The sequence below is a fragment of the Hyperoodon ampullatus genome (genome assembly GCF_949752795.1).
Source record: "Hyperoodon ampullatus genome assembly, chromosome: 14".
NCBI lineage: Eukaryota > Metazoa > Chordata > Mammalia > Artiodactyla > Ziphiidae > Hyperoodon > Hyperoodon ampullatus.
In genome coordinates, this window is record NC_136927.1 from 43,150,427 (window position 1) to 43,430,802 (window position 280,376).

Sequence of the window (280,376 nt, forward strand, 5' to 3'; positions counted from 1 at the left end):
CCCTCAGGGGCAAGGAATCTTGGGGGGCAGAGAGCTGCTTAGAGTCCTCAGCTGTTTGTGGAGTTTCATGGTCCAGGGGCCAAGGGCACTCTACACTCACAAACACAAACACACACACTCACAGCCCGTCCCATTGGCCAGTCGGCCAGCAGATCCTGCCACTTCTCACCACCTCTGTTCCTATTGCCTGGTTTGTTGCTATCTTCTCTCTCCTGGCTGGGTACAGGAGCCCCCTCAATTCCATTCTCCCACAGTCTGTCTTCCCCACAGCAGCCAGAGGGAGCCTGTTAAAACCTACAACCCGCCTCCTGCCTCCTCTGCTCAAAACCCTCCAAGGACTCCCACCCCACTCAGAGTCAAAGGCAAAGGCTTACAGTGGCCCTGAACAAACTCTCCCCATCACCTCTCCTCTCCTCCCTTGCTCCATCAGCCTCCTCATTGTTCCTCAGCATCCCAAGCACACACTCTGGCCTCAGGGCCTTTGCACTGGCTGTTTCCTCCGCCCGGCCCACTGTGCCTGCCCACCTACCTCCACATCTGCATGGCTCCCTCCCTCCTTCACCTCCTTCAAGTTTCTGCTCAAATGTAACCGCCTCTGTGAGGACCTCACTGTATGCCTTGTCCCCTCCCTGCTTTACTTCTTCCCTCCCGCTAATCCCTTGAAGCATAATCGTTTACTCGTGTACCCTGTTTTTTGTCTTCTCCCCTCACTACAATGGACAAGGGCAGGGATTTTTCTTGGTTTTGTTCGTTGCAAATGGTACTTGGCACGAAAGAGGCATGTGATAATATTGAGTTGGCCAAAAAGTTCGTTCGGGTTTTCATATCATCTTAGGGAAGAACCCGAACGAACTTTTTGGCCAACACAATATTTGGTAAGTGAATGAATGAATGAATAAATATGTGAAATGAGGGCAGTAACGGTACCAAGTAAGCAGAGCGTCTGTGAGGACTCAGTCAGTGTGCATCATTCAGGGCCCCAAATTTGTGTTATTGTGCTCTGTGGTTGGCATCTTGCAATTTTTTTTTTTTCATTTTTTGGCCTTGCTGCGTGGCTTGTGGGATCTTAGTTCCTCAACCAGGGATCAAACCCTCGCCCTCAGCAGTGAAAGCACAGCGTCCTAACCACTGGACTGCCAGGGACTTCCCAGCATCTTGCAATTCTTAATCATTTCACCTTTGAAGTGTAATGAAGTCTGATTAACAATAGCGCGTGCACCGTGAGCAATCCCACCTCCCTTCCCACATCCCCTGGATGTGTCTTGGCCACCCACTCCTTGCCCCCAGCCAGTCAAGGCTTCTATCCTTCGTCTGGCAGCGGCCTGGGTGCAGGAGGGTTCCATGTCAGGTGTGCATCAAGGTGGCCCTAGGCACCCGTGAGGGCCTGCACTGGCCCCAGGAGTATCCGTGTGCCCAAGGCAGCATGACATTAAATAGCAAATATAAAACAGTGGCAGGCGGAGAGAGAGGCTTGGGTAGGAAGGAAGGGCTTCTCTTCTGCTTTCTGAACAAGAAGCCCCACATTCTGTAGCTGGCCCTGGTGTCAAGGACACACACCTCACACGTGGTACCTGCTCCAGCCACGGGTGCTGTTATTGTTGTTACTCAAGACCCCATGATTGGAGGGAAACAGAGCCCAGCAGGGGAAAGCCCCCAGGCTCCTGGGCCAGCAGCTGGCCTCCCAGGGGACCGGCTTGGAAGAGAACATTCCCCTGCCACCCACCACCTGGTCCGCTCCAGGACGCGCCAGGGCACACCCCTCCCTCCTGGCCGCAGTTGCCACATCTGTGAGCTGGGAGGAGAGCCCTGCAGGTTTCCCTCTGGCAACGACAGCGAGTGCTTTGCCAACTTAAACCTGGGGGAATGTGAGGGTGGTGGTCACAGTTCCCAGCCTGTCACAGGGATTGTCGTGGCTGCTTTGCAGGGTCCCTGGGTCAGGGCTCATTTTCTGCCTCCATCCCCCAAAAGTTCAAAGGGTGATATAGCTTTAAGCCCTGAGGGGTGGGTGACAGGGGATCAGGCCTCCATGGTGATTTCGACCCAAGCATCTAGAGCATACATGGCCCTGGTGAGGGCACTGCACCCTGATGGTAACTTCAGGCCAGACCCTGGGGGTGGCTGCCGACCCCGATGGTCACTGCAGGTCTCGATAGTGGCCTCAGTGGCCTCAGAACCCTGCGGTGGCTGCAGACCTGGTGACAGTGGGGAGGTGCCGGGCACTTTATTCCCCCCTCCCTCTGTCCTGCCTAAGCCTCCATCTCTCCTCCCGAGCCACTAGGATTTGAGCCATTCTCCAGGATCCACTTAATTAGCTGAGCTCACTAACTCCCACAGGCTTCTCCTCCCCACCTAATTAACTGACTTAATTAGGGCTTGCAGGCCCGGTGCCACCTGGCCGCCTCCCGCTGCACGGTGCCCACGTCCTCCAGGCCCCTGGCTCAGCCAGGCCTCCACCGGGCTGGGAATGGATAGGGGTGGCGCTCGGCCCCTCCAGCGCCCAGGCCTCCACCCTGTGTCCCTCCCTCCAGTCCAGGGACCCAGCGCAGAGCCCCTCCCGGGCAGAAGCTCATGGGCAAAGGAGTGGAAACCGAGAGAGGGCTGTGGGTAGGGAGAGGGATGGAACTGAGATAGCGGGAGCAGGTGAGAGGAGGCGAGGTTGCTGGGGCTGGATGGGCTGGGCACCGGAGTAGTTCGGGGGGCCTGGTCTCTGGAGCCTGCCTGGGTTCAGGCCCAGCCAGTGTGTCCACCTCAGCAGCTTCTCACCTCCGTGTCTCAGGTACAAAATGAGAGCACACCCACACCGTAAAGTTGTTGTGAAATTTAAACGAGTTCATCTGTGTCAAATGCTTAAAATCTGGCACCAATCTGTGTTCGTCAAATAAGTGGGTGGTGTGGACAAAGGCTCCCTGCAGAGGAGGGGCTGGAGGAGGGGAGGGGAGGGTGCTGCCCGTAGGTGTTAGGGAGACAACCCCCCCCACCCGAGGCCAGCAGTAGAGTGGGCCTGGGAACTGCAACCAGAGGCTGCCAGGTGGGAGGGACCCTTGACCTGGGAGAGGTTAAAGGGACAAGTAGCAAGAAGGGCACAGGACAGGGCGTCCTGTTCCTACTCCAGGGGGTGGGAGAGGCTGGCCTTGTTCGTGCAGGACCCCCATGCTCTGTGCCCTAGTTTCCCCATCTGGGGGAAGGTCTAGCCTTGTGGAAGCACCTGGCACATCCTAGTTGCCTCATAAATGTCTAGAGCCTCATACCTGAGAAGTGAGGTGACCTGAAAAGGTGTTCAACGGCCCTCACCTCCCCTGGGACCAAAGTAAAGAAAGTGGGCTGCACCAGCAGCAGGCAGGATGCAGGTTAGACAGGAGGTGGGGCTTCCAGGTTGAGGAGTACAAGATCCCAAATGTGGGAAGGAGAAAAGTTGTGTCTGAGCTGCTGAGCGGGCTCCAGGGGAGAGATGGCCGATCAGCAAGGAGCAGGAAGGAGTGAGATGGAGCCTGGAACTACTTAGCTCACAATTTGACGTTTATTGGTGTAATTAGTATAGGGTCTCCCCCACTAGACTGGAAGCTCCTGAAGGCAAAGATTGTCTGTTTAGCCCATCCTTTTATCCTGGTGCCCTTACACAGCAGGTGCCAGTGAATAAATGTGAATGCGTGAATGCACGCCTGTGTGCCTTGGCCAGGAACACAGAGGTTCCTGATGCTTAGAGGGAAAGGGGCCCCACGTGGCAGCCCAGGCATCCACCCTGGCTGCTCAGCTATGATGCCCCCAGCTCTTCACGTGGCCCCAAGAACAACCACCCTAAGGCGGCAGGAGCTGGGCTCCAAGGATTCCAAACTCCTGCCCCTGGACACACTGAGCTCCCTCTGAGAATCTCTTCAGACAACCTGGGATGCGGAGGAAATAGTGATTATGGGGGGCAGAGGGGAGAACCTTTCATTTACTCCTGCATTCTTAAACACTTTAGAAACCCCCATTTACACATAGTGCAAAGAGCTTGGGGTTGTAAGTGACAGAGGCCCAATTCAAACTGACTTAAGCACAAAAGGGATTTTGGGTTACACGACTGAAAAGTCCAGGGTCTTCAGGTATGGCTAGATCCAGGGGCTCAAATGATGACACTGGGATTCTGACGCTCTCCATCTCTTGGCTCTGCTCTCTGCTAGGTCAGCTTCTTCCTCTGGGAGGCTCTCCCTGGTGGGAACAATTCCAGGCTTACATCCCACCCTCTTCCGGGGCAATGGAAAGAGAGTTCTATTGTATCAGCCTGTCATGGGGCACAGACACCTCTCAGAAACAATCAGTGTGGCCAGGGGACTCGTATATGCTGATTGGCGGGAGCTGGGTCACAAGCCCACCCCTAGAGCTGAACAGATGAGCCCCACTTTCAGAAGCCCTAATGAGTAGGGAAGGGTACATCAAGGAATGTGGGTCCCCAAAGGAAAATTGGGGTTCTGTTGCTAAAAATGGGGGACAGATGATGCTGTGTAACAGAATTCCACTCTACTTGGAATAGATGGGCATCAAGCCAGCCCCAGGGCCCTGTTCGAAGGGCTGGTTATTTGTGGCAGACACTGTCCGTTCCCCGCCCGGATCTCCCTGGGCCCCTTCCCAACTTCTATTTGCCAGCATCCTGGCCCCTCTTCCTGAGGGCCTTCCCTGTTCCAGCCTGCTCTGCCCACATCCACAGGGACCTGCACCCCTGCCCAGCAGCTCTCACCAGTGACCGACAGGAGCTGGGATATCATACATGTTCAGTGTATGGCCATGCATGTTCTACAGTCTCTGAGAGTGCTCCAGTGTGTTCACCTCCAGTTGCCTGCAGTGGTGATTTGTCACTGCCTTCCTGTCTCTTTTCTCTACCCCCCTACCTGGGATCACCTGCCAAAAATACCCACGGGATCTCGAATCCCTTTCTCAGGGTCTGTTTCTGGGAAACCCAAACTAGGACATCATTAAAGCCAGCACTCCAGGGATGTGTACAAGACAGCACTTTCTTCCTTCTAAATGTCTGTTACATTCCTGGGGCTGGCTTTGGTGACCCATCCTGAGGAAGGAGCAGAGACTGACGGGGCTCTGAGTAGCCTCTGTTCTGAAGATGCTCCCAGGTCCCCTGCGGTAAGCATGGTGGGGGAGGGGCAAAGACCTATCAGATCCTCACTCCACTATGTCCCAGAGAAACAGCCACATCCAGCCCTAAGGAACAAAGGCATTCAGATCCGCCATGAGCAGTAGGTACAGGTGGCAGGGGACCAGGGAGCCAAACGTTCCATGAATAAGAGGGCGGCAAGATGCTGCGGCTGTCGTGACCCTGGTCAGACTGGCAGTAAAGGAACCACTAAACTGAAGACATATGGAGGGCAGGGGTCAGGTCTACCTTATTCACTGTTATATCATCAGCACCTAATTAGAGAGTTTAGCAACCAGGAAATACTTGTTGAAGACAGGAAGGCAGAGCTTGCTATATGCCAGCCAATGATGGGGGTGTGGGGGGAGGGAATGATTATTGATTATTTTTTAATAATCAATAATTAATGTTGTTGTTGTTGTTGTTTTTTTTGCGGTACGCGGGCCTCTCACTGTTGTGGCCTCTCCCTTTGCGGAGCACAGGCTCCAGACGGGTAGGCTCAGTGGCCATGGCTCACAGGCCCAGCCACTCCGCGGCATGTGGGACCTTCCCGGACCCGGGCACGAACCCGTGTCCCCTGCATCGCCAGGGAGACTCTCAACCACTGCGTAGTAGTAACTCATTCCCATGTTCCTCAGAGAGCGAGAGATGAGATCATTTCAGATAGTTCTTAGACCTGGCTTTAGAAAACAGAGTCACACAGTGAAAAAATTATTTTTTCCTCTCTTTTTTCAAGATCCCATTTAAAAACGCTCCCACTGAGTAATATTTAATTATTTTGAAAAAAAAGTTTAAAAAAATAGAGAAAAGTGTAACCCTTTGCATATCCACAACTAGAATCAATGTTAACATTTTATCATATTTGTGTCAGATGTTTTCAATAAAAAAATAATAAAACATGACAGATAAAGGTGAATTCCCATGATCTGTCCCCGCCCCAGTCCCATTTCCTGGATTCCATCCCTAAGGGCAACCACAGTTAGCCTTCTCAAATCAGTTGGCACACTTTCAGCTGCAAGGGACAGAATTCCCTTCAAAGCAGCTCCAAGTACAGCTCAGCAGCTCTGAGGTATCATAAAGAAGAGGGTTCTTTCCTCTCTGCACTACCATCACTCTGTACTTCCCATCATCAGTGGCATCCTGCTGGTCGTGGTCACAGAGTTGTATTTCGACCCGGGAGGTGGAGAGCCCATCAGGACTCTTGCTAGAACACTGTGTTTCTCACTTCAGAATATATTCTCTGAAAAGGTGTTGAGAGATTCAAAGATCCATTGCCTCCAGCTGCCATACAGCTGGGGCTGCCCCACTGTCTTCTTTCTGGTCCATTGTGGGTTCAGGTGGATTCTTGGTTTTCCTTATCATCTATAACTTGACCTGTGTCTCCCAGCGGCCCTGAACGCTCCCACTCCTGGCTGTGGGCAGCTTCTGTACCTTTGCCCAAAGTGGCACTGTCTTCAGCATCCTAAGCCTGATCAGCTCTCTGAGCTACTCAGTCACCAATGCCACCAGGGCCCCTGATCATGCTGCATGAGCCAGTCACCAGCAGCAATGTCCTGGGCATGATCATGGCCCTCCGGGGGAGGAAATTATTCCTGTACAAGACCATCATAATGCAGACCAACAAGCCAGGAACGTCTTCTCCCGGTCATGACTGGGGCCAGATGCAGTAAGGACCATCATAGAACATAGAGTACACTGGGGAAAATCCCCGAAGGCCATCATTGTTCCATTGATGGAGATGATCAACACGGCCAAGACAATGTCTCAACAGAGCCCTTTCAGTACAGCTGGTAGAGGTACCCAAACTCATATAGTTCGAAACATTATGTAGATTCTAGAGGACAGGGACTCTATTTCAATTCCTTCCCTGCTTCCCCCAACAGTAACAGAAATTTCTGACACATCAATGAATATAAAATGCAGCCAAGGGAAAAGTGCAAAATCATCAAAAGTCCTGTAGTTCCAGGTCTCACATGCTTCCCTGTGCAGGGAGCAGCGACTGACTGTCCAAGACCGTGAGGACATGTCAGCATTGGAGAGGGGTGTGGGCAGAGGAAATCTCAATGGAGGTATCTGTTTTCCAGTGTTCCTCCCGTGTCGCTATGGAGGGGACAGTTAAGTTTTACGTTTGTGTCCTGCTATCCAAATGACACCCATCAAAACCCTCTCTTGCAAAGGCAGCATTTGCTGTGGGTGCAAAATCTGAGCTGGCCAGAGTGGATTATCTCTGGGTGTCAAGGAAAAAGCGCTGCAGTATTACACACAGCGCTTTAGTTCCTCTCTTCGGATACATTGTATTGGTTCAGTCCTCCAAGAAGTGGGCCAAGACGGGGTCAGATATGCAAGAGATTTATTGGGGAAAATGCTTGGGCAGGAACATAGGGAAGGAGCCAGAGGAGGCTGGGAGAACTGTCAGACTGAAATAGATCCAATATTTGGAAAAGGGAAAGAAAGGAAGGAAGGTGGGATAGGAAGAGTCTTAGATCGCAGTGCAATGTTAAGAAAGTTCCGACAAATCCGATGGAGAGTCCTTGATCTCAAGTTGCCCATCAGAGAAGCCCTGTATCTCCCAGGAACTGGGCGCTTTAGAGTCTCTGCTGCGCTCAGTCTTTGGCTGGGATGGGCTGGAGGGAAGCAAAGGAGGCTTCTCTGTGAACCCTGCAGACTCCACAGCTGCTGCCCTCAGAGTCACCATCCCTGTAGCCAGAGATCTGGGTGGTGCAGTCTCAGGGCTGCCACATCCCACCCCTTGTGCCACATGGCTCTTCTGTGGATGCCATGAGCCTCTCTTTCTAAGGGGAAACTTTGAAGAGGGAGATTAGTGGAACCAACTACAGCTCCCCTCCCCTCTGCTGCACTTGATCTCGGGGACACAACTGGTACTCATCCCGTTCCCCTTCCACCATCCATTCTCAATTATCCACACCCTCAACTGTTACATTGGCAGGTCTTGATGGGTCACCAGGTGGTGTGACCCAACCCTTCAGTCCTGAGGGGTCTAAACCCTTAGTTATCATAACAAATGGATCACTTCAATGGATCACTGGGTTCCACATGTACTTCCCCCTGCTCCCACTTTGTAAAAGCAGCCCTGCCTTGTTCTAGTAACTGATCAGGGTACTTCTAGTAACTTCTAATAACTAATGAGGGTCAGTTACTTCTGCCAGGACAGTGACTCCTCTTCTTGCCTGCTGGTCCCAGAACACACGGAGTCCAGAGTACCCTGGCAAGCAGCCATAGCTTAAATTTTATTGGGACCCTTGCTGTGTCTCCTGGTAAGAGTGTGCCCCCTTTGGGGACCAAGACTTCCCTCCCTGCAGAGCTGGAGGGGGGTGTTGATTACCCACAATGCATTTTGGCAAAGCTTTACTAATCACAGGGGTGGGAATCAAATCCCCAGTTGAAGAATCAGGGAAGGCTTCTTCGGAAAGTGGCCTTGAACAGCACTACCCTTGATAACCATAGCTGGGAGCATTTCAAGGCCTGATTCTACCTCTGCTCCTCTCTAGGCCTCAGTTTCCCCACCTGTAAAAAGAGGAACTGCTCTCTAAATGCTAATGTTCTGGGACTCATTTGTTAGACGAAGGAAGATATTCCCTTCCCTCTTTCTCTAGTCTCCCTCTACTACCTGCCCAATAACTCCAACCCCTCCATTCATTTGTTTGGGACAATAAGGCCTTACTTGGGGCTCCCCTGGTGGCGCAGTGGCTGAGAGTCCGCCTGCCGATGCAGGGGACACAGGTTCGTGCCCCGGTCCGGGAAGATCCCACATGCTGCGGAGCGGCTGGGCTCGTGAGCCATGGCCACTGGGTCTGCGCGTCTGGAGCCTGTGCTCCGCAACGGGAGAGGCCACAAAGGTGAGAGGTCCGCATACCACAAAAAAAAAAAAAAAAAAAAAAAAGGCCTTACTTGGAGAGGATCACAACACCGAATGAAATTTGAAACTCGGGAACATTGCCAGGACAGGGAGAAGAGAGGAAAGGTAGACAGACATAGAGGAGGTATCTTGGAGGAAAGCTGTTTGGAGTACAAAGAAGAGGGGAAAGATGTTCGAGGCAGAGAAAACAAAATGTATAAAGGCACAGAGGTACAAGAGAGCAGATGTTCTAGGAATACCGGCTGAGGTCAAGGCTGAATGGAGAAGAGGGGGCCTCAGCAGGGGAAAGGTAGGAGGCCCCAAAGGCTAAGGGTTTGGAATGCCCGGATAAGGTTAGAATTTTACCCTGGTGGTAACAGGGAGTTATTGACAATTTTATGTAGGGGAGCAATCCAATCTACTTTGTACTTTACGGAGCTGATGATCACATAGACTTGGATTCCTTTTTTTTTTTAAGTTTCGATAGAGGCTGGAGGGAGACAAGTTAGGAAATAAGGCAATATTCTCCTCAGCAGAGGTTGCAAACCGATGGCCCATGGGCCAGATTTGGCCCAAAAGAATGTTTCATTTGGCCCATTCAGTACTTCTGAATTTGGGGAATTAGTTTCAAACATTTAAAAGTTGGACAATTGTATGTTAGAATATGGATTTCCTGCTTGAAAAATCATCTGTCCACCCAGGGCCCATGATGCTTGTTTGCTTCATCTCCACCATTCCCTATCACGTTACACCTGACCCCAGTTACTAATTTATATTACCTATAAGTACTTGAGTTTGCAATCCCTGGCTCTAAAACTTCTAGAAACAGTCGGGGGGCGGCGGGGGGCACGCAGTGGTTGGGAAGAGTGTGCTGGGTGGACAAATAGGGAAGGTGCAGGGGGTGTTAGGGGCTTTCTCTTCAGGGAAACAGTGTGGGTGAGGCTGAGAAAGAGGAAAATAGGGCCTGGGAGGCTGAGCTGCCCCCATCTCATCTCCATCCTCATCCACCCCACTTCCTTCCAGGTCACAATTTCCAGTTACCAAACAGACAATAGTCCTTCATACCTGGGTAGTGCCTTTGCACATGATGCTGCCTGGAATCCCCTTTCTTCCCTTCTATCTGGTGAGCACTGTGAATCCCAGCTGCATCCCATGACTAGCCACTACCTGTTTACAACAGGGGTGAAAAACGCAACCTGGGCTGGACATGACCTTCAAGGCCCCAGTTTACGACCTCTTTCCTAAGCAGACTTTCCTGAGTTAGTTCTCTGACGTCCTGCTCGGATGGATGGATGGATGGATGGATGGATGGATGGATGGATGGATGGATGAATTTACATCGGATTGCAGGGCTTAGATGTTTCCCTCCTTGAAAAAGACACAGGCTCCGCCCCACAAGAACAGACTGGGACAGTCTGGGGCAGTCTGGTCCCGCAGGAGCCAGGAGGCTGGACCAGGTGACACTCTCAGACTCCCCCGACTCCTCTCTAACCTCGTTCTCGCCCCCTTGTGGGCTCTGACCTAGAAAAGACGGGGATGGGAGGAGAAAGAGGCAGCCCTCGGGCGCTAGGACCCAGCGCGGCCGGAAGGCGGGGTGGGGGCGCCGCGCGCTACTCTCGCCGCGAGGGGAGAATCTGCGCCCAGTGGCGCGCGGCTGGAGGGCGCGGCGGGAGGGCGAGAGCGCGCCGGGGTTAGTGCGCGTGCGCGAGGGCGCGCGCCAAGCGGGGCGGACAAAGGGGCGGGCGGCGGCGCGCGAGCCAGAAGGCGGAGCCGCGGGCCAGGCGGGCAGGTGCGCGCAGGCCGGAGGGCGGAGCCGCGATGCCGCGATGGAGCGCAGCCCGGGCGGGCGCCGGGGCCGGGGCCCGAGCACCAGGCGGAGCGCGAGCAGGAGCCGCAGCCAGAGCCCGGACCAGGCCGGGGTCCGGGACCGCCGGGCCGGGCTGCTCGTAGCGGCGGCGACGGAGCCCCCCAGCGGCTGAGGGGCTTCCTCCCAGCTCCTGCGGTGGCCGGGACTCAGCAAGCCCCCGCAGCCGGGGAGCGTGGTGATCCCCCCACCACATCCAGGACCCAGAGACCCTTAGGAAAGTGGGTGGCCCCTCCAGATCCAACACAGAGCTATTCCCCAGCCGGGGAAGGCGGAGACTACCTCCGTATTCAGAAGACAGCGACCTCCCTGCGGTTCCGCGAAGACACCCCCTCTTCAGTCTGGGCCCCCACAAGACCTAGAACGCAGTGACCCCCCTGTCCGGGACTGTGGGGACCCCTTCTCAAGATCCTGGCCATTACAACTCCACACCTCAAGACACGAAGACCCAGCTCAGAACGCCCCTAGATCAGGGGTCTTAGACCTCCCCCGCTCCCCGATTCCGGCTCACAGAAACCCCAAATCTAGGGACCCGAGGACAGCAAGAGCTATCCCTCACCAGCAAGAGGCCTCTGGGACCCCCCCCTCGAAGCTCCAGGACTGGGGCGACTGAGCCCCTCGCGGCGCCCTTCTCATCCCAGCCCATGCTTGTGGCGCCCTGAGCCCCCCGGGCCGGGCTGACGACGAAAACCGAGACGGCGCCCAGGCCCCCTGCCGCGGCGTCCCCGCGGCCCCAGCCCAGGTAAGCCGGGCCCAGGTGAGGGGCAGCAGGTGAGTGGCCGCCGAGGTCCCTAGCCCTGCAGGTGGGGAAGGAAGTATTGGGTGCGCACCGCCCCCTCCCCAGCGTCGCCATGGAGCCGAGGCTGAAGGACGTCTCTTTGTGTCTCGCTTGGAGGAGCCGCCCCCTCCTCCTCTCCCTTCCCCCACCCCACACCCTGGCCCTGGGGTTTGGGCACAGCTTCCCGGCCCTGCGGGGGAGTGGTGGCAGAGACCCTTGCGCCACAGAGAAGGGGGAAGAGGGTGGGGAGTCCACCCCCCAAAATTGTGAGCCTGGAGCTGTTGGATCCTTGGTCCTTGGTGTGTATATACCCCTCCCCCAAAGGCCAGGCTGAGTTCTCAAGTGAAGTCCCCCCCTGGGAAGAAAAGATTTGGGGTGTCCACAGGTGAGGGGGCCTGCAGTGTGTGGCCCTAGGGTGATGGCTGGGGCTTTGGGTGTGTGTCTTTGTCTACGAGAGACAGGGAAGGGGTGTGTTTGAGAGAATGGGTGGGATTCCCTTCCTTTCTCTGCGATTCCACTGCCCCCCACCCAGGCTGGGAAGGAGTGTCTTCACCCAGGCCATGCTTCGTGCTCCCTTCAGGACAGGGAGGGGACAAGCCCTTTCCAAAGTGAGGCTCTGGTTTCTGGGGAGGGAAGGAAGTCTGGAAGAAGAAGCCATTTCAGGTCAGGGCACCTTTCTGTCCCCATGTACCCCAGGGGCAGCAAACCCAAGGCCCTCCCTTCTCCTCCTGACCTCCAAAACACCCATGGCCAAACCTCAGGTGGGGTCAGTGTATCCTGGACAACCAAGGAACCATTCTAGGTTCTCACTGTAGCTTTATAGGCGGTGTACAAAGCAGTACCTCAGCCTGGCCTTCAGTGAGGTTCTGAACCCCAGGCCTTGCAGCTCATGGGAAGATGAGAGGTCCAGGGGATGTTTTATTCTGGAATTCTGGATCAGAGATCGTAAGAAGGGACTGGACCATGCCGAGGGAACACACTCTAGGCTGCTGGCGTTTCCACCAGCCTCCTCTCTCTGAGCCCTCTGCAGGCGAGCAGTGATGCTGAAGAAGGTAGGACTCTGAGTACAGGTAGCCCCACCAGGAGTTCCTTTGTTCACTTATTCATTCAACAAACCTTTAGCTAGTGTCTGTGATGTACCAGGCCCTGGAGTCAAGGTCCTTTTTCCCACTTCATCCCCTTTCCTGATCTTTCCTGATCTTTCCTGTTCATCAGATATCTGGGCTGATCTCAATTTGCCCAGTCTGTGCTTGGTTGGATCAGTTGAGGTGGGTCTGGTCAGGCCCAGCTGACCGGTCCTGACCCCACTCCTGAAGCACCTGGTCCTCATCAGGATCTGCATCTCCAGCCTGGTCCCACTCTCCACCCTGGGGCCCACATAGTGCTGCAGATTTGGGGGTGCTGAGCCTGGGCAGCAGCTTACTCTTCTCCCCGCTTCCCAGTACCAAGTGCCCCCACCCTCACCTGCTGCTGGCATGGACCTAAGGGGTAGGATGTGATCAGCCGGAGAAGAGGTTGGGGAGCTCCAGGCCAGAGCCCTGGCAGCCCCACCTTCAATTCAAGGACAGTTGAGACAGTCCCCCTCAGCCCAGGCTGTGGGGGGAGCCAACTGCCCTGAAGACTGGGTGACCTTGGGCAAGCATGTGGCATCTCCCAGAGATAATGGCAGTGGGCCACTCACTCTGCAGCCGGTGGGGTGGATGTGGGTCGCCCTTGGGCCGCAGAAGCATCCAGGTGTGTCCTCTCCATCTCTAAAGGAGTTCATTTCCCCCGGGGGGTTCCCAAGAGCCCAGGGCCTTGTCAGACGACCCACCAGCAAGGGAGTGGAGTGAGAGGCTAAAGAGTGGAGATTTGAGTCACTGTGACTAGGGAAAGCCATCAAGAGGCCAGAGGGGGACAAGGGAGTAAGATCTTCCTTCCTCACTAACCTGCAGAGGCTCCCCTTTGAGTCTGGAATAAAGCGCCATCAAAGCCCTTTGCAGTGTGGCCCGAAACCACCTCCTGAGTGCCAGTTCCCGCTCCTCACTCTCCAGCCTCTACTTCTGGCTCATGTCTGTGTCCCCCAAGTCCTTCCCTCTACCATGTGCTGTTCCCCCGACCTGAAAAGCCCCACTATAGGATGGCTTAAGGGCAGCTCTCCACCTCCCCTTTTGATCTGACCTGGGCTGGCACAGAGTGGAGATTAGAGTTGGACTGATTGATGGTTGGTGGCTGGGAGACAGTGGCCCGTGTCTATATGTGCTGTGAGAGTGTGTCTCCACATCCAGACTCCGATCTCCAGGAGGCGGGACCAGGTCTGCCCCCTCCTTGCTGCATCGGCTTTGTCTAACCCAGAGCCCAGCATATTGTGTAGCACATGTTGTAAAACACAACTGCTAGACACATTTTGTTGATCCAAACAGTGTTTTTCTCATGTTTGTATTTGTTGCCAATGGTAAACAAACATAGTTTCACACACAAATATTGATTTTTGGATCCTCTTGAAAAATCAGATGCTGTGATAAGCCCAGGTGAGAACCAAAGAATGACAACCTTCTTTAGATTGGCTATCACCCTGCAGCTTGACCCAGGCCCCACCTGGCCTGTTCACTCATTTCCATGACCTGTTGGCCCCTCTTGTAGGCATCTGGTCTTGCAGGCCTAGGGTAGAGGCCAGAAAATGTTTGCTCAGAGGGTGACCTTTGTCTGTGTGTGTTTGCACACATGGGTCTTTCCTGCCTCCCCCATGGCCAAATTAGAACCGGTACAGAGCAGTGTCCCTCCGAGGCTTTTAGGGCTAAGTGGTGAAGTGAGCCTGGATTCCTCCAGCCAGAAGCATCTCTAGCCTGGTCCCACTTTCCACTCTGGGCCCCATCTTGTGCCCCCTCCTCTAGATTAGGAGGATTCAGCCAGCAAAAACCAAAACGTTTTAATTGTCCTACTTGCCTGGGAGCAAAAGTCCAAGGTTCTAGACCCAGGTCTTACTGAGGACTCTTGGGGGAGGTCTGCCCTCTGGGCCTCAGTTTACCCATGTGTCAGGGAGGAATTGGACTAGAGGTTCTCTCAGCCATAATCTTCCTCCTTGTTCTAACTTTCTAGGACTGAGTCCAAACTGCTGTAGTTTTGGTCGGGCAGGAGACATGCGGGCCTATATGCAGAAGTCATGCAAAAATATTGACATACCCTAAACATTAAGGAAACCAGTGGGTGATCCTAAGTAGCTGAGCCAGGGGTCAGGAGTCAGCACTGGGCCCCAGCCACTGGGCATGGCCCTGGAAGGGACTGTGCCATCTTCCTGGATGAAGGTCTACAGCAGCCCGAGGCCAAAGGAGACAGCAGAGCACTATAGTTGAGAGCACAGGCTCTGGACTTCTGGGTCTGAATTCCATTTAGCTGCTGTGTGATCTCGGGCAAGTCACTTAACTTCTCTGAGCTTCATTTTATTTATGTGGAAAACAAGGATAATACCTACCTCAGGATCAACGGGGATTAAGTGAGCTAAAGCATGAAAAGGGCCTAGGACAGGGTCTGTCATGTGAAAAGTGCTCAGAAACTACTGGCTCCTATTGGAAAGGGCACATTGGCAAGTGGGTAAGTAACCCTTGGTGGTAATGTCTCCTTGGTCTTCCCATAGCTGTTCTGGGGGAGCCAGAGGGCTTTTGGTGCTGTCCCCAGGAAAGCGAAGCGGGTGTTTGAGGGGCAGTTCTGTGTGGTGCTTAAGGACCTACCTGCCCCTGCTACAGGTGGGGTAGGGTGAGAGTCAAGCCTGAGGGGTGGGACATATATATGGCAGCTGTAGTCGAGGTCCTCTTCATGCCCAGAGCTGCTTTCTAGGTGAGGTGCCTGCCAGGCTTCTGTCCCCAGGCTTCCTCCTCCAGGCAGATGGGCCTCTGGCCAGAGCCAGGACCAGCATCTCCAACAGACCTAGTCTTCTCCAGACTACTCCCTCCCTCCCCTATTCCCTTGGTCCCCCTTCCAGGTCTCAGGAAGCTGCGGCGTTAGGCCTGGTGGGGCCCATTAGAGCCCCCTCTCCTCTCCTGTCCACCCTCTCCCCATCCTCCCCTCCACCCGCCATATAGTTTGGCCACAGTCTGGAGAGGGGACAGCTCCAGACTCCCCGCTGAGCCCCCATTCAGGGAACCATGTAATATCAGGGTTGGAGGGAAGCATTCTTCAGTGTCAGGTGCCCCACACCGGCCGCTGGACAACCTTTTTCATTTAGCACCGAGAGCAGCACCTCCTTAACCCAGAGTGAGCCCAGCTCTGTGAACCCCCAAAGGTTTGGGTGAAACTGGCATCAGACTGCCTCGACCACTCACTAGCTGTGTGACCTTGGATGAGGCAGTGTCCTCCGTGCCTCAGTTTCTTCTGATGTAGAATGGGAATAATATCAATACTAGCTCCTTCCTAGAGTTGTGGGGAGGATTAAATGATAAAGCACTTTTAGCTCTGCCTGCTACTTAAGTGTTTGCTTAATACTTCTGCCACCCCCAGCGGGATATGCAAATGAGTGGGTCCAGCCACTGTGACTCCCCACTGCACCTGCTCTCCTTCCCTGTGGCTTTAGCCAGTCCTGAGAGAGGCAGAGAATGTTTCACCTGCCTCTGGGTGTTGGGATGGCCCTGAGGGGCAGGGGTGGGGACTGGACAGGACAGAGCTGCCTCGTCCTCCTCCTGGTCAGGCCCTGTTGAAGCTGCACAAATCCCTGCCCCAGGGTAGCTTCTGGTCTGTTGGGCCCCCCAACATAGCAGGAAGGCTTCCTACTCTCGAACTGGAGCCCACAGTCCTGCGGGGAGATCATCCCATCCCGAGAGCTTAGGTACCTGCCAGCCCTGACCCCAAGTGTGTCTGGGAGGGAGTGGGGCCAACAGTTAACATGGGTTAATGGCCAAAAGCACAGCCTCTAAACTTGTTGTGTGACCTTGGGCCACGTGCCTAGCCTCTCTGTGCCTCAACTACAAAAAAGGGGATGATACTAGTACTTGCCTTGTAGGGTCATAGTGAGGATTAAGTGATGAAGGTTTGTAGAGTGCTATGAATGGCACCGAGTACCCTCTATGGTTTGCTGTTACTATCAGTCCCCTGAAGCCCTGAGCAGAAATGGTAGTCCCACTTGTACAGTTTAAAAAAAAATGGAGGCTCTGGGTGAAGGTCTTTACTCAAGCTTCCATATCTAGGATTCGGAGAAGATTCTGCCCGCTCTTCCATCATTCACACATAGTCCACAGGCCACGGCCAGCCAGAAGGACCCGGCAGAACCTAACCTGGGCCCTGGCCGCGTTCCTGGACATACTGCCCGCACACCTCTTCTCACCTGGGGCCACGACAGCCGAGAGCTGTGGCACAGAGGAATCTTCGAAGGAAGTCTGTAAGGCTCCCCTATTCCTTCCTCACTCAACTCCTCCAAGGACAGTGGTGGGATGCTGCTGGGGGCTGGACTGGGGGTCTCCAAGTGCAGCGGAGTCGGGTTCCTGCTGTCTCTTGGCCTCTCAGGGCCTGGCACATGGCTGGCTTCAGGAAGGGTTTGCTCAGGTCCAGAGTCTGGCGTGCATCTCCAAGTGAAAGGCAGGTCCTCGCCATGGCCTCCAAGGCCCTGCCGACTGCCCCCCATCCCTTACTTCTACACTCTGCTCTGGCCCCTTGCCACTTACCCGCCACTCCACAGCCATGCCGGCCTCCTCACTGTTCCGTGAGCTCACCAAGCACGGCCCTTGCCATCCCCACCTTGCCTCTGCCAGCAGGGCTCTTCTCCTACAAGATCCAGTCTCCACATGCTTGTAGCCTTCTCAGGGGCCTTTCCTGACCGCCCTCACCCCACCATCTACAATCCTATTCCCCATCCCCGGCGTTTCCTCACCTCTCCCTGCTTTGTTTTTCCCTTTAGGACTTCTCACTGTCTGACTGACATCTCTTACTTACCTTTATCATTGTCTCCAAATTAGAATATAAGGTCCTTGAGGACAGGGCTGTTTGTCTGGTTCATGAATGTATTCCAGATCCAAACACATAGTAGGTGCTCGGCAAATATTTACTAAGTGTTCTGGAGCCAGGCAGATCTCTGTAAGCCACGCCTTAGCTGTGTGCCACTGGACATGTTACTTAATCGTCCCTTCTCTGAGTCTCAGGTTCCTGAGCTGTGAGGGATATAATGGGAATAGCAATAGCAGCTTCTCCTAAGATGGTTATGAGGTTTGAATGAGTCAATCTGTATAAAATACTTACACTTTAGGTGGCTCATAAATGTCAGCTATTATTAATAATACTTTAACCTATTTAAAGTATTATTAACCATATTTGACTGATGAGGATATGGAGGCACAGAGAAAGTAAGTGACTTACCCAAAGTTTCATGGCTAGACATGGTGGTGACCTGGTTCCACCCAGGGTTGACTGAATCTGGGCTCCAGGCTCCTAAGCTAGGCTACATCCCCACTTCCATCCTTCAGTGGGGGCTCAGGGAACTGGGGAGAGGTGAGGGCCTTAGCTGAGGAAGGGCTCATCTCTTCAGGGAGCCTCTGCTCACCCAGCCATCTCCCCCCTGGCCGGCCCCTGTCCACTGGTGGACACCCAGCCAAGGCCCCTGAGTGCTGGGCTGCCCACGTCACCCAGCAACAAGGCTCATGCCTCCTCTCACACCCACAGGGGCTGCCACAGGTAGGCTGGGAACGAGGAGGCCCAGGGCTCCTACCTCCCCACAGGGCCTGGCTGGAGGGTCTGTCCCAACTCTGGGCACCAGCTGCAGGTGGGCGGCAGCACCAGCTATTAATAACCACCAAGGATGTGCCCTGGGGAAGGGGCAGACTGCACCAGCTGGGAGGGGAGGCTGAGGCAGAGGCTGGAGCCAGAAGCGGAGCCCGGCAGCACAGGGAACCCCAGGCTGCCCCTGGTGGGGAGGGCAGTGGGAAGAATGTTGTTTCCAGCTTCTGCTGCTTGATCTTGGGAAAGTCTCAGCTCCCCCTCTCAGTCTCCCACCTGGGAAATGTCGGGGCTGGCCCACGTGATCTCCAAGGTCCTTCCTGGCTCAAGCAGGTTCTGGGGGTAAGATTTAGCAAAGCCAAAACGGCCCCAATGTCCAGCATAGAAAACCAAGACTCAGTGAGAGTACAGCCTCACTCAAGACGGTGCAGAGTTATCAGGGTCCAGGACGGAACCAAGGTCTCAGGCCCTTCTGCCCAGCAGATTCTTCCTGAGTATCTGCTCTGTGCCAAGCACTGTAGGAAGTGCCCCTTTAATTCTTACAGGAACCCATCATGTTAAACAGGCATTCTCACCCCATTTTACTGATGGGCAGACTGAGGCTTAGGCAGGTGTATGACCACACAGCTTAGGCCACACAGCGAGAGGGGATGTAGCCAGAATTTGCACCATGAGGGAAGACGAAAAGATTTGAGAATATTGTCCTCTTCCTTTTGACCCTGAATAGAATGTTTGGCAGAGTCTGTATTTGTGTCAAAGGACCAAGGGGAGGGAGAGGACTTACCTGGACTTTCTTATGGGCTCCCTGGGGCCCTTACCCCCGGTGTTGTGTGTAGAAGTGTGTATGTGGTGGCTGGGGACATTTTTCAGGGGAAAGCGTACTGAGACTTTGATGACCCATGAAGGGATATGAAATAGCTCATTTCACAGATTGGAAAACTATGGGCGGGGGAGCTGGACAGGGCTCCCTGGGGACCAGCAGCAGAGGCCAGAGCTTACCCAAGCAACTCACAGGCCTCTTTCTGGGGTGAGAGGGCCCATCTCTGGACCCCCCCACTCCCTGGCAGCAAATAGGAGCGCCCACATGTGAACTGATTTCTGCCCTGGGGTAAGAAACATGAGGGTCAGGGATACCCTTCCGAGAAGGTGTTAAGTGGCAGAGAACCAGACTGGGCACTGGCTTTGGGGATGTAGGGGGAGGGCTCCCATCAGGGGTAGGTGTCAAGGGGGCTCCCAGCTGCCCCCACCTTCCTGAGCACAGGCCAGCTCCATGTGGAAGTTCAGGGCAATCAAACTGGACCACTCCTCCCCAGGCCCCTCTCAGGGGACACCACCCGGGGGTGCTGAGCCTGGGCAAGTGGGCACGACCTCTCCTCACACTCTCCCTTGGCATTGTCTGGACCCCCAGCCATGCCTGATTCCTTACACCCCCCAGACCCAACAGGATTGTACCTAGTGAAAAGTTTAATTCCCGCCCTGCCCCTGTTCGCTCAGTTCCCACTTCTCTCCCCAGACATTCATTTGTTCATTATTCATTCATTCACCGAATATTTATTAAGTGCCTACTATGTGCCAGGCACTGTGCTAACTGCTGGGGGTACAGCAGTGAACAAGACCAGCCCAACAAAGTCCCTGCCTTCCCAATGCTTAAGTTCTAGTGGGAAAAAGAGACATTCACAGTAGACATTACATTAGACAGTGATACACTCTACTGGGGAAAAAAAATAAAGCAGGAAAAGGGGAGTGCAGTAGGATAGCCCTAGTTGAGAAGGTGCTGTTTGAGCAGAACTTGGAGGAAATGAGCCATGTGGATGTCTGGGGGCAGAGGGAACAGCCACCAGGCGGGGATCTGGCGTGTTCAGGGAACAGCAGGGAGACCAGTGTGTCTGGAGCAGAGGGAGGGAGGAGGCGGGTCAGAGGGGTAAATTGAAGGCTGTTGTAAGGACTTTGGAATGAGATGGGAGCCAGTGGAGCATGTTGACCTGGGGAGTAATGTGATCTGATTGGGATTTGATGGGCTCCCTGGCTGCTGTGTCAAGAAGAGATTGGGGTTGGGGGGGCGGGGGGGAGCAGTTAGGAGGTTGCTGCTGACAGCTCAGGCCAGTGGGAGTGAGTGCTGAGGGTGGTCAGGTGCCTTCATTAGTGTCTGGTTGATTCCAGAGTTACTTTATGCACATGCAAGCAAATGAGGAACTTATTCCTATTTTCCCCCACTTCAAAGTAACGTACTAAGCAAAGTGACATGGAGGCCCAGAGAGGGTGAGGGAGCAGGCAGCAGCTGCTATGTTCCACCAAGAAGCAGCCCTCCCCTGCACGGCTGGGGGAGGGCCAGTGCAACAGCCCTCTGGGGGACATCGAGCTCTCTGCAGAAATTCCAAATGCACTCATCCTTTAACCTGACAACCCATTTCTAGAATTGATCATACAGACACATCTGCACACTGCAACATGACTGATGTACAAGGCTACTCATTGTTTGTGGCAGCAAAAGGTTGAGCACACCCAACATCTATCAGTTGGTTAAATAAACGGCAGTACATATATCCATACATACCTTTCCAGCCCTGGGGGCCTGGGTTTGGTTTGTCAGCCGTTCCTCCATCCTTCTGCCCAGCCTCCTCGGGCCTCCCCTAACCTTGCACTTTGTGCAGGGCTGGCCCGGGTGCTGTCCACACCTGTGGTGCTGAAGATAGGGGGCTGGAGGGAGGCCTGGGCTGCAAACCAGAGACCAAGTGTAGGAAAAGGGAGATAGAGTAGGAGCCGTTCAAGGTTCAGTTCCTGGCTCTGCCTCTTACCAGCTGAGCGACCTTGGGCAAATTGCTTAACCCCTGAGAGCCTCAGCATCCTTGTGTGTAAAATGGGGTTGCTGTGAAGATTGAATGGCAGCAGCAATGTAAACAATTGGCAACTGAGAAAATAAATGATAATTTTAACTGTATCATTTTAGAGACAGTAAACCATAGTGGTTAAGCTTTTGGACACTGCAGTGATAATGCCTGGATTTGAATCCTGGCTCTACCACTTACTGGATGGATGGTCTTGATCAAGTGACATGACCGCTCTGTGCCTCAGTTTCCTTGTCTGTAAACTGTAGTGAATAGCAGTCCCCATGTCACAGGATGTTGTGAGGATGTGACGAGTTAATTTACCTTAGGGACTTGGCACAGGACAGGGGTTCCTTAAGTGTTAGCTGTTGCTGTAAATTTCTTCTCCATTATCTTCATCATTCTCATCACAGCACTCCAGCCTCTCTGTTCACAGTGGCCAGTTGTCACTCACAGCCACTCCCATCTCTGCTGTGCTTGGGGCTGGGGCTGTTAGAGCGAGACCACACCTTGCCCTGCAGATGCCCTGGCTTCTAGCCCAGCCCTGCCACTAACTTTATATGTGATTTTGAGCAAATCACTGTTCTCTTCTGGCCATCAGTCTCTGCACCTGTAAAATGGGGCTAATGATATCTCACGCAGGCCCTTGGGAAAATAGCTATGTGCCTGCAGGGTCACATTCAGGAAAGCCAAGATATAAAAAGTTAGTTTCCCAAACACGTAAAGAATTATTCACCGGGCGTTTGTCACACACTGGCTAAGTGCTAGGAATAGCGAGATGATTAAGGCATGGGGCTTGCTTTCAAGGATCTCTTGGCTTTCTTGCTAGATTGTTAATCCCCTCCAAGGCCCATTAAGGTGTCACCTCCTCCAGGAAGGTACCCTGATCCCCACTGCCAGCACCCTTCTTGGAAATGTTGGAGCACTGATCATGGCCTTCCTGGCCTCATGATTGTCTGAGTCCTTCTTTATTTGCCTCCTTGATTTGTAGGCTCATACCCACCCTCTATCTCATACCCTCTATCTAACCTACTCACCCTGTGCCAGCACCCAGCACAGTGCCTGGGCTCAAATAGATATGCTTGTCTGGAGGCCTTAGGCTGTAAGTTACACAAATTCAACTCAAACTGGCTTAAGCCAAAAAGGAAATGTATTGATTCATGAAACAAACATTCAGGCCTATAATTGGCTTTCGGCATGTCTGGAGCCAGGTGCTCGGGATCATAAGTCTTTCCATCTTTCTGCTCTTCCTGTCTCTTTGTTGCTTCATTCTCGGTCAGGTGCTCCTGATTGTGGCTCAGCCAGCCCCCAGCAGCTCCAGGCCCGTGTCCTCCAGCTTTGCAGCCCAGGGGTCAGAAGGTATCTCTTTCCTGATAAGTTCAGCAAAAGTCCTAAGGCAAGATCTCAGTGGGTCGCCTTTGGTCACGTGTTCATCTCTGAACCAGTCAACGGTGACCTGGCGGATGGGATGGATCCCCTGGTTGGCCTGCCCTGGGTCAGACCTGCGCTTAAAGCCAGAGTGGGGACAGCCCTACTGAACCACTGGACTGAGAGAGGGACCATTCCCTGGGGAAAGGGAAAGTGATGCTGGGCAGGAGAAAACACCACAGGCCGATACAGGGAACCACTGAAAATGCAGAACAAGGCAAGGATCAGGTCAAATCTGGTCTTGAGACAATTTATTTGACCCCACAGGTGGGGAGGGCTAGAGGGGAGAAACGGGGAGGCGGGCATGCGGAGAATGCAGGGTGTGGGGAGCTGGCTCAGCCACGCAGGCTGAGGGAATGAAGCTCCAGCCCCTGCCTTAACAGAAGCAAAGTGAAGCAGGTGAGAGAAGCCAGAGGGGCTCCGTGTCCCCACTCGGTACCTGAAATTCCACCTCGTGGCTGCTTTTTCACAGGGATTTTTAATAATAGAGTAGACCCAGAGAGGGGACCCACCCAGGCACAATCACTATTTAATGACATCCTTCCAGGCCAGGGCTTTGTTGAGGATACCCTTGGGGTTTGCCTGTGCTAAGGGCATAGCATGGTTCCAGCGACCTGAGAGAGGGGACCCGGGCATGGGGACAGAGAATCTTGGACTCCCAGAGTGAGAGTAAGAAAGGCCTGGCTGACTCGGTCCAGCCTCACCCCGCATTGATTTCCCCCAACAGATGGGCTTCCAGTATCTGCTTCTCTGCTCCCAGCGGCAGAGAACGCACTTCCTCCCTGTGTGAGACTGTGAGACTGTGAGAACTGTCTCATTTTTGAGTTGCTGTCTGCCTCGGTCTGCCTGTAGGAGCCTCGCAGGACACAGCATATAAGAGCATGGGATCTAAAGCCTGATAGCCTGAGTTCAAATCCCACTCTGCTAGTTATTAGCTCTTGGGCAAGTTACTCAGCCCATCTGTGCCTCAGTATCCCCTTCTGTAAAGTGGGGATAATAATAGTAGCACCCGCCTCTGAGACATCTTGCGATTAAATGATTTAATCCACTGTTAGCGTACCATCTGGCATATGGTAAACAGTAAACATTTGTCAGTATTATTTCTCCCACAAGACAGGATAAGAGCAGTCTCCCTTCCCTTCACAGGCTGATCACCCTCCACCTACTCCTATAACTGGATTCTTGGTTGCCAGTGTTACCACCATCCAGGTTACCTTGTCTGGCCACATTCCAGGCAGTCGAAAACACTGAGGTTCAAATCTTAGCTCTTTTGTTTACTTGCTACATAACTCTTGAATTAGGGCAGTATTAGCTGCTGTAACAAATAAGCCCCATATATCTCAGCAGCCTAACAAAACAGGTTTACTTCTGGCTCACAAAATACAGAGCAGGTAGTCCTCGTCAGCTGGAGGCCTCGCATACCCAGGGGACCCAGACTCCTCCTATCTTGTAGCTCCACTACCATCTTCTAGAGTCTTGGAGTCCTCTGCATCAAGCCACAGAAGAGAAAGAAACTTTAGCCACTCTTAAAAGCTCCAGCCTAGAAGTGACACCTCACTTCTGTTCCCATGCCACTGGGGAAAACCGGTCACAGGTGGCCACACCAGGTGACCACACCTGGAAGCAGGGGAGAGGAGAAAATGTAGCTCCCTGCTGACAGCCACCCTCCAAAACAGCTCTGTATTATAGAAGAGGGAACACAAAGCTTTGATGGGCAGTTGGCTATCTTTGCCATAACCATAGTAAGTCATGGTTTGCATGACTTATGGCATAAGTCATCTTTGCCATAACCATAGTAAGTCAGAGGTTTCTTGGGCCTCTTCTCTTTATCCATAAAGTAGAAAGCATCACTTGATCATGGCAATGGTTGCACAGCTCTGTACATTTACTGAAATCATTGAATTACACACTTGCTATGGGGGAGTTTTGTGATATGCAAGTTATACCTCAATTAAGCTGATTTTTAAAATGGGAGGCATCTTGCCCCCTTCTCAGGGTACTTATGAGGACTCAGTGAGTGAAATTTTGCCAGACTGGCACTACATGTGTGTGTGTGTGTGTTTGTGTGTGTGCATGTGGTGGGGAAGGGAGTCCCAAAGTAAGCCTGAGTTGGGTTATGCTTTGGGTGTTGTTTTCATGAAAGTGGCACCCAGCTTGAGCCACCTGCCAACAGGAAGTGGTAGATGGTTCGGTCTTGCTTCTTGCTTGGGAAACTCTCCCCCCACCACCGTGGCCCTCCCAGCTTGTGGCAGAAGACCCAGCCCATGGGGCCAGAGCCTTTGTGGTCAGGGCCACAACCAATGCCATGAAGACTGGGTGATGCCCTCCTGCCTTCAGCACCCCCGATGGGGAATCGAGGGCCTCCCTTGGGGCCAGTGAGGACACACACTTGAGTGCAGGTCACGTGGGGTCCCCTGGGGCAGCACAGCCAGCTCGAGTGTGCACGGATGCAGCACCAGCTACACCGGGTGAATGGAGGTTGGCCGGGACCTCTGCTGCCTGGTGCTAGGAAGTTCACGGCTGTCAGGTCATCAGCTGCTTCTCCAGGTGGAGGCAGTGAGAGAGACGAAGGTAAAATACTTTTAGGTCAAGTTCCCCCTGATGCCAGACGTCTATGCCTTCAACCACCAGTGAGGCTGATGTGTCTCACTTCACTCTCTGGGCTCAAGTCCCCACCTGAAAAAAGGAGCTGGTACACCTGCCTCAGGGACTGTTGTGAGGATTGAGTTAATACACTTGGCACACCTGGACCGGTGCCTGGCACCCAATCGGCTCTCCGCAGGAGTTCCATGACGGCACGCACATCCCTGGCTGAGGCTCTATCCTCTTCTGGGTCTCCGTTTCCCCGCTCAGATACTGAGGGATATGGATGCGATGTTCACACGTTCTGACTTGGGGGAAAAAATAGTGATTAAAAGCACCAACTTTGGAGCCAATGCCAGCAGTAACTAGATGACCTTGGGCAAGTTATTCAGTCTCTGTGCCTCTTTCTCTTCACCCCTAAAATGGGGATAATAATAATACCTACCTCATGGAATTGTGAAAGTGAGATGAGTTCATCCTCCAAACAGGGCCTGACATGTAGTGAGTATATTTAAGTGTTAGCCGCTGCTATTACTGTTATTATTTTCTTCATCTTATGGATGTGGAAGCTGAGGCCCAGAGAGGTGATGTGACTTATTCAAGGTCACCCAGCTAAAAAGTGGCGCATGTTAGGATCAAGGCCAAGCCTGCTGAGCCCCAAGGCCCGTGCCATTTCCATCATTCCCCCCTGTGCCTCTTAAGTCACGTGTGTAGTAAGTGGGACAGAGGCAGTGTGTACCTGGGGGGATGACGCAGCAGCAGGGACAGGGTGCGGGTTAATTCCTTGTCTCCTGCTGACACCTTGCAGAGAACAGGCCTGAGGGGAGAGGGAGGTTGAAGGAGTGGGGGGGGCAATATGCAGGACCCCCAACCTGGACCCTAGGAACCAAGAGAAGGGACAAGGAAGAGTTGAATTTGATGTAATACCAGCCCCCAGGGTGCTCTTGGCCTGTTGATGGGGACAGACAGGGACACAGCTGAGACCACCATATTCAACAGAGGCCCTGAGAGAGAGACATACAGACCCTGTCTGAACCCTGGGGCCCCTCAGAGACAGAAATTGGCACCTGGGGCAGCAGGGAAGGCTTCCTGGAGGAGTGGAACCTGAGGATAATGAGATAAGGAGGTGAGGCAGGGGGCAGCGAAGGCAGGCAGCAGGAATGGTGGAGGGCACTGGAGAGGCGTGTTCAAGCTGTGGAGAGGCAGAGCTGGGCAGTGGTCAGAGCAGGGGCTGAGCCTGGGGTGAGGGAGCAGGTGTGCCCCCCACCCAGCCCGGTGCCTGCCCAGGGCAACTCTGAGGCCAAAGCAGCAGAGAGAAGCCAAGCACCCGACAGTCCCTGGGGGAGGGAGGTGGGGAGGGAAGAAGGGCTTCTAGCAACTTGCGGCTGCCAGTCAAGCTCCCAGGAGATGAAGAAAACAGCCCAAACTGATCTGACAGGGCCAAAGCCCAAAGTGGGAGCACTGCCACACGTGTGCACACATGTGCCCGCACACACGCGGCCCGCCCGCCTCAGCAGCCCTTGGGGAGTCCACACATCAGGAGAAGTAGGTCAGCATAGCAGCCCAGCGCCGGGAACTCTTCCTGGTGGGCAGGGGGAAGAGTTCCAGATGAAGAGGGTGTGCGCTCATCAGCACCCCTCGGGGTGGGGTGGGGTAGGGTAGCCGCACACTCTCCACAGGAACGGCCTTACCTCTCCCGGCTACTTCAGAGCAGGTCGTTCTCACTCGGCGTCCTTTCCCCCCAGCTAGCCGGGTGGACATTTGATAAGAAGAGAGAGCTGACCCCTTCCAGCCCTGCAACCAGAGGAAGACTTGTGGGGAGATGTCACCCCGCTTTAGCCCTGCAGCAGGAGGGCCCCAGTGCTGTCCAGCCCGGAGCAGGGACTGCATAGACTTGACGACGGTGCCAGGCAGGGTTGGGTTCAACACACTGAGGGTGGCGGAGGAAGCAGGGCTGGGTGTCAGTGGGCCTGGCGCCATCCCTCCGTCTTCAGGTCTGTGAAATGCGCTGGAGACGCTGAGGGCATCGTGTGGGACTTTGGCGGGCTCATGAATGGAGGGGAGGGGCCCGCTCGGGGGAGCAGGATCCTGAGGAAGCGGAAGGGGGCGGGAGCCAGAGCAGAGGGGGCGGGGACGGCTCCCTGCTCCGCCAGCCAGACCGGAGGACGTGCAGATGGAGTTCCGTTTGGGGCTGGGTGGGAGGCAGGAGGTTCCCTCCTTGTGCTCCTCCTCTCCGCGTGAAGTGGGAGGCTGGGTCGTGCCGAGGGGGAAGGGGAGGTAGAGGAGGAGAAGAGGGTTTGGGCCTGGGAGGGGAGCGGCCGGGCCAGGGTGAAGATGCCAGGCTCGCGGGGAGGACTCACCCCTGTCTCCAGCCTCCAGCCGTGCTCAGCAGGCGAGCGTGGAGGTCATCCGAGTGAGAACGCTTCCACACCTGACAGTTTGGGAGTGCTTACTGTGCACCAGGCACCAAGCACTTCGCGTCCTTTGACCCTTAGGGAAAAGATACGATTATCCTTTAGCTAAGACGGGAAAACGAGGCACAAAGAAGTGAAGTCACTTGCACGAGGGCATCCAACTAGCGAGTCATAGAGCCAGGCTTCAAACTCGGCAGTCTGGCTCCAAGTCTGTGCCTTCCCTCAGAGCCGCGGGGTTGTTCTGCAGGGGTGGCGGCTGAGGGGTGGGCTGCGGCTGCTGAGAGCAATGGGTGGTCCACCTGGGAGAAGGCAGTGAGGGCAGAGGAGCTGCAGCAGGAGGCAGCTCCCGAGGGTCCAACCTAGAGCGGATTCAGCGCTGGCCTCCCCTGCTGGCGCGCACACAGACACGGACACGCGGACACCTGCTCCCGGGGGCTCAGCTCCCTGGTCTAAGCCTCCCCCGTTAGACGAGGAATGCAGACCCCAGATGGGCGTTTACTGTCACCCAGCACTGAACTCTCCCCACTGCAGCTCTCTGCCCCCTTCCCCGGCACCATCTGGAGGCAAACTCAGTACCCCCGAGGGGGTAGGTGTATCCAGGATGGCCTCCCCACCCAGCTCTTGTGAACATTGAAGGGGTCGGTCGGTGAATTTGGAGGGTAGGGGCGAGGGAGGGCGGATTTTTGTAGGACAGGCATTCTGTCCTTGTGTCTGGGGAGCCCCTCCCCCTGCCTTATTTTCTCTATGGTGCATGTCACCTTTTATCATAATATATAATTCATGGGTTCACTGTGTTTTGTCCATTTCCCCCCGGGACGTAAGTCCTGTGAGGGTGGGAGTCTGGTCTATGTGTTCAGTGCTCTGTCCCCAGGGCTCCAAACAGCACCTGGCGAGCAGCAGGTGCTGATCAGTACTTGTGAACTGGAGCACTCATGTGAACTCAGTATGTGGTGTGTCTTTGTGTGACATAAAAACGTGTGCCTTGCCTGACACAGTGTCTGGATGATAGCACGAGACAGGCCAGCGGTACCCAAGTGGGGACTGGGAGGCAGTGGCTGTGTCTCTGGGGAGTGCTGGCTCAGGCCTGGCCCTGAAGCTTTGGGGGAAAGGTGATGCAGCAAAGACGCCTGTTGCCCCCTCGTGGTCATCTTCGGCCTGACTTCGGACCCAGCCCTGGGGATCCTGGGCCCTGGGGAGGGAGGAGTAGGCCCTGGCTTGATGTCACACTCCGTGCCACACACCAGGGAGAAGATGAGCGTGGGCTGCCCAGAGCCCGAGCCGCCCCACTCCCTGCCCTGCTGTGGGCCAGGGACCGCCCCTGGGCTGGGTGCAGGCGTGCCCCTCCTCACTGAAGACATGCAAGCGCTGACCCTCCGCACCCTGGCCGCAAGCGACGTCACCAAGCACTACGAACTCGTCCGGGAGCTGGGCAAGGGCACCTATGGGAAGGTTGACCTGGTAGCCTACAAGGGCACAGGTGAGTGTCTGCAGGGTGGCCAGCTCTAAGACAGGAGTGGGGACTTGGCTGGGACTCTCTGCAGGGGCCAGGAGGCCAGCAGGAGGCAGAGTCAGTGGTCCACGTGGAGAGAATGTGGCCTGAAGCTGCCCAGGGAGGAGGGGACCAGGCAGATGGGACAAGGGAGCAATCTCTGGGCAGAGTGCCCAGACTGGAGGGTGGGCTGCTTTGGGGCCATCCTGAGTGCCTTTGGGACAGCCAAGGGCATGTGCCCGGGGACATCTGGAGTCAGGGGAGAGGTCAGGGCTGGCGGTGGTGTCTGGGGAATCACCAGCATATCGGTGATAGCAGCCCCCAGGGAGGTGGACCGAGCTGAGGGGATCCTCGGGAACAGGGCACCATGCTTACAACGGGTGGGAGAGGGCCCTGTGAGGTCAGTGTGGCCGTCTCCGTTTCTCAGGTCACTGAGGACTCTGAGACCCAGAGAGATTCAGTCACTCAGCCAAGGTCGTGCAGCTACAGAGGGTGTGAGCTAGAATGAGACCTCAGTAATCAGCTCCAGGGCCTTCTTGCTTAAGCCCTGAACTTGATGCCTTCCCCACAGTGTAGGCTCACAGCAGTGCCCACACAGTCAGTCAGGGGCAGGGGCTGCATGAGTGCCCACAGCTGCACACAGAGGAGACAGGGACAACAGGAGGAGTACTGGACATGGGGTCACCTGAGCTTTGCTACTTGCTTGCTGTGTGACCTTGGGCAAGTGACTTAACCTCTCTGTGCCTAGGTTTCCTCCTTTGTAAAATAGGGTAGCATTAATGCCCAGCTGGTAGGGTCCTAATGAAGAGTGAGCTGTGCACATGAAGTGCAGAAGGCAGGCCTGTGATGTGTAAGTGCTCTGTGGACACACACGTGTGTCACACAGCTATGCACCCAGGTGGCTACAGATGCCTGCTCAAGCTCAGAGTCAGGGACGTGTGCCTTGCAGGTCCTCATCTCTCTGTGTCTAGTGCCTTCTTATATATTCATCCATTTAAGAAACATCTGTTGAGTACCTACTGTGCACCAGACTGATCTGTCGGCACTGGAGATACAGCAGTGAACAAGACAAAGGTTCCTGTACTCAGAGCAGCCTTCTAGGTGGGCGAGACAGATAAATAGGTACACAGTATGTCTATGTCAGGAAGAAAATGAGAGGGTGGAGGAAGCAACAGGCCCTCCTCATCGAGGGCTTCAGGCTGGGCATGGAGGACCCAGGCTGACCCCTGACTTGCTGCATGGCCTTTGACAAGTTCCTTCCCCTCTCTGGGCCTCAGTCTCCTACCTGTGAGATGAGGAGAGTCACACCTGCTGGGGCCATCATCGTGCACTGTGGCTGGGGCAGGCTGTGCAGACAGGCACGGGTGTGTGAGGTGCAGGGGTACAGGGAGAGGGGTCTTCACCACTGTCACTGTCACCTGGCCAGGCACAAAGATGGCACTGAAGTTTGTGAACAAGAGCAAAACTAAGCTGAAGAACTTCCTGCGGGAGGTGAGCATCACCAACAGCCTCTCCTCCAGCCCCTTCATTATCAAGGTCTTCGACGTAGTGTTTGAGACCGAGGACTGCTACGTCTTTGCTCAGGAGTACGCGCCTGCTGGGGACCTGTTTGACATCATTCCTCCTCAGGTACATGGGTGGTGGCCGAGGAAGGGGAGACTGCCTTCTGGGTCCCCGGAGTATGAGAGTCGAGGAGGAGTCAGGTGCCTCCTGACTTAATCATTTATTAGGCGCCTACTGTATGTCAGTCACTGTTTGGAGGGCTGGGGATACACAGCAAACAAGACAAGGTCCTGCTCTGGTCCCAGAGGGGGAAACAGACACTCCACAATCAGCCAGATGATGCACTGAGATGAGGAGCAGCCAGGGTGATGGGATGAAGCCCAGCAGCCCCCTCCTCCGCAGTTGCATAGCAACAGGTGGAGACCCAAGAGGGGAGGTGGCAGGGCCACCAGAGGAGGTGCCCTGGAGTGGGGAGAGTGCCCGGGGGGCATTCCAGGCACCTGGTTTTGCAGTCGGCCCGGGTGAAACTGCTCTGCCGCTCACTGCGTAAGTGACAAGGCCTTGGTGTAAGGGAAACGGGCATGTAACGTGTGCTGCGGAGTTGAGTCGTGCCGGATAGGTCGCTTAGCAAAGCACCTGGCCCAGTGTAGGCGCTGTGGACAGCTGTTGCGGGAAATGCGGGGAAGGTGAGGAAGGTGGGAAACCACGGGGCCAGGGAGGGAGCCGACGATGCTCAGGTGGGATGAGGGAGGGTGGCTGGCACCGGATCTGCCCAGGAAAGGGACCCGGAGGGAGTTTAGGCGAGCGGTGGCGGGGACGGGAAGGAGAGGACCGGGTTGGGGCCGGCCGGCGCCCCTGATCGGCTCTCCCGTCTGGCCGGCCGCAGGTGGGGCTCCCCGAGGACACGGTGAAGCGCTGCGTGCAGCAGCTGGGCCTGGCGCTGGACTTCATGCACGGCCGGCAGCTGGTGCACCGCGACATCAAGCCCGAGAACGTGCTGCTGTTCGACCGCGAGTGCCGCCGCGTGAAGCTGGCCGACTTCGGCATGACGCGCCGCGTGGGCTGCCGCGTGAAGCGGGTCAGCGGCACCATCCCGTACACGGCGCCCGAGGTGTGCCAGGCGGGCCGCGCCGACGGCTTCGCGGTGGACACGGGCGTGGACGTGTGGGCCTTTGGCGTGCTCATCTTCTGCGTGCTCACCGGCAACTTCCCGTGGGAGGCGGCCTCGGGCGCCGACGCCTTCTTCGAGGAGTTCGTGCGCTGGCAGCGGGGCCGCCTGCCGGGGCTGCCGTCGCAGTGGCGCCGCTTCACGGAGCCGGCGCTGCGCATGTTCCAGCGGCTACTGGCCCTGGAACCCGAGCGCCGCGGGCCGGCCAAGGAGGTCTTCCGCTTCCTCAAGCACGAGCTCACGTCCGAGCTGCGGCGCCGGCCCTCGCACCGCGCACGCAAGCCCGCCGGGGACCGCCCGCCGGCCGCGGGGCCGCTGCGCCTCGAGGCGCCCGGGCCGCTCAAGCGGACGGTGCTGACCGAGACCGGCAGCGGCTCCCGGCCCGCGGCCCCCGCTGTCGGGCCCGGGCCCGCGCCCGCGCCCGCGCCCGTCCCCGTCCCCGTGCCGGTCCCCGTTCCCGAGCCCGGCCTGGCTCCCCCGGGGCCCCCCGGCAGGACCGACGGCCGCCCGGACAAGAGCAAAGGGCAGGTGGTGCTGGCCACGGCCATCGAGATCTGCGTCTGAGCCGCCCCCGCCGCCCTCGGGCCCGGGGCGCCGTGCAGCAGCCAGGCCGGGGCGCGGGAAGCCGCCCTGGGCCGAACCGGCCAGCCCCCCGCGGCGGCAGGAGGGAGTAGTGGTAGACGCCCGGCCCGCGGCGGGCTGGTGAGATCGCCGCCAAAAGGAGCCAAGCCCCCCAGGCCCGAGGATTCAGAGGCCCCCTGACACCAGGAGCAAGGGAGCTTGCCGGCAGACTCCCCAAACCTCCCTGAACCCTGGAACCCTGACTAGTTGCTCCCGGCCCTTTGCACCCCCTGGCAGATCATCCTGCAGGCCCACCCCCGGTCCTGCCCTCCCGGCCTCCCCGCCCCCCACCCCCACCCTGGGCACGAAAAGGGGCTGAAGTGCTGGGGCAGAGAAGGGCCTTAGGGCCCCTGGGCACTGGCTGGGAGGAGGGAGATGAGCTGAGGGCGGGGGCGTTGCTCAGCGGCCACCTGCCCCTTTCCTGGGAGGCTGGAGGGGAGGGACCAGGCCCCCTGCAAAATGTAGCAAATGTCTGGAGGCTGCAGAAGTGTGTATGTGCAGACACAGGGCCCAACTCCCCACCACCCAGTCCCCAGAGGAGGACACTGAGCCCAAAAGGAGGGCAGCCAGCCGAGACCACACATCCAGAGAGGTGGAGCTCTGGCGGCTCTCCCCTCCCCCACAGGGATTTCAGGACAACTGAAGGGCTCCGGGGCCCCTACATCCCTAGGCCAAGGGAGTGAGTGCAGAGCCCAGGGCCGGGCCCGCCTGCCCACCGCACCTCCCCCAGGCCCGGGAAACCTCTCAGATCCTTCTCAGTCCTCGCTGCCCCAGCCCGGACTCAGGGGCCTGGGCTTTTGGCAGGCGGCCAGGTGATCTGTGCCAGGAATTTCTGCTGGGTTTCTGCTGGGGTCTAACATGTCAGCCTGGGGCTGACCCCATCCCCACGTCTCCCAAGTTTCTGGTACTGGGGTGTGGGTGTGAGAATGGGAGGCCCTGGAAGTGGGAGGGGGTGAGTGCGTGAATAGGTATGTGTGCAGTGTGAGTGCATGTGGAGTGCACATTTCTGCGTGTAGCCTCGTGTGTTCAGTGGCTGCATCCAGACGCCTCAGTAACTCCGCCCCAGGATTCTCAGTGGGCAGCTGCCAGAGGGCATCCAGGCCTGCGGTTCAGCACACCCCTCAGGGAACCCAGCAAGGAGGCACCTGCAGGTTGGTTCAGGACCCTAGGCAGCAAAACAGACCAGAGGGACCCAGCCTCACCCAGCACGGCTCCACAACCCCCGCCCCCTCCGTGGAGGCCTGGGACCCCGCAATAACCTCAACATGGGTGAGGCTGCTCCCTCTGCCTGGCAGTGCCCCATCCACTGTCCCGGGCCACACCTTCCAGGGTTCCTCCTGGGGTTCTCGGCCATTTGAGGGGGCTCCCTGACGGGCCAGGCTGACCAGAGAGGCCCCTCTGGCCTGAAGTCCCCACCTCTCCATTCACCCTTATTCCCACCGCGCAAAAGGGCTATAGGTCCCCCTGCCCTGCCTGGGTCCAGTTTACAAACAGTGTGCGGTTGCCCCAGGGCCTGGCCCCCACCTCTCCTTGGTGTGCCCACCCCTCTTGAGACCCACCTCCCCAGCGGGCATTGGGGCCCTCCACGTGCCAGGTAAGTAGCAAACCCCTCCTCCCACCAAGGGCCAAGTCTCAGAGAAGGCCCCCCCATCACTGACCCCGGCCCACCTGGAGCCCATCTGGGCACCTCTCCCAGCCGCAACTTCTCCTTTTGCCTTAGGCCTCTTGACATCCTGTCTCTCCTGCAATAACAAGGAAGCGAGATTCCAAGTAGACACCCCTTGCGTGCGCCCTCTCTCTCTCTCTCTGTCTCTCTCTCTCTCTCTCTGTCTCTCTCTCTCTCTCTCTCTCTCTCTCTGTTAATATCCTGTCTGAGAGTCTCTCCCTCGTCGTAGTATCTAGGATGTTAGAGTGGGGAAGGGATCGTAGTTCTGTAGCCCAGCCCCCGTTTCCGGAGGCACAGAGACGGGGCAGCAGCGGCCGACAAGGAAGCAGGACTGGAACCGGGTCTGCGCCCTCCCTGTTGGGGCCTTGCTGCCGCTGCCGCTGCCGCCACCGCCACCACCTCTGCTGGTTGGGCTGGGACCCTGTGCCCCTTAGGAGAGGTGTTGGTCACAGATGTTTACCTCAGTTTATGTCACTGTCGAAGAAAAAATAAACAGCAAAAAATAACATCGTAAACATGAAGACTTAGAAGACAAAAAAACCCAAAAAAACAAACAAAAAAAAAACCCCTCGCGATTCTTCTGTGAAGGTGTATGTGTGTGTGCGTGTGCGCCTGCATCTCTGTCCTCCCCTGAGCAGGCCAGGTCATCCCTGCCATCTGTCCCAGCCCTGTGCCCCCCACACTGCCCCCTGTCCTTCGGTGCTTCCCAGAGGCCCCTCTGAGCTGGCCTGTGGGGTGTGGGGAGCCCCTGGGGGGGGAGGCAAGGCCACAGGTTAGCTAGAGGGTCTCCCATCAGGCCACCTGAGCCCAGCCCTAAGGCTCCTAGTGCTCCCCGAGCCCACTCTGTGGCCGGCAGGACAGTCATGGTGGCTGGCGTCAACATCCAAGCCTGGCTCAGGGCCTGGGTGGATTCCCAGCCCCAGAGCCCCAGACCCTTATGTTGCCACCGTCCCCCACCATGTGTTTGTAAATACTCTGGCATCCTTTGGCCCTGAGAAGGTTTTTAAATGTGTTATTTACTTCTCTAATCATGACAATTGCTATAAAATAAACAAAAGTTTAGAAAAATTACCACTGGGTGGCTGTCTTGTCTCATATGGGGTAGAGAGGGAGGCACACAGAATTACTCTGGAAACTGAAAACTTGACAGATGGTTTAAGGTGGGGTCTGCAGAGTCCAAGGGCAGCTACTCCAGGGCTCCTGCGACCTCTCATGTGAACTAGAGTAGGCTCAGGCCAGGGACTGAGTGTGAAGGGAACAAGGACCCACGTTCTGGGGGAAGAGGCAGGGACTTGTCCCTGGACTGGAGTCCAGCTTCGGCGTGGAGCCCTTCAGACTGGGCAGGAAATAGAGGCAGAAAGCCCAGAGGAACAGAGTAGGCGATTCATCCAGCCGCTGCTCAGCAAATGTTTACGGAGTGCATTCTGTGCACCTGTCTTCCTAGCGGGGCCTGGGGATGCGCCAGTAAACAGGACAGATGGGGCCCCTGTCCTCAGGCAGCCAGCGATCTAATGATGGAGCAGACATTACCCACATGGAAGGCTGGGTGCTGGGAAATTACATAACTGAAAAGCTGTTCAAGTTTGGAGGCGTCAGGAACTCCCTGAAGACGGAGACCAGAGGACTCGGCGGGGTTGTCTGGGCATCGGGCACAGAGGGTGTGAAGAAGCTGATTGGCAGTGGCTGCGGACTCAGAGGCAGCAGGCAAATGGCCGTTCTAAAGCAGGGCAGGTGGGGCCGGCTGTGGGGAGTTTCATGATCCAGCATTCATTCGGCAAATATTTATTAATTACCTACTTGTGTCAACAGAACAATTCTGTTGGCTCTGCCTTCAGACACATGTCCACGCAGAATCTGAGCTCGCTCACCACCGGCTTTGCTCCCACCGGAAGCCGGCAGCCCTCCTCTGCCTGTTGTCCCTCACTGGTCTCCCAGCTTCCTCTCCTGAGCCTCTTCAGGCTTTTTTCAGTACAGCAACCAAAGTGAGTCTTCTCATAGACAACACCTGTCACTGTTGGAAACATTACAGAAGCTCCCTATTTCACCCCAAATCAAAGCTGAAGTCCTTACAGTGGTCTCCAAGGTCCCAGCCCCATCCCGTACTCCACCCCTGTGCTGTCTCCAGGCCACGTTGGCCTCTAGGACAGCCAAGCACACTCTTCCCTCAGGGACTGTACCCTTGCCTTGGACTCTCACAAATCTCCCTGGAGCCTCCTCCCTCCCCTCCTTCAGGTCCCTGCTCAAATCTCAGTGGTCGCAGGGGGTGGGGGGGTGGGGATGGTTGTGTGCTGAATTGAGCGATTGGGATTGACATGTATACACTGATGTGTATAAAATTGATGACTAATAAGAACCTGCAGTATAAACAAACAAACAAACAAACAAAAACAACTAATACTAAACTTTCTTTGGGTTATTTGTATGGAAATATGTTAATATAAATGTTTCAGACATCACATGAGATTTCTAAAAAGCATATGTTCTGGTATAATGTTATAAGTCATAATTCTAGTTATTACTTTAAAATGTATATCTCAGAAATAACTAAATTTCCTTGTCAATTGCATTATTATGAACTTTCATCAAATCTTTAACCATGGTCCTTTTTAAGTCTTTTGTCATTTACAGACAGCTCTGGGTGTACTCTGATGCTTTTGCAAAAATGTTCCTGTAAAAGGGTTTCATCTTCAAGGAATTCATGGAAAAGACTCTGACAAGTACAGGTTTCTGGTAACTGACTACACTGCTGAACTGAATGAATAAGCATTTTCAGAACTCTAATGGAAAACTGATGAATTCATAAAAGTGCTAACAAAAGATCAATATAAAAAATTAATTACATGGGACTGAGTGAACTGATGAGGATGATTATAATTTTTGTGACTTTCTGTTTGAATAAAAAAAAAATCCCACAAGGACTCAGAGGCAAAACATATACAAATCAATTTTCACTGCAAAGTAAAGGAGCTGTTACAGTGGAGGATTACTGGACTGAATGTCAATATTATGACATAGTATGAGTGTGTTTCGTGTTTGGTAATTGCAATCATTGTAGCTTTTGTTGTGGTCATCCATTTACAATGCTTGGTGTCAGTTTATTTATCTCTTGTAAAAATAAAATACAGTGTGTGTGTGTGAAAAAAAAAAAATCTCAATGGTCAGAGACAACTCCCTGCAGCAAATGACCCTCAACCTGCTTCACTCACCACCACTCGCTATACCAAGTATTTGTTTGTTCTCCATCTCTCCCCATTAGAACGTAAGTTCCATAAGAGAAGAGTCAGTATTTGGCAAACTGCTACTCCCCTCCCCAGCCCCACCTCACTCCTAGTACAGGGCCTGGCACATGACACTCAAGATTTGTCAGATGAGGGCTTCCCTGGTGGCGCAGTGGTTGAGAGTCCGCCTGCCAATGCAGGGGACACGGGTTCGTGCGTGCCCCGGTCCGGGAAGATCCCACATGCTGCGGAGCGGCTGGGCCCGTGAGCCATGGCCGCTGAGTCTGCGCCACTGGAGCCTGTGCTCCGCAACGGGAGAGGCCACAACAGTGAGAGGCCCGCGTACCACAAAAAAAAAAAAAAAAAAAAAAAGAGAGAGAGAGAGAGAGAGGGGGGAAAAAATAAGAGAAAAAACAAAATCCACCCAGACTAGATCAGAGGGGGAAGGACTCCTACCCAAGAATCTGATCAAAACCCTGTCACTTAAAAATGTCTGCCACTTGTCTGCAGTCATAAGGGCGGGTACCTGGGGGCAATAATCACTTTATTTAACAGAACATTTTAATGGATTGTTAAGGGACGGAGGGAAAATCTATGAATGTACAAATATCCCCTCTTTGTAACTCCCAACGTGTCAGAGAATGCCAGGACTTACCACTAGGGGGCCTTGGTTTTCTGCGCTGTTGCTTCTGTCTGCCTCTCAGCATCACGGCTGAACTCATGCATCCTCCAGTGTGATAAAGCCATCATCCTGCCAGAACAAAAGGGCTTGACAAGAAAGGTTTACACACACACACACACACACACACACACACACACACACACACACACACAGAGTTTCAGAACCCAACCGACCCCTGGAACCCCTTAGATCCTTCTGTTTAGCCTGGGCCACCTCCCTTTAATCATGGAGAGTTCCTACTCCAGAGCACTTAGTGTCCTTTCCTGTCCACAGTCTTCAGTCTAGACTTACTCAGTCCCTCAAAAAGTTTCCTATAACATTGAACTTCAGAAGAGAAGAAATTGTATTCTTGATTCCTTTTTCCCCAAGGTGCTCCTTGAACCCCATGCAAAATTTCCCAACCCCTCGCCCGTGACAGCTAAGTATGCCAAGACAAGGAATATTGGAAGGGGCAACCTCAAAGCTCCCATTATACCCTTCATGCAGGGCAATGGATGCCTACTCAACTTGCATCACTAAGGGAGAGAGTCCCCACACAGCATCTCTGTCTCAAAAATGTAAAGCCCTACCCAGCCATCTAGTGACTGGTCTGGGGGTGGAAATGTGGGTGTAAGAAAAGCAAATTTGAGGTATTTACTGGCAGTTGAGGGGAGGAGAATATTCATCACCTAGCCTTGGGTTAATGGAGCTTTGGGACAATGGAGGAATTCAGGGGTTTCCATTTGGAGCCAAAGAAGGGCAGAAAGTGGATGGTGGCTTCAGAGGCCAAGAGCTCATGGGGAGAGCCAAGAAGTAGGCTGTATAATTAACCTACTGTATTGTATACGTGAAAATTTCCAAGAAAGTATATCTTGTGTTCTCACCACATAAAATTCTAACTATGTGATGTGATGGATATATTAATTAGCTAATTATGGTGGTGATCATTTCACAATATATACACACATATATCAAAACATCAGGTTATACACCCTGAATATATACAATTTTTTTTGGCCACCCTGTGCCGTGCAGCTTGTGGTATTTTAGTTTTCCGACCAGGGATTGAACCCAAGCCCTCTGCAGGGAGAGTGCAGAGTCCTAACCACTGGACTGCCAAGGAATTCCTAATATATATAATTTTTACTTGTCAATTATACCTCAATAAAGCTAAGGAAAAAAAGGAGTAGGCTGAGCATGGCCTGACTTGAGAGACGGTGAGCCCCAACCTGGGAATCCTCAGAGAGATCATGGAAGCGCCTGGCTATCCTTAATATGTGGTGAGGGGCTCGTGTCATTTTATTCTGATGTTAAAGAAAAATGGAGGGTGACTGCAGAAGGTGGAGGATTGGGGGTTATAGTTAATTACAGCTGTGATAAGGACCACAGGATGCTAAGAATAACATAAGACATAGTGGACATCTGCTATTTCCTGTTCCGCACCCACTCCCCTCTCTTTGGGTGACAGCGTCCCAAGTTTTCCCTTCCATATTCTTGATCCATGTGGTTCCGGTGGGGCTGACTCTACCCCTTGGCTCCATGGGGTGATCACATGAGCCAGGTCTGGTCAAGCAGCATATTCCTACACCTGAGCCACAGTGATTGGCTCAGGCTTATATAACTGGGTTATACAAGGCTCCTGGCCTTTCTCGACACCTATTAGGGAAAAAAGTATGCTCTTTTCATTAGAGTTGCTAAGCTTGTGAGATGTAAGCCTGGACCACTTGGGGAGATTCTGGCCAAGCATGAAACCTACACAGAGTGAATGAAGCAGGGCCAAGAGATGAGGAGCGATGGATTAGGATGACATCTGAGCACAAGAATTCATGACTGAAATTATATCTAAATGGGTTTTGCAGTTGCATGAGTCAATATATTCTCACAAATCCATTTGAGTTTGGTGTCTGTCCCTTGCAAATGAAAGAGTTCTGACTGGTACCCAGAGAAACCTAATCTGTAAGACCCCTGAAACCACCAGTATCTATGGGGCCCTGCCCCATAGCAGCCACTGATCAACACAGGTAACCTTGATCTCTAGAAGCCACTGAGCCCTTCTGGGACGAGATGCTCACTTCTGAGGCTGAGATTACTAGCGTATTCATCAAGACTCATTGATCTCAAATAACAGAAAACCCAACGCAGTTTTGAAACTGATTGAAACTGGTTTTGAAACTGTTTTGAAACTGGTTGATTTGAAACTGATTTGACAAAGTCCAGAAGTAGAACCAACTTCAGGTGCAGCTTAACGCAGAGGCTTCAACTTCAGCGCTGGGATGGATTTCCCTCTCCATCCGCTCTGCTTCTTCTGTGTAAACTTACTCCTGGACTTCTTCCTCTCTCCTTGTGGCATAGGATGGCTGCCAGTTGCCCCAACCGGCATGTTTCAGAGTGATTCCCAGCAGGAAAACATGAGACCCCTCTTCCCTGCCGTCCTGCCCGGCTGCTGTTTGCATTGTGTTTGGTTGATCCTGATTGGATCCTGTATCTATTGCTGATCCAATCACCATGGCCAGAGCAATGCCGTTCTCTGACTGGCTGAGACCTTGTCACATGCTCCACCCCTAAGCCGGAGGTGGTACCTCACTCCAGTAACTGACTGAAGGAGTAAAAATGCCTCCAGTGAAAAATCAGGTAATGGTGTGGTGGATGTATCATTTGGCTCCAACTCGTCACCCTTCCCTGTACCCATCTCCTTTGGCAGATTATTTTACAGTGCCCTCCCACCATGGGCAAGATGACCTGCCCAATCTCTTGAATCTGCGATCAAGCATGTGACTTGCAGTCAGTTGGATGTTAGCAGGTGTGACCCTGAGGCTTGAAAGGAGGCTTGCTCATTGGTGCTCAGTGCCTCTTACCTTCTGCCATTGCCATGAAACCAGGGGATAACTGCCTTTGTATGTTTCCCTGTTTTTCTTTACTCCTTATCTGCACGCATATGTAGTTTTGAGAACTGGAGAGTATTGCAGTAGGTATCTTTTTTTTTTTCATAAATTTTATTTATTTATTTATTTATTTATTTTTGTCTGCATTGGGTCTTCCTTGCTGCTCTTGGGCTTTCTCTGGTTGCAGCGTGCGGGGGCTACTCTTCGTTGCAGTGCACGGGCTTCTCATTGCAGTGACTTCTCTTGTTGCGGAACACGGGCTCTAGGTGCCCGGGCTTCAGTAGTTGTGGTCAGCGGGCTCAGCAGTTGCGGCTCGCGGGGTCTAGAGCGCAGGCTCAGTAGTTGTGGCGCACAGGCTTAGTTGCTCCGCGGCATGTGGGATCTTTCCAGACCAGGGATCAAACCCATGTCCCCTGCACTGGCAGGCGGATTCTTAACCACTGTGCCACCGGGGAAGTCCCCCAGGCAACTGGATTATAAAATGCGTAATTTGGGACTTCCCTGGTGGTCCAGTGGGTAAGACTCTGCGCTCCCAATGCAGGGGGCCCGGGTTCGATCCCTGGTTGGTGAACTAAATCCCACGTGCATGCGGCAACTAAGGAGTCCATGTGCCACAACTAAAGATCCCACATGCTGCAACGAAGATCCCACATGCTGCAACTAAGACCCAGTGCAGCCAAAATAAATATTAAAAATAAAATAAAATAAAATGCATAATTCATGCAAAACTCCTGAGTCTTATGAGATACCAGAGAACTGAGGAGAGGCGTAGGTTCCTGGAATGTGAGGGCCATCGTCTGTATCTTGGTCCTGCTGTCCTGGAAGGATTCAGAGATGCCCTCTCCATCAACTGCAGACCTGAGGTCCTGCAGCCATTCTCTAACTAGGGTCCCCAGGCCCCTCAACTCCTCCCAGGCTCAGAAGATGCCCCAACTTTTTCTGCCATCATCTGCTTCCCCTCCCACCCCTGGAAAAACAATCTGAAGTAACTTCCATTCAGTGACCTGGGAGGTGCAGTGCTGGTTTGCAATGGGGAAAGAGGAGTTTCTTTCTTAACAACTCATCCATGATGTCTGTTGTGGTCCTGACCTGAGGATGCAGCCATGGAGCTCCATGAGGATCCTGGACTTCAAGGGGTCTCAAAGCTCTGCTAGCTGAGGCCAGAAGTGTGTCACAGCAGCTCTTAACCTGGCTGTTCACTAGCATCACTAATGTCAGGATTTTTTTTAATATTTAAGGATAGAGGAACAAGGTAAGTGACACCATGAGGAAAGAATCTGGGAAATCCAGATGTAGGGTATCCTACAAGACAACTGGTCTCTTCAAAAAGTAAACGGGGGACTTTCCTGGTGGCGCAGTGGTTAAGAATCCGCCTGCCAATGCAGGGAACATGGGTTCAATCCCTGATCCAGGAAGATCCCACATGCCTCGGAGCAACTAAGCCCCTGCGCAACAACTACTGAGCCTGCACTCTAGAGCCCACAAGCCACAACTACTGAGTCCGCATGCCACAACTACTGAAGCCCGTGTGCCTAGAGCCCGTGCTCCGCAACAAGAGAAGCCACCGCAGTGAGAAGCCTGTGCACTGCAACAAAAGTAGCCCCCACTCACCACAGCTAGAGAAAGCCCACACGCAGCAATGAAGACCTAACACAGCCAAAATAAAAATAAAATAAATAAATAAAAATAAATAATAAAATAGGGTTCTGTTAAAAAAAAAAAAAGTGAACGGGAACTTCCCTGGTGGTCCAGTGGCTGAGACTCCATGCTCCCATTGCAAGAGGCTAGGGTTCGATCCCTGGCCAAGGAACTAGATCCCACATGCCTCAACTAAGAGCTGGCAAGCCACAACTAAAAGATCCTGTGGGGCTTCCCTGATGATGCAGTGGTTAAGAACCCGCCTGCCAATGCAGGGGACACGGTTTCGAGCCCTGGTCCGGGAAGATCCCACATGCCGCGGAGCAGCTAAGCCCATGCGCCACAACTACTGAGCCTGCGCTCTAGAGCCCGCGAGCCACAACTACTGAAGCCCGTGGGCCTAGAGCCCGTGCTCTGCAACAAGAGAAGCCACCACGATGAGAAGCCCGCGCACCACAACAAAGAGTAGCCCCTGCTCGCCGCAACTAGAGAAAGCCCGCACGCAGCGACGAAGACCCAACGCAGCCCAAAACAAACACATAAATAAATAAACAAACTTATTTTAAAAAATAGAAGATATTAGAGAATTACTGTTAATTTTCTTGGGTATGATGAGAGCTTGAGGCTATGGAGGAAGATATCCCTATTTTTAGCAGATTCATGCTGAAGTTTTTAGGGGTTAAGTGTCATGATGTCTACAACTAACTTTCAAACATTTTAGCAAAATACACACACATGGCCCAAGCAATACGGCAATTATTATTAATTACTGAATCGGATGATGTAGTCATTATACCATCCTTTCAACTCCTCTGTGTTTGAATATTTAAAAAATAAAAAGCTGGGGAGAAGGTATGGCTGCCGCCTAATTGAGTGGAGCCTGCTCTTATCAGCCCTTCTGGGTCGTTTAAGGACCTTGGATTCTATCCTGAGTGCGTGAGGAAGCCCTGGAAGGTTTTAAGCAGGGTGTGACATGATCTGATTTTTTTTTAATTTATAGCTTTAAAAAAGATATTTTCCTTTTGAGGCTTGGCAAAATGGATGACATAGAAAATGGTTCATGGCCAAGCACCAATGTCTGCACCAGGAAAGAATAATTATCAAATTATAAACCAGAAGCCACCTCATGTGTTCATCATTCTGAATAAACCTAAATTCTTTGGTTCCCAAAAGCTGTGTGAAACAAAATCTCATAATCACTTACAGATAATAATAATAACACAGGGACTTCCCTGGAGGTCCAGTGGTTAAAACTCCACGCTTCCAATGCAGGGGGTTCAGGTTCGATTCCTGCTCGGGGAACTAAGATCCCACATGCCACGCAGCCAAATAAATAAATAAATAATAACAGATACTGAGGCACCACCCAGACCAATTAAATCAGATTCCTGGCACCAGGATATGTTAAAAAAAAAACCATGTGAGCCTGCAGTCCTGGGGTGACAAGTGCCAGCCTGTGATGGCTCAGCTCCCAGAGTCCCTGACAACAAGGGTGGCCCTCGGTGCCTGTAGAAGCACTAAACTGCAAGGACACGTATTGCACCCTGGACCTCTCTCAAATACAGACAGATCCTGGCTCTGGAGGGCCAAGGTCAAGGAAAACTGCTCCTTCCCCCCAGGATTTCAGGACCTCTCAATTTTTCTTTTCATTTTCACTTAACTTCTCTGATTATAATGATCCATATACATTGTAACAAATTAAAATAATATATAAAATATGAGAAAGAAAGTAAAATCACCTAGAATCCCACGGTCCTGAAATAACTGCCATTTTACTTGATGACCACTCTTCAGGTATTCCTTTACGAGGCTAGACACGGGTAAGCATAGAGATGTATGTAGGCGGGGTCCTAACACATAGGCACAGTTTATCACGGGCAGTCTTTGCTTTTCTCTGGGCTTATCTCCCACCAGGTCTCTCCTCCACTCCATCCCTTCCGAGGTAAAGCTAACAATGCGGTGTATCACCTCTTGTACCTTCCCTGTCTCATACGACCACATCCAAGCAGGTATATGCATAGAAAGGGGATTTATTTTTGTTTCACAAAACTAGAATCCTATTATCCACACTTCTCTCTGTTTGTTTCACTTTCTCCATTTAAGAGCATTTGATGGAATCCCTCCAAGAAAGCTGGGATGGATCTATCAAATTCATTCTGTCTCCCTGCCCCGTGGTATTCAATGATGTGGTTGGTCCCCAGTTCGTTCAACCATCTCCTCTTGGGTGGACTTTCACTTTCTTTCCAGTTTTTGCTGCCGTGAACCCTGCTGCAATAACCATCCTTTAAAAACTTATTGGGAAGAAAAAAAAAAAACTTATTGGGGCAGAAAAAAAATGTGAAGGATAATGGCTGAAAACTTCCTAAATTAGATGAAAGAGATTATTCTGTCCATCCAAGAATCTTAGCGAACGTAACTTAGACATGTAAACTCTACTCAGCACTGAGCCATGAAGTAAGTTATGATTACCTTTCTTTTCTGCACTTTTTGTTTTACCGGTGTTAGTAATTCTTTCTTTTTTTCCCATTTGCTTAGACAAATCTATGTATGTGTTATTAGTTCAACCCCAGACTCTCCACCAGTTGTTTAAATTGTTTCTCAAGATGTTCAGTTGGATTAAGTGGTTTACAAATTTAATCTTGAAGAAAATCTCTGCTGGAGCCCCCTGCCCTGCTCCAACGTGAACTGACTGCTCTCCGGACCTGTTGCAGCATGTGGGATCTTTGTTGCTGTGTGCGGGATCTTTAGCTGCAGCATGCAGGACCTAGTTCCCTGACCAGGAATCGAACCCGGGTCCCCTGCATTGGGAGCACGGAGTCTTAACCGCTGGACCAGCAGGGAAGTCACTGTCATCCTGGGGTCTGTCTCTCATTATTTCCCAGAGGAGTTCCTTCCCTCTTTTCTATGCTGGAGCTCCTATTTCTGTATTAAATTATGTTTCTCTTCCTCGATTGCCTCTCTTGTTTTGGTGGAGCACGTTCCTTTGTAGTTGCCCAATAAAGCATGCATGAAATCTTGCAAAAAATCTTGCAAAAATTCTTATCAAATATTGCCAAGTTGCTTTCTGAAAGAGCTGTTAACAGTTTGCATTTCCCTCAGCGATATACGAACCCCAAACCCCTCCAGTTCTTTCATTTTTGCCTACCTGCTGGGTATAAACTGCCAGCTCATTGGCACTTTAATTTGCCTTTCCCTGCTTACTATGAGATTGAGCATCTTTAATTTATGTATTTGCCATTTGGATTTACTCCTCTGTGAACTGACTCTTCATACCTTTTGACATTTTGTGGGGGCGCTGTTGGTCTTTTTGCTGCCAATCTGTAAGGACTGTCTGTGCAGAACAAGCCTGGACCATTCATCTGCCATATTTGCAAATACAAATCATCTTTAACTATGCTGATATTATCTTTCCATACTTTCCCCTCTAATTTTACCATAGTCAGACTCATCTAAAATATTTTTGGTGGCCTCTGGGCTTCTTTTCTTGGTTTAAAAAATTTCCCCCAAACCTTAGATTGTAAGTCTAGTTTCCTAAGTTTTCTTCTAAGGCTTTTATTAAGCCTTTAATTCATCTCTAATTTACTTTTGCCTATGGTATGAAAATTTTTTTTCAAGTAACACCCTCTCTTTTTAAAATATTTTTACCTATTTTATTTTTTTTTGAATTTTATTTTATTTATTTTTTGATACAGCAAGTTCTTTTTAGTTATCTATTTTATACATATTAGTGTATATATGTGAATCCCAATCTCCCAGTTCATCCCACCACCACCCTCCCTCCACTTTCCCCCCTTGGTGTCCATATGTTTGTTCTCTACATCTGTCTCTATTTCTGCCCTGCAAACTAGTTCTGTGGTATGGAATATCGATCCAGTTTTCTTTCTTTCTTTCTTCCAAATGGATAGCCAGTTGTGCTGGCACCTATTACTAAATAAACTGCCATCTTCTGGGACTTCCCTGGCGGTCCACTGGTTAGGGCTCCGCGCTTCCACTGCAGGGGCCTCAGATTCGATCCCTGGTTGGGGAAACTAGGATCCCACAGGCCGCATGGCCAAAAAAAATAAAAGCCCTCTTCTGACTGATTTGAAGTTCCACTTTTGTCATGATTATAGATAAGACTCCACCTGCATTGGCAGGAGGATTCTTTTTTTTTTTTAAATAAATTTTATTTATTTATTTATTTATTTTTGGCTGAGTTGGATCTTTGTTGCTGCATGTGGGCTTTCTCTAGTTGCGGTGAGCGGGGGCTACTCTTTGTTGCGGTGCACGGGCTTCTCACTGCAGCGGCTTCTCTTGTTGCGAAACATGGGCTTTAGGCGTGTGGGCTTCAGTAGTTGTGGCATGTGGGCTCAGTAGTTGTGGCTCGTGGGCTCTAGAGTGCAGGCTCAGTAGTTGTGGTGCACGGGCTTAGTTGCTTTGCAGCATGTGGGATCTTCCTGGACCAGGGATCGAACCCACATACCCTGCATTGGCAGGCGGATTCTTAACCACGGCGCCACCAGGGAAGCCCTGGCAGGAGGATTCTTAACTGCTGTGCCACCAGGGAAGTCCCCCTGTTATCTAATTTTTCAAAGCTCCCCACTGGGAGCTGCATGTGGGGGCATTCATGTTTTTCTGATGTTTTAAGTCATACTATTTTCTGAGGTTAACTCTATCTTTGTCCTTCTGCACATTTTTTTCTTCATAGAGATCTGCATTTTCCCTCTTAAATTTATCCCCTGATAATATAAATGCAAATGAAATATTTTCTTTTTTCTATTTCTACCAATAATTTCTTACAATATCTAATTATCTTATCTCTTCTTTTTCAATAGTGAGGATTTCATTTTTTAAATCCTGGTGTATTTGATAGGCCCTCCAAAATACTGTTTTATTTTGATTTCAAGGGAAATAGCCTTAGTATTTAGAATGAAGTTTGCTGTCAGTTTTTGGCAAAGAAACTTTATCATAGTTCAGTAGTTTATTCCTTTTTAAAATTTCTTTTTAGTAATTTTTTTGAAAAAGCTATTGAATTTTTTCAACTAACTTTTCAACATCAATTGATATGATCACATTGTTAATATCCTTTAATGTGATGTAAAGAATTACATCGAACAATTACTTGATATTGAACCTGTCTTGATTCCTGAAATAAAGCTCTGTTTGCTCAAAGCATGTTATTCTTTCAACATATAATTTTATTTTACTTGTTAGCATTTTATTTAGAATGTTTGCATCCAAGTCATAGAGAGATTAGTCTACAATTTATAGGCTTGTGTTATGTCTTTTTTTATGGCTTTAATTTGTTTGCTGGTTTACTATGTTTATCAGATTTTCATATTAAGGTCATTCTGCCTTCATAAAATAAAAGGGAGGGAATTCCCTGGTGGTCCAGTGGTTAGGACTTCACGCTTTCACTGTAGGGGGCCTGGGTTCCATCGCTGGTCAGGAAACTAAGATCCCTAAAAGCTTCACAGCAATGCCAAAAATAAATAAATAAAAATTTAAAAAATAAAATGGAGATTTTCCATCTTTTTCTATGACCTAGAATAGTTTAAGTAACATTGGAATTACCTTTATTTTTATCAGTTTCAGCTATCTGATGATTCATCTTTGAAACTGTCAGGGCCTGGTGCCTTTACAATTTTATATGTACAAAAAAGGTAATGTAACATAAATGTAAGTTTGAAGACAGAGAATGCCAAAGGCCCAAGGGCCAAATTAAGGTACATTTATAAATTACTCATCTGTGTTACCAGGGTTCAGCCTGGGCACTTTTTGGGGTGGGTTTCTCAGCTGTAAATAGATTTGTGTGAGGTTTAAATAATATAAAGGCTGTGCAGTGTCTGCAGATATTCCACAAACGTGCCCCTTCCTTGTCCTCTTGTCCAAAGTCCCCCCTAACAGAAGACTGCACTTTGTTGTATGGGCAAGGGAGAGCCACTGCTAGTCTTTGAGGTGAGGAGTCCATAGGACTCCATAGGAAGGGTTTAGTGCTGGGAGGTGGATTTAATTAGCCTGATGTTACAGGTGAGGAAACTGAGGCACAGAGAGGGGAAGTTCCTTGCACAAGTTCACACAGCTACAAAGTAACAGCCGGAATCCAAACCCAGGTCTTTCGGACTCCAGGCCTCTCAGTCACAGGATCTACCCACCCCCAAACTCCAGAATCTGGGAGAAACCACAAGCCCTCCATAGCCCACTGTACCACCAGCTTCTTGGGAGGGACAGGCATCACCCCCTTGTGCCCCGCACCTTTCGTACTGGCCCCTGCATGAGTCACTCAACGGAGCCAGAGTGAAAGAAGCCACCCCCTGGAGGAGTTCTCTGTATGAGTGCATTTGGGGTTCTGTCTTAGTCACCCCTTCTCTTGGTTTCCACCCCTCCCCCGACTGCCAGGAGCCTATGCGTCCCCATGCATCCCCAGCCAGGGCTGCCAGTGCCACCCACAGTGGGTTCTGGCCCCAAGTGTGGTGAAGGCTCCATGGTGGGGCTGGTGAGGCGGGGTCCTGAGATGTGGGCAGGGTGGCTGGGGGCACCTGGCCCTATAACCACTACTGTCTTCCCTCAACCTAAGTGAAAGCAGTGAACCTATCAGGCAAACGCAGCCTCAGCGCTAATAACAGCTGACACTTCTGGAGTGCTGACTTCAGCCAGGCCCTGCTCAAAGCCCTCTGCATCAGTTAAGACATTTAATCCTCATAAAAGCCCATGAGGTACTATGGTCCCTATTTGATAGATGAGGCAACTGAGGCTCAGAGAGGGGAAGTGACTTGCCCAAAGTCACAGAGCCAGCCAGAGACACAGCAGGGAATCCAACTCAGGGAGCCTGTGGCCGGAGTCCACGCCCAGACTCACTACACAATCCTTCCTCTTTGCCCTACTGGCTTCCCCTGGCCCTCCCCTCCATGATCAGTATCAGAACCAACACCGCCCAAGGGCCGGACAAGGCTAGGTCCCTGCCTGGGCCTCATCCTGTCCTTCCAGACCAGACCAGCCAGAGCCCCTGAGAATGGCGTGCAGCTCCCCCAGGTTGCCAGGCTGCTCAGCCTCCAGGCCTTTGTAGATGGTTTCCTTTGCTTGGATCACCCTCCTCCTTCTCTCCACTGGACCAATCCCCTCTCTGGTACAACTCAAGCACAGTGCACCTCCTCTGGGAAGCCCTCTGGGCTATGCCCCCATGGAACCCTAAACTTCCCCTAATGAGTCCCAAATTTGGCATTTGCTTGCTGTGACCTTAGGCAAATTACTGAATCTCTCTAAGCCTTAGTTTACTGATCTACAAAATGGGGCCAATGATATCTCAAGGGGTTGTTCAAAGATGAAGAAATAAACTGGGCAACGTGCTTATGACAGGGCCCAGCCCAAGGTGAATGCTCATTAAATGGGCTCATTTTATGGCACTGAGTTGTGGACACTGGGTTGCAATTGTTTGTGTCTGTCTCTCCCACTGGACTGAGTGCGCTACAAGAGAAGAAATCCCAGAGCCCAGCACGGAGCCCACCCTGAAGGACATCTCAACACATATCTGATTTATTGGATGAAAGACCACGGTCCAGCTCCCTGGTGGTGGGCTGGGGCCCAGCACTGGCTGAACAGGCAAGCAGGGCTCATCCTGCGGGGGGCGGGGGACTGCTTCTTCCTGGTTGCGTGACCTCGTGCAAGTCACTTAAATTAACCTTTCTGCAACTCAGTGCCTCCAGGCCAAATGGGGATAACAGTCGTCCTACCTCTAAGGACTCTTAGGAGGATTAACCGAATGGCTATTTATAAAGCACTTAAGGAGAGCTGGCCACGGCAATGCTGTATGAGGGTTGTTGGAATAAAAGTAAGCAGCTGCATCCCCTTCAAGTGTCCACATTTGGCCAGCTCCCATTCCCTGCCCCGGCCACCTCAAGGTCTAGGTCACAAGGAGCACTTCCCTGGCCACCTCCTCCTTCATGCCACTCCCTGGTTGTCCCATCACCCTCAAGGCCCTGCTCCCAGCTGAGCCTGTGTCCCAGATCGGGGCTGGGTGTCCCGCTCTATGCCAGGCACTCCAAGCCAGAGCAAAACCACAGAATCCAGAAGCAGAAGAAAACAGTATAAACTTGTTTTCCGAACCTAATTTTCTTGACTCTGACCTCCCTAACCCCATCAGCTCTGACGATATAATTGAGAGGGGTTCAGGGAAACCCAGTCCACACTGGTGATTTTTAGTCATGGTGAAGACTCTGAGTCCCAGCCATTTTATGACAGTGGTCACGAGATTCTTCCCCCATCACCTGCCTCTAGGCTGGGCCGTGGACCCCAGGCCACAGGGCCACTGAGGGGTGGGTAGGAGCCCGATGACACAGGGGGAGAGGACAGGTCGGACTGAGCTGGGGCCCGGCTGGTGCTTCTGCCCTACCCCCTCCCATCTGCCCCGGGGAGAGGATGAGCGCAAGCACTGTGGTTTCCCCTGCAGCTTCAAGGCTTTCTTCTTCGTGTTCACTGTTGCTGAGGCTTCTCAAGTCTCTGTTCGACGCCCGGTTGGCACCAGCCCTCAGCTACAAGGTTGCATCACCCCTAAGAATGAACCTCCCTGTTGGCAAGCGCTCCAGCCATTCCTCCCAGCTTCTGTGTCCCCCTCGGAGCCTGCAGAAAGTTCTGGAAGGCCTCTTCTCTAGGCATAGGCCATGGGCTACCCCTGCCCCTTCCCCCAGAAATGCCCTCCCCTCCCCTCTCTGCCCCGTCCATTTCACACTCATGGGTAGGCTTGTCGGATAAAATACAGGACACCCAGTTAAATTCGAAGTTCAGAAAACCAACAAATAATGTTTTAGTATAAGTATGGCCCAAAATATTATATTTTTATTTGCCAAACCTGGCAGCGCAGCTTGTGGGGCTGTATTTGTCTGTAGAGACCTGGCCCAGCAAACGCAGCCAAGGAAAGGGTTGTTGGTCTCCCTCTCTCTCAAAGACCCCACACTCCTTGCGGGACTCTTTCTGTGGTTCCTTCCCTTCCCTCTGCCCTCTTCCCACCCCATCCTTGCCCCTGGACACCCTAGAGGGAGGGAGGGAAGAAAAACTCCACCGGCTCCTCAGCATCTCAAACTCCCCCTCCGCTGCCCCTTTCCGGATGGGGTACGTTTCCCCTCTTGCTGGCAGGAGAAACCCTGTTCTCCCACTTGGCCTCCCCTCCCTGGTCCCTTCTGTGTCACACCTGGCACAGTCTTTTGAACTGGCAGTTTGGGCTCTTTGTCTCCATTTCCAGCTGCCTTTGTGGGAGGTGGTAGAAAACAACACGTTGTTTGATGTCTCACATTAACAGGCCACCACAGATCAACCCCTCCATGCCATCCTGCTCTGCACACGTCCTCCCCTTAGAGTCTCCCTACAACCTGCCCATTTGATAGATGAGGACACTGAGGCTCAGAGAGGTCAGGGCCTCGCCCCAGGTCACACAGCTGGTGAGTGGTGGGCTGGGGGGTCTCTTTCAAGGACTTGGGGCTGCCCAGAGAAAACTCCCGCCTCCGTGGAGACCTGGGTTCCCCGCAGAGACTAGCAGGCCCTGTAGGGAGGGGCTGAGCTGCTGAGGAGGCTCCAGGCCCCTCAGCCCACGAGGTCTGTTCACACAGGAGCTGGTGCTGCAGCCGCCCCGGGTGAAGCCTCATCCTACCCCCCGCAGCTGGGGCCGCGTGTGACATTTCCTCTCTGAGGATCAGCCACAGCCTCCGGGCTGGGGAGAGGGAGGAAGAGGGGGCCCCTCCCACCCATGGGAACTCGGAGAAATCTGTCTGCTTGAGGCGGCCAGGCCCCTGCATGTGGGGCTCAGGAGCGGGCAGGGCCCCTTCTAGAACGAGTGCCGCCACTCAGCAAGGTCCCGGGAAAGTCATTTCGTGGCTCCAAGTCTCAGTTTCCTCATCCCCAATAGGATCAACAATACTTGCTACATCATAGACCTGAAGGAAGGATTAAACATGGCCTTAAATAATAAAAATAGGGACTTCCCTGGCGGTCCAGTAGTTAAGACTCCGAGCTTCCAATGCAGGGGGCTCGGGTTCAATCCCTGGTCAGGGAACTAAGATCCCACATGCCCACGGCACAGCCCCCCACCAAAAAAAAAAAAATGGTTCACACTTAGTATTATATGCCTTAGACTGCTCTAGGCACTTTACATAATATATTAAGTTATTTAATCTTCCCAACCCATGAGGTCAGTCCTATTATTATCTCGACCTTGTAGATGAAGAAACTGAGGCAGAGGGAATTCCCTGGCGGTCCAGTGATTAGGACTCCACACTTTCACTGCCTAGGGCCCAGGTTCAATCCTTGGTCGGGGAGCTAAGATCCCGCAAGCCGTGCAGCTCGCCCCCGCCCCCAAAAAAAGAAACAAACTGAGGCAGAGAGATGAAGTCACTCGTTCAAGGTCACTGAGGTCAGAGTAATTCTGAGGGCTCAAGGCTCTTATGTGTAAACCACACAGCACAGAAGTGCTCAAAAAACCTCCACATCAGGAATCAACAACTGAAATGGCCCAGGAAGAGACAGATGTTAACAAATGGACTAAAAATCCAGAAACAGTCCTGGGGAATTTAGTATAAGATATGGCACCATTTCAGATTATATGATTATATATATAATCCATAGACAGAAAATATGGACTGTTTCATAAATGGCATTGGGACACGGTTTAGCCAACCTAGAAAAAAAATAATGACTGCTCCATAGATCATACCTTACACCAGCATAAATTACATTAAAGATTTAAGTGGAAACAATAAAACAGCAACAATACTAAAATAAAGTCAGGAAAATGTTTTTATCTCAGTGTGGGAAAGGCCTAACTATGACAACAGAACCTAGAAGTCATAAAATAGGAGATAGATAAACTCAACTGTGTAAAAATACAAAACTGCTTACAGCAAAGCCTAGGATAGATGATGATATAAACGTGATAAACAACAGGGGACACAGGTGGGTCCACTTTGTGAAGATTCATCAAGCTGCACACTTCTGATCTAATAGTTTGCTGTGTATGTTGTACTTCAGAAAGTTTTTTTTTTTAAAGAGAAGTGACAAACTGGGAAAATATGTTTACTCCTCATGTCATAGATAAAGAGTTCCTTTTCCTAATATATAAAATGTTCCTAGAAATAATAAGAAAAAGACTACTCAGAAAAATGGTGATGGACACAGACAGGTCACAGAAAAGAGAATACAAATGACCCGTAAACATATGAAAAGATGCTCATCTTTTCTTATAATAAGAGAAATGCAAATTACAACTACAGTTAGATGTCAATTTTTAATTGACAGTCCGGCAAGAGATTAAAGAGTTATATAGCACTGAGTTGGCAAGGATGTGGGGAGACAGGCGCTGTGGGATATTGCTTGTGGGAGTGTCAACTGCCCTCCTCCCCCGAAGGGGAATTTGGCAATATCTATCAAAATCACACTTGCTCGTTCATTTTGATCAAACGACTCCACTTCTAGGGATTCGTTTTACAGAGATACTCCCACATATAAGATCGTTACTGCAACTCGATGTGTGCAAAGTAAATTATTGGAAACAATCTAAATGTCTGTCACTAAAGAACTAGTTAAGGTACATCCATATAATGTCAAACTACGAATCTGCAAAAAAAAAAAAAAAAAAAAAGAACGAGCAAAGTTTTGGGATATGCACAGAATAATCTCCAATACATTGTTACATGAAAAGAGCAACATACGAAGATCACGTAAAATTATACCGTTTATGTTAAAAAGGAGGGGCAGAGAATATGCACATTCCTGTATTTGCTTATATGTGTGAGAAAAATCTCTGGGTAACATAATACCCACCGTGCCTTGGGTCAGGAACTTAGTGGCAGGGGATGAGGTAAGAGGGAGATTTTCCACTGTATACCCTTTAGTAGCTTTGGGATTTTGAAGCACAGGAATGCAATACCTATTTTTAAAAACATATTAAATTTTCATTTTAAAACTTTGAAAATAAAATAGAACAGGGCAGGGCCTACCCAGCTCTGGCCAGTGGTTGCCACGTGGTAATGCAGAGCCAGCCTTGCCAGACATGTCATGTCTTCAGGAGAAGCTGGAACTGAATTTCATATGGAAATTACCTGCATTCTTCATGTTGGCAACAGTGGGGAGCCCATAGTGGCCCTCTTGTTACTTGCTTCTTCCTTAGTTACAGAACTCTGATTTGAAGACGTGATCAGGTAAAAAAAAAAAAAAAGCATTTCCTGGCCTCCCCTGAAGTTAGGATTGGCTAGTGAAATAGAAGCTGTAGTCTCCCTGAGTGGAGATGCATAAAATCTGGAATGGGAGCTTGGAGTTGGTGGGAGAGGCACCCATTTTGCCCCTCCCAGCTCTACTTTTTCCTGCCGGAACACAGATGTGAGCACTGGCAGCCATCTTGTGACTCTGAGGATGGAGGTAAGAGTTGAGGATGGTGACTAGGAAATGTAGAAGGAAGCTGGGTCCTTGGTGATGCTGTGGAGCTGGCACACCTCCCTGGACTGAGGGCTGCTTGCCTCACAGGACATATTCACGTGGTGGACATGGCAGATTTATATGTGCATGTGACCATTTTCTGGAATACAAAAATGGAATGTCTTATTTGAACAAAATCAACATATCACAACAATTTTCCAACAGGCAGAAATAAAGTCTGTGGAGAATAGGGTATCTTTCTCTAATTTGCACAAAGAATTAGACTATTATTTGCCTGAGCTATTACAGTCAGGTCTCAGTCAAATCTAACTAATACAGCAACTAATTTTAAAAAATTAAATAGAAAAAAATCCATCCTAAAATTCATGTGGAATCTCAAGGGACCCTGAATAGCCAAAACAATCTTTTCTTTTTAAATATAAATTTATTTATTTTTATTTTATTTAGTTTTGGCTGCATTAGGTCTTCATTGCTGCACGCAGGCTTTCTCTAGTTGCAGCAAGTGGGGGCTACTCTTCGTTGCGGTGTTCAGGCTTCTCATTGCAATGGCTTCCCTTGTTGCAGAGCATGGGCTCTAGGCATGTGGGCTTCAGTAGTTGTGGTACACAGGCTTAGTTGCTCCGAGGCATATGGGATCTTCCCAGACTAGGGATCGAACCCGTGTCCCCTGCATTGGCAGGCGGATTCTTAACCACTGAGCGACCAGGGAAGTCCCCCAAAACAATCTTGATAAAGAAGAACAAATTTTAGAAGACTCATACTTTCTGATTTCAAAACTTATTACAAAGCTACAGTAATCAAAACAGTGTGGTACTGACATAAAGACAGACAGATAGACCAATGGAATAAAATAGAGTCCAGAAATAAGCCCTCACTTATATGGTCAAATGATTTTCAACAAGGGTGCTAAGACCATTCAATGAGGAATGGATAGTCTTTTCAACAAATGGTGTTGGTAAAACTGAATATCCACATGCAAAAGAATGAAGTTGGACCCTTACCTAACACCATATACAAAAATTAATTCAAAATAGATTAAACACCTAACACTATAAAACTCCCAGAAAAAAAAAACATAAGGGGAAAAGCTTCATGACATTGGATTTGGCAATGATTTCTTGAATATCACACCCAAAAGCACAGCAACAAAAGCAAAAATAGATAAAAGGGACTACATCAAACTTAAAAGTTTCTGTGTCTCAAAGGACACAATCAACAGAGTGAAAAGACAACCTACAGAATGGGAGAAAATATTTGCAAATCATATATCTGATAAGGAGTTAATATCTAGAATATATAAAGAATCCTACAACTCAACAACAAAAAACCAAATAACCGAATTAAGAAATGGACAAAAGACTTGTGTAGACATTTCAACAGAAGAAGGGATAAACAAAATGTTATGTATACATAGAATGGAATATTATTCAGCCTTAAAAATGAAGGAAATTGTGTCACAAGCTACAACACGGATGAATCTTGAGGACATGATGCTGAGTAAAATAAGCCAGTCACAGAAGGACAAATACTGTATGACTCCACTTGTATGAGGTAGCTAAAGTCAAATGCATAGAAACAAAAAGTAGATTGGTGGTTGCCAGGGGCTGGGGGAAAGGGAATGGGGAGTTGTTTCAGTTTTGTAAGGTGAAAATGTTCAGGAGATCTGTTGTACAACAAGGTGAATATACTTAACACTACTCAACTGTACACTTAGACATGGTTAAGATGGTGAACTTTCTGTTACATGGGTTTTTTTTAACCACAAGTAAAAAAGAATTAAACACTGCAGTGGGCCACTAGATTGCAATCCTTCTCTTAGACAGTGCTTCCCTTAGGCTGGATGTATAACCACGTGTTAGGACTGCAAGGGCCGTGGGGAACTTGTCACTTAGGGGCTCACATGCTTGTCGTCAGCTCTCTTCTAATTCATTCATTCAACAATACTTACCAAGCACTTACTCTGTGCCAAGATCAATGCCAGGCCCTGGAGTGAGAGAGATGAAGGGGGAACTAGCTCACAATCTAGAGGAGAGACAAACGATAAACACCAAATGCATAAAAATCAGTGTTATGATGCCAGTTCATTGAGGTGACCGGATCCAGGGTGACTGGGAGCGGGACAAGATTACTTGAGGATCTGAATGACAAAAGGAGAGGGCCATGTGAGGACATGGAAGAAGGGCTCCAAGCAGATGGAAAGGCAAGTGCAAAGACCCATGGGCAGAAATGAGCCTGGCCTGTTTGGGGAGGATGGGGCAGGAAGGTCAGCATGACTGGCTCAGAGAGCAAGGGGGAGGTAAATGGTTGAAATTCTGCCAGCAGGCCCACATACATGAAACAGATAAAAATCAGCCTTTTATCAGCAAAACTTTTTTTTTCAATCAGCATAAACTTGATTTGTGAGTTCAGATATACCATTATCTTTTATAATAAAAATAAATTATAACAATTATTTTGTCCAAGAGAAAGGCTGGGTCAACAGACGCCCCTCAAAATCTCCTATTTGCCTCAACACATCCACTGTCTGCCGAATCTCTGAATTAGTTCCTTGGGGTAATTTAAAAACCACTGATCTGCTTGGGCCCCATCACCCCCACTCAGCAGATGGGTGGACTGAGACCCAGAGCAGAGAAGGAGCTCCAAGTAAGGCCAGGGCAGAGCAGGAGTTAGGCCTGGTGATGAGGGGTGCCTGGCTCCCCGGTCAGGGGTGGGGAGGCCTGGCAGAGGGGGCAGTCCACAGCCCGTGACCCTTACTCACGTGGGAGGAGCCGTGAGTGACGGGACACTGGAGGGCCCTGGCCCTGCTTCCTGTATAGGGAGAACCCTCTCCCCAACACCCAGGCAGCCTGGGCGTGGGTGTGGGGCCTGGGAGGGACAGTTGAGGGTCAAGCCAGTGGCCTGATGGCAGGGCTGGGAATGTCTGAGCACGGCCACCTGTGCTCAGACCTTCCCCTCACTTCCTGCTGGTTTTCCAAGCCTGCCTCAGCCTTCTCCTGTGATCCTCTGGGCCTGGCTCCCCCTCTGGTGAATCTCTTTGAAGCAAACAGTCTCAGCTGGTTTCTGTTGCTACCAGGAGTTCTGCAGGATCTGGAGGGTCTCCCAGGCTACAGTGCCTCCATCACCATCCATACAGCCCCTCCGATGGCTGCTAGGGTCTCAGCTCTGTTACTGACTGGCCGTGAGGTCTGGGAGAAGCAATCGCGGGCTCGGCCAGGCTGGGAGAGACTAGCAGAGCAAGTGAAGGGCTCTCAGTCACCGACCGGCTCTGGGTTTCCTAAAATTCAATTCTGAATCCACATTCAGGACTTTTACCATATCCATAACTGCCCGTACTCAATCTTATTATTTTTCTTTAAAATGGCTTCCTTTAGAAACTCAAATTCAGGGACTTCCCTGGTGGTGCAGTGGTTAGGACACGGGCTTTCACTGCAGGGGTCCCAGGTTCAATCCCTCATCAGGGAACTAAGATCCCACAAGCCATGCGGTGAGGCCAAAACAAAAACAAACAAAACGGGGCTTCCCTGGTGGCGCAGTGGTTGAGAGTCCGCCTGCCGATGCAGGGGACATGGGTTCGTACCCCGGTCTGGGAAGATCCCACATGCCGCAGAGCGGCTGGACCAGTGAGCCATGGCTGCTGAGCCTGCGCGTCCGGAGCCTGTGCTCCACAACGGGAGAGGCCACAACAGTGAGAGGCCCGCGTACCGCAAAAAAACAAAACAAAACACCTCAAATTCATTTAATAGGCAACTACATGCCACATTCCTAAATGGAAATCCTGTATTTCTTTCCTTAAATAAAAGGAAACCCTAAAAAACAAATCCAGCAAAATCAAAATGATTAAATTCCATCCAGCTGCCTGCTCAGGGCACTGAGCTTGATGCTTCCTCTCTTTGCAAAAAGGGAGATTAGCAAGTGTCTAAGGACAGTTAATAGCACCCAAAGAGCCTTTCTCTATAACCATAATCAGAATTGAGAAGAAAATTACTTTCTCTCCCCAAGATTTAAGGTGAGTTAATGCTGCCACTGTTTAAAACCGGCACGTATACAATGTACCCAGACATTGGCAATGACCAGACTAATTCAGCCAGAGTCCTGTCACGTCGAGGGTTCCAGCTGTGTGACCTTGGGCAGGTCACTCAACTTCTCTGTGCCTCGGTTTCCCCATCTCTAAAATAGAATAAATAACAGAACCCACTTCCCCTGGGTATTGTGAGGATTAAAGCAATGAATAGCAGACAGGACTGCCAAACATCTGTTAAATAAGCCCACCGTGGTACAGGTGGAAGCCCTGAGGTGCAGGGAGGGGGAGGGATGGGCTCAGAGCACCTGGGAGCCTCAGCGCCTCACCAACCCCAGCCAGCCTCGCCCTTGGGCACCCCGCCCTGCCCACTCCCTGCTGCTCCTCACTCGCCCCATCTTCCTGGGCTCCCGCTCTGGCTGGGCTACTTGATTTAATTCTCACAGGAACCCCAAGAGGGAGGCGGGCTCATCAGGCCCAGTCCACGGAGGGTCTGCCTGAGCCCCAAAGGGGTGACATAATTCCTGTCTGTCTCTGCGTGCACCAGGGCTGGGAGGAAGATGCAGCGGATTCTGGGCTCCCCCCCATCCAACCCAGGCCCCCCCCAATTATCTTTAGGCGGCAGCAGCTCAGCCTCCTGGTATCTCTCTGATCCCCCAAATTTCCGGTTCCCCAAAGACAACTCAGGATGTGGGGAGGGTGGGGAAGGGAGAGGAGGAGGGAGACAGAGAACGAGAGAGAGATCACAGAGAGACAGAGGGCCACAGAGACAGGGCAGAGAGACAGATGAGAGATACGGCTTCCAAGACAGAGACTGAGAAACAGATTGAGGCCCACAGAGAGGGAGACAAAGAGTCAGGAAGGGAACGGGTGATCCAGAGACACACAGAGACGAGGGGCGAGGGAAGGGAGAGGCCGAGAGAACAAGACGGAGGCAAAAGTGAAAGTGGCAAGTGGGATGGGGACAGAGGGGGCCCGGAGTCGGAGCTTGGTGTGCGGGGTGCCTCGGGGACCCGGAAACAAAAAGACAAGTGGCGAGCCTGAGAGCCAGGTGGGAGAGGGAGAGAGTGCTCAGAGGCCCAGCCGAGGCATACAAGGAGGCAGACGGGGACAGGGACCCCGAGCGTGGAGGCCGGAGGGGCCCCAGGTCCCCATCTTTCTCGGAGCTCAGGGGGCTCCCAGCCCCCACAGGGCCACAGATGCTCCAAGCGTCCAACCCTCAGGCTCACGTAGCCCATGTGTCCTCAAGAAGAGGGACTCGGCTCCGGTCCAGCTGCCCACAGCCCAGAGCCTGCAGCCCCTTTGAAGTCCCGCAGGGGAGTGAGCTCTGAATGGCCTTGGCTACCCGCTCTGCTGGGGGACAGAGGTGGACAGAGAGGTCTGAGGGGGGACTTGGTGGGTACAGGTAGATGGAGGCACTTGGAAACGGGTTGCTTAGACCACTTGGGGAGGGGAAGCCAGTACCCTGCTTGGTTTGGCCACCTGCCCTCTCTGAGCCTCAGTTTCCTCATTTGTAAAAGGGTGATAATGAGAAGAACTTACTCAGGGTCATGGTAGCGACCAAACGTATGTGAACCGTGTGGCATCTCGCGTGGCCTATGTCAGTGCCTGAAAGTGGGCCTTGTTGAAGGTTGAAGATCCACAGCATCCTGTCCAGATGAGTCAGGGCTCTTTCATTTGCAAATGACAGAAACCCAGCTGGAGCAGAGCCAAGTGAAGGGTGTTAATTAACTCATGTAACTGAACAGTTCATGGGTGGTGCCAGTTTCAGGAATGTATGGATCCAGGACCTCAACCCATGTTCTCAGGAACCATTTTCCCCCTACCTGGCACTGCTCACCTCTATGCTATCTTCCCCCTCACAGGTGCCCTTCACATGGTGGCCCCTGGCAGCTCCAGGCCCATGTGTCCTCCCTGTTGAGGGGTCCCAGCAGAGAGAGAGAGCCTTATTCCCAAAAGTTTTAGCAAAAATGCCTATGAAAAGCAGAATTGGCTCTCTGTGGAATTTCTCCTTGGGTCTGCCTCCTTGTTTTCTCCTTTCGTTTGTTTGTTTGTTTTTTTCAGTATGCGGGCCTCTCACTGCTGTGGCCTCTCCCGTTGTGGAGCACAGGCTCCGGACACGCAGGCTCCGGACGCGCAGGCTCAGCGGCCATGGCTCACAGGCCCAGCCGCTCCACGGCACGTGGGATCTTCCCGGATCGGGGCACGAACCCATGTCTCCTGCATCGGCAGGCGGACTCTCAACCACTGCGCCACCAGGGAAGCCCTGTTTTCTCCTTTTGCACCAACTTTTAACATAGTCTCCCTCCCTTCACTCCAAAGTAGGCTGCATTTCCATAAATAACTCTGGCATTTGCTGTGTGATTTTAAGCAAATCACTTAACCTCCCTGAGCCTGTTCCCTTCTCTACAAAAGGGGCTCCTTATACCTTGTAGACCAGAGTGTTGTGAGACTCAGTGAAATCATGAGTGTGGCACACAATAAATGTGGAATAAATGCATCCCAACAGCCATCCTCCCTTCTACCAGCAGTAGCCCCTAATTTTCTCTGGGTGCCTTCCCCATTTCCAGTGCCTTCCCCATTTCCACTCCCTCAGAGTGGAGCATATGACCCAGGCCTAAGTCAGTCAGCACATGGAATTCTCCTGGCCAGTGATTGGTTCGGGGAGTCTTGTGACCCAATCTAAGACAATTAGAGTAAGTTTAGGGCTTTTGCTGGCGGTGCTGGGACATTTTGCTCCCCCCACCCCCCAGGATAGGAACTGGAAGGACATGGTCCCTGCAGCTGCCAGAACCATCACATGACCACAAAGAAGAGGCTGTGAAAATGGAATCAGTGGAGAAATTAGAAGTTGGTAGTGATACTTAAGCCTCTGACTCCAGCCATACCTGAGTTCCAACTACTTTCTCAGCAACATGGGATCCCATGCTTATACTTCCAGGGACACCTTTTGGGGCTAGGGACCTCAAAATGAGAAGGTTTTAAAACTTAAGTTCAACATCCTCAAAGGTTCCCAAAGTCCAGATATCTAGTGGCAGAGTTGGGGCTGAAACTTAAGTCCCCTCACCTGTATCCCAGAGCTCTTGCCACTAAACTCAGTCCCCTCTCTAGAATTATTGCTCATCAGCTCCAAGACTAATAATACCAAATAAATAAAGCAAAAGTAAGGAAAAATCAGAAACATTTCCCTGGGCAGGTGGGTGTTGAGGAGGAAAGTGGGATACTGGGAGGGGATTAGGTAGGAGGGCAGACCCATGTGTCCAGGACAGATGGGTTACCAGCCATAAATTGTGCACCCAGGTATCTCTGAGGAGCAGTTAGAAGAGGTGGAGGGTGAGGAAAAAGGTGAGTTTCACACATTGGTCACCAGGGGCTCATCACCAGCCTGGGTTGGCCTGATTGTGGTTGAGATTTGGTGGAAATGATAGGCACCGTGGTTATCCACTAGGAATCTTTTTGTGGCAAGTGGAAGAAAGCCTGGCTCAAACTGGCCTAACCAATTGGCCTGATGAGACTGACTCATCAGAGAATAATGTCTTCAGGCATATTGGATCATTGGATCTGGGTGCTTATACAGCTATCAGGACTCAATTTTTCTATTTCCATTTCTGTTGACTCTGCTTTCCTCTCTGGAGCCTTCATTCTCAGGCAGGCTCCCTCCAAGTGAAAGCCTGCAAAAGCTCCAGTCCTACGTCTTATAGGCTTGACACCGCAGGGGACAAAGAGCTTCTCTTTCCTATTAGTTCCACTGAAAGTCTCAGGAATGTGCCTTATTGGCCTGAATTGGGTCATGTGCCCTTCTATCAACCAATGACTGTAGCCAGAAGGGTGGGATATAATGATTGGTCAATCCTGGGTCACATGCACATCTAAGACTTCCTAAGTCCCACCTGAGCCACACAGACATTTCAAATCCAGGTGGCGTCATTGGAAGAAGAAGGCGTGGATACTGGCAAGGAAAAACAAAAGAAGTCCTCTATAGATGTTAGAAGGTGGCCAGCAAAATGCTAATAATAACATTTTTAAAAGTTCTAAAGTCGGGCTTCCCTGGTGGTGCCGTGGTTGAGAGTCCGTCTGCCGATGCAGGGGACACGGGTTCATGCCCCGGTCGGGGAAGGTCCCACATGCCACGGAGCGGCTGGGCCCGTGAGCCATGGCCACTGAGCCTGTGCATCCGGAGCCTGTGGTCCGCAACGGGAGAGGCCACAACAGTGAGAGGCCCACGTACCGCAAAAAAAAAAAAAAAAAAGTTCTAAAGTCAAATACATTTGGGGAATACTAGGTTAGGCAAAGAGAAACAAAGTTTTCTCACAGGATCCCTCAGAGCCATGAACTCAGCAAAGTGCACTTGACTCTGCCAGGAGGATTTAGAGAATGCACTTTTCCCAAACTCTCCTGAAAGCAGAACACTTCCTTGAGAAGCTTGTCTCGGGACTCATGCGCCACACAGTGCATTTTGGAAAAAATGGCACCAAATACCACACACAGCCCGAGCTCTTGCAGCAGGCACTGTCGATGCCTTGTCCATGGCCCTCCTCACCATTTCAGGGCTCACTGGCCCACGCATCTGCCAGCACCTGCCTTCCTCTGCTCCAGGCTTGCTGGGGCCACTGGTGCCCACTGTGCCCACATGAGTGGCAGGCCCGACGTTCTGGAGAATTAACAGACCCCCTTTCCCTGGAGCCACCCTCAGTTGGTAAGTAACGGGCGAGGTTGTACAAATACCCCAGCTCCCTCCCCAGGCGGGATGGCTCATACCCACCCACTCCATAAGGCCTCCAGACTGCCCTGGCAGGGCTGTGCCCCAGTTGCCCACATGGGTAACTGGCTCTATAATGCATCCTTTGTTGGCTGCCTCCTCTTTCCTGTCTCACTCCCCTGTCAGTGTTTTGGGGACCACCTCCCAAATAAACTATTTGCACTGGGACCCTTGTCTCAAGGACTGAGAGTCCCCAAATCAATAGAGCTGTTACCTTCCGATGGCCTTTACAAGCACCTAATTGTCTCCCCAGCAATCCCAGAAAACATTCTCCCTCACTTATCACTAAATTTACCTTTCCTCCAACAACGGACTTCAAGAAAAAATCTGTTTCTGCTCCCCAGCTTTCATCTGCAGGGATTCTACCTACTGATCGCCCCACTGTGCTAAGAACCCCAGCCCAGCCCCGTAGACCTCATTGCCTTGACTATCTTTCCCTCCTGGCTCATCCACTGGTGGAAGCAAAGCCACATTCTCTTGCTGATCCAAGAAACACCAGTGGGAAGCTGCTTCGTGCCTCAGGGCACACCCCACCCCCAATCCACCAAGGCAAGGACCCAGAGTCACCTTGGACTTCCCCAAGCCTCACGGCCCACGGCCAACCCATCACCACGTCCTTTGCTTCTGCCTCCCAAACATCCCCTATTCTATTCTACCACCTCGCTCCACAGCCACCACCACTTCTTCAGCTAGCCCACCATTTCTCCTGTGGATCTCTCTAGGAGCCGCCTCACTGATCCCACCTCAGGGCCTTTGCCTACATTGCTCCTAAAGCCTGGAGCGCCATATACAACTCACCTGCTTGGCGCAGACAGACCGGCCCCTCTCAGCCTTCTGTTTACTGCTTCCTAAAGCTGCCCTACTTTTCTGCCTCCATCCACTGCCCCCTTAGGTCTTGGCCTCTCTTCTTATTACAAAATCATACAGATATGCAAACACTTAAGAGAGTCACGTATCATACACCTCTGTATCCAACCCTGCTTAATACGAACGAGACATTACACATATCATGGAGGCCCTTCCTGAACTCCTTCCCAGGTATCCTCCCCCTCTGGCCCATGGTAGCCACTCTCCAGAGTTTGATATTCCTCATTCCTTTGCCTTTTTTTTTTTCTTTTTTTTTTTTTGGCCACACCTCACGGCTTGTGGGATCTTAGCTCCCTGACCAGAGATGGAACCCCTAGCCCATGGCAGTGAAAGCGCGGAGTCGTAACCACTGGACTGACTGGGAATTCCGTCCTTTGTCTATCTTACTATCCTTGCGTAAATGTGTATCCCTGGACAACATGTACAGGTTTTTCATGTTTTTAGGTTTATATAAATAAAAAACTTGCTTTCCTTTTCTCACTCCACCTTCTGCTGGTGATATTTATCGGAGGTGACAGATGTTGCTCCAGTCCACTGATCTTTCTCTGCTGGTGGGTCTCCACGGTGTCACTGGACTGCAGCCCCTCCATCCACTCTCCCAGTGATAGTGTCGGCTGTGTCCCGCTGTCAGCCATTACAGTTTGCCCTGAGCCCCTTGGACCCACCCCTTAGCCCATGTGCTGCTTTGTCCAGGTTTATACCCAGGGATATGCTAGGCAAAGGGACACACCATCTTCAGCTTGACTGATGTTGCTAGGTTATTCTCAGGGTGATGGCACCAACATGACCTCAGCCCAGGCATAAAGGTGCCTCTGCCCTTTTCTATTTCCTCCAAATAAAATGACTTGGACTTCCCTGGTGGTCCAGTGGTTAGGACTCCACGCTTCCACTGCAGGGGGCGTGGGTTCGATCCCTGGTTGGGGAACTAAGATCCCGCATGCCGCACATCGGCCAAAACCCCCCCCCCCCAAAAAGACCATGCCACCTGTTGATGTCCAGCTTGTCCAAACCCCTCCCCAGACCTCCCTGCCCCACTTCTCCAACAGGCCTCTCACAACCTCCCTGCCTGGCCCAGCGGCACCTGATGCAACACCCAGAGCAACGGTGCTGGCGGCAATGATTCTGGAGGCCAACAGGCCCAGATCTCAGCCCAGATTTGCCTCTGCAAATCACTTTTCCTCTCTGAGCCTGTGTTTCCTCACCTGCAAAATGGGGATACGCACAGTAACTGACAACAGGGGCGTGACAATGATGAAATAAGCACGGAAATGTGGCAGGTGCTCCATAGAGGAGCCGTGGCTATTACCTTTGGAGGCCAGAGGACGCCAACAACTTTGCACCCCGCTCAGGACTACTCTGGTTGTATGTGACAGAAACCCCAAATCAAGCTGGTTGAAGAAAACTGGTCATTTATTGGCCCAAGTAACCAGAAGTCTGAGGGGATGTCTCACTTCAGGTGTGACTGGATCCAGGCATTCTGACACCACCAGGAAGCCAGCCCTGCTCACCTCCAGGCCTTCTCTCTTCCATGCTGGCTTCATTCTTGGGAGGCTCTCTAGGTGGGGGCTCCAGGACCATGTTCTCCCAGCTTCACAACTGCCATGAACAAAAAGCTGCTCCTGGGCTTCCCTGGTGGCGCAGTGGTTGAGAGTCCGCCTGCCGATGCAGGTGACATGGGTTCGTGCCCCGGTCCGGGAAGATCCCACATGCCGCGGAGCAGCTAGACCCGTGAGCCATGGCGTGGAGCCTGTGCTCCACAATGGGAGAGGCCACAACAGTGAGAGGCCCACGTACCGCAAAAAAAAAAAAAAAAAAAAGCTTCTCCTTCCTGACACTTCTTGCCCATGTCCAGCGCTGGGCCTCACTCTGGCCAGGTTGTCACACGCCCGCACGGGGGCCAGTCCCAACGACCAGGGTATCCACCAGACCCTCCTACTCAGAGGGGGGTCTTGGAGCAGCAGCAGTAGAACCACTTGGGAGCTCGTTAGGAATGCAGAGTGGACTGAATCAGAATCTGCATTTTCGCAAAACCCCCAGGTGAGTCATCTGTAAGTCAAGTCTGAAGAGGACTGTGCTGCCCGTTAACTTTTTCAGTTGCTTAGACAATTTTTAAAGTTCTGTTTTATTAAGAACTACAAAAAGTAAGAATTAAGAAAGCCCTTTGAGGGACTTCCCTGGTGGCACAGTGGTTAAAAATCTGCCTGCCAATGCAAGGGACACAGGTTCAAGCCCTGGTCCGGGAGGATCCCACATGCCATGGAGCAACCGGGCCCATGCGCCACAACTACTGAACCTGTGCTCTAGAGCCCGTGCTCCGCAATGAGAAGCCAGCGCAATGAGAAGCCACCGTAATGAGTAGCCCCCGCTCGCCGCAACTAGAGAAAGCCCATGCACAGCAACAAAGACTCAATGCCCCCCAAAATTAATTAATTAATTAATTAATTTTTTAAAAAAAGCAAGCCCTTTGAGGTCATTAAGTCCACCCCCTTGTTTTAAAGATGGAGAAACCAGGGGCCAGTAGGGAAGGGTCTTGCTCTAGATGCCCACCCAGCGCTTCCCCACGCCCTGTTCTCCCATCACCTCAGCCGTCGTCTGCCACTTCCAAGGACTATCTCATGAGGAGATGCACCAGAGCCCCAGGAGTGCCAGCCAGGCTCAGAACTGCCTCACTCAGAAGGTGACGTGTCCCAGGCTTTGTTCAGTCACTCACACATACCTGGTCAGGACCCTCAGGAGCACAGAGGGTCTGCGAGGATGGAGACCCATAAACACATAAACACACACACACGTGCACGTGCACACACGTGCCCGCACACACACACACACACACACTCAGGACCTCGGACATAGCCCACCCTCACCCTGACTCCGACCCACTGGGCCCCCCAAAGCTAAGAGCACTACAGACCACAGCAGCCTTTATTCTGTTACAGAGCAGGGCTGGGGCCAGGGTAGCTCGTTCTCAGGCTGCGTCAGAAGGTGCAGAGTACTGGGGCCACACAGACGGGACCCCGAAGTGACAATAAGTTAGGAGGAAAGTTCTCAGGCTGTCGTCAGGCTGGAAGCGGGGCGGGGTGCCGAGTGGGGGCCCACAGAGCCACTGCCGGCTGCCCAGCTCAGCACTCCCAGGCAAGGCTGCCTCCAGACCCCGCACGGCCTCCCACTGAAACACAGCAGGACAGGGACAGAGGGAGGGGTACAAGGTCAGGAGGTCGGTGGCGGCCACAGGGGCCCCAGACTCAGCGAGGAGAGGGCGGGGAGGGCGGGGAGGGCCCGCAGGTCCAGGGCAGGGCCGGGCCGGGCAGGCCTCTCACGGGCCTTCATTGGATCTGGAAATTCTCGTAATCTGGAGCTTCCTCATCCTCCACCTCCTGGGAACTCTGGCCGGCTGCGAGGGAAGGGAGGTTGGTCTTCAGCTGACAGGCCATCCCACTCTCCTCCAAGGCAGCTCCCCCAGCGTCTGCCCTACCTCCCCCGACACACACCAGGCTTGGTCCTTGCCACGGGCGGCAGCTCCTGGGACACGTTCACGTACTCTCGGCTCCCATCTGTGGGGACAGGTCAGAAGGAGGGACGGCCGTACCGAAAGGGGGGCAGGCCACACTGAGGGTGAGAGAGGAGGAGGACACCCAGGCAGAGGGTGAGGGAGCCAAAGAGAGGGCGGTGGGCACCCTCAAGGCCGGAATGAGAGTGAGGATGGGGTGGGGGGCGCGAGAGCGAGGAGGGAGGGCAGACCCCAGCCACTCACCCAGAGACGCATCCGCGCTCTCCTCACTCTCAAGGACATTCACGTAACTATCCTCCGACTCCACTGCAGGAAAAGCATTGACGCCCACGCACTGTTACCCAGGCCCCCCGAGGCAGACACCCAGAGGCTCCCAACCGCAGCCCCCAAAGACTTTCGACATAACCAGCCCGAGACTCCTACACGCAGGCCCCCAGAGACCATCCCCACTGTTGGCCCCAGAGGGAGGCAGGGAGGGCAGTCCGGACCTGCGACGCGGGTGGCGATGGAGAGAAGTAGGACAACTTGACCAGAATTGATTAGGGGAAACGGAATTGTGGGAGGAGAGACAGCAGGCCCCAGCATGTCCCCCAGGCGGGGGAGCAGGGACGGGGAGCGGCTCGGGGTGGTGGGGCTGGGCGACACGTGTGCGGAAGGAAACAACACGCGGGGCTGGGCCGAGTCAGAGGTGCCATCAGCCCCGCTGGCCCCTCTTCCTCAGCCAGGCCCGCCCTGACCCCCCTCTCCTGTCCTTGTCCCTTCCTAGCGCCTAGCGCCATCGACGACACCTTATTATTTCATGTGTTGACTTATTTCTCCCTGAGGATGTGGACAAGGCAGGCTTCGGAGTCAGACTGCCCAGGTTCAAGTCCAGCTCCAGCATTAACTAACTGTGTAACCTAAGGCAAGCTACCTAACCACTCTGGGCCTCAGTTTTCTCATCTGTAAAATAGGGTGAGGAACGGTACCCACCACACAGGGGTGTTGTGAAAACGGTGAATTAAAATAAGGCCTGTCATACAGTAAGTGCTGTAAAGTTTCTGTTAAATAAACAAATCACTGTACAGGTGGGACAAGTGAGGGGCAGGAGGGGAAGGGACAGGCTCAAAAGCCCCTGGGAATTGTGAGGTTTAATATTAATAAGTTAATACACATAAAACTCTTAGTAGGGCAGGTAGTAGGCCCTCAATAATGTTAGCTGTTTTAATCACAACTCTACCTCATTAGATGTGATTATATCAGGGGCACCCAGTAAATATGACGGATGACTGAATGAGTGAATGAATGAATGAAAATAAGCACTTGGACAGATGGTCTGGGGCTCAAGAGAGAGGCCATGAGTTGAGAATCAGGATGGCACATGAAGCCAGGGTGTGGAAGTCAAGACCCAGAGCAAGTATAGAGAGAAAGGAGAGGAACGGAACACTGAAGATCACAAGACACTGAGAAAAGCCTCCAACAGGCAGGATGAAACCAAAACGAAGAGAGAAAAGCAGCCCAAAGGAAACTGGAACAACACAGGAAGCAGAAGAAAACTTCCCAAAGAAACCCAAAAAAGATGACCTATAATCAATACCCTTAGAGATTTACGAGATGATATTGCCTTTGTGAAACAAGATAGGAGGCTATGAAAAAGGAACATTCAGAGATGAAGAAAGGGCTTTTGGACAAGAAAGACAAAATGAAAGCATAGAGTCAAAAGAAGAATAAAGTCAAGGAAATCTTGCAGACAATAAAAGCAAAAGACAAGGAGGGAAGAGAAGAGAAAAGGTAAGGAAATCAGACGATCGGAGCCGGAAGTCCCCCTATCTGAAGGACAGAAGAGCTAGAAAGAGAGAAGAGAGAAAATGGAGGGGGAGCAAACATCCAGGAGGAGAGGGAAGAGCCGAGGGGCCGCAGCACAGAGGGGCGGGGAGTGGTCAGATGGCCGACTCACTGGAGAAGGCGCTATCTCGGAGGCCAGGGTTGCTGGACACAGGAGCTGGTGGGACGGTGGCGCCAGTGGCCGGGACGCTGTCAGGAAGCACGACCCTGAGGGAAGTCAAGGAGCGGGTGAGCAAGGAGTCCCGGCCTCAGCTCCCACCTCCCGCCTGGCCACTCACAAGTAGCCCTCGGGATAGTCTTCCTCATCCTCATCCTCATCTTCGTCTGCGTCCTCACAGACTGCCTCTGGGGTGGGTAACGACACAGGGTCAGCAGAGCCCAGGACAGGCCCCAGCCTCCTCCCAACCAGGGCCGCCGGGGTCCCTGATGCACCCTCATTCTCGTAGCTGGCCACACTGTTGGCTGCAGAGAGAGCGGGAGAGGGAGACTGAGCCAGCTCAGAGGGGCCTGTCCTCTGCCCGACCCCAGCCCCACGGGCCCGGCTCCATGCTTACCACCATCTGAGTCCTGCTGGGAAGACGGCATGCAGTGGGAGCCTCCAGGGGGCTGTGGGGATCTCCTGGGAATCAAAGGTCAGAGGACAGGCTGGGGTGGGGCTCTGGGGCAAGAGGGATTGCAACAGGGAAAGAGGCCCCCAATCCAAGCAGGTGAGGGGGTAAAAAGGGGGATTTGGAGGGGAAGCGGCCACTTACGGGATGGGGAGCAGGTCTGGCTGGCTCTGGAGCAGGTAGGAAGTGGCTGGTGGCCAGGAGGCGAGTGTGGCTGAGGACACAGGACCAAGCTGAAGGAATGACTCCAAAGCTCACGCCCCTACCCTGGACGAGGCCTCGAAGGGCAGACTAACCCCCGACACCCCTGTGCCCTGGACAGGTCTGGGAGGGGGGCACCCATCTCCCTCCCCACCCCCAGCTCAGGTCAAGGCCATGTGGGCAGCCACAGGGGGAAACTGAACAAAGGCACACGCTCTCCCACCCACGCCAGGAGACGCTCCCCCCACATCCAAGGAAGGGGACCCTCCATGTACTCACGAGGCGGTTTGATCATGATGCTACTTGGGGTCAAACTAGCAGGAGAGACACAGCTTGGGTAAGCAGCTGGGAGAGGCCCCAGACCCCATCTCAGTCCCCTGGGGCCCAGCCCTGCATGGGGTATTGAGGGAGACACCCAGGGCGGACGGGGCAGACTCACCCATCGGAGGCAGCAGTGTCATATGAGCCTGGGGAAGAGAGGGCCCGTGAGGCAGGAAAAGGGGGTGACGAGGGCAGAGGGTGATGGAGTACAGGGCTCTCAGCAACTCGAAGGAGTTAAAGAGGGACAAAGGAGTTGGGGCGTGGGGTGAGGATCCCTGTCGGTGTGTCTGAGCATCTGGACACCCCACCAGCACCCACTCACCTGGCAGCTCTCGGCAACGCACACACAATGCCATCAGCAGCACGGCCAAGAGAGGCAGCAGCAGGAGGCCCAGCAGAAAGAGGACCAGGCCGACTGCCTCCATCTGCGGGAAGAGCTTGCACCGGGCCTGGCTGCTCGCTGCACACCCTTCGGGGACAGAGCAGCAGCAGGGCAAGGGCCAGGCCAGAAGGGGTAGAGGGGCCGAGCAGGCACCGGGCTGGGAGCCTAGTTGGGGGGCAGCTGCGCCCTCCTCGGGGGCTCCCTGGGTCTCCTCCCCTCACTGGGCTCAGCGGGCGTCAGCGAGGGCTCTGGAAGAGCCTTGAACCCAGGGCTGTCAGGCCCTGGCCTGGAGTCTGGGGCGCCAGCCACCCCTACACAGACCCTGTGCCTCAGCCCTACCTGCCCCTGGGCTCTGCGCCTGCCTCTCAGCGCCTGCCCGCCTGCGGCAGGAAGCTGTGGTGAGCGCCGGGTGAGGGCAGGAAATCATCGGGGCTCAGCTGGCTGCACCCTCCCCCTTCCTACACCCACCCAGCCAGTGGGGAGGGGGAGGAGACGGCCTCAGGAGCCGCCCCGGGCCCTCAGGAAGGGTCTGCTGGTCCCCGGGACAAGGGGCAACTCAGACCAGTGGGAGGAGGAAAAGATACTTGCAGGCCAGCCAGCTGCCATGCCCTCCACAGCGTGGCTCAAGGAGGCAGCAGGGAGGGAGGCCCTGACACCGGGAATTCTGAGGGGCCCAGGGCGTGCCCACCCCACCTCACCCTGGCCGGCCTGCCAAGAAGGGCAGGCTCTTGGGGAGACATGGGTGTGAGCGACTCCCGGTCCCACCAAGCCAGCTCACTCCGCCCCCTCATTCACTGGCCCAGAAGGGCAGGGATTTGCCCAAGGGCCCGCAGGAGTGACCCACCGGCCACTGGGAACCTGGGACTAGAGAGGGGGCATCCCCTGCAATCCAGAGGTCACTAGCACCCAGAGAGACTCCAGCAGGCACTTGGGGTCTGGCTACAAACTTTATTCAGTTACAAATAGCACCGAGCCCCTGGGGCTGCTCCAGTGGCAGGGGATCCTCCTCCTGGACCCCCAGAATCCCCTCTTGGCCACCTGTGTAGTGTCTGGGAGCTGGAACATGGCCCAAGGCCCCTCCTAGAAAACGGGCCAGCTGAGGATTTGGGCCCGGGCACCTCCTGGGCTGGGCCCAGGGCCAGCTGTGGTAGATGTGCAGGTAGCAAGCGGTGACCCCTCAGATGAGCACACTGGACACGGGGACCCGGGTGGAGCGGCCTCTCTGGGGCACCACGATGCGGTCATCAGCAGGCCCGGCCTCACGCAACAGACCTATCGGGGAGGGATCAGAGCCAGGGTTGGATGGACAGACAGACACAGGGCCAGGGAGGGGACAAACAGCCACTGGCAAATGGATGGGGCAGCACAGCCACACAGTGGGGCATCAGCTCGTGGGACAGGGAAACCCGAGGCCGAGGGAGAGGAGGGCTGCGGACTGAGGGCTGCCAGGGACACGGGGCTGGGTGGGCGGACGGATGGACAAGCAGACAGCATCATGAAGTTAGGCAAGGAGCTGTGGCAGACAGCGGGGAGGCCCGACCGACCCTGCACATGCAGCTGGGCCCGCCGGCGGTCGCCCTCAATGAAGATGGCAGCGCCCAGGAAGGCCGCGCCGCCCAGCGCCCCCATGAAGGCACACAGCATGAGCGAGAACTGCAGGGCCCGGAACTCAGACAAGAAGGAGGGGGGCCAGCCCTGGCGGAGGCGGTCGGAGATCTGCGGGTAGACAAGGAAAGAAAAGTCAGGAGAACGGAGAGGAAGCCTCTGAACTCCAGAAGAATGAAGAAGACTTAGGCCTGGACCTTACCGGTGGAAATCTGCCAAGACAAAATCGTGCCCACCCAGCTGAGCCTCTGAGGTGAAGGGTGTCTGGCAGAGGGGACTCAGATGCCTCACTAGGGTGAGACCCTCTAATCTGGCCTGTGCTCAGGCCACTGGCCACCAGCCGGTACTGGGAATGTGGGGTCCCCCGAGCCCCACCCCAGGCCCAGCCAAGGGGCCGTGCTCACCAAGCCAATCAGGTAGGGGCTCCCAGCGTCACCCAGCAGGTGGGACAGCACAATCTGAAAGGCTTCAGCGGTGGAGCGTCGTGTGGGGATCACCACGTACTGGGAGGAAAGAGGGGCAGGAGGCAGAGGGCGGGGACGGGGCCAAGCCTCAGCCTAGGCTGAGGTCAGGTGAACCCCAGCTCAGAGGTGTGGCTGGGGTGAAGGGCAGGGCAGGCCCGGGCTACAGGCCCACCTGGGGTTGGACTCTGAAGTCAGTCCAGGGCTGGGTTTTGAAGAAGGGGTGAAGGTCACAGTTCAAGGCAAGTGAGGTCCCCTGCCCCCACTCCCTGCTCCCATCAGCCTCTGGGGTAACCCTGGGCCACCTACTCACCAGCAGAATGTCAGCCACAATGGCCCAGTTCATGGACAGCAGTGTCTCTCCAATAAAAATGAAAATCTGGGGGATGGGAGGTAGGCGGTGAAGGAGGGGGAACAGGGGTGGGGCATTGGTGTCATCACAAGAAGAGCAAACACATGGAGGGTTCACTAGGTACCAGGCCCATCTATTAACTCATTTAACCCTCACAACACCCCCAGGAGACAGTTGCTACTATTATTCCCATTTTACAGAAGATGAAACTGAGCACAGAGAGGTTAAGTCACTTGCCCAATGTCACACAGCTAAGAATGGCCAGAGCTGAGATTCAAACCCAGGCATTCCCGCTCCAGAGTTGGCTCTGACCCTCGTCCTGCCCCAGTGCACCATTCCTCCACCCTGGACCCAGAACACCCCCTTAGACACCTGCTGGCTACTCACATAGGTGGCCACGATGCTACCACGGGCGCAGGCGAGGGACAGGAAGAGGAAGGGTGAAGAGCCCAGGAGGCCAGCAGCACAAACCAGCGGGTCAGCCCGTGGGTTGGAGCGGCGGAGTCGGCGGCTGATCTCCACGCCCAGGCCCACACCCAGGACCCCGGTGAGGCAGGTGATGAGCCCAAAGATGAGGCTGGGGGGAAGGGGAGGGGCAAGGGGGCTAGCCTCACCCCCATGGCCCAGAGAGGACGATCGTCCATCCCGGCCACCCTCACAACCCAGGTCTGTCCAGGCACAGCACCCCATGGTTCACAAGAGGAAGGCACCTATTCCCAGACTAGGAAACTGAGACTCTGGGAGAGGAAGTAGCTTGTGGAGTCAGGATTCACACTCTCCTTGCCTGAGTCTGAATCACAGACTCTCTCCACTTCATCCCCTGCCACCTGCAGGGCCACCCAGACCAGACCCCATCTGGGTACCTGTCAGAGGAAGAGCAGGAGTCTCCAGGAAGGCAGGGGGGGGTCTCCCCCAAGACCACACGGGAACGCAGCAAGAAAGCAGGAGCCCAAAGAGCCAGGGAGCCCGTGACAAAGGCCACAGCAGTGAAACCAAGGGAAGACAGGATGAAACTAGGACTGCAGACAATTAGGAGGAAGGAAGTTAGACTCCACTGAGGTATCGGTGTCAGAGACCTCTCTTCTCCCTCTCTGGCTTATTTTAATAGTCAGGGCACTGAGTCTGGAGGCTGTACTGGCTTCCAGGATCTGGGCCTGTAATTCAAGCAGCTGCCATAAGGGGGCAGTGGTGACAGAATTCCTGGCCTTAGGGTAGGGCCAGCTGACAGAAAACAGAGCAAAGACCGCACCCATGTAAATCTCAAACTAGACCTCAGGGCCTCCCTGGGGGCCTCAGATGTTGGGTTAGGATGGAACTGAACTCACTTTCTTGCCAGAGCCCTCAGATCTGCCCACCACGAGGTGGGGTTCAGGGGTGGTGAGTCTGAGTGGCGCTCCACAGCTCCCCTTGGTGGCTCCCGTACTACCAGGAACAGCAGCACAACAGCTAACACTCCTAGACCTGGTGTCACCTGGGGAAAGAGTGGGCTTCAAGAAAGGCACAGACGTGGAGACACTCAACCCTGGGGGCTGAGAGAAAGTGAGGGTGTATAAAAGCAACTCAGGCCCCAAGACCTCAAACACCCAGTGAGTGCCTGCTCAAGGAAGCTGAACCTGTGGTTGAGGGGAGGGGGTGACTGCCACTAGGAAGTGTTTCTGTTTCTGCAAGCCTAACTGCTCCCTCTTCAGCAACAGCACCCTAATTTTCTTTTGGGAAACCACTCCCCCCATTTCTCTCAACCCATGTGGTTCAAATAGGGTGGGGCTTGTAACCCAGACTTGGCCAAGAGTAATGTTAAACCTCCCAGGCCTCAGTGATTGAGTCAGTGCCAGCACGTGACCCACATTCATCTAATCAGACACCATCCAGGACTATTGCTCAAGGATCCGGGGCGCTGAAGTTTCTAAACAGGAAGATAAACATGTGGAGCTTTCACGTGCTTGAGAAGGAAGATAACAGAGGAAAGTAGAGCTGAGAAAAGGATGATCAAATTCCTGTGACACTGTGGGAGTCCTGCATCCAGCTTTACCTGAAGCTCACCCTGGGACTTTCCATTATGAGAGCCAATACAGTCCCATTTGGGGGCTTACAGTCGTACAATGGGCTTCCATCACCTGCAATCAAGAGTTTTACCCAGTACGTGGCTTCGCAGTGAGGGCAGCTAGGCTGCCTGGAGGCTTGGCAGAGTGAGCACTGCCTTCAAAAGTGGGTGTCTGACAGTAGAAAGGGGGAATCAGTGAGTGCACTGCTAACCTTTCCCCAGGCTGTGACCCGACTCACCCGCAGAGCCCAGTGCCAATCCCCGGCCACATCCTTCACTTTGGAGCCTGCAATGTAACCCAGACCACTGTGGGAAGGGGGTGGGGGAGGAGAAGAGACGGCTGGTCAGTCCCGTTCCAGGCAAGGCCCTTCTGCCTCCCCACCAGGCCCGAGGTCCACTCACCTGCCCACAGGGATGGCAAAGTAGAACACGCTGAGCATCCGACTCCGCTGGTCTGCCACGAAGAGGTCAGCGATGAGGGTGGGTGCGATGGTGGAGTAACTGGCCTCCCCTACCCCCACCAGGCCCCGGGTCAGGAGGAGCAGCCAGAATCGCTGGGGAACGAGATATGGGGCAGGTGGCACCCCGCCCTGCAGCCAGCCTTCCAGCCTCCCTCACCAGCCAGCTCTGAAGAGGTGGCAGGGATGGCAGGAGAGGCCTGGGTTTTAGAATCAAACCGACCTGAGCTTGAATCTTGGCTCCACTACTTACTAGCTGTGACTCTGAGAAAGCAACTTAACCTCTCTGAGCCTCAGTTTTCTTATCTGCAAAAGGGGGATAATAACAACTTGTTCACATACCTATTTTGAGAACTGGACAACAAAAGGTCTTTTCATTACCTTGCACCCAGTAGGTACGAAATAAATCTTTATCTCTATCTTGTCCAAGCCACCCAAGACACCCCAACAGTGAATAGTGATCTTAGGCGGGGGTCTGTTTGTCTACCAGAGACACCAAAGCTAAGAACAAGGCACGATCACCCAAGGAGAGTGTGTAGTGTCTGGGGCTGAGGAGACAGAGTCCCAGGGCAGAAAGTGAGAACAGACAGAGGTGATTTCAAAGGAGCAAAGAAGCAACAGCCAGGGAAGCAGGACGAAAACCAGAAGAGGGCATCACAGAAGTTAGAAGAGAGTTTTCAGAAGGAAGAAGTGGGTCAACAGAGCCAGAGGCTCCCAGGAGATCCAGCGAGAACAGGACTAGGAAGTAGGAGCTACAGCTACCAACTAAGAGGGCACTGTTGACTTTGGCAACGGAGGGACGGGGGCAGGTTCGCCAGCAGTGCTCAAGCAGGGAGTGGGAGGAGAGGAAGTGCAGGCAAAGTGAGAGTCTCGCCCTAGCTGCTCCTTCACCCAGACTGGAGCTTCCCTCTGCGGAAGTCTGACTAGGAAAAGGAAGACGGACAGAGGGCAGTCCTGGTAAGGTCTTTCCTGTGATAGAGAAATGTGTGTGTTTAGGTGTGCAGTGGAAGGAGGGGATGATGGACAGAAGAAGGTTCTGGAAGAAAAGGGCAGAGGATGGGGTGGGCAGATAACTCAGGCAAGCAGGGAACAGAAGACGGCATGGACCAAGGGAACCGCACAAGTTCCCCGGGCCCAGTCTGCAACGACTCCAAAGAGCAGCAGCAAAGACTGATGGGGGAGTCAGGGTGGGGGGAGGAGAGGGCAGGGGGGGAGGGCAGAAGCAGGAGCCAGTGTGGGACCTCACCTCTCTGGGGATGAAGGACGACCCCAGTGTCACCAGGGACCAGAAGGCAATGCCCCCGCACATGAGATACTTCCGATTGTACCTGTCACCCAGGTAGCCAAACACAGGTGCCAACACCATGTAACTGGAGATGAACACTGGGGGGAAGCAGAGAGTCACAGCCCAGCCCCAGTACCCCTACCCCACCCCCAAACCAGCTCAGGGAGGGCGAAGGGGCGCAGGAATAACACCCAACCCTGAAACTATCAGAGCTTCCTGCAAGCGGGAATGGGGGGAGGTAGTAGTTGTCCAGCTCCATCTCCAATGTTCTTCAAATCTTCCATTGTAGAATGGATGGCCCAGCTGACTCATCCCTTCCTCCATACCCTGGTCTGCAATGCACTTATCTGATCTAGCCTCTCCCTACCCCTCCAACTTCATGCTTATCCACTTTCCCTCTCTGTACCCCAATGGCCCAACTGCCAAGTTCAATACCACCTTAAGGCTTTGGGTACCTGCTGTCCTCTCTATCTGGAACTGTCTCTCCTCTCCCCTGAGCTCCACAACCTCAGCTCCTTCACCCTCAGCTCAGAAACCTTCCCAACCACCACATATCCAGTCTCTCTCTATCACAGCTACTCTGTCTTCTTTCACATAACAGTTATTTCTATAGAAAATTATCTCATTATTAGTTTAGGTTTTCAGGGACTGTTGCCCGCCTCATGCACAGCAAAATGTTGGCTCCAGGAAGACAAGGACTGTATTGGCCATGACTGTGTCTCCATCACTTAACACACTGCCGAGCACAAAACAGATGCTCAACAAACATGTGTTGAATGAAAACGTGAAGAGCGTTGCCGAGAAAGACCTGTTTTTTTTTGTTTTTTTGTTTTTGGCTGAGCCACGGGGCATGTGGGATCTTAGTTACCGGACCAGGGATTGAACCCCCGCCCCCTGCATTGGGAGCACAGAGTCTTAATCACTGGACTGCCAGGGAAGTCCCAGACCTATTTCTTCTCTAACTCAACAACTCTTTAGAGCTTTGCAGACCTGGACCTACGATCCCATTCTCATTCCATTAAACTTTGGCTTAAATAACTCCAGTTCCTTGGTGGTCTGGAGTGGAGCAAAGAACACTGCAAGACCTGGTTTCAAACTTCTCTTCTGCCTCGAACTTGTTGTGTGACCCTAGGCAAGTCTTAACTCCTCTCCAAGCCTCAGTTTCTTTATAAAAATGTAGATGATACTACCTACTTTCTCTATAAAACAAGAATAATAACTCCTTGGCTGATAAAGGATTAGAAGACAATGGGTGTAAAACGTCTTGCCAAATTCTTTGGATGTTATCAGTACTTCCTCCAGGGCCTGGCACATGGTAGGTGCTCAGAAATGAAGGAACGAGGGAAGGAAGGAAAATAGGACTTGGCCTTGGCTTTGCCTTTCTCATAAATCCCAAAGTTCCGAACAAGTAAAACTCACCTCTTCCCCTTCTAGACACCCTCTTCTGCCATTATTTACTGGGTGCCTACCATTTTCCAATACTGTACTATGCACTTCACAGGCATTATCTCATTTAATCCTCACATCAGCCCTATGAGGTGAGCCGGGGTTATTACTAGTTCCAGCTCACACACAAGGAAAGTGAGGCTTAGAGAGGTTGAGGGCCTTGCCTACCATCACATTAAGTGAAAAGCTGGTATATAAACCCAGGTCTGTCTTAACCGTTATACAAAACTGACTCCCTCTTTAAATGTCTTTAAATGTGGTGTCCTAATCGAACAGGACAGCCTCAGGGCAGAGCCATGGCCATCTCCTCCCCTAGCTCGGCCACCGGACCTCCCAAAAATAAGGCCCCAGGCATGCCAGCGTGTGGCCCCAACTGGGGTAGAACAGAAAGAAGAGGCGCTGTGTGCCCAGGAGGGGCCTCCACTCACCCGTCTGGATAAGGCCGGAGCTACTGTCTCCGATGTCGAAAAACTGCTCAATGTCCGGAAGGACGCCTGGAAAGGAGAAGACTCAGGATGGGCTGGCCGAGGCAGCCCCACCTTCGGGACCCCGCTCCCATCCCCCTTTCTAACTTTCTCCCAGAAGTCAGTACCAGCCACGGTGAAGCGGTCCATGTAGTTAAGGAGGTTGATGTAGCACAGCACGGCCACTATGAGAGCCGAACGGCCCGAAGACAAGCCCGTGATGCGCTGCAGTCCCTCCCGGTCTGGGACTTCGGGATCCTCGGACTTCGGGTTCCCCATGGACCCAGGCAACCCCGGGGTGCCGGGCGCAGGCCCGTCGTCCGTGTCATCCGCCTGGCTGAGGAAGGGCGCGGTGTCGGACCCGGACATGGTCTCGGGGGCCGCGCCCGCCCGCGCTACGGTCCCACCGACGATCCCACCTGCGAGGGGAGGAGGCTGGAGAAAGGAGAATGGAGGGAACCCAGGCGAGGGAGGTGCGCTCGGACACCGAGAGGAGCTTGCCCCGAAGCACAGAGCACGGGGGATGGAACCCGGGCTCTATCATGCGTCCCCGGCCCGGCAGACACACCGCGCGGAGGGACGAGTGGAACACCGGTGAGATCAGAGACAGGAACGGGTTGAGGAGAGTCCGATCCCCCGCCCCCTCCCGGTTGAGGCCACCCCTCACCCCGGGTAGGAGCCCACCGCATTCGCGGTTGGTCAGCCCCGGCGCCGCACCACCACCACCACCATGTTGTCTAAGATCCGGTCATGTGACACTGGAGCAGGGGCGGGGCGGTGGACGCCACTGTGGGCCAGCCCCTGACGCGACTACGGAGGCCGCGCGCGCCCCTGCGGGTTTGCCGACGTTCCCGCGTCACGTGACTGTGGCCGGTCGCCACGGTCGTCGGCTGCGTTCCCGCCGCGACAGCCGACTTAAAGGTGTCTGGGTGAACTGTTGCAATCCCTCCCACTCTGAATCTCGGCTTCCTTATCTGCGACGCTGCTTGGCAAACTTCTTACTGAACGAGATCAAAAGAGATAATGGAAACTTAAAAGATTCTGGAAATACAGTAGTACTGTAAATATCTCTAAACGTGCCAACAGAGTTGTGTTTTTTTAAATTTATTTATATGTATTTTTTGGCTGCGTTGGGTCTTCGTTGCTGCGCGCAGGCTTTCTCTAGTTGCAGCGAGCGGGGGGCCCTCTTCATTGCGGTGAGCGAGCTTCTCATTGCAGTGGCTTCTCTTGTTCAGGAGCACTGGCTCAGTAGTTGTGGCTCGCAAGCTCTAGAGCGCAGGCTCAGTAGTTGTGGCGCATGGGCTTAGTTGCTCCATGGCATGTGGGATCTTCCCAGACCAGGGATCGAACCCGTGTCCCCTGCATTGGCAGGCGGATTCTTAATCATTGTGCCACCAGGGCAGCCGTGTATGTTTAATTTTTAAAGAAACTGCCAAATTGTTTCTCAAAGTAGCTGTACTTTTTGCATTCCCACAAACATTCATATCATTTCCAGTACTTTATCAGGGTATTTATTTCTTTATTTAGGCCACGCCTTGCGGCATGCAGGATCTTAGTTCCCACCCAGGGATCAAACACATGCCCGCTGCAGTGGAAGTGCAGGGTCTTAACCACTGGACTGCCAGGGAAGTCCCAGTGCATTTATTTTTTTAAGCTATTCTAGTATAGTAGTATCTTAATGTGGTTTTAATTCTATATTCCATAATGACCAATGGTGTCATATACTTGTTGGCCATTCATATATCTTTTTTTTTAACATCTTTATTGGAGTATAATTGCTTTACAGTGTCGTGTTAGTTTCTGCTGTATAACAAACTGAATCAGCTATATGCATACGTATATCCCCATATGCCCTCCCTCTTGCATCTTCCTCCCACCCTCCTCATCCCCCCTCTAGGTGGTCGCAAAGCACCGAGCTGATCTCCCTGTGCTATGTATATATCTTCTTTTGTGAGATGTCTGTTCAAATCTTTTGCCCACTTAAAAAATTGTGTTTTTGTCTTACTGAGTTTTAAGAGTTCTTTATACATCTGGATAGAAGTCCTTTGTCAGATACATGCTTTGCAAATACTTCCTTCCAATCAGTGGCTTGTCTTTTCATTTCACAGGTGCACCTTTTGCATGCAAAAGCCCCTTCAGATAAGCTCTATGAGGTTAGGTAAATCTGCAGTTGCCTGACACCCAGCACAATGTCAGGCATATAGTAGCTGCTCAATAGTACTGAGGAAATTCAGTGACTACAATCTGAAATTCCTCTCCATCTCTTTCCTTTAGACCCTAAAGGGAGACCAGGCTTAAGGTTCTGACACGTGAAGTACTCCTGGGGCAATGCCAAGCAGGGCAGTGACTCAAGAGTTTCTGATAAGGCCTCTTGCGGGGGTCCCAAGACCATGAGACTGTAGAATTTCGGCAGAGGGACTTAAGAGGTCTGGTTGGAAGAGGGGTCTTGAAGCTGCCTTTTCAAAGAACTACACTAACTTTACCTAGAGTGTATGTTTATTAGCTGTAGCTTGGCGATTGGGGCAGCGAGGCACTCAGGAACCAAGCTGTTTTGGTGCCAGGGCTCTGTGGTCTTCGAGCCCCGTCCATGACTAGGAGTCTCCTTAGCCCCTGCCTGTTCCAAGTGAGACCATCAGAGGGCGCAAGTTGGAGGTGAGGAAAAACTGGCTCCAGACGCGGCCGGTGGGGTCTGGGGACACTTTCTTAAACGACTGCAGGGAAAGCTCAGCTGGGTTGGGGAATCCGAAAGGTAGGGACGGGGGCCACTGTTCACCATTCATTCATTCATCCAACACTTACTGAGCACGTATGAAGCCCCAACCGGACACCGTGGGGAAGAGAGTAAGAACTATCAGTTGGGATTTCCCTGATGGCGCAGTGGTTAAGAATCTGAGCCCTTGTCCGGGAAGATCCCACATGCCGCGGAGCAACTAAGCCCGTGCGCCACAACTACTGAGCCTGCGTGCCACAACTACTGAAGCCTATGTGCCTAGAGCCCGTGCTCCACAACAAGAGAAGCCACCGCAATGAGAAGCCTGTGCACAGCAACGAATAGTAGCCCCTGCTCGCCACAACTAGAGAAAGCCTGCACGCAGCAACGAAGACCCAATGCAGCCAAAAATAAATAAATTAAAAAAAATTAAACATACACTTCCCATATGACCCAGCAACTCCACTACTAGGTATCTATCAACAAAAAATGAAAACATATCCAAACAAAAGCCTGTATGTGAATGTCCATAGAAACATTATTCGTCATAGCCAAAAAAAAAAATGAAAAAAACCCATGTATCCATCGACAGGTGAATAGTATATTCATACAGTGGAACACTGCTCAATGATACATACAGTATGGGTAAATCTCATAAACATTGTGCTAAGTGAGAGACCCCAAACACAAAAGACTGCATACTGTATTATTCCATTCATATAAAATCCAGAAAAGGCAAAACTAATGTGAGAGAAAGCAAATTAGTGGTTGCCTGGGGCCAGGGGGAGGAGGAGGTACAAAGAGGCACCAGGAAACATTTGCAGGACTGTGGACATCTACTAAAACTCATTGAACTGTAGACTTAAAATGAGTGAATGCTTAGGCATGTAAATTAAATTCCATTAAGCTAAAAAAAAAAATATCTGTAGTCCAAACACAGTACCTCTGGACATTAATGAAAATAAAACTTTCTGGTTATAAAGACAAATATTTTGATGCTAATTGGTTTTGGCAAATGGGGAAAATATTTGGTTCTTCCCCAAGTACAGGTGACACATTCATTCATTCATTCATTCATTTATTGCCACACCTGCATGTCATGCAGGATCTTAGTTCCCCCACCAGGGATCGAACTTGTGCCCCCTGCAGTGAAAGTGCTGAGTCCTAACCACTGGACCACCAGGGAATTCCGCCAGGTGCCTTTTTTTTTTCTCTCCTTATCATTATTACTATTTTTTGGCTGAGTCTGGTCTTAGTTGCGGCCCACGGGATATTTGTTGAGGCATGCAGGATCTTTTCGTTATGGCACACGGTCTGGGTTTCTCTCTAGTTGTGGCGTGCGGGTTTTCTCTTTCACCCATGCGCGTGGGTTCCAGGGCGCATGGGCTCTGTAGTTTGCGGCATGTGGGCTCTCCCCGTTGAGGCACACAAGCTCAATAGTTGTGGTGCAAGGACCTAGTCTGTGCCGTGGCATATGGGATCTTAGTTCCCTGACCAGGGATTGAACCAGCGTCCCCTGCATTGAAAGGCGGATTCTTTACCACTGAACCACCAGGGAAGTCGCCCCCATCCCACCCCCTGCCCAAGGTGCCTTTTAATTTTATGGATCTCTCGATTAAAATTCCTTTAAGTTCAGATAAATAAATATGTTTGTACAGGTCTATTGGTTTCAACTGGAGCCCAACTTTTGCTCTATTAGCTTTGGAAATTGTGGTTTGTGAAATATAAATACATGTGGAATCTCTTGGAAAAAAAAGTTCATCCATGACAAGTGCCACAGAAAAGAAGTCTGGCATATGGGTATTATAAGGACCTGATAGCAGGGGCATTTGACCTGGTCAGGGAGGTTTGAGAGCCTCTCTGAGGAAATGGTCCCTGAGCTCTGCAAACAAAAGAAAAGCAAAGAGCATTTTGCTCAACATCCAAGTCTACAAAGATTAACCTGCTGCAGCAGCTGACCAACAGTGCACTCGGTGCTTCAGGTGAAGAGATTAAGCAGATAACGGGATGAAGCACTCTGCTCCAGACAGAGGAAATTAAGGATAACAGGATGCTCTGTGCTTTGGATAAACAGGCTTTGAGGTAGCTAATATGCATTTCAGGAAGAATTTTAATGAACCCAGCTTCTTGCATCTTCCCATACATAGAAAAGCACTATAATCATTAACTTGAGAAAACTGCTCTTTGTAACCGGCAGTAATCTTTTACCAAAATGTATATTGACTGCTTGTACTCCCTGACCAAAATATTTACATGTAAACTGGCCTCACCCACTTCCTCTTTGGAGCAGTTTTTCAGAGCTGAGAGGCTGTCTCCCAGGCTACAGTCCCCAGTAAGTCCCTGAATAAAACCTCAGATGTGGGGGAGGAGAAGTCATTGACTTTCCAGGAGGGAAAGAAGAGCAGTCCAGGCAGCAGAAAGCATGTGCAAAGGTCCTGCCACAGAAGGCAGCATAATGAACACAAGGGTCTGAAAGCAGGGCAGTGTGGAGAGCAGCGAGAGAGGGAGGCTGGCTGGGGAGCAGGCAGGGAGCAGTCTTCAACAGGCCCACCTGGTTTTCCGTCTGGCTCTGCATTCCGTGGCTGTGTGGTCTGGGACAGGTTAATTCATCTTTGCTTGTTTCTCTTCTGTAAAATGGGAATAATAACACCTGCCTCCCAGGATTGCTCTGAGGATGAATGAGATTAGGAAAAGTGCCAAGCTGTGGCACCAGATCAGGGCTCCTTAAAGTTTTGAAGGTTTCTAATCAGGGGAGTTTTAGAAAGATTCCCTGATCAATCTCTTTGATCAAAAGGATGAATCATCAATCTCATCATCGAAGAAATGCAAATCCTTTTACAATGAGTAGTCTTTCCCGTATCCTCCCCAGATTAAGTACTGGGGAAGATAAGAGGAAACTGGAACCTTCTAGCACTTGCTAATGGATTTATAAAGAGGTCCAGTCACTTGTACTCAAGAGAAAATGGGTAGGTGCACATCCAATGATCTGTGATTCCATTCCTGGATATAAACCTGAGAAAAATCCCACTCGGGGTCACCACAATATTGCTTGTGATAGCAACACACTGGGGGGCTAGAACGGGGTTTGGTTACAAGCGACAGAAATCCTCCAATAGCAGTGATTTTTTTTTTTTTTTTTTTTTTTTTTTTTTTTGGCCACACGGCTTGCAGGATCTTAGTTCCCTGGCTAGGTTTTGAACCCGGGCACCAGCAGTGAAAGTGCCAAGTCCTAACCACTGGACCACCAAGGAATTACCACCCAATAGCAGTGATTTAAACAAGACAGGAAGTTCCCCTTCTCGCCAAAGCCCAGAGGTCAGCAGTGCAGGGCTGGTAAGACGCTGCATGGAAGCTCAGACCCAGGCGCCTTCTCTCCTCGTCCTGCCCTGCATGGCTTCCTTCCCCAAGGTCACCTTGTGTCAGTAGGGATGCTCCACTTCCAGTGAGCAGCAGGAAGAAAGCCAAAGAGAGGGGCACACACTGCCTGCTTAGGGACGTGTCCTGGAAGTTGCACGCCTTCCTCTGAATTGGCATTTGGCCACACTTGGCTACAGTGGAGGCTGGCAAGCACTGTCTTCATTCTGAACTCTCTGTGCTTTGCTAAAAACCAGGGGTTGTTACCCTGGGAGGAGGAAGAATAGGTGTGAGGGGACAACAAATGGTCGCAGCCACAGGGGTCATGGGGATTAGGAAAAGTGCCAAGACCAAAAGTGGCACCCCTGGTCACGGGAAGGACAGAGAGACAGAAATCCTCAAATATTCACAAGTTGAATGTATTCCCGTTTATTCTGTTGAGATTGAACATATTTTAATTTTAATGTGTTCAGACTTATTAATGGACATAAAATATCTGAAAAAAATGAGTTATACCATATCATGGATTATTTAAATGTTAAAAAATTTTCTTTCTATATTTCCCACATTGTAAGTTCAAAGGAATACCACATTCCAACAAAAAACTCTTTAAAGAGAGTGATGTGCTTTTGCCAAAATTATACCATCTATCAGTGGAAAATTCATGGCTTATTAGTAGACAGTGCTGAGAAAACTGGCTCATTATATGGTGAAACTAAAACTTGGATCTCATAGACAAAGGTAAATTTCAAATAGTTTAAAAGTAGTATTCGACATTTCAGCAGCCAGTACACCCTGGCATCAACAAATGAGAACAAATATTTGACCATGCAAAGCAGATGCCAGCACATACCAGTGTGTACTGGTTGGACTTCAGCCCGATATTAGTGGCCTAAATGTGAAAGAAAGCTAATAAACTAACAGAAGAAAATGTAAAATATCTTAACTACTTTTAAATAAGAAATCAAAAAGCAACAAATGATATAACAAAATAGTTAATTCAACTACATTAAAATTAAGAATTTCTGTTCAGTGAAGGACACCCCTGAATATACAAACACAAGTGCCATTTTGAGAGTTTTTTGCAACTGCCCAGGAATATACGAAGAACTTTTGAGAGTAAACAAAAAAAAAAGATAGGAAGCCCCCATGAGAAAATGAGCAATTCACACAAAGGGAAACCAGGAAAGCTGACAGGTATATAAAGAAATTCCCCAAATTACTGGTGATCAGATGAATGTACATTAAAATACAGCACCACTTTACACCCAACAGACCAGCAAAAATTAGAAAGTTGGGCAGTAGCAAGTGCTGATGAGAATGAGGAGAAATAGGAAGCTTTAAGTGGGAGAGTCAATGACCATTCTGAAAACAAATAGAGAAATTAACCTGTCTGACCCATATTCCCGTCCTGGGTACCTCTGCCAGAGAACTTTTCACAAAATATGGAAGGGGACACATAAAAAGATGTTCACCGTGGCCTTGTATACATGCTGAGGAGTTGGAGGCACCCAGGTGTCCACCACTTAGCAAATGTGTAAACAAAATGCAGTTGACACCCACCATGGAATACCTCAGAGCAGTTCAAAGAAATAAAGCTGACGTAGCATAAGCAACACAGGCTGAGTGAAAAAAGCTACAGCACAAGATCTACAGCATAATACTACATGTGGAAAAAGTATATTCACACATACAACATGGCATTTTTCAAGGATACATTCATATTCAAAGACATGTAATCGACACATTAAAATGGACGCTTACGGGAGAGGATGGAGTGAAGGGGAAAAGCCATAAAACCAGAGAAGCCTTGCGTGGACTGGAACCCTGAGATCCAAAACCAAAAGGCTCAAGGTGCTCAATTATGCCTTAAATAATGTGTGTGCATCAGGAAGGTGGCTTGAAAGGGTCCTGGGGTGAGGAAGACACCCAAGCCTGAGAATCTGCTATATTCTTCAAAAGAATAACCCATCGTCTGACTCTGCTGAAGCTAATGCATGTGTGAGCTTGATCATCTAGTTTCCTGCAGGCTGAGGAGCCTCACCCCTCAAGCAAACTTCACTCCCACCCTCCAATGACACTGAGGCCACTGCTGGTCCTGGACGTGGCATAAATGCCAGGCCTGGAATCCCATACCAGGGATTTCATGTTGATTTCAACTCACTCTTTCAATAGGAGCAGTTTCGTAAAAGAGACATTTCAATAAAGGAAAGGGTGATGGTGGAGGGGAAAGGGTGAGGGTAAGGGATACCTTCTCCATGTCCCAGGGGCCTGCAAAACTCAGCACACCCTGTGGATGGAGCCATAGTCCACCCAGGGCAGCAAGGACCACCACACAACTAATCAGGTAGCTAACGGCTTGAAACCAGGGTCGACGGGGCAGAGCGGGGGTGGTCCAAGATCACTCCTTGATTTTGCTTTAGCTTGAGGGTAAGTTCTACCTCAGTTTCAGCTAGCCCTTATGGGGCCAAAAGGGGGCAGCCGCTCTCCCCAAGTCCAAGCTGGGACTCTAAACAGGGAGTGGGGTTTCAGCTCCAGACCTCGATGAGGTCCCCGGATTCCATGCCCATATCAGCCGGCAGCTCCTTGCCTGAAAGCTTTGTCCCATCAAAGAAGAAGGAGAGCTTGTGGCCCGAGAGTCCCATGGCCTCCTCGTAGCGGGACATGAGGGTCTTGAGAGGAGAATCCTGGATGGAGAGGAAAAAATGGATGCAAGAATTTGAAAAGAGGGGCTGAGGAGAACTTGTAGGGACAGATAGAGGGCTTGCGACAGGGAGGACAAGGGGACAAGTCAAGTCAGAGCCCACGGAGGGAAAGGCAACTGGCCGAAGAAGCCAGCAGCAAGCTGGTTCCTCTCTAGGGAGCTGGGCCACAGAGCCCAGGGCTGGGATCTTGGCTCCGGGTCAGGCAGGTTCTCCAAAGCCGGTCTCCTCACCTACGATGGAGGCATGGATCACAAGGAGGAAGCCAGCCGGGCTCTGGAGTGAGCATGACCTAAGCTGGGGGCCAGGTGCTCCCATTGAAATGGATGTATAACCCTAGCCAAGAGCTATGGGTTGATTGTGTTCCCCAAAAAAGATACCTTGTGGTCTTAACCCCTGGTAAATATGCATGTGACCTCATTTGGAAGATGTGATCAAGATAAGATGAGGTCATACTCGATTACAGTGGGCACTAAGGCAACAGGACTGGTGTGCTTGTAAGAGAAAACAGACACACAGAGAGACACACAGGGAGAACGTCATGTGAGGAAAGAGGCAGAGATTGGAGTGATGCAGCTGTGAGCCAAGGACTGCCAGCCACCGCCAGAAGCTGGAAGGAAGCAAGGAAGGATTCTACCTAGAGTCTCTGAGGGAGCACGACCCTGCTGACAACTTTTCTTTTTTTATAGTTGATTTACAATATTTTATTAGTTACAGGTTTACAACATCATGATTCAATATTTTTATAGATTATACTCTATTTAAAGTTATTATAAAATAATGGTTATATTCCCCTCTGCTGTCCAATATATCTTTTTTTTTTAACATCTTTATTGGAGTATAATTGCTTTACAATGGTGTGTTAGTTTCTGCGGTATAACAAAGTGAATCAGCTATACATATACATATATCCCCATATCTCCTCCTTCTTGCGTCTCCCTCTCACTCTCCCTATCCCACCCCTCTAGGTGGACACAAAGCACGGAGCTGATCTCCCCGTGCTATGCGGCTGCTTCCCACTAGCTATCTATTTTATATTTGGTAGTGTACATATGTCATTGCCACTCTCTCACTTCGTCCCACTTGCTGACAACTTGATTTCAAACCTGTAGCCTCCAGAACTGTGAGAGAATACATTTCTATTGTTTTAAGCCACCCAGTTTGTTGTATTTTGTTATAGCAGCTCTCAGAAACTAATACGGCAAGTTATTCCACCTCTATAGAGGTTGGCTTCCGTATTTTGTTAGATGAGGGTAACAACAGTGCTTTCCCATGTAAGATAGTTGTGAAATTCAATAATATCCTGAATGTGAAGTAAATATCCTTAGCACAGGGACTGTCACTTCTTTTGTAATTATGATGGGTTTTATTGGTTACTGTCCAAGGGTGATTTTGACTTTAACCAGGAGGAGTTAGGAGACCAGAGCCAGGTTCCCAGCAGAAAGGGGAGGGAAGTTAACACTGGGCTTTTTCCACTATCTAGGATGGGTGGGGACCCAAGACCACAGAGGGCAGTGACTCCATCCTCCACCCACTGACACGAGAGACCGCAGAGCACGGGGCAAGGGGCACAGAGAGCCAGTTCCCCCACTCACTCGAGGCAGCGAGACTTCCAGCAGCTGGTGCTTTTCCTTCCCCTGCACCCGCAGCTGGAGCAGGTGGGACTTCTCTGCGACATCCGGAGAACTTGCTAGCACCACACAGTCTGTGGGGGGCAGGATCAGGAAGCCAGGCCTAAGCGGGGGGTGGAAGCAGGGTCCCCTCTGGGCCTCTTCCCATATCCCCTCCCTGTGGCAAAAGCCTCCTCAAGCCTCCCTGCCTTCCTCTCACCGATGATGTCAGCCACTCCAAGCTTTAGCGTCCTGGGGGTGGCGGTAGGGGACAGCTCTGTCTCTCCGAAGAGCAAGAGGATCCTGCTTGGGGACACCCCAAGACGGGCGGCCATGTGGTCCACCGCGCTCTGGAGGGGCTCCGACTGGGAGGGGGACAAGAAGTGAAGGAGGCCTTCCTGCCTTGATGTGCTTCCCCCCACCCACCCCCAGTTTCTGGCCTTAACTACTTGCTAAATTCCTCATCTGTGAGTTCCACCATATTTACCTGGCAAGGCATAAAATAAAATCGTGTTAATAAGGGTTTCAGGCAAGTGACACAAAGACATGAAGCAGCCATGAGTTAGGAGAAAAAAGGGAGTGGTGGGGATTGTGGCAAACCAGAACCGGATATGCCCCATCTAAACAGGCCAGCTGTTCCGCAATTCCAGCTGACTGGTACCATGTAGGAATACGGGCCAGGTACTGTATCTTCCTATTTAAGAGAAACCAGAAATCTGCACCCTGGTACAAAATCACCCATTGCAAAGGTTGGCGATGAACTCCTATGTTCATGTGAGTCATACATGGGACATCCCTAGGGGTCCAGTGGTTAAGACTCCACGCTTCCACTGCAGGGGGTGCGGGATCGATCCCTGGTTGGGGAAGTTCTGCATGCCGTGAAGTGCAGCCAAAAAAATAAATAAATAAAAGCACCGTACAGCACAAAAGAAGCATGGGACTTCCCTAGTGGTCCAGTGGCTAAGATTCTGCGTTCCCAATGCAGGGGGCTCGATCCCTGGTCAGGGAACTAAGATCTCACATGCCACACAGCAGGGACAAAAAAAAAAAAAAGAAGAAGCAGCACAGTTGATAAGGCCATGGGCTGCCAGTTCACAAGCCCTGGCTTAGTTGCTTGCCTGATGCACGGTTACTGCTCGATAAATGGTCACTTCTGTTATCATTCTTGTTTTGGAATTGGAGTCATCCCTACAAAAAGAGTAGGCTTCATCAGGAAGCTAGGGGGGGATCGGAATGACCAAGTGCCATCTGGGTGTCCAAGGCAGTAAGAGCAAGCACAAGAGGGAAGCACAGGGTCCGACGGAAGGAAAGAGGGAGGGGTGCACCCTGGGGAGAGGCTACCAAGCAAAGCTTCTCAAAGGATGTTTTAGTGGAGCCTTGAAAATGGGTGGGAAGTTTGTCAGAAAGAGAGGGGAGAGGGAGGAAAAAAATTTCCCAAGGGGAACAGTGAGCACAAAGGCGCACAGGGCTGAACAAGCACTGGGCAGCTCCAGACAGCAGGATGGGCAAAGGAAGCCACAGTCCCTTCTGCCCAGACACCACAGTCTCTCCACAGACAGTTCCTGGGACCCTTCTCCCAGACTCTTCAGGCACTTACCATCCTGATGGGCAATCTGACCAGGTCAGCCCGGCACCGGATTTTGAGCGGCAAGAGACGAGAGTTCTCTGGGAGAGTGGGCCCCTCCAGTAGGACCACCTCATCCTCCTGGCTCAGGTGGTCCTGGCCCTGGGGCTGCTTGGGACTCAGGCAGGAACGGAGATTTTCGAGGCGCTTGTTCACCTCTCTGGGGTGCAGAAAGAACTGTGGGTCAGTCAGGGTGGGCCCCCTCCATACTGCCCCTCTCTACCCCAGCCCAGAGTCCCCTGCCCTTGGTACCTTAACTTCTGGAGTGCCCGAGTATGCTTCCTGCTGCTGGTCCGTGGCAGACGTAGAGGCAAAGGTGAGGTGTCCTGAAACCTGTAGAGATAAAAGAGGGACAGGATGGAGAAAGAGGTGAGACCCCAGCCCCACACCTCTCCTCATGGGACCCCTGGGGACCAGAGGGGTACCTGGAGAATCAAGAGAGAGCATCTTCCGGTGACATCCATCTTATAGGAAGACAGGGGGAGGTAAGGACAGGGAAAACCTGAGTCATAATTTTTATATTTATATGACCAAATATGAGGGAGGAGAATGCCTAACTTTTAAGATAAGTTACTTCCCAGGTAAATGTCTGATAGCATCCAAATGACACCAAGCACTTACTATCTGCCAAGGGTTAACTCTTAATTTACCCCAAAATTCTGACCCAGGTACCACTATTATCCCCATTTTACAGAAGAGAAAATTGAAGCACAGAGAAGCTGGCTAAGAGACAGCTGCCGGACTTGAACCACAGAGCAGTCTGCAGAGCCACACCCTTCACCCCTGCATCACTACTTTCTTAGACACAAAGCTGAAATCTCCACTTGCTGGCGGGTCCTGAGGGCCCGCTGTCATCCTCTGATGGGGCTCACCTCTTCTTTCCCCCAAGAAGAGCTTCAGTCCTCACCTGAGCCTCAAGACTCCTTCCGTCCTTCTCCTTACCCCTTGAGGAGCCAGCCAAGGGTTCTGCCTGCCTCAGCCTACCCCCCCAACTCCCTTTCTGCTCCAGTGGCCCCAGGGCCCTCGCCTCACTCACAGAAACTTCTCTTTCTTCTCTTCTCCATCCTTACTCCTCAGCTTCTTCTTCCAGGGAGAATTGGGACATGGGGAATCCTCAACGTGGGGACTGCTGGAATCTGCCATGTCCGCCTCTGGGGACAGAGTGGGAGGAAGTGGAAAGGGTTAGCCAAGAGAGGGCAGCGGGAGGCCAAGGAGAGACAAGTCAGGGGCTTCAGAAGGTTCTGAGAAAGGAGGAGACTAAGGGAGCCCCAGACACACACAACCACTGGGGAAGGGCTCAAGGGGTGTGAGTTAAAGGGGAAAAGCCTACCTCAGAGAGAAGAATGAACTGGAGCCTGACAGATTAGAGCAAGAGAGTGTCAGAACTTCGTGCTAAGGCATGAGACAGTGGCGAGGGTGGACAGTCGGAAAGTGGCTCACCCCAACTGAAGCATGCTCTTCTCACTTTTGATCACACGCACCCCACAAATGAAGAACACTGAGCACACAACCCGGAAAATAGGTATTTACTTAATACACATATACTACTTACTATACAGGGACATACAATTATATATGTTATGAAACATACACTAAAACAAATGTCAAAGGATGATTTTTTTTCCTAATATTTCTCTTATTTTCTTCCCATACTCAGTTTGGTGGGCACAGAGAGACTGTGACTCCGGGGTGGGGGAGGGGGTGTGGGGCAGGGAGGGAATGAGGTAAAGAGGTAAGTATAGGCCCTCGGAGCCTACATTTCTCAAATTTCATCCGTGTGTCATTGCCATATTTTGCCATATCTCTGTATTATTTAATATCTTTCTTTCTTTCTTAAGTTAATTTATTTACTTTTGGCTGCGTTGGGTCTTCGTTGCTGCGTGTGGGCTTTCTCTAGTTGCGGCGAGCGGGGGCTACTCTTCGTTGCGTGCGCGGGCTTCTCATTGTGGTGGCTTCTCTTGCTGCGGAGCTCGGGCTCTAGGTGCGCAGGCTTCAGTAGCTGTGGCACGTGGGCTCAGCAGTTGTGGCTCGCGGCCTCTAGAGTGCACGCTCAGTAGTTGCAGCTTGCGGGCTCTAGAGCGCAGGCTCAGTAGCTGCGTGTAGCTCAGTAGCTCAGTGGCGCACGGGCTTAGTTGCTCTGCGGCATGTGGGATCTTCCCGGACCAGGGCTTGAACCTGTGTCCCCTGCAGTGGCAGGTGGATTCTTAACCACTGTGCCACCAGGGAAGTCCTAATATCTTTCTTTAAATCACTCATTTTAACTTGAATATCTTATAAAAGGAAATCAGATATAATATTCTAAACTATAGAAGCTCTTTTCCATTTGCTTGCCACATGATCATCATTAACCATAAGATATATACTGTGAATACAAAACAATGATAACGAATCCTAGATCAGTGGTTCTCAGAGGCAATTTTGCCTCCTGGGGGACATGTGGCAATGTCTGTAGACAATTTTGGTTGTCACAATGAGAGGAGGAAGGGGTTGGGGTGTGATACTGGTATCTGGTGGGTAGAGGTCAGGATGTTGCTAAACATCCCACAGGACACAGGACAGCCCCCAACAAAGAATGATCCAGTCCAAATGTCAGTAGCACTGAGGTTGTGAAATCCTGTCTTAGTAGCTGCCAGAGGCCTGAGATTCTGCGTTTCTGACAAACTCCTGGAAGATACCCAACATTCCTGGGTCCACATTTTGAGTGGCAAGGACAGAGGTGCCTTTGTACTTCTCTGTGCCAGGTACCATATATGCAAACCATATATGTAGTCCAAGAGGGGGCTTTCTATATATTCTCTTTAATTAAGTCTCACCAAAATCCTTTGACATAGGTCCATTTTTTTTTTTTTTTTTTTTTTGGCAGTACACGGGCGTCTCACTGTTGTGGCCTCTCCCGTTGCGGAGCACAGGCTCCGAACGCGCAGGCTCAGCGGCCATGGCTCACGGGTCCAGCCGCTCCGCGGCATGTGGGATCCTCCCGGACCAGGGCACGAACCCGTGTCCCCTGCATCGGCAGGCGGACTCTCAACCACTGCGCCACCAGGGAAGCCCTAGGTCCATTTTTTATCCCCATTTTGCTGATGAGGAAATTGAAGCATTGAGAGATTAACTCGCTCAAGGTCACACAGCTACTAAGGGGTAGAACTGGCATTCAAACCAGGCCTGCTGGTTCCTAAATCAGCTCTTAATCACCCTGCCATACTCCCTCATGGTGCAAAAGTCTTAGTCCAAGGTCTGCATTTGCCCACTGGATCGCTCCCCTATTAGACTTGATTCCTACTCACTGCCCTTGAGTGGTTTGCAAAAATCACATCACTGAGGGAGAACAAAGGCTGGGCAGCCCTGAAAAGATTCAAAGAACACCCTGCTGGCTCCAGAGTGTTCCCAAGACACTTGCTGCAGATGTAACAAGATGTTACATATTCTTAACACCTCCCCCTCCCGTTCCCAGGATTACAGAATCAGAATCTCTGGGGATGGCACCTGGAAATCTGTATATTAGCTCACTCTTATGCCTATTAGAGTTGGTGGAAGGGTGTTTTGACAGAATTTTCTGTGCCTTCTGGTTAACAATCCAGCTCCTTTCAGGATTGGAGCTTTTTCTGGCTAGGATGCAGGAGTCACCTCTCCCATGTCCTTCCCCTGAGCCTCAGGAAACAACTAACTGCAGGGATGTAAACTCCAGAAAGTCTCCTCAAAGAGGCCAGCACTGGGCACCTCTCCCTAGAAGCCCTCCCTTACCTTCCTCAGTCTCTGGGGGGCAGAATTTCAGGAGGGACATGTGGTCTGGGATGAGGTGGAGGCTGCTTTTCACCTGCAAAGAAAAAGTAAATCAGTCCCAAATCCTCCCTCCACTTAAAGAGAAAACTGGGGTCGATTCTTCCCTCACACCCAGGCCTCCTCCAGCTCCCAAGTCCTCCCTAAGGATGTAGACATTACAGCCCTCCCACAGGACTCAGGAGCTCAGCTTCCCCAGGATCCAAAATTGGAGTACCCTACCATACGGTATCACTTATATGTGGAATCTAAAATATGACACAAATGAACCTATCTACAAAGCAGAAACAGACTCACAGACATAGAGAACAGACTTGTGGTTGCCAAGGGGAAGGGGGGAGGGGGGAGGGATGGACTGGGAGTTTGGGGTTAGTAGACGCAAACTATTACATATAGAATGGATGGACAACAAGGTCCTACTGGATAGCACAGGGAGCTATATTCAATGTTCTGGGATAAGCCATAATGGAAAAGAATATAAAAAAGAATGTGTATACATACACGTATAACTGAATCACTTTGCTATACAGCAGAAATTAACACAACATTGTAAATCAACTACACTTCAATTTAAAAAAATGAGTACTCTGACTCCGACACCCCTTTCCCTAAATACACTGTAAGGATGCAAGCTTAGTTCCCCTTTTTTACGAAGCTGCTAGCCATCCTGCTATCTTAGAATCCTTGGCAATCTCAGCTCCCTAGCTAACCCTACCACGTGGGGACTCCAGTCTCCTGGAGCCCCCAGTTCTCTGAACTTCCATGGACCCCAGTCCCCATCTTCCTGGATCTTTAGCAATGGGCCCCAACCTTAAAACCCAATATGCCCCAAATCCCACCCCTAGGTGCCTCAACTCTTCTCTGAACCATCAGGGATCCCAAACCCTTAGGCTCTCTATACCCCCGACACTCCAGCTCCTGGGAATCCCAAACTCCCAGCACACTCCAAACCCCTTCACCTCCCCAATTTACAGAAACCCCAGGAACACTGCCCCCAAGGCTCCTATACCCTGCTTCCGTTTAGTCTCCCAAGACCAATCCTAGAACCCTACCCTCAACATTTCTAAACCCAGCCCTTCCGCGCTAGCCCTCTCAGGGACCTGCGTGCACCTTCTCGGAGTACACTGGAACCGCCGGTGCCTCCCCGGGATCCAGCAGCAACCGCCGCCGCCTGACCAAGACCCGAGGGGTTTCAGCCGGCCGTGCGTCCGCCCCTTCGCTGTCACTGTCGCTGTCGTCCCGGGGCGCGGCCGGCACGGGCGGTTCCGGGAGCGGGACCTCGGCCGGGTCCGCAGCGCCGCGCGCCGTTCCGACCTCCAAGACATCCTCATCGCTGTCGCTGACCAAGTCCACAAGCACCGAGTCCAGGGTGCGCCGGGCTGGCGATCGTTGAGCGCCAGGACGCCGACCACGGCCGCCCCGGGACCCCCGAGCCCCTCGGCCGACACCGCCGCCTCTGGGCCGCCGACCCTGTTTCCTCACCGGCTCCGCCATGGCACACACCAGGCTGCGACAGTCGCCCGCCTCTAACCAACTCGCCTGGCCCCCTCCAGCGGCTTCCGCCCTTCATTGGGCGAACTGCCTGCTAGTCAGCACCTCTTCCCGCCCACACCCTCTGGATCCACCTCTCCGCCTTTTCACTGGTCGCTGCACCCGCCCATCACACTTTCACCACTGAAACCAAGGCGCCAAAGATTCCAATCAGCCTCGGCGCAATCGGCGTAGGTTTCGACTCGTCCCGGCTCACCCATTGGCCTGACCATCCTTCTATAAGCCCCGCCCACTGAAGAGAGTCTTTTTCCTGTTTGGTGGAGGAGCGGGGCATCCTGGGAATTGTAGTCTGCAAGCCCTCAGGCTAGAGTTGAGGGAGGAGTCCGGCTGGGAATTGCTTTTAGAAACCGCAGACTTCACGGGTATCCCGTTTATTCTTTCCCCCAACCGCTTGGTGGGCTGAGTAATTCCGCTCGACGCCGACCCCTCGCACACGACCCCTCCTCACGTGCAGAATCCGCACAATACGCCCCTGGACCAACACTTCAATACCGCGCAACTCTCTGCATAACCTTCGACAGCATACATACCCTCCCTCACCCTGGAGGTCCCGACAGACACTTTTCACGGGTAAAGTCAACCCAACATACACTCTTGCAACACCCTCCCACAACGTACACCTAAGCACAACCCGCCTCACAAACAACGCCTGTAAGGGCAAATACAAGTGAAAAATAAGAGGCTTAATTCTCCCTGTTGAAAATAAGGGACGTGACTTCTCCCCCTTCTCCCTTTTCTTTCACAATTTCTTTCTTGGAACTTTTCAAAATGTATGTAAATCTTTGTAATGGCTAACTAAGCCTCTTGCCAGTCTCATAACTCAGGAACTCGAGGACCTGGGAGGCATTTGCTTTTTAATTGAAGTATAGTTGATTTACAATGTTGTGTTAGTTTCCGGTGTACAGCAAAGTGATTCAGTTTTCTATGTATTTTCTTTCTCAGATTCTTTTCCATTATAGTTTATTACAAGATATTGAATATAGTTCCCTGTGCTATGCAATTGGACCTTGTTGTTTATCTATTTTATATTTAGTAGTTTGTATCTGCTAATCCCAAACTCCTCATTTCTTCCTCCCCCCACCTCACTCCCTTTCCCCTTTGGTAACCATAAGTTTGCTTTCTATGTCTGTGAGTCTGTTCCTCTTTTGTAAATAAGTTCTGGAGCCATCTTTTTGAAATGAAAGCGTCAGGGGAAATAGCTCCCAATCTCCCCATCTCCCAGCTCCAGCGGGAGAATAACAGCCTAACTTCATGGAGGCTCTGCTACAATATACAAAACCACCTCCCATCAAAAATACTGTAAAGCAACTATACTCCAATAAAAATTTTAAAAAAGAAAAGAAACTAGATAAATCAGACTCTAGGAAAAAAAAAAAAAAAAGATGCCAGAAGTTTGTCTTGCCCTTGGATAAAAGCCAATCACCATGATAAAGTTAGGATGATCTACTGTGTGCCTAAAGGTGGTGTCAAGTCTTCTTACTTGAGGCCTAGTCACTGTTTACCTTGAAAACAAGATACGGGTTTTGAAAATTTATCTTGAAAACAGGATAATGGGTGGTACCTGCTTGGCTATATAAAATGGTGAGATTTCTTTCTGCTTTTGCAATCCATCTCTCTGGCTGTGTGACTCAAACTCTCTGTGCTGCAGTTTCCTGGTCTGTAGAATAGGGATATTAATGATAGCTACCGGGCTTCCCTGGTGGCACAGTGGTTGAGAGTCCGCCTGCCGATGCAGGGGACACAGGTTCGTGCCCCGGTCCGGGAAGATCCCACATGCCGCAGAGCGGCTGGGCCCATGAGCCATGGCCACTGAGCCTGCACGTCTGGAGCCTGTGCTCCGCAACGGGAGAGGCCACAACAGTGAGAGGCCCGCGTACTGCAAAAATAAAAAAATAAAAAAATAATGATAGCTACCTTAGTGAATCTTAAATGAGATGTAAAGCACATGACAGTAGCATAGTAGGCAATTGAACATTAGCTATTATTATTATTTGGCATTTATTAAGGGCCTACTGTGTCCCAGGAGCCAGAGGGCACACAGAATATTTGGGTTAGGAACTCCTCCAGTGCAGGGACCTGCTCAGAAGAAAGCCACACTCCAAAGCTTCACAAATTCCCACCCCATGACCTGTTTCTTTGGCAGGGACTGGATCACTTATAGTTCCTGAACAAGATTTAGGGAGAAGGAGGCTTGAGAGAGGTTTCAGGCCCTCAGGGTCACCCCTAGTTTGCAGGGGCCTCCCAGGTAGGGACCAAGGCTGCAGAAGGGCTTTTGGTGTAATCTCTATGCTTCCAGCCTTACTATAAAGAGTGGATGAAGAGTTCCCATGGCTAGGAGGTCCTTGGAGTCCACTCTGCCAGGTCCAGAGTCTTTGTTCCTTGGGGAACAGCCTCACCTGCTGGGGTTGTGTGCTTTCAGTCTTGACCTTGGCTGAGTCTACTTGGAGGACTTGAAGTGTGGGCTGAGTTGGGGTGTGTGTGTGTAAGGGATATCAGTGTAGCAGAGGAGGGGGAGGGGATGGGATGTGGGTGGTCATCAAGATGCTGTACTGGGGGGACTTCCCTGGTGGCGCAGTGGTGAAGAATCCGCCTGCCAATGCAGGGGACATGGGCTCGAGCCCTGGTCTGGGATGATCCCACATGCCGCGAGCAACTAAGCCCGTGTGCCACAACTACCGAGCCCGCATGCCACAACTACTGAAGCCCGAGCGCCTAGAGCCCACGCTCCACAACAAGAGAAGCCACCGCAAGGAGAAGCCCGCGCACTGCAACGAAGAGTAGCCCCCGCTCGCCGCAACTAGAGAAAGCCCGCGCGCAGCAATGAAGACCGAACACAGCCAAAAATGGATAAATAAATTAATTAGTTTGTAAAAAAAAAAAAAGATGCTGTACTGGATGGATGTGTGAAGTACAAGTTATGTGAATGTTAAGTGTGTGAGAGACAGGTGGTATTGGGTGTATGCTGTGTGGGTGTTATGTGTGAAGTATAGTGTGGTATGTATAGTGTGAGATGTCAGGGGAGTGAAAATAAAAGGAAACCTCACTAAAATGGAGTCTGAAGTGGGAGCTTTCATGCTGTACCACTTGTCATCAATTACAGGAAGAACTGTCAGTTAAAGACCCCAACAGAAGAATCATGGACAGGAAAGAATCATCAATTACAGGTCCCAACAGGAAAAGATGTACATTGCATCTCCTAGAAGAAATCCACTACCCGAGCAACTCAGGCAATGAGAAACCATTATCATCCTGACCTCTCACGTTTCTCCAATGGACTTTCCTTCAAAACGACCCCTCCCAATGTCCTCCCTTTTCTCTGTAAAATAACCTTCTTTGTTGGACTTGCCTATGGCTTTCGCTATAGCTTCCTTGTCCCAAATTTCAATTCCTTTGCTATTCCTGAATAAACCCATTCTTGCTGGTAAAATAACTAAATTTTATTTCTAAGGCCAACGGGGGCCATGCAGTTGGAGGCAATATGGGAGGTGTGAAGTGTAGGAGGGGTGTGTCTGTGTTAGCGCCCAAGTTAGTGTGCCCAATGCGCAGTGAGGCCAAACAAACCAAAACATTGAGGTTTGGAGCAGAGAAAGGTTAATTGCAGGGCCCTGCAAGGAGGCAGGTGGCTCATGCCCTAAAAAGCCTGGAGCTCCCCAAATGGTTTCAGCAAAGCATTGTTTTAAAATCTTATTGATTTATTTATTTTTGGCTGCATTGGGTCTTCGTTGCTGCACACGGGCTTTCTTTAGTGGCAGCGAGCGGGGGCTGAGCAGGGGCTACTCTTCGTTGCGGTGCGTGGGCTTCTCATTGCTGTGGCTTCTCTTGTTGTGGAGCACGGGCTCTAGGCGCGTGGGCTCAGTAGTTGTGGCTCGCGGCCTCTAGAGCGCAGGCTCAGTAGTTGTGGCGCATGGGCTTAGTTGCTCCATGGCATGTGGGATCTTCCCGGACCAGGGCTCGAACCCGTGTCCCCTGCACTGGCAGGCAGATTCTTAGGCAGGGTTGGAGCTGGGATTCAAACACAGGTAGTCTGATTCCAGAGCACTGGGCTGGAGTTAGCACACCTCCGTTCCTCATCTCCTCCCAAGACTTCGCTGGGTAGCAGAGCTCACAGGAGTAGCTCCAGCCTCTGGCCCCTGAATCTCAGGACTTGGCACAGCCCTTCATTCACTCCTCCTTCCCCACTCATTTCCTGAGCTCCTGATCTTTGCCATCCCCTGGCTGGGTACAAGGGGCACAGAGAAGACCCAGACATGGATTCACCCTTGAGAAGGTAGGATGTTTTCACCAGGAGTGTCATGTTCAAATGATTCAGGCACAGGCAGGAGACCTACATGAATGAAGCAGACTGGGTAAAAGGCAATAGGGAATGGTGAGGATTTTGGCAATATGGAAAGCTTACATTAGCTGAAGGGTAAGGTCGGGGTGTGAATACTGAGCTAGATCTGGGATATTTATTTTTTTATTTTGTTTCTGCTACATGGACTGTGTCCAAGATGGGAGCCCAAGGAAATGCTGAAGGTTCATTTCCCATCCCCCACATTCCAAACATACACTATGCAAATAGAACAAGAGGCATCGCTTTCGTTCTTTTCTTTTTCTTAATAGGTACCTGAGCTCAAAAGCAGGACAGAATCTCCCTGGTGCTAGAAATAATGAAGGAAATCAAAGCCACAACACTGAGAGGGCAGCGCATGGGAATGCTGGGATCCCTAGGATTGGAGTTTTAATGTCCCCATGGGGACAGAGGTTAAGGCTGAGGCCCCAGGAAGAGCAGAGAGCTGAAACTAAGCCCGATGTGCAAAGCTGGGAGCTGAGAAAGGACTGTCTCTTCTGGGCGCAGAAGACAGAGGGGAAAAAAATCCATCCACAGGCCTTGGGATGCAGTTTGGAAAAAGTCACCGCGGGAAATCAGAATCCCCAGAGTCACCAGAGTATGGGCTTAGAGTCAGACCAAACCCCTAGGGCAAAAGCCTGCTTTAAATAAAATGGTCAGAAACCTGTGTAGCCTGTAAGACTGTGGCAGAAGCCAAAGCAAGCTGGCCCCAGAAGATGTGAGTGGGGCAAAGGACTCCTGCAGGAGAAACACAAAGAAGTCAAAGAACTCTTCCATGGTGATACACCATGGGAGGCTTCACCCCATTGTACAGATGATGATAATCACCTCCTCCCTAATGCTACTTTATAACTGGGAACACTGAGGGTCATTGAGCTTGAGTAAGTTGCCTAAAGTCAGCTAGCAACTGAAGTATTTAATTTCTCTGTGCCTCAGTCTTCTCAGCTCTAAGGTGATAATAATTTTAGCGTACCTTCCTCATAGAATTGTCATGAAGATAAAATAGGATGCTACTTGTAAAGCATTTATTAGAACAATGCCTGGCACATCATAATAGCGTTAATACAGTTAAAGTAAGTTTTAAAGGTTCAGAGATAAAGAAGGAATAGAGTCTCAAAAACAAACACAGGACATTATGAAGAAAGAACACGTACATTAAGAAAAGGAATTCTAGGGCTTCCCTGTGGCGCAGTGGTTGAGAGTCCGCCTGCCGATGCAGGGGACACGGGTTCGTGCCCCAGTCCAGGAAGATCCCATATGCCGCGGAGCGGCTGGGCCCGTGAGCCATGGCCGCTGGGCCTGCGCGTCCGGAGCCTGTGCTCCGCAATGGGAGAGGCCACAACAGTGAGAGGCCCGCGTACCGCAAAAAAAAAAAAAAAAAAGGAATTCTAGAAATAAAAATATAGGTACTGAAAAAGTCTAGGCAATCTTACAGAGAGCACTGAAACTTCTGGAGCAGGAGAGGGACTAGGTTTCAGATGCCAGTCCTGGGTTTCAGAAGAGCACTGGAGCTGGAGAGACCAGGCAGAAGACACCAAGACTATCAATGACTGAGTCTACCTTTGCCTGAGACAGGCAGGAATTTGGGAGTGGTAGAGCTTGCTACATAATGGTTTCAGGGCCTGGAGACTTTTAGTTCTGAAGTCTTTGTGTTTGTGGTTTATATCATAGGCAGTTTACCAGGCAGTAGGCACAATGGCTAGAACAGCAGCCAGATTTCTGGATTCAGCTCTGTGAAGTGCTAGTTGCATGACTTGGCCTCTCTGACCCTCGGTTTTCCATCTACACAACTGCACCTAGGAAGGGAGAGTGTCAAGAATGATATAGGCTCTGGAATTAGACGGCCAGAGTTCAAGTCCTGTCCCCAACATTTATTAACTAGGTAAGTCTTGGGCATGTAATTTAGGGTCTCTGCCTCAGTCTCCTCATCTATGAAACAGGGTTGTTTGTGAAGATAAAATGAGCTAACATATATAAGCATACACACACTTAAAATATACATAAAATACTTTGATACAATCCTGGCACATAACAGATGATTAGAAAGGTTAAATGCCTTCACTGATGTTAGAACATAGCAGATGCTCAATAAATGGCAGTGATGACTGCCAATTCCTGGATTGCTTCGTCTTCACTGGGCGCCACAAATACAACTGCCGAATGAACAATGACTGAATGACTGGCTGGCGGGAATGGCAGGCAAGTGAGGGAGATGAGTGCAGGCCAAGCCCCAGGCAGGAAAAGGCCCTGTGGTTCCGGAGATGGAGTTCTCCCTCCTCCGCTGGATTCAAGAGGGGATGGGAATACATGCATCCTCACCTTCCCTTCCCCTCCCACAAAAGGGCACTATGTCACAGGATTGGAAGAGCTCACTGAGTTTATTTGGGGAGTGCAAAGGGGGCCGAAGTTTAGCTTGTGTACACTGTGTGTGTACACAGATACACGCATCCTGAGTAACACTGCTCCAGAGGCTGGCGCCATCTGCTGGGGGTACAAGATTTCAGAGTCAGGTGTGGATCTCAGGGGCCTGAGGAGGTCCATGCTATGCAGAAGAAATGGTAATGGGGAGCAGTCCAGGAGCCAGCACCCCACTTCCATCCCTATTCATCTCCCTCCTTCTTTCCCATCCTTGGAGGGCAGTTCCCAGCTCACCTGAAGGGAATCACCTAGCTGCTCCAGGTGCCCATGTGGCCCCCTCCTCCCCATGCTGGTTCTGGTCCATCGGGATTATCCATATTCTCATAAGAGTCTGCATCTGGTCAGGACCAGGAAGCAGTAAGACATAAGTGGAGCTGAAAGTCAGCTGGGAGGGAGGAAGCCTCAGAGGACAATGGGAGACAGCAGGAGAAGCACCCACCTTCCTCATGACTGGGACCAGGCTGGGCTTGAACAAAGCGGAGCTGGGGGGCTGCATACAGGATCCCTCTCATATCCTCATAGGACTGGGACCCTGTTTGGCCAGGGGATGGAGAGTTGGAAGCCTGGGAGCCATGCTGGGGGCTTGGGGAAGGGAAGTGCAGCCTAAGATACTGAGGGAGTCTTAGGGGCAGAGGAAAGTGGAAGGCTTGAACAATATTGTACCAGGAAGGAGTGACAGAGTTAGCATCAGGTTCTGGCCCCTGTTTGTTGTGGGGTTTGATCACGTGTGGTTAGATTATGGTCGTGGTCAGAGAAAAAGTGAAGAACGGAATTGGAAGGAGTCAAAGTCAGAGTTGTGAGGAGGTTGTAGAGAGAGCTCAGGTCAAAGGTGAGGCCTGCACTGGGGCTGAGGTGAGCTGGAGGTCAAAGTCCAGGCTGGAACTGGATTGGGGTTGGGGCTGATGTTGATGATGAGGGATGGGGTGAACACTGGGCATCAGGATGGGCATTGGGGTCAGTGTTGAGGTTAGAGTTGGAGTCAAATCTAAGGTCAGGATTGGGCTTGGGTTTGGGGTCAGAACCAAGGTCAAGGTCGGGCCTGACATTAGAGCCGAGGCCACATCAACCCAACCTGGACAAGACAGGCAGGTCCCAAGCACTTCTCACCAAGGGAGGTTGCCTCCCTGCTGGGGTCCCAGGCTGACCCATGGGGGCTCAGGAAGTCTGGAGAAGGAAGAGGGAAGTCACTCCCGGCCTTCGCGTCACACACACCACCACCCCCATCCACCCCGCAGGAATGTGACCATCCTCACACACACCTGTTGTCCTGGCAACTGGCTGGGCCAGTTCTTCATCCTCATTCTCATAAGATTCAGCTGCTGCCGAAAAAAGAGAGAACTCCAGGGACCACTCCGGCCCTGTAGGGGATCCACAGCCCTGTGGGTTCTCCCAAGTCTATGAGGCCCCACAAGTACCCCAGATTACCGTTGGAGAAGGAGTCTTCATCCTCAGGACCCAAGACCCCTTCCTCAGGGTTCTCATAGCCGCTGCCATCTGGTGGAGAAGGAGAGGGATCCAGGGAGGGCCCACAGCCCACCCCAGCTGAGAAGGTGAGGATGAGGGAGGGCAGTCTTACCCTGGGAAAGCTGGTCCTGCCCAAGGTTGGAGTCGTTCTCGTAGAACTTGGAGCCCTCCTCACTGTCCGGCTCCTCATAGGCCTCCCCTTCCTCTTCTTCTGGGCCTGGGGTTTGGGGATGGGGGTGGGAACCGGGTCACGGGCCCCCTCCTCCAGGCCCCAGTCCACTATTCCTGCCACAGACCACTCGAATACCTCCCATGGGAGTAACCACCCCCCTCAATCACCGGTTCCTGGTGGGCTCCGGGACCCCGCGGCTCTGGCCTCCTGGACGTCGCTGTGCGGACTTCCGTAGGACGGCACGGTGGCTCCCAGGCCCGCAGCCCACCGCTGGGCGCGTCCTGGCGGGTGAGAGGAGATGGGGGCGGTCAGGGCTACGGGCAGAGGATGCTTCAGGGCCTGTTGGAGGACTCCGGGTCTAGGTACCCAGCCTTGAGCCAGCGGGGCGGGATCTAAATCTAGAGGCGTGGCCTGAAGTCTCTGGGAGAGGTTCTGGGGTCAGAACTGGACTTCAGGTCCCGAGTCTGGGGGCGGGGATACGAGTTCTGGGGGCGGACCTTGGTCCTGGGGGCGGGGCTCAAGTCGGGGCGGGACTCCGCACCATGGGGCGGGCTCTTTTCTGAAGGCGGAGCTCCGAGCTCGGGAAGACTTGGAGCTCAGGGGTCTAGAAGGATGAGGAAAATGGGTGGGGTTCTAACTCTGGGTCAGGGACCTGGCGGTGCCTCCTACCCGTGCCTGAGTGGGGAGTGGAGAGGGAGAGCATGTTCCCGTACTGGTTCTGGGCCCCGTTTCCCGGGGGAGGCGTCACTTTGAAGAACCTGGAGGAGGAAGGGGAATTGCACTGTGAGGCCAGGCCTGGAGGGGACTGGAGGGGACACTCAAGATTCAGGCTAGACCCTCAGAGGTTAAAATGTGGTCACTTGTTATGAGCACCTCTGTTCTGCCACAGCCTACAGAGGGGTCTGCGATCACTCGAAGGAGGACTTCACAGAGGAGGTAGCTTTGGTGCTGGGCTTTGAAGGTTGGGCAGTATTTCAACCATAGAGATGGAGAAAAGACACCCTGAGCAGAGGAAACAGCAAGTGCAAAGCATAAGGTGAAAGTGCGGGAGTGGGAGCCTGGAGGGCGCTGGCATCATTACCTTCTAGTGGGATCTGTCATTCGCTTTCTTTTCCTCCTCAGGATCAGGGCTGGGGGGAGTTAAGGGGAATGATCAGAGGAGAGAGACTCAAGAGTGAAGATTTGGGGGATGCTGGGGAAGTCACTTGGAGGAGATGGGATTTCAAATTCCAAAGAGCTCGGGTAGTTTGGGGGAGGGGGTAGAAAAGGAGTGGGGGCAGGATTCTGAGGTCTGTGGGGGAGGTGTGGGAGGAGAAACAGATGGTTGTCAGACTGGCCAGTGTGGCCTCTCCTGAGGAGGGAGGGGTAAGTTTGGGAAGACCAGCTGGGGGACATGACTCACCTCTTCGAAGATGAAGAAAGCCCACCAGGGAACCCAGGCAGAAGATCAGATAAGCTAAAGTCACAACAGGGACTATCCAGCCACCAGTCTCCAGTAGCCAATGCCATACTGCTAGGGGGAAGGAGCTATGAGATGAAGACCCTGGGCTGGCATCTTGCTGTCCAGCCTCAAGATCTCAAAGGGCCATAAGTCTCGGGGGGCTGGGGCAAGACACAGATCCTCAACATCCCAAGCTACAGGGAGGGCTCTCCTCCCTCCCTCTGAGGACCCGGAGCCTGGCACGGGGCCTGGAGTGGCATCTGTTAAGCAAACCATGAACAAACTATGACTATAGTCAGACACGATGTTAGGATTAAGGGGAGCATAATGATCAGCTTCCTGCTGCAGTTAAGGACAGCCATGGTCAACGTAAAGGGCAGAGTCGAGTTCACAGGGTTAGAGGTGAGATGCAGCAATGTGCTGCTGAGGTCGAGTTTGGAGGGAAAGTTCAGGATGAGTTTGAGAACTGTGGTTGCAGTAACATGGTAGGATTGAAAGAAGGGAGACAGAATGGGCAGAACATTATGGCCAATTTGGTGGACAGGTGAGGAAAAGGAAGGATGCCCAGGTTGCTGGCTTGGGCACATGGGCAGGTAATAGTGTCCTTCACTTCTAGGGCCACCTAGAAGACTGTGCTTGAGGAAGATATCAAGTTTGATTTTGTACCTGTTGAGCCTGCAATGTCCATGGACATCAAATGGCAATGCCAGGAGTTGGCTGGGTGTGGGGTGTATGGAACTGAGTCACCAAGGCATGGTGGCCTAAGGAGCCATGGGAGTAAAGGAGGTCAAACAAGAAGAGTGTGTAATCAAGGGTGAGAAAGTGTAGACAGGGATAAGAAGAGGGCTCAAGGCTCCAACTGTGAGGAATGAGGGAGGAAGGAAGCCTCTCCCAAAGTTGATGGGAAGGAACAACCAGTGGTAAAAGACCCAGAAAAGTAGTGTCTTGGAAGCAAGGGAGGAAAAAGTTGGGGTCAGTGTTCAGTGTAGAGGCTGGGGCTCGGGGTGAGGCTGTTACTAGCCCTCAGGTTGGGGAACCAAGGTTGCCGGGCTTCCGGTTCTTCCCAGTAGCCCCACTCAGATGCCCCACAATCGGGAGAAACTCTACCTGACTGGGCAGTGACCTTCAGCTGCATCTGGGTGGTCACGTTGCCATGGTTACAATGATAGATGCCAGCATCTTGAGCTGTGGTCTCAGGCAGCAACAGAACAGCCTTTCCCCCGAGGGTGCCCATGACCCACATCTCTCTGAGTTGGGCATCCTCACTCAGGTTTAGGCTCAGCAATTTGATGTTAGGCTTCTTGGGACGCACATGGATCCAGGAGATGGGGCCTCTGGCCAGTGAGGTACGGGATGCCCCACAGGACAGCGAGAGTGTGGAGCCAGGGGCCACCGTGAGGTCTGGGGCAAGGAGAGCCAAGGCTAGGAAAGTGTAGTCCTTGGGGGTCTCCTCCCCTGCACACCATCCAGGTCCCAGTTATCATCCCCCCACTTCCTGGCATCTCCCCAGCACCTTACCGTGGTTGTTGCTCTGGTTCAAAGTGCCGTTAGGTGGGGCACAGGCAGAGTCTGTGCGTAAGATCGCAGGGCGGTCCTTGGCCCACACATAGAGCTGGGACCTTGTGGGGTGACCAGAAGAGAGCCTGGGGCCCCCTGAGGACCTGTTCCCCAGGCCACAGCTTGGGTCATTTAGGTCTGAAGCATTCCACCGGAACAGTTCTCCTGGGAAGATACCCAGAACCAGATACAGAGACATCTAGGAGAGGCAGAGAGATACAGAGACCCAGAAAGGCAGAGGCAAAGACCCAGAGAGAGACAGAGAAACGGCGACTCAGAGAAAAGAGTGAAAGACAAATACAGAGCAGCGCAGTGCTGCCGTCACGAAGCCACAGCAGTTTTTAGAAGCCACCTAAAACTGGCTCCCAGCTTGTCCCTCGGACACTCCAGCCCCTCCCTCCAGATCCATTTCAGCTGCTGGACCTCCTCCATCTACGGTGGGCCTCCCTCTTCTCATCCAGCCCTCCCTGCCCCAGCCCGGACCTCACCGCTGCCCTTCACGCTGACCGTCCAGCCAGGCTGCCAGGCTTGCTCAGAAGAGGGGCCTGGCTGGCACAGGTAGAAGCCCCCCATCTGGTCGGAGACATTGAAGATGAACAGCAAGGTTCCCTGGGGCTCCTTCAGGGTGCCCAGGGGCCCCACATGGATGCCCAGGCCTGGTAGCCCTAGGCTCAGCTCTAAGAAGGGTGTTGATTGGGAGCCCCGAAACCAGGCCAGTTGCTCAGGGGGACCATCTGAGAGACCTTCAAGGCATGGCAGCACAGCATTGCCTCCCTCTGTGGAGAGAGAGAAGGATGGGGGTGGGGAGTGAGGAGCCCCTAGCCCCCTTCACTCCTCAGACTGGGTTATAAAGCCAACGACCCCACCAGCTGGGAGTGGATAAGTCCTCAGAGTCCTTGCAGTCTTCCCCTGAATTTTACAAATAACAAAATGGAGGCTCAGAGAAGGTAAGTGACTTGGCCAAGGGCACCCAACCGGAACCCAGGTTTCCAGCCCTTCCATCCACCTCTGCCCTCCGGACATACCTTTAGCCTCCAGTAGTTGTGTTTCCTGGGGCCTGACTCCCATGGGGGTAAGGAACAGGTGGAGGAAGAAGAGGAGAAGAGGAGGTGGCATGGTGGCCAGACTCCCCGGGGCACCCAGCTTCGCCGCGCGGGGGATGCTGGGGCAGGCGGGGACCTGGTGGGCACTGAACCATGGGCGTCTGTGGGGGAGGATGGGCAGTCCCCCCAGAGAGGAAGGGGTGGTCATGCCTCAGGCCCTTTCTCCACGCACCCCTCCAGAACCACAAAACTCACCTCCTCCCTGCTACCGTGTTTTATTTTCATCACAGCACTTACCACCATGTGAGATGATCTTATTTGCGTGTCTCCTTTCTTGATGGATTTGTTTCTCCACTAGAAAGCCCCTTGTGGCAGAGCTTTGTCCTGTTCACAACTGTACACACAGTGCCCCGGAACAGTGCTTGGCACGTTATTGTGTAGGCGCCCAAGGAATATTTGTTGAATGAGTGGATCCAGGCTCCCTCCTTCTCCTCCTCCTCCCTCCTTCAACCTCAGGCTCTTAGTTCATTTCCCTTCACACACACACCCCCTTCATTCATTCAACCAACGTCTCTTGGGCCTTCCTCCACCTCCGTACAAGCAGCCCATCACACATACAGTGGGATCTGGCAGACCTGAGTTTGAATCCTCCACCTCCACCACTTGGCTAATTGTCTTCATCTTTCTAAGCCTTAGTTTCTTTCTCTCTAAACTGGGGATAATAACCGTAGTCTCAAAATATTGTTTGTGCTTTCAGGTCCCTGGGGCCAGGATGACACCTCCACACTGTGGCAGTGTATGGCCTGTTCTTAATTGCTGCTAATTCGATGATGACCCCTGTCCCCGTTTCCCCAAAGCATCAGCTAGGCCAGAGTGACGTGTTACAGATGAGTGAACGAGGAGTCCCTGCTTCCCTCAGAGATAAAGGGAGCCGAGCTGCAGTGCTGCCTTGGGCTTCTCAGCCTCCAAGATCTCCACCCACTTCCAGAATCCAGACATAACTTTGCATGTTCCCCTTCCGGGGAGAAAACCATCTGTCAGAAGGGGAGACACATTGCCCCCTCCCCCTTCATCGCCTGAGATGGATCCTGGCTTTTCCTCATCCTGCTCTACAGTGCCCGGTAGACAAGTGCTATGTTGAATACAGACCTTGTTAAGACTTACCCTGTAGCTTGGTATTACAGATGTGCTATTAGTGCAGTAAGGTGAAGGCTGTCTGCCCAGAGAAATTCATAATCTATATAAGAAAATAAATTTCGTAAATTAAAAAAATATATATTGTTTGTGGAGGTTAAACAGGATGATATATATATGGCACTTGTAGCTCAGCACAGCACATAGCAAGCGCTCTCAGTTCGTGAGAGACAGTGTCCATTAATAACTAAGGGTTCAAGCCATTCTGCCACTGGGGCTCCTTTGCAGCGGTACTGAGGAATGACTGATGCTTAATGCCCCTTTGTCTCCCAGTTCTTCCCCAGGAAGCCCCTGCTTCAGTTATGGAAGGAACCCATTTAGAAGTGGGAAAATCGAGCCCCCCCCCACACAAAGGCAGGGTGTTGCCTGAGATCACACATTGGGCTGGTGGTACAACTGGGCACCAGGACCCAGGTGTCCTGACTCTTAAATCTGTTCTTCTGACACACACACCCCCATGTCTCTTTCTCTCTCTCTCTCTCCTCCCCCCCACCCGCCCCACCCCCTCCATGTGAATCTCTGTCTATCACTGCTGCAGTCACGGAGGGAGAAGGGCCAGGGACCCAGGAGACCTGCTTTCTCAGTTGCTGGTTCCCAGGCCCGTCTCACTGGGCTGTGGCTTCCTGTTTGCCTTAGGCAAACCCCAGGGGACCCTCCAGCTGGCAGGGCCCCCACCTCCCTTTGGGGGGGTTGGGGTGGCTGGGGAGGGGGGAAGAGAATGGAGCCGGTGAGGGGGCAGGACCCCATCTGCCTTTCCTTCAACAGAATCTCTCTCATCCCTTCACTAGCTTCCAGCTGCCTCACACGCAGAGTCTTCTTGCTGGAGCATGTCAGCTCCCTGCTTAGAACATTCCAGCGACTGTTTTCTGCCTAAAATAAATATTCCAAAGACCTGAGGGAGACTGCCCGTGACTATATTTCCTACCTCAACTCTCCGCCACTCTGCCCCTGACTCAGGGCCTTTGCACTTGCTGCCCTTCTTCCTGGATCTACTCTCGGCTCTTCACTCCACTGGCTCCTTTCCTTGCTCAACTCTCAGTTCAAACATTGCTTCCTCAGAGAGGCCTTTCCTGACACCCCAGGTACTTTGAAATTAACCTCACACGCCTGTTTTATTTCCTTCCCAGCTTTTGCCCCAGTCCCAAAGTCTGCTTGTTTATTTTTTAGTCTTCTCATTGGCCACCTGCCCTAGATTATTCATTGTGCTACAACAGGGGTCTTTACTGCCTGGTTCACTGGCATCCAGTAGGTGCTCAATAAGTGTTTGTTGTATAAAGGAAGTAAGTTAGTTATGGTTTCCGAAGGGGAAATGAACGGGGTGGGGGGGGATAAATTAGGAGTATGCGATTAACAGATACAAATTACTATACATAAAATAGATAAGCAACAAGGATTTAGTGTATAACACAGGAAACTATCTTCAATATCTTGTAATAATCTATGATGGAAAATAATCTGAAAAAAAAATATATATATACACAACCGAATCACTCTGCTGGACACCTGAAACTAACATAATATTGTAAATCAACTAAAATAAATAAATAAAAAGGGAAGGAAGTTAGAAGAGTGACAGGAAACTTTCTTTTCTCTTTCCCCCATGTACTCAGTCACCAAAGCTAGTTCATTTTCTATCCTCAATATTTCTAGAGTCAATTTTCTCCTATTTTGGACTCTTCTCAACCAGAACCATTTCAACAGCTTGTTTTCTGGGCTCTCTGTCCTCTACCTCCTTTACTTCCCACCCACATTCCTCACAGAGAGTGTTTCCTTGGAATTAGCCGTGTGCTTCCCCTGCTCAACAGCCTTCAATGACTCCCAGGGTCTCGGGTTAAAATCCAAGCCTGATAGTTGACCGGAACCTTATTTACAGGCATCATTTCATGCCCTTCCCAAGAAACCCTGCCACATATGCAGGGAGTCTGGAATTTATTCTGAGGGCAAGAAGCTCTTGGGGATTTATAATCTAGGAGTTGACCTGGTCAGATTTGCATTTTCTAAAACTACCCAGGTTGCAGTGGGGTGGGGGAGGGGAGGAGGTTGGAGGGAGGCCAGAGAGATCAGTAAGGAAAGTGTTCATTCATTCATTCACCAAATATTTATTTACTACTGTTTATTTACCCGGCACTGTGCTAGGTGCTGGGAAAATAACAGGGTACAAGAAAGATAACGTTCCTAATCTCATGGAGCTCTGATTCAAGTCTTGGGGGCCACAGAAGGCTAAAGGGGGTAATAAACAAGTTAACCAGTAAACAATTGGTTAACCAATTGTTAATAAACAATAAATAAGTTAACCAATAAACAATTTCAGGTGGTGAGAAGTCTCTAATGCGATCTAATGGTGGACAGGTGATAGAAGTGGCTACTTTAGAAAGGGTGGTCAGGGAAGGCTTCACTGAGAAGGTGACTTCGGAGCCAAGACCTGGGGTGGGGAAAAGCTTGATGTGTTCAGGTAAGGTCATGTTTAGTTTTGTAAGAAATTGTCGTACCCTTTTCCACAGTAGCTATACCATTTTACATTCTCTTCAGGAATACATGAGAAACTCAGTTTCTCCATCTATTCACCAGCATTTGGTATTATCACTCTTTTTAAATTTTAGCTGTCCTGGTAGGTGTGCAAGTAGGAAATCTGCACTTCCCTAATGGCTAATGATGTTGAATATCTTCTTTCATGCACATATTTGCCATCTGCGACATCAATGAAATGTCTATTCCTGTCCTTCGCCCATTTTTAAGTGAGACATGACTTGCAGGAGGACACGAAGAACCAAGGACTTACAGGCTCCTGGAATGTACTTTCCAGAGGGAGAAACGGGTTTGGGAGAAAGGGAATCAAGGCTCTAGACTGAAGTTTGAGTTACCTGTCACCGTCCAAGGGGAGAAGTCAGGTCGGCTGTTGGAGGGGAGAGGTCACAGATAATGAGAGCTTGACCTAGGGCAGCGGCCGACAGAGAAAAGGAGGGATTTCAGAGGCACTGGGAGGTGGAGGGAGGATTAGCAGGAAGCGGTGACCGGCTGAATATCAAAGTGGGGGTGGGGACATGGAAGTTTCTGACTTCTACGACTGACTACGCGGGGACCCAGGCGCCCAGAAAAGTGAAGTCGACCCAGCAGCCCTGCCCCGAGGGACGCTCCACGAAAGCGGAGGTGCAGGGAGGCTAGACCACAATTCGCTGTAACGTGAGCCTAGCTCTGGCGGAAGGGCGGCCAGGGGCCGATCAAAGAGGTCAGCTCCGGGGCTTGGGAGAAACCGCGAGAGCTTCGCTCTCCTTAGGCTGAGGCAGTGGGCGTCCCGGAGGACGTGTAATTTGAGCAAAGCTTCCAAGGTCACGCGGAGACGCCCAAAGGCCTTTGACGAAAGAACTACTTCGGGGTTTGAAGGGCAGGCGTCCTTCTCGAGCACCGCTGCCCAACAAAGAAGGCGAGGAGGGGCGGGACCTGGGGCCGCGGCCGGGAGTCCACTCGGAAATCTTCGGCCGAGGCTCGGCCACCCCTCCCCAACTCCGGCCTCAGCCTCGAGCCCAGGGCCGATCCGGAAACAGCCGAGCGGATCCGGAAACAGCCGAGAGGACCCGGAAGCGGTGAGCGCAGTCACCGGGGAGTGCGGGAACCCGCCGTTTGAGCGGAGGCGATGGCGGCACCTGCGCCGGCGGCCGCGGGTGAGGATGTCCGGCGGCGGCAGCCGGAGGCCGGTATGTGAGGACGCGTCTGTGCACGCGAGGGGCGGCGAGGCCGGAGGCGGGGCCGAGCTCGGCGTCGGTGGGTGGGGGGTGGGGGGTGGTGGGGGGAGCCTGGAGAAAGGGGCGGGACCACGCCGCCGGGGCGGGGGGGTGGCGAAAGACGGAGGGGGCGTGGTCTAGCGATTCAAGGGAGAGGGCCAGTGGCAGGTTAGAGGTGGGGCCCAGTGTGGGAGGGGAGGAGCCAGGTGGAAAAGGGGCGAGCCACTAGAAGGGAAGGGTCGTGTCAGAGAAAAGAGGGGATTGGGTGAACCGAGGGAGGAAGAGGCGGGGCTCTAGGCAACACTAGGCAGAGCTAGGTGAGGAGGAGTCGGGGAAGGGGAGGGGCCAGGTGAGTGGGGCGGGGCTAGGTAAAGGTGCAGGGACCTTGGCTGCTGTACTAAGTTGCAGAAGTTGAGGATTTGATGCCCTGGGAATATTGGGAATCCGAGAGTGATGAGAAAAGAGGCTGATCCCTGTCCTTCACAGCGCTGGACCCCCGGACCCCGGAGGGGGCAAAAGTTGAAGCCGAATCAGGGGAGCTCGACCGGCTTCGGGCTGAGCTGGCAGGCGCCCTGGCAGAAATGGAAACCATGAAGGCTGTGGCCGAGGTGAGCGAGAGCACGAAGGCCGAGGCTGTGGCTGCAGTGCAGCGGCAATGCCAAGAGGAGGTGGCCTCGCTGCAGGCCATCCTGAAAGGTGAGGCAGGCACTCCTCCCAGACTCCCTCAGCCCCATAAGGGGGAGTGCATGACAAGAAAGGGGTCAGCGGGCATAACCTACACCTATGGGGTAGGTTAGCAGGGCTGCCTAGCGCAGGGCAGACCCAGGGGCTCAGAGGGAGACGCGCCCTTTTCTAATTTGCATAGCGGCACTGCCTGCGCTAGCAGCAGCTCTGTCAGTTCCAGCTAAGTTTAGCTCGGAGCTGCTACCTGTTCCCTGGCCCCATGTCGTGTCATTTCTTGTCCCTCACTGATGACTGATCAACCCTGAAAGTGAGCAGCTTCTCAGTTCCCTGAGAACTCGTTTGAGCCTCTGGCCTTCAGACTCGGCCCTGGGCCTAGTCTCTGTAAGTCTCATCATCTGGTTTCCCTTCTTCCCCAAACACCCCTACATCCGCGCACAACCTCCCCGCCACCCCGCCCCACATGCACAGACTTCTCTCCCTCTCATCCTCTGTACTTGGGATGCATCAGCTCCCCTTGTCCCAGATCCTCCAGCTTCTTTTCCTCCATTCCCCTTCTCCTGTAGTCCAAGGCCAGAGTCTCTGCAATAGCTCCCAGTTGCATCCCACCCCTTTGCTTCCACTGCCACTGCTGTAGCAAAGCTCTCATCAACTCCCCCGGACTGTTGTCCCAGCCTTTTTACAAGTCTCCCTCTATAATCTGGCCTTGACGTTGACTTCCAGAGTAAACTTCCTACAGTTCCCATCCCACCATGTCATTTCCCTTTCTAACAACTGCTCCTGGCTCCAGATTTCTCTGGGGCCATGGTTCCCCACATTTCAGGCATCCATGTACCATCTGTGCAACATGGTTGTCCTTGTATGACTTACCCTGTCATCTACTTAATATTGTTCTTTAAATAGATCCACTTTTAAAAAACCTATATACATTTATTTTAAAGGGAACTTCCTGTCCCTGTAAGAAACTGTGTCCTAAATAATAATAATAGTAATAATAATAATAATAATAACACTTATTGAGTGCCAGGCACTGAGCTAAATGCTTTATGAGTATTTAATCTTCATAATAATCTCTATGAGTTAGGAACTATTATCCATCTCCATTTTACAGAGGAAGCTCTGAGGCCCAGAGAGGTTAGACAACTTGCCTAAGGTCATACAGATAGAAAGGAGAAGATTTGAACCCAGGCAGTCTGGCAACAGAACCCTTACTTCTAATGTTAGTATGTGTTAAAATAAATAACTATGCAAATGAAAAATGACCATGTTCCGCCCAGCATCCCTTTACCTCCCACTGACATGTAGGATAAATCCCAAACTCCTTGGCGTGACATTCAAGGCCTTAGCAGCCATTCACGGCCACCCTCTCCACCCTTCCCGGCATCTCCTCCTACATCTTCACTCCAGTTTTTCCAATGTGCCCACCATGCCCCAGCCACACCGTCCACCTTCCCACCTGTGAGCCTTTGCTCCTGTTACTTAATGTGTCCTTTCCATCCTTTACCACTTGCTGGTGTCTCTCCTGGCCTGGCAGGCAGAGCGAGGGGCTCTTTCCTCTGGGATCCACAAGCCCAGGAGTGGTCCTTTCACGAGCTCTCCTCACACTGCTTCGTAACTATTTCCACAGCTGTCTTCCTCATTGGACTGTGGGCTCCTGGTGTCAGGGTTTGTGTTTGATTAATTTCTCTATTTCCAGAGCCCAGCTCAGAGTCTGGTCCAGAGTGAATATTTATGACTCTTATTAGATATTGATTGTTATCGGTATGTATTAATAGCAACAGATAGCCTATCTTTAGCATTTATTATGTACCAGGAAGAGGGTTGAACCCCTTCCAGATATCATGTCATTTGATCCTGTAACAAGCCAGTGGGATAATCATTGGCCGAGGACATTATGCAGAGAGGCGAACTGATTGCCCAGGACCATCCCACCACAATGTCCACTGTCATCACTGCTATGGTAAATTGCCTTGCAGAGAGCGGCAGTGATGGAGCGCCCCCCGCTCGCCCCGAGGTAGGGCTGGCACACTGACCCTCCCTCTCCTCTGCCCTTCCTGTCTCGCCAGACTCCATCAGCAGCTATGAAGCCCAGATCACGTCTCTGAAGCAGGAGCGGCAGCAGCAGCAGCAGGACTGTGAGGAGAAGGAGCGGGAGCTGGGGCGCCTGAAGCAGCTGCTGTCCAGGGCTCACCCCCTGGACTCCTTGGAGAAGCAGATGGAAAAGGTTGGGGTTGGGATAGCCTACCCGCCCCCTCCTCAAGGATTTGGAAATATGTTGAAGCAGCCAAAGGTGACCGTGGGGCAGAGGGATTATCTGGGTCCCACTGCCACATCACTGGGAGCAGGGCACCCAGTAATAATTCTAGGTATAACGTACACGAGCCCTGTACTCAGCACGGTCCTGGCTTGCCACTTACTAGTGGGATGGCCAGGTGTGTTTACCTCCCAAATTAAGAAAAGTCATGTAGGGAATTCCCTGGCGGTCCAGTGGTTAGGACTTGTGCTTTCACTGCAGGGGCCCGGGTTCGATCCCTGGTCGGGGAACTAAAATCCCGCAAGCCACGCAGCGCAGCCAAAAAAAAGAAAAAAGTCATGTCATGTAGAGGGGAGGGAGCTAGAATTTAAGGATACCTCTCATGCACTAGGCATTGCAATACCTGCTTGACAGACTCAAGTCTCCCCAATCTTTCCCCTAAAAGAGGGACCCATTAGATCCATTTAACAGATGAGTAAGGTGAGGCTCAGAGAAGTTTAGTAATTCTCCCCAGGTTATACACATAAAAAGGAGCAGATCCGCGATTTTAAAATCTAGGCAGTCTGGTTCTGAAGCTTTGCTCTTAATCTCTGTGGTATATTGCCTCCATTACTCTTGTCATGAACAATTGTAGGAAGCACATGTTACCAAACTCTTCATCTTTCAGAGCAAATTCACATCTTCCCTCATTTGATTCACACAGCTGCGCTGTGAGGTAGGTAGTTACCTCACTTTATACGTGAGGAAACTGCAGCTCAGGCAGATGGAGTAAGTTGCCTGGTTAGAAGGACACAGATCAAAATAGGAGCCCAAGAAAGGAAGGTTCCAACCCACAGTTTGCCAGCAGAGGCTGCTACTTACTTGCCTTCAGAGTGTTCCTCAGGGAGCGGTTACACAGGGTGGTGAAGGAGAGGGCTCTGCTAAATTAAGGCTACCTGGTACGGCGGAAGGAGCCACAGGCCCAGAGTCGGGAAGTTCCAGTCCTGGCCTTGCGTCCGTCTACGGCGTGGGCATCTGCAGAGCATACAGGCTTACCCTACCTGTTGCCACTGTGCACATAAGAGATTTGGAGGGTTAAACTGAACTTGTCTGAGATGGGTTTTTGCATGATTCAAGAGGTAGAAATGGCATGACTTGGAAGAGGATGGATGACTGGCAGATTTATGCCTTGGACAGCTGGGTGGATAGCAGGGTCATTCTCGCCAATCTAGAGCTTATGGGAGGAGAAGCAGCGTCATGAGTTGGTTCAGATTTGGCTGTACTTGGACAGAGGAGCCTGTGCAACATCCAAGTGGAGGTGTCCAGAGGCTGTTGGCTGTGCAAGTTCAACAGGATCCCAAACCTGAAAAGACTGAAAAGAAGTGGCCAGAAATATGCTGGTGATAGGAGTATGGGAAGACATACTGATTAGGACAAAGTTTGAAAACCCAAATAACAGTGGCTTAAATAAGATAGAAATCTGTTTTTCTTAGAACCAGAGGTAGACATTCCAGGGCTGATGTGGCAGCTCAACAAGTCAATAGGAACCCAGGCTCCTCCTATGTTGCTGTTTTGCCATGGGTATCTTACTGCCTCATGGTCCAAGATGACTGCTTGAGCACCAGCCATCACGTCCACATTTTAGCAAGCAAGAAGGAGGAGGAGGAGTAAAGAAAAGCCCACCCTCTCCCTTTGAGGAGTTGTCCTGGAAGTTGCACCTGACACACATGCCTACATCTCATAGCTGGAACTTAGTCATATGGCCATGCTTAGTTATAGGAAAGCTGAGAAATGTAGATGGTATTCTAGAATTTAGGTCATGAGCCCAACTAACAATGTGACGTTCTATGATAAAAGAAAGCAGGATACATGATGTTGGGGAAGAAAAGTATGTCACTCTACAAGTGGGCAACAGGAAGGTAGTTGTGACCTTGGCTCTGTACCATGTGACCTGGGGCAAGTCATGTAAGCTCTCAGATCCTCTGTGTTCCTCTCTCTAAAATGGGGATGGGGACTTCCCTGGTGGCGCAGTGGTCAAGAATCGGCCTGCCAATGCAGGGGACACGGGTTCGAGCCCCGGTCCAGGAGGGTCCCACATGCTGCAGAGCAACGAAGCCCATGCACCACAACTACCGAGCCTGCACCCTAGAGCCCGCGAGCCACAATTACTGAGCCTGCGTGCCACAACTGCTGAAGCCCGCATGCCTAGAGCCCGTGCTCCACAACAAGAGAAGCCACTGCAGTAAGAAGCCTGTGCACCGCAATGAAGAGTAGCCCCCACTTGCCGCAACGAGAGAAAGCCTGCGCGCAGCAATGAAGACCCAACACAGCCAAAAATAAATAAATAAAATATTTAAAAAGTAAATAAATAAAATGGGGGTGGACGGTGCCTTCTTGGGAGGATTAGAAGAGCTGATGTGCTTGGAGGGAAAGCTCTGAACAGTCCTGAGGGTCCTGCAGTCGGGAGGGGGGACAGTCACTGCCCAACCCCCCTTCCTCAGGCCCACGAGGACTCGGAGAAGCTGCGGGAGATCGTGTTGCCCATGGAGCAGGAGATTGAGGAGCTGAAGGCGAAATTGCTGAGGGCAGAGGAGCTGATCCAAGAGATCCAGGTGAGGGGGTGGCCAGGGGGCGCTGAGAGAAGAAGGGGCGCCGCAGGACCCTGGCCCCCCAGCCTCTTCCCTGCCCCCTCTCCCTAGAGACGTCCCCGGCATCCCCCTTCCCTGCACGGCTCCACGGAGTTGCTCCTGTCCCGGGACCCATCTCCCCCACTGGAGCCTCTCGAGGAGCTGAGTGGAGACGGGGGTGCAGCGGCCGAGGCCTTCGCCCACAACTGTGACGACAGCGCCTCCATCTCCTCCTTCTCCCTTGGCGGTGGGGCCAGCGGCAGCTCCTCCCTGCCCCGCAGCCGCCATGGCCTGAGCCCCGAGCAGGAAGAGACAGCCTCTCTGGTGTCCACGGGCACCCTGGTCCCTGAGGGCATCTACCTGCCCCCTCCTGGTTACCAGCTCGTCCCAGACAACCAGTGGGAGCAGCTGCAGGTGGAGGTGAGTGGAGTGGGCAGAGTGGGCTGCCGACGTGCACCCATCTGTCTCTTGTTTCAAGTACTTACTGAGCACCTACTATGTCCAGGCCCTGAGCTAGAGCTGGGAATCCTGCAGTGAAGAAGAAACTTCCCACCCTCTTGGAGCTTCCTCTAGTGAGGGAGCCAGGCCCAAACATGCACATGGGCACATGAGGAAGACAGTGTCACAGGGTGAGACACCCAGAACAAGACTTAATAGGGTCATGGGATAGAGACTGGCAATGCAGGAGACCATCCTGGCTGGAAAATGAGGTGCTTTTTGAAGATTGGGGGCCAAAGGAACTGCAGTTTCCAAGGCCCAGAGGACGGACAGACCACGGTGTGTCTGAGGAGCAGGAAGGCCACAGAGGAGGGGAAGAGAGATGAGGTCAGAAAGGCAGGCAGGGGTCACAGGAGGTCGGCCTTGGCCTTGGGGCCAGCCATGGAGTTTGCATCTTAGAGGAGAAGCTGCAGGAAGCCTCTGTGGCATGTCAGGCAGGGAGAAGCCTTCTCTGCTCCAGGCTTTTAACAGGTCACTGGGGCCTCTGGGTGGGAATGGACTGCAGTTGGGGGAGGGGGCAACGGGAGAAGCAGGGTGGTGACCGGTTGGGAGGGCGATGCTTGACATAGTTTAGAGAAAGGTAGTGACTGGGACCAGGAGATGGCAGCAGAGGTGGAGAGAAATGGGTGGATTTGGAATCCACTTTGGAGGCCGCCGGGCAGGGCCTGCTGGTGGGTTGGACCTGGGCAGTGGAGGACTTAGAAGAGTCAGCATCCATTCCTGGGCTTTTGGCTTGAATGACTGGGTGGATGATGGCACTGCCCACCGAGGTGCAGGGGGCAAGGCGTGAGAGGTCTGGCGAGGAGGGAAAGCCTCCCCTTGGCGGTTGAGGCTGAGGCCGGCGTCTGTGGCAGGGGCGGCAGCTGCAGAAGGACCTGGAGAGCATCAGCCGGGAGCGGGATGAGCTGCAAGAGGGCCTGAGACGGAGTAACGAGGACTGCGCCAAGCAGGTGGGTTCAGCCTCTGCTCCGCAGGGCCTCCGCTCCCTGCCTCCTCCTGGCCTGGCCTCACCCTCGCCCCCCTTCCACCCACAGATGCAGGTGCTCCTGGCCCAGGTCCAGAACTCAGAGCAGCTGCTGCGGACCCTGCAGGGGACCGTGAGCCAGGCCCAGGAGCGGGTTCAGCTGCAGATGGTGAGGGCTGGGGGCCGGGATGGGAGGGAGAGGAGTGGGACGGGAATTGGTTGAGGGAGCCACGTGGAAGGTTGAGGCACCTGTCCTGCCTCGCCCCCTGCCCCCACCCCACCACCAGCCGCTCTGGCTTTGCCCTGGAGTTGGTGCCAGGTGGGTAAAAGGGTTTCAAGGGCACCTGGTACTGATTCAGAAGAACCCACCACGCACTCACTCTGTGATCTTGTGCTAATCCCACAAGCCCAGAGCCTCAGCCTTGATGCCTTGAAATTGAGATAATGGGTCCTAGCTTACAGAGTTGTGAGAATGAAAAGCAGGGATTGCAAAATCAGATACTTCCTGAGACCAGACAGGAGAGGCAGATGATTGAACTGGGCCACGTGTGAGGCAGGAAGAAGCAGCAGGGCAAACCAAGAGACCCTGTAAAGGGAGCTAGTGCCCCTTGACTCGCTGCCCATGGTGCTTGGGAGTGCAGGCTTGATGCTGCCTGGTTTTCTCATTTGTCAGGAGAAGCCAGAGATCCGGATGTTTGTGTGTAGTCTCCCAGTTTTTAATGTTGTACTTGTTTAAGGTTTTTTTGTTTTGTTTCTGCGGTATGCGGGCCTCTCACTGTTGTGGCCTCTCCCATTGCGGAGCACGGGCTCCGGACGTGCAGGCTCAGTGGCCATGGCTCATGGGCCCAGCCACTCCGCGGCATGTGGGATCCTCCCGGACCGGGGCACGAACCCGCGTCCCCTGCATCAGCAGGCGGACTCTCTACCACTGTGCCACCAGGGAAGCCCCTTGTTTAAGGTTTAAAAACACCCATATGGACCAAATAAAACACCCGATGTGGCCTCTGGCTGCCACTGTGTGACCTCCAAGTCATCGAGGAGGGTGTAGAAAGAGCTTGAGGGAGTTCCCTGGCGGTCCAGTGATTAAGACTCCGCGCTTCCACTGCAGGGGGCCCAGTTTCGATCCCTGGTCGGGGAACTACGATCCCGTGAGCCATGTGGTGTGGCCAAAAAAAAACCAAAAAAGAGCTTGGGAGCCAAAGACGCTTACTAAAGGGTGTTTCTTTCTTTCTCAGCCTAGAAGGAGGGCGTGGGCTTCCTGGCTGTCATTCCTGACCACTGGGAGGAGTGTTCAGGCTTTGGCCTCACGGGAGACTGGAGACCCCCTGTCCCCTCATCGCCTCGTCCTAACTGTCCATCCCCAGGCAGAGCTGGCCACCTCGCACAAGTGCCTGAGCCACGAGGTAAAGCGACTGACTGAGGAAAACCAAGGGCTCCGGGCTGAGCAGCTGCCGTCTTCAGCCCCCCGGGGCCTGGAGCAGGATGAGGGCCAAGAGGAGTCGCTGCCCGGCTCGCTGCTGGTAAGGCGGGGGACAGGCCCTTCCTCTCCACACACAGCAAAGCATTGGCCTGGGGCCACGGGAATCGGGGACGGACCCAGGCTGCTGTGTATTAGCTGCGTCACCATGGCCAACTCACTCAACTTTTCTAAGGCTCAGTTTCCTCCTCTGCCAAATGGGACCACACCCCCTCCCAGCATCAGCACGGAGAGAAAATGAGTTAACAGAATGCTTGACGCAAAGGAAGCAGTAATTTGGCTTGTTATTTTTAAGTGACATGAGATCCACAAAATTGAATTCATCATAATCTTTGGTTCATAACAAGCTGTCATCATTGATCTGTGCCTGGCCTCTGCTGATTGAATTTATTAAAAATATGAACATCAGCCGGAACCCTTGCCCACCTTGAGAACTATAACTGACATCACCTTACATGCGCCCTGCCCCGTGTTCCTTGGCTCTGTTTCTGCCGTCCTGAGCTTTATCATTCCCTTGCCCTTCTTTGGGATCGTTTTTATTACATATACACGTCTGCCTAAACCGTGGAGTGCTAACTTTAGTTGTTTTTAGTTATAAAAACTCAGAATCTTGCTCTGGGTAGTCTCCTGGAGCTTTCACTCAGCACCGCTCCTGAGGATCCTCCACTCCGGGTTGTGCTGCGGGAAAATATTCACCGCCGTCCCAGGGTATTTGTCCACTCTCCCCGTGATGGGTGTTTGGGTTGTTTCCTCTGTTATGTTTTCTTCCTTCTTTCCTTCCTTTCCCCTCCCCACCATCCCCTTCTAGCCACTGGCCCCCGGCCGGCCCCGCACCCAGCCCGTGACTTGCATCCTTCCAGGAGCTGCGGCAGCTGGTGCGCCGCACGCAGCAGGAGGCGCGGGCCCACCAGCAGGCCCAGGAGCACGAGGCCGAGCGGCTGCGGATTGAGATCGTGACCCTGCGGGAGGCGCTGGAGGAAGAGACGGCGGCGAGGGCCAGCCTGGAGGGGCAGCTGAGGGTGCAGCGGGAGGAGACAGGTGAGGGAGGAGGCAGCGAGCCACCCCACCCTCGCTCCCCGTGAGGCTGAGTCCCCACCCCCTCAGGGACTGCCTGGGCACCAGGAGGGGAGAGAGGAAGCAGTGCGAGAATGATGAGCCTTGACCTCTCTTTCTTTCCTTTCCACACAGAGGTGTTAGAGGGTGAGTATGGGCTGGAGCCTGAGCCGGGCCGGGCGGGGCGGGGCGGGGAAGGAGAGAGGGCGTGGGCCTGACGTCTTGGCCCTGCCTGACTTCCCAGCCTCCCTGTGCAGCCTGAGGATGGAGATGGAGCGGGTCCAGCAGGAGCAGAGCAAGGTGAGGCAGGACCGGGCCAGGCCGGGATGGAGGAGGAGGGTGGCAGCGTGGAGAGGACCCTCACCAGCCCCTGCTGCCCTTTATGTCTCCCTTAGGCCAGGCAGCAGGAAGTCCTGAGGCAGCCACCGGGCTTGGGCCGCACAGAAGAGGTGAGGATCGGGGGCAATATTGAAGGGGTTACCCTGTCCAGACATCCTGTTTCCTCAGCCCAGGGCCCCAGCTCTACGTCCTGTGCCCCCAGGCCCAGCTCACAGACCTCCTCTCGGAACAGAGGGCAAAGATGCTGCGGCTGCAGGCTGAGCTGGAGACCAGTGAGCAAGTGCAGAGGGATTTCGTACGACTGTCCCAGGCCTTGCAGGTACGGCGTGTCCCCTCCCCACCAGACTGGCATGACTCCAGGTGACTTGTCCTCCGTCTTGCAAGGATAGTCTCCCAGTTAGAAGAGTCCTCTCCCTCCCTCTGGGGATGGCATGGTCCTTTCCTCTGAGCTAGTGCTCAAAAAACGTTGAAGATCTTGTGCTTCCATCTTTGTCAGTGGTGTGAAGCCCGTGGCCCAGGGCCTGGCACGCCGACGTGCCCTGTGCTCATCACGTCACTTCCACCTGCCCCTGCCCACCCTTCCTCAGGCTGCTCTCTTAGGATGCATTTCTTCCCTTGAACCATTTTCACGGGGGGTTGGGGGAGGTGAGGCCCCTGGGTACACTGGTCCCGTGCTTTTGCCCCTCAGGGGGCTGGCCGATGGGGTGGAGGCTGCATTTTCCCACCGAGGGCCCTCTGCCTCCCTTGCCGGCCCCCACAGGTGCGCCTGGAACGGATCCGCCAGGCAGAGAGTCTGGAGCAAGTGCGCAGCATCATGGACGAGGCGCCCCTCAGGGACGTCGGGGACATCAAGGACACCTGAGGGGCCAGCACCACCCACCCTGGGGGGAGACCGTCTTTCTCCACTCCTGAACCGTGAGGCCGAGGTTTTGGGGGTCTCAGGATGGAGTCTTCACCCTCTCCAAGCCTGGGGTTGAGGTGACGGGGCCACCGCTGCCCTGTCCCTCCAGCGCCTCCTCCCAGGGGCGGCTGGGCCTTCTGCTTCCAAAGATGACCCCTGGGTGAGGGTCCCAACCCCCTCTGGAAACCAGAGGGGCAGGCTCAGCCCTGTGGCTTTCTGGCTGCCATGCTGCCTCCTGGGCTCCAAGCCTCCCGCCCCCGCCCCCACCCAGCCTAACAGCCATGCCTGTTACCTCCATCCCCTTCCCCAGGCACAGCCGAGCTGTGAGTGGTGGCCGGGAGCCCTGGGTCGTGTCCCCGGGTCCCTCCACACACGCGCCCTGGGACAGGTGGCTGCTTCCTGGACTGCATGACACTAAGATGCTTGTCCCCAGGGGCCCGAACCAGGCCCCAAGGTGTGCACGGAGACAAGGCCAGATTTTTCTGTCATTTATTTTCAATAAATAAGCAGCTCAGCTCAATCGGTCGCCTTGTCCCTGCAAGCCCCACGGGGTCGGGGAGGGGAGGTTTTACAAGGGCAAAGGGTGGGGGCGGTTGCTGAGGGGGGAGGAGACGTGAAGGGGACATTACGTTTATAAACAAGAATGTCGGGCTGGGGGGCACGTGGTGGAGGCCTGTGCCACAGCTCTGGCTGAAGATGCGTCACTATCAGGGTGGGGAAGGGAGGGCAAAAGGACTGGTTACTTCCTTCTTTCATCTTCTGGATCTGGAAGGAGAAGGGGGGAGGATGAGACTGGTGGCGGGGCGGCACAGGAGATGAGAAGTCCCTCCCAGCTCCCTACCTGTCCCAGTCCCCCAGCACACTCACCTGGAGGCCCCCGCCACCCCCCACTCACCTGTGTCCCCAGCCCCCACTCCCCCCAGCCACCGCAGCCCCAGCGGCACACGGCTCAGCGGCCAGCCAGCGCGGCTCAGCGCAGCCCAGCAGACAGTGGTTCCCCGGGGGCCGGGTAGTGCCGCCCCTGCAGAGTAAGGGCAGCAGCCCAGCCCCACTTGGAAGCGCGGCAGTGGCGGCGGCGGCGGCAGTGGCTCCAGGTGGAGCTGCGAGGGCACGTGACCCCGGCGCCGCCTAAGAGGGAGACGGTGTGGGCAGAGGGGCACAGCAGCTAGGGCACGGACAAGAAGGGGGGTGATACCTGTGACACGGCTCAGAGAGATGGAGGAGGGGGAAACGGGTTATCCTATGGCCAGAGAGGACAGAGAGACAGCCGTTATCGAGGGAGGGAGGTAGGCGCAGGGGACCAAGAGGGCTGAGGAGGCTTTGGGGTGCCAAGGAGACCGTGTCTGCCCCCGGCTCGGAGGAGCCGGCAAAGTGGGGGCAGGGGCTGAGTGCGCCCCTCGGCGGAGGACACGGGGCCTGCTGGGGCCCCGGGAACTCACCCACCTGACAAGGAAGCGGGGCAGGCGCCTTCGTGGCCTGGAGGGAGGGGCTGTGTCAGGGCCCGGGGGCTGACAGGGCTGGGGGCGGCGCGCTCTTACCCTCCAGGTAGTTCCGGGCAATGAACTTGAGGATTTCGTCGAGCCCGATGACTGGTAACGAGATCTTGAAGACCATGAGCCAATGGGGCAGGTCCAGGGCCTGCAGCTTGAAGATAATCTGGGAGGAGGCGGGAAGGGCAGTGAGAAGGCGCCCAGGAGCCGCCGCTGCGCCAGCCTGACCCCGCCCTCCTCCCTCTGGCAGGGGTCGTGGTCGCGGACCCCTGCAGAAGCCCCCTGTGTGTGGGGGGGACAGGCGGCCCCTGGCCAGAAGAAGGCTCACCGGCAGAGGGTCCACGTAGAGGATGAGGAAGTGGAGGGACATGGAGAGGCAGATGGAGCCCAGCAGCCAGATGTTCACCCAGGGCGGCATTCGCAGGAGCGACTGGTTCTCAGACAGGCTGCAAGGGGGCGGCCGGGCAGAGCCAGGGGTGGAGGCACAAGGGGAGAGAAGCGGTGAGCAGGGGGAGGGTGGCCTCCAGACGCCGCAGGGGGAGGGGGCGCGGACCCCACCTGTTGAGAGCATTGCACATCTCGATGGTAACCAGCACGGACAAGGCCATGGTCATGGGCTCGGGGGCCTCGAAGACCTCACAATCCACACCCTCAAAGTCAGGGTTGTGCTCCGTACACTTCATGTAGTGAGTCTGCAGGAGGAGAGGGGAGAAGCCGGGGTCCCGAGAAAGCCTCCACGCCACCCTCCTCCCCTCGCCTCCTCCCACCTCCCTCCGTGCTGCCCTACCAGCTGGCTGTAGGTGATGTGAGGCCCGTCCTCAGCATATAGGAACCACCAGGCTGCTGCTCCCACTGTGGCTGCACCCACGTAGCCTGTGGTGGAGAGAACCATGGGAGTTGGGGGCCCAGGGCTGGGGAGACGGGAGGAGTTGAGAGGGCCTCCTGGCCATGAACAGCCGCTGGAGGAAGAGGGCCCACTGCAGTGGCTGCTGTGGGGAAGCTGGTGTCCCAGAGAGGGGATCAGCCCTGAGGGTCGGGAAGGAGTGGGGGGGTCTCATCCTGCTCACCCCCAATTGCCATGTAGCGGAAGAAGAGCCAGCCACTGATGAGTGGCTCCTTGGGGCTCCGGGGGGGCCGGTCCATGATGTCCAGGTCTGGGGGGTTGAAGCCCAGGGCTGTGGCCGGGAGCCCGTCTGTCACCAGGTTCACCCACAGCAGCTGCACGGGGATCAGGGCCTCAGGCAGCCCCAGGGCAGCTGTCAGGAAGATGCTGCCAGAAGGAGGAGGTCACACGTCTGTCTTGCCTCCCAGGCCTGTGGCCACCCCCCACCAGCCCCGAGTTCCTCCTGGATGCCCTTCCAGGCTGCTCACCAGACCACCTCTCCCACATTGGAGGAGATGAGGTAGCGGATGAACTGCTTCATGTTGTTGTAGATGGCGCGGCCCTCCTCCACGGCAGCCACGATGGTGGAGAAGTTGTCGTCAGCTAGTACCATCTCGGAGGCTGTCTTGGCCACGGCGGTGCCGGATCCCATGGCAATGCCGATCTCCGCCTTCTTCAGGGCAGGGGCGTCATTGACGCCATCACCTGTCTGTGGGGAGGGAGAGAAGGTGGGCACTGGCCCCTTCCTCGTACCCTCCTTGACACTCTTCCATCGGGGCCCGAATCCCTCCCCTCCGTGCATCTCACCAGGGCCCCTGCTCAGCCCCGTCCTCCATCGGTCCCCAGCTCCCCAAGACGGTCATCTCAATAGACACTAAGCAGACCGCCCCATGCCAGTCTTCTCACCATCGCTGTGATCTCATCGTAGGACTGCAGATACTCCACGATCTTCGACTTGTGGGAGGGCTCCACGCGGGCAAAGCAGCAGGCACGTTTGCAGGCCTCCCGCTGCGTGGTCAGGGGCAGGTCATCAAACTCCCGACCAGTGTAGGCTCGGTCGGCCACATCCTCGTTCTCCTCGAAGATGCCAATTCGTCGGCAGATGGCAATGGCTGTGCCCTTGTTGTCCCCCGTGATCATGATCACTCGGATGCCAGCATCACGGCACAGGAGGATAGAGCCTGAGACTTCCTTGCGGGGCGGGTCCAGCATGCCCACCACGCCAACGAATGTCAGGTCCGTCTGGGGAGACAGAGAAGAGAGCGACAGGGTCAAGGAGGAAGCTTGGGGGAAGCTGAGGGGAGAGCGGTCCCTGGGCCTGGTGTTTAAACCTCAGTGGGGCCTCAAAGCTCAGGGGTGGGAAATGTTCACATGTGTGCCTGCAGGCCTGGCAGTGCCAGGCCCATTGTAGGTGGCAGATCGTGTCTTTCATAGAAAGAACTTGAACTGGAAGTGAGGGAGGTTATTTCTGCTTTCAGCAGGGCTGCTCACTAGGTCTACAGCTTTGAGCAAATCTGTGTTACCTGCCAGGCCACAATGTTCTCTCTGTAAAATGGAGTGGGCTTTGGTGCTATTCAGAGAGCAGGTCCACTCCGAGATAAAGAGCTAGTGCCAGGATGCAGGTTGATGCACGTCCTTAGAAAACCTCACTGTGGAAACACGTCAGCTAAACCCGAGTGTACTCAGTGACCTGGCTGGCTTCTGTTCTGGAGCCAGCACCTCACCTCATCTCAGATGGGTCCACGGACCACAAGCCAAGGAGCCCTGGACTGGATGATTCCTAATGTTCTTTCAAACTCTAACGTCCTGTGATTCTAGGCCCCGTGACGAAGTAGGAAATGACAAGGGTGGCGGAGGGGGTGAGGCAGGTGACTCTGGGACAACGGGAGGCTTCCGTCTGCTCACCTCATACTCTATGAACCTGGAAGGGTCCTCCAGGACCATCTCTTCTCGCTTTGGGGGGGTGTCCCGGGTGGCCAGGGCCAGGCAGCGCAGGGTGTCCCGGCCAGTGCCCCACTCCTTGATTACCGACAGAATCGTCTCCTTCACCGGCCCTGTCAGGGGCACCCGAGTGGTGCCAACTCGCACATAGTTACAGCGATCGATGACCCCCTCTGGGGCACCCTAGGAGAACAGAACAGTATTCAGAGACTACCGTTCCTTCCAGTGCACGGTGAGCGGGGCAGGGAGAAGAGAGGAGGGGTCAGGACTGGGAAGAAGGGGGGCTGAGGCGCACTCGGATTCCTGACCTTGACAAACATTTTGTTGCCCACAGCAGCCCGGGATTTCGCTGGAGAGCAATAGACAGACATGGACTTTCTGTCCCGGGAAAACTCCAGGGTGAATTCCTTCTTCATTAGCTGGCGGATCACCTGGGAGAGAGGAGACAGGGAGGGAGAGGCCAGATATGAGACCGGTGGAGAAAGAGTGATGATGCTATGCTAGAAGGGAAGAGTCCCAGACCCCTTAAAACATAGTCAAAAAGGATCTGGAGGTCAGAGCAGACCCCAAGCTGAGTCTGAGATAAAGCTAAGTCTGCTGCCTACAGCAGAAATGGAGAGAATTCCAAGGCTAGTGCTGCCACTGTCTTACTGTGTTCAGGTTAAAGCACAATAGAAACAGGATGGCGTAGTGTGGCACTGTCCGATAGAACCTTCCGTGATCATGGGAATGTTTAATAGTCTGGATGGTTCAATACGGTGCAGTCGAACAACGGCTACTGAGCCCGGGGAATGTGGTTAGTGCAACTGAAGAACTGAGTTTTTACTCTTAGGTAATCATTTAAATGTAGACAACCACATGTGTGAGTCTACAGACATATGTTGCTAGACAATGGAGAGCTGGTACCTGGCACGTAGTACTAAGCACTCCATAAAAGTGAATGTGCCAAATGCATTCTAGATGTTTCTCCACAAAACAAAAATAAAAACCATAAATAAAAATAATTTGATGTTTTTATTATCATTTGTAAATTTTTAAGATGAATCCTGTATTGATAAATACTTAGGTTGTTTTCATTATTTTTGTCATATTAAATAAAGCAGCAATGAGCATCTTGCCTATATGAAAAAAAAAAAGGAATGAGCCGTGTGGGGAATATAATACCCCAGAGGAATTCAATATAGACATTCAGTAAATATTAATAGCAAGAACTTGGAGTGATAGTCACAGAATTGGGCTTGTTCACCTGGACACAGGGAAGCAGAGGCATATGAGGCAGTCATATTTCCCAAATCCTAAATCAGGTCTTGTGATCTGATAAAAACAAGTGTGTTTCTAGAGACAGTGGGTAATAGTTTAAATTGGGGCTGTCCCAGGATGGGTCACTTGTGGTTTCTGTGTCCAGCTCTGTCCCTTTCAACTAGGGACACGACAGGAAAAGTGATCTTAAATTCTTCCAGGGATGCTGCAACTGGGCACCAGGAAGAGCAGTGTAAGTTCAGGTGCGGTAGGTCCTACCCCGAGTCAGCCTTGCCAAGGAAAGCTGTGGAGAGGCTCTCTGCCTGTGCTGGCTGGGTCCCAGCATGGGGCACAAGGCCCTGACCAGCCTGACCCGGGTGGGGGTGGGGGGCGCTGTCTCCTGAGGTTCCTTAGGTCCTGGCCTGTGTAGTCTGGGCTGGAGAAGGACCGTGGGAGGGAGTGCCTAGACTCACCAAGTTGCAGGCGTTGGCCCTCTCCACCTTTGAGAGGTTTCTCAGTTCAGTGTTGAATACATTCATCTTCTCCACCAGGGTGGTGAGTGCTGTCTCGGTGGCCTCACCCACCTTCTCATAAGCACCTTTGGCCTGAGAGGGCACAGGAGGAAGAGGAAGTAGGTGCCCTGGGCTCCCAGCCCCGTGCTCCCATCTATCATGCCCACCTTCCACCTAGAACGGGAAGGGAGCAAGCCACTCTCTTCCCCTTACACCCAGGAGAGGGCTTGGTACAAGGGACCCCCTACCCCTGAGCCCTTCCTTGCGGCCTGTCAAGGAGGCCTGGACTCTGAGCCAGCTGGAGGGGGAAGGAGGGGCGGCTTCAGGAGTGGACAGGTTACCTCATTGAAGTCCAAGGAGGAGTCATTGCAGAGGGCACAAATGGTGGCTAGCTCCACCAGCCCATCATACTGCCCTGTCCGGACTGGCTTATCATTCTTCAAGCTGGCAGCCGGGTGGGGAGGAAGGAAGGGAAAGAGACAGGTAGAGAAGATAGGGAATGAGATGCAGAGAGAGCATGGGGAATGCAGCAAGGAGATGGCAACCAACTTGGAGATCAGGTGGGAGAGAATAAGGTTGGGGAAGGAACAAGAGAGAAACAGGAAGACAAAACTAGAGGGAGGCCCCAGGGAGAGAGGATATGTGTGTGCGTGTGTGTGGTGGGGAGGGGCACGAGGAACTGGGAAGACGACTTTGGGGGAACTTACACCTCTCCTTCTGGAGCATAAGTGGAGCCAGTGATAGAGAACTTGTTCAGAAGGCAGATGTCCCCTTCCACCTTGTCGACGATGAACATCTGCAGAGGAGAAGGGCATGCACACAGATGTTTAACTCTCCCCATCCCTGAAGGCAGTCCTCACCGAGGGGGCCCGTGCCCCAAGTGTCCCTCTACCCGGCCATCTGCACGGACTTACCCAACTTCCCACCATCATCCCCTGATTCGTCCTTCCCTTTTCCTCCCTTTTCCTCCCCTCTCACACCACTCCCTTGCAAATCATTCTGTGTTCTGTGTTCATGGCCTTAAAACAAAAGGCCATGCTGCAGGTTCTTCCAGATCAATTAGTAAAATAAGACGTGCATCACAAGGTGTGGTGGCCACCAGTCTACCTGTCAGTACATGGCCCATCTACAGCTCCAGCCTCTTGTGGCCAGATCTTCCAGTTTTGCAGGAAGAATTAGAAATTCAGGTTATTTTCCTATGCTGTCCCTCGACTTTTCAAATGTGGGCAATTAATTCATTTCTATGAAACATGACAGAAGACCAGTGGTCTGGCTTTGAAGCCTGTGCTTTGGAGGGATGTAGATGACCCAGAGCAGAGGGGAGAAGCCCACTCTGAGCCAGAGCACGCGTGGAAGGGATGGGGCTTAAGACGTGCTCCAGGATAAAATGGTTCTGTGGCCAGGTAAGTTTGGGAAACTCGTTTAAACTGAGTGAAATCCACCCTCTCTATGGTCAGCCTTCTCCGAGGCTTTCAAATGCCAACAGGCATGTGGTACAGCCTTTCTCGGCCTGGTCTGACCACACAACCCTTGATTCTTAGGACACCAATTTCTATTTCACAAACATGCTATTCCAGAGAATTCTGTTTAGGTCAGGGGTCCTTTGCCTGGGGTCCATGGATGACACCCCAGACCAAGGGGGTCTGTGAACTTTGATGGCGAAACAAAAATTACATCTTTTATTTTCTCTCTGACATTTAGCATTTCCATCCAACTATGAATGGGGGCGATGGACCACTTTAATATTAGCAAAACCTGTGACTTGGTCACCAATATAATCACAAATACTCTCTTGTCACATTGTATTGTTGCAGGGCTCTCAAAATAGCATTTACGCTCATCACCGCTTCCGCGTTATGGCAATTATGAGACCCACTGCTGGACTTGCTACTTAATACATTAATAAAGAAGCATATGTTTTACCAAATCACAAATCTGTGTGTTTTTTTTCACATCTTTATTGGAGTATAATTGCTTTACAATGTTGTGTTAGTTTCTGCTGTATAACAAAGTGAATCAGCTATACGTACAAATCTGTTTTTAAAATATCTTGACTGCTGTATTTCAGTCATTGGTTTCCTCTGTAATCCAATGTATTTTTTTTAATAGAGACACTCAATTTATTTATTTTTTAAATGCGTAGTTTGTTTTTAATTTATTTATTTTATTATCTTTTTTTTTTTTTTTTTTGGCTGCGTTGGGTCTTCATTGCTGCGCTCGGGCTTCTCTCTAGTTGCGGAGAGCAGGGGCTACTCTTCGTTGTGGTGCGTGGGCTTCTCATTGCGGTGGCTTCTCTTGTTGAGGAGCACGGGCTCTAGGCGCGTGGGCTTCAGTAGTTGCGGCACGTGTGATCAGTAGTTGTGGCTCACGGGCTGTAGAGTGCAGGCTCAGTAGTTGTGGCGCACTGGCTTAGCTGCTCAGCAGCATGTGGGATCTTCCTGGACCAGGGCTTGAACCCATGTCCCCTGCATCGGCAGGCAGATTCTTAACCACTGCACCACCAGGGAAGCCCAGTCCAATGTATTTTATTTAATTTATGTTTTTGGCCACGCTGTGTGGCTAGCAGAATCTTAGTTCCCTGACCAGGGATCGAACCCGGGCTCACGGCAGTGAAAGCACCAAGTCCTAACCACTGGACCACCAGGGAATTCCCAATCCGATGTATTTTAGAAACAGAATCCTGTGCGTTTTATTTTATACATTGAAAATATTAAATGTAGATATCCAGACTGCCAAAGAGTCCAAGGCGGGACTTCCCTGGTGGCACAGTGGTTAAGAATCCGCCTGCCAGTGCAGGGGACATGGATTCCCGCCCTGGTCCGGGAAGATCCCACATGCCACAGAGCAACTAAGCCCATGCGCCACAACTACTGAGCCTGCGCTCTAGAGCCCACGAGCCACAACTACTGAGCCTGTGTGCCACAACTACTGAAGCCCGTGAGCCTAGAGCCTGTGCTCCACAACAAGAGAAGCCACCGCAATGAGAAGCTCACGCACCGCAACGAAGAGTAGCCCCTGCTCTCCACAACTAGAGAAAGCCCACGCGCAGCAATGAAGACCCAATGCAACCAAAAATAAATAAACAAATAAATAAATTTATATATATATAAAAAAAAAAGAGTCCAAGGCACGGAAAAGACCAAGGGCCCTGGTTCAGGAAATGCTGTTCAGGATTCGTGTGGCTGGGCGTCCCAGGCCCTGTCATGGATGCCCTCTCTGGAGGGTAGTCTGTGCACAGGCAGGCACTCTAGGGCCAGATGGACTTGGGTTTGAAACTCAATTCTGCTCCTTATTAACTGTGCACTGAATCTCCTAGAGCCTCAGTTTCCTCCTCGGGAAAACTGGGTAAACAAGACCTTCCCCTGAAGGGCTGCTGTGGAGGATTAGAGATAACACAGGGCAGCATCTAGCACACGGACGGAGGCTGCAGGGAGCTGCCTGCCTGGGCCAGGGGGCTTCTCTGCTCCCTCTCATAGCTGGCAGGATGGCACTCTCTGTGCCATCTAAGCATTTCTTTCTCAGGCCAAAATGAAAAGCTACCCATGATGAAGGGGTAACCACAACTTTGGGGGCTCATTTCACCTCCCATCTAAGTGGGAGTTGCCACCCTTCCCTGACCTTGCAGACAGACATCTGGTTCGTGGTGAGGGTGCCTGTCTTGTCGGAACAGATGACAGAGGTGCAGCCCAGCGTCTCCACGGAGGGCAGGCTCCTCACAATTGCGTTCTTCTTTGCCATCCGGCGGGTGCCCAGGGCCAGGCAGGTGGTGATGACTGCAGGAAGGCCTGTGGCGAGAAAGGAGAGGGGGTGAGGGAACGATACTGGGGGAGGGAGGGAGACCTAGTGGGCTAGGCTGAAGAGCAGCTCCCAAAGATATCGGGTCCCAATCCCTGGAACTCGTCAATGTTACCTTATTTGGATAAAGGATCTCTGCAGATGAGATTAGCAAATGGGAGGAAAAAGAGAGGTTGCCCTACCTTCTGGGATTGCAGCCACAGCAAGGGCCACGGCAATCTTAAAGTAGTAGATGGCACCACGGATCCAGGAGCCCCCATGGATGGGATCGTTGAAGTGGCCAATGTTGATGAGCCACACGGCCACGCAGATGAGGGAGATGACCTTGGAGAGCTGCTCCCCAAACTCATCCAGCTTCTGCTGCAGAGGGGTCTTGTCCTGCTCTGTGGCGGCCATTTGGTCACGGATCTTCCCAATCTCAGTGTTCACACCAGTAGAGACCACGATGCCTATGGCCTTACCGGCTGCAATGTTGGTGCCCTTGGAGGGGGAAGAAGAGGCAGGGAGCCAGATGATGCCCCTCGTGCCGCATCCCCCCAGCTGTGGGTCTCATCTCTTCCCACACCGCCATGTCTCTCCCAGACCAGGGCCCCCGGCTTGAGCGCGCGACAGCTGGCCCTGGAAGCCTCACCGAGAAAAGCATGTTCTTCTTATCCTGGTTGACAGCTCGGGGGTCGGGAACAGGTTCTGTGTGCTTGATGACAGAGACAGACTCGCCTGTGGAGACGGGGCAGAGGGGTTTTCAGATGACGTCATGTCGTTCTCCCATACTTCTCCCCCCTAACTCTCTGCTTGGTGGGACAGGGCCTGGTAAGGACCAAGCAACAATCCTGGAGGAAGTCTGGACTCTGGAAGAAGGCCCTGGAGGCAGATGGGAAACCCACTGCACTTAGAGTGAAAAGACCTTGACCCCAGTCCCAGCCTGACCACTCACAAGCAGCATGGCTTTGGATCACTTAGCCTTGGTTTGCTCTTCTGTAAAATGGGGACAAGGATGCGTACACTTCAGAGCAAGGTCTTGGTGAAAGTCAAACAAGCTGACGTACGTGGAAGTGCGCAGTCAACTGGAGAGCACGTTCCTGGGAGGGAGAGACCCCCACCCTTGGGACCTTGCCTCCTTCACCTGAATGGCAGGAGCTCAGGCAATCACCCTGGGCCAGCCCACCCTGCCTCCTTGGACCACGGAGCATGCTCACTGGCTCTTCACCCTCTCTCTCCCAGGACAAAAGGAGAAGCAGCTGAGGTTTTAAGTGTATCTGAACCCTGCATCCTATCCCAGAATCTCTGCTTCTTCAGTTGGGGGCTTCTGAGGAGGCAGGATATTTCTCTGGGTGAGCGTGTCCGTATGTCCATGTGGAAGGGACGGGTTGATGGCCATCTGGAAATGGGGACAAACATCCCGCCATTTCCCATGACCCCTTGTGTTCCAGGCTTAGGCAGTGGGCAAAGCTGAGCAGGGCTGATGTCGCTGCCACTATGGGGCCAGGAGGGGGGCCCTACTGCTGAGGGTCCCCTTTCATCCCTGTCTGTCCACTCAGCTCTTCCCTCATCAAATCCTCATCCCCCTCCCCTTTGATTCATCCCCTGACCCTGGCCAGCAGACCTGTCAGGATGGACTGGTCGACCCGGAGGGTGGTGGACTTGATGGTGAGGATTCGGATATCTGCAGGGACTTTGTCCCCCACTGTGGAGAGACGAGAGGAGAGTGAAGTCAGTTGAGATGGGAGTTTTCTTTCTTCCTAAGAAAAACCCAGTCTTTGATGACCTCACCTCATCCTTCAGGTCTCAGGGAGGTCACCCGGGCTGTGCTCCTGTCACCCAAGCAAGCATCTCCCTCTAACACTCACTCCAATTGTCCTCCCTGCTGAATGTTTTCCTCCCTACCAGGCTCTGAGCCTGGCGAGGGGAGGTCTGGGCACACAGTATGTGCTCAATAAATGTACCCTGAATGACACAGGGAAAATCAGGGACAATCCTGCCATCTAATGAGAAACTAAAACTGAGGCCGGGAGAGAGCAAAACAGAGAGGGAAACACGAGGGAGAAAGGTGAGGAGGGACAAGCAAGAAGAGAACTAGAGAAAATAGGGTAAAAGTCTCATAGACCCGCGTCGTGGCGGGGAACAAAGTGGAGCAGCCGGAGAAGGCAGCAAGAAACAGGAGGAAAGTATATGCGAATTGAGAAAATCAATGTCAACCCAGACAAAAGGTGGAGTGAAAAGCAGGAGAGGCAAGTGTGAGGACAGACGCAGGCGGAGAGAGTGGAGCAGCGGAGCAGCAGAGGCAGAGGGTGCAGCCCTGGCAGGTCCACAGGGCAGGGACGGGACGCACATCAGAAGCCTGCCGGGCCCTGGTCTGAGTATCTGGGAAAGGCAGGAAGCCACAGTGAGTGAGCTGGGGAGACGGCAGGAGAGAAGGGGAGTCTGCAGGAAACAAGGCTCTGGGGGGCGTGGGGGAAGCCATACACACCAGAGAGCTGAGAAAACAGGGAGGCGGGAGGGCAAGGGATGTGCACAGAAGGAGGGGGTCCACACAGGAAACTTCCTGGGGAACATGGCAGATGCCCCATCAGACTTAGAGGCCTCCAAGGAAGCCAACTGCCTCCCGGCCTCATCCCGCCTGGTCCCAAGGATGGTCCTGGGGATGGGGTTTGACTGCTTTCCTTTGCCTGTCCTCAAGGTTCCTCCTCCGGTGCCAGAGGAAGCTGATGGAGGAGTGGGGAGGTCGGCAATGGAGTTGGGCGGGACACCCTGTCACCCAAACTGAAGCGATATTTATAGACACTCATGGCACTGACTCCAAACTGTCGCCGTGGCAGGACGGCCCTGTGATGGGGCACCAGAGTCTTCAGCCCACCCGCCCTCCCTGTCACCAAGCTTCCCAGGGTGGGGACTTGGGTATCTGGTGGAGGGAAGTAGGCCTAGAAAGACACATCTTCCTATGCCAGGGGCCTGGAGACGTGGGAAGGCCTGCACAGGGCAAATATAAAAACCGCTGAAGGGGGCAGAATTCCAGTAATCTTAGCCTCCCGGCCCCCACCCCTCCCTGGTCAGGCATTAAGTGTCCCTCACCAGAGAGGCGGGGCCCTCCTTGAGCTCCCCTCCTCCCAGTCCCGTGCTCTCTGCTGGGGCCTGAGTTTCCCTTACATGGTCGGGGGCTTGAGCCTCCGGCCCCCCTCCTCCCTTCTACCCTTGCTCCTTCCCCTTTGAGAAGCCTCAAGGGCACTGAGAGGTCAAGATTTAAAGCTGACCAAGCTTAGGGGTGGGTGGAAGGAGAGGGAAGCCAGGCCTCAGGAGAGGGGTGGAGACAGGGACATTGGCAGGGACTGGGTTCCACCTGTTACTTGCAAGTGCTGGGTGAGAGGAGGGGGAGCAGGGGTCTGTCTGCAGCGTCAGGGACAGGACTGGCTGTTCCTGCTGAGACTCTGATGGAGAGGGGGTGCTGTGGCCACAGTGCCCTGGGGTGACCTCCTGAGGAGTCTGGGAAGGAGAAGCAGAGACTCCACCATCCTGGCTACCTCCTGGACACTGGGGATCAGGGCCTGACCAGCCCCCAACATGCACATCTTCTTGACCTCGAACCCATCCTGGACCACTCGTCCCCATCACTCACCAGCCACCTCCACGATGTCTCCGGGGACAATGTCCCGAGCCTTGATCCTTTGCACTGACTTGCGGTCAGCCCGGTAGACCTTCCCCATCTCCGGTTCATATTCCTTCAGAGCCTCAATGGCATTCTCTGCATTCCTTTCCTGGGGGGACAGGGTTGAGGAGAGGAGGGTCAGAAGAGGGAGGAAGGTCGTGGAATGACAGAGGACTGGTCAGGGAGGATGGGGAGGTGTAGGGATGGAGGAGCAGGGGCCAGAGTCCTGGGGGAAGTAGGGACATCACAGAGAAGGAGGCAGGTTATGCAGTCCTGGCTCCTGGCCCAGGGGAGCAGACAAACCCCACATGACGGTTAAGGAAACCATCACCCACAGCTGAGAACAGGTAAGGGGGTTTGGGGGAGAGAAGGAAGGAGAATCAAAGACAATCAGAAAGCAGCGGACAGGAAAAGCAGAGGGTGGTATAAGGTAAGAGAAAGAAGTACATCAAACTAGCATTTACTGAGATCCTCCTTTACGCCAGACACAGGGCTGGGCACTTTCACACTCATCATCTTGTTAAATTTCACCACAACTCTGAGGGATAGGATTATGAGCCCCATTTTATGGATGAGGAAACTGAGACTCAGAGAGATGAAGGAACCTGCCCAGGGTTGTAAAACCAGCAAGTGACAGTGGGAACACCAGTGTCCTGCCTCTTTCCAACATTCTGGTCCTTTTGCCCAATTCAGAACAAGGCAAGCCCAGGGTAAGTGATGGAGGAGAAGGAGACAGGGAGGGAGGCTGGCCTCATGTCCAGTGTCAGGATGTGAAGGAAAGAGGCGGGGTCAAAGCTAACCTGCCAAACCCCCACGATGGCATTGGCAATGAGGATCAAGAGGATGACAAAGGGTTCAACGAAGGCGGTGATGGTCTCTTCACCTTCCTCAAACCAGGCCAGCACCTGGGGAGCAAGGGAAGGGAGAATAACAGGTACTAAAGCCCCTCAAGTGAGTAAGGAGAGGAAATGGAGGTGAGAACATGTGCAGGAGCAAACGGGGCAGGGCATCATGGGGGCACTGCAGCCCCACATCCCTTTAAGGGTCTACGTGCTCCACAGCTCGAACTCACATAAGCGCGGCCACCACTGTTATTCAGCGGGTGCAGGCCGCACAGACATGCGCAGCTAGGGGATTAACTGGGAATGCTTCAGGTTTCCCTGACCAAGTTACTGGCTTGTAAACGAAGCTCAGGGGACACCCAGGCCAACTACCCCCGCAGCCACATCCATCCCCCGGGAGCCAAAACTCAGTAGGAAAAACCCTGTGGTCCTCGCAGGCGCCTGGCCCACACACGGCCCTCCCCCAACAGCCCTAGGCAGGGGAGCTCCAATTTCAAGAGGGAGCAGGAGTGGGGGATAGTGTTACGGGGCCTCCTGTGCACACCCCACCCCAGCTGTTGCCTCTGCCAGGCAACAGCCTCAGGCAAATGTCAAGGAGCAAATCTGAGAAGGGAGAAGTGAGGCCCTGCCAGCTAGCACTCAGGGGCCCAAGGGGCCTCCACTAAAGACATCAGGGGACAGGGAGACTTTTTTGCCTCCAGAGTCTTGTCTTCCAGGACCACTAAGATGTTAAGGAAGAAACTCCAAAACGTAGGCCGGCCTGCTGGGATGGTGGGTGCGGAGGGGATCTCCAGGACAGGAGAGGTGGCAGGGCCTTGAGACCCGGTGGGGGCAGCCCTGAGGCTGTGAGGGGGAAGGGGAGGGTCAGGCCAGGTAGGTGATGAAGGGGATCCTGGGAGTTCTAGCCCTGATGGGGTGAGTGGGGAGGTGAGGCCGAGACAGGAGCGGCTCTGGTTCTTTGGAGTCACCCTCGCACCAGCAGCTCTTTCCCGCCTCTACGAGGGGAGTCTCTGCCTCGACCAATCAGCGTCAGGAGGGCGGGGCAGGGGGCGTCAGGGTGCCCCGGGATTGGTGGAGCAGTGCGTGCGCCCCCGGGGCATGCTGGGAGCAGCGGTGGCCTGGGAACAGCAGCAGCCTCGGAGCTGCGGAGCCCAGCGCTCGGGGGGTAACCCGAGCCCTCGGAGCCCTTGAAGCTCCGGGGGCGGCTTAACTTCAGTGTTTTGGCTGAGAACACCCTTAAAGCTTAAAATAAAACCTGCCTGCGGGGTGTGGGGGAGGACAGAGGAGTATACAAATCAGCGTCACCCCACCTCCCTCATTTCTGGTCTGTAGAAAAGGATGCTGAATGCTTGGTCTACAGGAGCCGATGATTTGGAGCTGCCCGCCAGCAGACTCTCCAGATCCCCCCAACCCACACTCCCAGCCTGCCCCCAGATGCCCTCCCACACTTACAAAGGAAATGCAGGCGGCCAGGAGAAGGATCCGCACCAGGAGGTCTTCAAACTGCTCTAGCACCAACTCCCACAGGGTCTTCCCTGAGGGAAGAGGCAAGGGGAGGGGCCCCCGGGGTTAAGGTCTAACGGATGAACGGCTGGGACTCCAGGTGCAGGCAGGCCATTTGGTACTGAGAAAAGGGCTGAGAGGAGCTGGCCCGGAGTCCAGAAACAGGCTCCTCAAAGTGGTGGGCAGTTGTTCAAGGACTGGATGCCTCAAGGAGAAAGTGCCTGGAAACTTCTGCCCCCAGCCAGACTCTAACCTTTGGGGAGGAACAATTGCCCCAGGAGTTGGAAGGGCAGGGCAGGGAGAAGGGAGTGGGGCACAGAGGGGAGGAGGTGTCATTTATGAGAGCTCAGGGCTTCCAGTAACTTACCTTCCTCGGCAGGGAGCTCTGCCCAGGGAAAAAGAAGAAAAGGACATATTCATTTGGCGTTCAGTCTAATGCCGCCCACCGAGGACTTTGTGGCTAAGGTAAGAGAATCAGGCCACCAAAAGGGCAGCTGAGATTCACCAGGGTTATCCCATAAAACTTCCCCAAAATCAGGGTCTCAGGGACCCTGTTTTCTCAGTATCCTCCCCTCCCTTGCAGTCATTGGACCATGTCCTACCTCTTCCCTAAGATACCCTGGAGGGAGAGGCTCCAGTGTGTTTGTGAGTCTGTGTGTGTGTGTGTGTGTGTGTGTGTGTGTGTGTCCATCAAGGGACACTTACCATTGTGGCCGTATTTCTCCAGATGCCGCTTAACTTGGTCCGGGGTAAGGCCTGTAGTTTCGCTCACCCCAAAATGAGCCAAACATTCTTCTGTGGTCTTGGAGTGTGCAGCCTCCATTGTGCTCCCTTCCTGGGGGCCAGGGGGCGGTGTGTTCCTTCTGGGGGGTTCTCACACGTCAGGGGCCTTCTTCAGTGTGTCCACCTGCCTGTTTGTCTGGGTTTCTTCCTTTTTCTCTCCTGCACCCCCGAGTTATTCTTTCCTCCACGAAGCTCCGACCCCCGTTCCACTTGCAGCAGCCAGCCACCCGCCCCAGCCCCCAGCTGGTCCTTATGAGGGAGTGGGGGGGGCCAGGCTCCCCCCTCCCCCAGATCAGGGATTGGCTGGCTGAGACTCTAGCAGGAGGGGTCAGAAGAGAGAGAGATTTCTGCTGACAGAGGGGGAACAGTGGGGCTGCAGCCTGAGATGTCACTCATGAGGGAAGCTAAGGTGGCCCCAGCCCCAGGGAAGGGGGGGCAGAGACTTCACTTTCTGTCTTCTGCTACTGAGCCCTCCCCCAATTGCCTCGACTTCTTCAGCTGCACTGAATTTCCTGTTCCAGCCTCACCCCTTCCAGTTCTTCCCTTAAGCCCACTTCTCCTCTCAGGCCTTCACCATTCCCTTTCCTCGTGTCCCCTTCCCGTCTCATCCCCCTGAACCTGCCTGTTTCTACTGCCCCAGTCTCCTCCTTTCTCACTTACCTTGTTGAAAGGGCAGCAGAGATACTCCAACCCTCAGGGGATTGAAAAGGGGGAGAACATCCCTTGGGGGCCAGAGGAAGTGGCTCTAGAGGGACAAGGGGAAGTAGGGAGGGGAGAGGGTCAAGGGGACAGGGCAGAAGATGGTAACCCTACCCTAGGGAGGGGATGCCGCAGCCATCAACAAGGGATTTAGTGTCCAGGCCCTGGTGAGCAAAGCCAGGACTGCCTGTCTCTCCCGTAAACCCCCCCTCCCCATCGCTCTAACTCAGCCACTGGGAACAGAGCCTTCAGGGCCCCACACCCTGACAGGGAATGCCCCCCACCAAGAAAATGGAATACCCAGGCAGCCGGGTAACCCATGAGCCTACAGAATGTGCTGATGGCAGAGGGAGAGGGATCAATGTTTCAGAATGGGGGCAGGGGTCACCCCAAGTCATGGAATAAGGGTCACCTCATCCCACACTGTGCTCTCTTTAACCCACGGGGTCTACATGGCAGACCCCACGTGGCGTGTGGTTGCACTCCGCCCTGGCCCTGAAGTAGCTGTCCTCAAAGGGAGTGAGGATCGGAGCTGTGTGCTCAGGCATACCCTGGGCATACCCTGTCGGCAGAGGGCTGAGGGAAGGGACATTAAGGGAAGGGGCTCGGGGAAGCTGGATAAAGCAGAGGCTCCAGACCAAAGGAATGGACGGCGGGCAGATTGATGGGGACAGGTCTAGGGGAAATAAGGACAGTCATAGCTGGGGGGATAGAGATAGGGCTGCCAGGGTCAGAGGGAAGTCTGAGGAGCAGTGGGGAAAAGGGAGCTGGCATGCAGCAGCCAGGTGGGTGGGGGCTCAGGGCTGGGTGCAAAGCCACAAGCTGTTGCTGAGCGGCTGGCCTCAGTATCAGCTTCCTCAGAGAAGCAGCTGCTCTGAACACCCCACCCCCATCCCTGCTCTGGGATAGGGGCGTCTCTTGGTTACTACCAGCTGCGGGAGGAACAGACAAGAGGGTACCATGGGGTATGGGCAGGGGAGGAAAGGAGGGCAGAGAGGAGAAAGGCTGAATGAGAGAATGGTGAGAGGTCAGTGAGAGGAAGCAGGCTTATGGCCTTGGCCTCAAGTCCTTCCTCCATCTAGGCCTCAGTTTCCTGAAATGAACAGTGAGGGGTATAGGCCACTGAAAGGGTTCTCAAGGTCGCTTCGCTGTCTGGCACTCAAGTTCCTAAGCAGACAATGGCATAGGAGACAGCGGGGCAAAGGAAAGGGAAGCCCCACTTTTGGGGGGTGGGTAGGCCAGCAGGGGTGGATGGCACTGAAGGATTTAGCCCCCATACCCATCCTTTCCTCTGCCTGGACCTGGGGGAGGGCAGCCTCTCGGGTGAGTTGAGGACACGGCGCTCCTTCCCTCTCCCTTTTCATGGGTCCAACAAACCCCTCCCTGAAGCAGAATCCTGCTGCGATGTGCGGGTGTGAGGGCTCAGACAATGGTGTGAGGTGTTGGGGGTCATATCCTCCACCTGGCCCAGCACCCACCTTCTTAGGCCAGAGTCAGGCTCAGCATCTGCCAAGCCTTTTGGTGCTGGCTGGCTTCTCCCCGCCACCACCTAGAGGAGTGACAGGGGCACTGTCTTAAAGGAGCAGGAATGCCCAACACGGAGAAGGGGGAGAAGACTGGACAGATCTCGGCTTCAAGGGACTGGAGAGCATGAGGCCGAGGAAAGGAGGCAGGCTTTACAGGGCACTGCTGCCAACAGGGCCCCGTAAGGTTATTCATTTCTGCCTCCCCCAGCTTCCCAGAGGGGAAACAAGCCAGAGAGGGAAAGCCACCAGCCAAGAGCTGCCAAAGGATCACCATCAGGGAGGCTGGGTGTGAACTGGGATGGAGGCGCGTGCTCTCTTGGAGCCCTCACCTAGGGTCTCCAGGCCCAGAGGTGGAAGGTGTTCGTCCCCTCCTGAGCACTGAAGCTGAGAATGGGAGAGGCGTTAGTTCTGAAGGACACAGAGGTAGAGCCTGCTCAATCCCCGACCAGTTCCGAACTTCAGCTGAACCATCCATAGACAGGCTTAGAGGGAAAGTGTCTTAGGCTCCTCCAGCCAAGACATGCAAATCTTGGGGGTGCAGGCAGGAGGGTGGTGAGGAGGCTCTTGTGCCCTTCCCCCCCACATCTTCAGAAGGCAAGTCCCTGAGGGCTGGCAGGATTTAGTGGGAGGGGGGAGCCTCGCAGCACCAGTTGCTGCTAGATTAGGAGAGGATCAGGTCCTGCTTACCCTGGGGCGCCACAGCGTTCACTCGCCATCTCACTTTGAGAACACAGCATCCAGATCCCCAAACCATCCCCCTCCCTTTGCAAGGCCAATCCTATCCCCAGTCTCCTGAGGCCAAGGTTTGGGGTAGCCCCAGGGATTAGACAAAACCAGGAGAGACACCAGGCTTCCCCCATCTAGCCCCCTAGGCTGGGTGGCCTGTGAGCCCAGCTGTCTCCTGTCCATCTCCCAACAGGACGCAAGGCCCAGAATAGCAAGGTCATAAGCGTGGTCATAGGGCCTCCTGGGGGTGGGGGCAGAGGCTGAGGGGCATGGAAGTGTAGACTCCACACTGCCCGGGAAGGAAAGTGAGGCAGAATGGTTAAGAGGCCGAGCTGGACGGAGGTGGGGAAGGGAGCGGGCCAACAAAACAGGTGGGATTCTTCAGAACCCGGCCCCTCCTTGTTGGCACCCACAGAGCTGGGAAGCCCAGGGGTGCCCTCGGTTGGAGGAGGGCACAGCCACAATTCAGTCCAGAGAGGAGAGCCTGGGTTTAATGGTCGGGCGGCGGGGGTGGGGGGTGGGGGGGCGGCACGGCGCAGGGAGGAGATGTTGCAAACTCAAATGCTCACAGGCCTAGCTAGGCACATCACGTGAGTGAAGTGGGCTGGTGGGGATGGAGCAGAAGTGGAAGGTGGATACCACGTGAGGCTGGATCTTCTAATTTTCAAGAGAAACCAGTAATCCGAACTTTTATGTGAAATTCCAATGGAAACACTGTCCAGACCAAGCAAATCATGTCAGCAGCTCCAACCTAGATGAAACTTCCCATTTTACAGATAAGGATATTGAGGCCTGGAGAGGCTACACCTTGCCCAGGCCACACAGCAAATGAGAAGCAAAGGCAGGAGTGGAAACCAGCACTCTTTATCAACTATCTGGCAGCTTCCCAGCTTGGCTCTGAGAAGGGGGGCAGTCAGCCTGCCCTTGGGTCCCTCTGGCTGCCATATTAAATCTCTCCCAACACAGCCACTATGCCCCCAGCCCAGCCCCCGTACAATCTCTCTCGGCCTGCTTTCTCCCTAGGGTAGGAAGCCTTAACTGAAGAATTCAGAGCAGGAAGGCTCCTTGGAGGTCATCAATCCTGCCGTTCACTGTCCTGTCCCATCAAGAGAACTCGGCTGGAGACCCCGAGAAGCACCGTTTGGCTCTGCACTTACCGCCTCAGAAACAGGACAGCCCCCAGAGGAGTGATGGGCCGAAAGCACAGGTCTGGAGAGCAACAGGGACTCAACCTGACCCAGCCCTCCAGTCTCTCAGCTCTGGAGCTCGCAACACTGAGTGGGCTGCCTTCCTGACCCACCTGTCCCAGTCCCCACTGCAAAAACTGGCCACAGCCATCACGATGGAACTGAGATAAACCCTTTTATTTATTTATGCTTCTCCATTTTGTTTAAAACAACAAGAACAACCACCTTAATATAACTGACAGCCCTTCCCCCTCACCCTTCCTTGGGCTGAGGAGTGGTTAATGGGGAAATGCCCCCAGGGATGGGGCTGACCGTAAGAGCCCCTTGGGGAGGTAATTGGAGCCTGAATCCCCTGCCCAGGGGACAGGGCACCTGTAGTGTATGAACTGGGGAGTTAGCAGGGCTCTTGAACCTTTTTGTACCAACATACATGCCCTTAGCCGTCAAGGGTAATGAAGCATGTGGGGAGGGGATTCCCACTGCTCCTCTATGTCCCTGCCCAGCCCCAATCTCACGAACTGAGGGCTGGGGAGCAAGAAGAGTGGAGAAAGGATGGGGTAGGGTATCTCACACGAAGGAGTACTGGTTATTTATGGCTCTGGGATGGCCCCCTTCTTCTCCATCGCCCCCTAGTGGTAACTGCTGGAGCTGCAGCATCAGGGTTACCCCGGGGGCCCCACCAGATCCAGCGCCTCCCTGGGCCTCCGTGCCTGGTGCTATGGCCTCTTCCATTTCAACCACGGGGACCAGCTCAACCACGGGGACCAGCTCTTCCTGGACCCCTCCACTGCCCGCTTTCTCTTTCTCTTGCCTCTCTTTGGCTGCTGCGGCTGTTGCTGCCGCCACTTCTGGCGCCCCCGACGCCTCTTCTGCCCCAGGATGTGGGGGATCTGTCCATGAAGGGGGTTCAGGGGGCTGGGGTGGGTCATGGGAGGTGCTCGGTTCTGGATAGGAACGGTAAGAAGACAGACTGATTGTGGAGGGAGGCAAGCTCTTGTAGCAGCCTCCCCTTCACTCATCCCCCCAGGAGCCATGTGCTATCTCCCCCGTATCCCATCTCCTGAGCAACCCCCATCCATGGAAGATGGATCATGGGCGGCGGTGAGAGGAGGACCACACTTACACACAGTCACTCGCTCCGAAGGGCATGAGGGTGGAGGAGGCATCGGGGTAGCATCGATCTCCCTCGCACACCCCTGCATGGCTCCCGGCCTGCTCCCGGCCTGGGGGGGAGGGGCAACGTGGGGACAGATGGGACGTCGGGGTGGGGAAAAGGGAGAGATCAGACAGGGACATCAGACATCAAGGGAGGAGGGAGGGGGATCAGACCGAGCACCCCCAAGAAGGGCAGGCCCAAGGCAAGGTTGTGATGAAGGGCAAAGACAAGGCCAGGGAGGATGGATCTAGGAGACAGACAAACGATGGAACAGAGGGTCCGATGGAATGGGAATGCGCCAACCCAGCTCTCCACTTCCTCCCGGCTCCAGCACGGAGCCCCCTGCCTTCCTACCTCCCCATGTACTCCTTTCCCAAGAAACCCAGCACACAGGAAACTTCTCTACCCCTCTCTCCCTGACAAAGCCTCTCCTCCTCAAGCCCCCCGCCCCGTCTTTCTGGCACACACACCTCCTCACTTCTTGGGTGCACGGGCACCTCCTCCCCTGCAGACCTGCTCTGCTCACCCTGCTGTCGCTGGGAGGACACGACATAGCTGACAAGGACAACGTCACTGGAGCCTCCGGACTCCAGAGGGATGGGGTGCATCCGGAAATGCTCGAGCATATCAAAAATGGACTGGAACCACAGGTGCTGAACCCGGCACTGACCTTCCTCATTCAGCGAGAGACGCAGGTGCTGAGGGCAGGATGAGTGGGGTAAAGCAGGAGCCCGAACCCCGCCAGTCACAGAACCCTTCTCCCCTGATGGCAGCGTTCCCCACCCTACCCGCAGGCCCACTGCCTACAGCGGAGCCTTCTGCTCACTCACCTTGGCCTTGCCCTGGAAGTTGAAAGTGAGGACATATTCACCCCGTCTCGTTTCACTCTGACGTACCAGGAAAACGCCATGGGAGCCGGTACCTCCAGCCAGCACTAGCTGGGCGGCCTTGAGTCGAGAGAGCATCCCGTGGAACCAAGGATACCCTGAGAGGGGCTGATCCCCCTCACCTCCCTCTGGCTCTCCCTGGAACAGTAACGACCCTTCAGGAAAGAGAGAGGGAAGGAAACTGAGGTGTCAGGGAAGCCTCCCTCATCCTGGGAGATGAAAAGCCTTGCTTTCCCCTCATATGTCACTCCCCGTCCGTTCCCCCATCAGGCCCCCAGGTCAGATCCCTCAGGATCCCAAGACCAAAAGTTTCAGGCAGGTGGTCAACCAGGCTTGGAGGCAGACACACACTCACACCGCTGGTACCTGTGGCTGTTTCCGGAGTGTCCAGGGGTGGGTAGGGGGCCGAGAGGGGATGAACTGTCCCTGCTGGGGGTCCCTCTTCAATGGGGATACGGGGGGGCAACTCTGGGGGAAGCAGTTCCATTGAGTCAAAATGGGAGGCGGCAATGGAGGCGGAACTGGGGGAGATGGACGCTGACGGGCGGTCTGAGAGGCCCCCATATGCCCCTGGGAAAAAAAAAAAAGGAGGGCAAAATTGAGAGCTCGAGAAGCTACTCTTTGGGAGGATTGGTCTGCTTGGGCCCACTTCCCCACCTGACAGGTTACCCTGGGTACACTGGTGGTCAGCTGGCTGAAATGCTGAATCTTTCTTCAGGCACTGAGCCCTGACTGTTTTTATCAATGTCTCCTAACTTATGCTTCACGCATTGCTGAAGGACTGCAGTTATTCCAACAAGGTCCTAGAATCCTAATGTGCCTACATCTCTTCTGAATCAACAGTTGAAATTACAGCTATAGTCGCAGAGGTGGGGATGGGGGGGGTAGGATCCCTCAAATATTTTCACGTTTAAAAGGGGTCCTTTTTTTACCTGCAGGACGAAACCCCCAACTCTGAGAGGCATCAAAGCTTCTCCTTCTGTGAATCCCCCCAACCTAACCAACCTGATCTTCAGATTAACTTGTATTCTTGTGTCCTCCACTTTAACCCAATTATCCCGTTTAATTTTTCCAGCTCTCCGGGCCTCTCCCCATCTCAGGTCTCTGCTCTCCTAGCTTCTCCAAGCCACGTTCTTTTCGCACCTCGCCTGTGTAGAATTCCCCGTCTATCCCACCTCCCATGATTCTCTTCCTCCTCTGAGCTCCCGAGGCTTCCTGCTGGTGCTGCTCAGAGGACACTAAGCACAGGGTCTCCATTTGGGAGTCCTGCTTTTTAGAGGGAGTGATGTCTCGCCAACTCCGCTAGACTGTGAGCCCACGGGGCAGCTCTGAGCCCCTCAGCCTGCCCCAGAGCCTAACAGAGGGTCGAGGATGTACTAGGGCGCTCCTCAGTGTCTGCTGAGCGGCAGGCGTGAGCCTACAGGCATGTCGTACATGATCAGTGCTCCGAGGATGGGAATATGCGGAGTGCAGAGTGCTATGGCTCAGGCAACAAGCTGGCATAGCCACTTTGTCAGTGACTCTCAGGTGCCCTCAGAAATGCCATTTCTCCTCTCTGCTCTTAGCTGCCTGAGAAACAAGGAGATTGGAATGGACGACCTGTAAGGTCCGTTCTGGCTCTTAAAGAGTCTTTAATTCATTTGTTTACTCATCGCATACAGCCTGTGTGCTAAGCACAGTGAAACTGAAGCTCGGAATGGAGGATCAGAAAAAAAGGGTGTAGTGGAGTCTAGAAAGGTGAGCTGGGGCCAGGCAGACGCATCTTTGTGTGTTTATGTATGTGGGTAGCATATACGTGTGTCTAAAAGTAGGGAGTCAAAAGAAAATCTAGTACCGTCAACATGTGCACAGAGATGCGAGTAAGAACAAAACAAAGATAAGTACAAAGCGTTCTGGAAACTCTGGAGAAGAGAACCATTACCTCCAGCCAGAGTGGTGGCCGGCACAAGGCTTACAGAAAAGGGACAAGGCCGGGCATAGAAGGCTGGAGAGGAGCTGGCCTGGGGCTCGTGTGGGGCTGTTGATGGTGATGGTTCTAAACTGTAAACTGTGGTCAGGCACGTTCGGGGACAAAAGTCAGACATTTGGTCGTGGCAGCTGAGGAGCAGGCATGGGGTGCACAGCAGAGCCTGGAGAGAGGGCCTGGGCCTGATGGCCGGGGTTCTTGCGTGGCGGGTCCCGAGGTTCACAGCTCTCTAAGGCTCCACCCTTACCCTGCGAAAGGCGGTCGCTGCTCTCGCTGGGCCCCAGCAGCAGCCCCTGGCTGGGCAGACTCTCCGAGTGATTCAGGCAGGGCAGCTCCAGGCTGTCTGTGTTCTCCCTTGTCAGGAATGAGGTCCCAGGGGCCAGGGGGAGGGTCATGGGGCGGGGACTGGTAGCAGGGCAGGGTCTGCAGAGACAGGGGAAATGGTGCTGGGAGGAAAGTCACCAGGGGAGAGGCAAAAGGCTGCTCACCACCCTCACCCCCTGGTCCCCTCAGTGACAGAAGACGGGCTCCTCACCCTGGGCTCAGGCATTCTTGGATGTCAGACACCCAGGCCTTCACGTGTAGAGCATCAGCTGTCTCCAGGATATACTCCGAGGGGCCTTCCACCTATGGGGACAAGAGGAGGCCCACAGGCCACTTCCAGGTCTCGAGGCCTTAATTCACCTCCAACAGGAACAAGAACATCCTCCCTCTCACCCCTCGTCCCAGAAAAGCTGCCGCCCCAGGGACACACCGTCAAGGTACCTGGCATGTGTGCCCCTCCTTGCATCAGTATCCCTTGCTTCAATGTGCTAAGAGTGCTCCAAGTGGACAAGGGAGCCCAGGGCTCCTACCTTAACCACAAACGTGTTCTCCCGGTCAGGCATCTCCAGGGCTGTGGTTGTCCGCACATCGGTGATCGCAGAGCAGGGAATGCTAAGTCGAGGCCGAGACGCCTAAGTTGGGAGAGAGAACAAGATCCAGATTTTTGGTGTGCAGAGACCAGCTTTCCTTTCCCTCGAGATTCATCTTTCCTTCCACACCCCAAGGGAGTTAGACAAATAACACTACTTTTTCTGTCCTGCCCACGCTAGGAACCCAGAGTCAAGAGCTAGCTTTAAAAATCCAAGTAAGCAAAGCTAGGCATGTGGGCCACGTCCCCAGCGCTCAATCCCTCGCTCCCGGTCACCCACCCTCCTCCTCTGGCCCTCACCTTGGGTGGTACAAAGAACTCCAGACGGCTTCCTCCTCCTCCTTCTCCTTCACTTCGAAGCAGCAAGCGACACTTCTGCCACTGTGGTTGCCCTCCTCCCCCTGAGGTAGGCCCCACTGCCCCTCCTCCCCGGCCCACTCCAGCTGGGTCAGGGGCTGCCTCTTCAGCCCCCATGAAACTCAGCAGCTCTTCCCTCTGCACCACGCCTCCTCCATCCTTCAAGGTCCCCCCTCCCCGACTGAGTCTCAGCCTCTCAAAACGGTGAGTCCATCTGTCCCCAGGGGATGTTCCATCGCTAACCAGTCCCCTACCAATGGTCCCAGCCCCGCCAGAAGAGTTGGAATTGCTGTTTCCACCTAACACTGGGGGGCCCGATGAGGTCTCTAGGGGCCCCGCTGGGGAGGGAGGGTCACCAGTCCCCCGCCACTGCAGGATGCCGCGGACTGAACCTCGGACCGAGCGACCCACTGAGCGGAGGGAGAAGCGTTTCTTTAGCTTCGGCTTCGAGGAGGTTGTAGAAGAGGAAGAGACTGAGGAAGGGAGGGGGCCGGCCAGGTCCTCAGATGATCGAGAAGGGCCCAGCACAGCCAGGGGCCCGCCCACCCTGCAGCTCTCAAGGGACAGGTCCTGTGGCGGGATCTCCACACCAGGACTCAGAGGAGGCAGGATGGGTGGCGAGAGGGAGCCGGAGGCCCGGGCCACCTCGGCTTCAAAGTGCTGCAGGAAGAGCTCAGCAAAACGGCGGGAGAAGGCAGCCTCGGCCCCAGGCCCTGCGTATTGGGGGTGGGAGGCCAGGTAGAGGCGAAAACGGCGGGCAAAATCCAGGGCAGCTGCCCGGGCATGGGACTCGCAGAACTCCCGCCAACTCGGGGGAGGGGGTGGGGGCAAGGGGGGAGGGGAGGGCGAGGCCCCATCCTCCGGGGAAGGGGCACCATTCATGATGGCCCCCAGGAGGTGGAGAGGGAGAGCCTGTGGGGAGGGGCAGCAAAGAGGGAAGCGGCCAGAAGACACAGGGAGAGCGGCAGCAGCTGCAGAAGGAAGAGGCACATACATCGAGTCACTGCTGAGGTGGGACCGGGGCCAGAGCCCCACCCCGAGCCAGACTCCCTCCTCTGGTCTAGACTCAAGAGAGCAACAGGGCTGAACACCACGCTGCCACCCTTCCCTTCCCCAGATCCTCGTGCCCCACCACCCCCAGGTCTAGCCTGCACCCACCCTGCTGCCTCCCCAGTCCACTCTCCCTGGCTTCAGCTCCAGGTGTGGTGGACGGCTGTGCAGCACCTTCCTCTAAAAGGGACTCTTTTCCACGTCACCTCCCTTCTCTAAAACCATCCTTCAATATTTATTACGTGCCTCCCATGTGCCGTTCTTACCTTTCCCTGTGAGAGGTTTTAACAACCTCTGTAATAGATGAGGAACCCGAAGCTCAGAAAAAGTTTCAGAACTCCAAGTCTACTGTTTTTCCCACCGTACAGTCCTGACTGCACCAGCCTCAGTCACCGCCCCTCACTGCTCCAGCTCTCAGGGGAGCTAGGCCTGCAGAGCTCAGAGACCCTGCCTCATGTATCCCGAGGTCCATCTCTGAGGAGGGAGGCTGCTCATTAAGGAGGATGGATGGATGACGGATTCAAACAACTGTCTTGAAAGCCGACCCCAGGGCCCAGCACCCAAGCACTGTTGTCAAGGAGGCTTGGAATGCCCAGAGCCCACTTCTTTGGTGCCCCTCCAGGCAGGGACCCAGAGGCAGCAGCACCAGGTGAGGACAGGCTGTGGGTTGGGTCCGGGCAAGTCTCTGCTGGCCACAAAGTAAATAAAATATATCAGGAAGCTGGGGCCTTGGATTTTTCACCTCCCTCTTCTCTCACAGAGGAGCGTGCCCTAAAGGCTGGTTAGCCTGATGGTTAAGGCCACAGGTTCTGGAGTTAGGCTTAGAATGAAACTCCATCTCTGCCACCTATTAGCTGTGTGATCGTGAACAAATTACATGTCCTCTCAGAGCTTCAGTTTTCGTATCTATAAAACAGAGCTAATGATCCCTAACCCCTAAAATTGTTGCGAGAATTAAACAGAACATGTCCCTGCTTGACACAAAGTAAGCACACAATAAATGACTTGCCGTTATTACTATCTTTATGGGTTCCAATTTTCTCAAAGAGAAATCAGCGAAAGGAAGAGCCTTCCCAACGTCTTACAACTAGCAAGTGGCAGAGCTGGGCATGGAATTTACAACCCATGGCTCTTCCGTTAGTGTTCCTCCCCCATATTATACTGGAAGATGACTGGCACCAAGAATGAGGTGAAAGCAGTTCAGGCAAATCTCCCCAAACCCCAGACTCCTGCTCAGACCCGCGGTCAGCGCCCCCTCGCCTTTCTCCTTGACCTAAACCCTACACACTCAGATGGCTCCAACCACAGGGACAATTCCAAACCAACGAGAAGACGCCAGGAGACGAAAGAGTCATGGAGCACGGGGGAACCGAGCCAAGAGGTGCAGACACAGCAGAGAGACCAATCTCCAAGCAGAGGCCACCTCAGCTCACACCGGCCGACCCAACCCTCTGCACCACAGGCAGACCCAGCCCCCTTCAGGCCCGCTGACCCTGCGGCTCCTGAGCTGGTGACTCAGTTTCTCTTCTGCCAAGTAGAACTCAGGCACCTTTTCCCAGTGCACCTGCCTCTCGGCTCAGTTCTGATATTTCCCGAAGGGCGGGTGGTGGAGCGTGCAGGCTCCGCTCCTGGCTCGGACCCTCCGGACCCGGTGGTCAACCCACTCCGACCCGACCCTCCTCCCTGGACACCCTCTACCCGCCCATTCCCCGGGGCCGCAGCCTCCAGGGAAGCAGCCCGCTCTGCTGCACTCTCCGGGGCCGGGCGCCCCTCCTGCCTCTAGCCCCCACGCCCGCCCCCACCCAAGGTTCCTCGCAGGCGCCGGGGCCGGGTCGCGGAGAGGGAAGAGGGACTGGAAGAGGGGGGTTCCGGTTCCGGTCCCACCTGCATCTCGGTCCCCGCGGTTAGCTCCGGCGGCGGCGGCAGCTCCCGCTCCCTGCCCCACCCCCCCTCCGCGACTAGCTCCCAGCCCGGTTCTGCGCAGGCGCCGGGACCCCCTTTTCCCGTCACCGAAGGAAGTGACCATAGAGAAGAACGAGGAGAAGGAAGGGCACGTTCACACTCACTTCCGGCATTCTCCTATTCCGTGCCACACTTCCAGAGCTGAGAAGGTGGGAGTCTCGGAGGGCTTAGTGACTTCTCCAGTTGCGCCTAAAAGGGACCGCAGAAGCAGCCATAGGAAGGGGTTGGGTCCCACCAGAGCGTCCTCCCAGAGGAAAGTCGGGACAGTAGGGAGCAGTCAACCATAGAGAAGGCACCTTAGGGGAATAGAATCCCGAGGCCCTGATGAAGGCTAGGGTAGCCACCGGTACCGGAAACCAGCGAGTTGAGAAGGCTTTTTGAAGGGCCTGCTGTAGCCTAGAGCGCCCAGCCGGGCTGCAGAGGTGTTCGAGGACACCGCCGCCAAAGAGCTGGGGGAGGGAAGATGCGGGTGACCTTGGTGAGGCCCTGCGAGGAGGCGGAGCCTGAACTTACGACCTTGGCTTCTCTGAGGAAAGTACTGGAGGTTCTAGGAGGTCCCAGCTCTGAACTGGGAAATAAAGGTTGGGGGGGCAGGAATAATGAGGTCAGTTTGGGGCATGTCTGTGGGACGTCAGGAGGCAGGTGGACATACAGTCTGGAGCTGAGGAGAGACATCAAGGCCAGATATAGAAATTGAGACTCATTAAGGTGTAGTAGAGGGCAGTCGAAATCATGAGCACGATGAGATCCTAATCAATCAGGTCTCTCATTGACCCAGCTCCAACTGGCCTAAGCAATAAGGGAATCTTTTGGCTCAAGCCATTGAAAAGAATGGATCAAGCTTCTTCAGGAACAGCTGAATAAAAGGGCCAAAAGATATTGGGAACCTGTGGTTCACCTCTAGGCTGAGCTCTCCCCATGCCTCTCTTAGTGGCAAAATGGATTTCCATAGCTCCAAACTTAAGACCTGTAGCTTATCAACTCTCGTAGGAGCATGTCTTTTTTTCTGAGATTTGCAGTAAAATTTCCAGAACTGACTTTAGCTGATTGGCTTGGATCATGTGCTTATCCTGAAACCCAAAGACCTCGTGACCCACGAGATTGGAGATGGATAAATGCCCTGACTCACACAAAGATGTTTGTTTGAAGCTGAGGCTACTGGATGGAGTTGGAAAAAATCATTGTGGAAGGGCAAGTTCTGGCCTAATCAGCCTTTGTCCCCATCTCTACCCCAGTTCTAACCAAATTAACATCAGCTCCCAGATGGCCTTTGTTAAGGTCTTCATCACCATCTTTGTCAATTCCATCTTCCAGTTCAGAAAAAGATGTCAATGGAAAGGCCTCTAGTTCTGTGATCACCACCCCCCCCGATACCCTTACATACCCCTTCTCTATAGTTGGCCCATCCTTGTCCAGGAGAGAGAAAAGTTGAGAAATACAGAAAGGTAAGGGGCTGGTGATGATGGGTTGGGTTTGGAAATGTGTCTAAGCTGTCCAATAAAACTTTCTGCAATGACTGAAATGTTCTGTATTAGTACTGCCTAGTTTGGTAGGCACTAGCCACATGTAGCTTTTAAGCACTTGAAATGTGGCTAGTGTAACTAAGGAACTGAAGTTTTCTTTCTTTTTCTTTTTTTTTTTTTTTTTGTGCCATGCTGCACAGCTTGCAGGATCTTAGCTCCCTGACCAGGGATTGAACCCGGGCCATGGCAGTGAAAGCGTCGAGTCCTAGCCATTGGACTGCCAGGGAATTCCCAGAACCGAAGTTTTCATTTTAATTAATTAAAATAGCCACATGTGCCTAATGATTACTGTATTGGTGTAAGAGGTGCCTGTAGGCAACTAGGTGGAGCTGTCCAGCAGAGATGGATCTACAGCCTCAGCTGCACAAAGTAGTGTGGTCGTGATCAGACATGAGTAGTGGTTAAAGCCATGGACATGAATGAGATCATCCCGGTAATATGTGTAGAGAGAAGAGAGCCTGAAATCTAATTCTGGGGGAAAAGCCACATTTAACAGGCAGGCAAAGAAAGAGAAGTAGAAAGTGCTGAGATGTTGTCTTGGGTAAGATTTTCCAAAAGCATACTCCGCGATGAGAATTTTTGTGCAAGTGATTTATTTAAAAAGTTCTACCAGGAGAAACTAGTAAAGGAGTGGGAGAAGCAGGAGAGGAAACCAAGCAAACATGTGATTTCAGGAAGAGAGTAGTTCAGCTTGATTCCTCAAGGGAGCCCTGGATGTAAGTTGTGCCTCAGATTTATCCAGAAACAAGGGAGCTGGGCCTTTCATATACCAACATCCCTCAGCTGTAGACTAGGGCTTCCCCTGGGAGATGTCAATTCTCAGGCACTTCGTCAAAGCAAAGACTCCAGTAGCCTGAGGACAGTACTCAAAAAAAAAAAAAAAAAAATCTGGAAGGTCTAATTATTTGGAAGAAAAACCACACACCAAAGATCAGGGGGTGTGGGAATACAGTGCGTGTGTGTGTGTGTGTGTGTGTGTGTGTGGTGTGGTGTGTGTGTGGGGATCAGGCAAACACTTCACACACAAATGATAAAGAGGAATCCATGGTACTGTGCACTGCCATTGTCTCCTATAGAATACATTGACTTAGATTGCTTGGTGACTTTGTTGAGAGTATCTTTAGGGAAGTGAAAAGGAAGCAGAAGCCAATGGTAGTGGACTGAGGAATGAATGGAAGGTGAACAAGTGGGAGGAGGAATGCTGAGAGCTGCCCTATAGTTTGGCCAAAAAGGGAAGGAGAGAGATACGGAGGGCTGCAATTTTAGAGGGTGGAAAGGTTTGCTTGTTTGTTTCAATCCTGAGGGAAACCTGATTATGTCTGAAGTCCTAGGGGAAAGGAGCCAGTAGAAAGGATGGTAATTGAAGGAGTGAAGTTTGGGGAAGGTGGGAAGGATGGATCCAGGGCTCAGGTTAAGCCAAGGGATTAATATGAAAGGGAAAACACTTCTTCCTCCTTACGAACAGGGGATGTAACACTCAGGATGCTTTCAGTTACAAGTAATAGGAACAGCCCCCCACTCCGTTTAAGGTAGTTTAAACATGAAAAGAGGGGAAGTTTATTGGTTTACAGAATTTAAAAATCAGAGGTAGAATGATGTTAGGTGTGGCTGGAGCCACAGGCTCAAACGATGTCCATCTGAACTTGCTCTCTGTCTCAGCTCTGCTTTCCTTTGGACTGTCTTCCTCCTCAGGCAGGTCTTCCCCTCATAGATAGCAAGATGGCCACCAGAATTCCAAGCTGGCACTCTACCAGCTTCATAATCCTAGCAGAAAAAGATCATAGCTTTCCCAGTAATTCCAGCAAGTGCAATAGGGTTGTGTCTCATCAGCTCAGCTTGGGTCACCCAATGCCTATCTATCGTATAATAAAGAATTTGTCTGGTCTTTGTCCCATGTTCCTGGCACAGAGCTTTTAAAATACTTGGTATTTCCTCAGTGACAGATGTGCCTGTCATTTGTGAGCCCCTTAGGTCACACCTGAGTTTCTGCTGACAAGCTAATGGCAAGCCCCTACATAGCTTCAGGATGGGGTCACCAGAAACACCAACTTTGTGATTAGAGGGTTGGGATTTTGAGCCAGTTTGACCTCCAGGGAGGGGAGGGGACTTGGAGATTGAGTTCAGCCACATGACAGTGATTTAATCAATCATGCTTAAGTAATGAAACCCCTAATAAAAACTTTGGACACTGAAGCTCAGTGGGGCTTCCTGGTGGGTGAATACACTGATGTGTCGGGGGCTGGGGGTGATGTGCCCCGACTCTGTGTCTCTGTGGACCCTCCCGGACCTCTCCCTATGTAGCTTTCATTTAGCTGTTCCTGACTTGTATCCTTTATTATAAAATGTAATCATAATTGTAATAGTAAGTATAGCGCCTTCCTGCATTCTGTGAGTTGTTCTAGTAAATTATCAAACCTGATGGGGGTCATGGGAAACTCCCAGATCCGTAGGCAGTTGACCAGAAGTAGAGATGGCTGGGGGACCCCACTTGCAGGTGGCATCTGAAGTGGGTGCGGTCTTGTGAAGGAGTGAGCCCTTAACTTGCGGGGTCTGTGCTAACTCTGGGCAGTCAGTGCCAGAACTGCACTTCAGTACACCAGTGAGGGTTGAAACAGAATACTAACACTGAACAGACAACTGTGACTATGAGGAATAGATTATGCTGATTGGTAAACACTGGATCACGTACCCATTACCTGAGGTTGGGATGGGCTCAGCTCCAATCAAACTCCATGGGCTGAGCATGGCAGAGGGTGGCTCTTCAAAGGAAAACTGGAGTCTCTGACTGAAGGGGAAATGGTTGCTTGTGGGCTTCTTCTGGAGGTCATCTTGACCCTCCCCCACCCCAAGAGATGGAAATTTCTCTTATTTTGTCCTATTTTCTGGGATGTCAAATTCAGCCTTGGTGCTTTGACCAGAACCTCCTACCCTCCAAGCAAATCATGCTTTGCTCAATCAGAACATTTTGACAGCTGAAGAACTCCACCTTTACTCAGGTTCTGCCTCTGCTACTGCACACACCATTTCCCCTAATTCTGCCAATCTTCCTCCCCCTGGTTTCAGGCTTCAGAGTGTAGCCTCCTCTAGGAAGCCATGCTTGACTAACACACCTAGGTTGCCTCTCAAGTGCCTTTTACTTAGGAGCTTTTGTGTCACATTCACAAAGTGTTTCCAACTGGAATGTCTCCAGTCACATCTGAGTGACATGAGTGTGATAAATAAGAGTTCTGTGTTTGGAAGGGCATCCAGGGCCAGTATGGGAGAGCTAGGACTGGATACAGAGAGGAGACGGGTGCAGGGGTCCAGGAGAGGGCTGATGCTGACCTGGCCAAGGCAGTGCAGTGCGGTTAGTTCCAAGGAGAATGTCCAGAAAGATTTCTGAGGAGACACTGCCAGGCTGGCTGGTGGGGAAGAGTGAAGGATGCCCTTGAGCTTCCAATAAGTCTGTTGAGTGACACCAACAACAAGGCTCTGGGTCCTAGTCCCCAATTTGCCACTAAATTGTGGGTCACCCCAGAACCTATTTCAATTACAGGAGACCCCATCTCCTTTTAGACGTTAGAGATACAAAAAATCTTAGAGATCATCAGGTTTAACCTCTTCACTCATCCCCATTTTACAAATAAAGCAGAAGCCCCAAAAGTTACAGTGACTCACCTTTATTTTTTAAATGAATGTGAATACAAAATTTGCCTTCCATTGAAAACATCGAGAAACTTAAGCCCAACACAATGCTTAACTGAATGCTCAACTGAAATTATTCAACAAATTCTTCTTTCAACAAATACTTCTTCACCTAAGCATTAGGCACTGTTCCTAGAGTGAAAAATAAGTTCTTATTGTCAGGAGCTGGTGAGACAGAAAAAAAAGTAAAAAACCAAACCCCCAAAACAAGCAAACTACTGAGATAATTTTGGATATTTAGATGCTATGAAGAAAATCAAAGAGGACCATTGATAAGAGAGTGACAGAAGAGGTGACATCTGAGGTGGGAAGATGAGAAGGAACAAGCTGTGGGGAAATCTCTAGGGAAGAGCATTCCAGGGAGAGGGAAGAACATTTGCAAAGACCCTGAGGTAGAAGCAATGGTGGATGTTTGTGGAACAGAAGGATGGCCAGTGTGGCTGGGAGAGAGTGAGGAAAATAGTACTGAGATGGGGGTCAAAGATCTGGCAGAGGCCAGATCATGCATCCTGTGGGCCACAGGGAGGACTCTGGATTTTCTTTTTAATAGTAGGTTTATTGAGATATAATTCACCTGCCATACAGTTCACCCATTTTAAAGCAGGAGTTTGGATTTTATTCTAAGTGTAATAAGGAGTCATTGAGGGAGGATTCATTTCTGAATCACATTTAAAGATTGATCTGGCTGCTGTGTGGAGGATGGATTTGACAGGTATTGAGGATAAGGACAGAAGCTGGGAAACCCATTGGAGAGGTCATGAGGTAACCTAGGGGAGAGGTGATCCCGGTTTGAACCACAGTATTGACAGTGGAGATAGAAGTGGTCACACTGAGACTTATTTTGGAGAGAGAATAAGTGGGACTGGGTAATGGATAGATGTCAGATGAGGGGAAAGGAGAAAGGTGGTGCCATGTATTCAGATGTGTAGGGAGAGTGTGGGAGAATACAGAGAGTCCGGTTTTGGATATGTTAGGTTCAGAGCATCACAGTGGTAGCACCCTTCGGTTTGGAAGGCTCATTAATATAGTTCAAGTGTAAACATGCACAGAAGCCTACTGTGGCCAGGCACAGAGTATATGGAGATGAAGGAAGCCCAGTCCTTGCCCTACTCAAGTCACTCAGTCTCAGACAAGTGAAACCAAGAAATATGTCTCAGGGTACCAAGTGCTGTAAGGCAGACTTATCTGTTAGGGTGTATTTGGCTGCAAGTAAGAGACAACTCTGACACAGTCTGGCTTAAACAATAAAGACATTTGTCATCTCACACCATGAGGAGTCCAGACTTCTAAGATCCTCTTCGCTTTGCCCTCTTCTGGATTTTGGCTTCATCATGGACTGGGAGCATGATGGGCACAGTAGTTCCAGGCTTCCCATCCAGACCCAACAACTTCCAGAAACTGAAGGATGTCCATCTCGTCAGTGTCTCCTTAAAAGTGAGGGATCCTCTCCTAGAAGCCCTCCCCAAGGTAGATATCTTCTTACCAATCATTAGCCCCAAAGGAATCACACACGTAACCCTAAACAAACCCCCTGGCAAGGAGAATAAGATGAACAGAAGTGGGCTAGCTCTGTCAGGATTTATTCCTGGAACTGGGGAAAGGGCCGCCTGAACAGAATCAGGGCCCTGACTGCAGGAAGATGGAAAAATAGTTGTTAAGCGGGAGCTCAAAGTGTCTGTCATAGAGCAGAACGAACGCACTGCTGGGGAGACCAAGAAGGTCGTTTGATTTCAAGAGCATCTTTTTTAAAGAGTTCAAGATTCTGCACAAAAAACTTCTTTAACTGTAATCACATAAAAGAAATGTTTGCGAGAAAAACCTCTCCTTCTCCAAGCAAATTACAGCCTCCTAAAATCAGAATTGTTTTCCACTTTGTCCCCACTCCCACCTTGTACACTTGCTTTTTTTTTTTTATAGTGGCCAAACTTCTTTCATTTAACACTGCTCACAAGCATTTTCACAGGTGGTTGGCTCTTGTCTCTGCAACCCTGAGCCCAACATTTCATCTAGTGGCTATGTCAAAATTTATGCTACTGTATCCACGTACTGGGCATTTGTATTCATTCTGCTCTTTCACTGTGATATTGGTCATAAGCATGGCTGGACGTCTGGAGAAATTCCCTGCTATCAGTCTTGTTCTTACAACAAAGTTAGAAAAATACATCCCTCAGCCTCCTCTGATACAAGAACACTGAAATATGATGATCTAAACTTCTCCAATCAGACACATCCATGTGAGCCTTTGAATTTGCCTGGCTTTGGGGGTGGAGAGTAGAGAAGGTCACTTTCTTTCTTTCTTTTTTTTTTTTTTTTGCGGTACACAGGCCTCTAACTGTTGTGGCCTCTCCCGCTGCGGAGCACAGTCTCCGGATGCGCAGGCTCAGCGGCCATGGCTCACGGGCCCAGCCGCTCCGCGGCATGTGGGATCTTCCCGGACCGGGGCACGAACCCGTGTCCCCTGCATCGGCAGGCGGACTCTCAACCACTGCGCCACCAGGGAAGCCCAGAGAGAAGGTCACTTTCTTGATGCAAAAGTGGCTTCAGTGCCATAAGCAGTCACTGTTACAGATAAGTCTAAATCCTGGCATTTAGTGTTTGGTGGCAGCAGCAGTAGCAGCGGTTTTCTTATCAGATCAGTTCTATGGCTTAGGAGCTATTTCTGCAGCCTGCCCCACAAGTCTATAAGCTGCCTACCACTTTTTTTTGTTATTTATTTATTTGGCCGCATCGGCCCCTAGTTGTATCATGAGGGATCTTTTGTTGTGGCAAGTGGGCTCTTCATTGCGGCACACGGGCTTCTCTCTAGTTGTGGTGCGTGGACTCAGTAGTTGTGGCACGTGGGCTTAGTTGCCCCGTAGCATGTGTGATATTAGTTCCCTGACAAGGGATCGAACCTGCATCCCCTGCACTGGAAGGCAGATTCTTAACCACTGGACCACCAGGGAAGTCCCAAGCTGCCTACCACTTTTAAACAAATCCCTCTCTTCTCAAACCAGCCCCTGTAAATTCTGTTATCTGCAAATCAAGACTCCTGACTATTACAGAGGATGCTACACTCAATAGCTCTACAAGAAATTCTCTCCCTTTGGACTCTTTTCCGAGCACTGTTTTGCAAATTTCAGTCATTCATGTTCACCTCTCCCCAGATTTGCCATATATTCATACCACCCATTTTATCTACCAAGTATTGTTTTTCAAATTGATTCATTTTTTCAACTCAATATTTACAATGCCAGTCTTTCTGTCAAACTAATACACATTAAAATAAATATAGCACCACTAAAATAGTAAGCATCAGTTCAAGTACCAACCCCCAAAATCTCACATCCTGGTGGTGGCCAATAGTGTCTTAGGAAATTCCAAGGAGTTTCCCGAACTCCTCTGAGCTTAACAAGGGTGTTTGTGTGTGTTAAAAATAAATATAGTTTCCTTGCCTATGCCCAGACACTACTGAATCATAATCTCCAAGGGAGGAATTAAGGAATCTATTTGAAACAGACACCGTCAACTGAGTCTGATGAGTTTCGGAAACATTAATCAAGGTTAAGCAGCTGCTATTATCATCCCAGGGTGATGAGATGATGGATGTTAAAGTTAAAGGTCATCCTTGCACTCATTCATTCAGTCAACAGACATTTACTGAGTACTCACTGAGTGCCCCGCCCTGTGGTAGGAGCCAGGGACACAGCAGGAACAAGAAAGACTCAGGCTGCCCTTAAAGGCACTAGAAGTTTGTCTCTCACCTGGTCATCTATAAAATTGGGTGGGTGGAACGACGATCGAAGGAATTACTCTCTGGGCTGCTGAGGGTCCACAAGGGTGGACGGCAAACTTTGTCGCCTCAGGCTGTGAGCCAGGAGCGGGGGTATTTGAGGGTCAAAGACTGTGGGACCTGGAGGCTTCTGGAGCCCTTTTCTGTCTCTTGCCCAGCTCATTTCCTCTCAGAGCCAGATGTCAGCATCTCCTTATGAAGTAGATACTACTATTCCCATTTTACAGATAAGAAAACAAAGGTTCAGCGGAGAGATGGGTCATACTAGAGCCCCACCTCCGAAAGATTCCCAGGACGGTCTTGCTCAGCCAGGCCGCAGGGCCTGGTCCTACCTCCAGCTGCGACACACGGCCGCCAGATCTGTCGCCAGACCCGCGCAGTGGGTCGCACTCCAGGGGGTTCGGGGCCAGGACGCTCCGGAGTCATCCACGCCGGGACAGCCGCTTCTGCCTCAAGGAGGACGGGACCGTGCCTCCAGACCTGGCCTCGCCCTCCCACGCTCAGTGCCAGCACAGCTCGCCGCCCTGGGAACTACAACGCCCATGAGCCTCCGGGGCGTAGGTGCGCTGTGGGACGCTCCACATCGCCCCCCGGTGCCACCAGAGAGAACTGCGTGGGCCCTGAGCTCGCGAGGCCCGAGGGCGCCTTGGAAACCTTCTCTACCCTCACCCAGCCGAGAGCCATCAGCACCTTCCTGGACGTCTTACGTCCCGCGCCCGGAAGTTGACGGGGCCATAGAGATTGGGGGCTAGAAGCTCCCAGACTTGCCCTCTCGGCCCTCACTTCCGCCGGAAGCGACTTCCATCCACAGTTGCCCTTTGCTTACTGCACGCGTTGCCGCCAGTGCCCGGTACACACTAGTCCGGGCACCAGTACGACCACAATGGCGGCCTCGACCCTGCTGCGCGCGACGCCCCTCTTCAGCGGTGAGGGGGCGGGGAGGGCGATTGCGGCCCGGGTTCACGTGGGTTCTTCTGGAGCGGCCGGGCTCAGACCCCCGCCCTGACTCCAAGCCTCTGCCCCGGCAGGTCTCGGCGCCGGCCCGACCCCACTGCTGAAGGGTCTTTTGCGGCCGCTGAAGGCCCCGGCATTGCCCCTCTTGTGCCGCGGCCTGGCTGTGGAGGCCAAGAAGATCTATGTGCGCGACAAGCCCCATGTAAACGTGGGTACCATTGGCCATGTAGACCACGGCAAGACCACACTGACCGCGGCCATCACGAAAAGTAAGCAGGGTTGGGGTGGAGGCTTCCGGCAGCGCCCGCTCTGCTGGCGGGACCTGGAGCCAGGGAGGTGGGGCCCGCGGAGAGGCTGCTAGAGGTGTTTAGTGTGACCCCAGGCGCCAGAACTCGGGCGGAAAGTAGGTTGCAGGATGCAGGAGACAGATTTCCCGTAGACATGAAGAAGTTTGAGATGCATAAATTGGGAGACCCCGAATGGCCTACCTCCAGCGCTGGGGAGTGCCGTGTAAGCAGAGGTGTTACCCTAGAGAAGTCACAGGGATGGCCCTTGAGGCCCTATAAACCTTTCTTTCTGACCTGAAGTTACCTCTGCTCCAGGAGTTGAAGGAGGGCGTCTCGGAAGCTTGCTTCTCCCAGACTGTCCTTTGTTTAGGTAGGAGGGAGGGGTCCAGGGGTGTGGCCTGAGCCCCTCCTCTACCTGTGGAGCTTCAGCTGAAACGTGTGTTCCCTTCCTTCCGTTAGTTTTAGCCGAGGGAGGTGGGGCTAAATTTAAGAAATACGAGGAGATTGACAACGCCCCGGAGGAGCGAGCCCGAGGTATCACAATCAATGCCGCCCATGTGGAGTACAGCACCGCTGCGCGCCACTACGCCCACACTGACTGTCCCGGTCATGCAGACTACGTTAAGGTGAGAGCTGCTGGGGACAGGGCCTGGAACTGCCCCCCATCGGGAAAAATGTTAGGCTTGTGGGGAGGAGGTTAAGATACTTGAGATGTATGGTTTTGAGATCATGGATCTGTGGGCCTGGCCAGTCACAGCAGGTGGTAATGAGGTGGCTGGGGAGCTGAGGAGGTCACTGACCTACACTGAGTGTTTCCTCTCGTCTCCTCTCCTCTCCCTCCCCAGAATATGATCACAGGCACAGCCCCCCTCGACGGCTGCATCCTGGTGGTGGCAGCCAACGATGGCCCCATGCCCCAGACCCGAGAACATTTATTACTGGCCAAACAGGTACCCAGAGCCTGGGTACGGGTGGAAGGAGGGGGGGGGGCGTTGGGCCGCTCAGGACACCATCTCTATGTCTTTCCCCACCTACAGATTGGAGTAGAGCGTGTGGTGGTGTATGTGAACAAGGCGGATGCTGTGCAGGACTCTGAGATGGTGGAGCTGGTGGAGCTGGAGATCAGGGAACTGCTCACTGAGTTTGGCTACAAAGGGGAGGAGACTCCGATCATCGTTGGCTCTGCCCTCTGTGCCCTTGAGGTGAGGGCGGGGTCGGGCAGGAGCTGCTGCTGGCTGGGGATGGGGATGGATGGACATCAGAGCTCTGCTCTGAGTCTGGAGACTGGCTCTTGGCAAGTAAGAGGAGCAGAATGGAAGTTTCAGCATCCTGTCACCTCCCGCTCATAGCAACGTGACCCTGAGCTAGGCGTGAAGTCTGTGCAGAAGCTGCTGGATGCTGTGGACACTTACATCACAGTGCCCACCCGGGACCTGGAGAAACCTTTCCTGCTGCCTATAGAGTCAGTGTACTCTATCCCCGGTGAGGACCCTGCTCATTTGCACTCCCTTTCTCTCACAGAAGCTTCACCTGGGGTCCCTGACATCCTGTCCTGTTTCTCCCAGGCCGGGGCACGGTGGTGACAGGCACACTAGAGCGTGGCATTTTGAAGAGGGGAGATGAGTGTGAGTTCCTGGGACATAGCAAGAATATTCGCAGTGTGGTGACAGGTACAGAAGGAAGCCTTGGGACCCAGGGGCTCCAGGTCTCTCCCCTCGCAGACCCCTTGTGCCTTCCCTCTGCCCACACCCTCCTCCCTCCTCCCTCCTCTCTCCTAGGCATCGAGATGTTTCACAAGAGCCTGGAGAGGGCAGAGGCAGGTGACAACCTTGGGGCCTTGGTCCGCGGCTTGAAGCGGGAGGACCTGAGGCGTGGCCTGGTCATGGCCAAGCCAGGTTCCATCCAGCCCCACCAGAAGGTGGAGGCACAGGTGAGGGCTCCCTGTGATGGTGGGCAGGCACCATGGAGAGGCTTCCAGCCACGCCCAGCTCCACCCTCGTTTTCTCTCACAGGTGTACATCCTCAGTAAGGAGGAGGGTGGCCGCCACAAGCCCTTTGTATCCCACTTCATGCCTGTCATGTTCTCCCTGACTTGGGACATGGCTTGTCGGATTGTCCTGCCTCCAGGGAAGGTACGATGTATATGACAGTGTGGGGGACTTTTCCCTCCTCAAGAGAAGCTGGCTGATGATGCAAGTGGAACTGGTGACGGAAGGGCCTGGATCAGTGGATTTAGGGGGAATGAGTCCTCATCCAGTATTCCTTAGCGTTGGTAGCATTTACCCACAAAAATTTCCCAGAAAAGTTCTTGTGGTTGAGAGTTCCAGTGTATTTTACATAAGAGCTCAGAGAAGCCCTGTAACTAAGAAACTTGTATAACCCAAAATTCCCTAAACATTTTTTTCTCAAGAAAAATGTGAGAAACACTAATCACCAGTCCTTTCCTGCCTTTGTGTATGTTGTTTGCATGTGCCTAACAGCTGGGATGAAGGTATCCCCAGAAGGAATCAACACCCTGCTTCATTTTCCCATACCTTTAACCTCCTTGGTAGCAAACAAATAGGGAATGGAGGCGCCTTGAAGACCATGAGTGGTCCTTGTCTCTGCCCTCCAGGAGCTTGCCATGCCCGGGGAGGACCTGAAGCTCACCCTAATCCTGCGACAGCCAATGATCTTAGAAAAAGGCCACCGTTTCACCCTGCGAGATGGCAACCGGACCATCGGCACCGGCCTCGTCACTGACACGCCAGCCATGACCGAGGAAGACAGGAACATCAAGTGGAGCTGAGTCTGGACCTCTGCTGGGGCTCTCTTGTGTTCATGGCTGCCCTGGCCAGTGTTCTCTCCTGCCTCTCGTGCCCCCTTCTCAAGGCAGAGGCTGCAGCCCAGCCGAGTTGCGGCTAGACTGACACTTCTTCCCCTGGCCAGAGGGCCACGTGGCCGGCCAGGTGATGTAGGTCAATAAACTGTTCTGTGAATAGAAAGCTAGCTTGTGTGCCTTGTGTCCTTTGTACACATTGGAGAGGATAAGGAATATAAAAATGGAGCTGGGGCTTCCCTGGTGGTGCAGTGGTTGAGAGTCCGCCTGCCGATGCAGGGGACACGGGTTCGTGCCCCGGTCCGGGAAGATCCCACATGCCGCGGAGTGGCTGGGCCCGTGAGCCATGGCCGCTGGGCCTGCGTGTCCGGAGCCTGTGCTCCGCAACGGGAGAGGCCACAGCAGTGAGAGGCCCGCGTACCGCAAAAAAAAAAAAAAAAAAAAAAAAATGGAGCTGGACACATAGCTTGGTAGAGATCCCTGAGCCATTTAAACTGAGTTCACCTCTCTAGCCTCAAGAGTTCATCTATGGTACAGGGTGGAAAAGCTCCTGTCTTAAAGCTGTCACCACTGCTGTGACAGCTTGAGATCAAGGCAGAGAAGCTAAATTAGGATTGAAAGCTATTCTAGTGAGCTTTGTATGATTGATTGCCTAGCAAAATGCTACATATAATAGGCTATATTCTGGATATCCTACTGGGAGATACCGGGAAAGTGGTTGTAGCTTGGGCCCAGTTCAGGTGCCAAACCCACCTGGTTTCCTCTGAGTAGTTACTAGGTTGTTCATGTCTAGCTACCTTTATTTAAGCTTGATACTGGGAACTGTATCTTACCCAGCACATAAAATATACTTGGTAAATACATAATTTGCTTGATGGGTTATCACCACCATATCACTAATTCCAAACAGGAGAAATTGTAGCATGAAAGTTTCATTTTCAACATTTACTTATATTTAACATTAACAAGGTCTGTTTATCAAATACACAGGGAGTAAAATGCTGAGATTTGGGGGAATTCCCCGGCAGTCCAGTGGTTAGGCCTCTGTGCTTTCACTGCCCAGGGCCAGGGTTCAATCCCTGGTCGGGGAACTAAGATCCCACAAGCTGCATGGCACGGCCCAAAAGAAACAAAAAAATGCTGCGACTTATAAAAACTTGAAATTACTGGTCAGATGCTGACCCCCAACAAAAAAGGTAACATTCAGCAGGGATTAATGGGCACCCTTTCAAACTTGGATCTTGACAAATGAGTATATTCAGGACCAACAACCTGTTCACAAGCAGCTCATAGAAGGGAGGGTCTTGGGCCTAACCTGAGAGCTGTTTTGAGAAAGCCTGATCTGTGATTCCAGAATGAGGCAAACTTGAAAAGACCAAGGAACTTCATGAAAAGTACTGTCCAACAGTAAAGTGAGGTTGTTTTACCCTCTTCAGTGTCCGAGGTGAGGCTGAAGGGTTTCACAGGATTCTTGATGGGGGAGGAGGCTTAGTTCCCTTCCAACTTCAAGACTTCTGCTCTTAGGAATAAATTATCGAAAGGGCTACTCAGGAACGCCTGCAATTACACCTCTCCCAGGACTACAGAAACCTGTCTCCATCTGCACCGCAAACATCAGGAGCCCAATTGAAGGCTTTCCTGCTCCTGTTTCTTCCATCATGACTTGCCTCCCAACCCCAACGGACGGCCTCTAAGACAGCTCCAGTCACTTGGAACCCCAGACCCGCCCATTTTTAACAACCAGTTAGCTGTTACAGATAAGCCCTTTCTCTACTCACCTCTTTAAACACCTCGCCTGTCTTCCCCAGTGCCATGCCTGCCAAATACCAGGTTTCAGATACTCACACCTGGGAATTCTCCCCCAATATCTAACTTCATTCTTCCTGCCCTGGTCTCAGCCAATTTTCTCTGCCTATAACTGAACACCAGTCCCATCCTCTATCCTCTAAGGGTGAAATCTTCACTTTATAGACAAGAAGGCCAGGTTCTATAGTAAGAATTCCAAACCATCTCTGAAAGAAACCCCTCTTCTGCAGCCTGTTATTTCTCCATCCCATACTTGCCTCCCCTCTTCCTCATTTAGCTCCTGCTCCGCTCAGCCTGGCTCCGTTCAGCCCTCTCCCCACTTTCACCAGCAGCTTCATCTTATAGCTCTCACCCACACCCAAGACCTCTCAGCTGTGTACCAGTCAGGCCCTTATTTCCAGTGGCCCAAAACACTAATGTACTTTTCAGTGTAAAGAGGTAGACATAACTCATGAAGTACTTATATTATAAATGAAGACCTCAAACCATACCTATGAGGCCAACTTTGAGGGGAGAAAACAGCCACAGAGACTGGGTGACCTGGGTAGCACTTACAGAGCCAGAAAGGCATCTTTGGGCTGTACTGTTACACTGCCCCACCTTGGGAACCACGTAAAACTGAGCTGCGATCTCACTATTCTCCAAAGAGGAAACTATAAGCGGGTTAAGTTAGTTTAAAATTTTATTTTTTTTAATTTTTTTTAAATATTTTTATGTAATAAAAAGTAAAAGTCCTTGTCCAACCATCCTTGTGGGGCATGTGTCTCTCACGCAGGTCATTCAAGTTAATGGGGAAGAAAGAACAGGGGGCCCAAGTCTGAGGTTATAAATAATAGAAAATAAAAGATCTTCGTCTCCAGTCGGGGGGATAGATGAGAGGATGGAAGGGCAAGATGGGGTGGGGATGGGCAGGGGCACAGCAGGAACCCCCCACCCCCGCTGGACCCCGGCCCTACCCACTTTGAGGCCCTTCCCATTCAAGGTGCTTGGCAGGAATTCCCCCAGCTCCCCCCACCCCCGGGGGGAAAGGGGGATTGGGGGGCTGGGACTGGTCCGAGCTGCTGGGGGAAGAGACATAGGTCACTCTTCCCTCCACTCATGGAGGTCTCAGGTCGCGGCCAGGACAATCTTCAGTTCCCCGGGGGGTGGAAGGGGAGCTGCTGGGAGGGATGAGATTGAACTGGTTGGAGGGGAAAGAGAAGAGAGCAGGAGCATTAGAACCCAAGCAGCTGTCCCTGCATCCAGTGCCGTCCAGTGCGGGGTGTGGGGCAGTGCTGGTAGGAGCGCCTCCTCAAGGTGTCTCATGGGGCTGTCAGAAGCACAGATCAATCGCCGTTTCCCAGTGAGCCAGAGCCCTTCCTCATGTGCCCAGCTCAGCCCCCCACACCCCAGCCTGGCCCTGTCTGCTGCGCTGACCTTACCTCGGCTAAGTCAGGAGACAGTCGGGGTCACTGAGAGCTGGGGAGGCAGTGGGGAGGGGGGCTGCTGGATCACAACTGAGCGAGGACGGAGGGAAGCAAAGGACAGAGCCAGGAGCAAGCCCCTGGCGGCGGCGACTGTGGCTTCTGCCCACCCTACATACTTCACAGATAGGTGCAGGTCGGCAGGCGCCCTGTGGGACAGCCCTGCCTCCAAGACCCCTCACTCCCCACCCAGAACCCGTGCATCCTGCCCCACCTGCAGCCCATCAGCTCTTCCATGCCAAATTCCCCCAGCTAACGAGAACTCACGAATCCTGTCATCGGCTCCTCCTGGAAATCCAGGCGCCTGGCCAGGCTGCTCACCTTGGGGGTGTCCGATGTAGGGATAGGGTGAGGGTGTGGAAGCTGAGAGTGCAGGCACCCCACTCTGGGGCACCGCGCCTTGGGGGGGGCCCCCATGGCTCTGGGGTGGGTGCAGCAGCATCACCTGGGGCGGGTGGGGAGCCCCAGGGTGAGGGGGCGGGGCTGCTGTGATTCCAGTTTGGACATGGGCCTGCAGAGAACAAAAAGCAGCTGTGAGCACCTTTCAGACACAGGCTCTGAAAATCCCAGTGTCAGGAGCCTGAAGTGAAAGGTGCACCGAGGGTTCAGGTCCTCGTGGCAAGGCAGGTCACGTGGGCTCTTACCTGGGTAACATGGGCCATGTTGGTGAAGCCGTGGGGCAGCTGCTGGTGGGCGTGAATAGCATACACAGCGGCTGGCTGGGGGAAGCTGCTCTGAGGGGACTGCGCAGAAGGTCCCGGCGGCAGAGAAGGCGGCGTGCCTGTCAGGGCCCCTGGGTGGTACAGGTTCTGCTGTGGCTGTCCACTGCCCAGGTGTGGGGCCTGCCCCGCCTGGTGCTGTCAAGGAGAGGTGGAGAGTGAGTGCCACTTCCTCCTCCGGTCCTCAAGCCTACCACTTGCTGACCCCTGGTCCTCCCTCCCGGCTGGGGAATGACCCCTAGCTTATCCCTCTTGCAGCCACCCATTCCTGCCCCACCCACTTGGATCCCCCATGGCAGGCACCTGGACGGGACTGGGGGCTGCATGCTGGGACTGCGGCTGGCTCCCAGTAGGCGTGGTGGCCGGCTGCGGCTGGTGGGCATGGAGCTGCGTGGCATGGTGTGGATAGGACTGGTGAACAGTGGCTACAGCAGGAAAGGGGGAGAGAATCAGGGCTGAGCACACTGGAGGGGGCGGAGGAGCACAGCCTGGAGCGGGGAGGGTACAGAACTCACCATAAAGGGCTTGAGGGGTGGGCTGCTCTGCAGAAGGGTACTGAGGGGTGGAGGATGACACAATGGCCTGGGGATGGCTCCCCGACGTCAGCATGCGTGGGTTGCTTTGAAGCATGGGGGCAAACACCGGCTGGAGGAGCAAGGAGAGGAGCGGTCGGCACGGCGGAGGGCTCGGGAGGCATAGCCTGCTGCCAAGCACCCTGAGCACAGCGCTGCCCTGGTCTCATCACGACCACCCAGCTTCCCGTTCACAATAACCCTACTAAGTTTTTTTCCTTATAAAGTGTAGCACTACTAAGGCCCAGGGATCCGCTGCCTTGCACAGGTCTTACCAGAGCCAGGACTGAAGCCCATGTGGGACACCACCACCCAGAACTCTGCCTGCCTCCCCTGCCAGCTCCCGGCGTCTGGGAGGTGGAGAAGACAGGCTTTCTAAGAAGCGGGGGCTCTGCACCCCTCTCCTCCCGCGCCTCAGTCACCTGCGAGGGGTAGTGGGCCATGGGCTGCATCATGGCGGGCTGGCCTGGGAACTGCTGTGGATTGTAGGGGATGTAGGAAGAATAAGGTGTGGCAGCCACCAGAGGGGGGCCAGCAGCGGCGGCAGCCTGCATCATCGGGGGGGCTGAGGCTGGCTGGTGTTGGTCCGAGCGCTGGGGGGGCAGGGAGCCTGCCGGTGGGGGGAAAATAGTGCAGAGCTCAAGCTCCATCTGCCAGCAGGCACTAGGCAGTGCCACCGACTGCCCCTCCTGACCCTGCTCACCTTTTGCTCCCCGGTACTTGCCCTGCTGTCCAGGCACTGAGTTGGACACAGGATATGGATACATCTGAGGTGCCTTGGAACAAGAACATAGGTGAGACTGAACGACTTGCTTATAAATGCTCAGAACAGGTGTGACTCGGTCCCTCAGGTAGCCCAGCCAAACCTCTTACCCTGGGCCACCCAGTCTCTTCTCTCACCTGAACAGCTGGTCCCATGTGGATCTGAGGTATGTAGGAAATGTACTGTGGGCTATATAGCCCACTCTGGCCTGCTGTCAGCACCGGGATGGAGGGAGTTGAATGAGTCCGGGGCCCAGGAGAAGTTGGAGTACTGGTGGATTTATTCTGTGAGACAAAGGAGGACATGTATAAGCTATCTTAATGACTTTCGTACCACGCCCCCCGCCAATCAACAGCATCCGTGGAGTGCTGTGCGCCAAACACATCCTATGCTTTATCTTGGTTAAGCCTCACGTCAAACCCTATGAGATGAGCTTTCTCAAGTTACAGGCGAGGAAACTGAGACAGAGAGGTTAAGTGGCCTAAGATCACAAAGCTTGCAGGCACAGAGGATCACGCTGAGTCAGGGCCCGTGCTCCTAACTACCAGACTCTGTCACCTCTCGCTGCCTGACAGTCAGGTGCTCCTCCTCCAGTGCTCTAGCACCCTGCTCCCAAGTCTCCCTCATGGAAACCAAAGCCCACATTCCCTCATCCCATCTCACCACAGACAGCAGGGGCTTAGTGGGATTGAACTCCTTGGCATTAGGGTTCAATGTTGACTTCTTCACTTGTCTATGAGAGAAAAATAAAGTAAATCCTCACGGTTTCCCCTCATCACCCGATACCCACCCAGCTCCCCACCCCACTCACTCAGCAACAGGGCCCTCATCCTTGTCATCTCCCTTGATGAGGCCCACTGGGGGGCTACTGGTTTGGCTTGGGCAAGGCGGTGGGGGCTGATCCGGCCCTTCGGCGCCTCCTGCTGGTGGCAGGGGTGATTTGTCCTCCTTATCCGATATGGATTCTGTCTTGGAGGAAACAGGGGACCCCATGGGCTCTGAAGCCAAAAGACTATCAACCTCCTTCTCCTTCCCTTTGGCCTCCTCCTTTAGGATCCGGGGAGGAAAAGGATCCAGGCTGGTCTCAGGGGAGCTACTGGGCTGAAGCTGGAAGGAGAGAAACACATACACAACATACAGAGTACTGTCCAGTCCAGACCCCAAGCCCACCTTCCTTCCTTCATCTTTGCTTGCTCTCACCTCTTGGTGCCACCCAGTGCCTAGTCCATAAACCCCCTTCATCTCTATCCTAACATCCTAGCTCATTCCCACACTTTTCTCACCTTAAACTGGGCCCCAAATTTTCTCAGTTCTTCCAGTTGAAAGCGTTTCTGCTCGTTCTGAAGGCCAGGGACTATGAGAAATACCAAAAAAGAAAAAAATATACATTTCTTTTCTCGAAGGTGGCTACATAGCATCCCAAAGGACAAAGAAACCATGGAAAAAAAGAAGAGCTCTTTAGAACCCTTTAAGTTAGGATCAAAGGGCTGATACACATTATCTTTTTCTGAATTCCAACAACTTTCCTAACTGAAAGGCTGTCCTAATCCAAGGGGTATTAGACTCTGAAAAAAAAAAAAAAATCCTCACCTTTCCCTGCTATTCGGGACAGCTCCTGGGACTCCAGCGTTCTCCCAGGTTCCTTGGCTGGGAGTTCTTTTACTGAACAAGAAAGTAGAGATGCATAAAGGCCCTTCTCTCCAGAACCACACTTCCCACTGTCCACGGCGTTCAAGCAGGTGGCTCTTACCATCTGTGGGTGCCAGTGAGATCTTTGGAGAAGCTGGGGAAATGGAGCCTACTCCAGGATCCCCAACTGATGATGTCACGGGGATGGAAGCTGAAGAGGTCGGTACTGCTGAGCCGATGGGAGGCTCAGGACAGGAAGCTGAGATTGGGGCAGGGGCAGCTGACTTGGGAGAGCGTGGCGGGTACATCCGGCCTACTGGAAGAAAAGGGAGAGCGACGTGATAGTCACTGCTGGTCAATGAGCAATGGGTACCGGGGACTCACCAGAAACACCAAGAAAAGTTGATCCACAAGGTCACAAACCTAAATACTTAGAAGGGCAAGGCAGGTAAGGTAAGCAGGTAAAATGGCTTCATGGGTACCATGAAAGACTGGAATGCTGAAAGGGACAGGCATGACTCAATTCCAGCCAACCAGAGCTATGCAGCAAGACAGGTTCAGTGTTGGCAGAACTTTCTGTATTTCAAAAGAACGTTAGAAATTTCCTGTTTTCTCCCGTCTTAAAATGTTGGTAACTAATTTAAACAAAACACATCTGCCAGCCAGACACAACCCATGGATTGCCACGCTGGGATTTCTGCACGAAGGAAACTGAAAAATTATATACTAAAAAGCATAAATCCAAGCCTCCAAAACACCTTTCATCGTATCTTGAAACTGTCTCCCATCCCAGCATTCTAACAACTGACACATTTACATCCCTTCACAAATTTCTATCCATTTCTTCACATAACACCACTGGAATCTTACCTGCAGGAGGAGGTGGAACAGAAGCTTCTCCAGAAGGCCTGCTGCTGGGGGAAGACAGAGTCTTGGCACCTCTCAGAGGCCGCTGTGCCTTAGGGGACATGCGGGAAGGGCCTAATTTTTTTTTTTTTTTTTTTTTTTTAAAGATGGGAAAAAAGAGGCAGAGTTCCTGCTATTACATTACCATCAACACACCTTCCTTCTAACCCATCTAAATCCTTTTAATTGTCTTCCCCGCCTCCTTACCTTCCTGTTCCCTGCCCCCAACAAGTCTGCTTCATAACTCACCTCCATTGATACCGCGTGTCTCAGAACCTGGGCCAGGGCTGCTATTGTCAAGATGGTGAGGGCCACGAGGTGGCAAAGAGCTAAGGCCAGGCCGGCCACCCCGAGAACTACTGCATCGAACTCCTCCCCGGGGACCTTCCCGAACTCGTTGGGGTAGAGGGATATACTTTCCCTCCCTGGGGAGAGAGTTCAAATAACATTAAGTAGCCACAAAACACATTTTACAAAGATGAAGCCCTCCTCCTAAAGTCCGCCTCCTGCCTCAACACACACACACAACTACGCCTGGCTTTGGCTGTCTGCACTCTTTCACTTGACGAAATGTCCTGGTTATGTGTTCTGTGGCTCCAGGATTATGCCCTTATGCTGCATCAACTCCTGACCAGAACAAAGCAGCCAGTACTCCACAATCCTAACCCTCCTGACCTACAAGAAAGGTAGTATCACACTGTGGTTTAAGGTGCAGCTTTTATAAGACACTATACACTTTGGTTTCATTTTCATAAAGGGAAGAGTAGAAAAACATATGAATGAATATGCAGAGGAAAAAAGAACATGTATCAAAAAGCTGAAAAAACCTGTCCTTAATCCATAAGCTTTAGCCTTGTTACCTTGGACAAATTACCTAATGATTGTAGACTTCAGTCTCCTAAACCTAAGAACTGGGAATAACTATGTATTAACCTATATGGCTGTGAGGCTTCAACAAGAGTATACCGAGCTCTTGGCCCAAGCCCTGGCCCAAACGGTGAGCCCCACATGGACCAGCCACCCCTAGCAATCACCTAGATGCCAAGCTGGGGCTCTCTCGCCCTGAACCCTGTCGCTGAACCGCACTGTGCTTCTCCTCCTCGGTGCGCCCGTCATCGTTCTCCATGGCAATCCGCAGGCGGTACTGGGGGCTCGATTCAATCTCTCGAGCCAACTGGGCTGCACGCAGCTCCCGCTGACGAAATTCTTCTGAGTTGTCCTTCTCTAAGGGCACCCTGAGAGGACCACGACCATCCCAGTGCCACGGGACAAGAGGGGAAAAAGGGAAGACATTTCTATCAGTCCTATCACCAACTCAGATATGTAGGTGTTTAAACCCTTCAACAACTCGGCATGTATTGAACTGGCATCTAGGAGGGTCCCAGGCAGAGCAGCAAGGCCTATCTCTGAATCTGAGGGACACGTAGACACATATATAAATCTGTTAAGGTTTTAGAGGAAAAGTATGGACAAGAAAGCAGTTAATTCTACTCATGGAATCAAGGTTAAGAGAAAAGAGAAAACCTCTGCGGGAGCAGTTCACAGGCAGATCAGGAGTGGGGAGAGGGCAACTCAGCACCCAGAAAAGCACGTACAAAAGCTATGTTCCACCTAGAGACCCACCCGCCTTCTGCTGATGACCCCACACCTAAAGCTGTACCACGTGAGAAGCACCAAAAGACACTCACGTGTAAGAAGAGAGACTGCTGTCATAGGTGGTCTTTACGCCGTAGTTCTCCTCATTGAACTTGAACATTTCATTGGGGTCCCATCCATTGGACTAAAGGAAAAGGGAGAATGTTTTAAAACCCAGGAAGGAAAGCAACAACAACCTGTCTTTGTCATCCATCAGATTGAAAGATTAAAAATCTGACCAAATCAAGAGTGAAAAAAGGAACACAGCTGGTGGGAATGTCAACTAGTACCACGGACTGTAGTACAAACCGGCAATATCTAGCAAAAGAGAAGTCTTTAAGACCTAACATCCATTTCCAGGTTTATATCCCAGGGAAATTCTGGCACATGTACATGGGGATACATATTCTAACAATTCACTAAGGTGCTATTTTTAATACCAAAAATAATGGCCAAACAAACACCAATCAGTAAGGAAAGGGATAAATACAATTTGTTGTGTATACATACATGTACATGTATATAAATAGGACAATACACAACAGTTAAGAACAATGACTAGATCCACAGACCAACATGAAAAATTCAAAATCTATAAGCAAGAAAAGTAAATTTTAGACAAATTAATGCAGTGAAATAACAGTGCACTCACTAATGAGCAACTTTAAATGGTCACGGTAGTTGTTTTGAGAAAGGAAAATGGGCCTACACAGTACTCAATCTCATCTTTTTTTTTTTTTTTTTTTCCCAGGCTGGAAAGAAACTGACTTGAAGCAAAGGTTAACAGTTGTCAATCACAGATGATGGAAGAACAGGTATTTTTGTTTTGTTATTTTCTGTACTTTTCCATTGGAATCTAACTGCCATCAACAAGCAATAGTAAAAGAGATCCCCCCGCCCACCCCAGCAACTCTTGGTTCCAAGAATTATGTCGTGTCAACAACCCACATTCTGGCAGCAGAGCTCCCCAGCTCTCAGGTTCTCGGGGAAGGAGACTGTACCATGTCAGACTCCAGGTCGTAGTCATCGCTGTTGCTGTCGCCCCCCTCCCAGCGCTGAAGCACCTTCTCTTTGTGCTCCCCATTCACCTTCGAGTTCATGGCAATGGCTGAATCAGTGAACTTGTCTGTGAGGGCAGATTGAAGATCAGGAGTCAGGTGATATTTCACAGCCTTCTTTCCAACACCCCTCCCACCACGGGAGTAAAGAAAAGTTTCTGTGTGTCAGAGTTTGGGGGGTGGGGGCAAGGGGTGGGGTGCAGCATAAAAAGCCTCATTCTAAGAGTTCAAAAGGAGCAAGGAGTTGAAAACAAAGCAAGGGAAGTATGAAGAACCACAACACAGGCTGGAATTCATTCCACTGTATCTTAGACATTAAGACGTATTCTCAAGAAGAAAAATCTAGCCATCTTCCTCAGAAATAAAGGAAGATGGTAAAGAGGGGGAGGGAGGAGGAGAAACAAGTCATCACGTTCTCTGCCCTCTACTCAAGAAGTGGGTCTGACATAACACCCTGGCCCAAAAAAATACCTTTAGTAGCATAATTGAAGTCAACATTTCGGAAGTGGACAAGCATGACATCACTTGGCTTAAATACCATGGTGTCCACAATGTCTTCCCGACGAGGGCCACCTGCTGGCTCCAATGCTTTCCGATGCACAGCGTCTACTGCCAGTTCAAACTACAAAAGTCCCATTTCCCAACACCCAAGGGTCAGTATCAAGAAATGTGAAGACAAAAATATGACTACTTTTGTTTTACCCTTTCTAAACTTTCCCCAACACCACATTCTCACGTGCACTGTCTTCTCAACACCAGCCACAGGACTTAGCCAAAGTCCCAAACTTAAAAATTCACATCTTTAAAGTTGAGCATTTTAACATCAAAGTACCGAGCCCTCAAATCTCAAACCCATATCTCTTAAGTGCACGCAGCACTATTCCGGCACAGGCCTACAAAAATGAGTACAGCCACAATGCTGACCAACACCACTCAATTTATATCTGCAATGAGCCTATTTCATTCTCCTCCTCTTCCTCCCATGTAACTCCAAAGCTAAGCTAATTTGAATACACTGACCTTTGAGCTCAGTGTCTTGAAGATACCTTCATAGGTGGTACCATTCTTTACCTTTACATCACAAGTGGAGCCCTGAAAGGGGGGGCGGGTAAGAAGAGTGCCTCTAGCAAACTTATGCATTACATTCCTCAACCTAGGGGTTAGGTACCCACTTACCACAACAGCTGTAAGGAAATGCAGCATTCTGGAATTGTTGTAGACACCCTCAAACACCTGTCAGTAACACAGGAGAGGGACAAATAAAGGAACAGCCAGTCACCATCTCACCTTCCTTCAAAATGTCCACATTCCACTCACACCCACCTTGTACGTGCTGGGCCCCTTGCACTTCGGAACCCATCTAACTATTTCTGCACCTAATCTGCCCTATATCCCCACATATACATCTTTTACGTCTCTGTACCTTAGGCGGGGGGGGGGGGGGGAGGCACTCACCGGTGACTGTGGGGGTCCCTTTCCTGTGCTTTGTCCCCTGTAAGAGAAAGAAATGAGAAACAAGTTATTTAAATATGTTCAATCCCTCTTATACAACTGATTTCAAAGAACTTGGTATGCTAGAGCCAGATACCATGTTTAAATGATCATTTAGGGTACAAACCAATTAATCAACAAGATTTTCAAATTCTCACTTTATAGAGGAAGAAACACAGGCATTAAAAGCCATTTTCTCCAAATGCCAGTCAATCATCAACGGCTGTCAATTGCTTTAAGAGCCAATTCAACACAACCGTTTCACTTTCTGCAAGAGGGCCAGGGCTGCATGCTTCCAAAAGACAAATGCTACAATATTCGACAACAAATAACCCACCCCCGATGTAAAGGTGGAAACTCAGAGAGGGCAGATTTGGAACTACCTAGCTCAGGCATATTATTTCCGAAACAGAAAAGACCATCATTTTTACGTCCTAAACCCTGGAGGGTGGGGGTACTCCCTCTACAATCCACCCTTCTCGACTTCTTTACTCATTCAGCCTGTTACCCACTCTGGGAGGGGTCACCTATCGCCCGGTAACCCTGCTCCTCGCTGGGTGATGTAACCAGCGGTTGAAGAGGGCGATCAGGGGGGCCGTTGGCGGGGCTGGGGGACAGCGCAGCCGCAAAACCTATCCACCGGGAAGCCTCGCCCGGTCTGCGCCTGCGCACTAAAGCCCACAGGCCTCCTCCAACCCCCCCCACCCCGCGATCAGAACCCACTGCGCCTGCGTGTACCTCCACTCTCAATTCCATACACCCACACACAGAAGAAACCGAGTGGGGTGTCCACCACTCATCCAAGAACACCAGGCGATCCCGTCCACGCACACTCCCAGCAGCTGCCCTATATGTTACCCGGGGTTGGAGAATGGCCGGGTCATAAGACAGAGCATCCGCGCACACGTAGGGGAAGAGCGCGCGCGCGCGCTGGAGGTTCCCGACCCGCAGTCCTCCCAGCTTCGTCCCTCCTTCCGTCCCCCCGCCCAGCCTGCTCCCCTCCTACTGGCCAGACTGGGAAGGGGGAGGTAGCAACTCGCTCCCAAGTCCCTCCCTCCCCATTGGCCAAACTGTGGGCCGCGCGCCCCCCTCCATTGGCTACGGCCAAGGACCCCTTCCCACAGCTGACTCCCCATTGGCTGAAGCCGGGGACCGCCAGACCCTTCGTGGTAATGGAGCCGGGGACCCCGATCACCTCTTCACCCCCCCCAAACTCCTCGTTCCGACGCCGCTGGCAGGATGCGCCCTGCCTGCCCTTAAAGCCCAGGTCCCGAGCCCTGACTAGGCTCGCAGAGCTGAACACGGTCCCTAAATGCCCCGGTGGCCATCCGGGGACCCTTTACCTCCAACCTGTTTGGACCTGAGGGGCCCAACCCCAGCTTCACGGGGTTTCCCCACTCCCCCTGGCGCCCCTCAAAGGTGGCCAGGCTGGAAGTCCGCCTCGCGCGGTGTCTCAGCCACCTCGGCTCCAGCGAGGTGGAAACCCACCCATCCTCACCTGGCGCTACCGATGGCCGCTGCCCCTGGCCTCTCCTGATGTTGCTGCTGCTGCGGCGGCGGCGCCAAGATGCCCTCAGCTCCCCGGCGGAGCCCGCTCCCGGCAGCGGCTGCAGGCCCCAAGCAGGGGGAAGCAGCGGCGGGAGGCCCTGGGGGAGCCGAGGTGGAGGCCAGGGGCCCCGGGAGGCCGCCGTTGGGAGGGCTGGTGCCCCCGGGAGGCCGGCGGGCCACGGCCTGTTGCGTGGGGGGCGGCTGCTGGGGCTGGGAGGTCTGTTGTGGCGGCTGAGGCTTCAACATGATGGCAGCGTCCGGAAGGGGAATTAGGGGGAAGGGAGGGAGAGAGGAAGCCGGGGCTGGGCCCCCGCCGGAGAGCGCGGGAAACGACGGGGACTGGGAAGCTAGGGACCCGCCGTTGGCGGGCGGGGGCGAGCCCCGCGGTGTCAGGGGTGGAGAGAGAAGACCGCGGTGCGAGGAAGCACCGCGAGGCGGAAGGGGAGGGGGTCTCGCGGGCCGGAGGAAAGCGAGAGGGCGCGAGCCGGCTTGGCGCGCGTGCGCGTCGCCGGGGAAAGGGGAGGGGGAAGAGCGCCCGGGCGGGAGCTCCCGAAGGGGGAGGAGGGAGCGGCGGCGCGAGCTGTCCGCGCGCACCGGGGCGTTTAGCTCCGGGCGGGAGAGGCGAGAATAAAAAAAGGTGAATCTCGCGCCCCTCGCCTTTGGAGTTGGGAAAGAGCAGCGCGGGCGCTCACGCGCGCCAAGGACTTATGGTCTCTAGGTCTCAAGGAGCCCGGAAGGCTGCCGACCGCTGTCGCTTCACAATGAGCGTGTGAAGCGCTGGGGGTGGAGCCGAAAAAGCAGAGAGGAAGGAAGAGCCGGCCGCCCCGCCTAGGCCGCCGGCGTAGCGTCGGGATACCTCCGCAGTCGTGTGAGAAGTCACGACGAAGGGTGCAGTTCTTCCGCCATTTGGGGGCCCATGGGCGGAGTCTTGAGTGCAAAAAGAAATCCCGCGACTAGACCAGGGACTTATCCTAGGCTTGTGGTACGTTGCATGGGGACCTTATCTGCTTTATATAAAAGACTGATAGGCATTAAAGTTATCAGTTTGAGTATACTGATCTTTGGGGATAAATCTATGCCTAATTCTAAATTATTTTAATGATTTTCAACCTAATGGTTTCTCCATGCCCTAGGATGAACCCTTAAACTGTAGTAAGAAAGAGACTGAAGGCCATAGTTCCTAGGGTCTAGTTCAAAATCTACCCAACTCCGCAATGAAGGCAGCCTTCATTCATTCAAATTAGTTGGGCATTAGGACATTAGGCTAGGTGCTTCGGATGTAACTAATTAAACCACTTCTTGCTCTCAAGGAGTTCAAACTAATGGTAGATTCAGAGAATTAGATGAGATCTATTAGGTGAAGCACAGGGCACTATGATAGTACAGCTAATTCAGCTTTGGATGATGGATTTCTAGGCAGGAGAAATAGGATATGACAGGGTAAGAAAACTTCATTCTGTCGAGTATAAAATAAGAGGGAGGAATTTAAAAAAAGCAACACAAAAACTGGAAAGGTAAGTAACCTGGGACCAGAGTTTAAAAGAGATGTGGAGGGACTTCCCTGGTGGTCTAGTGGCTAAGACTCCGTGCTCCCAATGCAGGGGGCCCGGGTTTGATCCCTGGTCAGGGAACTAGATCTCACATGCCACAACTGAAGATCCTGCATGCCACAGCGAAGATCTGTGGTCCATAACAAATACCTGGTGCAGCCAAATAAATAAATATTTTTAAAAATAAATAAAAGGCACTTCCCTGGTGGCACAGTGGTTAAGAATCCACCTGCCAATGCAGGGGACATGGGTTTGAGCCCTCGTCTGGGAAGATCCCACGTGCCACAGAGCAACTAAGCCTGTGCGCCACAACTACTGAGCCTGCATGCCACAGCTACTGAAGCCCACGCACCTAGAGCTCAAGCTCCACAACAAAAGAAGCCACCACAATGAGAAGCCCGGGCACTGCAACGAAGAGTAGGCCCTGCTCACCGCAACTAGAGCAACTAGAGAAAGCCCGCGCACAGCAACGAAGACCCAACACAGCCCAAAAATTTAATTAATTATTTTTTAAAGAGACGTGGACATCATCCTCAAAGCAGTGGGGAGCCTTTTACAGAAAATGAAGAGATTTGCATTGTTAAAGGATTACTCTTTCTTTGCAAAGTGGAGAGTGGAGTGGAGTGATGGGTCTGTGGTCTTAATCCTGGCGAACCTTTCAACATGTCATTCTCTCTTCGCTCAGGCATTAGCATTGGAACTCCTCCAGCTCCAAACTCTCCCCTGAACATGCACACACTTAGCTAAAAGTCTACCTTACTCTTTGGGAACTATTCCTTCGCCCCACCTCTCTCCTAGCTTTTTAGAGTGTTAGGTTCCCTCCCTCTGTGTTTGGCCAGCAATTTTCTCCACTGTATTCTGTGAGCTCCCTTTCGTTCTGTTTTCCTGCTGGTATCAGCTCCCTAACGGCTGGGATCTTATTCTTGCTGCTCCTTCTGTGATACCTGGCACAATGCAGGCAGTCAATTAAATACCTATGAAGTGGATGGATCCAAGAGGTATTTTGAGGACCATGTCTCCTGGTTGCCTGAATAACTGTCTAGCTCTTTCCTGGCATTATGCCACCTCCCCAGCCTCGTCATGGGCACTCCTGTCTCCCCACCCACATTCTGCTCCCACACTCTGTTATGTCTCAGCCTGTTAAACTCCCATTTCCGCAACATGCCTTGCCCTTATTCAGCTCTGCCTTTACATGTGCTGTTTCTTCACCTACTTCTCATTCTTCAAGCTCAGGTGTCAGTCCTTTCCAACTTCTTGTTATTGACTCCCTCCTCCAGGTTCCCAGAACACTGATTTTTTTTTTTGGCTCCCCCTTCCATTGGAGCCTAAGGTCATTAAGGTCAGGGACCGTATTTTACTCATTTCTCTGTCCTTCCTGTCTAGCTCAGTGGCTGGCACACAGTCATTCAATAAATTGATAAATGAATGAAATGTCTTATTACCTGCAACTTAGAGATTATATCACTGTGATTTGCTCTGGAGTGATCTCCAGGGTATACTGTTAAGTGAAGAAAGCAAAGAGTATAAACTATGCTTCCTGTGTGCAAGGAAGAAGGGGAAATAAGAAAACAAATATATCTGCAAATTCTTCCAAAGAAAAACACAAGAAGGGTAAACCAAAAACTAATAAAATTGGGTACCCATGAGGGGTGGGAGAAGATGAGGGTTCCTTGGTTGTTGGGTTACATCCCTCTTGTTGAGGGAAACAACAGTGCCCTGAATGGGGAAAGGGAGACACTTCTTTGAGCCTTTTCATATAGTTTTAACTTTTCAAATAATGGTCAACGTATTAAAAAATTAAATCAACAGAAACAGAGTACCTAAAATCTGAATACAGACATAAATAAATGAACCCAACACTATTTTAGATAAGTAAAAATAACACCCTTGGGCTTCCCTGGTGGCGCAGTGGTTAAGAATCCGCCTGCCAATGCAGGGGACATGGGTTCGCACCCTGGTCCAGGAAGATCCCACATGCCACGGAGCACCTCAACCCGTGCGCCACAACTACTGAGCCTGCGCTATAGAGCCCGTGACAACTACTGAAGCCCACACGCCTAGAGCCTGTGCTCCACAACAAGAGAAGCCACGACAATGAGAAGCCTGCACACCGCCAACGAAGAGTAGCCCCTGCTCGCCGAAACTAGAGAAAGCCCACCTGCAGCAACAAAGAGCCAATGCAGCCAAAAATAAAAAAATACCCTGGGGCTTCCCTCGTGGCGCAGTGGTTGAGAGTCCGCCTGCCAATGCAGGGGACACGGGTTCGTGCCCCGGTCCGGGAGGATCCTGCGTGCCGCGGAGCGGCTGGGCCCGTGAGCCATGGCCGCTGAGCCTGCGCGTCCGGAGCGGCGGGAGGGGCCACAACAGTGAGAGGCCCGCGTACCGCAAAAAAATAAAAATAAAAGATATAAATAAATAAATAAATACCCTGAAGGGCAAAAAAATAGAACTAATTCAAGTAACTTTTAAGCACCTTCTACTGAAGAAAAAAATATCTGCAAACCTTGAATTCTTCTTAAGTCAGTTTGCTCTAGTGGTAAGGGCATGGCAATTCGGAAATTACTTTGGGTGTATGGTAGGATTGAGCACATGAGTAAATATGCAGACTGGTTGGGAGTGTTCTCACTGAGGAAGTAGGGAGAAGCAAATGTGGAGTGAGAGAAGTGAGCAAAAACTGTGGGGATTGGAATGGGAAGCATCAGTATAAAATTATTTATTTATTTATTTGTATTTATTTGTATTTTTGGCTGCGTTGGGTCATCGTTGCTGTGCACAAGCTTTTTCTCTTTTGGGGTGAGCGGGGGCTACTCTTCGTTGCGGTGCATGGGCTTCTCATTGCGGTGGCTTCTCGTTGCAGAGCATGGGCTCTAGGCATGCGGGCTTCAGTAGCTGTAGCACGCGGGCTCAGTAGTTGTGGCGCACAGGCTTAGTTGTTCCGCAGCATGTGGGATCTTCCCAGACCAGAGCTCGAACCCATGTCCCCTGCATTGGCAGGCAGATTCTTAACCACTGCACCACCAGGGAAGCCCCAGTATAAAATTTATGGGAAAAAATTAGGTGGATAGACAGACTGATATTTACACAAGTTCCCAGATCTTGTTTACTAAATATTCCACCAAAAGAAACCAGGGCTCCTTGAAGAAATGGCTGATTCCAGCCTGGACAGGCGCAAGGAAGGTACCAGATGAGCTTGGAACATTTTGTTGTGCCAGAAAATAAATACTGAAATCATTTATAAGCGCATCAAAGAGCCACAGGAGCCATCTTGAGAAGGCCAAATCTGGCACAATTTGAGCATTGAAACAAATAAGGATAGTGAGTGATTACAGCTCATTGAATAAAAGAATCCATGCATCCATACTGTTAACAGATATAAACATACATGCAGGACTTCCCTGGTGGTGCAGTGGTTAAGAATCCACCTGCCATTGCAGGGGACACGGGTTCGATCTGTGGTCTGGGAAAAGCCCACATGCCATGGACCAACTAAGGCTGTGCAACACAATTACGAAGCCTGCGCTCTAGAGCCCACTAGCCACAACTAGTGAGCCCGCATGCCACAGCTACTGAAGCCCGCGTGCCCTAGAGCCCACACTCTGCAACAAAGAGTAGCCCCCGCTCGCTGCAGCTAGAGAAAGCCCGCTTGCAGCAACAAAGATCCAATGCAGCCAAAAGTAAAATTTAAAAAAATAATAATAATGCATACTCTGCTAAAAAGAAGAAACGTAGAAATGACTGTGTTTTTCAAAAATGTCCATGGCATGAAAGGCAAAGAAAGGTTGAGGAACTGTTCCAGATTAAAGGAGGCTAAAGTGACTAACAACTAGATGAAATACTTGATCCTTGCCTAAATCCAGAACAAAATTGCTATAAAAGACATTGTGGGGAAAATTGATGAATTTGGAATATAGACTATGAAGTATTACATCCATGATAAATTTCTTGAATGTGCTAACTCTGTAGATGTGTAGGAGTATATTCTTAGTAATTATACACCAAAGTATTATGGGGCAAAGGAACATGATATATGCAACCTACTATTAAATAGTTCAAGTTACACATATTCTTTATACACCCACAGAGAAAATGATGAAGCAAACTGGCAAAGTATTAGTTGTTTGTGAATCTTGGTAAATGTTATGCTATAGTTCTATGTAGTAGCCTTTCAACTTACCTGTAAATTTGAAATTTAAAAAAAAATTTTTTTTTTGACACTCAGTTTGTGGGATCTTAGTTCCCCAGCCAAGGATTGAACCCTGGCCCTCAGCAGTGAGAGCACCGAGTCCTAACCACTGGGCAACCAGGGAATTCCCTGAAATTATTTTAAAAATAAGGAATTTACATGTAATTATATCAGTTAAAATTATTTGATACCTCTAAAGTTAGGGAAAAGAGAGTAAACCACCTAATTATGTTTACTAAACACTCATAAACTTGATAAATTAGGTGAGTTTTTAGCTCTTGAGAGTACCCTTAGGCAGTACCCCAGTGTTCACTGCGAAGTAATCCCACTTTGAGGTTCAGGTGTTACCAGACTCCATTGATACAAAGAGGCCACATTCCTCACTTAAGACATGTTAAGAGAGAGTGGCTGGAACAGCAAGACACATTCGTTATGATGAAGCCCAGCTCAACATCTCCCCGACAGATATCCCACAGGGGCAGTCTTCCTTCACAAAGGCCTGCACAGTAGCAGAAAGAATAGAGTCTGTCCCGGGAGACAAGAACTCTAGCTCTGCCTTTGTCTCTTATTAGCTCTACCGACGAGGGAAAGTGATTGGACTTCTGGGGCCCCAGTCTGAATCTGTAAAAGGAGGGGCTGGATTAGAGGAAGGATCCCATACTCAAATTCCTGCATGAGATGGGTAATAAAATAGGGTGAAACAAAGAGGCACCGTGAAACTGGAGAGCATGTGCCCTATCTAAAAGGGGTGCCTGCTTCTCAGCTCCAACCAACAAATGCCAGGCAAGGATGTGTCCCAGTGTTGCCAGAGATCTTGATTTAAAAAAAAAAAAGAAGCAGCAGCCAGAAGTTTGGATTTTTAAAAATTGAAATCTCCCAATTTTTCTTTTCTTTTTCGGGGGAAATATTTTGTGTGCCAAACAATGTATGTGTGCAAGCCACAGTGTGCAGCCATCAGGTTTGATGAACCCCAGTGTCTGCTGTCCTCCTTCACCAAGGTCTTTCCAATGCCGCTCATGCTATCCAAATATGGTATGAAGACCTGCTTCAGCCTTCATCAGAAGATAGGCACACCTTAGCTATGCCTTTGCAATCAGTTTGGAGAATAAGCTCCCTTTCTGAGCATATCTTGCACTTCCTTTCCAAAGGAAGACTCTGGATTTCTCATTTCCCTCCCAATGGACCACTGGGCACAGATCTCCATGACTGCATCCTTCAGGAAGAAAGTAAGGGCAAGAGCAGATGACACATTAACAGAGGCTCTACCCACATTTTCCCACTTGATTCACTGGGTTTCTCTATCTTCTCTAGGTCTCTCAGAAGTTCCATCACCTTCTTTTGGCACCTGCTCATCAAACATTTCTTCACTCTCTGCTTCTAGGACCTGGCTCTCTCATTTCTCTCCCCTGACCAGTCTCTCATGTTCATCTCTGTCCTCTTGAACATCGACTCAAAGACTGAGCTCATTTTCCCTCACACATTCAAGCTCACTTCTTCCATCTCCTTCCAGGAACCTCTCCATTCTTCAAAAACCACCTTTCTCTCTTGCTAGTGTCTGGCCCCCAATCCCTTTGCACTTTCCTGGGCTTTGCATTTCAGTATTTACATATCATGTTTTCATCTCTCCCCCACCTTCCAGTAATCCAGAGGACAGTGGGGTCTAGCACTCCTGCCTCCTGGGAGCTCCAGCCCACTTGATCATAGGGACTATGCTTCCAAGTCTACCTCAAGGACAGGAACCCAGTTCTCTGTGGCACCTCTTCCCTGTCCCCTCCATCTGCTGCTTTTCAGGTCTTGAAGACTGGGAATACATAAGGATGCTAGAGTAGTTTCTCCTTCCAAAGAATCAATTGTCTAATTTTCTCCTCTCCCTGTCCAGAATCCCAGGATTTCCACAAGAAAGGCAGCGAAGTTCCTGCCCTTCTCAAGCTGCCCTGCCCCTCCTAGCCATGTCATCATGTCTCCAACTTTTATTTCTTGTCCCACTCTAGGGTCTTCACCTTGTTCCTTCTCTACCCCCAGATACTTCTGTGCTTCTTTTTTTTTTTTTTCGGTACACGGGCCTCACTGTTGTGGCCTCTCCTGTTGCGGAGCACAGGCTCCGGACATGCAGGCTCAGTGGCCATGGCTCACGGGCCCAGCCACTCCGCGGCATGTGGGACCCTCCCAGACCGGGGCATGAATCCATGTCCCCTGCAACGGCAGGTGGACTCTCAATCAATGCGCCACCAGGGAAGCCCTTCTGTGCTTCTTTAGATGTAGAAAATCACACAGCCAGGGCAGTGATGCTCATCAAAACGGTCAGGATGATATTCCTATGGCTCATCATCACCCTGAAAAACCTGTTGCCACTGCCAGTCTCCTGACCATGGAGGAAGGAAAAAAGTAGAGTCAGTTTCCTGAGACATCTGGAGCAGACTCTTCGCCCTGGAAACTTTCTCACTTGTTCCAAGGAGAAAGACCTTCCCATAGATCAGTGTTCAAATCCTTTAGAAATGATCCCTCTCCTGAGTATCCTCCAAATCTCTGACCATGTAGCCTCTTCGTGATGTTGGATGGGTGAGTCCACATTCAAAAACTTTCCTTGTCCAACCCCAGACCAAGCCTGAACCAAGCCCAGACTTTTCTCCATGAACACCCTCTTCTGCCTCTCAGACCTATATTCATTTCCCCAGTGCCCCCCTGTCTCTCATGCCTAAAATGCCACACACTGACTTAGAGTTACTTTTTCATTCACTTCCGCAGGTGCCCTTTGTTCTCTTTTCTTTGGTTCCTCTTTCTGGTTCTCTGGCAAGTTATACCTTCTCTCCTCCTTCAACCTTTCCAATTCTCTTTTAGTTGGATTCATTTCATACCCATGTCCCTTTCTCCTGACTTTTGCTTTCCAAAACGATTTCTTATTTCTAGAAGTAACCTTCTAATCCATCCCGTTCTCTCACTCATTCATTCACTTATGCGTCAGCATTAATGGAGCGTCTATTATGTGCCCAGCACAACCCTAGCAACGAAGGGTGGATTTGAAGCTGAGAGGCAATAAATTGATAACCGTCATCGTAGCCATCTCTTTGGCTATTCAGCTTTTGTATGCACCCGTCTTTTTACACATTAGAACACCCATGCCACTATGTTTCCACCTTATAAGATACAGCTGCCCTCATACAAGTGAAGTTCTTTCCTGTTCCCTAAAATGAGGGAACCATCATTGTATAAACTGCTGGTTATATGAATTACTCCTCAAATTCAGTCACAGTCCTACAGAATATTCTACTACCTAAGCACTAATTGTAAAGTTAACCCCCAACAATTGTATAAAAATAAAAATGAGGAGAGAGAAAAAGAAATTGGTTAGCATATACAAATAAACACGTGAATATGTTAAGGGAAGAGAAAATATGCCTAGCTTCTACAGTTGCCATTTCTGTAAGTGGTCATGAGGCTGTAATTAATAACTATAGTTCCTTCTTCAAGTATCCAAGCCATCTTTCCTTGGCACTCACCCAGAATCTCAGATAGTTGGGATTTTTACCCAGTGGAGTGATGCAAAGTTTCACTCCTTAAGGGTCCTCAATTGTCCTGCCTTCTTTTAGTTGCGGTAGCTCTCCATTAACCTTTGTAACTGGGCATGGAAGTAGTGCCCAGAGGCACCCCAGAGAACCCCTGGGTTTCAGACACACCATTCTCACCCCCACTGTGTAGCAGCAACCCAGTCTCCTCTGGTCATAAGTATCAATTACTCCAGCCAGTAGAGTAACTCCCGTTTTTTGCTGATTGGTTCAGTGGCATGAAAGTCCAAAATAGCCCAGCGGAAGTCTCATCTTCCAATTCAATGGAATCATCCTTGTATGCCCTAGTGGAAGAATTCCTCCCTTGGGGACTAAGCCCTCCAAATCAGCAGAGCTCAAAGTTGCCAAGATGAGAAGCAAAAATTCTACAAGTGGGTTATTAAGTATAATGATGAGAAGAGCAAGATTCATTTCCACCCACTGATTCTCAGACCCACGTATTCTGGCTTTAGGGGAAACAGCATCCTATAACGGTCTCTGATTAAAGTATACACTCCATGCTGTAAAAGAGAGCCCCAACCTTTCAGGGTGTGGTCTCCCAAGTGATGCCATAATTAGCCCTTAGCCCTTACAGTTAGCCCTTCTTGCCATAATATTCTCACTCCATGGACTGGGGAGCCATTGTGGGGCTCTTTCCATTTGCTATCGAGGTCTATTTTAGTTATACTCTCAGGAACTTACAAATAACCACAGGGTGGGACTGTGGATCAGCTGAGCCCTCTGTGAGTTGGGCTAAGACTCCATCTATTACCTGACCACCTTAAGTCCCCACTTCGATTGGTGAGCCACAGTAGCATTTGGATCCCCAGGAGTTATCAACAATACATAGCCAGTATCTAGTAATCCTCAAAAGGTCTGGGTATTTCCTTCTCCCTAATTTACAGTCACTCTAGTAAATGGGCCCCAGTTCCTTTCTTGAGGACACCCAACCTCCCCTTCAATCAAAGGATTCTGGATCTATGCTGACTTAGGTCTGGAAACTGGGAGAGAAACCAGGGCTCTCCACTGTGGTGACTCAAGTTAGGTTTTTGGCTACCAGAGCAGGCTTTTTTCCCCGTTTTATATAGACCAAGCAAATTTTTAGTAGGTTTCTCATCTATTTGTTCTTAGGAACATGGTAACCAGTTAGCCACTGCCAAAGATTGCTGTGGGCCAAGGCATTCCAATTAATGGTATATCCTGCTGCCCTTTACAGCAGATGCGTCCATCTTGTCTTTGGTGGTAACATACTGTCATTTGGCCTCTGCTACTTCAGGTTCCCATTATCCCCATTAAAATCAGAGAGCCCATTTCAGTGGTGGCATCCTCCATGGTATACCTGGCTTACACAAACACACAGCAAAATGGAGCTTTCAATAATGAGGTGTTGGGACTTCCCTGGTGGTTTGGTGGTTAAGACTCCGTACTTCCACGGAAGGGGGCGCGGGTTCAATCCTTGGTTGGGTAACTAAGATCCCACATGCCACTTAGCGTGGCCAAAAAAAAAAAAATTCAGGTGTTTTCCTCACTAATGTATTACTCAATGCCTTTGTGAAGGAAATATCTTATAGGCCTTCTCATGAAATGTAATTAGGTGGTGAATATTTTAATTGCATGTGATAAATCTACTCCAAAATTCCTATCTCTATTCCCTGCTCTACATCATGGCAGGAAAGCTCTGGCATCTCAACTTCACTGAAGGTAGGCCACTGTTAAGTTCACATTGCAGTCAACTTACTATGTAAACTGTTAAAGAGCCACCTGCAGCTATATGAGCCAACACATTAAATCCAGAGTCTCTAGCAAGTGCACCCATATCAATGAATTCAACCCAACCCAGGGCTATACTTTGCTCTACTTGGTCTAACACTCTTAGGATCCGCTTCTGAACAAATTCCCCAGGTTTCTGCTGATATATATTAGCAAAGTCTTGCAGTTCTTTTGCTGTATAAATTATTTCCTCCTGGGTTATAGTGTGCATCTAAATCCTCTGGAGCCCACCAAGATTTGACCCTTGTTATGGATCTAATGGCAACAGGAATAGTTGTGGTTTTAAGGAGGATGAATATCCCCTTCCAAGGAATCTGTCCCAGGTGAGGTTATCACAGAGTTTTCAAGCAAGGAACACTAGTGTCCTTAGACGTCATAAGGCAAGATAGTTCTACTGGCAAGGGAGACCCAGAAAACTTGTGTATTCAAGATTATCAGTTTCATCATGGTTCAATATAAGACATACCTATTCCAAGTTTGAGGATCCCAATCTTTCCCAATCAGTGTCCAGAATTACATATAAGAAACTTGTGAGACTGTGAATGTAACTATCATTGTAATTCATAAACTCATAGAATTCATTTTTAAACCAGCTTAAATTGAGGTATAATTAAAATACAATAAATTGTACAAATTTAAAGTGCAAAATTTGATGTTTTGACATATGTATACAACCATAAAACCATCACCACAATCACAACAGTAAACATATCCATCACCTCAAAAGTTTCTTTGTGACCCTTTGTAATGTCTCCCACCTGACCCTCTCCAAGCCCCCCATACCCAAGCAACCACTGATCTGCTTTATGTCACTATAGATTGCCTGCTTTTTCTAGAGCAGGAGTTGGCAAACATTTTCTGTAAAGGACCAAATAATAAATATTTTAGGTGTTGTGGGACAAGAGGCAAAAATGAGGATACTATAGGTACTTGTATAACGAGAGAGAAAACAATTTTTTATTTGTCAGATTAAAAATATAACAATGAGTACAATTTTTGTAATATAAGTCTACTAATGAAAATAATGGAATTTTTTTGTATAACATTTTGCTTAACTGGAGTTCAAATTGAGTGTTCCCTATCATCAAAATCTATCACAAATGTTTATATGTTAATTCAGATTTGTAATGATATTTTTAATCTGTGTCTTTCACACAGACAGGTACTGCAAAATACAGATATCAATCCACAAGCATTTGATATTTTTTTAATAGGATGCTTATTTTTTTTAATCTTTAAAATATTTATTTATTTATTTATTTATTTTTGGCTGCGCTGGGTCTTCACTGCTGCATGCGGGCTTTCTCTAGTTGTGGTGAGCGGGGGCTACTCTTCGTTGTGGTGCACGGGCTCCTCATTGCGGTGGCTTCTTTTGTTGCAGAGCACGGGCTCTAGGCGCAGGGGCTTCAGTAGTTGCAGCACAGGGGCTCAGTAGTTGCAGTGTGTGGGCTCTAGAGCGTGTGGGCTTCAGTAGTTGTGGCGCATGGGCTTAGCTGCTCCGCAGCATGTGGGATCTTCCCAGACCAGGGATTGAACCTGTGTCCCTGCATTGGCAGGAGGATTCTTAACCACTGGACCACCAGGGAAGTCCCAAGCATTTGATTTTACTTGAGCATATTCATCATTTGGAAGGCATTTAAAGAATTCTATTAGATTTTTTTCTTGATATTTGCTTTTTAGCATGTCACCACATTGCAGATTGATCACTTCCAGTTGAAGGTTACGTGGAATAGCCTCAATCACACAGTTAAATGGATTTTGAAATATGGAAATTTCCTTTGTACTGCTTGTATTAAAAACCTAAAAAATGCTGCTGGAACTGTAGTAGTTTGAGCTTGGAAAATAATAGCTATTACAAATTTGTGGGGGAATGGAGATCTTGCTTCTTGTTTTAACTTTTGACATCATGTGTATAATGCAGCTTGTCATTACTTGTGATTCAGACAATGTTGTCATTGAAATTACTTTACAGCATCATAATTTATGTATATAAATGCTATTTTGCCTTGTAATTTTAGGTTTAAATCATTAATAAACATTGTCAAGTCTGCAACAAAAGCTAGTTACCAAAGCCATTCAGTGTTGGATAGTAGTGGTTGAATTTGATTCTATTCATTCAGAAAAAATTTTAATCTAACTTGTGAGTTCAAAAAACCACAATAAAGCTTTAGCACTGCTAAGACATCAAACTGCTATGGGGTACAGTAAGACAGGATATTCAGCTTCCATTTCTTTCTTTTTTTTTTTTTTTTGCTGTACACAGGCCTCTCACTGTTGTAGCCTCTCCCGCCGCGGAGCACAGGCCCAGCGGCCATGGCTCACGGGCCCAGCGGCCATGGCTCACGGGCCCAGCCGCTCCGCGACACGTGGGATCCTCCCGGACCGGGGCACGAGCCCACGTCCCCCGCATCAGCAGGCGGACTCCCAACCACTGTGCCACCAGGGAAGCCCTCAGCTTCCATTTCTAACAAAAATTTATGATGGTTAAGTCCACAAGAGCAAATGAAGTTCACAATTGACAGTACTAGTTCCATATCGTATAATAGATTCAAATAATTTCTGCAAAGTACCTACTGATGAATAATACAATTAATAATTATTTAAATGTGAGGTTTAAATACCTCACATTTCCACAAGCTTTGTAAATTTGTCCAACTAAGGCTTTTTCTACTCCACATATATTTTTACCAACATCAGTTGTAACACATCTTAGCAGATTCCACTTCAGTTTGTACTGAATTAGTGTTTTCTCAATTTCTTTAAACATATTCTTACCTGTACTTATTTCACATAGACTATTCGTAGAGGCTAATTCTTGAGTTACTTCAAACATTGATTCCTCAAATAAACACACTAACTAAACAGTATTGGTAACATCTGTTAAACCATCAAGAGCCAAGAAAAACCACTTGAAAGCATTCCCTTGTTTTGTTTTGTTTTGTCCATGCAACTTGTGGGATCTTAGTTCCCCAACCAGGGATTGAACCCAGGCCCTCGGCAGTGAGAGCATGGAATCCTAACCACTGGACCACAAGGGAATTCCCATTCACCTTGTTTTTTAATCGTCATTCATGTTGCTCCCAACTTCTCCATCTCTTTTGAGCAACTGTTCTCACCTAATGACTAACAGTCTAAACAAGTTTATTTTCTCTGAACACATTTCTTTGGTTACTGCAATCAACTATCATCACTATCTCCAGAACTCCTTTCATCCTGAAAAACTGAAACTCTGTACCCATTAAAAAATAAGTCCTGGGCTTCCCTGGTGGCGCAGTGGTTGAGAGTCCGCCTGCCAATGCAGGGGACATGGGTTCGTGCCCCGGTCCAGGAAGATCCCACATGCCGCAGAGTGGCTGAGCCTGTGCATCCGGAGCCTGTGCTCCGCAACGGGAGAGGCCACAACAGTGAGAGGCCCGCGTACTGCAAAAAAAAAAAAAAAGTCCCCATTTTCTTCTCCCTCCAGCTCCTGGCAACCATCATTCTATTTCTGTTTTTTATTAATTTGACTATTCTAGGTGTAAATGAAATCATACAGTATTTATCTTTTTATGATTGGCTTATTTCACTTAGCATAATGTTCTCAAGGTTCATCCATATTGCAGCTTCTATGAGAATTCTATTCATTTTTCTGGCTGAATAATATTCCATTGTATGTATGTATTCCTTCTGTTCTTGATCTCTAATTTAATCCCTTTATGCGTGGAGAACACACTTTGTGTGATTTCAGTCTTTTTAAATGTACTGAAGTTTGTTTCATGGCCTAATATATGTTCTATCAAGAAGAATATTCCAAGTATACTTGAAAAGAATGTTTATTCTGCTGTTGTTGGGTACAGTGTTCTATAGATGCCTGTTAGGTCTAGTCGGTTATGCGTCGTTCGAGTCTTCTATTTCTGTTAATCTTCTGCCTACTTATTGTATACATTACTGAAAGTGAGGTATTTAAGTCGTCAACTATTATTGTTGAATTGTAATCTCTCTTCAATTCTGTCAGTTTTTGCTTCATGGGGCTCTAATATTAGATGCTTATATGTTTATAATTATTATATCTTCACAATGGTATGCTTTTATCATTATAAAATGTCCTTCTCTGTCTCTAAAAACATTTTTTTCTTGAAGTTTATTTTGCCTGATATTAGTATAAACACTTCAGCTTTCTTTTGCACTGTATCCTCTATGATATACAGAGCGGGCCTTGGGCTGTGTTTTGTGAGGGAATAGCGCCCCCTGGGGAGATAAAGGTAGTGCGGAGGGTGAAGACAGACACTAGGTCAAGGATGTCAGAGGACTGAAAGGCAGCAAAATACTAGACCCTTCTACACTCAAACTTGAGGAATCTGGGGCCTGGTGGTTCGATCTGAGGGCATCTTGGGTCCTGAAGAAGGGACCAAAGGCTTGCTTTGTGACAACTGTCTGGACTGTCCTGACAATCCCTTTCTCATCTCTTCTGACTGCTGATCTGTTCTCCAGAGCACAGGGGTGGCACTTCGTTTCCCTCTTTCTCTTGAGAGTGAGGCCTTGTTCATATGTATCCATGGGGCCCAGATCAGGGGCTAGCACAGAAAAGGTGAACCACAATGACTGTTTAAATGAATGACATTCACTGAATCTCACCCCAGTGCCTTCCTCAAAGCCCTGCATGAAAGCCTCAATAAATTTTGGCCGAATGCTTAATTAATTCTTACTAACAGCATGATGAGAGCAGAATTCAACAAACTGAGAGCCCTGGGGCTGAACCTAGCCAGCAAATATTATGTTTGTCCTACAAAGTACTGATCAGTAAAGTATTTTATAAAAACCCAACATACCAGGCTTCCCTGGTGACACAGTGGTTAAGAATCCACCTGCCAATGCAGGGGACATGGGTTCGAGCCCTGGTCCGGGAAGATCGCACATGCTGCGGAGCAACTAAGCCCATGCACCACAGCTGCTGAGCCTGCGAGCCACAACTACTGAGCCCACGTGCCACAACTACTGAGCCCATGTGCCACAACTACTGAAGCCCATGAGCCTAGAGCCTGTGCTCCACAACGAGAAGCCACTGCAATGAGAAGCCCGCACACCACAACAAAGAGTAGCCCTTGCTCACCACAACTAGAGAAAGCCTGTGTGCAGCAATGAAGACCCAATGCAGCCAAAAATAAATAAATAAAATAAATAAATTTTTAAAAAATCCAAACTACGAAGATCAGGAGATTTCACAATAAAATCCAAATTTCTGCTTCTCTTGAAAAATCAGCTCTGGCAACACTGGGCCCGTATTCTGAGAGGCTGCCTCCTGAGCTAGGGCAAAGCTCTCCAGTATGTCACATTTCCACATCCCCTATTGCCTTTCTCATTTATCTTGCTTCACTGCATTATTTACTCATGACTGCCTCCTGTAGGCATTGTCTTGTGATCCCTAGACTAGAACAAAGGGCTGTCTCTCTCCTGACCCCCAATAAGACACTGGGAAGTGAAACATTATTCCCAAAAGTGGTTACCCAGGTCAAAAGGAAACAAGTTTTCCTGATAAAAAGAACGTGACTCAGAGCAGAAATCCCAGTAGCCAGGTCAGAAATTCCCCTGGAAAGATCCAGTGGCTGCTCCCCAGAGGCCAAGAAAACACACCCATCATGTATGTACCAAGCCGCTCCCGCTGGTTCACCCCACCCGCTGGAGAGTTATATAGGATGATCCCAATTGGTAGTAAACTAATATACACATGCCAGAACAACAAAAAAAAGGCACCAAAATGTTAGAAGTGTTTATTTTTAAAATACAGGTGATTTTATCGGTTTTGCACTTTCTAGTATTTTCCAAGTGTTCTACAGTAAGCAAGAGTGACTTTATAGTCAGAAAAAAATTTTTTTTTCTTTGAAGTATCACTCAGGTTGCATGTATGAGTTATTGGTGGGTCTGCCACACCTCTCGACTACATGCCCCTTCCTACCACATTCTATACCTCCCATAGCCCCAGGGCCTGGACTGAACCCAAGTGGGGGCTTGACATCCCTTAGCAATGCCCTTAGCTTTTCATTGGCCATAGCCTTTCTCTCTGCCTGACTTAGAAAGACCATGTAGTCTTTAGAGTAAAGGTTTGGGCTGTGTAGCCACTTTCTACCCCAAAGAAGGCTGCCGCTTGTTTTCAGACTCCAGAATTTGTTTCTTAGACTGAGATGTGCCAAGACAAGGGCTAGGAAATCTTGTCCTGTTTTCTCGGGGAGGCCAGCCCAGGAATTGTGGCAGAGATTCCAGGAGAGGCATCCGTAACTTGTAGGAGGAAGATAACAACTTGGGGCCTGAGTTTCTTTCCTACACTAAGGGGGAGAGAGTCATGGAGTGAGAATTCGTGACAGTCACAGAGGGATGGCAAACGACCTCGGGAAAATAACTTTCCTTGTATTTTAATTTCCTCATCTGGCAAATGTTGACTACAACACCTGAAAGTCCTTTCAAGTACTAGCATCATACATTTCTTTTATATTTAAAAGCTGTATGACCTCAAGCAAGTAATTAAAACTCCCTGTTTATGACAACATAGCACATTGCATGCTTAGACAGCTTTTTACAATTATACTATCACAGATCTTGTTAAATCTTAGTGTGCCAGTGATGTAGCCATGGAGAAATTGAAGCTCAGAGAGGGTGAGAGAAATCCGCCCCAGACCACACCTACACAGAAGTGGTGGCAGAGGAAACAAAACCAGGTTCTGGCCCTGCATCTCCCACTTCACTCTGTCCTTCCTATCCACAAGGTTGTCACCAGCCCAGGAAAGGCAAGCAAGCCATGGAGAGCATTACATACGGGTGTCCTCAGTGCTCTAAACCTCTTGAGACCTCTGTCCATATGGTAGCTGTGTAACTCTTTAAGAAAATGCCAAACTGTTTTCCAGAATGGTTATGCCATTTTACATTCCCACCGTGTATGAGTTCCAGTTCCTCTACATCCCACCCCCAACACTTAGTACTGTCAGTCTGCTTAATTTTAGACATTCTCATAGGTATATAGTGGTATCTCATGGCTTTTTTATTTCCCTAATAACCAATGATGTTAAGCCTCCTTCTAATGTGCTTATTGGCCATCGATATATCTGGTAAAGTGTCTGTTCAAATCTTTTACCCATTTTTAAATTGGGTCGTGTTACTTTCTTACTGAGTTTCGAGAGTTCCTTATATATTCTGGATACAAGTCCTTTGTCAGATACATGATTTGCAAATTTCTCCCAGTCCTAGCTTGTCTCTTCATTCTCTTATCAGTGACTTTTGAAGAACAGAAGTTCTCAATTTTTTTTTTAAATTTTTAAAAATTTATTTATTTATTTATTTTTGGCTGTGTTGGGTCTTCGTTTCTGTGCGTGGGCTTTCTCTAGTTGAGGCGAGCAGAGGCCACTCTTCATCACGGTGCGCGGGCCTCTCACTGTCACGGCCTCTCTTGTTGAGGAGCGTAAGCTCCAGACGCGCAGGCTCAGTAGTTGTGGCACACGGGCCTAGTTGCTCCGTGGCATGTGGGATCTTCCCAGACCAGGGCTGAAACCCGTGTCCCCTGCATTGGCAGGCAGATTCTCAACCACTGCGCCACCAGGGAAGCCCAGAAGTTCTCAATTTTGATGGTCCAATTTATCTTTTTTTTTCCTTCTTTGAAGCATGCTTTTGGTATCACATCTAATACATCTTTGCTTAACTCACGGTAACAAAGATTTCCAACCAATGTTTTCTTCTAACAGTTTTATAGTTTTAAGTTTTACATTTAGACCTTTGATCCATTTTTGTTTTATTGTGGTAAAATATACATAAGATGAAGTTTATCATTAAAAAAAAGACACTATTTTTAAGAGTTTGGTGTTTTTTTTTTTCTGGCTGCACCCTGCAGCTTCTGGGATCTTAGGGTCCCCAATGAGGGATTGAACCTGGGCCCTCAGCAGTGAGACAGCAGAGTCCTAACCACTGGACCGCCAGAGAATTCCCATTAAGAGCAATTTTAGGTTCACAGCAAAATTGTGCAGAAGGTACAGAAATTTCCCATATACCCCCTGCTCCCACACATGTACAGCCTCTCTTATTATCAATGTCCCTCCACCCCCTGTACATTTGTTACAATCAACAAACCTACATTGACACATCATCACCCAAGGTACATAATTTACGTTAGGGTTCACTCTTGGTGTTATACATTCTATGGGTCTGGAGGAATGTTTAATGACATGTATCCATCATTACAGTATCACACCCAGTAGTTTCACTGCCCTAAAAATCCTTTGTGCCCCACCTATTCTTCCCTCCCTCTCCCCCAATCCCTGGCAACCACTGATCTTTTCAGCCTCCATAGTTGTGCCTTTTACAGAATGTCACACAGTTGGAATCATATAATATGCAAACTTTTCTTCTTCAGAATGCATTTTAAGTGTCCTCCACATCTTTTCATGGCTTGATAAGTTTTTTTTTGGTTGTGTTGGGTCTTCATTGCTGTGCGCAGGCTTCCTCTAGTTGTGGTGAGTGGGGGCTACTCATCGTTGCAGTGTGTGGGCTTCTCATTGCAGTGGCTTCTCTTATTGTGGAGCACAGGCTCTAGGCACACAGGATTTAGTAGTTGCAGCAATCCGGCTCAGTAGTTGTGGCTCGCAGGCTTAGTTGCTCCGTGGCATGTAGGATCTTCCCAGACCAAAGATCGAACCCGTGTCCCCTGCATTGGCAGGCAGATTCTTAACCACTGCGCCACCAGGGAAGTCCCAGTTCATTTCTTTTTAGTCCTGAAAAATACTTCATCATCTTTATGTACCACAGTTTACTTATCCATTCACTTACTGAAGGACATCTTGGCTGTTTCCAGGTTTTGGCAATTCTAAGTAAAGTTGCTATAAGTACCCATGTGCAGGTTTTTGTGTAGACGTTTTCAACTCCTTTGGTAAATACCAAGGAGCATGACTGGTGGATGGTATGGTAAGAACATATTTTGTTTTGTAGATAATTGCCAAAATTGTCTTCCAAAGTGGCTGTACCATTCATTTTGCTTTCCCACCAGCAATGAATAAAATTTCTGGTTGTTCCACAACCTTGCCAGCATTTGGTGTTGTCAGTGTTCTGCAATTTGGTCTTTTTAATAGGTGTGTAATAGTAATCGCTACAATCTATTTCCAAAACTTTTTCATCACCCAAAACAGAAACTCTTTAGCTATTAGCAGTAATTCCCCATTTCCCCCACCCCAGCCCTGAAAACCTCTATTCTACTTTCTGCCTCTATGAAGTTGCCCATTCTAGATTCCTCATATAAATGGACTATCAGAACATTTGTCCTTTGTGTCTGGCTTATTTCACTTAGCATAAGTTTTTCAAGGTTGTAGCATGTATCAGAACTTTATTCCTCTTTAAGGCTAACAATTATTCACTTCATGTATATACCACATTTTGTTTATCCACTTCTCTGTGGGTGGTATTTGGGTTGATTACATCTTTTAGCTACTGTGAGTAATGCTGCAATGAACACTGCTGTACAGGCATCACTTTGAGTTCCTATTTCCAATTCTTTTGGGTATATACCTAGGAGTGGAACTGCTTGGTCATACAGTAATTCTGTTTAGCTTTTGGAGGAACCACCAAACTGTCTTCTGTAGTAGCCTCACTATTTTACATTCCTACTAGCAACATATGAGAGTTCCAATTTCTCCACATCCTCACCAACACTCATCTTCTATGTGATAGCAGTCATCCTAATGGGTGTGAAGGGGTATCTCGTGGTTTTGATTTGCATTTCCCTAAAAATCAGTAATGTTGAACATCTTTTCATGTGCTTATTGGCCATTTGTTTATCTTTTTTGGAGAAATATCTTCAAGTCCTTTGCTCATTTAAAAATCTTTTTGCTGTTGTTTTTGAGTTCTTTGTATATTCTGAATAATAACTCATCAGATGTATGATTTGCAAATTTCTCCCATTCTGTGGGTTGCCTTTTCACTGTTGGTAGTGTCCTTTGATGCAACTGCTTTTTGTGTTGTGTACCCTGTAATTTGGCTGAATTCGTTTGATCAAGTAGCTTTCTTATGGATTCTTTGGAATTTTCTCTATATAGGATCACCTCATCTCTGAATATTTTACTTTTTCCTTTCCAATTTGGATGCCTTTTCTTTTTCTGCCTAATTGGTTTGGCTCAAACTTCTAGTACTATGTTGAACAGCAATGGTGATAACAGGTGTCCTTGTTTTGTTCCTGATCTTGGGAGAAAAGCTTTCAGTCTTTCACCAGAGGATGTTGGCTATCAGTTTTTCATAAATACCCTTTATCACGTAACGCAGGGGTCCCCAACCTTTCTGGAACCAGGGACTGGTTTCATGGAAGACAATTTTTCCACTGGTTTTGGGGGGAATGGTTCAGGTGGTAATGCGAGCGATGGGGAGAGACAGATGATGCTTCACTCTCTCGCCCGCCTGCTGCTCACCTCCTGCTGTGCGGCCTGGTTCCTAACAGGCTGTGGACTGGGCTCTGGGAGCTGGGGACCCCTGATGTAAAGAACATTCATTCCCTTCTATTCCTAGTTTTCTATTGTTTTTATCATGGAAGAGCATTGTGTTTTGTCAAATGCCTTTTCTGCATCAACTGAGATGCTCATATGGGCTTTTCTTTGTCCTATTAATGTGGTGTATTACACTGACTGCTTTTCTTACATTGAACCACCCTTGCATTTCTGCAATAAACTCTTTTGGTCGTGGCATATAATCCTTCTAATATGCTGTTGAATTTAGTTTGCTTGTATTGTTGAGAATCTGCTAAGAACTTCTATCTTTCCATCCACTTAAAGTGTGTTTAATTTCATACAGTAGATATAACAGCTGCTTTATAGGTTTTGATATGAGCTGGCATATCAATGGACTTTTCCCTTGAGAATTGGTCACATGGTAATTCTGGACGGTATCTTGGACATTTTGAATATTATGTTGTGAGACTCCAGATTCTGTCTAAATCCCCTCAAGAATATTTTTGTCTCAGCAGGCAATTTAACCTGTCAGAAAGATAGGGTTCCTTAGACGTTTTAGCTGCCTGTGCCACCACTACAGCTCTAGCTCTATGACGGGGCCATACTTGGGCCAAAATAGGAAGAGAAACAGAATGGTGATTCCCCTTCTTTAGACAAGTGTCCCCTTTTCCTGGTTCCTCTGACCAGACAATAATAGTTTTAGCTGCCAGAGCTAAAGTCCTGCAGCCTTGCAACTTTTGCCTGCTCTTGGCGGCCAGCAGAGGAAAAAAAGAAATGGATTTCCTGTTATGTTCTCCAGCTCACAGGGTCCCTTTTCCCGGTCCTCTGGCCAAAGCTAAGCTGGGTTCTTTTGGGGGTTTTGCAGCCTGACCTCAGAGGTGAAAGCCATGAAGAAGGAAAAACACCAGCAAACTCAGCCCTGTAGGGATTGCGTAAGTTTTGACTCCCCCTCCCTAATCTGACTTATTTTTCAGAATCCTCAGGTAACTTTTTGTATTTTTTCCAATTTTTGGTTATAATCAGCTGGAGATAGGCTGTAGTGGGCTTAAATCTTGACCAGCACCAGAAGTTGGGATGCAACTGCTGAGAACTCATGATCTGTGCTTTCACACAATTTCACAAGAGCCAATACTGTTGCTTTCCATCTACACTTGCATAAACTGATGCTAGGAAGTTGTATCTGAGAACTGTGAACTTGAGCTTGCTTTTACAAAAATGGCTGTCTTAGCTACATTTGCTCAAATTCATAACAGGAAAATTTATGAATCTAAGCTTAGCTTTCACAAAAACTGTTTCATTCTTATTTCACCCAAATTTGCTTGAACATACTTTTGAGACATTTTGATTGGAGTTTCTTTAACAAAAAGTGTTTTTTATCCTCTAGGTTTGCTCAAACTCCTGCTGGAGTCTTGAAAACTTTTGAACCTGACCTTATTTTCATAAAAGACTATTGTTTCAGCTAGATTTGTACAACTGAGAAATTCTGTGAACTCTTGAAAATTTTGAGAAAAACTTGTGAAGTTGAGCTTTTCACCAAAACTGAAGGGCGTGGGACTTCTCTGGTGGTCCAGTGGTAAAGAATCTGCCTTCCAATGCAGGGGATGGGAGTTCGAACCCTAGTCAGGGAACTAAGATCCCACATGCCGTGGGGCAACTAAGTCCATGCGCCACAACTACTGAGCTCGCACACCTCAGCTAGAGCGCCTGCATGCCGCAAACTACAGAGCCCACATGCTCTGGAGCCTGCACGCCACAACTAGAGAAGAGAAAACCCACATGCCACAACTGAAGAGAAGCCAGCAAGCCACAACAAAGAGCCTGCGTGCCACAACTAAAACCTGACACAGCCAAAATAAATAAATAAATAATCTTAAAAAAAACAAAAAACAAAAAAAACAACCTGAAGGGTGTGCATTGGCAGAGGTCATATTTTGCCTCCCTCCATAAGGCCAGGCTGAGGCAAAATCATGTTGAACGTATTCTAGGCCTCCGTCAATAATGCCATGTGGTACAATTCCAGGTGGCACCAATCACTCTGTCTGTATCTAGGGCAGGGATTGGGGCAAATCTGGTCCGTGGATTGTTTCTGTACAATCAGTTAGCCAAGACTGGATTTTATATGTTTAAAGAGTTGTTCAAAAGAAAAAAGGTATATGTGACAGATCACATGTGGCCTACAAAGCTTAAAATATCTAATACCTAGCCCCAGACAGAAAAGGCTTTGACAACACTGTTCAGTGGTTACCAGTTCTAGACTGGAAAATGGAAAGGGACTTCTTGGAAGCGGGCAACACAATGACTCTACCTTCTGCCAAAGGATGCTAAACTGGCCAAATTTAGTACAGGGAAGCCTAGTCTAGAGATGCAGACTCTTCAGCCTTTCCATCACCTTTCCTCCCTGGTTCTACTGCCTCTGTGGCCACTCCTTTCTTTGGCTTCCCTTTCACCTACCACTCACATGTTGAGAGTTCAGTCATTAGCTGTCTCCTCCTCTATGCTGACCATTCCTGAACTACAATTATCACTAAGTACAACAGTTAAGAGCTAGGATCATAGAGTCAGGGTGCCTTATTGTGCATCTATCTACCACACTGCCTAGTTATGTGGTCTGAGGCAAATCACGTAATGTCAGTTTTCCCAACTATAAAATGGAGATAATAGGGTTCTTCTAGAAGGATTAAATGAAGTAAGGCATGTAAAGCACCCAGCATGTAAGCAGTCAATAATGTTGGCTCTGATGAATGTTACCCACTACTGTGCTTTTGACACCATTTATAAGCCACTCAATCCAAAATCTTTTGTTCTTTTCCTTCTGTGACAGACTAATAATTGTGCCCCCATGGTCCACTCTCCTCTTCTTTTAATAATATAACCCCCAAGTTTAAATGAACACACAACCATCCAGATAGAGGCATTTTAGCCTTTTCCACAGGATGGTAAGAATTTGAGACTAGGTTCTAGCCCATGGGATCAGGGTCATTTCCAGGCCCTCTATTTTCTCTTCCCCTTCCTATGGGCCTGAACAAAGATGTGGGGCTGGTGCACTAGCTTCAACCATACAGATGAGAACCACCACCTAGGGGATGGTGAAGCATTAAGACAGTTGGACCCTGAGTCCCCAGATAATCCTGTACTATAGTTGCTTGACTCCAAGCCAGGGCCACTCACCTATCTCTGGACAGTCACATGAGAACTAAACTATTTTGTGTGAATCATTGCTTTGGAGTCCATTTGTTAGAGCAGCTTAATAGTCTAATTAATATGCATCCCAAACCTTAACCTCCAACTGCCTTGCTTATGTCCCAGAGGAACCTCAAACTCAACATTCGTAAAACCAACCTCATTATCAAGCCCACTCTGCATCCCTGCTCTTCTTGTATTTCTGAACACAAAGACTAGCCCAACAATTTCTTGATAACATCCCTATTGTCAATTTATCCCCAGACACGAGAATCTGTCGCTCTTACTACTCTTAGATTCAACCTGTCACAGAACCCCACAGCTTGACACATACATCCCTCTTCTATCATTCCCTCACCTCTGATCCCAACCCGATCCTGGCTTTATTTATTTATTTTAGATATTTATTTATTTATTTATTTAGACTGTGTTGGGTTTCACTGCTTCACGCGGGCTTTCTCTAGTTGCGGTGCACGGGCTTCTCACTGCGGTGGCTTCTCTTGTTGTGGAGCACGGGCTCTAGAGCACAGGCTCAGTAGTTGTGGCGCATGGGCCTAGCCGCTCCGCGGCACATGGAATCCTCCTGGACCAGGGCTCGAACCCGTGTCCCCTGCACTGGCAGGCGGATTCCCAACCACTGTGCCACCAGGGAAGCCCCACCCTGGCTTTAGATGCTTTTTACTCTGTTAGGCTCTCTGCCTCCAACTCTATACTCCACAGTACTGCTCCATTACCCTTCTTAAAAATGGATCCATTCTATTTTGTTTCCACAAGTCCAAAGCATTTAGCCTTCATGAGATGGCCCCCGGATTAAGCCTCTAGTTGATCTTCTGCACATACTCCACAAACACTTTATACCAACCACACTATTCTTTTGCTCCTCTCATCCTGTCTAAGTGCTCTTTTTCCTTTGCCTACGTCAATGCTTTTCAAATATGGTGAAGGGTCATTAAAAAAATTTCCAGCCTAATGTGGGTAAATACTTTCAAAAACATTATACACACAGATTAGAAAATCGATCACATGCTTAGATATCGCAGCAATGGCAAAGCTTCTCAGTGCTTATTCTTAATTATGGTGCCTGTTTTGTCATGGACAGGCTAACTGTGCATCCACACTGGTCTGAGGACTACACTTCACACGGGTCTAGACTAACTCTCCCTTTTCCCTGCCTGGTGAACCACCACCCATCCACTCGCAACGTCCATCACCACTGCCTCCATTATGCTTTCCCTCACATTTATGCCCCATAATCACATCCTATTCAATATACCCACCACCTTTTAAAAAAATACCCGTTATAACTTATCACATGTTATTACAATTTTCCGGTCAAATGTCAAAGAGCAGCAAAAGCTCTTTGAAGTCAGGGATATGTGCAAGTCATCCCTGCATCCTGAGCCTTGTGCCTGTCATGGGATAGAAGCTTAGAAATATAATTAGCAAATAAATGTGTCCAACACACCTCTGGCGACACACAGACAGGCAGAACTGCAGCAACTCTAAACAGGCCTTTAATGACTGGGGCGTGGCTGGACCTAAACGTTGAATGGTTTAGAGCACTGGGGACTGAAGTCAAGCAATCAGTAGGCCGTCTGAGACTGCTGCTGGCGGTAGCCACCCCGGCGCATGTAGCCCTCATTTTTGCGGTAGCCATCCTTCTGGTCTGCAGGAGAGAGATGGGGAGAGGAGGGGAGGGGGTGAATGCCAAGGGAGAGGCAGTAAGGGGGCCAGGACCCTGGGAGCGCAGAGGGGATGGAAGCACTCACCTCGGAAGTAGCCACCATAGGTACCCTGCTTGTGGTCAAACACCCGCTCATTGTTTTCCACCAGGCTGCCCAGCTTCTCAGCCAGCTGCAGTGCCAGGTTCTGCTGGGCAGTGGGCTCAGTGCGGTGCATCACCACTGTCTGTGTCGGCTGGTCCAGGGAGGCCTGACAGAAGTGAGGCAGAGGAAGGGACAGATCAGTCTCCTGTACTCCAATCTCTCCATGACTCCACCTGCCCATGTGCCCATGCTGATGGCCTTACCATCAACTCCTCGTTAATGATCATCTTGCTGATGATGGAGTGCACAGTGGGCAGGTCCAGTTCAAACATGTCAGACAGTGTCTCCATGCTGGGGAGAAAGAAGGCCAAGAGCAGGGAGCAATTAGGACCCTCGACCACAAAGCTGGGGCTCCTGTGCCTCCTCAGGGCCCATCCTACCTGATGGAGTCATAGACACTGCTGTAGGTGAAGAGGTAGGTCCGCAGTGACTCTTCCTGGATCTTCCTGTGGGGAGAAGGGAGAAAAGAGAAAAGGGGGAGATCTTCAGTGAAGGAGACCAAGTCTTTTCTTCCCCACCCACTAGGGTCTTGTTCTCTGCTCACCTAACCAGCATGGCTCGGACTTTGTCAGCCTCTGGGAAAAGGTCCCACACTTTGCCATTCATCTTCTCGTTGATGATAAAACTGTGGCAGGTCTTCCAGTCACCCATCTTCATGGCCTTGGAGGCAGCAACCACATGTTCCCTCATTGACTCGGGGGGACCTGAAAGGTTGGGAATGAGGAAGGGCCTAGGGAAACTTGGGATGAGGGCTCCTTCCCCAACAAGCACTATTTAAGGAGGAACCCAGGCTAAGAGAGTAAACAACTGGACTGACACTCTCCCAGCTCTCCATTAAGTAGCCATGTGACTGTACAAGTCACTTAATATCAGAATAACTGTATTTACATTTAGACTTAGTCTATGATGTGCCTCAGGGGATTGGTGAGTTCCTTGAAAATGCTGACAAATTGCTGTGTGTACCCTTATGCACATTTTCCTAGGAAAGGGTCCACAGCTTTTATCAGATTCTTACAAGGTTCACTGACCTTAAAAAAAATGTCTAACATCCACTGCAGGCAGTAGTAGAGAGGCGGGGAATGTGAACCAAGAAGCCCTAAGAGATGCTGGACATAGATTTTCACTGGCAATTTTCCAATTAATAAAAACAAAGTAAAGCATCACTACATAGCCCAAACATAATTTTCCTGAAGTGCGCCTGCACTTAATATGACCATACACACAACCAGTAGAGGACAAATCTGTAGAGGGACGTGGCTGTGGACAGTAAGATTGGCTCAGTTGCCAAGTCCTTCCATGCACCAGCCTTACAGGAAGGGCGCAATTCAAATTCCTTTCCCAGTGAAATCACAACTCACTCAACCTCTGGACTGAAAGATCGGATCTCTAAAAGTGCTCAAAGAAGCCAATGTTAGATTCTTGAATGCCAAGGGTCTAGTTAGTTAGCTAAAAAATAATATGGATGAAAGGGAAAAAGAGGAAAAGGTCAGAGAGACACATACCAGCTGTGTTAACCCTGGGTAAAGTCACTTAACTTTTGTGCCTCAGTTTCTTAATCAGGAAAAGGGGGGTCACAATAGTATCTTCATAGCGTTATGACTAATGAAGAATAAATGAATTATTATTATTTATAAAACACTTAGTGCCAGGCAGAAAAAAGTACTACGTAAGTTTATACTAAATTAAAAATATTGTTGGAATCAGCTCATGGAGACTTTAACTTAGTGACTAAGGTGGCTGGACTTTATTCTATAGACAATGAAGAACTTCTGAAGGTGCTGGGGATGTATAACACCATACACTTGGTAGAAAGATACTACTGACAAATACAGACTGAAGGGGAAAATGATAGGAAGCAGGGAGCTTAATCTGTAAGCTAAGACGTGTCCTACGGTAAGAGACCATGGAGACTACTTAGTAAAAATGATGCTTTTAGGCCATACATGGAGATGCCATTAAATCAAATGGAATCATCTTGTGGGAAAGTTTACTCCCTTTGTCTTCTTAATCCTTTGATTACAAGTAATCAAGGAACAAACGAGCAAAGTCTGCTGCACTACAGAGCCCCACACTCACCCAGCAAGGGCTGTCGCTCGCCCACCCGCAGCTGGTGATGGAACTGCTTGCTGATCATGCGTCGGCGGGCGTCACTCTCATGGGCGGCCATGTAGGGGATCTCCAGGAGCATGGCTGACACCAGGTAAACACACTCCAGCAGCTCCAGATTTATGTGCAGGTGGAAGGGCACCTGCCGGCGCCGCTCCACCTTCTCCTGCTCCTGGTTGCGCTCCTGCAGGCTGCGCAGCAGTAGGCCCTGACCCAGAAGCTCCTTGGCCCGGCCGCTTGACTGGATGTCCAGCAGGGCATTGTGAGCATCCTTGGTCAGGCCTTGGCGGAAGGCACAGATGCCCAGCTGCACCATGGTGCGGTTGTACAGGATCTAAGAGCAAAGGGCAATGAACTCAGAGGTGAGAGCCACAAGGTAAGTCTTTCACAGGGTTAGGACAGAGAACAAAATAGACCAGTTCCTCCCCTTCCATGGAGCTTACACTCTAGGGACAGAGGTGTGGAGGACAAAATAAGCATAACATACAGGTGGTGACCCAAGCTAAGGAGAAAAATAAGGCAGACGAGGGAGTTAAGAAGGGAGTCTGAGTGGTGGCAGTAGTGGTGGGAACTCGCAATTTTATGTAGGATAACTAAGAAAGGCCTCATTTTGAAGGGGATGTTTAAAAATAAAGACCTGGGCTTCCCTGGTGGCGCAGTGGTTAAGAATCTGCCTGCCGATGCAGGGGACACGGGTTCGAGCCCTGGTCCGGGAAGATCCCACATGCCGCAGGGCAACTAAGCCCGTGCACCACAACTACTGAGCCTGCACTCTAGACCCCGTGGGCCACAACTACTGAAGCCCATGGGCTTAGAGCCTGGGCTCTGCAACAAGAGAAGCCACCACAGTGAGAAGCCTGCGCACCACAACGAAAACCCAACGCAGCCAAAAATAAATAAATTACATTAAAAAAAATACATACATAAATACGTACATAAGTACATACATACATACCTAACAGAAAAAGAAATAGCAAGTCATGCAGATCTCTGGAGGAGGAAGAATATTCTAGGAAAAATGAAAAGTAAGTGCAAAGGCCCTATGCCAGATGTATTCAAGGACAAGGAATGCAATATGGCTAGAGCTGGTAAAAGATGTGATCAGAAACTGGAGGCTGGGCAAGCACAGGGCATTGTAAGCCATGTTAAAGATTTTAAGATGGGGCTTCCCTGGTGGCGCAGTGGTTGAAGAGTCCGCCTGCCGATGCAGGGGCCACAGGTTTGTGCCCCGGTCCGGGAAGATCCCACATGCCGCGGAGCGGCTAGGCCCGTGAGCCATGGCGGCTGAACCTGCGCGTCCGGAGCCTGTGCTCCGCAACGGGAGAGGCCACAACAGTCAGTGAGAGGCCCGCGTACCGCAAAAAAAAAAAAAAAAAGATTTTAAGATGGGAAACCACAGGAAGCTTTTGAGCAAATAAGTGACATAATTTGACTTTACTAACAGGGTTACTCTAGCTGCTGCATTAAGAACAGCCTGAAGGGGCTTCCCTGGTGGCACGGTGGTTAAGTATCCACCTGCCAATGCAGAGGACATGGGTTCGATCCCTGGTCCGGGAAGATCCCACATGCTGTGGAGCAACTAAGCTTGTGTGCCACAACTACTGAGCCCACATGCCACAGCTACTGCAGCCCGCACGCCTAGAGCCCGTGCTCCGCAACAAGAGAAGCCACCACAAGGAGAAGCCAGCACACTGCAACAAGAGAAAGCCTGCACACAGCAACAAAGACCCAATGCAGCCAAAAAGAAATAAGTTTATTTAAAATTAAAAAAGAAAAAAAAAAAGAATCTGCCTGCCAAAGCAGGGGACATGAGTTTGAGCCCTGATCCGGGAAGATCCCACATGCCGCGGAGCAACTAAGCCCATGCGCCGCAACTACTGAAGCCCGTGCGCCCTAGAGCCCGGGCTCCGTAACAAAGAGAAGCCACTGCAATGAGAAGCCCGCGCATCGCAATGAAGAGCAGCCCCCACTCGCCGCAACTAGAGAAAGCCCGTGCGCAGCAATGAAGACCCAATGCAGCCAAAAATAAATTAATTTAAAAAGTAAAAGGAATAAACATTAAAAAAAAAAAAAAGAAAAAGAAAGAACAGCCTGAAGGGATATAAGGGCAGAAGCAGAGAGAGAGACTGGGAACATGATGGTGGCTTAGACCAGAGAGTGGCAGTGGAAGTGATAATAAATAATAAGTGGTCAGATAGGGATTTTCAACACAAATGGGTGGGGAATCAAATGTGAGAGAAAAACAAGAATCAAAGATGAATTCAAGGCTTCTGGGCCTAGGCAACGGAAAAGATGGGCTTGTCAATAATTAAGATAGGGAAGACTGTAGGTAGTACGGATTTTCGTTGGGGGGAAAGACCAAGTCTTTACTGACAACAAAAATATAGAGGTCAATACCGGTCATGAACTTAGATACAAAGAGCCTTAAAAAAATACCAGCAAGCAAAATCCAGCAATACATAAAAGAGATAATATACCACGACCAAGTAGGATATATCACGGGAATGAAAGTATAATATAAAAATCTAAAATCATAGTTATTCACCATATAAACAGAATAATGGAGAAACAACTGTGCATTATTTCAATAGATGCAAAAAAGATTTTGACAAAATTCAACACCTATTAAGGACAAAAATTCCCAGCCAACTAGGATCAGAAGAGAACTCCATCAATCTGAGGAAGTCTATCTACAAAAATACTATCTATAAAAATAGGTAACATTCTTTTTTTTTTTTTTTTTTTTTTGCGGTACGCGGGCCTCTCACTGCTGCGGCCTCTCCCGTCGCGGAACACAGGCTCCGGACGCACAGGCTCAGCGGCCATGGCCCACGAGCCCAGCCGCTCCGCGGCACGTGGGATCCCCCTGGACCGGGGCACGAACCCGTGTCCCCTGCATCGGCAGGCAGACTCTCCACCACTGCGCCACCAGGGAAGCCCGGTAACATTCTTCTTAATGGTGAAATGCTCACTGCTTCCCTGCTGATACTGGGAAGGAGGCAAGATGTCTGCTCTCACTTCTATTCAGCACTAAGTATTAGAGATTTGAGTCATTACAATATGGCAAAAAAGAAACAAAAAAGGAAGAAAAGTCTCAGAGACTGGTATGGTAATAAAACTGTCCCTATGTGCAGATGACATGATTAATTCAGTAAAAAAAAACTTAAGGAATCTATAAAACACTAGACCCAATACAGCTGTCCCTCAGTATCCATGGGGAATTGGTTTCAGGACCCTCCATGGATACCAAAAAATCTGCAGATGCTCAAGTCTCTTACATGAAATGGCATAGTATTTGAAAATAACTTACGGTAAGTCCTCCCATGTAATTTAAATCATCTGTAGATTACTTGTAACACCTAATACAATGTAAGTGCTATGTAAATAGTTACCAAACAAGGCAAATTTTGGTTTTTGGGGGGGGAACTTTCTGTAATCCCTCCCCCTCCCCGCAAATATCTTCAATCTGCAGTTGGTTGAATCTGCAAATACAGAGGACAGAAGGCCAGACTAAAACTGAATTTAGCAAAATGGCAAGATCTAAGGCCAATGTAAGAAAATTAACTCTATTTTTAGACACTGGTAGTTAACAATTTAAAAATGAAATCAACAGAGTTCCCTGGTGGTCTAGTGGTTAGGATTCAGTGCTTTCTCTGCCGTGGCCCAGGTTCAATCCTTGGTTGAGGAACTGAGATCCTGCAAGCCGTGTGGACAAAATAAAAAATTAAATTAAATTTAAAAATTGCATTTACGATAGCATAAAAAATCGTATAATTCTCAGGAATAATTTTTTAAAAGATGTGCGAAACTGAAGAAATTAAATGAAGAACAACACGTAAGATCAAAAGGTTCAAAGTTGTCAAGGTGTCAGTTCTCCCAAAATTGATTTACAGATTCAATATAATCCCAGCAGGCATTTTTGCACAAATTGACAAGCTGATTTTGAAATTTATGTGGAAATGCAAATGTCACAGAACATTCCAACTATTCTTAAAAAACAACAAAGTTGGAGGAGTCATACTACCTGACTTCAAGACTTACTCTAGGGACTTCCCTTGTGTCGCAGTGGTTCAGAATCCGCCTGCTAATGCAAGAGACACAGGTTCCAGCCCTGGTCCGGGAAGATCCCACATGCCGTGGAGCAACTAAGCCCGTGTGCTACAACTACTGAGCCTGCGCTCTAGAGCCTGCAAGCCACAACTACTGAGCCTGAGTACCACAAGTACTGAAGCCTGTGCGCCTAGAGCCCATGCTCCACAACAAGAGAAGCCACTGCAATGAGAAGCCCACGCACCACAACGAAGAGTAGCCCCTGCTCACCACAACTAGAGAAAGCCTGGGCGAAGCAACTAAGGCCCAACGCAGCCATAAATTAATTAATTAAAAAAAAAGACTTAACTCTAAAGGCACAGCCATCGAGACAGTGTGGAACTGGCGTAAGGAAGGACAAAAAGATGAATGAATGGAATAGAATAGAGAGCCCAGAAATACATTTATAGGGTCATGTGGTTGGTTTTTCATGTGGTTTTCCACAAAGGCACCAAAGCAATATAATGGGGAAAGAACGTCTCTGACCCTGACTTCACACCATATGCAGAAAACATAGACCTAAATGTGAAAGCTTAAATCACAAGAACTTCCAAAAACTAAAAATAAAAAAAGAATATCTTTATGAATTGCTAGTAGGAAAAAGTTTCTTTAGATAGGACCCAGAAAATAACCAAAAGAGATAAAACTGATATATTAGAATATACATCAAAACACATGGTTAAGAAAACGAATAGGCAAACCACACACTGGAAAAAAATATTTGGAAAACATTTATCTGACAAAGGACTGGTATCCAGGATATATAAAGATTTCCTACAACTCAATAATAAAAAGATGAATAATCCAATCTTTAAAAAAGGGGGGCAGGCAAAAGTTGACCAGACATCTCACAAAAGAAGATATATAAAGGGCCAATAAACATTTAAAAAGTAGTAAATTTCAATAGTCATCAGGGAAATACCATTAGATACCATCTCAATGGTATCTCAATACCATTGAGATACCATTAGACAACAACCATGATGGCCAAAATTAAGAAGACTAACAACACTAAATATTGACAAGGTAAAAGTGAAAAATGGTACAACCATTTCTGAGTTTCTTTCCTTTTTTAAAATTTATTTATTTATTTATTTACTTTTGGCTGCCTTGGGTCTTCACTGATGCGCGCGAGCTTTCTCTAGTTGCAGCGAGCTGGGGCTACTCTCCGTTGAGCAGAGTACTCAGTACCGAGCGGGGGCTCAGTAGCTGTGGCTTGCAGGCTCTAGAGCACAGGCTCAGTAGTTGTGGGCTTAGTTGCTCTGTGGCATGTGGGATCCTCCCGGACCAGAGCTCGAACCCGTGTCCCCTGCATTGGCAGGCAGATTCTTAACCACTGCACTACCAGGGAAGTCCCATTTTTGAGCTTCTTATAAAACTGGACATACACCTACACTATGATGCAGTAATTCCACTCTTAAGTATTTACCCAAGAGAAACCATACATCCACACAAACTTATACATAAATCACAAAAGCTTCATTTATAATACCCCAAACTGGTTGATTAGGTATCTATCAAGAGAAAAATCAAGAACCTGTGATAAATTCATACAATGGAATAAAAAATAGGAGTGCTATTCAAAAAGCACCACCAGACAGGCTTACCAAATGTTTTACACATAAATACCTCACAATTGTTCTAAACACACATTTACAGGATCTATACCTAGACACAACTCTAATACTCCTACATAAAAATGTCCTCACAATGCTGCCACACACAAAATTTTATGTTTCACACATCACACTGTATTTGGGTCCTTGTCCTTCTCAGTTTAACTGCTTAAATGCTTTTTCATCTTTTTAAGTAAGATGACCTCCTAATGTTTGTTCCAAACCAGACACGTAATAGTTATAATAAATGTTAGTTGAACCCAAATTCTATCCCAGAGGACTCTATGTTAACATGTAGGAGAATCAAAGAATGCTAGCACTCGGGAAGGACCAAGTGTCTCCCTGTATCTGCATTAGCCAGACAGGTGGCTAATCTGCCTGAGCCACTTCGCCTGAACAGAGTGGACGGGGGGCCTGGCCTGGGCTTCCCTTTGCCACCAGGGCCAGAGCGCCTCCTTCCCATCCTACCTGTACTGGCGGGTCCGCGTGCTGAATGTTGTCTTGTAGGTGGCTCATGAGCATGAGGTCACGGGCCTGGTACCAGCGGGAGTGCAGAGCATGATGGTAGATATGGCAGAGGATGGCGCATGTGCGGATTCGGTCTGTGCGATCCTTGGCATAGATGTACTTGCACAGTCTCTCCATCAGCACAGCTGAGTCCTCGCCCTCATTTTCGGCCTGGTCTTGCTCTGACTGGAGGGGTAGGGGGTGGGGGGAGATATTGTTGGAGGAGGAAATATGGCAAGGACAATGGTTGTAAATGGCTCAGCCTTCAGCAACCAAAGACGAGACTCCATCCAGCCTCTTCCTAGTCCCTCTGCTCCACCAGAGACAGTCCCCAGGGAATAGAAGATCTGCCATGAAGTCCTAACAGACATGCAGAACCGATGGACACACCCCTCTCCCCTCTGACATGGTGGCCAAGCACTTACCTTTGAGGAGCCCTCAGGGGGGGTAAGCTGCCGCTGATGGGCCTTGTAATCAAACTTGTAGTAGGTGTGGAGGATGCGCCTCAAGTAGATGCGACAGATCTCGTCAGTGGTGCCCTTCTCCTCCAGGTAGCACTGCACACGCTCAATGATGGTGCACACCTGTGCCTCGTCCTTCAGGTGCTCCACGTACTCTGGCAGGGAGAGCACCCACCCTCAGCTTAGCCAGGCACCCAGGCTTTCCCAATCATATGTCCCTCATCAATCCAATTACCTCTGCATGTGTTTTCTGTACCCATCAGAAAAGTCTACTCACTGTGCCCTAAAAATACTATCCTCTCCTGGGACATGTCAAGCTCACTCTCCATTGCTGTCAGGCACTCTCTTCTGCTAATTCCTCCCGATTAACTCCTCCTCCTCCTTCTCATTCGGCTCTCACCTCAAATGTGCCCTACCTACAGATGCTTCTTCAACCATTATCTAAAGCAGCCACCACTCCAGACATACTGTCACATGTCCCGATCTGAATTTCTAATTCACACTTTACATTATCTACAACTGACTCGTTCATTTTTTTGTAGAACTGCCTTGCTTCAGCACCGAAATGTAAGCTCCATGAGCATGAAGGCCCCAAGCTGTCTTGTTCATCAATACACCTTTGACTTGGCGGACACATGTGGACACTCACATTTTACTGTGTAAATGTCCTGCATTTCCCCATTCTAATGCTTAAGGCGTACAAGCTAAACAAGCCAAGTGGACAGAGATCATACCCCAACAGTTCTCAAAGTAGCAGACAGCAGCATCACTTAGGAACATGTTAGAAATGTAAAATGTGAGGCCTCACCCAGACCTATTGAATCAGAAGCTACGGGAGTGGGGTCCAGTATCTTAAAGAGGCCCTGTGGTATGAATGCTGGGGTGAGGAAGGGCTGGCTTTCCGAACATTCTCACTTAGTACAATCCTTCATTTTAATCCCTGCACTTTTCCTCTCACTGATGCCCATGCTTGCTCGGGCTCACCTTGGGAGTGAGGATCAGTGTTCTGCATTATCTTGGTAAATTCTTCATCCATTCGTTCCACCAGAGTTAGGATACAGCCACGGACACGCAGTGGCTGAAGAGAAGGCAAAGGAGGAAATAAATTAGCCCAGATTCCAGTCCTGAACTTCAACCCTTCTGTCTCCAACAAACCTTCCCAAAGCAGACAACACACACTTCCAAATAGCCTGCCAAATCCCCTCTTTACCTGGTCAACGTTATGCAGGTTCTCACTCTCTTCCAGAATGTTCTCTCCAATAAAGATGTTGGGGTTTGCAAACAGGATGTCCATCAGCTCATTGATACAGTCCAGACACTTCTGCCACATCTCAGGCTGCCAAGAGATCAGACAGCAGTCAGAGGTGTGAAGGTGGAACAAGGAGATGCCTCCCAAGAGCCCTACACCAGGAATCCACGGGCCTTCAACCACCAAGACTGCTCCAACAGTCCTTGAGTCTTGAGTCACCAGCCACCTTCCCATGACCCACCAGCTCCGCTGTGGGATGCTCGTTATTGTTCTCACCTTCATGTATGTGGCCAGGTTGGGGTTGTAGTCATAAAGAGAGGCAATGATATTGAACTTGATCTTGACGGTGACACCCTCTCCCAGGTTGTTTTCAGAAGCAATCTGAACCAGCAGCTGTAGCAGCTCAATCTGGGCTGCACTGGAGGGGTACAAAATTGGGTGAGGCACAGGAAACAAATAAAAATGTCTCATCCTGTCATACAGCACACCCTCTTCAGACAAGAAAGGCAGACTCATTCTCAATACCCACCCCTAGCCTCACCACCTGTATACTTGCTTCTCCCTCATAAATTCCAAACAGAAATAGCAATAATGCTAACAATCTAACATCCTCTTCAGTCACTGAATAACTAAAGAAGATGAGTATTATTCCCATTTTACAGACGGGAAAACAGCCCCCAAAGCTTAAGTGATTGATCTAAGGTCAAACAGAATGTAAACAGCAGAAAATAGACTGGTGTAGTCCAAGTACATCATTCCTTCTACTGTAGCCACACACAGATCTTCCCAAAATAGCACTATTTCCCCACCAACCTCCACCCTGTGTCTTAAGAGAAAATGAGCTTTCACCCTGTAATGACATAGCCCAGGCCCACGAATCTTACCGATCAGTTCCCTTCTTGCCTCGTGCCTGTAGGATCTCATTCAGTTTCTTGATGACAACAGCGTGGGTGATCTCAGTTCCCTTGGCAAACATTTTTGGCTTCTCCTAGGTAACACACAAGTTATGTGCAGACTAACAGAAACCTGTTCTTGCCTTAATTGTTCTCCTGAATCCGACCAGGAGGGTACCTGTATGCTCTCCCAAACTGTTTCCCAATTCCTTTTCGTTCTAAAATCCTCACCTTAACCAGGGGCACTCCACCCCGGACCCTTTCCCACTCCCCGCCTTCATTGTCTTCCTCCTCCTCATCCAGGCGCTTGGATTTCCTATCATGCTTCTTCTTGGCTTTGTCCTCCCGTTTCTTCTCAGCTGCCCTCTTGTCCTCCTCTGTGGTGGGGGCCCTGCCAAGAGACACAGGAGAAGATGAAGGGTCAGCCCCCTCTCCACCTTGAGGCTTCTTCCCCCCACAAAATTCCTCTTTTTCTCTTCCTGGGTCCAAGTTACACTCTACAAGAATGACCTATGAATAACTGTAACCATAACCAAAGCAAAGACCACTAAGCATTTGAATCTGCCAGACCACTTACCAAGGTCTGTTACCATATTACACTAAGCAACTCGTATGGCCTAGTTTAATAAGACAGAGGTGCTAACCAGGCCGCCTCAGACACAGAAACAGCCTGTCATGTTGCTCCACAACTAAACTCTAAGGTTTTCCAAAGAATCCATAAGCAACACAGTTGTCCTTTGGTACTAGTTACTCTGTCCAGACTAATCTTTTTTTTTTTTTAATAAATAAATCTATTTATTTACTTATTTATTTAGTTAGTTAGTTAGGGCTGCGTTGGGTCTTTGTTGTTGTGCACGGGTCCTCTCTAGCTGCGGCTAGTGGGGGCTACTCTTTGTTGCAGTGCGCCATCTTCTCACTGCGGTGGCTTCTCTTGTTGCGGAGCACGGGCTCCAGGCGTTGTGGCTCCAGGCTCTAGAGCGCAGGCTCAGTAGTTGTGGTGCACATGCTTAGTTGCTCCACAGCATGTGGGATCTTCCTGGACCAGGGCTTGAACCCGTGTCCCTGCATTGGCAGGGAGATTCTTAACCACTGTACCACGGGGAAGTCCCCAGACTAATCTTTTGATCACCAACTGATTTATCAGTTTAAAATCTGTGCTTAGAAAAAAAAAAGTGCAAAAAAATTTTTGCGGTTCCCAGACTGGCTGTTTTTCCCTGCCTTTCTTTCCCCTCTTATGACAATTATTAATATAAATTCTGAATTTAAAAAAAACTGTTCAATACAACAAAATGTCCCCAACAAAAAAGAAAAAGATCACTGGCTACCTCAAAGTGGACTTAAACTATTTGATGTCTGAAACCATTTCCAGACTTTAATACTTATATAATGAAATATAAACCAAATGACAGGGACAAATTATTTCAAACTTTATAGAGGAAAAAGTCTTTCCAGAAAGACTTGAACAGACATTCAAATTATAATTAAAACACCATTTAAACGTTTATAAATAAATTTCATTTTAACTGCTTAAAAGGTTTGAATATGCTTTAGTAATAGTTTATAATTTGCCAGCTGGATTAAAACTTGCCCTTGCCAAAAGATTTATGCCATAATTTTTTTGGGGGGCCATGCCACGTGGCTTGTGGGATACTTGCGGGATCTCAGTTCTCCAACCAGGGATGGAACCCGGGCCATGACAGTGACAGCGCCGAATCCCAACCACTAGACCACCAGGGAACTCCCTATGCCATAACTCAATAGAAGCTTAATGGTTTTCCCTCCTGTACTAATGCAATACTCTCTAATGATAAAAACTCATTTCATAGGTAAAATCCTTTGTAAATCAGCGAAGTATGTTCATTAAGCTGAAACTGCTTGGTCTGCATCATCCATCCCCAAAGCTCTGAGATCACAGGACCTCTTAATTATCCTTGGCCTAAAGTTTTACTCGAAGCCCTCAGGATATTGTGATTCACACCTCAAAAACACAAACTCTCACCCTATGAAATTCTAACTGAAAGACCTAAAACTTGACTTGATCTCTCCCCTATGACAGATTATACCTTGGTATATTCACACCTTGTTAGAATCGATCAGAAAACTGACATTTATGCTCTCAGCTACAGGGACATCACCAAATACACCTCTACCTAAATACACAGCTAAGAAACTGAAGACATTAAGAGACACCAATAGAAGTTAGTCCTAAAACTACACTGAAAAGGACCATTCCACACCCTCTTAACCACAACTATGATCTAGAGCCCCTAGACATACACTCTTCCTTAGGGTCCTAACAACTTGGAGATCCAGTCCCACCAGAGATCTATCTCGAGGTTCACTTTAAAAAAGGCCTCCAGGGGCTTCCCTGGTGGCGCAGTGGTTGAGAGTCCGCCTGCCGATGCAGGGGACACAGGTTCGTGCCCCGGTCTGGGAAGATCCCACAGGCCGCGGAGCGGCTGGGCCCGTGAGCCATGGCTGCTGAGCCTGCGCGTCCGGAGCCTGTGCTCCTCAACGGGAGATGCCACAACAGTGAGAGGCCCGCGTACTGCAAAAAAAAAAAAAAAAGAATCCGCCTTCCGATGCAGGGGACGTGGGTTCAACCCCTGGTCGGGGAACTAAGATCCCACATGCCGTGGGGCAACTAAGCCCGCGTGCCGCAACTACTGAGCCCGCAAGCCACAACTAGAGAGAAGCTCACACCTCAATGAAGAGCCTCTGCGCCACAACAAAAGATCCCGCATGCTGCAGAGAAGATCCCACGTGCCACAACTAAGACCCGACACAGCCAAATAAATATAAAATTAAGTTAAAAAAAATTATGGATCACTATACTGTACACCCCTAACTTATATAATATTATACAGCAACTATACTTCAATAAAAAACCCTTTTAATGTAAAAATAAATAAAAGTAAAAGACAAATAAAAATTAAAACTGAAATGGGAAAAATAAATAAATAAATAAAAGGACTCCACGGGAGCAACAACTTTCAAGGTAATTAAAAGCTTCCTACTCCTCCCACTGTAGCCCGAAGTACCACTACTTTTCTTACTTTTTAAGGAATCTCGACGCAAGCACTGTCTGTTTCCCTTCTTCCTCCTCTGAATCTGAATCAGAAGATGTGGAACCTGTGTCCCAATCTTCATCATCTTCTGAATCTTCTGAGTCCTCATCTTCATCCTTAGAGAAAGAAAAGATGATCAGAAGAAACAAGATGGGAAGACTGACTGGTGTCTCTGCTCTCCCTGCTGACACATGTTTCAGAGACTCTCCGGAGCAGCAGAAGAGTGGCTGAATCAACATATTAAGAGCTGGACTGGACCACCAAGACCCAGAGAGAAGTGGTAACTTGCTCCAGGGACACACAGCTCCCCTGGGGCAGAGCTGGGCCCAGAATCTAGTTCTCCAGATTCCAAGTCACTCAGTGCTCTAATCGAAGAGGAAACCTGTCCCCAGACCAGACTCTGCTAAACCCCACCCCTCTCAACCTTAAGGCTCTGTGAGTCTTTTCTTCTCCCCAGAGACCCAAGAATGGTCCACAGCAGACAAACCACCCCTCAGTGTAACACTGGCTCTTACCTCCATCTTTTTGAGGAACTTCCGACTCTCCCCAGAAGGAGCGTCTGATTTCTTCTTTAGGAAAGTTGCAGCACTGACTCCTTCATCATCCTCATCCTCATCTGAAGAGCCTGGTGGGAAAGGGGAGAGAAAAAAAGAGTTAGAATGGTGAAGAGGTGAATGGCAACCAAGAAAACAAGCCAAGGAAACCCTTAATTTTAGACCTCCTAACCATTTGCAATTAAGGGTTTTCCTCACTCACCTTCTTTTTTTTTTTTTTTAATATTTTCTTTTTTTTTTTGACAGTTTTTATTTATTTATTGATTGATTGATTGATTGATTGATTTATGGCTGTGTTGGGTCTTCGTTTCTGTGCGAGGGCTTTCTCTAGTTGTGGCAAGCGGGGGCCACTCTTCATCGCGGTGCGCGGGCCTCTCACCGTCGCGGCCTGTCTTGTTGCGGAGCACAGGCTCCAGACGCGCAGGCTCAGTAGCCGTGGCTCACGGGCCCAGTTGCTCTGCGGCATGTGGGATCTTCCCGGGCCAGGGCTCAAACCCATGTCCCCTGCATTGGCAGGCAGACTCTCAACCACTGCGCCACCAGGGAAGCCCCTCACTCACCTTCTGAATCCTCCTCATTCTTCTCAGCATCTTCATCTGCAGACTGCTCAGGGTTCTTGACAGAAGGAAATGAGAGAATAATTAAGGATGCCTGCCAACCACCCCATCCCACCTCCTCCACCCCACAGACCTTTCTCATGATTCCTTCTCCAGTCACACGCCTCCCATTTACAAATACTTTTTTGTCTCAGTCATGAGGTCACTGTCCCCAAAGTTCAGAAAGTCTCCCTCTAGCACCCTCACCTGCTTGTAATTTGTAATATGGGACTCAAAATCTCGGTTGTATTTTCGGATCTTCTGGCGCAGGGTGCTCAGGGCCTTGGCATTATTCTTGTTCATCTTCTTCTTCCCTTCCTTATCTTCCCATAGCTGAAGGAAAGAATAGGGAAGAAAGGGAGAACAGGGATCTGAGATTAAGGAGTATTCCCTAAACTTCAGGCTTCACAACTTTTGGGTCTTGCTATCTATAAACATCTATACTACTTAAAAACTATACTTCTTAACTTATTGTTTACCAATGCTTTATTTATGTATCAAAAGTACAAAACCACAAGTAAGAGGTAATATAAAAATATATACAATTAAAATTCTTAACATAAAAAAGTCCCTCTCCTTGCTTCATCCCCCTATTTCTTATGTTCTGGGAAATACTGAATATCTGGCAAACAACTCAGAGGAGACATGATCCCTGGGTGTGGGTCAGGAGAAAGCTCCAGGTCCACAATCCCCTTCTAGATCCCCCTGCACCCATAGGAATCACACCTCATTAAGATAGTCCTCCAGGTCAGCCAGGATTCGGATATAGAACCGGGGGACACCTTCCTTGTCCACAATGCTCTTAGCCTTCCCATATGCTTTTCCTAGGAGCTCAAACTCTTCCAGGCACTTGGTGACATCCCGAATCTTCATGGCATTACGGATGGTCCGGATAAGGTTGGTCAGTTCCTCAAACCTGGTTTGAGAGCCCAATACCACATTGCACATGCCCACCATCACCAACCAGAAAACCCACCACTGCTCCAGAAACTCCCCATCCCCCCGCCTCCCCATGGCCTCACCTCTTATCCTTGGCGCTTCGGACAACTCTCTTGGTATCTTCTTCATCCTCACTCAGCAACAATGGCCTATTTGGAAGGAACAGAGACCATTAACCTCTGTTCCTAGCTCCAGTCTTTCCAAATGATCTCTCTTTTTCTTCTCCGATGGGGCAGGTAGCCCATTCCTACCACGTTCATCTTGTTTTATTCTTCCTCTTCACGGCCTCATCATATAGAACTCAATCTTTTAAGCTTACTTCAAGTAAAGCCTTTTATCAAATGTTGTAACACATTAAAAAAATGACCTGTCTCCAGCCTCTCAAACATAAACAAACGAAAGTGCTTATTTACTGTGTCAAAAATGAATTATGTGAAAACACAAGTCACTAAGAATTACTAAAAGAAGTTGAGAAAAGAGGTACTTTACCTAGAATGAATGGAAAAGGTGGTACCTGAACTAGGTCCTAGAAAGCAGTATTGGGGGAGTGTGACAGGCCGAGGGCAAGGAAAGAGTCTCAACGGCTTTGACACCTCCATTACTAGTTATTTTTACTTAATAATTAAAAAACAGACCACAGGGCTTCCCTGGTGGCGCAGTGGTTGAGAGTCCGCCTGCTGATGCAGGAGACACGGGTTCGTGCCCCGGTCTGGGAAGATCCCACATGCCGCGGAGCGGCTGGGCCCGTGAGCCATGGCCGCTGAGCCTGCGCGTCCGGAGCCTGTGCTCCGCAACGGGAGAGGCCACAACAGTGAGAGGCCCACGTACCGCAAAAAAAAAAAAAAAAAAAAAAAAAAAAAACAGACCACAGACAGCATTCAGCTGGCAACAATATCTCTTTTCTTTCCATCTTATTAGCTTTTCGAATTATTTCCTATTTTATAGCAAGTGATGTTGATTTTCCACCTGTGGCACAGATATGAAATCATATTCATGTGGGTATACACAGATTCTATTTTTCACTTTTAAAAATGAGTTTTAGGGCTTCCCTGGTGGCGCAGTGGTTGAGAGTCCGCCTGCCGATGCAGGGGACACGGGTTCGTGCCCCGGTCCGGGAGGATCGCACATGCCGTGGAGCGGCTGGGCCCGTGAGCCATGGCCGCTGAGCCTGCGCGTCCGGAGCCTGTGCTCCGCAACGGGAGAGGCCACAACAGTGAGAGGCCCGCGTACCGCAAAAAAAAAAAAAAAAAAAAAAGAGTTTTATGCTGAAACAAGACTTTGAAGTGGTATGTATATATATTCTTAAGTACAGGTATGTGACAAAAATAATGAAGGTGGCATGTGTATGGACAGAAGTTTGAGAAACATTCCAACATTCCAAAGGGAGAAAAGAATTTTAATTTGCAGAGATGGGAGAAGAGTATTTAAATGGAGATAAACAACAGGAAAATACTAATAGATGTTTAAGAACCTCAGAGCCACATCAAGGAAACTCCCAGGTATCAAGCGAGTATTGGGAGTTTCTTGCTGATGCAACACACCCAGCCAGTGGGAAACCTCTTCTCTGTGACTCTATCCTTTGCCTGGTGGGTGGATTCCCACAATTCACAGCACCCTTAGCGTTACGGTTGTCCCTCCAACACTGCTCCGGTCCCTTAAACTCAACATCCTTAGAACCCGCTCTCACCGCCCCCATTTCCATTCCCCTCCCATATACGCGGCCTTCCACAGCCTGCCGAACCCCTCACCCTCCCGAGTAGTCCCCATGGCCCAGGCCCTCACTCACTGTTTGCCGTAGTTACCCCCGACAGGTTTGGTGACGAGCTCCTCCCCGGACAGGGACGACTCGGACTCGCTGTCCGAACCGGTGGTAAAAAACCGCGACATGGCGACGGCGCTGAGCGGCTGCGGCGGGCGCGGCCAGACCTACGGTAGAGCCCGAAAGTCGATAAGGGGCCCGAGCCGCCACCTCCTGACCCCCATCCTCACCGTCTTCGCACGCACCCCAACCCCGGTCCCCCTCCCCGAAGCAAGAGGCCAAAGAAGTACGTACCAGCTGACCTCCAGAATCACGCTGCTTAACCGAAACAGCCAAAACGCTGCGAGAAGGCGGGAACTTCGCGTCACTTCCGGGGGTATCACACCGCTTAGCCGAAGCAGCGGAAACGCGGCGAGTAGAAGGCGGGATCTTTGCGTCACTTCCGGTAGACGTCGACGAACTATACTGGGCGACTACAACTCCCAGTGGCCCTCGCGCCTCGCAGGGGCCAGGGTCAGGCCTGCAGTAAACTTGGCCGGGAGGAGGCGGTCTCGAGATTCCTGGATTCGACAGCGCTTTGCCCTCGGGTGTTATTGCTCACAGCCAGCCAACAAACCACACACCTCACCTGTGGAATCAGAATTTCAGGGCCAGGTGTTTACTTTCTTAAAGCGCCCACTCGATGCTGTTGAGCTGCAAGGTTTTGGAGCCAGGCTTAGAGCAAACTTCGGATCGGACTTTGTATTCGAATCCCAGCTCCATCACTTACTAGTGTGTGAACCTAGGCAGATTTCCTAACCTCTCTGTGATTCAGTCTCCCCAGGTTAGGACCATAATAGGACCTGCTTCATAGGATGTTATGAGAATTAAGTGGCTTAGTATATGTGAAGCATTTAGGACAATGCCTTGCACAACATAAGCATATAATAAATATTAGCTAGTATTCATTCACTATTCCACAAATGCTTATGTGACTGTTTTACATTTTTTAAGGTGGTTTCATTCATTCAGCACTTGCTGCATGTCTGGTACTGTTTAGCACTGGGGGTACAATGCTCCCCTGAAAGAAAACTGGGACTTAGCAGATCATGGGAAAGAAGGAGGCCACTTTAGGTAGAGGAAACAGTCTGAACAAAATCCTAGAGACAGGAAAGTTCAGGGCAAGTTCAACAGCTGTTATATTGGGATTAGAATGTGACAGGGCCTTTCCACGCATCCTGGCCTGTCACCCCTGCTCTCCTTCCACTTTCCCCCCTTTTCCTCTCTGTCTCTCTTTCTCTCTCCTTTCCTCTCTTCCTCCCTCCCTCCCCACAGATCCACCTGATGCTGAAGTCAACCTCTTCACCTCCCAACACAGAAAGGGAATGCACTGAAATGGCCAAGGGAGCTTGAATAAAGGGTAAAGAAGGTTGAGTGATTTGAAGATCATTGTCACTGAAGATGAAGAAATGCAAATTCAGACTGAAGTAAAGCTACTGATTTTAGAGTGGTTTCTAGTTACTCCCAAGACCCTGATCATTTGCAAAGGAAAAATCATATCCAAACTCTTTATTTTTTACTAATCCTTTACTAAGTCATTATGAAATTTTTCAATTTAACAGGGAGGGGGCTTTTTTCGTAAAATTTTTATTGAACTGTAACATAGATTCAGATGAGTGACAGATCATAAGTGCACAGCTTGATGAGTTTCCACGAAGTGAGCACATCTGTATGCCCACATCAAGAAATAGAACATGACCAGAACCCCACCCAAACTCCCCTCTCGTATCCCCCTCCTGTCACTACCCAGCAGGCTTCTTAAATTTTTTTATCGTGAAATACTTCAAACATAGAGACAAGAATAAACACTGTTTTAATGAACACCTATGTACCGGCAATACACAAAGCATTGTCAAAACCTCATGTGATACCACATACCACATTCTGCTGTGGTTCATTTTTTTTTTTTTTTGGTACGCGGGCCCCTCGCTGTTGTGGCCTCTCCCGTTGCGGAGCACAGGCTCCGGATGCGGAGGCTCAGCGGCCATGGCTCACGGGCCCAGCCGCTCCACGGCATGTGGGATCTTCCCGGACCGGGGCACGAACCCGTGTCCCCTGCATCGGCAGGCGGACTCTCAACCACTGCGCCACCAGGGAAGCCCTCATTTTTTTTTTTTAAAGAAAAAACTTAAATACATTTGGGACATCCTAGTTAAATGAACAATGTTCACTGGACATCCACAAATATCTTTAAAGCACCTACCATGTTCCAGGCCCTTTCATGTGATCATCTCTCTTTATTTGAAAATAATACTTGTACATGATTAAAAATACAAATGATACAAAAGAATATACAGGGAAAAAAAATTTCCTTTCCACGCCAATCTCCAGTTCCTTAGCTTCTCTCCCTAGGGACAAATATAATGATCAGTTTATAGCGTAATTTTCCAGATGTCTCTCTCTGTATTTAGATATGGATACATAAAAGGATATAGATATATGGGTGTATGTATACATGTAAGAATTGTATAAAGATCTATCTATCTATCTCTTGGATGTCTACGTGTGATATTGGATATCAATCTCTGTCGATATATCCTTATCTATATAATCCTTATACATGAACATACATACATATATGTATATCCTTTTATGTACCTATATCTATGTATACAGAAAGACAGGTCGACAGATCTATCGATAACTATTTATCTGTCTATCTATAACCATCTTTCTGTCTACCTAGAGAGAGAGATGGGATAACATGATTTCTTACACAAATCATGTCATATTTTATGTGCTCTTCTACATCTTATTTCATTATTCATATATCTTGCAGCTCATTTTTTAATGCTTATGGATCTCTCATTCTTTTTTTCATAAATTTATTTATTTATTTTTATTTTTGGCTGCATTGGATCTTCATTGCGGTGCACAGGCTTCTCATTGGGTGGCTTCTCTTGTTGCATAGCACGGGCTCTAGGTGCGTGGGCTTCAGTAGTTGTGGCACTCGGGCTCAGTAGTTGTGGCTTGTGGGCTCTAGAGCACAGGCTCAGTAGTTGTGGCTCACAGGCTTAGTTGCTCCGCGGCATGTGGAATCTTCCTGGGCCAGGGCTTGAACCTGTGTCCCCTGCATTGGCAGGCGGATTCTTAACCACTGCGCCACCAGGGAAGCCCTCTCATTCTTTTTTTTAATTTTATTTTTAATTGAAGTATAGTTGATTTACAATGTTTCAGGCATACAGCAAAGTGATTTAGTTATACATGTATATATAAATAGGTATTCTTTTTCAGATTCCTTTCCACTATAGGTTATTACAAGACATTGAATATAGTCCCCTGTGCTATACACTAGGTCCTTGTTGATTATCTATTTTATATACAGTAGTGTGTATCTATTAATTCCAAATTCCAAATTTATCCCTCTTCCCTGCTCATTCTTTTTAATGGCAGACTATCGTATCATTATATATCATGAAATATAAAATGTGTTCCTATTAATGAATACCTCTTTTAAATCTTCACAACAACCCTGTAAAGTGGGTATTATTGTCCCAACCCTTTTTTTTTTTTTTTTTTTGCCATATGTCACGGCTTGTGGGATCTTAGTTCCCTGACCAGGGATGGAACCCAGGCCCCCTACAGTGGAAGCACGGAGCCTTAACCACTGGACTGCCAGGGAATACCTTTGTCCTCCTAAGAGGCCAAGTGACTTGCCCAGGATCACACTGCTAGCCTGTATTTTAACCCAAATATTATTTCACAGCCATCTGAACTATTGGGAGATTTGCTGTTTTAGAGCTAGACGCTAACAATGTTTGAGTTGCCATAACTTGGTCTTATGAAGAAGATGGATGGGAGTGAGGACAGCAAAGTAAAAACAACCCCGAGGATGTCTTCCTTTGTGAGTATAACTAGGTTCTGTAACTGGAGCCAAGCAGAACGTGGGTATTTTTAACGGATGAATTTTGTTAATGCCTAGATTTTAATGAGGTCCTTAACGGTTCCAGAGCAAGAAGCACACCCTGGAGGAACTTTTGATCAGTCTGGCATCTCCGGTTCATTGTGGGCGTCACATGACCCTAAGCAAATTGCTTCTCTCCAGTGCCTGTAATAATGTAACCAGCAAGCAGAAAGGTGATAATCATTACTGGCAATTGAATAGCAATTTCAAATGCATAAAGGCATGTCAAACTCATAACAAACTTGTAGGTAGGCAGGAAAAGCAGCTATTACTAACCTCATTTTACAAATGAGAAAACTAAAACTCTGAAAGAGCAGGAAATGGTTAAGCTAGTGACAGAGTGAGGTCCTCTGATTTAGAAGCCACAGAAGACTCTTCTGAACGTATAATTTTATTTTCTAATACTGACCACAGTGGAATAAATCATAATTTGGAAAGGGAGTGGACTGAGAGGAGGCAGAGAACAGAGCATGGGGAAGGGAAGGAGGTGGTGTTGACACCTTGTTGGGACTAAATCCTGGGTACCATGCTCTCTTACTCAACTCCAGCCACTGAGGCCTCAGCTCGGGCAGACCCAATACCCCACTTTTAAAACAAATATCTTGAAACATTTTATGAAATTAATAGATAATATAAACTTCTGACACACACTATTTTATTTTACTTTGTGTGTGTTTTATTTTCCCAAATAGCCACCAAGTTCCCTGAAGACAAGGATAGTATCTTGTATGTCTTAGTAGCCCCCTCAGTGCACTTCCCATAGTACGTGTTCAATAATGTGTTCTTTTCATTATTATTATTGAAAGACAATAATAATAATAAATATTGAAGACATATACAGCTGAGTGCACCAATTGTTTTGACTTCTACTGTAATCTATTAGTTTTGCCTTTTCTTGAGTTTCATGTAAAAAGTAGAATTATAAGGTATGTCCTCTTTAGTGTTTGGCTACTTTCAGAAGCCTATAAGATTCATCCATGTTGTTACATGAACTGAAAGTTCCTTCTTTTTTGATTGCTGAATAGTCTTCAATTGCATGACTATGTCACAGTGTATTAATTCTGTTGATCTGGGCTCTTTCCAGTCTTGGGCTATTGTGAATAAAGCTTTTATCAACATCTTGATACAAGTCTTTTTATGGACATAAATACTTATCCTCTTGGGTGGGATAGCTGAGTCATCGAGTAAGTGTATATTCAGCTTCAGTAAATACTGCTGTGCTCTAAGTATATTTATAAAGGAAAAATAGGAAAAATTTTTTATTGAAAATATGCATTTAAATATGTAAATGTTGAGACATGATTTCCGTAGAAGATATAAAGAAATAGAGATTTGCACCTATTTGCAATGACATAGTTTGGATTTATGAAACGACGATTATCATCTGAACAAACGTTGAATTTTTTTCTTCATATTTGATATTTTGAAACAAGTATGTGTATATATACTTAGCATTTTTATATGTACTTAGAATCACAGTGAATGAGACACTGGGTGTTGCCTTTAGAGAGGGGATTTTCCAAATACAGCAAAAAGCTCTTGGTAAATGTTCAAACAAAACGAAGTACAGTCTTCCTTCAATGAACATGATAGTTGAAATCCTGGAAAATTCACATATATTAAAACCAAGCAAGATATACTTTGGATTCACATGTAAAATGGAATTAGATGTCTGGGTTGCGGGGAGACACTGAAGAGCCACTCAGGCGTAGGAAAATTACTCTTCACACAGGGCCATGTTGTGCATGGCAGGATGGCTGGCCCTCACCCTCTAAAGGACTCTGCTCCATTTACAGTGAGCTTCAAATGCCCACAAACTTCCAGAATGACGATAGAGGGCACTACCACCCCATTGAGTACCACTGTTCAAGACCTGTCCTGTAAGAACAACCATCTATGTCTTATTATATTTAACCTAATTAATTAATATCAAATGAAATTAAAAGTTCAGTTTCTCAGTCATACTAACCATATTTCAACTGCTTAAAAACCACACGTAGCAAAAAGTACCCACAGAGAAAAGCCCAGATCCAGACTGTTTCACTAGTTAATTCCTCAAATATTTAAAGAATTAACACCAGTTCTTCACAAACTCATCCCAAAAAATAGAAGAGGGAACACTTCGCAACTCATTCTCTGAGGCCTGCATTGCCTGGATATCAAAACGAAACAAAAATGACACGAGAAAAGAAAATTACAGACCAATTTCTCTTACGAATAGAGGCATAAAAATCCTCAGCAAAATACTAGAAAATCTAATACATAGACCATGACCAAGTGGTATTTATCAGAAATGCAAATTAATTCGCTAATACACCATATCAATAGAATAAAGGACAAAAACCACACGATCATCTCAATAGATGAAAAAAAAAGCAGTTGACAATATTGAAAACCCCTTCATGATCAAAACACCTAACAAACTAGGAACAGAAGGGAACTTCCTCAATATGATAAAGGGCATCCACAAAAAATCCACATCTAATATCATGCTTAATGATGAAAGACTAAAAGCTTTTTCCCTAATATCAGGAACAAGACAAGAATGTCTACTTCTCTTTGAATGTTGAAGAATGTTGCCACTTCTATTTAATGCTGTAATGGAGGCTCTAGTCAAGGCAATTAGGCCAGAAAGTGAAATAAAAAGCATCCAGATTAGGGGCTTCCCTGGTGGCGCTAATGGTTGAGAGTCCGCCTGCCGATGCAGGGAATGCGGGTTCGTGCCCTGGTCCGGGAAGATCCCACGTGCCGCGGAGCGGCTGGGCCCGTGAGCCATGGCCACTGGGCCTGTGCATCCAGAGCCTGTGCTCCGCAACGGGAGAGGCCACAACGGTGAGAGACCCGCGTACCACAAAAAGAAAAAAAAAAAAAAAAAAAAAAGCATCCAGATTAGAAAGGTTTGCAGAGGACATAATCTTATATATAGAAAATCCTAAGGAATCTACAAAAACCTATTTGAACTAATAACAAGTTCAGCAGAGTTGGAGCATAAAAGATCAATAGACAAAAATCAATTGTATTTCTAGACACTTGTAATGAAGAATCCAAAAAGGAAATTAGGAAAGTAATTCCATGTACAAAAGCACCAAAAAGAATAAAATACTTAGGCATAAATTTAACAAAAGAGGTGCAAATATATATGATGAAAACTACAAAGCATTGTTGAAAGAAAATAAAGATCTAAATAAGCAGAAAGACATCCTTTGTTCATGGATCATAAATTAGCGCATTCACTGCTGTGGTCTATGTTCAATCCCTGGATGGGGAACTAAGATCCCACAAGCTGAGTGGCGTAGCCAAAAAAAAGAGTTTTTAAAAAAATTTTATTCCACATGTAAGTGAAGTAATACAGTATTTGTCCTTATCTATCTGACTTATTTCACTTACTATAATGCCTTCAAGCTTCATCCATGTAGTTGCAAATGGTAGAATTTCCTCATTTTTAACAGCTGAATAATATTCCATTGTATATATATATATATATATATATATATATATATATATATATATTCCACAACTTCTTCATCATTCATCCATCAATGGACACTTAGGTTGTTTCCATGTCTTGGCTATTGTAAATAATGCCGCTATGTACATAGGGGTGCAGATATCTTTTCAAATTAGCATTCTTGTTTCCTTTGGATATATTCGCAGAAGTGGAACTTCTGCATCATATGGTAGTTCTTTTAATTTTTTGAGGATCTTCTATACTGTTTTCCATAGTGGCTGTGCAAATTTACAATCCCACCAACAGTGCCCAAGTGTTCCCTTTTCTATACAACCATGCCAGCATTTGTTACCTCTGGTCTTTTTTTTTTTTTTGCGTTATGCGGGCCTCTCACTGTTGTGGCCTCTCCCGTTGCGGAGCGCAGGCTCAGCGGCCATGGCTCACGGGCCCAGCTGCTCCGCGGCATGTGGGATCCTCCTGGACCGGGGCACGAACCCGTGTCCCCTGCATCGGCAGGCGGACTCTCAACCATTGCGCCACCAGGGAAGCCCCGGCCTCTGGTCTTTTTGATGATGGCTATTCTAAGAGGTGTGCGGTGACATCTCATTGTGGTTTTGATTTGCATTTCCCTAATGACTAGTTGGCCGTGCCACTCAGCTTGTGGGATATCAGTTCCCCGACCAGGGATTGAACCCAGGCATGGCAGTGAAAGCCCCGAATCCTAACCACTAGACCACCACCAAGGAACTCCCATGAGTTGTGTTGTTGAGCATCTTTTCAGGTACCTGTTGGCCTGTTGGCCTTTCGTATTTCTTTGGAGAAACATCTATTCAGTTCCTTTGCCCATTTTTAAATTGGATTATTTCCTTTTTTTTGCTATTGGATTGTATGATTTCTTTATATATTTTGGATATGAACCCAGCAATCTGTACTTATTTATTTATTTATTTATTTATTTATTTTATTAATTTATTTTTGGCTGCACTGGGTCTTCGCTGCTGCGCGTGGGCTTTCTCTAGTTGCTGTGAGTAGGGGCTACTCTTCATTGTGGTGCAAGGGCTTCTCATTGCAGTTGCTTCTCTTGTTGTGGAGCACGGGCTCTAGGTGCACGGGCTCAGTATTTGTGGCTTGTAGGCTCAGCAGTTGTGGTGCATGGGCTTAGTTGCTCTGTGGCATGTGGGATCTTCCTGGACCAGGGATCGAACCCGTGTCCCCTGAATTGGCAGGCGGGTTCTCAACCACTGCACCACCAGGGAAGTCCCAGCAATCTGTACTTTAACAAGCCCTCTGGTGCACACTAAAGTTTGAGAACCACTGGCATAAGGCAATGTAAAATGTAAAGGCGGGATTCAAACCATAGCATGATCTAAGCTAACATATACTGAGTGCTATGGTTTCCCAGGAGCTCATGTAATTTCCACAACCACCTTACGCTGTGTTGATACTATTGTTACTCCCATTTGACACGTCAAGAAATTAAGGTGCAGAGAGATGGAGAGACTTGCCTAAGATCATAGAGCTACTGAATAGCAGAGTTGGGACCCCAAAACCAGGTTTCTCCACTGCCAAAGTCCATGCTATCAAGCACTGTGTCAGCATTTCCCCTGAGTGTGGGCCACAAGCATCACCGGTAAAGATGAGGTAGCCTCAGGGGGTAGTACCTGAATGTTCATTTTACACTCCAACAGCTATGTATTTTTTTTAATATTTATTTGGCTGCGCCAGGTCTAGTTTCTTGATCAGGGATCTAGCCCGGACACCCTGCGCTGGGAGCTCAGAGTGTTAACCACTGGACCACGAGGGAAGTCCTATGTATTTATCAGGGAAGTCCTATGTATTTATTTTTATGTGTCATAGAAAAAATATATATAACTAGCATTCCAAGCTCATGATTTCAATACTAACAGCGTTTCCCTTTAAAATGAGTGAATTTTATTAAAAATTAGTTGCTTTAATGAAAAGTATTTATTTGGCCATGCTGTGAGGCTTGTGGGAACTTAGTTCCCTGACCAGGGATTGAACCCAGGCCCTCAGCAGTGAGAGTGCTAAGTCCTAACCACTGGGCCACCAGGAAATTCCCTTTAATGAAAAAAAAATTTTTTTTTTTAGCTGCACCACATGGGATCTTAATTCCCCGACGGAACCCGTGCCCCCTGCAGTGGAAGCACAGAGTCCTAACCACTGGACTGCCAAGGGAATTCCCAAAAAAATCTTAATAAATGTACTGCTATGCACAGATATCGCAAATATGGTAGAGACGGTTAACAGTGAAGTATGGGAAATAATGCTAAGCCAACCTCAGTTACTTTAAAAATATATAGTGTATTTTACTGTATATAAATAGTACCTTATTTTTAAAAATTAATTGATTGATTTTTGGCTGTGTTGGGTCTTCGTTGCTGCATGCGGGTTTCTCTAGTTGTGGAGAGCAGGGGCTACTCTTCGCTGCAGTGCGTGGGCTTCTCATTGCGGTGGCTTCTCTTGTTGTGGAGCACAGGCTCTAGGTGTGTGGGCTTCAGTAGTTGTGGCACGTGGGCTCAGTAGTTGTGGCTCATGAGCACTAGAGCGCAGGCTCAGTAGTTGTGGCGCATGGGCTTAGTTGCTCTGTGGCATGTGGGATCTTTCTGGATCAGGGCTCAAACCCGTGTCCCCTGCATTGGCAGGTGGATTCTTAACCACTGTGCCACCAGGGAAGTCCCCCTACAAGTCCTTTTTTAAGGTACTGTTGGGACTTCCCACATGCCGTGGAGCAGCTAAGCCTGTGCGCCACAACTACTGAAGCCCTCGCGCCCTAGAGCCCACGAACCGCAACTACTGAGCCCTTGTGCTGCAACTACTGAAGCCCGAGTGCCTAGAGCCCATGCTCTGCAACAAGAGAAGCCACCACAATGAGAAGCCCTCACACCGCAACGAAGAGTAGCTCCCGCTCGCCACAATTAGAGAAAGCCTGCATGCGCAGCAATGAAGACCCAATGCAGCCAAAAATAAATAAATTTTTTTTAAAAAGGGACTTGTAAAATAGACTGGATTCTAGGTAAAAATGTGCATGCTGAAGCATTTAGAGGGAGGTGTATTGCAGTCAACCTCCTACTTTGAAATGCATCACAGAAATAAGCTGAACTAAGGAAAGGATAGATTTGCATGGAAGGTTGGCTACACGACAAAGCAACTAGAACAAAACATTCACTGTAGAATCCAGGTTGTACATACATCAGTACTCATTGTGTAAGTTCTTTCAACTTCTCTGTAGGTTTGGAAACTTACATGTTGGGAAAAAAATGCATATAGATTGTCCCACACAGTGAATGAATGAGTAAATGAATAAAGGAATTAACAAATAAGCAAAGCCTCAAAGACTAGACAATTTGCTGAAAGACTTTCTTTACACGCTCCTGTATATATTCCAAAGTGAACTTACTGCTTTTATAATAGAAGAAAATGTTTTTTCAGAAAGAAAAATGGCACAAGAGTCAATTGATAAAATAGGCATTTATTCTGAAGGCATAATGCCAAGAAATTTCCCAAAAGCAGCTTGGGAGTGGAAGAAAACTGCTGCCCCTCCATCAAAGGGGAACACAATCTCAGCACTTTTCTACATCCCAGCCGTGTAGGGATGGCTGGGGGCAGAGCTCATGGGTGGGCTCTGGGCTGTGGGCCTGGGGTCGGTCTGACCTGCCCACCTGTCAGTGTGGGCCCAGGTCAGTGTGTCCTATGTTCCAAGGAGTCAGAGTGTCAGGAGAGCTGGCAGAGGAAGTCGTGCAGAGGCAGGGCCAGGAGCCCTGACAGTGAGATCCCCAAGGTGTCGGAGATACAGGCGGTTGCCATGGCAAACTCCCGGTGCTCACTGCTGGTCTGGGGAGGGTGGGGAGCAGGGGTGAGGCTTCAGTCCTAGCTACTCCTGCCTGGCATTTTCCAAGAGAGGCCACCCACCCACAGCCCTCGACCGACTGGTGCTGACCTCCAGGGCAATGTTGTGAAAGGTGTTCACGTAGGCCGCGCCCCCCAGGAGTCCCTCATACAGAATGATCAGGAAGACGAGGTAGATGCTCGGCAGGAAGCTCAGCCACACGTCTGCCAGCAGGAAGGCCAGGTTGAGGCACTGTGGGTGCAGGTGGAGGGGAGGGCTGAGCCTGGGACCAGAGGTGGGCAGGAAGGGAGGTGCCATCCCATCCAGCAGGCCCCAGTTCTGAGAGATGCTGATGAGGGTGAGGGCTGACAGGCCTGGATCAAATCCCAACACGCAGCTGGCCTACCAGACCCTGGGATCTGGGGTAGGCCTTCTCCCTACCGCATCCCAGTATCCTAGACCTTGGGGGTCTCCTCCCCTCCTCCCTTTGCCCGTGTCACTCCTACCGCCTGCGATGCTATCCCACCTTCCCCCACTTGGGCTCCCCTAGTCACCACCGTTCACAGCTCAGCTTGGATCGGGGTCACTCTCACTCCTATGATCTCATTCCTCCTCCCAAAGTCTCCCTGAATGGAGAGGTTCCCCTCTATTTTACCAAACTGAGGCTATGGTGAGACCAGAGGTTCTCAACTAGGCGTGACTTTGCTGTCTAGGGGACATTTGGCAACATCTGGGGATGTTCCTGGTTGTTACAACGGGGAAGGGAGGGTGTTACGGGCATGTAGTGGGCAGAGGCCAGGGATGCTGCTCAACATCCTACAGCTCACAGGACAGCTTCACAACAAAGAAGGATCCAGCTCGAAATGCAATAACGCCAAGGTTGAGAAACCGTGGCTTAGATGTTCCCACACCTTCTAAGAAGGCTCGCTGACCCCACCCAAGGGTGTAGGTCCCTTTCTCTGTGCCCCAGTCCTTCAGGGGATCCCACTGTCCCAGTCCTCAGCGCACAGGGTTGCCTCCCCAGTGTGTAGGCCACCCCAGTGGTTCACATGCTTAATGTACACACAGATTACTTGTGGATCTTGTTACCTACACAGGCCTTGCCCTCAGAGGTTCTAATTCAGGAAGAGTGAGGTGGGCTCAGAGATCTGCACTTAAAAGAACACACCCTGGTAATACTAATATGACCCTAGAAACACTGCAGATGCTTTCATCTGGAGCATTAGGCCAGACACTTTCTGTAATGGAATTAAATGATTATAAGCCGCTAATTCTATGACGCAGCCTTGGTTAAAATTATAGCTAAAATCATAAGCTACGCTTTTCAGTGGCATCTAATGAAGAACCCTGAGTTAAGAATTGTTGATACAGGGACTTCCCTGGCGGTCCAGTGGTTAAGACTCTGTGCTTCCACTGCAGGGGGCACGGATTCGATCCCCGGTCAGGGGACTAAGAACCCAAATGCTGTGTGGTGCGGTCAAAAAAAAAAAAGAATTGTTGATACAATCTGGGACTTTGCGGGTACAAAGCCCTGGGGTGGCAGTCCTGCTCAGACAAATAAGGAAGAAAAGTTAGAGGATATTTGCCTGCTGTTGACATAACATTAAAGTGTCATCTACCCTAATTCTCTATATTGTTATCACAGAATTGAGTTAAAATTATTAAAAAGGGCAAAGAACTTTCCTGTAAGAGTTGAAGCTTTATTTTAAAGGTGATTTTTTATATGCCCTTCTGGTCCCAAGATTATGGCCCAGAGGGATATTAGAGTCACCGAGAATAATTTGGAGGTTGCCAATGACTTGTTTTAAAGTGTTTTCAAGTCTGACCACCGAGAACTCTGACATTTAGAAACAAGTAAGAAGACATGAATGTTTAAAATCATGTTTTCTTTCCAAAAAAAAAAAAAAAGAGTTGAAGTTTTTTTAATAGTTACCTTCAGTGGCTGTAGATGTATGACAATGAAACATGAATGCTGGTTAAATAAAACTCCTTTTGTTAGACTGTTGTAGGTATTTTCGTTCATTTAAAGCTTAATCACTTACATGACCTTTGCCATGAATTTGCTCACCAGCCTTGAGATAAATAACCTGTTGACTACAATGTCACTGATTCTATTGTAATTAACCATCCAGGATAAAAGAACTGAACATTTTCTTTACCGTTGGAAACATTATTTGAAAGCCTGCCTCTCTGCATGAGGCTTGGGCAAATAATCATTAAATAAGTGCTTCTAGCTGATTAAGACACAATACAGATTCTTGTTCTTTCATTCTTCGCATTTCTATTTCTTACAACCATGCCTGATTTATTACATGAGGAAACTGAGGCTCAGATGAGTTCGGGGACCTGCCCTAAATCACACAGCTACTGAGTATAGAAGCTGGGATCTGCATCCAGGTTTGCCTGGCTCCTGAGGCCACTCATTTTACACAGATCCCTGCTGGCCTCTGTTCCCTGTGCTTAGAACATGATGGTATGCAATCAATAACCCCTGCTGAGGGAGGGAAGCATCGGGGCCTAGGGAAGCTGGGAGCCAAGGCAGGCAGAGAGTGAGGGCCAGGGGCTCAGTACCTGTAGCAAGGCCAGGGCCCACGTGTGGCGGATGCGACAGCAGCGGAGAGAGGAGCGGGAGGCAAAGACGCCGGCCTGGTACAGCATCTGGTACCTTCAAGGGGGCAGGGAGTAAGAGGAAGCCCCTCTGGTGCCTACTCGGCAGGGCAGCCCCTCCCAACCCCAGTCCTTATCATCAAAGGCCCGTCCCCCAGCCCACTGCCGTGCTGCCACCCACCCTCAGTTTTCTCACCAGCGGTATTGCTGAGCGTGACTCAGGAACGTGTTCCGGAAGAAGAGGAGTTCAAACTGCAGCAAAGACCAGACGGGGGAGATGGACGGGGATGTGTGGGTCCCCACCCTTATCACTATTTCCACACCCCTCCCGGCAGCCCTCACTCACAAGTCCCTGGTTGATGAAATACTCAGCAAAGTAAACCAGCACCAAGGGGATGATGTAGCACAGCAGGCCCTGGAAGGGTCAGGAGACATAAGAGGGAGGCTGGGAGACGAACACTGGCCGCAGGGGACACGCCAGAGCCACCACCCTGCCTGGCATCCAGTCCTAACCACTGGACCACTCTGTCATTACCTTAAACACGGTCCACCTTTCCTGAAGGGACAGGTGTGAGCTGGAATCTGCAGGGGAGCAGGGAGAGAAGGGCAGGTGAGGTCGGCACACTGACTCAGAAAAGGGGTGCTGGTGTGCAAGAATCAGCCAGCCAACACAAGAGTGTGAATGCACATACGCCACTGGACTGTACAATTAAAAATGGTTAAATTGGTAAACTTCATGGTATGGATACTTTACCATGATTAAAAAGAAAAGTAACTAGATGAGACTTCTTCATGGCTCTTGTATAGCTTGATGGCGGTACACCCCTACCCCAGCCACAGTGGGCCCTTCTTTCTGTTTTTGAACACCCAAGCTCATTCCCACCACAGGGCCTTAGCACTTGCTGTTCCCTCTACCTGGAACCTGTTCACCTGGATGTGCACAGGGCTGACTCCTTGTCATTCATATTTCAGCCCTATGAGATGTCCTCAAAAAGGCCTGTCATTTCTTGCTTTTTTTTTTTTTTTTTTTTTTTTGCCGCACTGCACAGCATGTGGGATCTTAGTTCCCCATCCAGGGATCAAACCCGTGCCCCCTGCAGTGGAAGTGCAGAGTCCTAACCACTGGACCACCAGGGAAGTCCCCCCCCCATCTGTCATTTCTAAGCACATCACTCTGTTATGTTCTTCTAGTACTTATCAACGTGTGAAAACAACGTGCTTCGGATTCTGTTATTTGTTTATGAATGGTACAACACATAGTCAGTACTCAGTGAGTATTTCCTGAGTAGATGAATGTGATTGGCTCTCACCATAAACCAGCACGCCTATCCACTCCCTCTTCTGACTGCCCACAGTAGAGAGGAAAAGGCTGAAACTCAGAGAAAGTGACCGCTCTGACGGTCACTGTGTCTCCTACCTGGCTTCGACTCTGGGGCCTCGCTGTTTATCAGGGGCTGCCGGGCTGCCGTGTCTGCCTCCCCTTCCCCTCCAGGGTCCTGGGGCCCAGGAGACGTGAGCAAAAAGAAGTAGCTGGAAGTGGACAGAATGAAAAGAAGATTGAAGAGCCTCTGTTGGGCTGGAAAAGCCACTTCTTCCCAGGGCAGCCCCCCTCATTCCTTCTCTCCACCAAGGCCCTCCATCCCCGGCCAGAGAACTCCAACTGCGCAAAAATGCTTCTTTCTCTGGAATTGAAATGTATCTCCTTGTTGTTTCTAATCCATGGGCCCTCGTTTTGATTCCTGGCTCACACCAAGCGTGTCAGCCCTGTTTTCTTGTTATTGTTTTTCTAATAATCGCTCTAGCTACTATTTATCACGTGTTCATTTTGTGCTAGGCCAGAAGTATCCAAAGTTTGGTCACTTATGTTTTGCCTTCATGATATTTGCCATATCCACATTCCCTCTGTGTATAATATTTTTTATTTAATATTTCCCTTTCAATTGATTCACTTTTTCTACATGGCCTTATCCTAAGCGATAATCTGTGAAATCACAGGTTTGGTCGACCAATTGAAACTTTTCCTAATTCACATGAAAATACACACAAAATGAACAGAGTCTATCCTTGTCCTCTCATTGTGGGAACCACACTGTAATGAATGCTTCACGCATGTCACCGCACGGGGAAGCAAGGAAAGCCACCACCATTTGAAATATGGGAAAACTGAGGGTCAGAGACGTAAAGTAACTCGCCCCATACAACACAGTTAACAAGTGGCAGCTCCAGAACTCAGACTCGGGCCTATCGGAGTCCAGAACCCACATCCCCCCACATGGCTGTAGGGATTTGAAGACTGGGATCGTGATCAAGTTCTCTCTCCTCGAATCCCTCTTCCTCCCAGCCCAGGCCGCTTACCTGGCCAGCAGCAGTGCGGGTATACCCAGCATGGACAGCAGGGTGTGCTGGGGAGAGAGGCCAGCCTGGGTGAGGCCCAGGTAGGACAGTGCCCCCAGAAGCCCTGCTCCCCCAGTACCTGAGGACCACCAGGAGATCACAGCCCTGAGAAGGAGAACACAGTAGCACTAAGAAGGACCAAAGCCAGCAGTGGGATCCCCTCCCCTCACTCCCTGTTCTGCCTGCTTACCTGGGGTAGAAGGCGGTGAGTGAGAGGAAGGTGACCTCCCCCAGACCTGAAGAGATGCTAGCCAAGACCACACCTGGGGAAGGACAAGCATGGCCATACCTACCTAGCCTTTCCCCAGTAGCCCCAATCCCCTAAGGGGTGTGGCCACAGCCTCCTCTGCATCCGCACAGAGGGGCTAAAAACAGATCCCTTGGATAGGCTGGGCTCCAGATCTGAAGTAGAACCAACCCCTTCCTCTGCATGCCCTCTCATAGGGAATGGTACCTCCATCTGCCCAGTTATCAAATCAGGAGTAAGAACTAATTCTTTTTTTTTTGGCCGCACTGCGAGGCTTGCGGGATCTTAGTTCCCCGACCAGAGATTGACCCCAGGCCACAGCAGTGAAAGCACCGAGTCCTAACCACTGGACCGCCGGGGGATTCCCAAGAACTCATCCTTGATGCCTCCTCCACCTCCATCACAGACGCTTGGTGACTGCTCATCTTGATCTCCATCTAATCTGTCCATTTCCTGCCATCTTCCCCACCGCCTACCCCTCCAAATCGACCTCATCTCCCGTCCCCTATTGTGACAGTCTTAGCATGCTTCTTGGGGGTTACAAAAATAATCCCTCTCCTCTGGGAAGCTGGGGAGATTACCCCCACCAATGCTCTGTTGTAGTTCCTCTGAACCCCCCACATGACACAAAACCTCACACTCACCACACAGGCTGATTCCCACCGAATGAGAAAAGGCAACCAGGATGAAGCTTCCAGCAGCACAAATCCCACTGGTGAGCACCCGGGGGCTGAAGGGAGATACGGGCCGGGGGGGATGGTCAGCTGCCATTCTCAGCTCCCCAGCCCTCCCGCCACCTCCTCTGCTCTCCCAGCCTCCCCACTCTCAGATCCCACCTGCCTTTCCTCCCGCCACCTCCACCCAGACCTGTAGGGCAGCAGATGAAGGCCAAGAGGAGCCAGCAATTTGATGACGAGGGTGGGAAGGATGTCTGCCAGGAGCACCGCCTGGGATCGGAGAACAGAGTGAGACCCCAGACCTTCCCAGGGACAACCCTCCCAACCAAGTAGCCAAGGAAAGACAGAAACCAGCCCATTAGAGGTGCTACAAACACAGGCTCTGAAGTCACACAGATCTGAGTTCCAGTCCCAGGCCTGCCGCTCCTTAGCTGTGGGTCAAGGTATTCACATTCTCTGAGCTTCAGTCTCCTTATTTGGAAAATGGGGATGATTACAGAGCCTAACTCACAGTACTGTTGTATGGATTCAATAAGCTAATATATGCTGCACACAGAAAGGGCTCAGTAAATGGCAGTCTTAATTAGTGGAGTCATGATAGTACCAGCTGGGTACTGAGGGGGTGTGGGTGGGGTCTATAGACCTAGAGTAAGGGTAAAGGGAGGACCAGATGGGTACTCACAGCTGTGGAGACAGAATTGCAGTCAAATCGAGATGAGCTATTATGGGAGGTGGCTGTTGGGTCTGGGTCCACCTGATGGGAGACAAGAAAGTCACCCAGGGAGGCAGGAGGGCAGACAAACAGGGCCGGGCTCCATTCCCAGCTCTGCTCTAACTTGAAGGATGGCCTTGGGTCAGCACTGGCTTCTTAAGACCTCAATTCCTCTATGTGCACAAGGGGGAAGGGGAGGTTTCCATAGAAGTCTCAAACTAATGGTCCACATGCCAAAGATGGCCTTGTAAGTGGACTTTATTTGGGTAACACACTCGGGAACTTTCATTTAAAAAATTTGGGTTTCCAGAAAAATCTGTTCTTGGACCAAATTCCCTGTTGGACCTGCAAGGTGGTAGCTGTTCCCCTTGGGCCTGCATCCTCCAGCTCATCATAGACAAGAGGTTCTCAACCAGAGATGATTATACCCTTCAGGGAACATTTGGCAATGTCTGGAGACATTCTTGGTTGTCACAACTGGAGGGTGAGGGATATGCTATTGTCATCCAGTGGGCAGAGGCCAGAGATGCTGCTAAACATCCTACAATGCACAGGAAAGTCACACAACAAAGAATTTTCCAGCCCAAAATATCAACAGTGCTGGGGTTAAAAAACCATGCCTTAGGGCTTCCCTGGTGGCGCAGTGGTTAAGAGTCCGCCTGCCAGTGCAGGGGACATGGGTTTGAGCCCTGGTCCGGGAGGATCCCACATGCCGCGGAGCAGCTGAGCCCGTGAGCCACAACTACTGAGCCTGTGCCCTGGAGCCTTCGAGCCACAGCTGCTGAAGCCCGCGCACCCAGAGCCCGTGCTCCGCAACAACAGAAGCCGCTGCAATGAGAAGCCCGTGCACAGCAACGAGGACCCAACGCAGCCATAAATAAATAAATAAATAAATAAATTAAAAAAAAAACCATGCCTTAGACCATAGTCCCACCCGGCCAACGTTTGAGTTTGCAATTGCTTTATAAGAACAAATTGATTCTTAAAGACCCTTCCTGTTCTGAGGTCTGGGAACTTTAGCCATCTTGCCCCACCCCTTAGCCACCTCATTCCATGAATTTTTCAAGTGGGTTTCTGCCCAAGGGTGAGTCCCTCATCTTCCCATAGGGACTAAACATGGTGGTGGTGGTAGAGAGGGTCACTTACATGGCTCTGGTTCCCAGGTGCTCTCTGGTGACTGAGGATGTCATGGGCAGCGCTGAGCATCACCACGTAAGAGAAGTTGTTGCAGAGGCCCAGGAGCCTGAAGTGAGCAGGACAGATCCCCCCACCCCCCAGTTTTATTGAGATATAATTGACATAGAAGAATAGACATATAGTTATATACAATCTATCCACAGTCCTAGCACCAAACCTCCCCCTTTCCTGTGCCTTCTTTTTTCTCTATCGCCAGACCCCATCCCCATTTAGTGAGAAGGTTAGAAATACAGGCTTGGGACAACAAACTTAGGTTCATATCTAATCTCTGAGACCTCTCCCAGGAAGAGAAGGAAGTTATCCTTGATGACTCTCTCCTCCAAGCTCCCACCATGATTCAGTTCCCGGGGCATTTCTCATCCACTGATCCACTGTCTCTGACTGTGGTATGGTAGAAAGATACTGGGGTCTTGAAACCCAAAGGACTATGTTCAGGTCCCAAGTCTGCCACTTCCTACTTGAGTGGCCTCAGTCTACTCATGTGTAAAATGGGGATCCAAATTTCTCTCCTGACTATCTCACAGAGTGCTGTAGAGATCAAAACAAGATAATACCCTTCATGATCCATGAAGGATCTGGTTCACTTATTCTCATCTCCCAGAGCTGCCGTCAGTGATGGGAAGGGAACAGGACCCAGCCCCAGGATATCATGTGTCCTTTTCACAAGCCTCTGAAGTGGTACTGCTGCTCTTCCCATTTTACTGCTGAGAAACTGAGGCTCAGAGAGAGAGCCTCACTTCCAACCCAATCTGTTACCCAAGTCCTTGATGTTTAGGTTAGTGCTAGAAGTATTTCCCAAAGCTCAGTATTCCAATGATTTTAGGAGGTAGATGGATGACTATTAAAAGGTAGTGATGCATTTATTTAAACGTGCATTAGGAAAATACTGGCTTTCCATCCAGAGTAGTGATTTATAGTTTTCTTTTAAAAAGTACATGTATTTACAAATTTAAAGGCTGAGTTGGATCTCCAAAATATACAAGCAGCTCATACAGCTCAATATCAAAAAAACAAACAACCCAATCAAAAAATGCGCAGAAGACCTAAATACACATTTCTCCAAAGAAGACATACAGATGGCCCAAAAACATGAAACGATGCTCTACATCACTAATTATTAGAGAAATGCAAATCAAAACTACAGTGAGGTATCACCTCACACCAGTCAGAATGGCCATCATCAAAAAATCTACCAACAGTAAATGCTAGAGAGGGTGTGGAGAAAAGGGAACCCTCATACCCGGTTGGTGGGAGTGTAAATTGATACAGTCTCTATGTAAAACAGTATGGAGGTTCCTTAAAAAACTAAAAACGGAACTACCATATGACCCAGCAATCCCACTACTGGGCATATACCCAGAAAAGCCTATAATTCAAAAAAACACATGCACCCCAATGTTCATAGCAGCACTATTTACAACAGCCAGGACATGGAAGCTACCTAAATGTCCATCAATGGAGGAATGGATAAAGAAAATGTGGTACATAATTACAATGGAATATTACTCAGCCATAAAAAGGAACGAAATTGGGTCATCTGTAGAGATGTGGATAGACCTAGAAAGTGTCATACAAAGTGAAGTCAGAAAGAGAAAAGCAAGTATCATATAATAACGCATGTATATGGGATCTAGAAAAATGGTATAGATGACCTTATTTGCAAAGCAGAAATGGAGACATAGATGTAGAGAACAAATGTATGGATACCAAGGGGGAAAGGGGTGGGGAGGCAGGAATTGGGGGACTGGGATTGACACATATACATTATTGATACTATGTATAAAATAGACAACAGATGGGAACATACTGTATAGCACAGGGAACTCTACCTAATGCACTGTGGTAACCTAAATGGGAGGGAAGTCTGAAAGGGAGGGGATATCTGTATGTGTATGGCTGATTCATTTTGTTGTGCAGTGGAGGCTAACACTACATAGTAAAGCAACCATACTCCAATAAATATTAATAAAATAAAATCAAATCCTCACAACATGGCAAGTCGCCTGCTATTATCCCATTTTACAGATGAGGAAACGAAAATTCAGAGAAACTAAAATCAAGAAGATAACCGATGACACTGAGATTTGTCTAGAAATTAAATGATTTGTTACTGATATTCATCTCAGAAATGGCCACACAGAAAATTTCAGAGACACGAATTCTGAATCTAAATAGATATTATTTTCATGAAAAAATAAAATAAAGGCTGAGTTGCTTGGAGTAAAAACATGAAGAAAATATCCCTACAGGTCATATGAGAAGCTGGCCAAAAGGTGAAGGTGATAAGGGAATGAGTGAAATTTGGGAAATTTACACATGGCCTCAGGGCAAACCAAGCGGTTCAGTAGATATTTTGTGGATTCAGCTCCTTTTTGGAAGCTCAACTCTCTTTTCTCACCCCTCTTGTTGCTTCCCTCTTCCCACCCTACTTTAATTTCTTCAGGCCACTCACCAGAAGCCCACCGCGTTCTTCCAATGGGCGCCCTGACGGTCCTGCGGCGGGGGCCTAGGTGCCGGATTGGCCTCCTCTCCTGGAAGGGGGAAAAGAAGAGGGCCTGACCCCCCACCCCACTCTCAGGTGCACGATGGGCCAACGGGCGTTCTCCCGGGACCGAGGAAGTCAATCCCGTGAGGGTGGGCAGGAATACTCACCCTCCGAATCCGAAAGGCGCCGCCGAGAGCCCGCACAGCCTCCCATGGCATCAAGTTCAGGTCCCCCGAGGGGTCCAAAGTCAGCGAGAGTTCAGAGTTGGCTCCGACGAGGCGGATGAGGGTCTACGACAGGTGAGAGGGATCAACGCCGCATTGCCGGTCCCAGCTCCGGCTTCTTCCCTGCACTGGCGCGTCCACGAGCCACGGCCCTAACCCCAGGCTCCATCTTGCGCCCTCGTACGCCCCACCACGCCCCCCCCGTCGGACTCTGCCCCCGCCCCTCTAAAGCAGAGGGCCCTGCAGCCTGTACCTTTAAGAGCACCTGAACCTTCCGCACCCAGTAACGACGGGTCACGTGACAGCACCCGTGGGTCCCTCATCACGTGCTTGAAGGTCCTCACCACTTCCGGGTCTTTTCTCGATCTTCTCTTTAGACCTACCCAGCTTCAGGGCGGGGGACTGAGAGAGGCTGGGAGAACCCTGGAACCACCCGTTTAAAACTGGGGTGGGTAGGATCAGCAAGAAGAACCATGACGTTAGTTGGGGACGCCCAAGGCCGTGATCTACCGTACCAGCACTAATCATGGCTGCGAATGGCTTCAGCTCCTCTGCAACTGCCGGAAATAAATATGGCCACCTGCCTAGCCGGTACTGTTTCTGGCTGACAACAAAGGCAGCCAGCTTCAGGTCATTCTTATTTCTATCTGTTACCTTTAGATTGCTTTAGAAACTGCATATAAAGATAACACCCACCTAAAAAGATTTCATGAATTGTCTGTTGGCAGTATCCAACGTGGTTAAGAGAGCCCTTTTCTCAAATTATCTTAGAACCAAGGTAGTAGTTCAACCCTGGTTTTACAGATGAGAAAACAAAAAGGAGAGTTACTGATGAACATACAACGTTAGACCTAAAGGTGACCTTAGAGACTTGGCAATAAGAAATAGAGCACCAGAGGCAGGGGTGCTGGCTGCTGCAGGATTCCTGCCTGCATTAAGGGTGCTTAGACCAGATGATTCTAAGGCCCAAGATTCTGATTCTGTGATCTCATCTAGTTCCTCTGATTGGAAATTTGGAAAGTGAGGCTCAGGGTGGGGACCCAAGGAAGAGGTGTCGATTAAGGTCACTTCACAAAGTCCCAGATAAGGAGCGATTATTCTCTTACCTTCCTCTAGGTGGTAAAGCAACATCCTGAATTTTCTTCATCACGTCTTTCCCCTGCTCATCTCTCTTGTGGGCTTCCAACAGTCAGTGCCCACCTCTCCCAGCTCTTTCTCACCACCAGGCCCTCAGACTGCTGTTTAAAATGTACCCCCTTTTGTCTGCTTCCCAGATCACTCAACCAATGAAAAATGGGATCCTACTACCCATGCAGGTCTCTAGAAATTCAGCAACGTGTCATACATGGCTTCCACCTTCAAGGAACTCAAAGGAGGGTGGGAGGTAGACGTGAATAACCACAGTACAGAGTTTAGCCAAGTTTCGTTTCGCAAGAACGACTACAGGTGAGGAATGGACATTGGAGCCACCAATCCAGCCCCTTCTTCCTCTTGGGGAAGCATTAATGACCCTGAAATGAGAAGCCAGAGGTCTTACCAGCCCCCTCCTCACTCCTACTCCTTGTCCCCAGGCAAAACAGGAACCACAAACCCCAGCTTCCTCTCACAGAGAGGCTGTGGCTTTGGGGGGAGACGGAAACAGCTAAGGTGTAAATACAAGACCTGAGTCACTTGAGCTGCAGTTGCCACATGCCCCCTCCCCCCTCCCCAATTCTGAGGTCTCCTGCTCCCGCTTTTTCCTTTCGGTCCTCCTCCCTTGCCCTTTAGCTCCGAATGTACACCACCTGAGTCCCCTGTGTGATATACACCCACTTCCCAGCCTGGGCTGGAAGCAGCTGTGGGCATTGCAGAAGGTGGGCAGGGCTCGGGGTGGGGGTGCGTCAGGGAGAGACAGGGGAAGAGGAAGTGTCTTGGGTCGTGGGGAAGACTGGCTTGGTGGGTGGGGACCATCATTGTCAGCTTTCTGGACACACAGACAGAGACAGACAGGATGGATTTCCTCCGGCTACATCTCCCTGGGCTGCATCAGGCCTTGAGGGGGGCACTGGTGAGAGGGGCAAAGAGAGGCCAGAGATTTTCACCCTGCTCCCTCGGGCCTCATCTTCCTTTCTCCCTTTGAGCTTCTCCTCAGACTCAAGATTCCTTCCCCACGATCAGGCAGCCTGCTAGCCCGATCTTCTCTGGATTTCAATCCCCTCATCTCCACAAACACATCCACACACCTCTAATCTAGGCCGTTTCCTGCTCCTCCTGCAGATCCTGTCTCCCTCCTCCTCCTAGATCCTAGAACCCCTCTTCCTTCTCCCGAGTCCCTCTGGCCCAGGGCCCCGAGGGAGAGGGCTGGGCTTCCCCTTAATACCTTTGGCCCCATCCCTCTTTTCTTCCAGGAGTCTTTCAGCACCTTTGTCTCCTACCTTATGGGAGATGATGTCCCCACTGCAGAGAGGAAGGAGGCGTGTGCAGCTGAGGAACTGGGGGAGGTGGCTGCAAGAAGCCTTGGGGGGAAGGTAGAGGAGGAAGCCCAGGAGGCCATGGAGGGCCTTGGAGGCAGCCAAAGCAAGGGGGATGGAGGGCTGAGAGGGCCTGGAGAGGCTGGAAGATGCCAGGAGGAAAGCTCAGCTACAGAACAGACCTGGGGTGGGGGACAAGGCAGCTCTCATGGGTCTCAAGCAGATAGGCAGGACACTGGGGCCTGGGAGGCAGCCACGACCACTAGATGCCAGCATCCAAGTATCCCCCTGGAGCCCAGAAGGAAGCCTGATGCAGGGTCTGAGGCTGGTCGAGACAGGAGTAGCCAAGCCCAGGAGAGTCAGCAGCCCGATGAGCAGGAAGTGAAGAGAGAGAAGACACTGAGAACCTGGGAACGGGAGGAGGATGAGGAAGAGGTCAGGACAACAGAGCCAGGGGTGGCTGGAGGGGCGGAGTCAGAAGGGACCTGGCACAAGGAGCTTGAGCAGAAGGCGAGTGTTGATGGGCAAAAGGTGGCAGAGGACAGAAAGGAGTCAGAGCAGGGGGTTGATGAGACAGCTGCAGAGGAGATCCAGGGGCCTGGGGCCAAAGGGGCTGGGAGGGAAGAAGAGGTGGTAGTGGTAAGGGGTGGCCAAAGCACAAGGGCGCAGGGGACACATGAGCCAGGGGCAGGATCTGAGGACAGGGAAACCTCAGGCAGGGAGGAGGCTGACCTCCCAGGGGTTGGGGAGACTGAACATGGGGCAGTCCCAGGAGAAAGGATCCCGGAGGGTACTGGGAGAGTCTGGACCCTAGAGGAGACCTCCAAGGGAGACCAGGAGGAGGAGGAAGTGGATGAGAATAGAGAGGCTGAAGTGAGCCTCTTCCCCAAACAGACCCAGGCCCTGGGAACCGAGAGAGTGGAAGAAGCGGCCAAGGACCAGGCAGCAGGGTGGGAAGCTGAGGAAGGTCAGGAGTCAGAGGCGGAGGGAGGGGAGGGCTTTGAGGGCCAGGCAGATCAGGCTGAGGAAGAGGCTGTGGAGAGGCAAGACTCGGAGATCAGGGCTGCTCAAACCAGTCTCAAGGAGGTGGTGCAGGCAGAGGAGGCCGAGCAACAGCAGAAGAGTTGCTGGGCTGCAGAGGCTGAGCTGCTCCAGGACAAAGTAGCAAATGAGGCTGAAGGTGATGTTGACTTGGAGGCAACCCCAGAGGCCAGGCCCAAGAAGGAGTTCAGCAGGGAGAGGGGTGAGGAAGAGGCTCAGACAAGGGGAGAAGCACTGGAGGTGGGGTGGGGTGGCCTTGAGCACAGGGTCACTGAAGGCCAAGAACCTGAGCTGGTGGGAGGCCCCCAGACCCCCACAGAGCAACTTGAGGAAGGGCAGGCATGTAAGGAAGAGCTCTGGAGCATTCCAGCCCTGAGCAGAGAGGAGACAGAGAGGAGCCTGGAGGAATATCCCAGGAACGTGGGATATGTAGAACCTAACAGCTCTGTGGCAGAAGCCTGGGAAGACAGCAGAAGGGATGTGGAGAGAGGGAACACCCAGGAGGAAAAAGCAGGTGCTGAAGAGGGGAAGGAGGAGGCTACAGGAGGCCAGGCACCGGTGGCGGAAGCTGAAGGAGGCCGAGAGTCTGCACGACCAGAGGTCCCAGAGGCAGGCGAGGAGTGGATGAAAGTAAAGGAAGCCTGGCGCGGAGCAGAGGAGGGGGAGGCCCCTGGAGCAGAGACCCAGGAGCTGGGTGGAAGGCAGGGAGCAGAAGCAGGGACCGTCCAGTCATCGGGAGAGTCAGACGCCACAGAAACCAAGGAGGAGGAGGTGGAGTCCGCCGTGCCCTGGGGGGTAGACAGAACATCCAGGAGAGGCTGGAGGCTGGAGGTGGAGGCTCCGAGTTTCCAGGACAGCAACGACATGGAGACAAATTCTTTGGCTACCGAGATCGTGGAGGATAAGGCAGCTCTGGATGGAAGGGCTCCTGGGACTGGGGACAGGCCCGGCAGAAAGGCTGAGGAAGCATTCGGGAGAGACTGGGACTCAGAGGGGAGAGAGGAAGCCTGCGGAGGTGAGGACCTGGTAGAGGCTGCAGAGGGGGAGGAAACAGGTGGGCAGGAGTTTGGCCTGGAGGGCTCAGCAGAGGAGGAGGTGCCTGGCAGAGATGGCCAAGCAGAGGCTTCTGAGGCCACTCGGGAGGGTGAGCCCGGGCAACAGCAGGCTGAGGTGGAGCAATCCGCAGTAGCAGAAGGAAGCTGGGGGATGGATGGCGTTACCTCGGGCTCCCAGGTGGTGAGGGTAGAGGGCCTCCCAGGAGGGCACACACTGTGGGAAGAAGAGGCTGGAGGATGGCAAGCGACAGAGCAGGGGCAAAGCAGTGAGGGGCAGCATGGGGACAAGCACCCCGAGGGAGAGGCACAAAGGCCCCTTGCAGTGGAGGATATCGAGGTGACTGGAGACCAAAAGGCAGAGGCCAAGGAGATTGATCCAGAAGGCCTGGAGGACGTCCAGGGCCAAGAGGACCAGTCAACCAACGAGGACCCTGCAGAGGCTGAGCCTGGACCATGCGGGGAGGCCACCGGGAGCGCCAGAGGGGATGCTCACAGCAGCTGGAGTGAGGTGAGGGCTCCAGGTAGGGTCCTGGGCTGGACAGAGCAGAATCTCGAAGCTGAAGCCGGCCCCGTGGTAGCCCGTGCCCTCTTCCCTGTAGGCCCTGCTCCCCGGGGCTCGCCTAGACGTCTCTGTCCCGAGGAGCCGAGCCCTCCTCTCCCGCAGCTCCTCACAGCGCCGCTCCCGGCCCTCTTTCCGACGGACCCCCGCCCCCGAGCAACCACAGGAGCCTCCCAGCCCCCCACCGGAGGAAGAGCTGGTAGCCCCCGAACAGAGACTTCTCGAGCCAGAGCACGCCCCGGAGCCAAGCTCCTCCAGCCCTGAAGGGACTCCATTGCCAGCCAGAAGGCCCCTGGGACAGAGGTAAGCACAGGGGGAGGTGACCGGCCTGGGATGGGGAGGAGGCTGACGGCATCTGGACACCAGCTCCCACGGCCTGTCTTCCGTCTGCAGGTTTGGCCTGGCACACCCTGGCATGATGCAGGAGCTGCGAGCCAGGCTGGGCCAGCCAAAGCCCCAGTGACTGGGATGTGAGGCTCAGAAGGCTGGGTTGAACCCTGCTCAGCCTGACTCCCTCTGCCGCTTTGGACGCATCCTTTCCACCCTCTGGGCCTTAGTTTCTTGGTGTGTCATTCACGGAGCAGACAGAAACAGATGTCTGCGAGAACCATGAACTTAAGGAGTCTGACTCTCCAATGTGGCTGGTGGACCACTGCCCCGCTGGGGTCATCTCTCTCTGATGGCCTGCCTTGCCTACCTCCCCAACCTGTCTCAGCTGCTTGGAGGACTGAGTGAGGACAGAGACAGTTCTCCCCACGGCCTTCCCTCTCTACTGCGCCCACTCCTCGACGCCCCCCATTCTCAACCCCCCACCAGGCCCTGGAGAGCTGTGTAGGACTAACGCAAACCTCTGGGGTTGAAGCTGGCCTCGAGGAAGAGGTCAGGAGGGCCAGTGGCGCTCCATTTGCAATCAAAGAGAAGCAGACCAGCTGCCTTGAGCTTCCAACATGGGAGCTCAGTCTCAGAACTCTGCTGGTTACTACGGCAGCCACCAGTTGAACAAGCCAGAGTGGGGGAAGGTGGGCCAGGAACCCCAAAAATGTAAGGTCAGAGGGGAGTCCAGGGTAACCAGAAGCTGCAGACTCTGTTCCAGGGCCCCTTTGCATGTCAGACACCCCTTCTCTGAAAAGAAGCCGAGGCAGAGAGAGGGTGAGAGCGCTTTATTAAGCACCCAGCGTGGCAGCCTAGTCTGAGGATGACTAGCAGGTCCCCAAAACAATAAATAAACCATTTTTCTAAACAATAAATAAATATCTAAGAAATAAATATCTGGCAAGGACTGGAGGGGCCTTAAGTTATTGGATAGGGTCTGGGGCGGGAGACCAGTGGAGTCATGCCTTGTCTAAGGCAGATGAGCCAGAGCCTGTCTGCTGGCCCAGACTCCAGTCCTCAAGTCCTGATGGGTGGAGGGAAGGGACTAAGAAGTCACCCTCCATCAGGGCTGGGAGCTGGGTGTGGGGAACCCCAAGGCCTGGGCTGGGTTCCCGGCCTGGGAGAGCAGCAGCAGGTCCCTCACCGCCCGAGACAAGACAATTTCCAAGGAGTGTAGCGACTGGTAGGTGTAGAGGAGCTGGGGCCAGGACACCTGGGCTGACATCTGCAAGGGGCCGCCCAGAGCCCCTGGGAGCAGCCCCTCCCCCTTCTCATTCTCCTCCTCCTCAGGGAGGTTGAATCCTGCAGCCAGCACCTGTGGGGAGAGACCCATGGGTCAGAGAATGGCCCGCCTCAGACCCTGAGTGAATCCTTGCTTCTTTATGTGCCCAGTGGTGCAGAATGACATCAGAGACCACAAGGGCATGATTTCCCTGGACAACCCCTACTTCGCATCTTCCATTATGTCATCATTTCATGTGAGCTGCCTGATTTTTTTTTGGTTCAAAAAAATGGGAGTCACAGAGCAAGATGGTACTCATGGAGCTGGCTCTCACTCATCCAGGATTGCCGGGGGAATTGGGGGCTCTGGAAGTTCCTCTCTTTCTCTCTCTCTCTCTCTCTTTTTTTTTTTTTTTTTTTTTTTGCTGTGCCATGGGGCTTTCGGAATGTTCCCCTACCACGGATAGAACCCTGTCCCTGGCAGTAAAAGCCTGGAGTCCTAACCACTAGGCCACCAGGGAACTGGAAGTTCCTCTCTTAAGCGTCATCTTAAGATCAGAAATGGGCAGAAAGGTAATATGGTTAGTTTTTATGCTGTTTTCATTTTCTATTCTTTTATTAAGGGTAAAATTCCTATTTCCCTTTGAAATGTTCAGGAGAATCTGGTGATGTCAGAGGATGAGGGAGAAGGGAACGTACTTTGTTTGATGTAGGGCCTGCTGATGCCAGATGCTGTCCTGGCTTCTCTCATTTAAGACCAAGACCCCAAGAGAAGGCAGAGTTTCAGGGGGCAGAGGTAGGACCTGGTACACCCACACACCCACCCACACACACACACACACACACACACACACACACACTCAGAGGATCTGGAGCATCTCCTTCCAGACTTATCCTACCTCTGGGCAGGGGGTGTTTTAAAAGGGAACCCATGAGCCTCAGTTTTGAGTGTTAGTCTCTGGGGGTCGAGGAGGGTGGGTGGGCACTCTACCTGGAAGCGGAGATGCTGCTGCAAATCTCGGAGATCCAGCCTTATGGCCCACAGCTGCAGCCTCTCTGAACTGGTCCAGAACCCCTGGTTCCCCAGCCCTCCCAACAGGGTATGGAAGGGGTGAAGTGCCATGGAGAGGAAGCGGAGTCTTTCTGGGTCCTGTGGAAGGGGAGGGAAGGCATCAGGAAAGGCCTGCAGGCCAAGGATGACCCACTTCAAACCCAACCCCATCTCTATTTGGGTCCCATTCCCAGCATGAACTCCAGTCCCCATTCCGTCCCCATATCTTTTCTCATCCTTAACCCCATCTCCATCCCTACTCCCTTCCTATGTTCATCACCATTCCCATCTCCACTGTCTCTGATCTCTATCCTATCTCCTCTTCCAACCTCATTTTCAGTCACACCCGAGCTCATCTCCAACCCCCAACCCCATCTCCATCCTTCTGTCACTCTCTACCCACAACCCCATTCCATTCCCTTCTCTACCGCCCCGCCCCATCTCCATCTCCTCACTTGTTTTCATTCTGTCTTCAACTTCTTTCCCATCCTTGTTCCCATTCTTATCCCAATTCCATCCCTCTTTCTTGTGTCCAGCCTCAATGTCACCATCTCTCCATCCCATTTCCAACTCTACCCACCCCCATTCCATCCCATCCTCACCAGCGATCCCCATGCTTTCTCTATCCCCCACTTCATTTTCACTCTCATCTCCAACCTTCTTCCCATCCCTAACCTCTTACCATTCTCACTCATAATACCAACTCCACGCCTCCTCCATACTAATCTCTAACCCCAATCCCATTCTTTTCCCATCCCCACATCTTTCCTTGCTCAGCTTCATTCTTACCTTCTTCCTAATGCCATTTCTTTATTCCAGCCTCATCTTTATATTCAGTGACCTACCCAGCCACATCCAGATTCTCTCCCTCAATTTATCCCCAAATCCATCTTCAATTCAATCCCCAACTTTATCTCCATCCCCGCAACCCAGCCTTATTCCCACTTTGCCTGTCCCACCGCGCCAGTCCGCCACTCACAGAGAGGCCACGCCAGGCCTGGAAGGTCAGGGAAACGTTGGGGAGCTGCTCTCCCAGGGGCAGAAGGTCCAGGTTCACTCCTGGCAGGTGAGATTCAGCCTATGGGGCAAGGTCTTTTAGTGGGGGCCCGAGGGGATTGGGGATCTTCCCATCCCCAGAGCCAGCTGCATTAGGGAGACTCACAAAGTCACGGGCCTGGGCCCGAACCTCGGAGAGCAGCTTCCTGGAGAGATGCAGGCTGACCTTGAACTCCCTCTGCAACTCCTGCAGGCTCCGGAGGGGCCTCCCTGGGGGCCTCGGGAATCCCCAGACACCAGCGCGAGCCAGGAGCAAGGAGAGTAGCAAAAGGCTGAGCCCTGGAGCAATGAGGAGGGGGTGGGCGAGATGAGGGGAAGAGCTGGAGAAGAACTCAGGAAAAGGAAAGGACCGTGCCTTTTCTGAGCCTGTGCTACAGGCACGCTCTGTGTGTCATCTCACTGACCCCTCAAAACCAGTAACAAGCTGTTGAGACACCATATGGCATCTCTGTACAGTGAAAGGAAAGTGCCCCTTCCCCCAGGCAGACACAGTCTTGCACAGAGTGCCCGCCTTTGCAAGCAGATCTCGGGCTGGATCTTGAACCTCACTATGTCCCTTGGCCAAGTGTCTTTCTCAGTGAACGAACTGCACAAGGGTATGTGGCAGCCTGGGTGCTATTATTCTCCCTATTTTGCAGATGGGGAAAGTGAGGCTCAGTGAGGTTGACTTGCCCAAGGGCACATAGCCAGAGGGTGAGGGGACCAGGACGGGATTCCAGATCTGCCCAAATGCAGAGCCTGCATGCTTCCCCCAGGGAACTCAGAGGAGACCGCCACCTCCCCTGGCGTGGGCACGGTCTGTTCTGCCAAGGATTCCCCGGGCTCAGCCAGGCGGCTCTGATGGCCTGAACCAGGGCCCCAGGGGTGGGCTGATGATGCTGAGGCTCTATCCCAGGGAGTCAGAAGGACAGATTGGTCCAGACTCCCCCAAGGCAGGTAGATCACTCTGCAGGGTGGGAGGAACACGGGGTGCCAGGAGAGGGAGGAGGGTCTGGAATGGGAGGCTGAACCTCTGTTTCTCATTTGGGTTCTTCCCTTGAACAAGTCACGTCTTATCTCTGTGCCTCAGGCTCCCATCTGTAAAATGAGGGAGTCAGACTGGCTGATTTCTGAAAGTGCTTCCTGCCCTGCATTTCCTGGAAAGAAGGAAGAGGGGCAGTGGGGCTGGAGCTCTGGGAAGAGGGCAGTTTCTTCTTCAGGGAGAGGAAATCTAGCAATCGCTAGGGAGTTACACAATTCTCCTCGAAACCCAAACCAAAATTGGTCACTAAGCTGAAGTCTATTCCTGCTCCCCCTTCTCTCCATGCCTCTTTCCGATCCATCCTTGACCTTTAAGCCCTGGGCTCTGCTCCTCGAAATGTACTCTCTGTAAAGACTAAGGGGAGATTCTAGGCTCTTCCACTACCCCCATGGACTTAACACAGGTGGTGGGTCATGCCTGCAATCTGTAGCATTCAGGCTCCCTGGCTTGGGGGCTGCTCTGGCACCCTGGAGACTTAAGGCAGACTGGGGTTCTTCCTAGCTCTATGGGTGGGCACCCCCAGGCCCTGGTGGATATTGCCCACCCAGAACTGAGCTGTGCCGTCTCCTACTGACCCCCTGCTTTCTGCCTGAGCTCTGGAGCCCCCAGACCCTTCCCTTGGTTTCTCCTTCCCCTCTGCAGCCAATCCTGGGGCTTTCGCCTGGCCTTTGAAGGTTCTGTCCCCGTCTTTCAGCCCTTGGTCCCTACCCTGACCCTACCATCGGCTCCTCTGTCCAGAGCTCTCTTTCCAGCCTCTGAGCTCTTCAGCCACCAGCTGTAGCTTGGACCTCCTTCCAAGCTTCAAACTCCAGACCCTTGACCCAGTTAGGCTGCTGACTCCTTGGCCCCAGCCCCCTGCTCCTGCTGTTCTTCCTATAGCCAGCCCCAGTTCTCAGCCAAGCTGATTGGCCCCTGCTCATTCACCCCAAATAAACGCTTCATTTATGCGCCTGGTCCTGATCCTGGTCAAAGCACCTGCCCAACTCTCCCCATTCATGCCAGTCAAGTCTTCCCATCCTCAGCCCAGCCCTCACCAAACTTCCACCCTTCTATAGAACCCTGTCCCCCCATTCATGCCAACCAACCTGCCCTGCCCCATCCTCTGCCCAGCCCTGGCTTGATCACTACCCCTCTGCCCCAGCCCCTCTCCCCAGTTTATGCCTGTCTCACTCCCATCCTCCAGTCAGCTGTATCCTGTATCCTTAGTCTTGCCCACATAGTAGCACCTCAGCCCTTGGCGCCCATCCACAGCAGGCAAGTTCACCCATCCTCTGCCCAGTCTCAGCCAAGCCCCCCACCCCTCTGCCCCAGCCCTGGCCTCAAACTCACGCCAGCCAAGGTCGCCTGCCATCTGGCCCATGGTGGGGCCAGCCTCTTTGGACAGCCATCTCCCGGGCAGGGGGAGTCTTATACTGGGGGCTGCGCCCGGTTTCACTTTCCGTCCTGCTTGTACTTTCGGCTTTGTGTTCACTCAGTCTTCCCTCTCACCACCCCTTGCTAAAATGGGGAAATGTGATTTCCCTTCCCAGAGGGGGTGGGAGGTGCAGTGAGGGTGGTGGGAAGCTGGAGTTTCGGTCAATCCCAGCTCCTGACTCCCTGCTGCTCTACCAGGTCCAGCCCTGCCCTCACTTCCCCACTCTTGGGTGAGCCACCCCGCTCTGCTTGCTGGTAGATCCCAGAGACTCTAACCCCCTCCTGTTTCTCTTCTTTGTCATCATCATCCTAGTGCCATCACCAGCTCACTGTCCTTCAAAAGACGGATGGCCAGGTAAGGGGATTGCCCATTAGAGGGGACTTGGGGTTTTGAGTCATCCTTACTCTCTTCTGGTTTACCAGATGGCTGAGGGAGGGAGTGCCAGGGAAGTCAGGGCTCAGTGGGTAGCTGGGATGGGGTTTTGTGTGAGGCGGTGGGGTCTCAGTCTGGGCAGAGTCAGAGTTCAGTCTATAGTCAGGGTCAGGGCTGGATGAGAACACGTTCATTCAGGGCCAAGCTCAGACTTCAGCCAGAGGCAGATCTAGGATTAGCGTTCAGTCTATAACTATGATCAGGATTTGGTCTAGGGCTGGACTCAGAGCTTTGTCTGGGGCCAACATCCTGCCTCTGCCTGTGTTTGGGGTCAGAGCTATCAATGACCTGGGGGCTCTGCAAGGGGCCAGTTAGGATTGGGCTTAGAGCTCAGTCCAAATGAGGCACAGACCTCAGTCTGCAGCCAAGGTTCCGACTGAGCCTGTGACTCAGGTCAGGAATCAGGCTTGGGCTGGGATGAGAGCTCAGTTGATGTCCAGGGTCAGGGCTCAGTCTGTGGCCAGGTTGGGGTTCTCTGAGGTCAGGATCAGGGCTCAGCCAGGTCCCAGGATAGTTCTGGTGTTTCTGCTCTGTAGACGGCTGTCAGGGGCCATCAGGGCTGGTTACAGATCTTCCTTCCAGCACAGCCCCGCCCTCAGCCCCACCCTGGATTTCCCATCTTCAGGGAGAAGATGGGGGTTTCTTGGTCTTCCCCCAAGCCCACTGCTGCCACTTTCCTTTTAGGACCCATGGGGTTTCCCTGCTGGGTCCCTGCTGTGAGACAGAAACCAAGGGGGCTTCCCCTTCCTATACCCTACCTCCTCAGCCGTGCCTGGGCAGGGCCGCCTGGGACCAACTGTCAGGGAAGTACCAGCACCAGTGGGGGAGCAATCCCAGCGGGCTGCAGGAGGAGAAGGAAAAGGAAGAGCGGCTGTCACCTGCCTAGCCCAGACCAGTTTCCGTTACAGTGCCCCCCAGTGGTGGCAGCCCGTTCCCCCACATGTCATGCAGCTCGTGCTCCTCACTGTGGGGTCCCATCCATCCTCAGACTGATGGTGAGGACAGGCAGAGGCCCTGGCTGGTCTTCCTCACATCCCCAAGTCCTGCCATTGTCCACGAGGCATGGCCACCCACTCACCCCTCCGACCACAGCCGCTCTTGACTCTTTGCCATCATCCAGAACTGCTTTACCTTTCAAACTTTGAACCCCATCTCCCACTCTCTGACTACCAGCTCCTGGCCTTCCCAACCTTCTCAGAGACCTCCCAGCCCTTGCTGCTTCTCAGCCCTTCTCAGCCTGGCTGCAGCTGACTCCTCCAGCCTCGTCCCCCTCCCTGCTCCACCAACTGCTTCTTTGCCTTTGCACAAGCTGGTCTCCCTGACTAGAATGCCCTCACTGCTTTCTCCAGAGTTCTCTTTCCCCAGCCTTCTCTGTGCCCAGACCTCTTGGCATGGGCTTTCTCCCCCTTTCATCCCTTCCTGCCATAAATCTTGTCTCCAATGGACATTTCACATTTCTTTATCTTGCCCACTCTATCCTCACTCATACCTCTCCAGCCATACTGGCCTCCTCCTTGCTCCTAGAACATTCCAGTCATGCTCCTGCCTCAGGACCTTTGCTCTTGCTGTTTCTTCTGCCTAGGACACTCTTCTTCATATCTGCAAAGCTCACTCTCTCCTTACTACTCTGCTCAAATATCTCCTTTATAAATGGGGTCTTCACTGACTACCCTGAAAAAGGGCAGCCCTGCCCCTGGAACTCTCTATCCCCTTCCCTGCATTATTTTTCTACATAGCATTTTAGATATCAAACATTTTTAGATATTGAACATTTTCTTTCTCTCTCTCTCTCTTTTTTTTTTTTTTTTGGTCTGTCTCCATGCACTAGAATATGCGTTCCACAAAGATGGGAATTTTTGCCTGTTCTGTGCACTGATGTATCCCCAGTAGCTAACAACAGCAGGTTCTCAATAAATCATTGAACAAATCTGTCTTCTGCCACAAGTGTCTAATCCAGGTTCTGCTCATGGCTGGTGAGCTGTAAATTGCCTGGATGGAACAGCAGGTCTGGGAGCAGCCAGAGCCCTGAAGTCTCACAGTCAGCTTTCTCCCAGTCTGTCCAAGGCTTCAGTCAGGTGCTGAGTGGGGTAAGGAGGCACCTGGGCTGCTTTGCATGGCTGTGGGCTGACGATCTTAGATCCTTGGCAAAAAGCCAGAGGGTCAGTGAGGGCAGTGCCAGCCTCTGTCCATATCCTTAGAGGATGGGCCCGGCCCATCTCTGCTCCCCTGGGCCTGTTTCCACAAGTGGATCTTGGCTGGTAGGCTGAGGCTCGGGTTGGGGCCAGCAGGAAAGGGAAGGGATGTGGTGAGGGGTGAGAACTGCTGGAAAAGGCTGTAGACTCCGGTGTGCAGCTAACCCTTCTGGTGACCTCAGGTGAGTCACTAGCCTACTCTGGACCTCAGTTTCCTCATTGAAAAGTGATCACAATTTTCAAATGCTGCCACCATTATTACATAGAGAAATTAAAACCCAGATGATTAAAAAAAAGAGAGAGAAAGGAACCATCCACCAATTTTTCTGATTATTTTCCAAGCCCTGTTACAGCTCTGACCGTGTGGGGCACTCCATGGGGTTGCATGGGAATCCTGAGTTCAGGAAGCAGAAGTTAGAAGCCTCAGATGTGACATCAGGATGGAATCAGGGAGGGGAAGTCTTGTTCAAGGTCACACAGCAGATCAGTGACAGAATGAAGACTGGAACTCGAGTCCCTCATTTTCAGCTTGGGCTGGCGAGGGGAATCCCTGGGCCCCATGATCTCAGCTTTGAGATCTAACCCCTCAGTGAAACTAAGATGGGCTTCAGTGAAGGTGGGAAGGCTGGGGGGAGGTGAGGCCAGGCTGGAGCTGGGGCCACACCTCTGAGTCTCCCAAACACGAGTGATGAGACCCTGAGCTAGGCACAGCTTCCACCTGCTCCCAGGAGAGTAGAGGTGAATAAAGCCCCGCATTCCAGTCCTAATCACTGGACTCATTGTACGCATGCGCCCTGCTGCACACCACAACTAGGGTTTATTCTGCAGCGTGCACTCAAGGCCGCAGCAAGGCAGCTTGGGTGCCCCACCCCCTTCCACCCACCTTGGGGGCCGCCACTAAATACGGCGTCTCTTATGGGACTACTGACCCTGGGGTTGCAGGGGCAGGGCGGGAGGAGCCTGAAAGGGGAAAAGGATTTCTCACGCTCGGTCCCACCTCTTTTTCCCTACGCGCGCCGCCCCCCCGCCCCCCCCCCCCCCGCGGCACTCTCAAACCCACGGCAGGCACGTGCGGTGCGGGGAGGGCTGAGAGAAAGGGAGTGCAGGGGGCACCTTGCCAGGGACTAGATGTTCATCGCTGGGTGTTCTATGTAAATGACACAGGAATGCAGGGGCAGGAAGACTGAGCTATGCAGGGTGTGAGGAGAAGGTGGGAAGCCAGGTCTGTTGAGTGCCAGGAAGAGAGTTCCTGAGGCAGGGCTGCAGAGAAAAAAAAACACCAGCCTGGGGGTGAAAAGTCCCGGTGCAAGTCCCGGCTCTGCTCTGCCCAAGCACACTGGGCTTCAGTTTCCCCATCTGGAAAATGAAGCCCGCGATCCCAGCCCTGCCCACCTCTCAGCCCAGGCGTGAAGGCAAAATTGGGAAGGTACATGGCTTCAAGGGTCAGGGCCCCACTGGGGAGTCAGACGGACCTTTCACAGCTCCAGCACTTCCCAGGGTGACCTTGGTCAAGGCAGGAAACCTCCCTGTGCTTGGCTCCTCTACCCGGGCGGGGGACGCTACTCCTACCAGCCAGATAGGACAGCTGTGACGATTATGCATATAAATGGTTGGCACTGCCACTGAGTAGCTGTGTGATCTTACACAAGTTAATTAACCTCTCTGTGCCTAGGTTCATCATCTATAACATGAGAAAAATAATCCATACTCATAAGACTGTTTAGAGGATTCAATGAGCTATTGTTTATAAAGTGCTTGGAACAGGGGCTGGCACGTGGTAAGACCGTAGGTTTTAGCTATTGGTATTAGTATAAGGCCTGACCCACAAGGAAGCTCTCAAGAAATGCTAGTTGTCATTAATAAATACTTGGGATGGTTGTCATCAATGGGCAAAGAAAAGCCAAAGGAGAGTTGGAGGAAGAGGGTAAAGAAGAGGCTGCAGTTAGAGCTTAGGAAGTTCAAATAGGTACAGGGTGCAGGTGGGGGGCCCCAGGCAGAAGGCACCTGGTAACCCAGAGACATGCATCAGAGCAGAGTTCCGGCCAGAAGCAGATGCCTCAGGGAGACAGCCAATCAGGCCCTGGGCCACAGTGTGGACAGCCTCAGCTCTGAGGACCACTGGTTGGGACTCATTTCGTAAGTTGGGCGGGGCTTCATCAAGCCTCCCTAAGCAGAGGACTTGGAATGGAGACAGACTCCGGGCTGAGCCCCAGGCCAGGCCCTGCCAGGTGTCTGAGAGAGGCAGGCAGGCCCCGGGCAGACACCAGGTCCTCCAGCAGCCCTAAGCTCTGAGGCTGACACTGGGCCCCACCCAATCTGGGGGTCCTCACCTGGCAGTCTCTTTGGGGTCTCAACCACCCCTGACTGCCGTGTCCCTTGCTTATCCTGAACCCTGCATTTGAGCCCCCCAGTTCACTCTCCAGGAATGGAACACACTCACAGCTTATATTTTTATGTACCATCTGATCTGAGCAAAAGAATGTATACAACAGGGCCTCCCTGGTGGCGCAGTGGTTGAGAGTCCACCTGCCGATGCAGGGGATACGGGTTCGTGTCCCGGTCTGGGAGGATCCCATATGCCGCGGAGCGGCTGGGCCCGTGAGCCATGGCCGCTGAGCCTGCGCGTCCGGAGCCTGTGCTCCGCAACGGGAGAGGCCACAGCAGTGAGAGGCCCGCGTACCACACACACAAAAAAAGAACGTATACCACATATATGTTTCTGCTCACCCACTTTTCTTCCTTCTACCTCAGTTTTGGTCCTGGGTCCCAACAGGCTAACTGCACAACTGATTCACTGATTCCCATGGCTCCTCATTTCACCCTGAGTGAAAACAAAAGCCCTTCCAATGGCTTACAGTGTCCTCGTGATCCCTCCCATTGACCTCTTCTGTTCTCCTGGCTGCCCCACAAACACACCGGGCACATGTCTACCTCAGGGCCTTTGTACCTGCTGTTCCCTCTGCCTAGAATACTTTTCCCTCAGCTCTTCAAATAACTGGCTCATTGTCCCTCCTTCAGGTCTCAACATCTCATAAATGCCTTCTTCATTCTATGTCTCTGAGAACTGTCCAATCTCATTCCCACCTACACTAAGACCCTGTTACAACCCGAAGATATAGATGTTAGTCTCTTAGCCTTTCAATTATTCTACATATTCCAGGCCCTTCCCGAACTCCTAGAGTATTCTCCAGACCTTGAGCATCCACCCAGCTTATCAGGCATATGGGTCCTTTTGGCAGTGTTGGTCTGGACAATGTCCACTCCTTCCATACTTCTGCTTTTAAGGTAGGAGAGGGGAAGACAGAATTAGGGTTGAATGTTAAGGTGTGGGAACCCTGGTCCTTGCCCACAGAGGCAGCTGCCTAGCCCAGCAGACTGACCCGATGTGAAACCAGAGAGGACACAACAAAGCAGAGCACTTTGTAACTTACTGGGAGACACTGGCAACCACTTTTTGGCCTTCATTGCTTCACCTGGAGAGTGGGCGTAGCAATACCTTTCTCCCAGAGAAAGAGGACACATGAACATGTGCTCTGGTGCTCTTGAAACTGGAAAGTGCTATTAACATTGAGAGCTCATTGGGACTTCCCTGGCGGTCCAGTGGTTAGGACTCCACACTTCCACAGCTGGGACATGGGTTCAATCCCTGGTCTGGGAACTTAAGTCACACAGGCTGCACGGCTAAATATATATATATAGAGAGAGAGCTCATAAAGCAAAGATTGTCAACTGGCGAGTGGGTAAGAGGATAACGAGAGAAAAGCCTCGCTCGGGATGCATTTGACATCTGTCATTTCCACCTGCCCACCATTCTTTTATTTTTAAAAAATTTTAAATTATTTTTGATTCTTTCTTTTTAAATTAAAAAATATAATAAAGTATCTGGATTTTCCTTTGGGGAATTACCCATCCTCTTTCCCTGAGGCTGACAACCCTAACCCTCGTGGTGGGCACATGACCCAGGCCCAGCCAGTCAGGGTGCCCCACACCTCTCACTACAATGAAGGATTCGAGGATGGGTACACAACACACTGAGAAGGACTTGCTGGACTTGCTGTCAGGAAAGAGGCTTTCTCTTGGCGGAGATGACTAAACTGGAAGGTTGTGAAGCTGAATCTGCCATGAGGGAACCTGCTGCCTCAGACTGGAGTCAATGCATGGGAAAGTAGAGCTGAGATCTGGAGAAGGAGCAGACAATCTTGATGATGATTTACTTTGAGCTCCTGGATCCAGACACTCCTGAAGCAATTACTTCTGAAATGTTCAGTTTCATGAGCCAATCCTCTTTTTTGCTTCAGCTATTTTGAATTGTGTTTCTGCCACTCGTAGCATATGTCCCCTCTCCTGCCTGGGTCTACCTTCACTGTTGATTTCCAATGTCAAAAATCACAGACTAGAAGTCAAATAGTATTAGGTAGTAGAAAGAGCACTGTGTCAGATTCAGTGGAGAGAGAGCACTTCAGGGAGAAAGAACAGCGTGAAAACAGTGTAGCTGCTTGGTCAATATTTACTGAGCAACTCAGCATATCCCAGGCATTGTTCTAGGCATTAGAGATACGCAGTGAATGAAGCCAACTGAAAGTTCTGGCTTTATGGAGCTTACACTAAATGGAATAAAATTGTAATCAAAATTTAATCAAATGCTTATATAGGCCAGACACTTTTCAACTATTGGCTCATTTAATTCTCACAATAACCCTGTGTTGTAGGTATTATTATTCATGTTCATTTCATGCAGAAGAGGAAACTGAGGCCCAGAGAGGTTAAGATTTTGTGCCCAAAGTTACAGAGCTAGTAAATGGCAGCTCTGGGATTTAAACCCAGGATGTCTGGCTTTTTTTTTTTTTTGGCCACACCGTGGGGCATGTGGGGATCTTAGTTACCTGACCAGGGATTGAACCCACTCCCCGCCCTGCAGTGAAAGCGCAGAGTCTTAACCACTGGACCACCAGGAAATTCCCCGTGCTTTCTTTTCTTTTCTTTTTTTAAATTAATTAATTTCTTTTTGGCTGCGTTGGGTCTTTGTTGCTGCACGTAGGCTTTCTCTAGTTGTGGTGAGCGGGGGCTACTCTTCATTGCTGTGTGTGGGCTTCTCATTGTGGTGGCTTCTCTTGTTGCAGAGCATGGGCTTTAGGCACGTGGGCTTCAGTAGTTGTGGCTCATGGGCTCAGTAGTTGCAGCTCGCCGGCTCTAGAGCACAGGCTCAGTTGCTCCGCGGCATGTGGGATCTTCCTGGACCACGGCTTGAACATGTGTCCCCTGCATTGGCGGGTGGATTCTTAACCACTGTGCCACCAGGGAAGCCCCTATCTGGCTTTCTTAACCACTATACTCTACTGACTGGTATAGCAGTTAGCATTTACTGAGTCTTCTCTCTATGTAAGACACTGTTCTAATGGCTTAACATGCATAAAATTATGTAATCCTCAAAACAATCCATTTCACAGAGGATGAAACTGAGGTTAAATGACAGTAACAGAACTGAAATTTGAACCAAAACAGTATGGCTTGAGAGTACACACTCTTTTTTTTCTTCCAGCTTTATTGAGTTATAATTGACAAATAAAATTATAAGTTATTTAAAGTGTACAACAATCATCACAACAAAAACTTTTTTTCTATTTCTTTAATTTTGTATCTATATAAGATGATGGATGTTCACTAAACTTATTGTGGCGATCATTTCATGATGTATGTAAGTCAAATCATGACTCTGTACACCTTAAACTTACACAGTGTTGTATGCAGTTGTATCTCAATAAAATTGGAAGAAAAAAGATAACAAAGTATACAACGTGAGGATCTGATATTCATATACATTGTGAAAGGATTACCCCCATCGAGTTAATTAACACATCCATCACCTCACATACTTATCTTTGTGTGTGTGTGTGTGGTGGTGGGGGAACATTTAAGTTCTACTCTCTTAGCAAATTTCAATTATACAATACAGTGTAATCAACTATAGTTACAAGAGTCCACACTCTTAACCCCTAGTGCATATGACCTATAATGAATAAACAAAGGAATGAAGAGGGACCAGAAAACAGAAACCAGGCCCGGAAATGAGGGACAGCAAGAGGCCCAGCCCTGAGGTCCCACCTTTCCAGATTCTTTTCCATTATACTTTATTACGAGATATTGAATATAGTTCCCTGTGCTAAGCAAAACTATTTCTGACGCATTGATTCGTGAATATTTATTGTGCACCTAATTAGTGCCAGGTACCAGCTCTGAAGCAGGGGAACCAGAGGGCACTTACACTAAGGCGCAGGTAGGTGATGGAGGTCCTGGAATGCCACACTCAAGAATATGGACTGGGTCAAAGGGGCAGTTGGGAGCCATGGTAAGAAGGATGGTGACAGAGAGGCCTTCTGACAATGACCACAGAGACTCCTGGTGGAGATGGTGTATCTCCTCCACGGAGTGGGGCGGCAGCTCCTGACTGCAGGGAGGGTGGGTGAGACACAAGCAGAAAAGAGGACACTTAGGCCTACCTGCCGGGCCCCTAGGGCCCTGCCAACCCTCACCCTCTGCTTGTGGTCACTCAGCCTCCAGCCCTTCTCATTGCCTCCGGTTTCTTATTTATTTATTTATTTTTATTGAAGGATAGTTGATTGACAATGCTGTGCCAATCCCTGCTGTACAGCAAAGTGACTCAGTTATACACAGACATACAGTCTTTTCCATTATGGTTTATCACAGGATATTGAATATAGTTCCCTGTGCTATACGTAGGACCCTGTTTATCTATTCTAAATGTAATCTACCGGGCTTCCCTGGTGGCGCAGTGGTTGAGAGTCTGCCTGCCAATGCAGGGGACGCAGGTTCGAGCCCCGGTCTGGGAGGATCCCACATGCCGCGGAGCGACTAGGCCCGTGAGCCACAACTACTGAGCCTGCGCGTCTGGAGCTTGTGCTCCGCAACAGGAGAGGCCGCAGCAGTGAGAGGCCCGCGCACCGCGATGAAGAGTGGTCCCCACTTGCCGCAACTAGAGAAAGCCCTCGCACAGAAGCGAAGACCCAACACAGCAAAAATAAATAAATTTAAAAAAAGAAACTGTAAAAATAAATAAATAAATAAATAAATAAATGTAATCTACCAACCCCAGACTCCCAGTCCATCCCTCTCCTTCCCCCCTCCCCCCGCTTGGCAATCACAAGTCTGTTCTCTATGGCTTCAGGTTTCTTAGCTGCCAGTGTTCCCCTCCCGTAACTCTAAACAATAAATTAATCAATAAATATACAGTATGTCAGATTGTACTACGTGCTCTTCAGGAAATAAACAGGAATTTTAGCATGAATCACTCCCTAACTTCCTTCTGGTCTTTGCTTCAATGCCACCTTCTCGGTGAGGCTTTCCTTAACCAAGGCGTTTTGTTCGTTTGTTTGTTTTTTATTTATTTATTTTTGGCTGCATTGGGTCTTTGTTGCTGCGTGCAGGCTTTCTCTAGTTGTGGCGAGCGGGGGCTACTCTCTGTTGCGGTGCTCAGGCTTCTCATTGCAGTGGCTTCTCTTGTTGCAGAGCACGGGCTCTAGGCACACAGGCTTCAGTAGTTGTGGCTCGTGGGCTCTAGAGTGCAGGCTCAGTAGTTGTGGCGCACGGGCTTAGTTGCTAGGCGGCATGTGGGATCTTCCTGGACCAGGGCTCGAACCCGTGTCCCCTGCATTGGCAGGCAGATTCTTAACCACTGCGCCACCAGGGAAGCCCAACCAAGGCATTTAAAATTGCACAAGCCGGCCGAAATTCCTGTTTTTGTTTGTTCACTTGTGATCATTTGTCTGCCCCCACTACAATGTAAATTTCATGAGAAAAGAGCTCACTCACCAGGGTATCCGTAGCTTTTAGAATATTCCCTGGCTCAAGAAATATTTGTCGAATGAATAAATGATTCTTTCCTTAAACAGTTAAAATGACAACTCTGCAAACTATTCTCCAGAAAAGAGAGAACAGGATAAGGTTGCACAGAGCTGGTGCAAACATTCCACAAAGTGATTAATTTTATAACTTAAGTGTTTTGCCAAAGTTGGAAGGAGAACATGTTTGGTCAAGAGGACGGAACAAGAGGTTAGGGGTTATCTTCTGTTCCACAGCATCAGCTGCTTTTGTAATCAGAAAAGCAAAGGGAACTTGTTTTACAAAGAAAAGAAGTTGCAGAGATCTGGGTTCCGGGTCCAGCCTCTGGGGAATGGTCTCCTTTGTCAAGGCTGGCTGCTTGCTCAGGGGATCGGTGGGGGCTGGTGGTGAGGTGCTCTTGCTTCTTTGCTTGCTCCCCCCAGACTCCCTGAAGACCACGGAACTCTAGGAAGCTTGGGTGTGGTTGTCAGCACACCTGGTCTACTCCTGGCTCAGCCTGTGACAGGTGGTGAACCCATGACCCAAGTCTTTTCCCTTCCACAGGGCTTTGGTAAATATTCAGTGTGATAATAAAAGTCATGTGGCTGCATAATATTTTTATCTACAAACCAAGGTGGAGTTTTCCCCCTCTTCCTTTACACTCATCCCATTACTGAGGGAGGACATTCATGGCTACACTGACAGAGCATGTCACTGAAGTTTCCCTTTTAGTTCAACAGCCTTAGGGGACTCAAGGCACAGAGAATCACGAGGACACAAGAGCAAGGTGGATGGGGTGGGGAGTGGGCAAATTTTAAAATACTCCCCAAGTCAAGGAGGAAGGAGGAATTTGGAAAGGACACAGAGAAATCTTAGAACAGATGTGTCCTTAAGAAAGGGTGCCTGTGTCCTGCCTGTCCTGAAGAGTTTGGTGAGATCTGAGGACGGAAGGAACTGTGTACCCCGTTTTCCAGGTGGACAGACCCCAACAGTGCCTCTACACCCCAGTGTGACACAAAGGCTGTGGGAGGTGGCCCAGAGCACACAGACCAATAGGAGCAGCTGTGTGGGCTGACAGTAAAGAACAGACAGAAAGGGGGATTACCTGGTGGCGCAGTGGTAAAGAGTCCGCCTGCCAATGCAGGGGACATGGGTTCGAGCCCTAGTCCGGGAAGATCCCACATGCTGCGGAGCAACTAAGCCTGTGCACCACAACTACTGAGCCTGCGCTCTAGAGCCCGTGCCCCGCGCAACAAGAGAAGCCACCGCAATGAGAAGCCCGTGAACCACAACGAAGAGTAGCACCCGCTCACCGCAACTAGAGAAAGCCCGCATGCAGCAATGAAAACCCAACGTAGCCAAGATAAACAAAACAAAACAGACAGAAAGGACAGGAAAGCAGAAGGGGGGACGTCTTGGCAGATGCCAATGTACCAAGAGGATGTCAAGGCCAAGAGGATTCATGCCCCTTCTCAACTCTGCTACTGGGAGCCCTGGGAAAAGGAGAGAGAAAAACACAAATTGACCCCTTCAAACACCTGCCGCCAGCAGAAAAGGAACAGGAAATATTAATTCAATTAAACAACAGACAGATCACATTTCTTGCACACCTGGCCTATGTTTTTGTATCCTTGTTTTAATAGCGCACTCACATGATGCTTCCTATGCATTTCACAACATTAACCCAATCACAGCAACAATCCTATACTGAATGTTATTGGCACTCCTATTTTACACAAGGGGAAACGGTTGCATAGAAAGGTCAGGTAACTAGCCCAAGATCAGACAGAGATGGTAAGAGAGCTGGGACTTGAACCCATGGAGTCTGGGCCCGGAGCCCACGCTGTCTGCTGCCACTGTGCCACCCTTTTAAGTTTTTTTTCGGGTACCCTGCTAAGTGCTTGAAAAACACAATTTCCTTGCATTCTCAAAACCATCCCGGGAGGTGGGAATTCCCTGGCGGTCCAGTGGTTAGGACTCCAGGCTTTTGCTGCTTTCACTGCCGAGGGCCCGGGCCCAGGTTCAATCCCTGGTCAGGGAACTAAGATCCTGCAAGCTGCAAAAAACCCAAAAAACAGACAACAGCAACAACAACAATAAAACACTATTCTGGGAGGTGAGTGTTTACAGATGAGGAAATTAAGATGCGGGGTAAACAATTACTTGTCCCAGGTCACAGCCAAGTTTGCAGGCCGGATCTGGACATGGGTCTGGGGGACTCTAAGGCTGGTCCAGTCACTATGGCTGTGTAACAAACCATCCCCAAACATAATGGTATGAAACAACCATTTAATTATGCTCCCAGTTTCTGCAGGTTGGGAATTGGCGTGGCTTGTCTCTGCTGCACAATATCTCAGGCCTCATCTGGGAAGATTCAGTTGCTGGAGGTGACTTGACGGCTGGGGCTGGACCCATCTGCAGGCTCCCTTCACTCATATGTCTGGAGGTTGGGGATAGCTTTCAGCTGGGACTTCAGCTGGACTGAAGACCAGAACAACAACAATATGTGACCTTTCTCTATCATCTTTCATGTGGGCTATCTTGGACTTCTTCACAGCAGGGTGGCTGGGGTCCAAGAACCGCCAGGAGCAAGGTAGAAGCGCATGGTGTTTCATGAAAGCACCACTTCCGCTGTCCTCTGTCAGTCAAGAAGACATGGTCATAGAAGTCTTCCCATGTTCAGAAGGAAGAGACATAGTCCCATGTCTCCCGTTTGATGGAGGGGGGCTCAAGGGCATACTGTAAGGAGAGCATGTGGGGTGGGAACTCTTGCTGTGACCATCTTTCATAAATGCAATTCTCAAACTTCACTGCAAGCTCAAATCATGTTTCAAAGTCCCAGTGCCCAAGCTATACCCCAGACCAGTGAAATCAGAATCAGGGAGAGGGAGCCAGGAAGCAATATTTTCTTTAACTCCTGGGTAATTACAATGAGGCTGCCTCCCATGTATGCAAAGCTCCTGGCACTGGCTCATGAGCAACTGTTTTGTTTTTTTTTTCCCCAAGTGTAAACACCTATGACTCTTTTTTTTTTTGGCCGCATGTTTAGGCATGCAGAACTTCCCCAACCAGGGATCTAACCCACGCCCCATGCAGTGGAAGCGCGGAGTCTTAACCACTGGACCACCAGGGAAGCCTAAATACCTATGACTCTTAATAGACAAAGTTGTCATAGATAGTGCACAGGTGGACTTAAAGTTTTAGTTAGGTGTTTCTTTTTACAGTTATTTTCTAATTATGACGTGATTGTGGGCTTCCGTTTTTGGTGGTTATGTAGTTTCTTTTAAAATACACTTAAGTACAAAAGGTAAGAAGGTAATTTTTTAAATGCTAAGTAAATAGAGACTTCCCTGGTGGCACAGTGGTTACGAATCCTCCTGCCAACGCAGGGAACACGGGTTTGAGCCCTGGTCCGGGAAGATCCCACAGGCAGAGCAACTAAGCCTGTGTGCCACAACTACTGAGCCTGTGCTCTAGAGCCCATGAGCCACAACTACTGAAGGCTGTGTGCCTAGATCCTGTGCTCTGCAACGAGAAGCCCCCGCAATGAGAAGCCCGTGCACCGCAACGAGGAGTGGCCCCTGCTCGCTACAACTAGAGGAAGCACGTACTCAGCAACGAAGACCCAACGGAGCCAAAAAAATTTAAAAAAAGAAGTTGAAAAAATAACAACTTTAATTAACATTCTCTCCTTGCGCGTATATGTACATACAAATTGTTCAAAACAGAATATGAGACGTCATCAAAATCCTTAGCCAGAAATAAATAGTTAAGCTTTAAAAAAATAAATAAAATGTTAGGTAAATAATGATGTAGCTTGAATGCACATAGGGCAGAAATCACAAAAGTGCTGTGTGAATGGTAAAGCTGGGAAAACCCTGAGGCAGGTAATCAATAATGGTATCTAGGACTATGACTGTTATTAGTATCGCCTTTAAAAAGTGCTGGTTGAAAATCAACTTTGGGTGATTCTGAAATTTTAAAAAATAGACATCTGAGAGCTGGCCTCTGAGAAAGGAGTGGGCGGATGAGGACAAGTACATAAAGCACATAAAGGAGCCAGGAATCCTTTGGACTGTGGCAACCTGATGGAAAATTTCCACAAGCCCCTGGGGGGAAAGAGAGGTCAATCAGCTCTCCAGTTCTCAGAAGGAACCCAAGAAATTGGGGAAACAGGTATTACATACAACCAGGAAATGACAAAGAAAAGAATGGAACAGAAGAGGGAGGTTCTGGAGGGTTCTCATCCTGATGGGGTCCCTAGTCTTCATGTAGTTTAAGCCAGGCCCAGGCCCCTGCACCCTGAGCCATGATTTCCCCTTCCGCAAAGGAGAAAGAGTGGGGCTCTACAGATCTGAACGCTCTGTAATTCCAGGAATGGTCTGGTTCCTGGAACAGCCACTTAAAGGCCTCCCAGGCAGAGGCTGTGCCAGGGAAGGCCAAGCCAGGGAAGGCCAATCAGAGGCCAGGAGTGAGGGGTGATATGTGGAGCCTCCTGGCAGGTGTCAAAGGACCCCTTACCCAGGGACTGGCCACATCCCGCTAGAGACACAACGCTCCCCAGCCTGTTCTCTCCTTTGAAGTTGACAGAAGAGAGAATAGTCTCAGCAATTGACAGGTGGGGAAACTGAGGCTCACACTGGAGTAATTGACTAGAAATTAACTAGCATCTAGAATTCTTCATTGTCAGTACATAGTTCTTCTCAGGCATGTAGTCAAAAAAGGGTGCAACCCAAACTTTGAAAATCAGACAGACCTGATATTTTTTATATAAATACATTTATTTTTTATTTTTGGCTGCGTTGGGTCTTCGCTGCTGAGTGTGGGCTTTCTCTGGTTGCAGAGAGCGGGGGCTACTCTTTGTCGCAGTGCTCAGGCTTCTCATTGTGGTGGCTTCTCTTGCTGCAGAGCATGGGCTCTAGGCGCATGGGCTTCTGTAGTTGTGGCACGCAGGCTCAGTAGCTGTGCCACAAGGGCTTAGTTGCTCTGCGGCATGTGGGATCTTCCTGGACCAGGGATCGAACCCGTGTCCCTTGCATTGGCAGGTGGATTCTTAACCACTGCGCCACCAGGGAAGCCCCTCCCTTAATGTTTTAAATCTAAGTTTTTGCCATTTTGCAGATGGCATCAATAAATAACATTCACTTAAAAAGGTGGTTTTATATGAATACAACATAAACAACAAGATTGTTATTCCAAAAATGGAGAGAAGCTGGGGAGGGGGCTTGTTTCATGGGCAGCATTACAAAGAAGCAGAGGAAATTCCCTTGCACCTCATAAGAAACCACAGAAACATATGCACCAAAACACATGTATACAAAAAAAAAAAAAAGCTCACCTCTACGCCCATACAAAATTAGAAACGCCCCTTCCCAGACACACAACCAAAAACAAACACTCACCAAAATGCTCTCACTGGTTCATGCAAATGCAGACACTTGCAGGCAGAAATGTGCACCCAAAAAGCCACACAAAGAGAGAGGACAAAAACACACACACAGGCTGCAGCTGCTGTACTTTGTTTATTGTTGCTGTCACCCTGGGGAGCTCTGGTTTCTTCTTTCTTTTTGAGGGGTACCTTCATGATTCTGCCTCTCTCTATTCTCTGACTCTTGTTCCCCATCTTGTTTTTTTTTCTGGGGCCGGGGCTGCTTCGTTGGTGGCCCTTCGGAACCTCAGTCAGGTGGGCTAAGTCCTGGGGGTGGGGGCAAGCAGGCCTGGATTCCGCCCCCAGGGGCTGATTCCTCTCAGTTCTGTCTCCATCGCTGTGGGGTGTCCGTGCTCTGACCTCATCTAGGGGAAGGAAAGCAGGTGGTGAAAGCACAGAGGCCTGGGTTCTAATCCTGCCTTTCCTGCTCACTTGCTCCGTGACTCCAGAGAAGGACCCTACCCTCTTTGGGCCTCAGTTTCCCTCTTTGTAAACCAAATTTTGCTCCAGTTGGAAAGGGTCTGTTTTTCCCTTTGCTCTGGTCACTAGGAAACTCAAAAGTCTCTCTCATTTTATTCTATGTTGAGACAACAATTCTTGGATCCCTCCTCCCACCCAACCTCGCCCATTCAGGCCTGTCCTTTTCAGGCAGAGAGACCTCTACTGGTGCTGCGGACGGGGCCCCCTGACGCCTTACCTCAAGTTCTGTCTCAGGGCCGTGCCCCTCGCTTTTTCCGCTCCGTGTTCTGGAGCTTGGTCACCAGCTTCCTCTCGTGCCCACCAGGGCTGTGACGGTTGGTATTGGCGGCGGCTTCTCTCTTGGTGCGACCTTTCCGGCCTCCCACTCCTGGGAACCGAGGTGAGAGTCGGTGGTGAGGTGGGCAGAGCCACAGGGGGTCCAGAGGGCAGGTGGGGAAAGAGCTTGGGTTAAAGTCGGGAGGCTGGGGGGCATCACCATGTAGCTTTAGGGCAGTCATTGTCCCTGTTTCCCCATCTTTGGAATGATGTTGCTGCTCTAATATTCTAGGAGTGCATGTGGTCCCAGGGCTGAGTAGGACACAGCTCACTGGATGAGGGGCTAGAAGGGGGTGACTTGAGGGATCAAGGGAACAGGCTGGAGAAGGGTGATGTATGGGCAGGAGCCCAAGGAGGGATCCTAGTTTGAGGAGGGAGGTGGTCAGGCCGTTTGTGAGGGTGGGCATTGGAGATGGAAGGACCAGGAAGGTGGCAGGGCCAGGCCTTACCCAGGAAAGAATGAGCCAGGCTGTAGAGGTCATACTCATCCAGGTTGGGGTCTTCATCCTCTGGGCCTGGGGGCTGCCTGGACGGGCTGGCTGCTCTCGGGAAGGTGGCCATAATGTCTGTCTGTCTGTCTGTCTCTCTCGTCTTCTAAAGCTTTGTTTGTGTCTGCTTTGCTGACACCTCCCAACTCACTGGCCCCAACTTACAAGGCCACGTCTCCTCCTCAGCCCACGGTCTGGCTCCAGCCCCTCACGCCCTGTCTGATGCAATCTGGCCTTTTCCCAGAACCCAGCCCAGTAAACATCAGTCACGAGAGGGGAAAAGAGTCGGTCCTGTGAGTCCCAGCGCCCCTTGCCCCCTCCCTCTCACTGGGGCTCGCCCAGCTGGGTATTTTTCCACTGAGGAGATCCCCACCCCTCGGGGGGTCGGGGGAGGTAAGAGGCAGGGTCTGGGCATAAACGGCCCTTGGGATGGAGGGCAACAGGGAACTGAGGGCCTCACCTGGCTGACTCCTTCCTATCCATCTCCTGCCCTCTGCCACATGCCCCTCCTGGGCTGGGGGTCATGGCCGCACAGCTGACCCTCACCCCCACCCACTTCTGGCTCAGATTCAGGACCGTGGTGGCAGAACATGGAGTGAAGAATGAGCTGGGACAGGGTACAGCACACTCTGTGCTGTGTCGTTGGTTCTCACCCCGATCACACCCAACCCAACTTTTTTTTTGTTTGTTTTGCGGTATGCGGGCCTTTCACTGCTGTGGTCTCTCCCGTTGTGGAGCACAGGCTCCGGACGTGCAGGCTCAGCGGCCACGGCTCACGGGCCCAGCTGCTCCGCGGCATGCGGGATCCTCACGGACCGGGGCACGAACCCGCGTCCCCTGCACCGGCTGGCGGACTCTCAACCACTGCGCCACCAGGGAAGCCCCCCAACCCAACTTTTCTATAAGAAACACCTCGGAACCCCCCCTTAATATCCTGAAATGGTGGTCCCTAGGTAATCTCCCACTCCTGAGAGGGAGGCTAGCAGAGTGGTTAAGCTGATTCTGGAGCCAGATGCCCTATATTCAAACCCTTGATCCATTACATCCTGTGTGACCCTGGACAAGTCACTTTACCTCTCTGTGCCTCAGTTTTCTCCTCTATAAACTGAGGATGATAATAATTGTATCTACCTCATAGATTTGGGGAGAGGATCAAATGAGATAATCCATGGCACGGCACCTTCAACAGTGCCTGCTACAGTGTAAGCTGCACTATATGAGTTGATCACATAGTTTCCAAACAATTCAATATAATGCCCTCCCTGTAATGTAAAGGAGACATAGAGGAAATTAATTTAAAATAAAGTAATATGTATTTCAAACCATAGAGGTAGAAGACATTGTGAAGTAAACAGATGTTTGTGCTAATTTAATATGAATTAAAAGAAGGGGTTTGGATAAGAAACATGGAAAAGTGGAATTTTCCTCTTTTGCCTGAAGGATCTGACTGTGTGGGTCACGTTGACCCAGAGAGGCCACATCCTGGGCTGCCCACTCATGCTTCAGCTGAGGCTTCAGCACCAGGGGCAGGGAAGGAAGCAGGCACAACATTCCACTTTTTTTTTTTTTTTTTTTTTAACTCTGTGGTTTCCAGTGCAAGAGGACCTTCTCAGCCCAGGGCAGGTGTTAATTCCCTGCTCACATTCCCACTTTGCTGTGAGCCCACTGAAGCACTGTTTCATCTCAATGTTACCTAAACTCCATTCTTCCCTGAATAATAACCAAGTAATAATCTGGTCTCGTCCTCTGAAGAACAAGAAGCGTCACTTTGGCTTGCTCTTCTCCCTGGCCTGAGCCAGAATTAAATTTAGCTTCTGTTTTCCAGATTTGGGTGATTTGTGAGTTCTTTAACACCCAGGAAATGAAAGTGAACACAAGAGGACGCTTGAATAAAAACAGAGTGGGGATAATAATAACAGACCAGATGATAAGAGAAAGAGGAAAATAACCATAACTTAAACAAAAATAACAAACACACTGGAACTTCCCTGGTGGTCCAGTGAGTAAGACTCCAGGATCTCAATGCCGGAGCCCTGGGTTCGCGATCCCTGGTCAGGGAACTAGGTCCCGCATGCCGAAACTAAGAGTCTGCATGCTGCAACTAAGACCCGGTGCAGCAAGAAAGAAAAACAAAAAACAATAAAAAAAAAACAACCCCAAAACACAAACAGACCAAGGCAATTTAAGGTGGAGAAATTAGGAAATACGGAGTTCTTGCAAAGCAGTGGGCTTTATCACTAAGTGTAGTAGCAAAATCATTCCCTCTAGCATGACATGAGATGGCGTGGGGTTGCGTCATTGAAATAAGTTGTTTTTTTTTTTTAATAGCTTCGTGAATGTCTAGCAGGACAGTCAGACGTCGTATGGGATGTGGGACAATTCCGTGTACGACCGACTGTGCTGCTCCGACCTGAGGTCATTGTGACTGCAGAGAACACACCTACAAATTCCCGAGCTACCTCTAGGGGATGGTCTTTCGCTCATTCACTTCTGCCACCAGGACTCTGGGTTACCAGCTGTGAGATCCTGAGCCCACTTCTTTTTTTTTTTTTTTTGCGGTACGCGGGCCTCTCACTGTTGTGGCCTCTCCTGTTGCGGGACACAGGCTCCGGACGCACAGGCTCAGCGGCCATGGCTCACAGGCCCAGCTGCTCCGTGGCATGTGGGATCTTCCCAGACCGGGGCACGAACCCGTGTCCCCTGCATCGGCAGGCGGACTCTCAACCACTGCGCCACCAGGGAAGCCCTGTTTGTGGACTTTTTAATGACGACCATTCTGACTGGTGTGGTACCAGTGGCACCTCATTGTAGTTTTGATTTGCCTGAAATGTCTTTTTAGAGGAATAATCACTTCATAGTATAGACTTCCATTAAGCTAAAATTTTTATATCAATCATGTTGTGCCATAGAGTTCTTAAATGTGGAAGGGACGATAAAGGGTCACTTTGTCAGTGGCGGGAGCGGGCAATGGGAGCAGCCTGACACTCTAGTGCAGTCAATAAAGAGGTCATTGTCTGTGAACTGACCTAAATCATCTACTTTTTTTTTAAAATTTATTTTTGGCTGCGTTGGGTCTTTGTTGCTGTGTGCAGGCTTTCTCTGGTTGTGGTGAGTGGGGGCTCTTCTTCGTTGCGGTGCATGGGCTTCTCATTGCGGTGGCTTCTCTTGTTGTGGAGCACGGGCTCTAGGCGCACAGGCTTCAGTAGTTGCAGCAGGTGGGCTCAGTAGTTGCAGTGCGTGGGCTCTAGGGTGCACACGCTCAGTAGTTGTGGTGCACGGGCTTCGTTGCTCCGCGGCATATGGGATCTTCCCGGACCAGGGCTTGAACCCGTGTCCCCTGCATTGGCAGGCGGATTCTTAACCACTGCACCATGAGGGAATTCCGAAAGGAAAATTTTAAGAGTCAGTTTATTTCATCCCTTTCCTCCATTGGGTTCCATGCATACTATGCCACCTTCTGGTCATGATATGGTTTTTTTGTGTGTCAAGGAAAACCACCATTACATGTGAATATAGTAGTTATAATATCTCCCACCTACCTGCCACATGAGGTCAGGTTGAAGAGAGAGCTTTTTGTTTTGCTTAAGTGGGTGATGGGTGAGCATGAACAGGGACAATCTGAGAGATTGGAGGCTGGCTTTACACAGAAGGTGCCTGAAGCAACCATGTAAAAAGCCAATCCTGAAGGGGGAGAAACCAAAGAGCAGAGAAGGATGTGAGCATGGCCCACAGCAGTGGAACTCTGTGTCAAGGGAGGAATTTGTAAAGGGATTGTTAGGAAAGTATGGTATGTAACTCTCTCCACATGCCCTCAAGAGACCGTCAGTGAAGGGTGCTGTGACTTTTCAAGGCTCTTTGGAAAAGCATTTCAGATGTGTTGCTCTGAAGTGATGAGACTTAACGAATAAATGAAGAAGGCCCAGATTTCTTTGCCATGCTGTAGCTTTCTCACAGGAAGGAACTATGCTGCCCAGACAAAGGGAGTGTTCTGGTCAATTCTACAGTTCTAACTTTCTCCTATATGACAGTACCTGATACATAGTAAGTGCCCAACAAATGTGAGCTGTTATTATTTTTATACTGCAGACACTTAGTGATGGATTGAATATGGGCTGGGAGGGAAAACGTGATATCAAGGGTAACTCCCAGCTGCCGGCTTGGGCCATTGTTGCCAAGGGGAAGGTAAGAAAATGAAAACTGAGGACAGATGATTCTTTTGAGAAATCTGCATGTGGAGGGGAAGACAGAGCTACCTCTTACAATATGGGCAACACTCTAAAACACTTTAAAAAATTAATCAAGTGATACATTTTAAGTGATACATGTTTATTGTAGGAAACATAAGAAATTAAAGTCAAACAAACAAAAAGTTGTGAGTGCCAAATCTCCCCTGAGGAGAATCTGAAGTTGGTATTTGATATTCAGGAGGAATAGCTTCTGAGACTCCTACAAACATGAAAATGTGAAATCCTTGCTAGCATAAGCCTCATAAAATGCAGGATATAAAGCTGAGACTGGGTAGATGGTCATGCCATTTATTGAGAGACCACAGAAAGAAAAGCAAGCTTGCAGGAAGAAAATGATGCATTAAGTTTTGGGCTGAAACAGTTTGTGTTGATGTCTGAGATTCTTCTAATGAATAAAAAAATATTGAAGGCCTATTATGTACCAGGCACTATGCTAGGTAACTGGAACACATAGGTGACTAAAACAGATGATCCTGACTTTATTGAGCTGGCAAGTGTATCAAATAATCGAAATAATATATAATTATAAACTTTGGTAGGGGTTATGTAAGAAATTACAAGATGCTAGGATGTAGACCATTGTAGTTAAATACTTGCTCACCCAACTGTGGTACATTCCTGGGAAGATTCCCTAAAAGCATGATTTCTGGGTCTACAGATCTGCTTGTTTCTATTTGTTTTTAAAGAATTTAAAAATAAACTTTATTTTTTGGAGCAGTTTTACGTTTCCAGCAAAATTGAGGCAGAAAGTACAGAGAATTCTCATATGCCCACTGCTCCCACTTCAATCAACAATCTGCTCGTTTAAAAAAAGTATTATTGTTTTATAGAGGCATTTATTGGGGAATGGGAGAGGATACTGAAAACACACAAGGACCCTGGTTTGGTAAAATAAGGTTCAGTTGAGTCGGGAACAGTGTGTAAAGTGAAAACTACATTTCCCAAGGGGCAGCGCGGCATGTCACGGAGGAAGACGGCGCATGCGTAGAGGAGTCCTCTGCGCTGCGACCAAGCTCATAAAAGGCAAAAAGCGTGTGTGGTTTTCGCCCTGCCGCGAATCTTCGAACGCAAGCGCGTTGTTATCCGCAGACTTTGA

The 280,376-nt window shown here is 50.8% G+C and overlaps 15 protein-coding genes and 1 long non-coding RNA gene across 41 annotated transcripts; 4 read left to right on the plus strand and 12 right to left on the minus strand.

The window, feature by feature from the left end:
- Positions 1–28,796: 28,796 nt before the first annotated feature.
- Positions 28,797–32,269, plus strand: SBK1 (SH3 domain binding kinase 1; the record flags this gene model as incomplete). Its single annotated transcript, XM_079719915.1, has 3 exons — positions 28,797–29,022; positions 30,461–30,663; positions 31,424–32,269. 3 exons carry the CDS (start codon positions 28,797–28,799, stop codon positions 32,267–32,269), a joined length of 1,275 nt encoding a protein of 424 aa, XP_079576041.1.
- Positions 32,270–67,376: 35,107 nt separating this feature from the next.
- Positions 67,377–71,699, minus strand: LAT (linker for activation of T cells; the record flags this gene model as incomplete). Its single annotated transcript, XM_079718370.1, is given in 12 exon segments — positions 67,377–67,819; positions 67,917–67,979; positions 68,180–68,242; positions 69,873–69,967; positions 70,039–70,222; positions 70,315–70,379; positions 70,513–70,582; positions 70,849–70,883; positions 71,009–71,036; positions 71,213–71,315; positions 71,612–71,633; positions 71,635–71,699. Coding segments are annotated over 12 exon segments (861 nt in total). The 3' UTR covers positions 67,377–67,751.
- Positions 71,700–72,206: 507 nt separating this feature from the next.
- On the minus strand, positions 72,207–79,768 carry SPNS1 (SPNS lysolipid transporter 1, lysophospholipid). The gene is made up of 12 exons (XM_079718655.1): positions 79,513–79,768; positions 79,349–79,414; positions 77,436–77,572; positions 76,134–76,285; positions 75,971–76,037; positions 75,016–75,161; positions 74,554–74,709; positions 74,078–74,267; positions 73,652–73,717; positions 73,282–73,380; positions 72,817–72,988; positions 72,207–72,544 (listed from the first exon to the last, which is right to left on the minus strand). The coding sequence occupies exons 1-12, from the start codon at positions 79,751–79,753 to the stop codon at positions 72,450–72,452; spliced, it is 1,587 nt and encodes a 528-aa protein (XP_079574781.1). The 5' UTR covers positions 79,754–79,768; the 3' UTR covers positions 72,207–72,449.
- An 8,208-nt stretch (positions 79,769–87,976) lies between these two features.
- On the minus strand, positions 87,977–96,655 carry NFATC2IP (nuclear factor of activated T cells 2 interacting protein; the record flags this gene model as incomplete). The annotated part of the gene is made up of 8 exons (XM_079719385.1): positions 87,977–88,135; positions 89,746–89,855; positions 89,981–90,125; positions 91,358–91,544; positions 91,637–91,717; positions 92,421–92,535; positions 95,126–95,198; positions 96,272–96,655. 8 exons carry the CDS (start codon positions 96,653–96,655, stop codon positions 87,977–87,979), a joined length of 1,254 nt encoding a protein of 417 aa, XP_079575511.1.
- Positions 96,656–103,414: 6,759 nt separating this feature from the next.
- Positions 103,415–109,210, minus strand: CD19 (CD19 molecule; the record flags this gene model as incomplete). Its single annotated transcript, XM_079719531.1, has 15 exons — positions 103,415–103,584; positions 103,695–103,797; positions 103,900–103,992; positions 104,568–104,624; positions 104,720–104,779; positions 104,886–104,954; positions 105,037–105,141; positions 105,264–105,377; positions 105,766–105,854; positions 106,178–106,226; positions 106,499–106,609; positions 107,645–107,938; positions 108,056–108,259; positions 108,583–108,870; positions 109,120–109,210. The coding sequence occupies 14 exons, from the start codon at positions 109,208–109,210 to the stop codon at positions 103,709–103,711; spliced, it is 1,713 nt and encodes a 570-aa protein (XP_079575657.1). The 3' UTR covers positions 103,415–103,584; positions 103,695–103,708.
- Positions 109,211–113,947: 4,737 nt separating this feature from the next.
- On the plus strand, positions 113,948–125,343 carry RABEP2 (rabaptin, RAB GTPase binding effector protein 2). Its single transcript, XM_079719917.1, has 13 exons — positions 113,948–114,023; positions 114,537–114,746; positions 116,798–116,955; positions 119,466–119,576; positions 119,664–120,011; positions 120,944–121,039; positions 121,124–121,222; positions 122,418–122,573; positions 123,391–123,568; positions 123,828–123,883; positions 123,979–124,032; positions 124,125–124,241; positions 124,683–125,343. The coding sequence occupies exons 1-13, from the start codon at positions 113,963–113,965 to the stop codon at positions 124,782–124,784; spliced, it is 1,746 nt and encodes a 581-aa protein (XP_079576043.1). The 5' UTR covers positions 113,948–113,962; the 3' UTR covers positions 124,785–125,343.
- Positions 125,344–125,490: 147 nt separating this feature from the next.
- Positions 125,491–141,491, minus strand: ATP2A1 (ATPase sarcoplasmic/endoplasmic reticulum Ca2+ transporting 1; the record flags this gene model as incomplete). Its single annotated transcript, XM_079719916.1, has 22 exons — positions 125,491–125,588; positions 126,362–126,479; positions 126,642–126,759; positions 126,872–127,005; positions 127,101–127,186; positions 127,381–127,583; positions 127,685–127,905; positions 128,103–128,438; positions 129,102–129,320; positions 129,446–129,568; positions 130,850–130,981; positions 131,230–131,332; positions 131,596–131,684; positions 134,507–134,673; positions 134,866–135,163; positions 135,315–135,400; positions 136,287–136,367; positions 138,294–138,432; positions 139,124–139,228; positions 140,618–140,700; positions 141,036–141,053; positions 141,374–141,491. The coding sequence occupies 22 exons, from the start codon at positions 141,489–141,491 to the stop codon at positions 125,563–125,565; spliced, it is 3,003 nt and encodes a 1,000-aa protein (XP_079576042.1). The 3' UTR covers positions 125,491–125,562.
- Positions 141,492–145,751: 4,260 nt separating this feature from the next.
- On the minus strand, positions 145,752–151,765 carry SH2B1 (SH2B adaptor protein 1; the record flags this gene model as incomplete). 3 transcript variants are annotated; one of them, XM_079720029.1, is made up of 9 exons in its annotated part: positions 146,378–146,533; positions 146,713–146,812; positions 147,272–147,443; positions 147,576–147,787; positions 147,999–148,202; positions 149,846–150,021; positions 150,134–150,225; positions 150,453–150,554; positions 150,812–151,750. In XM_079720029.1, 9 exons carry the CDS (start codon positions 151,748–151,750, stop codon positions 146,515–146,517), a joined length of 2,016 nt encoding a protein of 671 aa, XP_079576155.1. In that variant the 3' UTR covers positions 146,378–146,514. The 3 variants fall into 3 exon arrangements, with proteins under 3 accessions (XP_079576156.1, XP_079576154.1, XP_079576155.1); XM_079720030.1 differs by lacking the exon at positions 146,713–146,812 and having other exon boundaries at positions 145,752–146,533; positions 150,812–151,765; XM_079720028.1 differs by lacking the exon at positions 146,713–146,812 and having other exon boundaries at positions 146,166–146,533; positions 147,216–147,443.
- Positions 151,766–157,089: 5,324 nt separating this feature from the next.
- Positions 157,090–163,518, minus strand: LOC307063632. Its single transcript, XR_013811255.1, has 3 exons — positions 163,192–163,518; positions 159,061–159,219; positions 157,090–157,167 (listed from the first exon to the last, which is right to left on the minus strand). It is a non-coding gene; the product is annotated as an uncharacterized lncRNA (long non-coding RNA).
- A 224-nt stretch (positions 163,519–163,742) lies between these two features.
- TUFM (Tu translation elongation factor, mitochondrial) lies at positions 163,743–167,086 on the plus strand (the record flags this gene model as incomplete). Its single annotated transcript, XM_079718541.1, has 10 exons — positions 163,743–163,785; positions 163,888–164,082; positions 164,560–164,726; positions 164,946–165,050; positions 165,138–165,302; positions 165,450–165,582; positions 165,666–165,770; positions 165,879–166,030; positions 166,113–166,232; positions 166,715–167,086. 10 exons carry the CDS (start codon positions 163,743–163,745, stop codon positions 166,886–166,888), a joined length of 1,359 nt encoding a protein of 452 aa, XP_079574667.1. The 3' UTR covers positions 166,889–167,086.
- A 2,307-nt stretch (positions 167,087–169,393) lies between these two features.
- Positions 169,394–180,754, minus strand: ATXN2L (ataxin 2 like; the record flags this gene model as incomplete). Of its 20 annotated transcripts, XM_079718865.1 has the most annotated exons (24): positions 169,394–169,904; positions 170,146–170,182; positions 170,509–170,698; positions 170,832–171,044; positions 171,210–171,331; positions 171,422–171,551; positions 171,901–172,088; positions 172,182–172,254; positions 172,379–172,525; positions 172,905–172,974; positions 173,053–173,348; positions 173,525–173,595; positions 173,832–173,903; positions 173,992–174,186; positions 174,741–174,851; positions 175,026–175,201; positions 175,811–176,011; positions 176,465–176,556; positions 177,413–177,537; positions 177,941–178,091; positions 178,490–178,561; positions 178,646–178,702; positions 178,925–178,961; positions 180,459–180,754. In XM_079718865.1, 23 exons carry the CDS (start codon positions 180,752–180,754, stop codon positions 170,151–170,153), a joined length of 3,117 nt encoding a protein of 1,038 aa, XP_079574991.1. The 20 variants fall into 20 exon arrangements, with proteins under 20 accessions (XP_079574991.1, XP_079574993.1, XP_079574997.1 ...); XM_079718867.1 differs by lacking the exon at positions 170,146–170,182 and having other exon boundaries at positions 173,992–174,129; XM_079718871.1 differs by lacking the exons at positions 170,146–170,182; positions 170,509–170,698 and adding an exon at positions 170,455–170,508 and having other exon boundaries at positions 169,394–169,881.
- A 25,922-nt stretch (positions 180,755–206,676) lies between these two features.
- Positions 206,677–225,188, minus strand: LOC307062622 (eukaryotic translation initiation factor 3 subunit C). 2 transcript variants are annotated; one of them, XM_079718372.1, is made up of 21 exons: positions 225,136–225,188; positions 224,869–225,008; positions 223,166–223,231; positions 222,870–223,059; positions 222,351–222,476; positions 222,108–222,162; positions 221,509–221,618; positions 220,982–221,109; positions 218,157–218,316; positions 217,917–218,017; positions 217,309–217,450; positions 216,994–217,119; positions 216,768–216,861; positions 215,748–215,938; positions 215,284–215,508; positions 209,081–209,444; positions 207,549–207,708; positions 207,385–207,450; positions 207,208–207,295; positions 206,948–207,110; positions 206,677–206,844 (listed from the first exon to the last, which is right to left on the minus strand). In XM_079718372.1, exons 2-21 carry the CDS (start codon positions 224,967–224,969, stop codon positions 206,762–206,764), a joined length of 2,739 nt encoding a protein of 912 aa, XP_079574498.1. In that variant the 5' UTR covers positions 224,970–225,008; positions 225,136–225,188; the 3' UTR covers positions 206,677–206,761. The 2 variants fall into 2 exon arrangements, with proteins under 2 accessions (XP_079574498.1, XP_079574497.1); XM_079718371.1 differs by having other exon boundaries at positions 217,917–218,020.
- A 10,514-nt stretch (positions 225,189–235,702) lies between these two features.
- Positions 235,703–246,611, minus strand: CLN3 (CLN3 lysosomal/endosomal transmembrane protein, battenin; the record flags this gene model as incomplete). 4 transcript variants are annotated; one of them, XM_079718764.1, is made up of 15 exons in its annotated part: positions 235,703–236,084; positions 236,191–236,331; positions 238,651–238,744; positions 238,883–238,938; positions 239,033–239,101; positions 239,222–239,268; positions 240,104–240,216; positions 241,042–241,185; positions 241,271–241,343; positions 241,972–242,057; positions 242,195–242,274; positions 242,687–242,758; positions 243,863–243,959; positions 246,366–246,444; positions 246,566–246,611. In XM_079718764.1, 15 exons carry the CDS (start codon positions 246,609–246,611, stop codon positions 235,965–235,967), a joined length of 1,317 nt encoding a protein of 438 aa, XP_079574890.1. In that variant the 3' UTR covers positions 235,703–235,964. The 4 variants fall into 4 exon arrangements, with proteins under 4 accessions (XP_079574890.1, XP_079574891.1, XP_079574893.1 ...); XM_079718765.1 differs by lacking the exon at positions 242,687–242,758; XM_079718767.1 differs by lacking the exons at positions 246,366–246,444; positions 246,566–246,611 and having other exon boundaries at positions 242,687–242,748; positions 243,859–243,952.
- A 1,700-nt stretch (positions 246,612–248,311) lies between these two features.
- APOBR (apolipoprotein B receptor) lies at positions 248,312–252,190 on the plus strand (the record flags this gene model as incomplete). Its single annotated transcript, XM_079718881.1, has 4 exons — positions 248,312–248,669; positions 249,010–251,676; positions 251,768–252,030; positions 252,121–252,190. Exons 1-4 carry the CDS (start codon positions 248,613–248,615, stop codon positions 252,188–252,190), a joined length of 3,057 nt encoding a protein of 1,018 aa, XP_079575007.1. The 5' UTR covers positions 248,312–248,612.
- Positions 252,191–253,162: 972 nt separating this feature from the next.
- Positions 253,163–257,808, minus strand: IL27 (interleukin 27; the record flags this gene model as incomplete). Its single annotated transcript, XM_079719180.1, has 5 exons — positions 253,163–253,414; positions 254,312–254,470; positions 255,351–255,449; positions 255,534–255,706; positions 257,778–257,808. The coding sequence occupies 5 exons, from the start codon at positions 257,806–257,808 to the stop codon at positions 253,163–253,165; spliced, it is 714 nt and encodes a 237-aa protein (XP_079575306.1).
- Positions 257,809–273,831: 16,023 nt separating this feature from the next.
- NUPR1 (nuclear protein 1, transcriptional regulator) lies at positions 273,832–275,184 on the minus strand. Its single transcript, XM_079719386.1, has 3 exons — positions 274,995–275,184; positions 274,448–274,597; positions 273,832–274,115 (listed from the first exon to the last, which is right to left on the minus strand). Exons 1-2 carry the CDS (start codon positions 275,104–275,106, stop codon positions 274,461–274,463), a joined length of 249 nt encoding a protein of 82 aa, XP_079575512.1. The 5' UTR covers positions 275,107–275,184; the 3' UTR covers positions 273,832–274,115; positions 274,448–274,460.
- Positions 275,185–280,376: the final 5,192 nt, after the last annotated feature.

Bases quoted from the DNA above. Each gene is read 5' to 3' on its own strand.
- RABEP2 (XM_079719917.1), top strand. From the start codon at position 113,963: ATGGCGGCACCTGCGCCGGCGGCCGCGGGTGAGGATGTCCGGCGGCGG. The intron at 116,956-119,465 runs GTTGGGGTTGGG...CCCCTTCCTCAG, and splicing joins TGGAGAAGCAGATGGAAAAG to GCCCACGAGGACTCGGAGAA. The intron at 120,012-120,943 runs GTGAGTGGAGTG...CGTCTGTGGCAG, and splicing joins GGGAGCAGCTGCAGGTGGAG to GGGCGGCAGCTGCAGAAGGA.
- LOC307062622 (XM_079718371.1), bottom strand. From the start codon at position 224,969: ATGTCGCGGTTTTTTACCACCGGTTCGGACAGCGAGTCCGAGTCGTCC. The intron at 217,120-217,308 runs GTGAGAACAATA...ATCTCTTGGCAG, and splicing joins ACCTGGCCACATACATGAAG to CCTGAGATGTGGCAGAAGTG. The intron at 207,296-207,384 runs GTAGGATGGGCC...CTTTCTCCCCAG, and splicing joins AGTGTCTATGACTCCATCAG to CATGGAGACACTGTCTGACA.
- NUPR1 (XM_079719386.1), bottom strand. From the start codon at position 275,106: ATGGCCACCTTCCCGAGAGCAGCCAGCCCGTCCAGGCAGCCCCCAGGC. The intron at 274,598-274,994 runs GTAAGGCCTGGC...CTCGGTTCCCAG, and splicing joins CCTGGCTCATTCTTTCCTGG to GAGTGGGAGGCCGGAAAGGT.
- SPNS1 (XM_079718655.1), bottom strand. From the start codon at position 79,753: ATGTCCGGGTCCGACACCGCGCCCTTCCTCAGCCAGGCGGATGACACG. The intron at 73,381-73,651 runs GTGAGTAGGTGG...CTTTCCTCCCAG, and splicing joins TTGTGGCTGACATTCTGCTG to TACGTGGTGATCCCCACACG. The intron at 72,989-73,281 runs GTGAGCACGGCC...GTCTACCCGCAG, and splicing joins GCCCCTACCTGATTGGCTTG to ATCTCCGACCGCCTCCGCCA.